Consider the following 288,358-nt stretch of genomic DNA (forward strand, 5'->3'; position numbering starts at 1 on the left):
TTCTAAGTAGCTTATTTTTATTAAAGATATAGATTAAGTTCAAATGAAATGTAATATTGATGTTTTGTACAGTAGGTGGCAGTTGGGTATAACTAAACCCTGGGGAAGCTTTATAATAAAAGGGTTTCTATTGTTATATCTTCCATTACATGGAAAACTCTAGAACCATTTAATGCAGTTTTGATCACTAAGCAATGGTAAGCAAAATAGTTCAAACAACAAAGTGTAGGCTTCCGGTTCCGGACTTTCGGTGCTCCCAGATGCACGAGGGAATTGCTCCTTATGTCGCCTGGATTTCTTCATTGGGGGGGCCCTGTAAAGGGGTTGAAAGTCACCCTGGAGGGGCGATGAGTGGGGGAGACGTCTCTCCAGTTGGCGGTAGAAGAGCGGCAGCCCTCCCGTCGGCTTGGAACTACTCTCCGAACCGAAGAAGAAAGAATCAGCCACTCCCATGGCCCATCATTTAGCCATTTCCTGACGAAGCCAAAAGCACAACAAAGCACTTGAAAGCACTTGAAAACTGGGTGAGAATTACCTTCTTGTTTTCCTAATTGTCTACTTTCCCGGTCAAAAGCTTCTTGAATTTGCTTCCCCCTGCGAGGAGAGAGGGAAGGGATTTTTTCCCCCTCACCCTCCTTAAGAGTGGCCTTTGTCTATATTGGGAGAGAAAAGAAAAAGCCTTCTACTAAATTATACTGATTTATTGGACTTACTGCCTTTCTACTTTTGGCCCAAAGTTCCTATATTTACAGAAATTGAATATTCTACCTATTAGCCTAAAAGGGGGGACAAATAAATAAATTAAAAAGATACTGTCTGAAAAGGATTTGAAGCATTCTGGGGATATGTAGTGAATAGTATTGGCAAACAAGCTTGCTTACATTTTCGACTGACCTTGGCATTAAGATAAAAACCTGAAACAGCTGGAGATGAATTTGGCTTAAACTTGTGGAGGTGGACTCTTCCTGATTTTTGTTTGAAACATAGCCTCCACCAAGGACTATTTATAATTATTACAAAATGGAGAAGGATCAGCCACAAACCTTGCTTGATTATAAACTAATACTTGAAACAATCTACAGAGTCACTGAGATGTCTATCTCCAGATTTAATAATTTACATGTCAACCTTAAGTCACAAATTGAAACCCAGACTGCAATTAAAGAATTTATACTTCAGAATATAACAAAATTGGAAGATATTACTATTGAGACAGAGGAATATAACAACAACTATCCAAAGAACCGACAACTCTAAAAGTACAAGGAACTATCACTATGGCAAATAACATTAAGGACCAACAACAAATTATGGGAAAAGTTAATACTCAACTTTTGACTCCATCAAAAGAGCCTATAACTTTAGAAGTGTACTATGTACAAGATAGTGATGCTAACATAGAGGACGTGGAAGATCAACAAAGACAGTTTTCTGAAAGCCTGGATAGCCAAGAATTAATTACAAAATTGGATAAGACTCTTTACTTAAAGCAGATGAACCCAAACGGAAGAAGAATCCAGACCAAACTGAAGATAAAGTTTTTAGAGCAAATACAGAGACTAGAACTAACAGGGCAACAACATAATGATTACAAATGGTTTGGTTTTTGTGGATCACTGATGGCTAGATGGCCTCCTTCGATTCAAATAATATGTATTGGAGTGAAGGGAGACCTATCTGGCAGTTCAAAGGCCTTGGTTTGGAAACCTGATTGACAAAAAAAGAAACCCAGAGTTAGATTTAAAAAGTGAGTTCTTAGAGAACCATTAAAGGTTATCCTTTTAGTAATCAGTGACCTATCAGGATCTAAAATAGAAAATGTTTATGAGATAGAACTAGAATGTGTTTATGTATCTATTAGGCTTATTTTAGACATTATAATTTGTGCACTGACATAATGGAAATTTGGTTTATAGATCCCACTTTTGATGTTAAAAGATGTTTGATTATTCTATTTAAAAATTAAGAACTAGCTAAAATTTAAAACAGAATCTGGTTGTGTATAAATAGTTATAGACTGATAAACATAGGCTGTGGTCCTGTCAGTAACGTGTGATGTATTAGGATGTGAAACAGATGATGTTTATTAGGTAGAACATAGCTACTCAGCCACTGCGTACATGTTAGATGCTATAGTTTTTGCTGTAATGAAATAAGGGAAATTTGGATTGTGAATATTATTTGGGATGTTAAAGGCTAAATTTGAATAATATAATTAAAATTAAAATTAGGTAAACTTTAATAACAGGGCATAGATATATTTCAATGAAATTGAATTAACAAATTTTTCAACTGACCATGCTATTTCTAGAAATTTATTAGTTTAAACTGGTTGTATGAAATGTTAAGGCAAATTGAGAAGGATGCTTCCTAAATATGTAGATTTTAACTGAAAAACCAATAAAACTTCTTTAAAAAAACAAAAACAAAGTGTAAATATTTCAATTTATCAGCTGTTGAAATTCAAAAGTTACTGGAGGAGGGAGAAATACTCTTGAAATATTTCAATATTACAAATGTTTATAATGTATCATTCAATGTAACATGCAATAGAAGAGGAGGGAGCTGTGTTAGATATGTTCAGTATCTTGAGTTATTTGTAAAAAATAATAAAGGGATATAAATAAATTAATACATATTCAAATGAACTTGAGCTAGGGAGGATTGACTGTAGCAATTGCTACTTTGATTACAGTAACAATGGGTGCACCACAGGAAAACCTGAAGGACCATTTTGGGGACAGATATTGTATAATTGTAAAAAGTCAATGTCACCTTGATGGCCCATAATCAAAGAGACAGATGCTATACTCATAGTAGCAAAATAATGTCATGACTGTTGACATGATGTCCTTTGGAGAAACAACAGAAATATATCCTAGTCATTATGTTTCTATTGCTATTACTGTATTTCTACTTTCTCCATCAGAAACACTAAACCAAGCCCCAGGAAGTAACTGTATAGTGTGGGAAGTCCGCTCCACAGAGAAGGAAATATTAAAAGGGCATAAAAATATATTTCCTCAAAGGATCTTGAAGAGGCAGGAAAGCATGCCCAGTTTTCTTAATAGCCCCAGGTCTCCCTCCCCTAAGCAGAAACCAGTTCTGTAGAAATGCAGATGTAAGTCCAGGAAGGTTGCAGTCCTCCAGCTGGGAGATTAAGAAGACAAAGACACCTAAAATCTGCATGCCTCATCAGCCCAGCCCCAGGGAAGCAGGACATGACCTTTGGACATAATAGGATTAACCCATCACCATCAGAATACCAGAAAGGCACACTCAGACTCATGGCAAAAGTTCATGACACAGGAAATAGCCTCAAACAGGTACAGGAAGCAGCTCCCAACAAAAGGCTCCAGAGGGTATAAAACCCCACTCCCTACATGTGTTCAGTCCTTTTTTTTTGCCAGACCATCTTCCTGTCTGGCTCACCTCTTCAATAAACTACAGCCTTCTTCCCGAAGCAGTTGCCATGTTTATTCCCAGCTTGGATGAACCACGATGAAGACCTTTCTTCCAACAATTTGGCACACCAGAATGGGACTCCAAGCTAATCTCTCCAATGGACTGAGACCAGTAAGCCCCATCTTGCTGGCAGTAGACCCCTTGTGTCTGTGGATGGGTTTCCCAGGCCCTGCCCATGTGGAGCCAGGGTAGTAAAGGGAGTTTTGACTTATGCTCAAGGGCTGCTTTGGAAAGAAGGTGAAAGTGAGTACCTCTAAATTTTAACTTTAAAGCCCAGGGGAACAAAGGAAATGTGTGTATGTCTGTGTGTATGAGTGAGAAGAACTTTTTTCCCCCCAATCACAGTGGGATTTTGCTTCCTCTGGCCTTTCCTAACTGCAGAAAGGATCTGTTCAAGTGGCAGACCCTGGAAAGCATGGGGGTTTGGCCAGAGAGCAGGACCTTTTGTTAGGGAAAAGGGAGAGGCTGTGTGAAAATGGAATGGAAAGAGTGAATGAGAGAATTGGATTTGGGCAATCAGCTGGTAAGGCCCTGTAAGCAAAGCCCTGTTCAGAAGGTGAGGTGGGGCAGTAAAGGAGGTGCTCATACTCATTGCTTTGCAAAAAACGCAGGTCCTCCCAGACTCACGAGGAGTCTGAAAACCGGTAGCAGGAAAGGAGGGGTCAGTACTCATCGCTTGGGGAAAAAAAGCAAGCTCAGGTCCTCCCAGATACACTAGAGGTCTGAAAACCGTGACAGAAGAGGAGGGATCAGTACTCATCATCTTTCAAAAAGGTGCAGGTCCACCCGGACTGACGAGGAGTCCGAAAACCGTGACAAATAGTTCCCAGGGAAGGAGGTAAAGGTACTTCGTCAGGGAACCGAAGTCCTCCCCGGATGCTTTTTCGTCTGAAAAACCGAAGTTTTTTTTTCCCTTTTGTATCTGACTGAGCCAAAGTGAGCTCCACATCTGAGAGGGAACATGGGAAGTGGCAGTTCAAAGGTGACAATTAGGACTCCCCCCCCATATGTAAGAAATGGGCTTTGCTGGGAAACCAATTTGGCTAAATAAAGGTACTTAAAGGGAAACTAAGAAATAGTGATGGGGTCTTCAAACTTGGCCCTTTTATGACTTGTGGACTTTAACTCCCAGAATTCCCCAGCCAGCATGCCTGGCTGAGGAATTCTGGGAGTTGAAGTCCACAAGTCATAAAAGGGCCAAGTTTGAAGACCCCTGAAATAGTGATTCCCCTGAAATAGTGATTCTCTCTCTCTCTCTCTCTCTCTCTCTCTCTGCAACCACGTGGTATGTTTAAGATTTGCGCCTTCCCTAATTTGAATTAACTGAGATTTATGGTGGGAATGGCTAGGATGTATAAAACTAAGACTTCTGTTTCCTTTTCTGTTCTCTTGTCTTTGTGTATATATGTGTGTCAGTCTTTGTGTGTGAGGTAAATGTGACTGTTAATTGTTTCTAATCCAAAGAGAAAAGAATTTTAAAAGTATGCTAGAAATTCTGCTTAAAATAAGCTACCAAAAGGAAATACCCTCACTCTGTTTGTCTGGCCAACAGAGTGAAGAAAATGTGTTTGTTTGTTTGTTTTTCTTCTCCCTTTCTCTCTCTGTACTCTTAAGAACAGCCCAAAGTTAGCAGGAGGGAATGTTTTAAGTTCATCTGCTGGAAAAGCTTCACTCTTGCATGTGTTATAAATGGGTTTTAGCTGTCTATCCTTTTCCTGAAACATATAAGCATTTTTCAATCTCTAAAATGATGTGGTCTATTTTAGAATAAATGTTAAAGGTAGATTCTCCTGCCCCTGGCAAATTGTACACCTTAAAATATTAGGCTTTTAAAATCATTTGGAGCTTTCAGCATTCTCAAGCTGCCCAGCATTTTTCATGTTGCAAGTCCTTAAGTTCTAACATGTTGCAGATGTTCAGTTCAGAAGTGAGATCTTTCATTTATGTTCTCTTACCAGAATCCAGCTTTCTTTTTCCTCATCTGTGATTTCCTCATTTTGTCTGCCTGTCTGCTCCTTTAACCACTGCCTTATTAATGCCTTTTCAAACTCTGCCTGCAAGCTACCTCCGCTTCTCCTTTTCTTATCTATGTTTGCTTTTGTCTGCCTCTCCTGGGATAGTCCACCCAGAAAGGGGGGTGGGGAGAGATCTTGTTCGCATGTCTTTCAGCCTTGCACAGATGACCCCCCCCCCAACCTTTGGAAGCAGAGCACACTGATGCTGCCTCCATCCATTTGAGCCATGGAATTGAGGTTTGAATCCAGCCATCCATTAAAAAGCCACCATACAACCTGAGTGGAACAGATCTTCCCAATTCCTACTATTCCCACAGATGCCTGTGAAATTGCAGAAGAAGGAATGAGCCCTGGTCCCCACGTGAAGCCTCAGAACAAAATTAGGAAGACTATGGGGGGAGGGTGGAAACTCATTGTAAAGTTTTCTTTCTTGCCCCATTTGTATTGTAATAAGCCAGTTGAACGGAGAGATGGCATTTGGGAATAGTTGGCACAGCAAGTACTGAACACCTTGGACTTCTATCTGGTGGGAGGGAAAATTTATCCAGAATGTTTTTATTGCTTGTTTGTATTAGCTGCGTGAGCGCGCGTGCACACACACACACCATTCATAATCACATAGTCTCTTTCACCTACCTTCAGGAAAACTCCAGCCTGATTCTTGCCCTGTGTCATTAAAACTTTGTAGGAACAACTTCCTGCAAATTCCAAGGGGAAGGGAACCAGGCCCCCTCAGGCAATTTGCAATTCATATGCCCTGACTGAGGAAGTAGCAGGAAAGAGATTTCCAAACCTAAGCCCTGAATATCTTTCACTGATGGACTCAGATTGGGAGTCCTAGAGCTCACTGTGCAATTTAAGATTTTTTTTAATAGACTGGCTTGCATACTGGCTAGCCTCAATTGGGCATTGCAAACCTGGATGCACTGAACTAAGAGCTAGGGCAGGAGGCAACCCTTGAAGATGGGCAGGCAGTGGTTATGTACTGAGGCATACCATGGCTGTGATGAATTTTGGGAGGAATGTGCAAACCTGACTGGAAGCTAAAAGTGACATCCAACATTTGAAAATAATTGGCACAGAATATTGGTAACTATAAATTTCTTTTCCATCTAACAAAACCTTTGCTCTGATTTTTAGAACTTTATGGGTTGGAAGCTCCCCTTTGCGGAGCCACTGCAGGGATCGTTTTCTGCTGCCTCCATTAGTGTCTTTCCCCCCTTTTTTGCTTAAAAGTTTAAAGCTTGTTTACCAAGTATCCCTGATCAGATCAATTTTAATCTTGTGCCAGTAAAGGTGTGTCATCCACACTATTGTGGCACAAAGGGGGGGGGGTTGTGGGAAGTCAGCTCCCCAGAGAAGGAAATATTAAAAGGGCATAAAAATATATTTCCTCAAAGGATCTTGAAGAGGCAGGAAAGCATGCCCAGTTTTTTTAATAGCCCCAGGTCTCCCTCCCCTAAGCAGAAACCAGTTCTGTAGAAATGCAGGTGTAAATCTAGGAAGGTTGCAGTCCCCCAGCTGGGAGATTAAGAAGACAAAGACACCTAAAATCTGCATGCCTCATCAGCCCAGCCCCAGGGAAGCAGGACATGACCTTTGGACATAATAGGATTAACCCATCACCATCAGAATACCAGAAAGGCACACTCAGACTCATGGCAAAAGTTCATGACACAGGAAATAGCCTCAAACAGGTACAGGAAGCAGCTCCCAACAAAAGGCTCGAGAGGGTATAAAACCCCACTCCCTACATGTGTTCAGTCCTTTTTCTGCCAGACCATCTTCCTGTCTGGCTCACCTCTTCAATAAACTACAACCTTTTCCCCAAAGCAATTGCCATGTTTATTCCCAGCTTGGATGAACCACGATGAAGACCTTTCTTCCAACAATTCAATAGTATGGAAATAAATAAATTTACCATTATTTAGTGCAAAGTCTGGTACAACAGATGGAACCAGATGGATTCAGTACTAAATTACTAAATTACCAACATTTAGCATGGGAGCTTATAACTTGAGTTATACTGATTCTGAGCATAACATGGAACGTTTGTCTCGAATTTAATCAACATTCACTGACGTCCATTTTTGCAATAATAATTTGTTGTTTGGAGACAATCTGATTTATAAAAATGTTTTCATACCACACTTAACCTGGTATCTTTTGATAATGAAGGCTACTGCTAAGTTTGTAAGCCGCCCTGAGTCTTCGGAGAAGGGCGGGATATAAATGGAATTAAAATAAAATAAATAAATAAAATAATGATTTTTGAAATAAAACATAAATTAGCTTATCCGAGTGGCAGCCATATTTTTGTAGCAGATGTGGACAATTTTTAACTGTTACAGATTTTTCTCCATTTCCAGAGATGCTTTAAACAATTTGGGTTTTATAAATCTCATGCAGTAAGCAAGTAGCTGGTCTTTAAACCACAATATTCTTTGTTGATTTTGCCCCATGCATCACATGAGAATATATCCCATTATTTTATTCTGTTTCTCTTTGTCTTGGATATTAATGTAATTCTATTTTCACCACCCACTTTCTTTCCCTATAGCTGTTGTTGCTCTCATAGGAATTTCCTGCATCCATCTGCTCAAGTGGCTGTGATCCGTGAAAACTTATGTGATAATCAAATTGGCTGGTCTTTTAAGGTACCACAACTCTTTCTTATTTTTACCATTGTCCATTCTGCCAGAGTAAGGTAGTTAAAGCTCAGAAATGTGTGAGGTCTCAAATGGAGGCAGAGTGCTATTATACTCCTTTAATACAGCCCGTTTTTCATGTGCAAAAGTGCCACTTTCAGATGACCTCACAGGGATTGTGGGAAATTATATAGGAGAGGAATGCCAAAGAATGGCATGGGAAAGAATAAGGAGCAGTTTATTTTACAGATATATTCCACTGAAAACAAGTTATGCTGCTTGACTGCTCTTTAGAACTACATAGAGTTGGCTACTTACTAAAACAATATGGGTCACAGGTGAAAATATGTAGTCTATGCAGTCTAATTTCCATGACAAAAACACCACACAATACGACTTCTTTCCTGTAAGAGTGCAAAGACTGGAATAATAAGGTCATGACAGGTCAAAATTGAGATGGTTTGGAAGAAAGAGAAGCTAATGCAGGTCCCAACCATAGATACAGTTATGTGAGAAATTTTAAAGCTGCACTGCAAAATCTACTCATGGAGAAATGATTATTACTGGATTTACTTTCTGATTCTAACTATATTTTGTTAAAAGATTCCAACAAACCAACTCAACTCCGGCCATGTTCACAATTTCTTTTTAATTCAAGTGATTAAAAACAAAATTTTAAATTCTAAAACATGAGCAATGTATTTGCTATTCCACAGAACTGCCTTTTCTGTTACCTATAACTTGTAGAATACCCCCACCTTTTAGCCTTCTGGAAGGCCAATCAAGACTTAGTTGGCTCTTTATCCAGGAACAGGGGTACAGTGGTGAGAAACTGGATAGTTCTTGAGGCATCCCATGCTGATTGAGGCACTGGGTTTTTAGGTTGTTGTGTTTTTTTTGCTGCCTTTTGAGTCAGTGTTATTACTATATTTTTATTCTTATTTTTTATAGGAAGTGAATATACCTCATGCCTTGCCTATTTTCTCCAAAATAACAACCTTGAGAGATGGATTGGGCTGAGCAAGTTACTGACCCGAAGTTACCTTGTGTCTTTCCTGCCTAAAGGCCTAGAACACAGTCTTTATCACACTAAACTAGCTCTTTTAGTGTTTTGGTTTTGTTGTTTGACTGCTGTAGTAAGCCACTCATAGTTATGCTGTGATGGCAGACATACAAATGTTTTAAATACCGTAAATCAAATACAGTAAGTAGTATTTAACCCTGTAGTATTTTAACAGTTGCAGATTATATTAAATCTGTGGGAATACTTTATACATAAAAATCAAGTTTATTAAATAATAAAAAGCACGTCTGACTGAAGACACATCATCCATCAGTAATTTAGTAAACCTCACGAACAAGCTAAACACAACGCTAAACAGTCATTTGCTTTAGGACTGACAATACAGAGAATGGCATGTGGTGATTGAAACAACTAAGCTATGTTTAATTGAACAACCCAGTTTAACACTTTTTAAACTTCTACTTAGCGGGATGTTATTTACTCCCAGAAAAAGTCTTGATGGAATGACAGGTAAAACGCCTTTGGTTCATTCGGAAACAAATTTTTCGGGTAGCAAATGAAGAAGCCAATACTCGCGTCGGGCTATCGTTCCTGTATTACAAAACCCCGGACCACCAACGGATGTTTAATTTCCCTCCTCCAGCCCGCTTTTCGCGCTGCGATTTCCAAGCGTCCCGTAGCAACAGCGAAAGGCGCGCCTTTATCACTCGCGCCGGCAAGACGAAGAAGCCGCGATTAGGGAGACCGGCCGACCACTCCCACTCTTCCCCCCCACCTTTTTTTTTTGGCCCGGAAGGAGTTGCCTGCTTGGCCTCGGAAGTTGTCTTGGGCAGGGTCCGGCCCAGAGCGAGGCCTGCCTGCTGTTCTTGGGACTGGAATTCCAGCTAATCCAGCCGGGGGTGGACTCCGGTCGGTTGTCTCTAGCCTCCTGCAAGCCACTCGGCCTCATGAAGAAGGTGAGGGCGGAATCTCTCTCGGTAGCCGCTTTTGCTGCTTCTTTCCTGGTCCCCCGCCACGTCCGGCGCTTCCACTCCTTTAGGGTTTTTGGGTCTGAGGTTGCTTTGTCGGTTTGACTTTGAAAGAGGAAGGGGGAGAAGTTGGCAGCAGGAGCCATTCCCTTCTTCGGTGCGGTGGGAGGAAGGCTCGGGGCGAAGGGAACGAGATGCCCCTTCCCTGCCACCGGAGCAGGGGAGTCCAGGCGAAGGCTGCGGTCCGAGGCGGGTGGGTTGCTGTTGGTATTGGTGGCCTGACAAGGCTCGAAGGGGAGTGGGCGACAGCGGAGATGGCAGGTGGGATGCCGATACGTGCGCGTTTGGGGTGGTTGTTGCTGTTGTTGTTTTACGAACGTCTGAGTGCTCTTTGACGAGCGTGTCGGCGAGAACTGATGTCAGTTAAAGTTCCGCTTCGTCGTGGTTTGAGATGCGCTTACATGGTTTGCATTAGCTCTTCCTGAGTTTTGGTGCCTTCCAGATGTGTTTGACGTTATGCCGCCCATCATCTCCAGATCTCACGCGGAGTGGGTCCAGTAGGAATTACGGTATATTCAAAGACCTTTGGGTGATAACAGTTTGGCTTCGACGGTCGCACTCCTCTCACGAAGCGAATCACTCCAGGGCCTCCTTCTCAGAAGTGTTGATGTTGATTGAGCCTTCTCTGGAAGCGGGAGGGATCATTGAGCAGTTTGATGTCCGGTTTCGGAACACTTACTAACCTGACCCGGTCAAATCACATTATGGCCTAGTGCAGCGTTTCCCAACCTTAGGAACTTGAAGATGCGTGGACTTCAACTCCCAGAATTCCCCAGCCAGCATAGCTGGCTGGGGAATTCTGGGAGTTGAAGTCCACGCATCTTCAAGTTCCTAAGGTTGGGAAACGCTGGCCTAGTGGGGTCTGTGAACACAAACAGTGCTCTCCCCCCTATTAATAAGAAACAAAGTGCGGTTCTGATAAACTGAGGCTGATAAATAGATTCTGGAGTTGGCTCCTTGTCTGTGTACTTATTCTTTGGAGTTTTCATGGTTTGAAGAGCAAGGATACCCAGTTTTTAAAACAATCAAAATAACTATTTCAGTTTGATGACTGCATTTGGGGAAAAAAAAGATGGCAGACCTTATGTCTCAAATTCATGTAACTTTGCAGCTAGAAATGGTGGAACAGAATAACAGATTGCCATATAGTACAGCATTTCTTGTTTAAGAGAATATTTGCTATCACTGGCAAAATGTGATAGTTTTCTGGGAAAATCCGTAGGCATTCTGAGACTTTTTTTCTCATCAAACACTCTCAAGAAATGCTTTTTAACACTATTTAAATAGGTACAACTTTTTAAATATAATAAGCAATTTTATTTGTATAGGTATAAAGCTTTGTTTCTAGATCTCCTAGGTTCCTTATATATTTTTTTACAATAACTCAGTAATGCAGTGTTCTGCTGTGAGCCTGCAAGCTAATAAGAAATCAAATTAATCACAAACTATCAAACAAGTTCTAAATGCAAATAGACCTAGTAAAATATTTAAATAGGTTTTCAGAATATTTTCTGATACATTAAAATATCAAAGGATTCTTTTTCAGTCAATATGATGATCTAAATCAGACATGTCAAACTTGTGATGTCATGTGAGGTTGCACAATGTATCGGAGCTTTTTTGCCATTGCTGGCAATAGGGTGGGCGTGGTTTCTTCATGACGCATCCGGCCCATGGGCCAGCAGTTTGAAACCCCTGGTCTAAATAAATTAATTTTATTTTCTGCATATTTCTCTTCAAAGGTGTACTAACTTAGATTGAGCAAGATAGTTATTCTCTCATCTCCTAGAACTGTAAACACATTAGAGACCACTGTTTTGCAATCTCATTGGGAGGAGCAGCTGTCTGGAGCACTTGTGGGCAATCTCAAATCTTTTCCTTGTCTGGAGAGGAATTGCAAAGAGTTGGTCTACTTCCTGGCTCTTCATTTTGCCGCATTTGTCAGCTTTGTTTTTCACAGAGCTGTTTTTGGTCTGCCATTTCTTCCTGCATACATATGTTGCTTTTCAGGCTAAAACAAAATGCTTCATATTGATTAAATAAAGATTAGACCCTTCCCTAAGATTTATAAATTTAAAAGAATGGAAGTTGAGGGAAAAAGAATAGTGGAATTTTATCTGATAACATTTGAACAAAAGATCGAGCCTTCAGTATGCCTTTATTTCCAATTTTGATTGGATGTTTTTGAGCTGATAAGAAGAGACTATGTCATTTTCCTGCGGTGTTTTTCTCTGGCTAGTGAAAAAGTTTTGATTTGCTTTCCTTTAGGTATGCAGCTTTAAGGCAAGTGGCAGTTTAATGTGAATAGAGATCTTCTTATGATTAGTACATTCGATATACAAAGTTAAACGTGGTTGGCTAATTTTGTTTCACTTTTAAATCCAACACTTCTTGTATCATAGGCAATACATAATTTGGTTCACACAGAGATTTTCAAACGGAGTTACAATTTTGGGGTGGGGATTGCAAATAAATTGGGAAGGTCACTGACTTTTTTTCAAGATGACTCATTCCATGCTTTGTTCCTACTTTACATAGTTAATCCCCCCCCTTCAATTATTCCTTCATGAATAAAACTTATCATTATTTTAGCCGGTCACAGTACCACAAAGTCTGAGAACTCCAGCCATAGGAATAGAATACCCTAACTTTTCTTCTATTTTTCCTTTAAGCAAGTCTATAATCTTATCTCACATATTCTTTAGTAAGATTTACTGTATTCAGTGGTCAGATAATTAAGTTAAAAAGTCTAAGTTGTATGTAAGTTGAGTTTTGAACATTTTTTTTAAAATGTCTACATTAAGTTTTAAGTAAAGTGCTTTTTTGCAGAATAAAAATCAAGTTACTCATATTTTTTAAGAAAGACTGCAGAAATCTTTTATTAGCTTTCTTGAAAGACTAAAGCAAAAATATTTTGAAATACTTAAGTGATCTTTAATTTGCTATGTTAAATATTAGGAACATATACTATTTTCTTCTATAATTTTTAATATATTGTAATTCCATTAAAATTATATTTATAGGAAATATTGAAAGTTAGTATACCATTTTTAATTTTTAAAATGCATGAGTTATAAATATTTTAGTACATTAAATACTTTTATTTTACTTGTATTTGTGTGTGTATGCACACATACACATTAATCTGATTTGCACAGAATTTAGTTTATTTGGATCTACATCCTATATGAATTGGCAAATCCTTGCCCTGAACTTGATGTGGCAGATTGGATTGCATTCAGGTGAGGTTGTTACAGCAGAAATCCCTATGCTCCAATTTAATGGTTTGTGGAATTTTTAAGAAACCAAAACAATTCCTTCCTAGTATTGCATACCTTGTCTATATCCCAAATCATTTCCAAGAGTGCTCAGAATTATTTCTCAGGGAGGATTTTTTTTCCTCATGCAACTTTATTGTGTACAACTGTACTGAAATAAACGCTGCCAGGGGTTTGCGGCATATGTAATTTAGGTTATGCAAATAAAAAGTTGAAATATAGGTGAACAATGCGAAAATGCCCTCTTTTCCTATTCTGCGGATGTAGGGGGACTAATGCCTTATGATGTGTCCAATTTGCTGTAAAGCTTGAGTGGTTAAATAACATCTGGGCAGCTTTCTCAGTATGGGAAGGAGCCATAGGAGCTTTCACTTTTTTGCCTCTAATATTATTTTGTCTCAGCCATGTGAGGTTGAGACTTACTTTCCTCCCTTTTTCTTGGGGAGTTTGAACTCCATTCCCATGCTTCTACCTTGAGCCCCAAGGAGGAAAGAGGGCTGTTGTTATCAGTCTTTGAATGATCTGGTTCTTGACTTCGGCTGTTTTTGAAAGAGACTTTATTTATGTCGATGGATTTTGAATTTCCAGGCTAGAATGAGGGCTGAGAATGCTTTAGGAAACTACAGTATATGTTTTGTATATTGTGTATTCCCTTTTATCTCATATAAAGCATAATTGGATTTGAATTCTAGTGTATAGGAGAGGCTGACACTGGCAGTAGTATGATTGTTTTTAGCTTCGAAAGAGGGCATGTTGAAGTGGGACATCTGAGTGTGTTGGGATGTAAAGTTTGAACTGAAGTGATGTCCTTCTTGTCATTAGTTGATAGTCTCCTTCTGTATATATTGGTATAGCGGTATTTCCAGAATAGCTAGATGGATAAAAGATGCATTAATAACATCTTTATCCCTTTTTTTATCCCATCTGTTGATGAAACAGAATGCAGTCCCACTCAGTACCTTGTATAAATGTGACCATAATGCCACTAGAGAGACAATGTGCCTTATTCTGTGATGTCTAGTCAAACTCGGACACAGTGATGTATATACTTTAAGTGACTACAGGCAGTCTTCAGCCTATGACTGTAATGGAGCCTTCCTGTTACAGTCACAAGTGGTGATAACCGTTAAGTGAGACGGCTTTGCTTAATGACTCCCACCCTCTGCTCTCCCTGATAGCACCATTAAATGAACACACAGGACGTTGAAAGTGAGCATATAGGATACCTCATGGGTGGGGGAGACCCTGGAATGCCCGCTATCCAGGTAGGTCCATAGAGGAGGGAGATAAGCAGCAAAAAGCCTCCAAACAGCCTAGCATTGGGGAAGAGCCCAGCTGGATTAGGGCCCGGTGCCATGTTCTAATGCCAGAGAAGCTTCCAAACAAGCCTCTGTGCTGACTGATGAAGATGTGTTTGTGGGCTGGACCTCTGCCCTGATGAGCTGCTATCTGGAGACTGCAAAACTCTCCTGAGGTTTGGGGAAATCAGCTGCTTGCATGCCAAGGCAGCAGTTTCAGGAAGAGCTTCTCAATATCTTCCCCTTACTAAACCCACTGCCTCCCCAAGAAATCCACATTTCTTCAGTAAAGAAAACAAAAATAAAAAGATGGGGGGGGGGAGACTTGTTGATCTTTTTCTCCCCTCCCTCCAAATGAGTGCTGAAACTAAAATCTCCATCTCTGTTCTCCGATCTTCATCTTTTTAAATTTACCTCATTTGCTAAATTTACTCCATGCCTGAAAAGATGGTGACAACATCTGGAAGTTACCTTGATGAGTGATTGCCAAGCTGAAGAATAGAGGAAACAAAAGGAAGCAAGAAAAAAAACAACCCCATTTTTTTCCTGCAGTTTGCGTGAAGGCAGTAGCCCCCAACCTTTTGGGCACCTGGGACCGGTAAAGTTTTATTGATTTTTTTTTACCAGAATTCAATAGTAATCATTCAACAAAACTGTGCTGAATATCTTATTCACTAATACAAATTAAATTCCTAATCCCTAAATCTTTTCTCTAACCATTGATAAAATAGGTGCCCAAGTTTGAAAATATTCTGCTTCTTCTTTTCATTTCAACCTTAAAGTCTTTCCATTTCCGCACAGTCTAGTATTTTTTAAATTATTTCTCTTCTGGTGGTATTTCTTTGTTCTTCCAATATTGTGCTCTTTTGGGCACCTGGGACCGGTTCTGTGGAGAGAGGTTTTTCCGTGAACCGAAAGGGCCGTGATTTTGTGTGCTGTCTGCATCCCATGGATGGGGCTTTGCTTGTTTGTGCAGCCCAGTTTCTGGCATGCTGCAGCTCAATGCTGGTCCACATACAAGGGTGAGGACCCCTGCATTAAGGAACTGAAGAAAAAATGGCTAGAGCACAACATGTGCATTAGTGGTCAAGGCAGAAGCTGGCTCCTTGGAAGCCTTTTTACCGTTAGTCTGACTGCCTTTAGGATCCACGTAGGACTCGTCTAAAGGCAGACAAACAACAAAAAGCTTTGCAAGGAGCCAGCTTCTGCCCTGACCATTCACTGCACATGTCAAGGAAAAGTTTTGAAAAGTTCCTTCTGAAGTTGCTGCCTTTGCATGCAAGTAGCTGGCTTCTTAAAGACTAGCAAGAGCCAGGAGAGGTTTGCAGTCTTCCAATGACCAGCTGATCATGGCAGAAAAATCCAAAAGGAGCCACCATTTCTGCAAGGAATTGTCAGAGCATGAAAATGGCAGCTGTTTCCAGGAGGCATGGAGAGCAGGCTCAAGCAGTCTCCTCAGAGCTCAATGGGGGCACTGCAGCATCCCTGTGGTCAGTCATAAGGGGAAGTGATCATGGGGGTGCTACCACCACCTTAACTTTGAAACAGGTTTGTATGTAGCTTTTGAAGGCCGTTCTAATCTTGAATGGCCATTAAGTGACCTGTCGTATCTCGACGACTACCTGTATATAACTATTTAACATTTACATCTACAATGGGAATTGCTTAAAAGTAAATGGAATGTTACTGGGGATATACAGCTTGCTTTTATAACTATCTCACTTGTTTGGCAGTGTTCTCAGAATCAAGCTTGCAATTAAACCTCTATCCTAAATAAGGTATTCTGTTAATTCATGTAAAGAGCTTTTGCCACCCTAGTAACTGTCCTGAGGGATATTGTAATGCAGCTCATTTGCTTTTTAACATAGTACTAAAATGCTAAATTGGCATTATGGATGTCTTTTCATGAATTACTCATGTAAACACAGTGATTTTTTTATGAGTCTATGGACAGAGTCCCTCTAATGAGCATCTAATTAAAAACAAAAACAAGCCACTGCAAGTATTTTCTGAAACAATTTTACTTTAGTGGTACTTAGCATATTTATCCTGATGGCAATTTATCATTACCTCATGCCAATTATTTGGTGATATAATTTGTTATACTTTTTATACCATATTCGAAAACGTTATTTTTAATAAAATTTATGAAAACTTTGTTCCTGAAAAAGCCTTTCTTAATCCTTATTCATTGTGACCACCCTATTTATAGCGTAAGAAATGGTATAGAATGTTGTATTTTCTCTGGGTTGGTACACATTCAATCTCTGCTTAGTCCTGAGCATTACAAAGTGACTCAGGAACAATGAAGCTCTCATGCTTGAGTATGTTTGAAAGATAAAATGGTGGAGTAAAGTAGGCCTCATTAGAGCAAAAATGCATTACAATCTGTAATGTATGGAAAACATGACACTCTGGTAAATACCAGTTTTTTAATTGTTTCATAATGTTGTATAATAATGGTGAACTAAATAACGTGGTCATAGAGTTGGAGATTATGAACATGTCTAATTTAATGAAAAGAAGGATGAGGGGTGACATGATATCAATGTTCCAATATCTAGGACTGCCACAAAGAAGAGGGGGGATCAACCTATTCTCCAAACCACCTGAAGGCAGAACAAGAAGCAATGGATGGAAACTAATCAAGGAGAGAAGCAACCTAGAAAAATTTCCAATTAATCATTGGAACAACTTGCTTCAGAGGTTGTGGGTGCTCCAACACTGGAAGTTTTTAAGAAGAGATTAGACAACCATTTGTACAAAATGGTATAGGGTTTTCTGCCTGAGCAGGAGGGTTGGACCTCCAAGGTCCCTTCCAACTCTTATTCTGTTATTCAATTAATAATCCCTATTATCATCATCTTTTAAGACTTCTGTGGTATGTCATTCATATCTCTCTTGGCCTTTTATGTAATAGGCAGAAATTGAGCTGATGCTGCTGGGGGCAACTCAGGTAATAGCAAATTTACTTTCCAGGAATATTGCAAGATTCTAATGCAATGCCATTAATCCTGTAACAATTTATCTGGGCATTACACTGTCTGACCTTGGGGTGAATTTGCTGTGATATCCACTCCTGGGAAGATTGGCAACTGTTTTGAATGTTTTCCACTTGTGAATAATCTTCCTCACCGTAGAATGATGGATTTTAAGCTGTTTGGAAATGGCCTTATAACCCTTCCCAGACTGATGGGCAGCAACAATTGCTTCTCGAAGATCATTGCTGATGTCTTTCCTAGTCATCATTGTGTTAACACACACTTAATGCTGGAGACCAGCAAACTCCTAAAAGTTTGGCTTTTATAGAAGTAATCATACTTACTAATGATCAGTTGATCAAGGGCACTTGATTAGCAGCACCTGATTGTTACTTAGCCTCTTCATACTCATGGAAACAATAAGGGTGTACATAGTTTTTCACACATGGCTTCTTCATTTGGCTTTCTTTTTGTAAAATATGATGTATCACGTAATGCCATCTGTTATTCATCTAAGGTTGTATTTACCTACTTTTAACAACGGCTAAGAACCAGTGATTTTTACTATGTCCTGCTTTGTAAAACCATGTACTTAATTTTTCACATGACTTCTTGAGGTTTACATTCTCTCTGGGATGAGTAATCTTTTAGTATTTTGGGCTAAAAGATATTTTCATACCAGTTCCTACTGGATAATCTCAATATTACACTACAATCCAATGCTTTATTAGGAAAACGCTTTCCAGAAAAGAAACAGTAATCAGTGATGGTTTTAAAAAATCCCATCAAGAGAAAAAAGGTACCAAAGAACATCACTTCCAGCCTGCTCTTTGTTAAATAGATTTGCAACTCTCTACTTTCATAACAACAGCCATTTTATTAAAGAGAAAGTATTGCATTTCAGTCATTTTGTGTGAGATCCCACTAAACATTTTAAAAAATCTAATGTGCCCCCACCAATATACAAAAGGATATCTATAAATACAGGAAGAATATTAACTTGAATTCAAAAACTATTGCTATCTGAGGCTACCATGTATGCATAGTCAATTCAGAACTCTAAAAGTCAATTCTAAACATATTTTTGAGTGAATGAACTTCCTTGGATTCATTCAGAAGGATTACTTGAAAGTAAACAGACATTGTACTGCATTGTTAAGCTTTACCTCTGTATAATTATTTTGCATTACTAAGACTGTTCTTTCATCTCCCATCATTCATGCACTTATATTTTTCCCCTGTTATACTGAATATTTTATTGGTACTATCCCAGAGCCTATAAGGGTTGAGTGTACATACTAGAAAATAAATTAATTAAAAAAATAAATTAAGAAGAGTTATATTATTTTAATTCTTTTCTACACAGGCAAATAATAGACTTTCAATTGAATGAATATTAAGAAATACTAAGTGCATATTTTAAATGTAAGATGGGTATTTTTAATTAATAGAGGTTTCTAAAAAAATAATGCATTTTTCTTGCTCCAAATCTTCAACAGTACAAACAATTCTGCAAACTCCTAATTGTTAGCATAAAAATCACTATGGAATAAACTGAAAAGGAAAGAAAAACATAAAGACAGGAAGTGGAATGTTCAATAAAAACTAAAGGAAAGAGTTAAAATGAAACATTTTTTCCCTTTCAGCAATATGAGAAAACTATACAGATAAAATCATTAAGTAAAAACTTAATGAATTGTATGAATGAAAAACAAAAACCATGATTGGGGAGGGGGCACAGTACATAAAGAATTTGAAACAAGACACCAAGAGAAATTTCTTCACTTAGTATAATAGACTATTTGATGCATTAAAGTTACCATTGAGCTGATTCAGCACTTACGGAAGATTCTTGCCTGAATATTTAGCCCCTTTGTCTACATATACAATTCCTGTTTGTGATAAGCTCCAATTAACTAGCAATCCATCAATTAATCATAGCTTCCTGTTTTATCCAAATTAGGAAGATAAGGTTAGCAGTGCAGGACAAGCTGAGTACATTTATGAGAACCATAAATAAGTCAGTGAAGAATCAAAACTTTGGCTCATAACATTCATGGTTTAATAGGTATTATGGGACTGGGATGTTTTCTATCTGGGATATTTTCTATCCCTGGAGAATCTGATGAATTTACCCTAGAGTAAGTGGGTTAGGACGCTGAGCTTGTCGATCAGAAGGTTGGCAGTTTGGCGGGTCGAATCCCGAGTGCCGCGTAGCAGAGTGAGCGCCTGTTACTCGTCCCAGCTTCTGCCAACCTAGCAGTTCGAAAGCACGTAAAAATGCAAGTAGAAAAATAGGGTGGGAACCACTACGGTGGGAAGGTAACAGTGTTCCGTGTGCCTTTGGCGTCTAGTCATGCCGGCCACATGACCACGGAGACGTCCTCGGAAAAGTGCTGGCTCTTCAGCTTTGAAACGGAGATGAGAACCGGCCCCTAGAGTTGGAAACGACTAGCACGCATGTGCGGGGGAACCTTTACCTTTAATAAAAGATTTAGCTGTTGGTTGGTTGAACCTTTATGTATTATCCTTGAGAAATTGTAGAGAATTCCTATGAATCTGAAGTTGTTTTAATATTCTAAGCTATAATGAAGCTGCTAAACATAGCTTCATAGCTCACAGGATAGGGAAACCATATCTAATAAGGATTTTGTGTGGCAAAAGGCAGAAACTGCATGAACAAGCCAAAATTATTTCATATGTCAGATTATTCTGTTGCATGTGTGACCTGTATTTCTCTTAGTTTTTCATTTTACATTAGTAAGTCTTATTTATTAACTATGCATTAATTGTAGCCATTGGTGAGCATAGTGGGTCATAGTTTCAGAAATATTTTCTTAACCGAGAAACAGAATGATTAAGGACAGGCAAAAAATCAGTGGCAACTTTCTATTAGCTTCTCCATTGAATTTCCTTGTGGGAAGCTGAATGAGTATTGGAAACCTTCCTCCTTCCCCCCACCTCCCAGCAGGCAGGTAAGTGGTTGCTTTTGGGTGGGAAAGGAGAAAGGGATTGTGCAAATGACCAGGAAGTGTTGAGGAATGTTCAAAATGAGGACAACATGAACCCTGCAATAACAGCAATCCAGTAGCACTGAAGCAACCACCTCTCCTAAATTTCATTCTCTCAGGAGGGAGGGGTCCCGGTATTCTGTAAGTTAGCTCATTTGAGGTATTTTAGTTGACAAAGTTTTGCCCTATATGCATTGTTTCGCTCAGTTAAAGGTTCTAGACAGGAGGGTTTTAATAGCATATAGATTAGATTTCTTCTACTATATATTCCACCACTCCAGCCTCTGCAATTCGTTCACACACTATATCTTCCATTATTGTATAGCTAGTATAGCCATGAGATATGGTCTCAGGGAATTACAGAGATTGAAACTGCATATAACTCATGGACAACAGATGTATAAGATTGAAGGGTGAGGAACACTATTATTTGCATTGACTTTGCTAGAATTTACAGAACAGTTATTCCTTTTTCAGAATTGGAGAAATGGCACAAGTTTCCTAACATTAAATCAATTGATAAAACAACAGCTCCACAGTTCAACCAAATAAATGCATAAGTCTATAAGCCAATTTCTTCCATCTCACGGTTTTCCTACTGTGCCTCTGTTCAGAATCTCCAAGTCTATGACCATGTTATTTAGTTCACCGTTATTCCACAACACTATGAAACATTGATTAAAAAACTGGTATTTACCAAATTGTCATATTTTGCATACATTACAACTTGTAATGCACTGTTACTTTGTGTCTCCTCTAATGAGGCCTACTTTACTCCACCGTTTTATCCTCCAAACATTCTCAGACATGAGGGTATGATTGTTCCTGAGTCACTTTGTAATGCTCACGACTAAGCAGAGATTGAATGTGTACCAACCCAGAGAAAATACAACATTCTATACCATTTCTTACGCTATACATAGGGTGGTCACAATGAATAAAGATTATAGAGGACTGTGTGCATATATAGACACACACATATTTGTAGGCATGCTTTTACCAAACTCTAGTGCTTCAGTACAAGTTAGATGATCTATGAAATACTGTTTATCCCTTTTTGATTCATATATTTTCTCATTAAGTAGAGAAGCAAAAAAGATTATACTGTAGTGATAATGATGCACACATTATCAGAAAGAAAAAGACCACATATAATGTGGTGTAAGAAAAGCAGTGAAAGAATGCAACAAAAACCCATAATATGTCATAGTAATAAAGAATTACAATTTCCTTTTTATGACAATATATCACCATCACTATTGTTTTTATTGCTCTTGTTATTAATTACAAAAATAAATAGAAAATAGAAAAGGAAAAATAGTCAAACAACAAAAATCAGTCTAAGTCACAAATCTTTACACAAGGAACTTAGCAAATTAAATACATGGAGAATATTAAGAGAGCCAGAGATCTAGGTTAGGCTCAAACAAAACAAAATGGGAAATAACTATTGTATTGTTGCCAAAGAAAACTATTTGGAGCTCTTCATGTAGTAAAAAGCAGGTAAACTCAACTCCAGGAATCTTTTGCCTTTTGTGCAACAGAGACTTACTAGGAGTACCTCCCCTTCATTTGTTTGACTTGGTATACAAAATCTTATTTTTTTTACTATTTAGGTTATATTTAATGAAGATAGGTATATTAAGGGTAGTATTTGTTCAAGTCAATTTGTTTCTTGTTTGCCTAATATACAGTTAGCTTTTCATATGACTGAGATAACCAAAGGTTTAAACAGAAAAGCTGAAAAAGACCCCTGCAGAGTTGTGGGTGGAGAGAAAAGATAGTTATCTAGTTAATTTGACTGATAAAGCAAACAATTGAAGAAGGACTTAGGAATTAATGTGAGCACAATTAATGCAGCAGTGGAAATTGGTTTGAAGATTTTTATGTAATTCCTGTTTGTAAACAGACTTGGATATAAATCAGAATCAACTACGATAAAACTTTTTTATTTCAATTTTTTATTTATAAGAGAGTGGAAACTGTATGGCAATAGCAAAATTTAAAAGTCAATACTGAAAAGCAATTTAGCTTCATTAAAACAGATTATTTATTCAATTTGTATGGCCGCCCATCTCAAACAAGTGACTCTGGGTAGCAAATAATCATAAAATCAATTAAAACACAATTCAAAAAGAAGAATTAAATGCATAGAGCAGTCAAGAAATATTATAGTCTGTAGATCTTAGCATAACTAGGAAACAGGGTCCTTCTTACACAGTCTGGGCTCCTAGCCTGGGCAAATAACTAGATCTTCAATGCCTTCCAAAGGCCAACAAGGTTGGGGCTATCCTATTCTTGGGAAGAAGGATATTCCAGAGGGCAGGTACTATTGCAGAGAAGGCATGTTTTCTGTGCCTCATCAGCCAATAATCCTTGACTGATGGGTCTGGAGCATGCCTATTCTGCCTGACTGTATTAAATGAGTAGAAGCAACTGAGAGAAGACATTCTCTAAGATAATCTGATTCCAATCATGCTCCATTTTTAAGCAGCCCTGACCAGCTAGGAGGGGCACAGACCTAACACAGAAATGGCCAAAATAATAGCTACAAGCTACAGCCTGTCCACTTCCTCAGGTTCAGTGGAATTGAACTCCTCCCAGATAACTCTACAAGATTCAGCCCTGTAGTCTCACTGGTCCTTCACCAAGGCTGCAGTCCGACTCAGAGTGAATCTGAGCGATTTTATCTTCCAGATGCTCAACACATTTCTCACAGTGACTGTGAAGATGAACCCCAGAATTATTCCAAGAAGGATCTGGGTTACCTGAAACAGGGCCGCTGGATGGCTGTTTGAGGATGTGCTAAGGAAGAAGAAATAATTATATTTCAATACCCTTACCACCATGAGGTAGATTCTAATTGCACCCTAGCTTGTTCCATCGTCTTCACTCTTTTGTTAATTGCCAGTGGCAATATAGGCAACTCTTTCCCTCTTTAACTCCCTTAGCTCCTTTGTATACTGTGGAGAGTTCCAAGATCCAAGGATGCAGAGGCTGTTCAGATGTGATCCAGTCTAAAGTTACAGCAGCTCTCCCATTTCAGGCAGGCATCAACGCTCCAGCCAAATCATGTAGCAGACCTGGAACAACCCCAAGCTCCCTCTGGAACCTAATTGATTTCATCAGTTATCAGGGCAACCCTTGCAGAGGGGTGTGTGTGTGCCAGAGAACTGGAGGTTCACCAGGAACTGATCTGACCATGATGGGAGAAAAAGTATCTCTCCCAAATTCAGAATGCTATGCCGCTGTTCTGAGAAGAAGCAGGTCAGATGTATGAACGCTATTATGTGTCAGGGCCTGAATAATTTGTAACAGGCTCATGGCTATCATGATGGCCGTGAATTCTCAAGCTACCTCTGACCCCACTCCAGAGAATACAAGATGAAGTTCCCCAAGATGATAAGCCTGAGGGATTCCACCACCAACCTGACCACAGAGTCAAGAAGCTGAGGCAGAAAGGTTGCTGTACAGCAGAGAGGCTTGTACACTAGCAGCCGTCCTGACAAATTCCCTCTTAGAGCCCAACTGAACAAACAGGTTCTCATTCCTGACAGTCTGAAGGATTAGGATATGTCTCTCAGTAGTCTCGGATGACCACTGCCATCCCACTGCCCCTACTGTGGCATCTTGGAACCAGCTTGATATATCTCAGAAAGGGGAACCTGTCCCTTTTCTCCCAGACAGGTTTTGGTAATAAATGCCTTCTCATCAAGAATTAAAGGAGGAGGAAATTATGGTGTAACCTTAGAGAAAGAGAATATAAATGCACTTATGTACTATTGTCAAAAAGATTGGAAGCTGCTTCTTTATAATCTTTTTTTCTTTTAGTTTACTTTTTCTATTTTCTTACTTATTCACCATTCTTTAATTTTTTATTTTCTAATATTTGTATTGCTTTTCTCTTGTTAAAATTTCATACACATATAAACACACACAAACACACCACATGTGAAATTTTAACAAGATTAAAAATACGTAATAATAATAAAGGTAGGATGTAGAAACTCAAAATTTAAGCTGAGAACAAACATATATAAAGGATAGGATGGCAGTACGTTGGTAGACCAAGAACCTCTCCATATATAGTTCCTAACTATAGAGTAAATAACTTTAATCTTGTTTTTGTTTTGGAATGCAAAAAGTAAGAGTTTAAGCACTGTGCAGGTAGTCCTCGACTTATGAAATTACAACGGTGCTGAATGAAGGGACTTAAGACCTCCTGCCTAAACCTGGGCCATTGCAGCACCTCTGTAGTTATTAATGGTTGCAATCTGGAGTCTTGGCAATCTGTTCGCACTTATGATGGGTTGCCAAGCCCTCTGCGGTCATGCAATCACCATTTGCAATCTTCCTTGCTGATTTCCTCGGAAAGTGTAAGGCCCGAAAGACCAAGTCCACACATGAAGGTTCAGTTTAACTGATTTATTGCTAAAAGGCTAAGCACAGGAATCTTCAGTCAGCATGTGGTTATGGTTAGATAGGTCTGTGGCAATCAAGGGAGGGTTTGGACTTAGCTAGTTTATCGCTATATAATGATTCTAGGCAGAATCCTAGAATCTTTTTTCACTTCTCCCACTGGCTCTGCCACTCCTTCTACAGCAAGTCAGCAAGAAAGGTCACAAGGCACTGCTGCAAGACTCCCTCTGGTACCTGGGCTCTGGCTGAAAATGGTCCATTGAGATCCATTTTGGGATGGACCTTTTTTCAGTTAGCCTCTGAGAGGGAGGGGAAGCTTTTCTCTGGTTCAGAAACATTGGATTTGCTGGGAAGCAAGCAAAAGTTAATGAATCATGAAACCATGAGACAAAGTTGCCCATTTTTATATGAAAAATTGAGTCCTTATCTACAGGATACATGGTGTTCCTGTGCAGTATTTTTCAAAGAAACATAGGGCTTAAAAGGAACTTGGAGGTCTTCTAATCCAATACGTATACAGATCAACTTCAATAGAGTTCAGATTATTCTGACTTGCATTCCTTATAGGTTATTGGAAGTGAAATTTAGTATGCAACTATTACATGTTAAATATAGCAAATAGTTAAAAATTAAAATTTAGCGATGCTAATTTTTGATAGGTGAGTTATGTACATTTCTTTTGTTTCTTTTCCACATGGCAAGTGTCTGTTAAATTTTTTTTCCAGGTGGCATTTTCCAGATGGCAGATGGCATTTTCCAGAGTCCAGATTTTCCAGATGGCATTCAGATGGAAATACATTTTCCAGATGGCAAAATATTTTAGCAAAATCTTCCTAAGGACTTCTATCACTTCTTAATCAGTTTAGAGCCTTGTACTCTATATCTTTGCTTATCTCAGCAATAAGCCTTGCATATTCTGTAATAAATAATAGGATGATAGCAGCTTGGAGAATTGTTGATAAAAGAGGTGGGTTCTAACCTGGAAGTGAATGGCCTTGCATCTTTATGTGTGTATGATAGGTAGAAGGGAAACCTGTAATTTCATGGAAAATGGGCAGAAGAGTAGGATAATCTTTATTTTCATTTATTTAAATAAGGGTGCTATTGCAGCATGTCTCTGAGTTCTTGTTTTGATGCATTCAGGAGTCCTGGGATGTAAGTGAACACTAGAATTTGTCAGCCTGATAAAGGTTATCAGACTATAATTGAATCAACATAATCAGATAATTGTGGTTTATATCAAAAGTTGTCATCAGGTAACACGCTACAAGAATTAACATTCCACTAGTCTTAGTAATGTGATAAAAGACTTAAAAATCAATTCTTGGGAGCCCTAAGTATTTACTTTTTTATAAACAACATCTATGCATTATCTGCTGAGTCATTGCTTTAGCCTTGGGTTGTTCCAGTTGGCCTAGGCTAAAGACAAATAATCCTGTTACATATCTACATTAGGTTTAGTGAGAATAATCAAATAGTTCTAGATTAAGTTGAATAAAAATTGCCTAACTGAAAAGAGATACAGAACAATAATTGATCCAGAAATACAGTTCCTTGAGCATTGGAAAAAAAGTTTGAACAGTAGGACTAAAATGTGCTTCTACTCTTAATTTTTTTGAGGGGGTAGGGAAAGAATCTTAGCTTTTGGAAATTTATATACTCAAGAGTGATTTGAGGACTTTTGAAGGTTTCTATTAATATTTAAAAATTAGGCAGTTATTACACTACATTATATTGCATTATGTTTACAATATTATGTAGCACAGATGCAAAATAGGCAAGAATCTCTGATATATGCTGTTATATGTATTGAATAAAATGCTTCTTTTGTCTCCATTATGTCCTTAAGCTAAAACACAAGTTGTAAACACACACGTATCTAAAAATTTTAATTTATCTGTATTGCTGGAAATGAAGGGTATATAATAAAGTTGAAATTCTTTCAAATTAAAAAGATTTAATCTTGAAAAGATAAATGACAACTAATAGAAGCAGTACTTGAAAATTAGAGAATCTATTCTCAACTGATCGAACAAGCATTTCAATTGCCAGTTACAGCTGACTTTAAATAGACCAGCTGCCTGTGTCAGCAGCATAGAGTTACCAGGGTAACAGTGGCTGTTCAAAGAAGAATGTAGCTGAGTGGGCAAGTTTTTGATCTGTAAGTTGAGGGAAAGAATTTGATGTGATCATCCGTTAGCTCTTCTACAGTAATCACACACATTCAAGTACTAAACACTATATTACTGGTGTATAGTAGCCTATAATTCTGTTGCGTTCGTATGAGGATTTTAGTTACTTCATTTTTAGGAGCTAACGAGTTTATAATAATTCTACATTTTTAGTTTTGAGGCATAGTAGTGAGACACTGCTATATACAGTATCTAACCGTAGCATTTAATTTGCAATTGCAGAGATAAAATATCTTTCCAGTTCTGGACTTCATAATTTGCCGTCTTTCAGTAAGAAGAAACATTCAGAACTGTTTTCAGGGAAAAGATCTAGGTACCCTCTGAACTGGAGATACTTATATTTGTGCCGTTAATATTACTGGCTATTCATCTTGTCTTTCACATTATTTGATTTTCTGAAACAATGATTCAAATTTGCAAAAAGGCAACATTTTCTTGTCTTCTGTACCAGGAAAAGGTAGGCAGGATTTAGACCACACATCCTATTGGTCCTCACATGCCCTCAGAGACTTTGAATATGCCTTACTGTGAATTCCGAAGCCCTGAATCCCTCTCCAAACTATTTTGCTATTCAGAAGATTGTGGGAGGGGACTAGGGTAATGCCTGGGTAAACAATACGCAGGAATGACCTTTCTCTTCATGCTCTAGTCCAGTGTTTTTCAACCTTTTTTGGGCAAAGGCACACTTGTTTCATGAAAAAAATCACGAGGCACTCCACCATTAGAAAATGTTAAAAAATTTAACTCTGTGCCTATATTGACTATATATAAAGTAATTCTCTTGAATAGGAATCAAATAAACACAAAGAAAGTATTTTATAATTACTTTTCAATTTTTCCCACGGCACACCAGGCAACATCTCGCGGCACACTAGTGTGCCGCGGAACAGTGGTTGAAAAACACTGCTCTAGTCTATACAGAATTTGGAAGCAGTTAAATCTGTAAAGATACCGAGGATTTTTCATAACCCATTAAATCTTTTCAGCTGGTTGAAGTTGATCGGAGCACATTATTGCTTCTTTTCCCCTGTCCTATGCAACTTCTTCCCCTTCATGGATTACTGCCTTGTCGTGGCGAAGGGGCTTGCGTAATTCAATGAAGCTATGAGCTATGCCGTGCAGGGCCACCCAAGACGGAAAGGTCATAGCAGAGAGTTCTGACAAAACGTGTTCCACTGGAGAAGGAAATGGCAACCCACTCCAGTATCTTTGCCATGAAAACCCTATGGACAGTACCAAAAGGCAAAACGATATGACGCTGGAAGATGAGCCCCTCAGGTCGGAAGGCGTCCAATATGCTACTGGGGAAGAGCAGAGGGCCAGTACTAGTAGCGCCAGAAAGAATGAAGCGACTGGGCCAAAGCCGAAAGGACGCTCAGCTGTGGATATGTCTGGTGGTGAAAGGAAAGTCCGATGCTGTAAAGATTTTTTCTCCATAGGAACCTGGAATGTAAGATCCATGAATCAAGGAAAGCTGGACGTGGTCAAACAAGAGATGACAAGACTGAACATCGACATCTTAGGTATCAGCGAACTAAAATGGACAGGAATGGGTGAATTTAATTCAGATGACCATCAGGTATACTACTGCGGGCAAGAATCCCTCAGAAGAAATGGAGTAGCCTTCATAGTCAATAAAAGAGTAGGAAAAGCAATACTGGGATACAATCCTCAAAATGACAGAATGATCTCAGTTCGAATCCAAGGCAAACCATTCAATATCACAGTAGTCCAAGTCTATGCCCCAACCACCGGTGCTGAAGAGGATGAAATTGACCGGTTCTATGAAGCCCTACAGCACCTTATAGAACTAACACCCAAAAATGATGTCCTTATCATCATGGGGGATTGGAATGCTAAAGTAGGAAGCCAAAAGATAACTGGAATAACAGGCAAGTTTGGCCTTGGAGTACAAAATGAAGCAGGGCACAGGCTGATAGAATTTTGTCAAGAGAATACGATGGTCATAGCAAACACTCTTTTCCAACAACCCAAGAGACGGCTCTACACATGGACATCACCAGACGGTCAACACAGAAATCAGATTGACTATATGCTCTGCAGCCAAAGATGGAGAAGCTCTATACAGTCAGTAAAAACAAGACCAGGAGCTGACTGTGGCTCAGACCATGAGCTTCTCCTTGCAAAGTTTAAGCTTAAACTGAAGAAAGTAGGGAAAAGCACTAGGCCACTCAGGTATGAATTAAATCATATCCCTGTTGAATATACAGTAGAGGTGACAAATAGATTTAAGGAATTAGATCTGATAGACAGAGTGCCTGAAGAACTATGGACAGAGGTTCGCGACATTGTACAACAGGTAGCAACCAAAACCATCCCAAAGAAAAAGAAATGCAAGAAAGCAAAATGGCTGTCTGAGGAAGCTTTGCAAATAGCTGAGGGAAGGAGGGAAGCGAAAGGCAAGGGAGAAAAACATAGATATGCCCAACTGAATGCAGAATTCCAAAGAATAGCTAGAAGAGATAAGAATGCCTTCTTAAATGAACAGTGCAAAGAAATAGAAGAAAACAATAGAATAGGGAGGACCAGAGATCTTTTCAAGAAAATTGGAGAGATGAAGGGAACGTTTAATGCAAAAATGGGCATGATAAAGGACCAAAATGGCAGGGACCTAACAGAGGCAGAAGAGATTAAGAAGAGGTGGCAAAATTACACAGAAGAACTATACAAGAATGAGCTTAACGTCCCAGATAATCACAATGAGGTGGTCACTGACCTCGAGCCAGACATCCTAGAATGTGAAGTGAAGTGGGCCTTAGAAAAGCTGAGCAACAACAAAGCTAGTGGAGGTGACAATATTCCAGCTGAGCTATTCAAAATCTTAAAAGACAGTGCAGTAAAAGTGCTACACTCAATTTGCCAGCAAATTTGGAAAACTCAACAGTGGCCACAGGATTGGAAAAGATCAGTTTACATCCCAATTCCAAAGAAAGGCAGTGCCAAAGAATGTTCAAACTATCGCACCATTGCACTCATTTCTCATGCTAGTAAACTCATGCTTAAAATCCTACAAGCTAGACTTCAGCAGTATGTGGATCGAGAACTACCAGAAGTACAGGCAGGATTTCGAAGAGGCAGAGGAACTAGAGATCAAATTGCCAACATACGCTGGATCATGGAGAAAGCTAGGGAGTTCCAGAAAAACATCTACTTCTGCTTCATTGACTATGCTAAAGCCTTTGATTGTGTGGATCATAACAAACTGTGGCAAGTTCTTAAAGAGATGGGAGTACCAGATCATCTTATTTGTCTCTTGAGAAACCTATATGCGGGTCAAGAAGCAACAGTGAGAACTGGACATGGAACCACTGATTGGTTCAAAATTGGGAAAGGAGTCCGGCAAGGCTGTATACTGTCGCCCTGCCTATTTAACTTATATGCAGAGCACATCATGAGAAAGGCAGGGCTAGATGAATCAAAAGTTGGAATTAAGATTGCCGGAAGAAATATCAACAACCTAAGATACGCAGATGATACCACTCTAATGGCAGAAAGTGAAGAAGAACTAAAGAGCCTCTTGTTGCGGGTGAAGAAGGAGAGTGCAAAACTTGGGTTGAAACTTAACATTAAGAAAACCAAGATCATGGCATCTGGCCCTCTCAATTCCTGGCAAATAGATGGGGAAGAAATGGAGGTAGTGACAGATTTTATTTTCCTGGGTTCCAAGATCACTGCAGATGGGGACTGTAGCCAAGAAATTAAAAGACGCTTGCTCCTGGGGAGGAAAGCCATGGCAAATCTAGACAGCACACTAAAAAGCAGAGACATCACCCTGTCAACAAAAGTGCGTATAGTCAAGGCTATGGTCTTCCCAGTTGCAATATATGGCAGTGAAAGTTGGACCATAAGAAAGGCTGAGCGCCAAAGAATTGAGGCCTTTGAACTCTGGTGCTGGAGAAGACTCCTGCGAGTCCCTTGGACTGCAAGGCGATCAAACCGGTCAGTCCTAGAGGAGATCAACCCTGACTGCTCTTTAGAAGGCCAGATCCTGAAGCTAAAACTCAAATACTTTGGCCACCTAATGAGAAGGAAGGACTCACTGGAGAAGAGCCTAATGCTGGGAAAGATCGAGGGCAAGAGAAGAAGGGGACGACAGAGAATGAGGTGGCTGGATGGAGTCACTGAAGCAGTAGGCGTGAGCTTAAATGGACTCCAGAAGATGGTAGAGGACAGGAAGGCCTGGAGGAATGTTGTCCATAGGGTCGCGATGGGTCGGACACGACTTCGCAGCTAACAACAATGCAACTTCTTAATCATAGTCAGTGACTTCTGCAGGAAAGACATCCTAATGTGGTATTCTCAGAAATCTTTTCCAACACCAAAGTTCTTTCTACTTCTTCACAGTCCAACTTTCACTTCCATAGACTGTCATTGGGAAAACCATTGAATGATTCTGATCTTTGTATGTACCGACACATCGCGACACCTTAATATTTTTTTCCCCAAGGCCTTCATTTCTGTTCTAGCAGTATGGAATATTTATTGACTGCTTCTTCCTTTATTGTTCATAGTCAATCCTAAAAGGCATGAGCTGTCCACCAGTTCAATTTATTTGTTGTCAGGTCTAAGATTTCTTGCATTTAGTACCCATTGCATTTAGCTTGGCCTTTTTTATATTTACCTTTAATTCCATATTTCACTGTGCTTCTTGACTTTTGTTAATAGAATTTCCATGTCACTTGCATTTTCATTTCTCAGCATAGTGGAGGTTATTGTTTCATTCTCCAAGTTTAAAACCACATTCATTTTCCAATCTAGCTTGTCTCAATATATATTCAGCATACAGGCTGAATAAGTAAAAGATATATAGTTTTGTCTCATTCCTTTGCTGACTTGGAGCCTGTCTGTTTTTCTATCTTCTGTTTAGATTAAGGCATTTGTAGCTGTGTACTAAATTTGCATGAGGACAATGAAATATATTATGTGAACTGCCATTTTTCAAATGTAATGGAGTAATGCTCTACACACACACACACACACAAATTATTTTTCCCAAAATTATAATTTTTAAAAGTAAACGCTAATAGGCACCAACCTGTTTCTATAAGTTTGACTATGCTGGAATGATACAGGAAGTGTGAAAAATAGTTGAATAATTTTTTGAATAATTTCTGTATTTTGTTTTATTAGGAGAATGTCAGGAGTGCCATCCTGGTATGCCATGCTTTGCTTGCTGCCAGTCTGCTATACATAGTGGGGGCAAGAACTGCGGGGTGGGATAAGGGGGGGGTTAGTAGGAGAGGAATCGAAACGTATGCCTCATGCCGCCCTGTGAGAGCCTCTGGCAGTTCCAAGGTTACACTACAGTATGGTTCCAAGGTTACAATTGGACACCTAGAGATAACCCAGGGGGAAGGTGGGAGCAAGGGAAGTGTGAACCATATGCTTTGCATGTGAAAATCTCAGATCCGACTTTGCATCTCTGGAACCACTTGGCTATATTGAAGTGTACTTTCGCAAACAATGGATTCGAGAGTCTTTCTTTTCTAATTGTCTAAGTTGGGACAGTTGACACAGAGCTTCTAATGTTTGATGAAGTTATGAATTATGAAGAAGATCTCAGAAAGATTCTGACTTTATCATCTGTGAGATGGCGTTGTTTCATGATTTCAGCTTTCTTTCTTCAAAATGTTGAATTACTTTTTTTACAAATGGGCAAATTCAGCTAAACCTCCTTTTTAACAACTCTTTCAGGATTATACTAAGGTGTTGGGGGATGTAGTCTTAACTTTTCTGAGCCTTTTATTGTTGTGGTATTTAAAGAAAGGTTCCAAACTAAATGTAGTCTCATGTTCTGAAAATAAGCAGCTGTAGCACTCTTTCCTATAAACTTAATTTTTTTTATAAAAGTAAAAAACTGTTCATGCTACTTTTAAGCCAGTCTTTATGGCATTAGGTATCAAAAATATAATACAGGTAGTCCTTGACTTATAACCACAATTGAGCCAAAAATTTCTCTTGTTAGGTGAGACATTTGTTAAATGAGTTTTGCCCCATTTTACGACATTTCTTGGCACCGACAGCCCCGCCCAGGAGGTCCACTTCTTCTGGGGCTGAAGGAGAAGCTTCATTCTGCAGCTGCATTCTGGCCTGCATTTTGTAGCCAGGCCTTTCTAGAAGGTCTCTGCAGCCGAGTACTGAGCAATGGATTCAATCCATAGCTCGGTTCTTGGCTGCAGAGGTCTTGGAGAACTGAGCTATGGATTGAATCTATAGCTCAGTTCTCAGCTGCAGTGGCCTTCTGGAAAGGCCTGTAACTGAGAAATCTAGGTCTGGCTGCAGAAGATGCCTCAGAAGAAGTGGGCCAGCGAGGAGAGGCCTGGCTGCAAGGTAAGTGGGTGCGGGACACCTGGGGCAACTCCACCCCCCTCACCCTAGCTTGATTTTTAGGTGTGTGTCTCGCCCCAAAACTAAGTCTTATTTTTGGGGTAGGGCTTATATTAGGCCCACCCCCAAAAATCAAGCTAGGGCTTATTTTTAGGGTAGGCCTTATTTTCAGGGAAACACAGTACGAACCATCTGAATTTTGATCACATGACCATGGGAAAGTTGCAAAGGTTGTAACTGAAAAATGGTTATAAGTCACTTTTTCAATGCTATTGTAACTTTGAATGGTCACTAAATGAACTATTGTGAGTCGAGGACTACCTGTACTTAAGTTTAATATTAACACATTTCTCTCCTTGCCCCCTTAATATTTATATTGACAAATTGTTTCTAATGCAAGAAGTTTGAAGTTTAAAGGAAGTAATTTCATTTCTACTCATCCAGTCTGGTTCAGCAGGATGGGCATGCATTGGCTAAGGAGTACTGATTGGCAAGGGCCAAGAGGCCTTCCTTTTCTCCTGTAGTGCCCGCCATATGGAATATTCTCCCTCTGGAGATTAGACCCTGACCCTGCAGTCTTTTTGTAGACCAGTAAAGACCAGGTTCTGTGCACAGGCCTGGGACCCTGAGTGTGTGAAGAGCCTGTTTCATGGCTGTATTAGCATTACTGACTGTTATTTCTCTCAAATGCTATGTATTTTGATTCTTGAATTCAAAATATTATTTTTATACTATTTGTTATTGTTCAGTGCTGAGATGGGCAGCTTTTCAAACTGATTAAATAAATAGAATCTAACTCTACTGTCCCAGTAGCATTTAATTTAAATTTGCTACTTAAATACTAGCATCTAGATATTAATCCACACAATTATTAGAACCAATCAGATTTGATACATCATGGTTAAAAGCTAAAATGTGGTTTAGTGAGAGATGGCTAGATGTACAAAGATAGTTTTCTTAAGCCAAACCTATCTGGCAGTTTGCTGTGCATTGTCTAAACTATCACTACTAAATTGTTTTTCCATTCCTTTGTCCTAACTTACCAACCACAATTAGGACTGGCAAATCTACTGCTAAGCAACATGGTTGTAAAGTGAAACATGACTACACCCAGCTTACAGCATCCATTCTGATTGCAGTCATTAAGTGAATCATCATAATTACAATATTAATGGCTATCTTAATGTAATTTAAGTACAAGATAAGACACTACATATGATTTGCTAATCTAGGCTGAGGAAAGCAATATATAGCTCTCCTAATGTTGAACTACAACCCTTTAGCCAATATAGTAGAGGGTACAGGATGACAGGAATTGCAGTACAATATTGTGAGGGATGAGTGTTGACCGCTTTAGCAGAATGTACAGGAATCAACACTACATACCTAGCTTTTAATAGAATGGCATGTTGATTGTGCAGTGCTATTCACTATACAGAAATCAAGAATGCTGGATGCAAAATACCTAAAACTTTTTCTGAATATGCTCTATTAAAATAAATGTGCAAAAGCTATCATCACATGACTTTGACAGAAGAGCTCCCAGAGGAGTGTCTTCCTGTACACTGAACTCAAACAGTAGTTTCTTTTTTGTTACATATAAAAAAACATATACCCTATAGTGGCTGTTCATTAGGAATATAAATTAGTAATGGTTTAGAACAGAATAGTAACCACCGTTTTGTTTCAGAGCGTTTTTTTATTTCAAGCTGTTGTCTTAATTTGTTTTACAGTTTGTTCAAACTTTCATTTATAAATCAAGCAACTGTCTGGAAAGAAAACATGATGTTTTGAAGTATGAAAGGATTACTATTGCTATATCAGTGGCTACGAATATTAATGGCCAAATCTAGGTGAGTATATTTACTTTCAGTCAGATGTTTCTCTACCAGAATCTGAACTCATCCTGTATATGAATTACAAGGTATACAGTTGTTATATTTCCTGGTCTGTAAGTAGATGGAATGTAAGTAGTTCTTGCCCCAAAATGGAGTTTTTATTGTGCTTTTTAATTAGCTAAAAAGATTGTAGTTATTTGATAATACAAATTGTGGTTTTTCCAGCTTTTATTTTCTTGCTCAAGTAATTTCTGTGGCAGTAAGCACTTTTGCCAGTTTACTATTGTATTCTAGCTATAACCCTTTTTTAGAAAGAGATACTCGCATTACCTTTCTGCTAGAACATGTACATCTTAACATTTCTCCATCCAAACATTTTACCAAGGCATATACACATTGATCTATTTGCTCTAATTTTTCATTATTTGTGTAAAACCTGCAGCATTTGCTTTTCTTTTCCATTTTAAGATCTTGTTACATGAAGCAGTCTTTGAGCTTTCTTGTCTGGACTGAGAGTATTAATTGGGGTTTTAAATTGGATTTTAATTGGGGTTTTATATTCAAGGTCTAAATGTAATTATTTTAACTGTTCTTAATTTTTGTAATTGTATTGTTATTTTAAAAAACCTTGTGAACCGCCCTGAGTCCTATGGGAGAAGGGCGGTATATAAGTCTGATAAAGATAAAGATAATGTTTGCTGCAAATCATTTAGCTTCATTAAATTCTGCCCAGCACTTTCCTCAAGGATACTTAATAAACTAAGTTTCATATAACTTTTGCATTCGCCCTTGTTACCTTTCCTTTTGTATAGGGAAACATCAAGAGCATTATTATTAAATTAATTATTATTAAAAATACAATATTTTAGAAATATGGAGTTCCTTGTTCATTATTCAAGCATTTAAACATAATATATTTAACGCATCTTTACATTTGATCTCTTTATATTTCTTTATAATATCTATCATGTTTTTTAATACTTTGCAGTTATTTGCATTTTATTTTCCATTCTTTATATTGCATTTGTCTTTAAAACAATTCTCTTTACTGCACTATAGTAATCACACGGTCTTCTAAAGAAGTCATGGGTAGCTGTTGTAGCTGTCCTGATAAAGAAGCAGTCCCTGATAACCATCGAAACAAATTTAAGGTACAATTCTATATGGAAACTTTTGAGCGCAAAGTTCTTACTTGGGATTGTCAAAGAAAAATATTAATGATGGAGATTTGTGTGGTAATTTTTAAAAACCGACTCAATTTTCAAGTTGATTGTTAAAGTAAGAGCTAAGTAAGGTTGAGATACAGTGCTAGGCAATCTGTTTGCTATATTTTGGACTATAACTCCCATTAGTGCAGAAGTAATGCTTGTAGATTTTGAGCACTGTAAATCAAATAATTGCAAAAAATCATACTTCATACTCTGCTATATTATCTGTGCTACTTAGTGTATAGAATGTCTCTATTATTTACCACAGAAATTCTTTGGATATTTTCTTCTGTAACATTTTCAGACTAGAAACAGTTGATATAATAATTCATATCACCAAATCTTTGGGATAAATTGTATCTATTTAAACCCACTGAAATGGATGATGGAAAGATATGAAATATATTTTGTGACATGTAGAAACATGTTCATATTTTGGGAATAAATAAAATACCAATGAGCTACAGTCATGGCCGAAATTGTTGGCACCCCAGAAATTTTTCAAGAAAATCAAGTATTTCTCACAGAAAAGTATTGCAGGAACACATGTTTTGCTATACACAGGTTTATTCCCTTTGTGTGTATTGGAACACAACAAAAAAGGGAGGAAAAAGCAAATTGGACATAATGTCAAAGAAAACTCCAAAAATGGGCTGGACAAAATTATTGGCACCCTTAACTTAATATTTGGTTGCACACCCTTTGGAAAAAATAACTGAAATCAGTCGCTTCCTATAACCATCAATAAGCTTCTTACACCTCTCACCCGGAATTTTGGACCACTCTTCCTTTGCAAACTGCTCCAGGTCTCTCTTATTGGAAGGGCGCCTTTTCCCAACAGCAATTTTAAGATCTCTCCACAGGTGTTCAATGGGATTCAGATCTGGACTCATTGCTGGCCACTTCAGAACTCTCTAGCACTTTCTTGCCATCCATTTCTGGGTGCTTTTTGACGTATGTTTGGGGTCATTGTCCTGCTGGAAGACCCAAGATCTCGGACGCAAACCCAGCTTTCTGACACTGGGCTCTACAGTGCGACCCAAAATCCTTTGGTAATCCTCAGATTTCATGATGCCTTGCACACATTCAAGGCACCCAGTGCCAGAGGCAGCAAAACAACCCCAAAACATCATTGAACCTCCACTACATTTCACTGTAGGTACTGTGTTCTTTTCTTTGTAGGCCTCATTTCATTTTCGGTAAACAGTAGAATGATGTGCTTTCCCAAAAAGCTCTATCTTGGTCTCATCTGTCCACGACGTTTTCCCAGAAGGATTTTGGCTTAGTCAAGTACATTTTGGCAAACTGTAATCTTGCTTTTTTATGTCTCTGTGTCAGCAGTGGGGTCCTCCTGGGTCTCCTGCCATAGCGTTTCATTTCATTTAAATGTCGACGGATAGTTCGCGCTGACACTGATGCTCCCTGAGCCTGCAGGACAGCTTGCATTCCTTTGAAACTTGTTTGGGGCTGCTTATCCACCATCCGGACTATCATGCGTTGCAACCTTTCATCAATTTTTCTTTTCCGTCCACGACCAGGGAGATTAGCTACAGTACCATGGGTTGCAAACTTCTTGATAATGTTGCGCACTGTGGAAAAAGGCAAATCTAGATCTCTGGAGATGGACTTGTAACCTTGAGATTGTTGATATTTGTCCACAATTTTGGTTCTCAAAATCCTCAGACAGTTCTCTTCTCCTCTTTCTGTTGTCCATGCTTCGTGTGGCACACTCAGACACACAATGCAAAGACTAAGTGAACTTCTCTCCTTTTTATCTGCTTACAGGTGTGATTTTTATATTGCCCACACCTTTTACTTGCTCCAGGTGAGTTTAAAGGAGCATCACATGCTTGAAACAATCTTATTTATCCACAATTTTGAAGGGTGCCAATAATATTGTCCAGCCCATTTTTGGAGTTTTGTTTGACATTATGTCCAATTTGCTTTTTTCCTCCCTTTTTTTGTTGTGTTCCAATACACACAAAGGGAATAAATCTGTGTATAGCAAAACATGTGTTCCTGCAATACTTTTCTGTGAGAAATACTTGATTTTCTGGAAAAATTTCTGGGGTGCCAACAATTTTGGCCATGACTGTATGTATTATAATTATGCTAAGTTTATTTTCTGTTATTTAGCAGTTTTTAATGAATATTTACTCAATTATATTTAGTAAAGTATATGGTTGTGCATAAATAAATATTTGAGCTTGATTATGTGAATCATATGTTTATTTTTTTGAAAAATATATTTTCTAGGTTATTAATGTGGATGATGATGGTAATGAATTGGGCTCTGGTATAATGGAACTTACAGATACAGAATTAATCTTGTATACCCGTAAACGGGATTCTGTCAAATGGCATTATCTCTGTCTGCGCCGTTATGGCTATGATTCCAATCTTTTCTCGTTTGAAAGTGGTCGAAGATGTCAAACTGGACCAGGTATGTATAAAGTAACTCCCTATTTTATAAGTCTGTTAAATGGAATTCATATATAAGGTAAAGCTAATAGTATTGGTGACATATGAAGACTTAGAAATACACAGTATTAACCAACCTAGATCAACTGTACTTAGTCGATCTAAATGAATTATTTGATCTAAATGAAATCCCTGTTGTGGATACAGTTATTCTTTTGAGCTTCTGAAGAGCTCTGGCAAGTTCAAAGCCCTACTGATAACCTACTGACAAGGCAGAAGGCCAGTGTTTGCTATCCCATAGTTTTAAAAACTTCTATTTCAGGCAAATGGAAAAAGTATATTTAGATCAATGTGAGAGCTGGCTGAATGTTGTGTCTGGCAGAGGGATGGGTACATCAAAGAAAGTCTGGAAGCTTAGTCCTGCTCATCTGCTTTTTGCCTCCCCCCTTGTCCCTATTTTAGGCCTTTCCAAAACCAGAGATAACCAGTGACAGAAAGAACCTGGCATGAAAGGAAATTAGGAATGGTATCTTATCAGATTCCCCCTCTTTACCATAAGGTTGAAACTATACTATATACAGTATTTGGAGAAGGAAACCCAACCTTTTCATCCTGAAATGTGTCCTGCAACATAGGATTATGTTGTTAAGGAGGTTTATTGACATTAAGACAGTATTAACCTAATTGGCGTTCGCTGATCAATAAAATAATTTTAGAGTCATGTTTCCGTTGACCTGCACACCATCAGTTGAATGATTTTATTTATTTATTAATTTATTTAATTGGATTTATATACCGCCCTTTTCCGCAGGACTCAGGGCGGTTTACAGGGTATTTAAAACAGGAAATACAAAAGTTAAAAACAATTAAAAATAATTACAACAGTCCCTGAAAAAGTAAAAAAACCCAATTAAAATTAAAATTAAGATTCTCAGCCTGGGCCAGAGAGCTCGAAGAGCCAGGTCTTCAGGTCCCGGCGGAATGAACGGAGGTCGGGGGCAGTCCTAAGCTCCACGGGCAGCTGGTTCCAGAGGGCAGGCGCACCCACTGAGAAGGCCCTCCCCCTGAGTGTTACCCGCCGGCAATCTTTTACCGGCGGTACCCTGAGAAGTCCCTCCCTGTGGGAGCGCACTGGACGAAGGGAGCTTGATGCCGGCAGCAGGTGTTCCCTCAGATATCTCAGACCCAAGCCATTTAGGGCTTTATAGGTCATTACCAGCACCTTGAATCTCACCTGGAGGGCAACCGGAAGCCAATGCAGCTCGCGGAGTAGAGGTGTTACATGGGAGTATCGGGAAACCCCCATCACAACTCACGCGGCCGCATTCTGCACCAGCTGAAGCCTCCGAGTGGTCTTCAAGGGCAGCCCCATGTAGAGAGTGTTGCAGTAGTCTAAACGGGAGGTCACGAGCGCATGAGTGACCGTGCGTAGGGCATCTCGGTCCAGGTAGGGTCGCAACTGGCGCACCAGGCGAACCTGAGCAAAAGCCCCCCTGGTCACGGCTCCTATGTGTTCTTCAAAATTGAGCCGGGAGTCAAGGAGGACGCCCAAGTTGCGAGCCCTATCAACGGGGGGGTAACACCTCACCCCCCATCGTTAAAGGTGGAATGGTCTGGTTGACCCGAGATGCCGATATGCACAGCCACTCAGTCTTGGCAGGATTGAGACGAAGCCTGTTTCTCCCCATCCAGACCTGGACCGCCTCCAGGCAACGGGACATCACGGTGAGGGCATCGCTGGGTTGGTTCGGGGTGGAAAGAAAAAGTTGGGTATCATCAGCGTACTGATGTTACCCCACCCCGAAACCACGAATGATCTCACCCAGCAGCTTCATGTAGATGTTGAACAGGAGGGGTGAGAGAACCGACCCCTGAGGAACTCCACAAACAAGTGGCCTTGGGGTGGATCTCTGCCCTCCCGTCAACACGGACTGTGAGCGGCCCAGGAGATAGGAGGAGAACCACCGTAAAACGGTGCCTCCCATTCCCAACCCCCTGAGATGCCGCAGTAGGATACCATGGTCGATGGTATCAAAAGCCGCTGAGAGATCTAATAGGACTAGGACAGAGGAACAACCCCTGTCCCGAGCCCGCCAGAGATCATTCACCAGCGCGACCAATGCCGTCTCCGTGCTGTGTCCGGGCCTGGTACGGGTCCAGATAATCAGTTTCCTCCAGGAACAGAGGAAGCTGATGCGCCACCACACTCTCAACAACCTTCGCCAAAAAGCGAAGGTTGGAGACTGGACGATAATTATTTAAATGATCAGTGATAGCAGGAAAAAGACATGTTTTAATTAGAGTTTATTTGATTTTTTTTTTAAAAAAATACAACGGCCAAAATCTGTAGTCACATAGGGAAGTTAGGAGAAAAGACAGAGTGGTATGATGAAGATACAATAGCACTTTTACTATTAAGAAAGATTTTTAATTTAGAAATGGACCACAGAAATCTAAAATGCTGGAAAGGAACTAAATTGATGTTTTCTCTCTCTTTTTTTACAACTGAATCCAGGTAATGGCTTCAGTATGAGTTAAAAAATATTTGTTACAAAATGAGAAATCGATTGCTTCAAAGAGGTGTGATGGTTACTAATTTAGAGAGCTTTAAGAGAAAATTAGAGGGACGCGGTGGCTCAGTGGGTTAGGACGCTGAGCTTGTCGATCGGAAGGTCGGCAGTTTGGCGGGTCGAATCCCGAGTGCCGCGTAACAGAGTTGAGCGCCTGTTACTCGTCCCAGCTTCTGCCAACCTAGCAGTTCGAAAGCACGTCAAAATGCGAGTAGAAAAATAGGGACCACTCCGGTGGGAAGGTAACAGCGTTCCGTGCGCCTTTGGCGTCTAGTCATGCCGGCCACATGACCACGGAGACGTCCTCGGACAAGCGCTGGCTCTTCGGCTTTGAAACGGAGATGAGCACCGGCCCCTAGAGTCGGAAACGACTAGCACGCGTGTGCGGGGGAACCTTTACCTTTACCTTAAGAGAAAATTAAACAATTTCATAGAGAATAGTTTTTATCAGTGGCTATTTGGAACTTCATGTTGGTATACAATGTGCTTCTGCTGAAAGTAAATATCAGGAAAGTGCATTTGTGAAGCATTGAACTTGCATAATGGCCTTGTATAAATCACATCTCATTTTAGACTCCCACACTATTCATGTGTAGATAAGTGACATAAATTGTAAACATGTTTATATTGTCAAAAGTTAAATATCATTTTATTGCATTTTAAAAACTAAGCTCATTTAAATAGAAATATTTAACCATATTTTCAGGATCCAATTATATTTGAGAACACACAAACATGACCCCAACTATTTATCAACATTTCAGCTTTTTGTTCAGAAAGTATGGTTACATTCAGTACAAATAATGTATGTCTTTATGGTTTATTATCTAATTATCCGAATTATTAATTTATCACCAATGTGTAGTATAATATTATTTTCCTGTTTGAGTTGGATGTTTCAGCAACAAGTAACTCTGTAAAAATAATTTTATCTTAAAATGCTAGTCTTCACTGTGTATTGAAGTTATTGGTTATACACTATAGCAGAGGTTTCCGACCACTCGTCCGTGGACTGGCACCAGTCCGTGGCATGCCAGAATGGTACTGGGCCGCACAAACAAACAATGCCCCATCCATGGGATGCAGGCAGCATGTGAAACCACGCCCCCTCCGGTCCACATAAAAATCTGTCTCCATGGAACCAGTTCCTGGTGCCCAAAGGTTTGGGGACTGCTGCACTACAGCTTTCATAATGTCAACTCCAGTTGGTATAGAATGGAAGCATTTCAAAAGTCTTAATATTTAGAATCACATTTGTTAAAATTGCTCTATAAGGGTAAATTCTTAATACATTTTAAGTTTATAAACCTACTTTCCTTGAGGTCTAGACAATTTTCTTCAAAGATAGCATCATCCCAGACATGGCCTATCTATTGTTAGATAGTTTGTATGACACTAAATCAACAGGTTACTATTTAAAGGGGAGTATTGAGTCGAAATTTATTACTGGCTTCAGTAGAATAGTACATAATTGTTTTAATATTATTTAATTAAATATTTGATGTTAGATAAGCTAGCAATAGCAAAGACACAGTTGCTAATAAGAATGTCAACTTAATGCTTTGAATGGAAAAATAATAACACTGCAACTATACTGTTTTCCTTTGCTAATGAGAATAAGTTGGGGGGGGGGTTCATGGAACAACTCTAGAGGAAAATCTTTGATACTGCTTACTTTGTTTCTGTTTTCAGTCCTTGAGACCAAATCAGATTTATTTTATTTGTTCTATTCACATGTGTCTTCTGGTCCCTTAAGCTTTAATGTTGACATGAATCTGGACTGTGTACCTTGTGTTAGATCCTTCTTACTTCTTTATGTAGGACATTTACATTAATTTTGGTACTATAATTGACCAGAATACTTGAAATGTATTAATTGTGAAACTACCGTGTTTCCCCAAAAGTAAACCCTATTTCAAAAGTAAGCCACAACTGATTTTCGGGGGTGGGCCTAATATAAGCCCTCCCCCGAAAGTAAGCCCTAGCGCAGGGTGGGGCAAGTCAATCCAGATCTTCCGTGTGGCCGCCAGACATCCCCCACCCGCCACCAGCCTGCCAGGGCCCTTTGCCAGCAGCCGCTGGTGGAACTGGCTCCTGCTGGACCCGCCCACTCTGTCCCACTGTCTGCTTGCCTGAGGCTGCACCAAACCAAACCCTCGGCGAGTCCCAGCCTCTACCTCCTCTGCTGCTGGGACATTTCTCAGCTGCGTCAGGTGCAGTGTGGCAGCCAAGTGGCTGCCCATCCTGCTTCTGCCTCACGGGGCTCTTTGCCCACCTGGCTGCGCTGCTCTGGGCTGCCCTGCTGGGCTGCTCCTGCCTGGCATGGGGCGAGATGGCCCAGATCTAGAGTGCCAGCCTGCCAGGGCCATTTGCCAGTGGCCACCGGTGGAACCATGCCGGCCACCCCTCTGCCTTTGGGCTGCTTGAGCGCCAGCCTGCACGCCTACTCAGTGCTCAGGTGCCGGGCTAAGGGCTGAACCTGGCACTCTTTGGGTCCTGGCATGCACTGCAGCTCTCATGCTGGCTGGGCGCTTTTGGCCTCTACCGGCTGCTCCTGCTGGATCACCTTCTGCCCGGCCGGCTGCTGTTGCCACCGCCATGAGGTGAGGAGGCAAGGCAGGTGGCGGGGGTGGAGTTGCTTCCCTCCACCTGCCAGACACCTGCTGAAGCCACGCAGGGTAAGGTTGCTGCATCCGCCCCCACCCAGATGCCCTTGCCTCCCCAAGCAGTTTTTTACTTACCTGCCTTTCAACTGCATTGCGTTTCTCTGTTTGCTTCTCAGTCTTCGCCGCATGTTTGTGGGACAAAAGAAAAAAGTTCAATCACACTTTTTAACTTCTTGAGATCTTGCCTGGCAAGCCGGCGGCAGGGCAGCACTCTGGATCTGGGCCGACTCACCCTGCACCAGGCTTGCGCCCTTTCCACTACCCCCCACCATGGCCACACCAGTCCGCCACCTTGCCATCATGTTGCTTCTCCACCCCATGTACAGGCCCTACCTCACCTCTGCGTCCTTGCGGCCTACTGGTACCGGTACTGGCAAAAAGTAAGCCCTCCCCGAAAGTAAAACCTAGTCCTTACTTCAGAGCCCAAAAGAAAGACCGGGTCTTACTTTCGGGGAAACACGATATGTTCTTGTAAGAGGCAATTGTTCCTGAGTAATATCACGTCCTATGCTAAGCACATTAGCCTATAAGCATACTCCAGAGTTCTCAGTCTGCAATTACGGTCTCGAAACTAGTTTTCTGATATAGACACCAAAAGTTCTCCTTGGGAATTGCAGGAATTTATAATTGTTAAAAATTTTAAAACTAAATATAATAGATCTCTTTCATTAACAGGTATATGAGTAAAAGGATAATGCATACATACATTATTATGATGTCCAATATATGTTTTTGCAGGGATATTTGCCTTCAAGTGTGCTCGTGCAGAGGAACTGTTTAATATGCTGCAGGAAATCATGCAAAATAATAGTATAAATGTAGTAGAAGAACCAGTTGTAGAAAGGAGTTTACATCAAACAGAGATTGAGGTTCCAAGAACACCTCTCACACCTACCAGTAAGTTGATCTATGAGTGATTCATTGACTAGCCTTATATGATTTGTTAAGGTTGCCAATTTTTTTTACTCTGAATGTTTCAAGTGATAATTATTACACATAATTTTCACACCACATTATGGCTAATATTTCAAAGGAAATATATAGGAATTAGTGGACTAAAATTGTCATAAAGGATTCAATCCTGTTTTTTTCCCCAAGATGACACCAGATAAGAATGGAATGTTAACAATTGTTACTGGAAGTTTCCGGAGAGGTGGGGAGACGTTTTTGGCAGAGATAGTGATATGCAGGTTCTGAGGTTTTGCTTGATAAAAAATACAGGAAACCGGGAAGTTGCCTTCAAGCTTTACGTTTTTATTCAGCTGAGCAAAGATGGGCTTCTCTAAAAAAAGAGCAAAAGCCTTATTTTTATACCTACTTTGATTATGTAAGCAATTCACCCAGCAAAGCTGACACACATAAGATAAGAAGTAGCTAGTATGTTCCCCTTCGGGTGTTTTCCCCCAAGACACCATATGTTCACTTTTGGGTGGTTTGGGTGTTTCCCCAAGACACCAGATGTTCCCGGGTGGGTTAAAATATTGGGTGTTTCCTTTGCTGTCCTTTCATGACCCTGCATTCATGGGCCTGCAAGTGGCCAGAGAGAGCGGGTCCATCTGCACGTATTCACAATTGATACTGTCCCCTAAGTCCAGGTCATCAATATTGTCTTGGGAGTGAGCTATGGAATCAGGACAGAGTTTAAATTAGAGAGGCCTACTGTACAAAAGCAACTAAGACATATTGGCCCTCTGGCTGTACTGAGGTGATCTCTTGGAAAGACTTCAGAATGGGGCTTTGGCCTGGGATTTACGTATGTTTGCTACCGTGTTTCCCCAAAAATAAACCCCACCCTGAAAAAAAGACCTACCCTGATTTGTGGGGGTGTGCCTAATATAAGCCCTACTGCAAAAATAATCCCTAATTAGGACCCCGCCCACTCCATCCTACCTGGCTGCCGCAGTGGGGCAGGAGGCCGCATGGCACATCGTGCTGCTGCCGCCACAAGGTGAGACGGGGAGGGCCCCACACACCCTGCACCCGCTTCCTTCAGGGTTCTCCCCAGCCAGGCCATTCCTTGCTCCCTTTCAGTCCCCTTCCGGACTGCCATGCTACCCTACGGAGGATGGGTGGGGTAGGTCTGGTCCTCCTCCGCCATTTTGGAGCCAAGTGGAGTGACAGCGAAAGTCTCCGCTGCTGCTGTGCGCTGCTGGAGGGGCTTTCTTCATGCTCTGGCCCACAGATCTTCTGCCTAGCGGCAGCTGCCTTCTCCTCTACCAACTCTCCTGTGGCTTGCACCATGACCGCTGCCTCCCTCCACCAGCCTTTCATCGTCGCCACTGGAGAGAACAGAGAATGGGGAGGGGAACAGCGATGCACAGCGATGCAGAGCAGAGAAGAGCACTTGCTTGCCACCCTGCATTGCCCCACATCTCTCTTCTCTGTTCTCGAAATGGGAGCCACGTTTCCTGCCACTTCTCCCAGCACTGCTATAGAGTTTGGCGCACCATCGCCCAGCTCCTCTCTGTTCCCGAAAGCAAAAAAAAATCTTCACTAACCTTCTTTCCAGCTCTGGTGCATTTTACTCCTGCTGCAGGGAAACGGAGTTTGTGAGACTAAAAAAAAGTTCAGTCAGACCTTCCAACTTCTCATGAAAAAAAAAGATCTCGTGAAGTTGGAAGGTCTGACTGAACTTTTTTTTAGTCTCACGAACTCCGTTTCCCTGCAGCAGGAGAGAAATGTGCCAGAGCTGGAAAGCAGGTTAGTGAAGATTTTTTTTGTGCTTTCGGGAAGAGGGAAGAGCTGCACGATGGTGCGCCAAGCTCTATAGATTAATAAGAAAAAATGAATTTCAACAACTGTAGAATCTGGCTGAAGCATAACAAAAGTGACAAAAGTGAAGGGGTCCTGAATATTTTCTGAATGCACTGTATATAGATGGAATTATAACTGTTTATTGTTTTAATGACCTACCATGCTATGTTTTTTTCTTTGTTTTTTCATTTTTTGTTAAAGCATGTTTTATGTGTTTTTCTTCTCCTCTTTGACAATGTATGTATCCCCCGTTATTGTTTTTGGTTTTTTGCTCTTTTTTCTCATTTTTGTTACTTATTAAAAAATAAATAAATAAATACTCCAAGTTTTGAGAATGGTGTGAGTTATAAATTTTAATGAGTAAAATCTAATGCAGAGCAGGCCAAACCCAAGAATTGCATTTGTTTTTATTTTTATTTACTGTCCTTTTAGTCATGTATCCAGTTTGTAATATATGTAGCCTCTTGCTGTAGGGGCCATTTTAATACTTTATGTCCTGAGCAGAAAGTACAAAATCCCGAATGCCGCGTAACAGAGTGAGCGCCTGTTACTCGTCCCAGCTTCTGCCAACCTAGCAGTTCGAAAGCACGTAAAAAATGCAAGTAGAAAAATAGGGACCACTACGGTGGGAAGGTAACAGCGTTCCGTGCGCCTTTGGCATCTAGTCATGCCAGCCACATGACCACGGAGATGTCCTTGGACAAGCGCTGGCTCTTCGGCTTTGAAACGGAGATGAGTACCGGCTCCTAGAGTTGGAAACGACTAGCACGCGTGTGCGGGGGAACCTTTACCTTTTTTAAGATAAAATGCTGATATGAAATTCTGTTGAACTCTTTATTACCGTGTTTGAGTCTGTGTGCTTTTTGAGTTTTTGACTCCTGGCAACTCTCTGGACAAGCCCCTGCAGTTGTTACAATCTAACTTGTAGTGAACTAGTATTTATTAATGTATATTTTTGAAGGAATAATATTAATGGTATCAATGGAATAATTGGATTTTCTTTTTAACCAGCACCTGGATTGAGTGGGCAGAATTTACCTAATGGGTACCCAAGGCATCCCTCCTATGGAGATGCTTCATCACATCCTTCCAGCAGACACCCTTCAGTAGGAAGTGCACGTCTTCCTTCAGTTGGTGAAGAGTCCACGCACCCCTTACTTGTAGCAGAGGAACAAGTAAGTTATTCTGAATTTTCCATATTCTAATTCTATTGTTACTAGCCATTATTATATATTTATATTAACACTGCTAAAATATGCCCTGTATATGATGGAAGTATATTGAATCCAGTTTCATGTTTACTGGATGTCTACATTATTATATACCGCTGTTGAATATAATAAATCTATGTGATCAGGAGTCAAAAAAGAATATGGTAATGCATAAGATTGACATTTGACTCTTTATCTTTTGCAGGTGCATACATATGTGAATACAACAGGTGTACAGGAGGAAAGAAAAAACAAACCAACTGCACGCACACCTCTGGAACAAAAGGTTCCCAGTGCAGAAACAAACAAGGCAAGAGAAGAAGAGACTTGCTCTGATGACAGGGATGCCCAGGTTGTACTGGAACCTGAAGGAGTCAAATTTGTTTTGGGCCCTACCCCTGTCCAGCGACAGTTAATGGAGAAGGAAAAACTGGAATCAAGTGGGAACAGTGTTCAAATTAGTGGGAACAATACTGAAACAAGTGGTAGCAGTACTCAAGCTGGTGGAAATAGTAACAGTGAATGGGATACTGGATATGACAGTGATGAACGCAAAGAGGTTTCTTCTGGTAATAAACTAACCTATGAAAATGTAAATAGATTGTCTATCCCTAATGCTCCAGGCCTCAGGAGAGGTCGTCTAGTGTCATCCAGTACTTCTGATACTCAAAACATCAACAATTCAGCTCAAAGGAGAACTGCGCTGTTAAATTATGAAAATCTTCCTTCTTTGCCTCCAGTTTGGGAAGCTCATAAGCTAAGTAAAGAGGAGGATGACAGTTTAGGACCAAAGACTCCCTCTTTGAATGGCTATCATAATAACTTAGATCCCATGCATAATTATGTCAATACAGAGAATGTAACAGTACCATCAAGTGCTCACAAAGTTGAATATGCAAGACGTCGGGACTGTACCCCTACGGTGTTCAATTTTGATATTAGGCGACCAAGTTCAGAACATAGGCAACTCAATTATATACAAGTTGATTTGGAAGGTGGCAGTGACTCTGATAACCCACAGACTCCCAAAACTCCTACTACTCCACTTCCCCCAACACCAACCAGACGCACCGAGCTATATGCTGTGATAGATATTGAAAGAACTGCTGCTATGTCAAACTTGCAGAAAGCACTGCCACGAGACGACGGTACTTCTAGAAAAACTAGACATAACAGTACTGACCTGCCTATGTGAGCCTGAAATGCAGTAGTTAAATCACTTGCACCTTTGTGAAGAATTGTTTTAATTGGATGAGTGCTGTTTTATCTTTGAATGATCACCTTGCATAGGTTAATAGATTTTTCTGAATACTTCATTTGCTTGCTTAAAGGGAATTTAAGGTAGAAAAAGTATTAAATAACATTATCACTTTATAATTATAGAAACAGCTTTTAAATATTTTTGCCATTTTTATAGTGCCTATTTTATTGTCTGAAAGTTGTAGTAGCCAATTATAACAAATCGGCCATGTGCCTAAAATCACTGTCAAGGCATTATGACACTCCTATGCTGCCTGAAACTTGCATTATTTGCAAATCAGTAAAATTTCTCATAGTATATTAATAGACCTACAGATCCCAGTTGAATTTATGACTTTGTGTTGGTATAAATGACAAAGATTTTAGTCAACTTCAGTTGTCAAATCATGGTACAGTTTTTTTTCAGAATGCTGGGTTTATGAGAAAGGACTGACAGGCAGCTGTTACCCTCCAAACTTCTCCTAATAGGAGCAGTTTTCTATAGTAAATCCTTTTATTAAATCTAGCAAAGCCAATTTTTAGTATTGAGGAGAATGCTGTTTAGTGGCTGATTTGGGAGAGATAAAAATGGATGAAATCAACATCTTCATTAAGATTTCATTCAGATGTCATGTAGCTCATGGAATTGGTTTAAAATTACCCATGATCTTTAGATGCACTTTAAATTCACTAACCATAAGTCCAACAACTAGTAATTTAAAACATGCTCTGGTACAATTTTATTAAAAAGTTTGTGTTGCAGTTCTAGATTATTATTTTTTTGCTTTCTCAAGTTATAACAACAGGTAATAAATATGAAGAAGGTACATTGTTTAGTGGGAAAACGACATGCACCTAAATAATTTCAAACCTTTTGTCAAGTGAAGATGGATATTGTTAAAGGAGTATTGTGCTTTATGGGCTAAGGGCTATAAATTGTATATATAGGACACAGGATAATATTGCATTTACCCACAATGCAACTTTCCTAGCTCTTTTTTTTTTATGTGTAGCTCTATTACTTTCTCCAGAGCTGCTTTTGAAGATCTTCAAAGACCTATAAAGGCCTCCTGGAACAGACTGTTCTGTGCCCTCTTGACAGGATGCAAGCAGAAGTAAAAAAAAAAAGCATTCAAAAGCACTACTAATGCACAGGTCTCTTTACTTTTTGACTTCTGTGTTATTTTTTTAAATATACCAACTTGTTTAGATTTCGGCTGCCACTATTGTTATATGAGATATAGCATTAATTTTTTTCCATCAGGTTTCCTTCCATCAAAGAATTTAAAATTTGTCTTTTTAGATAGCAGCTACATTTTTTTCTATACTTTTACACAGATACTCACACTCTAGATATTTTTAATGTTGATTCACAATCATGTATCTACAGTGGGGTTTTTTTTACCTTTTACTTTTGAAAATCTTCTTTTACCTCTCTTTTTTCAGTTGTATCAGTAGTTTAATTCTGTATGTAATTTGTGTTCAACATATTTTCTGTGTTTCATCTTGTTCCATGTCTTTCATATGTATTGGAAAGGCTCATTTGTAATATTGTCAATTAAGAGAAAACCAACTTTCACAAATTTAAAGATGCATTATGTTCATTTCAGAGCAAGAAGTGATTTGTTATTTTTACAGAGGCATGCTGTGATATGTTTTCATAGTTTAACCCCCAAAAAGGAATTGCAGACCAAAGTATCAAAAGTCAGAATGATGGATTTAATACATTGTATGACTTACTTATGGAAGTCAGTAGTTAGTTCTATGAATAATGACAGTTTGTGGCCCTGTTATCTATAAGCAAAAATCCTTTCAGTTCTGTTATAAGCTACTATTTTTATAATGTTATTGATATCATGTTCATCTTAAGCCAGTTTCGCTAAGAGTAAAAATGGAATGCCTGCTGAATGTATAGGTCATCTCTTAAAGTAATACTCATAACTCTTTAATAGATACTTGATAGCTTAATTACTCCTGACTATTTCCTGTACATTTGCCATTTGCTGATTTTTTTTACCTTTTAATCTATTTTTGACTGTCAAATTCCCAGTTAGAAGTCTGTACTGTATCCAGTGCTGTGCAAAGTTTATAACAGTATGAAGCAGTTTCTATCTATAATTCAAAAACATAAAACCTTTTATAAGGAGCTATGACGTTTATACAGATAATCCTCAATTTACAACAATTGGACTGGAATTCTGGTTGAAAGTCAAGGCACACTATGTTATCAGATCTGATTTTTTTTACAGTGGTTGTTAAGCAAATCATATGGTCATAAGTCCAAATCCTGTGGTTATTAAGCAAATCACACAGTCATAAGTCCAAATTCACTTTCCCAAATGGACATGTTTTGCTGAAAACCAGCAAAAAAATGTTACAGATCATGATCATGAGACAGTGCAACCAGTTTTAAATGTTAGCTGGGGGGGCAGCACATTTTATGGTAGCTAGAAGTGCTTTATGGGCTGTAAAGCACCCTGAGGCCATGACTTGTAACTGGAAGACTATCTATAGAGAGGTAGCTGTTCTTACGCATTTTGAGAATGTAGGAAAAAAGTGGTTTAGCTAGTATGGTTTCCTAGGGGAAAGAAAAACCAAACTAAACCAGACATTATGAGAAAACTGAAATATAGAAGAAGCTTATTTCTTCATTGGACTTAAAGTATGAATTCTATAGATCAGCACATAATGATACTGTTTCATTTATTTATAAAATTTCAAAATTGCATTTTTATTTGTATGGTAAGTTCAGTTCTGGCCGGTGTTACCACATAATATATTTTGTCTAAAGCTGAAATCCTTCATCTACTTACTTGGGACTAAAGTCCTATTGAAGTCTGTTTTCACTTCTCAATAGACATCCATACATTTGTACCATAAGGTACTGATTTTTTCAACAGTTGAGAAAATGGGAAAACATTGGAACGATCAATATAGAAATAAAGTAAGATTTTATTATTTGAATATAAAATAATATGTAGCCTTTAGTATAATCATGCAGAAATTAAAGGAATTCATATTTTAAAAGAAACTCTGAAAAATATTCATGTTATGTAGCAGTGGCAATACATTTGGATAGCTAAACGTCATAATGATGTACTATTTTCTACACAAAATACTGTCCTATGGATACTTAACTGGGATTTAATATCTAGAATCACTAAGAAATCTGTTTCTGACTAAAACAGGACTAAAAGCCCTTAGGCTTTCAGTAAAACAGTTATTCCCAAATTACATTTATTTTATCTCACATGATAGTAATAAATTTGTAACTGAGAATATTAACACTTCAAAAAAGGACCAATTTCTTCAATCAATAATTATTCATTTTGGCAAGTATTTAGTATTCCAGATCTGGAGCAATAGCAACATTGCTAACACTTAGTAATTTAGAATGTTACATCTAAAAATAAATGCAGTTAACAACAACGGAACCTTTGGAAACATATGACAGTATTCAATCAGACCAAAAGGCAATTTGTATGTGGCCAATCAGGTTTATTTAGGGAGTTCACAGCAACATTTGAGTGCAGTGGCATTGTCACACAGCACAGCCAGAAGCATACTGGCTCCAAATCCAGAAATGTGTGTGTGTTTGTGTACATATACACAGAAAAGGTAAAGTTTGGTAAAGTTTCTGTTCTGTTGCAATTTCATTTCTCACAAGAATGCTTAAGGGGATAAATTGTCTGAAAAAGTCTTGCGGTTATAGTGTGTAAGAATATATCAGATATTCAACTAGAACTCTTAGTCATGGAAAGATCGGTGTTTCCTTTATAATGACGTTTTAACATTCTATCTGGCAAACATTTCGGTTTTGTTGTCAGTAAATTTAAGAATATAGGAGACTAAGGTTACTCTCTGTAAGGAACATTAACCCCCAAAAGTCAGAATCATATACAAGCCCACCACAGTTTAATCTACAGTATTGCAGTTAACTGGAACTGTTTGCTAGAACCCCATGCCTTAAGTAGTTTTTCTCCAGACTGGTGCCAAATGTGCTGTGCTACAACTGTCTCATTTTGAAGCCAGCATATTGGCTGAAAATTAGGCACTGCATATCCAAAACACTTAAAAGAGACCAGGTTGTAGAAAAAGTTCAAGTTCCAAAATTCTGAAAATACCTATATGCAAGTGCAATGTAATAGGAAAGCTAATGTAATCAGAAAAATAAGATTTGTTGTTAAATTTCAGCATGATGGCCTATGTCTGTTTCTCTATTCTTCATGCATTCAGTACTTAAATGTTACCTTCTAAGCATGTTGGACAGTAATTGAGATAATTATTTCCTTTCTCTATAGTTTCATCTTTCCAGTGATTGGTAATATATCTCATTAGCTGCTGTCAGCTGATGACATGCACTTTCCTGGATAGAATCCATTATGGTAAATTCATAATTGCAAATTTCCAAGTGCTTTTCTTTTCATCAGTATTAACAATTGCATTGGACTTGCAAAGTGCTTATCAGGACAGCACTAAAAATAAACATTTAGGGGAATTAGCATACTAATGATTTTTTTAAAAAAAATACAGTGCCTTCAGTAACGATAATCCACTTTTTTGTGACTTTGTGATAATTTAGCCTGAATTTCAGTATTATAGAAAGGTACAAGAAATGAGATAACATTGCTACACTTGAAGCCTTTTACTGTGATAGTTTTGTAGTGGAAAGCCTAAGGGAAGATGTAATAGTTTGCTAAAATAAAGTGTAATCAGAGCTAGATCAGCATGTACACTGCTATTCTGAAAATTATATTTAGTAAAATCCTAATTCTATCCATTTTTCTGTGCCATATTTTCTACATCTAGATTGTAGACATAAAATATGCCAAATTATATTATGTCAAAACAAATTTGCATACATGTTATCTAACTACTTGAAGGCTAAGTACATAGATCTGAGGTGGCAAGAAAATGCTTTGCACACACAAAAAATGTGCCTCCATTACAGGAAATCTGTTTAGCCTACCATAGTTTCAAAGGTTGTGGTAGGCATTTAAAACACATTTCAGCTACTTCAACCACCAGACACCTTTTTTTCATTGGAAAGTTAGCCTGGAAGGCAGTGGCACTTTTATACACATGAACAGATACACGGCCATGGCTACATGTTGAAATGATCAGTTTGATAAATTCAGCTAAGAAGTGCTTTACTAAAGCATGATAGAAAACAAAATTGTGTCATTGAACTTCTAATAATTTACATATTGAATTATTTCTACATAGAAGAAATATGTGCAGGACGCTTCTCTGAATTGTTAGTATCAGTTGAAGCTGATGAGTTAAAGCAGTTTCAAGACAGTCAAAATTGCCTTTATATGATTTATTCTAAACTGGTTCTGCTATGGGAATGTGCAGTTGCATGCTAAAATGATCCAACTGTCAACATAGGGCTTCCCTTTGTAGTTTAATTGCACAAATTCCTACCTTAAGGAGGTATAAGCTTTTGTTCGCACTAAAGGTGCAAAAACCAAAAAACCCACCCTGATGTTTTCTCTGCTGGGTTCAGTTATCCTCATCTGTTCTGTTTTTAATTGTTTCTCATTGTCAGTGAGTTTTGCACTATTGCATCTGTGCATTTATTAGTCAAAAGGTTTCTAACAGAAGCAACTGATTTAAATTTGAATTATCCTTACAAAAACTATTATCTAATGATATCAGAAAACAGCTGATTTAGTCAAGACTGTTTTTTAATCTTGTTCTTTCATGCACTCTCCCACCTGTCCCCTCCTATCAATTTTTAACTGACTAAAATGTAGTGTATTGTTATACTGCATTACTGAAGGTAAAAATATATGGGTGCATTGCCATAATTTTTTGAATAGGAAGAGTCTATTTACTAGAAGTTAAGTTTTATTTCTGGCCAGCGAAGACGATCAAATAGAACATTTACTGAAAGGGCAGCAGACATAGTATTAAGTAGATCCAAATTATACAAATCTATTTAGTAGATAAGATAAAGATATTTTGGGCTGAAATGTAATTTGTGGCTATTACAATTTATCTTAATGTACTCAGGAATAATACAGTGAAATGTACTTACTGTATTATTATGTAAAAGAAAATTGGTAATAGAATATATCAAAGCAATATTGCATGTGATCCCACTATATAATGATTTCTTTACTTTTTAAAAGCATCTTGAATTCTTATTGGAATCTTAATGAAAGCCCTTTCCCCTTCCTCTGTTTGAGAAATTGCATCTATTCTAAGTATAAAAAAAGTTTATGGCAAATGCCTACCCATTTAATTTCAAAATTATAATGTTCTAAAACATGTGCATTTATTAAAAATAAACTAAGAGGAAGTTATGAAGTCCTGAATTAGATTTGAAGCCTAGAATCATTAAAATTGCTTGGACGTTCTGATACTCTACCATTGTCTCTTCTCTAGAATTATCTAGTTTGTTGATTGCACAGTATTTTCTCTTGCTAAACTTTTATTCTATTAGCAATGTATTGCAACAATGGATTATTTTCTAATATTATTTAAATGTTGGTATTTTTCACATTGGTGTGACTAGTTAATTAGAAGAGTTTCTCTACATTGCTAATGATATGAAACACTATTTTAATTGTTAAGGTGATCATCCCATTTTGGATTCCCCAGTTCAAACACAAATTTCCAAGACAACATGATTTAAATGAATTTTGTCTATTTACGAGATATATGTTCCCCTAAGTATCGGTCTGGATTGCATTCTTCCGTTTTATAGCTTTGTTTAAACATTATGTACCAGCTCTAACTAATCCATTCTGATAAATCCTTACCACAGACTTCATAACTGGCAGCTCTTGTGGTACAGCCAACTCGTTTTTCAAGTTTTATGGCCTAACATGTTAACATACTAACATGATAATAAGACTAGAGCCTGAGACCCATGAGCAGAAGGAAGATTAAGTTACAGGATTTTCTTGCTCCACAACCTGGAAAACCTGTCCCTGAGAATTGGAACAGCAAGTAAAATATCATAGGATGAGGTGTAAAGGATTATTGTGGGAGATATCTTGGATGAATGGTATTTGCCTTACACAAGGTGCATCCATTTTTAAGATGGTTGACAACTGATTGCATCAATTCTCGTAGATTTTGGTAGAGATAGTAGAAGAGAAAGGAGGGAAGTTTTCTTTTGTGTTTCCATAATTTTACTCCAAATCAACACAGCATTTCTTGTGAAAGTTAAGATCCCTCAAAATAGCCTTTATAATCCATGAAGCATTGCTGAAAATCAAATCTTAACCATTTACTTGCAAAAGGTATGTAAATTATTAGTTTTTTAAGGAAAAAACAATATATTTGGTAACATACATATTGTCTGTCACAGCCACTAGAATTAAGCTTTTGTATTTACATGTAATGTGTGATAGTCTTATGAATGAGTTTATTAATTATTTTGGCACAATGTGGTCTTCCTGTATGTTCATAAAGAACTGCCTTGGAACAGGGCCTTTATGAACACACAATTCTCAGTGAGATGTCCTTTGAAACATTCTGTAACAAAATGTATGATGTAGAGGGCTACACACACGAACACACACAGCCTTAAAGGAGTATAGAAGCAATTAGACAATTTCTCTAATATATGAAAGGATGAAATTAACCCCAAATTAGAAAGTGTCTTCTTCCTCTAGTTCTTACTTTCCAGAGAATAATCTTTGCCATATAAATATAACAGTGGAAATAATATTGTCAGACAATTACACATATTGTATTACCTTCTGCTAAAGGGAAGAATGATCAAAATCTCAGTTTAGAGATTCAATTCACTAACATAATAAAAATTTGTCTTTTTCAGCAATTATCCAAAAATATGGAAAAATGCTCAGTAAATCAAGTATTCAATAATTAATAAGTACAGATATATGTGGAGTTAAATATTACTGTGAATTTTGCTTCTCTTCATGCTTTGAGTTTTGAAATACTCTATGTGAAATAAATGATGTTAAAAATGGAGAGGACCCTTCACTCAGGAATTTCTATACTTGTTAACAATGGATGTCAACATTTTAAACTTTAATTTCACCTTTAAAAGTACATACATGTTATCTCTGTATTCTTATTAATTGCTAAACTAGGAACACAAATACTGTCACCGAATGTAAAGGAAATGCTTCCATTTTGTAAAAAAGATTTAGTGTTTGTACATTATGTCTCAACCAGAAAGTGCGATGCCTTTTTTATTTTTAGGGCATAAACTTCCATTCATTGTAGCATCACCTATTGTTATGTCTTTGGATCCACTGTGTAGGTAGAAAAATAGGCAGTGTTTCAGAAGTTATTAATCTGACATCTGAATATGAAAACAGGTAACAGTTCTGTAATCACCAGTGTGCCACAAATGCATTTCTGAAATGCATAAATATACATTTCTATAAAAGCCAAATCTGTATTTGTATGTTAATTTTTCTTTACACTGTTAAAATACTGTAAAGTTGTATGTCCTAATTTTGAATTATAAAAATGTTTTCCTACATAAAAGCATCAATATAGCAACTTTGTATGAAAGTAGCTTTCTAGAGTTTTATTTTATATATTAAAAGTCTAAAGTTGCCAAAATGCTCCTTGAGAAGTTCAAAAGCTTTTTTAATTTTTTCCCCTCCACTGTGGCTCTTTTTTAAACATTCCAGGGTTCTTTTGAAGCAACAGTATTGTTCTTAAAAACATACCGTATTTGTTTTTCAGCAACCATATATTACCATTTAAGCTTGCTTTTACATTGGTTTATCAGATGATGTCCATTTTGAAATGTATTCTGTAATACTGATAGCATTGTCCTCCCCATCAGTGCCAGCTTCACAAAGAACAGTAGCATGGCAATAAAATGTTGATTTTATTATATAAGAGTGTTCACTGTGTCTTCAATATTATGTGGGATGCTGTTTTCACATGTCCTGGATGCAGTGCTTTTTTTGTAAAAAAAAAAAAAGTGCCAGAACTCACACACGTCATACAACCCCCCTTGCCTACCCTACAAGGTTCTATCCAAAAAAGGTGCCGGAACTCCATTCTGGAAGTTCTATGACAAAAAAAAGCCCTGCCTGGATGTATGGTATTTTTCTTGATATTCAACTTGAAAAAGACTAATAGTAATCAAGTGACTCTTAATGAAGATGCCCAGAAATTTCTGCCAAGTGATACATGATATGTCTTTAGAATCTATACAATAAAAACTTTCTGGTGCTAAGCAGATGTCTGGGCCAAATCAGCCAATTGTTTAATAAGTTGTTCAACAACCAGCCCTAATTATCCCTTTAATTAATTGATTATACTATCAGAACAATTGTTTTCCTACTACCACATCATGTTAGTATGACTTTATAAAACAAGGATCAAACTGTTATTTGTTGAATCAGAATATATATAATAATTTTCAAGAAAACTAGTACTTGCTTTGTCTATGGAGATTCTCAGTTATTCTCAGGTTAGGGTTGTCCCAAAGGTACTTTCTCAAAAGACAAGTGGACTTTGTTTTTTTTGAAGACATTTTCGCTTCTCATCCAAGAAAAGAAACTTCTTGGGTGAGAAGCAAAACATCTTCAAGGAAAAAGAAAGTCCAGTTGCCTTTTGAAAAAGTACCTTTAGGATACTACTTGCTTTCTGAATCTGTAACTAATGTAGCCTGAGGGCCTTTACTTGTATTTCTTGCATTTGCCAAGTTGAAGAAATTACCATTGTGACTTTGGGCCAGAAATGAAACAGCAAATAACAGTAGATGTCCAAGAGAAGACAGAATTAGAACAATGGAGATACTGGCTTTTGCTTTTAACATGAACTTTTAGTTGGTAACTGCTGTCATTTATGTTGTCTCATCATTGCTTCCATCATGCTTGGTACATTAACAATATTAACATTTTTTAAAAAAAATAATCGACCAAATATGTTTAGATCTCAGTCTTATGCATGCTTATTTGAGAGTGGATTAATGAAATTGTTTTAATGGGTTGTTTAAAGTTACAATCTGTCCTCTTATTATACAAACTGCAAAATCAGGCAAAAAAAGGAAAATGGTGGGTTCTGCATTAGTAAATGGTTGCTTTAATAAACCTATCTTCATAGGTTTCATATTTTTATTGCACATTTCAGAGACTGAAACACATTAAAGCACAATACGCTTTGACTGTATATGGTTCAGCAATAATGTGAAGCTAGGCAGCTGGTAGGCAAAGAGAGCTTTTTATGTGTACAAAAGAGAATTTCAAACACTGGATTTTTCCTCCTTTCTCTAAACCTTGGGTAGGCAACCTCGGCTCTTTTATGACTCATGGACTTCAACTCCCAGAATTCCTGAGCCAGCTTGGCTGGCTCAGGAATTCTGGGAGTTGAAGTCCATGAGTCATAAAAGAGCCGAGGTTGCCTACCCCTGGCCTAACTTCAGTCGAAGCGTAGATATAGAGCGCCGAACTACATCTCCCGACATGCAACTTTCTCGTCCGGCGGTGAGGAGCGGGCGCGCTCTGTCATTTCCGGCGCTCGTTGGATCCGATCTTGGGCACGAGCGGGTGGGTGCCTTTATCCCTGGACACGAGGCGGCTGGAGCGATTCGAGCCTTCGAAGCACCGTCACTATGGTGAGCCTTGGCGCGGCGCTGAGGGGTTTTCACTGCAGCTCAGGCGGTCGCAGCGCCTTCTCGGCGGGGATCTTAGGCCATTTCGGCGGGAGGGGAGATGGAAGGTTCCAGAACTGCTCGCGGTGGACTCGGCTGGGTGGGGAATATTAGGCCCGTGAGCTGTAATTTCTCCTCGGCAAGATTCAGCTCTCCTCATTCCCAGCCGGCGAGACTCGGTGCCGTGTTGGCCAGGGATGGGAACGGCCGACGGCATATTCCAGAACAGGGGTCTTCAAACTCGGCCCTTTTATGACTCATGGACTTCAACTCCCAGAATTCCTCAGCCAGGCATGCTGGCTGAGGAATTCTGGGAGTTGAAGTCCATGAGTCATAAAAGGGCCGAGTTTGAAGACCCCTGTTCCAGAAGAACAGAGTAGTAGGGGGAAGGCGGACGCAGGGCCTCTCTCCCTCAGCTCGTCTTAGTTTTCTCTACCGTCGCGAGGAAACGAATTTCTTTCATTTCAGATGTAATTTCAAAATGTAATGGAGATGTATTCTGTTTCCTGGGGTTTTTCTGCGATTCCCATAGGACCAGTCAGTGAAGTAAACCTGAGCATCGCCTCTGTAGTTGTTAACAGTCGAGAAAGCTGCTTGCTTTCACCTGTCCAATACAGGAGAGTTTGATTCCCTAGCACTGCCTTGCAAATTAGTTTGGCTCTGCACAAACTGTTTCCATGGAAAAGCCCACTCTATTATGTCAGAGCAATCTTGTTCAGAGATTTAATTTTCTTGAAAATTTGAGTCCTGTTAACAATTTCTAAATAATTTCATGTTACTATTAGTCTGATTTTTTTAAAAAATAAATAAATCATCCTGTCTTTAAAACAGAGATAGAAGCAACTTAGATACAACATGGATAATATTATGAATGTATGGTAAATACAAGTTTAAAAACTGAAATTATGCATGGAAAATAGTATTGATGAAAATAAATTAAGATTGTGTTCTTTTAATACTACACTTGGTGGAGCAGTGGGCTAATGCCTCCTTAAGTAACACCAGCTGCCTGCAATTAGTGCAGGTTCGCGTCCCACCAGGCTCAAGGTTGACTCAGCCTTCCATCCTTCCGAGGTAGGTAAAATGAGGACCCAGATTGTTGGGGGCAATTAAGCTGACTTTGTAATAATGCCGCTTGGGGTGTGTGTGAAAGCCCTAATAAGCAGGCATATACATAGAATGAAGGCTACTGCTAAGCTTGTAAGCCGCCCTGAGTCTTCGGAGAAGGGCGGGATATAAATGGAATTAAAATAAAATAAATAAAAAATAAAAATACACTTAACCTAACTGAACTCTAAAAATTAACTTTGGTTTCAATAATTTTGCTTTAATATTTTAGTGACATTAAATGTTTACGTGCTCTAACATTCACATATCAAAAAATACCATCGTTACTGGTGAAGAGCTTGTACGTTACTTTATTCAATGTGGTTTATGTCATCCCAATAACTTATTCAGGCAAGCATGTCACTTGCACCTGTGAACATCTTCAAGGCTGGTGCTGATGAAGAAAAAGCAGAAACTGCTCGTTTAGTAAGTCTGTCATCAATTTATTCTAATAACTATAGCTATATTAACGTTGACATGTATTTTTTATTTTTGGAACCCTGAATTCAAGCTGATATAAATTTTGTTTATTGACTATTTGTATTACAGTCCTCTTTTATTGGAGCTATTGCCATTGGAGACCTGGTTAAAAGCACTTTGGGGCCTAAAGGCATGGTAAGATTCTGCAAGTACTTTTTGTCATTAGTATTTTGAATTGGGTTTTATAATCATAAATGTGTTACTTGCAGGACAAGATTCTTCTGAGTACTGGAAGAGAGGGGACAGTGACAGTGACAAATGATGGGGCAACAATCTTAAAAGCAATTGGAGTTGATAACCCTGCAGCTAAAATTTTGGTTGGTATGTATGTTTAAATACATTATTCAGATTCTTTTTAAATAATTTAGAAGTTATTCGTAATATCTCTGTGTGTGTCTCTCTGTGTGTGTTTATATATATATAGATAGATATAGAGATAGATAGATATAGTCAAACACTGGGATAATATAAAAAAAACAACTGTTTAATAAATTTAGCTTTCGTCGGCTAATTGCCGATGTTAGAATGGAATCCACTTTGACAAAAGTTATGTTTATTAAGCAGTTTTTTTATATTATCCTGGTGTTCGACTATTTTTCTCAACATGAATATATCCAGGATTTTGTGTGTGTGTGTGTGTGTGTGTGTGTGTGTATCAGTATGTATATTCTACTTCTGATTAAAAACAATTGTAGTATCTTTAGTTCGGCTTTATCAGCTTACTCGGAGCTGATTTTGTGCTTTCAGGCAAATACAATTATTTGCCAAGAAAAGCTGAGGATACATCTTGCCTATCAAAAGCAAAGTGGTGGAGACCTCATCAATCCTTATGGAGATTCAACAATCTGCATAGCTTTGTTTATATGTGATATTTCTCTTATCTGAACAGTGAGGCTGTGTGGAGTTCTGGATTCAAAGGGTAAAAAGTGCTTTGGAGTAAATGTAGCATCTCCCTTCAGTTCCCTAAAGCAGCTTCAGTCTTTGCTTAGGATCATGCAGCTGTTCTACACAACTGTAGCACGGTCCAAGGGGAAATGTGCTTGACAATGTGTGCTGTGTGCACACCTATTCTCACTCTATAGCACTCTTCCTTTTAAATGAAAAGCACTGCATAGTCCTCCTGGAGAGGTCCCTATCTGACAAATGGGAAATATTAATTATGAAATACTATTCCTACAGATATGTCCAAGGTTCAAGATGATGAAGTTGGTGATGGAACTACTTCAGTAACTGTTCTGGCAGCTGAATTGCTAAGAGTAAGTTGTTATATATTTGTTTTTTTAATAAAAATTACAACTATTGAGAAGACAGGTTTCAACTTTTTTTAAAAAAAATGGCTCCTAAATAATTGAGTTTTTAATGTGAAAACTATCTTCTGCTAAACAATTTATATAATAGAAACCATATAACCTAAGGAGAGATCATTGAGAAAAAATGGTAGTGCTATTTTTTATATTATGTTGGAAATTGTTATAAAAATAGATGCTATCAATTAAAAATTAGTTTCAGTATAATTTTTGAAAATGTACCAAGCCAAGAAAAAACTTGCAATAAATTTTTAAAGTTTGGATTTCATGTGGTACAGTACTACATATGATATTCAACAGAATTGAAAAATAGTTGATAATGTTTACATAAGTTCAGGATGGAAACAAAACTACAGGTAATCCCCCAAGTACTAATGTTTATTTGGCAAGTTTTCACAAAAACAAATTAATTTCAGAAAGGGTACTTACATTAAAAATTCAAAATGGCAACCAAAAAGAGGCCTCTGTAGCCATGTGACTTGGATTCAGTCTCTGCTACAAAGGCCACCATTTTTAACTCCTGTGACTTGCCTGGGCTGTTTGGGTCTACCAGTAGCCGGAAGGGTGTGTTTTTTTGTCTCTGGTCACATAGCCAAACGAGCGAACCTGGGGCCCGGTTTGCGTTTGCTGCTATCTGCTACTGCCTGCAAACTATTGAGCTTTTATTTTAGAGATTAGCATATATTACTGTAGTTTGTAGGTTTTAAATTTAAATTGCCTCCAGAAATTGGGGGTGCCCCATCACTGGAAGCTTTTAAGAAGAAATTGGATAGGCATTTATCAGAAATACTGTACTCTCTTGTGAGAATGGTGGTATAGACTAGATCACGGGTCGGCAACCCGCGGCTCCGGACCCTTATGTGGCTCTTTAAGCTGTCTCCTGCGGCTCCCAGTCCTCCTCCGCCATGTGCAATTCCGGGAAAAAAAGTGGGACTAAAAAAGTTCGTTCAATCAATTCAAACTTCTCACAAAAAAACCCCCAAACCTCGCAAAGTTTGAATTGATTGGTTGAACTTCTTTGGTTTGTGGGACTGCCCACAAACCTCTTTGCTTCTTCGGACTGCATGTGGCGGCAGCGGAGGAAGAGATGGGAGGACTGGAAAGGTGAGTGGGCCTTTTTTCTACCTGCTGCGTGGGTGGGGGCAGCCAGTCTCGGGGTGCCCCGGGCCTACCTCTTCCCTGCCCGGCAGGTCTCCCCTCGCCCTGCTCCACCGCCGCCTCTGCTAGCCCGGGGAGGGGTCCACCGGGGGTCTCGGAAGCTTCCCCTGTTGGCCCCTGCCTTTTGGCCATCCCGCGGGCGGCAGATCTTCCAAGAGATTCCCCCATGGTGCCTGCCAGGCCTGCTGACTTTGGCAACAAATCCAAGCCATTGGCGCGCCTCCCCCGTCGCCGTTTGTTCAGGGACCCGGAGGCGTCCGCACCACCGCATGGGGATCCACCTGCCCGGGCTTGGCAGCAGCAGAGGCAACAGTTCCTCTCGCTGCACCCTGTCGGAGAGGGCACCGTTTACCCCTCCCTCATGGCGATGCAGCACCTTTAGTCTCCAGATTCTGCCGCGACGTTGCCTCCACCGCCCCCTTTGTCTCCACTGCCTGGCCCAAACCAAGAAGAGGCGAAGGCTGCAGCTCCGCCAGCCTCTGCCGTGCCCTTCTTTCAGCTGCCTGACCCAAAGGAAGAGGAGGCAAAGGCAGCAACTCCGCCAGCCTCCGCCGCACCCTTCTCTCCGCTGCCTGGCCCGAAGGAAGAGGAGGCGAAGGCAGCAGCTCTGCCAGCCTCCGCCGCACCCTTCTTTCAGCTTCCTGACCCGAAGGAAGAGGAGGCAAAGGCAGCAACTCTGCCAGCCTCCGCCGCACCCTTCTCTCCGCTGCCTGGCCTGAAGGAAGTGGCTCTTTCACTGTTTCAGGTTGCCGACCCCTGGACTAGATGACCTCAGGGTCCATTCCATCTCTGTTACTATTGCAAGCTGAGAGTTCTGCAGATCCCACCCCCATCTCCCTCTGGTTGCCTGACTGGAGACTCTTAAGCTGGCAAGTGTTTTTTAAAGCAACGGCTCCTACCCCTCTGAGCAGCTGAAGATGCTTGAGCTGGCTAGCAGCAGTTTTGTTTTTGTTTTTTTAAAAAAGTAACTTTAATGGCTGCAATTAATGGAGGCAATTTAGTTTCTGAGCCAGCTCACTTGAAACAGCTGATCGGCAGGGGGGGACCCCTCCCAGTTCAGTTAACATGACAGCTATAGGAGGAAATAGTCAGATCTTTGTTCATTTAACAACCCATTTGATTTAATTAATGAATTTGATTTTAAAAACTTGTAAAATTGAGTCCGATTCATTTGATGAGTTTTTTACTTACGAGACTAATGGTCAGGCTCCATTAGGTTGGTAACTTGAGGACTACCTGTATACTACTCAGGTAAACAGTGTATATTTCTTTAATAGGAGGCAGAACTATTGATTGCAAGGAAAATCCATCCACAGACCATTATTGCTGGTTGGAGAGAAGCCACAAGAGCAGCCAGAGAATCCTTGGTGAAGTCAGCTGTGGATAATGGGTTAGTATGGCCACAGGCAAGGCAGCATTTTAATATCAAACGTGAGATCAAAATTATGTCTCTAACAAAAAAGGATTATAGAAAATAGTGCTTACAACTTGATTGTTCTTTGCTATTATGGAAGGATTTGAAATAAATGATCTTTACTGTAGCATTGTAACAAAAATACACTGAATGTTCAGAATTTTGTAGTATATATACCTGTAGAAACTAATGCAAGTATTAATTAGATACAAGTTCCCATTTTCCTTGTCCTATATATTTCACTCTCCACTGCGTTATAAACTCTTACTGTTACCATATAGAGTGGATGTTTCCTGAATATTTTTGTTCTCTAGAAGATTGTTCAATATTTGATGTAAGAATTAGGGAAGTGGTCTGTTCCAGGATGCAACAATTTACTATATTGTTAAGTACAATAAATACGTAGATGTAGATGACTAGCGTTTGGTGTTTGCAATTTTCAGTACTGCAAAGTTCATCCTTTGGGAACAATAACTTGCCAGTGAATTCAGTTATCTCTGTGAGCAATGTATTTAAATCTTTGAAGTACAAGAATAAGAAGTCACATTGGCAGGAATCTATTGGAATTCTAAAAATTGTCGGATTTCTTGCTATTTCTTCCTTGTTTTAAAATGCCGTTCTTTTACATTCTAGAAACAATTAGCCATATGAATATATTTTTGGAAAAAGAGTGAGACTTCCCTGTTTACATATAGATCTTGCTTTGGGCTAAAAAGTAATTTTCTGTTGGTGGTCCTCATTATTTTTTTCCTGTTTTTCAGTAAAAATGAAGCCAAATTTCATAAAGATTTAATGAACATTGCAGAAACAACACTATCTTCAAAACTGCTTACTCATCATAAAGACCATTTTGCAAAACTTGCTGTAGATGCTGTCCTTAGGCTGAAAGGATCTGGAAACCTAGAAGCTATTCATGTCATTAAGAAGTTAGGAGGAAGTCTCATAGATTCTTACTTGGATGAAGGTATTGTATTACTGACAGCCATTTTGATTAGCTGCATAAATAATGCAAAATGTATCTGCAGTAAAAAATAACAGTGCTTATTGCAGACTTCAATAGAAAGATTATTGTTAAAGTTTCAGTTAACCAAAGAAACAACATAGCAGTTTTATTTGATGAAATGTAAAAAGTAAATTCTTGAGGAATTCATAGACTTATGTAATTCTGCATAATTTTATTTTTCTTGTATTTATGTATTTCTCTATGTATGATTTGGAGCATACATGTGTACTATATATTTCTTTTTAAGCTATAACATCATCAAGAATAGATATTTGAGTTTTCATTACTGCAGATTCGGCCTATCCAAATTCTTACAAGTGGTGTACATCACACTTGGAAGGCTGTTGACAAAAAACAATCTTCTGTAAGATTACATATTTGTAAGATTATATTATAGGATGTATAATGAAAACTGAAGCTGCAATTTTATCAAAACACTAGAATTCCCGTGACTTGTTAAGTCATCATATTACCTGTAAGCCGTCTTGAATCGCCTTGAGCGAATAGGCAGCAATATAAATTTTCCAAATAAATACATTTCAGAGATATTTCCTTACCTAAACAAAGAAATAGTGTGACTACGGATGAGCAGAAAAAATTGGTGGGAGCAGGAGTGAATTCTGATTTTCTGGTGGCTTCTCTATCACGTTTCCTTTTGTGAAGCTGGCAGTTAGTGTCATAAATTTTCTTCCTCCCTTCCTCTTTCTCTCTGTTCATTATTTTCTTTCTTCTCTTCCTTCCCTTGCTTCATTTTTCCCCTTCCATTCCAGCAGATAAGTAGTTAAGGGAAAGGGAGCAAGGGACTGCAAGTGGATGGCAAGGTGTGAGTGCAGAGCAAGGGACTGAATGGCCAGCACTGTGTGGTGTGCAGATGGTGCACGGAAGGTACACCATTTCTGCATTGACTTTCTCCCTGCAAGCTTTCCACAAGCAGGGACTTTGCTAGTGGGAAGGTGAGAAGGAGCATCCACAATCATATCAGTTCCTTCCAGGTTCCCCATAGCTTGTGGGAAGCTATCAGAGAATGTTGAAAATGAGGCATAATCAAGGCAGCACTGTGGTAATGCTGAACAGCAGGGACACTGAAGTGGCAAAAAATTCTCAGATTTCATTCTCTTAGGACAGGCATGTCAAACCCGCGACGTCTCGGAGCTTTTTCCCCTTTGCCGGCAATGGGGTGGGCGCGGTTTCGTCATGACGCATCCGGCCCGTGGGCCGGCAGTTTGACACCCCTGCCTTAGGAGTAATGGGCCCCACCATTCTGAGGGTTAGCCCGTTTGAGGTTTTGTCGTATGATGCTGCTTGTGTTTTGTCCAGTTGAAGATTACTAAATATCAAAAATACATGAGAATTTTAGTAGTACATGGTTTTAAAACAGTTCACTTAATCATTTATTGCTTTACCCTGCAAACTATTTTCAGGTTTTCTATTGGATAAAAAAATTGGAGTTAATCAGCCCAAAAGAATTGAAAATGCAAAGATACTTATTGCCAATACTGGCATGGATACTGATAAAATTAAAGTAAGTGTATTTCGTAATACATTTAATGTAATTGAAGCAATTGACATTTTAGTTAATATAACCATTGTATTAATTTCATGTAGATATTTGGCTCCCGTGTAAGAGTGGATTCCACAGCAAAGGTAGCAGAAATAGAACAAGCAGAAAAGGAGAAAATGAAGGAGAAGGTTGAGCGTATTCTAAAGCATGGAATAAACTGTTTTATCAACAGGTATGTATTTTGTAAGCAGAATTGGACTGTTATACTTGACAAGCTTGCTGCTTCAGTGGATATAAAAAGTCTATACACCTGTTAAAGTGCCAGGTTTTTGAGATACTAAAAAAATCACACCAAGATAAATCACTGCAGAATTCTTTCCACCTTTTATATAAGATATAAACACTTCAATTTAATTGAAAAACAATCTGAATTTTTAAAGGGAAAAACTAATAAAAAACTAGAATAATGTGGCTGCATAAGCATGCAAACTCTATCTAGGGATGTGGCTGTGTTCAGAATTAATCATATTCAAGCTGATGGTAAATAGTATCAATTAAAATGAGCTTGATCAAGCCCATATAAAATTCAGCTATTCTAGTAGGACTTTTCTGACATTTGTTCAGTTGCCTGTAACAGCAAAGCCATAGTCTGCAAAGAGGTTACATACAAAGCATCAAAGGGAGCTCATTGTTAGAAGATATCAGTCGGGACTAGGGTACAAAATTTTTTCTAGGTTATTGGATATACCATGGAACACAGTGAAGAAATCAACAAATGAAAAAAAATATGGGCACTACCCATATTTCTATTACCAAGAATTGGATGTCCCTCCAGAACGTATGAAAAGAAGACAAATGGTCCAAGAGGCCTAAAGCAACATTGAAGGAGCTGCAGGAATTTTTGGCAAGTGCTGACTGTGTACTACATGTGTCAGTAAGTTCCCATATTCTTCATATGTCTGGGCTGTAGGATAAGGTGGTAAGATGGAAGTCTTTTCTTACAAAGGAAAACATCTAAGCCCGGATACAGTCTGCAAAACATCAGGTTTGACAAAAGCATGTTGGAAAATGTGTTGTGGTTTGATGAGACTATGAACTTTTGGGCCATGATTCCCAAAGGTATGTTTGGTGCAAAAAGAACACTACACATTTGGAATACACCATACCCACAGTGAAGAACGATGGTGGCAAGTTTGGCAAAAACCTTCAGACCTCTTGTTAAAATGCTGAAGATGAAGAGGCATTTCAACTTTCAATGCGACAACCCAATGCATACCTCCAAATCAACAAAAGAATGACTTCACCAGAGCCTGCACCTGAATCCAATTGGAAATCTATGGGGTGACCTGAAGAGGGCTGTGTGCAGGAGATGCCCTTGTAGTCTGACAAATGTAGTGCGCTGTTGCAAGGAAGAGAGGGCAAAGATCCTCAAGGCAAGATGTGCCATGTTAATAAACTTCTACCCCATCTTATGCTGCCATTAGATCAAAGGGTGCTTGAACAAGGTTTTTAAGGGCGTGTACACTTATGCAACCATTTTGTTATTTTCCCCCCCCTAAAAGATTAGAGCTTATAAGTTATACAGTGGTACTTTGGTACTCATTGTTAATTTGGTTCTGGGAGGCATGTTGAGTACTAGAAATGATGAATACCAAACCATTTTTCCCCTATTAGAAATAATATAAGTCACAGGGCAGCCGACACTGATGAGTTTTAGCTCGTGCATTGAGTACCAAATAAACAATTGGGTACCGGGACAAAATGCGTCGAAATACATCGAGTAACAAATTCAATGAGTTTCAAAGCAGTTGAGTACAAACGTAGCACTGTATTAAAGGTGGAAAAAAGTCTAAAGGGATTTTAGTCTAATTTTTTTTAGAGCATGGTTTGTTGATCTCAGTAATTTTAAGATGTGCATACCTGCTGGCTGGGTAATTCTAGTCCACAGGTGTTAAAATTGCTGAGGTTGAGAAACACTGATTTAGAGTTTCAGTTTCACTTTATCTCCAACAAGACTTACACTCAAAATGTTCCCACTTAGATAAAAGTAGAGAAATTGTTTTATCTTCCCTTTATAGTTCTTAGGATAAAAATACTTAAATATTTTGGACCAGCAGCTTTAGCGGAGGAGTTAATGGAAGGGGAATCATTGGAGTTTGCATCCCTGCCTGTTTTGCTAAAGGGAATGCATTGGATTGGAAATGAAGACAGAAAGAATCCTTCTGTTCATTGGAGCAACATTTTTGAAACCATTATATTACCATGATGCCTGACAATAGTTTGATTGTGTCCCAAGAAGCTTTACTGGACAGTTTCAAAATAGACAAGATGGTAGGCATAATATTGCACCCAAGGCCCACCTCTTTTGTGTGCATATATAATGAGTTCAGCTTGAATTGTAACACTGTATCTGCCATGTATGTTTGGATACTTCCCTCTCCCTGTGGATGATGTATCCTTTTGTGCATTGGTTTTCTGTCTCGTTAATATTTATAACTTGTGTTTATATTCTAAAGCCTATTACACAGATATCCAGAAACATATTGTTCTTAATTTTATTGATCAGTCAGTAAATAGTTCATTTGCATGTTCTTACAACTACTGAGAATACTCATTCCTCCAACTGAAATGGAATAAGTGTGTCTGTCAGTGGCCATTAATGATAATTTCTATGCATATCTGAGCATTAGTTGCTTATGAACAAGAGAGTTGTTTTTCCTTACAAGGACTTGCCATACTGACAATTTGTCTGATCCATAATGATTGTTCTTATTCAATTGAATGTAGAAAAATGCTTGGTGGATTTCAAAAAATTAATTTGGTAGCAGAAAGACTGGAAACATTTTAGGAACATCAGATATCTGGAGTTGTGTATTTTGAAATGCAGTGTTTGCATGGACCTATTTTGTGACATAACCTTTTGATTCTCTGATGATCTCCTAAAGGCTTTTGTCAGTCTTGTCAAGTCCAGAACAATTTGAAGTCGAAAAACTGGCCTCCTTAATCAACTGTACTTCAGAAATGTTGAATTAAAACTTATAATTTTCAGGCATTATGAATTAGAATTATTGGACTTTTATTCCCATATATCTGGAAGATATTGGATTGGATTATCTATTCTGCTTTTGCGTGCACATGGAAGGTTTGTTAAGATATAACAGTTGAAGAATGATTAGTGTTTCCATGTGATTAGAAATACTGTATGTTTCTATTACAGGCAGTTGATTTATAATTACCCAGAACAGATGTTTGCTGCTGCTGGAGTTATGGCAATTGAACATGCAGATTTTGCTGGAGTTGAGCGTCTAGCTCTTGTGACAGGTAAATAAATCCTACATAGTGTTGACTTTAATTATTTACCCTTGAAATATTTTCAGTTTAGTTGGAGAAAATGGGATAGAGAAAATGAAAAGAATGATAATTTCCTAACTTTTGAAAAAAAATTCTGAAGCTTAAGAATACTTAAAGGTATGTTATGTAGGGAATGGTAGCTATGGATGGGTGGGTAGAGATTGGGTGTCCACTTTTCCTGTGAATCAAAATGCCTTTCCCTTGTGCAAAATCTTGAGTTGTTTTGAATGACAACTTCTTTTTATTTATTTTTATTTATTTTTATTTTAATTCCATTTATATCCCGCCCTTCTCCAAAGACTCAGGGCGGCTTACAAGCTTAGCAGTAGCCTTCATTCTATGTATATGCCTGCTTATTAGGGCTTTCACACAACCCCCAAACGGCATTATTACAAAGTCAGCTTAATTGCCCCCAACAATCTGGGTCCTCATTTTACCTACCTCGGAAGGATGGAAGGCTGAGTCAACCTTGAGCCTGGTGGGATGCGAACCTGCACTAATTGCAGGCAGCTGGTGTTACTTAAGGAGGCATTAGCCCACTGCTCCACCAAGGCTCATTATTCCTTGTTGATTTATCATGATACTCATCAGATAAATTTCATAGTTTTGCATTTTTAAATTTGGTTTTTAGGTTGTAAGAACAAATCTATTCACACATCAAAGAAGATGCTGGACAATGTCAAATAATCAAAGTGGACTTTCAGTATTTTCTATTCTTGGATAGAAGAGGATTTGTTACGAAGTAGCAGTATATAGTAGCCATTTCTTCATAAAGCTATCAGAGATACTTAGGAAGAGAATGCATTTTTGCTTTATTTTAGCAATTTGGAAGATAAATAGTCCATTATTGGACTATTATGCAAGTGAAATGATTTATGTACACTTTAACTTTTTAGGTGGCGAAATTGCTTCAACTTTTGATCACCCAGAACTAGTAAAGCTAGGAAGCTGCAAACTAATTGAAGAGGTCATGATTGGTGAAGATAAACTTATTCATTTCTCTGGAGTTGCTATGGGTAAGATGGATTGAGCAATCCTCCAGTTATTCCTATCCTACTAAATGTTGGACACAACAATCCTAATCCAATTATTTAGAAGCTATTATTTATACTGTGCAGTGATCGGACCAAAATAGTAGAGGAAAAATGCAAAATTAAAAATAAGAGAATGTAAAAGTAATATCTGACCATATGTGGAGAGAACCCATGAAGTCACATTGATGATTCATACTTTTCATAACGCTCCTGCATTATAATGTACATATTGTATTTCTGATCTAGTAAATATAGTGGAGTTAGTAAGCCCAGTAATAATAATAAACAATGCATGCCACACACTTTGTAGAACTATTAATCATTAGATGCTTCATCCCTGCTCAGAAAGGGATGTGAATGCTGAGATTTGTTCTGCCCATATAATACAGAATTTATGAAATTATTATATAGCATAAAGGTCAATTAGAATGTGAGCATCAGACTTTCTACAAGTAACTTTTGAACTAGTCTTTATGTATCATCTAATAATCTTAAGACTTAAAATTTAAATTTACGTATCTCTCCCTTTTTTGATTCTTAGGTGAAGCTTGCACCATAGTCTTACGTGGTGCAACACAGCAAATCATAGATGAGGCTGAAAGGTCTCTGCATGATGCACTCTGTGTTCTTGCCCAGACAGTCAAAGATACTAGAACTGTGTATGGTGGAGGTGAATATTCAAACTTTGAAATTTACACTTTCTTCAATGCAAAGATTATGTATTTACTCACATTGGCTAAGATTTGGCTTTTCAAATTTTCAGGCTGTTCAGAGATGTTAATGGCTAATGCAGTGTGGGAGCTTGCAAAAAGAACCCCTGGCAAAGAATCGTTAGCAATGGAGTCTTTTGCTAGGGCTCTAAGTATGGTAAGCTCTTGTCCAGTTAATTGTATTAGAAGTAAATATATAAAGCTAAAACATGGAAAAGACCAGCTGGCTAGCCTTTTGAGTGTTTTTAACTCTTGGGAGAAATCAGCATTCGTTTTTGTGGGATACGTTACTTGTTCCATGAGTTTTGAAAAAAAGTTACTGATTAATATTCTGAATATTTTTCTTCAAGGTAGCCATTCACATAATGTACAGCATATAATGTAAAAGGCCCAATTAAAAGGAATATGTCTGGAAATGGAGTAATACTATAATTGACCCTGTTCCCCAATTAGCAACTTAGCTGTAATTGAAAATACTTAAATGTGAATAAATAATATAGATTTGTTCCATGGTATGTTTGAATTAGCTTCTGTTGCTATTTGGTACTGATTTCAAATAGTCCTTTAATAAAGTCCTATCTTTGCAGCTCCCAAATATCATAGCTGAAAATGCTGGATATGATAGTGCAGATTTGGTTTCCCAACTTCGAGCTGCCCACAGTGAAGGGAAGAATACCTATGGACTTGGTAAGTTCGTGTTTTTAATAAAATCTTAGTGCCTGAGTGGGAAAAAAACCCAGTAGGCATTTGCTGATGAACTGCAGTTTCTACACTTCAGTGTCTAAAAATGAGAAAGTGTTAAAATATTCTTTCTCTGTCCCCTTCACTTGCTTAGAACGTTCATTGGAAACTATTGTGAGTTTAATTCTAATATTAATTCCAAACACAGCTTAGTTTCTTCTATGCGTTTTGAACTTTGGCTTCATATAGGCCTAGAAAATGTGGCCATGCCTAAAAAAATAGATATGGAAATTTAGTTTAAAGCTTCAAATTTCTCTGATAAAACCTCAGTCCTGGGCTGGTTGTGAACCCAGAGACAGTCCTCACATCTAAATGGACACCTGAGCTCTTTCTCTACAGTTCACCAACTAACCAAAAGCATAAGCTCATAATATGGATAATATTATAAACAATAATTGTGTGGTTGAAAATTGCAACAGAAACAAAAATGAAAAAGTCGATAATTCTATGTAATCTCTTGAAGATATGAAAGAGGCTGCTATTGCGGACATGGCAAGTCTAGGAGTCGTTGAAAGCTTTCAGGTGAAACGTCAGGTTTTGTTGAGTGCTGCTGAAGCAGCAGAAGTCATTCTCCGCGTTGATGACATCATTAAAGCGGCACCAAGGTAAAGTGCAACTTTTCAGCACTTGTGAGAGAATGAGCTAATATCAAATATTTTGCAATGGGTGGGCAGGATTTTCGAGCAGAATGTTTTTTCTAGTTACTGTCTTGACCTCTGAGGGCAAGAGGGAACAGGACATAGATGCAGGGATATCACCAGAGATAGGCTGAAATTATTAATTTTTAGGAGGAGTTGAAGAGGAATAGTTGGGTTAATCTCTGTGGAGACTCAATATATGTATTGTTGATTATGGTTTAAAAAGGCCAAAAATTACTCTCATTTGGTAATAATAGAGTTGGAAGGGATGCACCAATAGGACATCTATATTTTTGATTATCTACCCATGTTTTTATAGTTTAAAAATGGCAGATATAGCTTCACTATTTAATGATTCACTGTTACCAGGTTATATGAGCTAATACTACTTAATTAAATCTTAAATTGAGATTTATTATTTATAATCAATTGTGCTACAGTGGTTAGAATGCAGTATTTTGGGCAAACTGCCCACAGCCTAGAATTCGAGCCTGGTGAGTGTCAAGGTTGACTCAGCTTTCCATCCTTCTGAGGTCGGTAAAAGGAGCCAGATTGTTGGGGCAATATGTTGACATTATAAACTGGCCAAAGAGTTGCTGTAAAGCACTATAAATATAATCGCTATTGCTATTGCTATTTTGAATAAAGAAATACTTTCCTGTCCTGTGGCATCTGCTTATACTCAATTCTGTTGCTTCTTTCAGGAAACGAGTACCAGATCGGTATCCTTGTTGAACATTCTGTATTCGGAAAGAACATTTGAACCAGACTGGGTTGTACTTCTAACAGATTACAGAAGGATTGGCACATTTAGCACTGACGCATAAGTGTTTTGGTTTAACTTGTATTGTTTTTTAAAACAACACCTAATTCATTGTACATCTATACTCCTTCACTGTTCTTTTTGTGTAGTACTCATAATAAACATTTCAAATAGAAATAGATTAATCTTTTATTTTCCTATCATTATTTCACTGAACGTGCACTTAAACCTGGAAAAGTGAAAGAGCAGATTATTTTAAACATTTGTAGATGGCAGCTTGATCTTATAAGCAGAGTTCAGGATCATTATTTTAAATTAAAAATTGCATCTTATGTTTAGTTCATTTAAGACTATTCCTCAGCTCCCATCAGCCTCAGCTAGTGTGGCCAGTAATAAGGAATTAGGGAAGTTACAATTGAACGCATCAGAAGAGTATCAGATTGGTTGTTCTTACGTTAATAAAGATAAGATATTGCAGTAAATTTACTTTTATGTACTAGCACGTGCAAAGTAATTTGGCTCCTAAGTAGTGTATATACTCTCAGATAAGCCAACAATTTTAGGTACCAAAATGCACCGCCAAAATTGGGTTTGGCTTACCTGCCAAATAGACTTTTAAAAATATATTCTATATATATGTAAGACCATCTGTGGATAAGCAGACTCTTGAATTTTTAATCAAAATATGAAAAATGTGCCACCTGCAGATAAGTCAGTTGTGAAAATTGAAATATGAAAACTTTTAGGGCTCATCTTTCAAATTCATTTTGTTGGTATGCTTTAAAATTCTGGAGGTAGATACATTCGTTGGAGCAAAACAATAGTTTCATAGTAGTCTTAATCAGAACAGATGCATTTGGTATGAAACTTTGAAGACTTAGCCAGCATTTTGAGATGCATGAAACAATAAGAAACTCAGGATTTACAAGAGGTTGAAAGAAAAGAGAAATATATTTAGACAGACGCATCTTTCTGAATTAAAAAAAACCTTTCACCTTAGGAATGCATTTGTAAACTGAATAGCAATTAGAGAGAATGCACAAATTATATATTTTACACTTGGTTTCAAAAGCAGAGAATAATATTTTTATTTCATAAGTTGAGAAAAGAACATCATTGTGGGCTGTATGAAAACTGAAATAAGATTCCAGGTTCAGCACTTCTGGCCAGGAAAGAGTCTTCCTTCTGTCATTCTGGAAGAGCTCATAAAGCATAATATTGTGGAACTTTATATGTCAATGTTGTCCTGATATGCAGCTTTCTGTGTTCTATGTAACAGTGCAAAAAGCATTGTGGCTGCATTGGGCTTCGTGTGACATGGAAGGCTGCATTCTGAAATGGGTGCCCTAAAGTATTTGCAAGGGAACACATTTTGATCCCTGCCCCTCAGGGCCACAGAAGGGTAGCTGGTTGGACATAACGTTTTGCTTCCTGCTACATATACCTTCCAAGCCTTGGGAAGGAAACTCCTTAATTTTGGAACCCTGACTTAAAAGTTAGTAACTTAAATGTTCGGTAAATTTATGAAATGTCTAATAGCAGTTAAGAGCCACATCCCCAGGAGGGCATTCTTGGGAAAAGAAGCAGTTATATAACATTACAGCTGCTGACTGCCGTCTCTGTTCTGAACTCTTCAACTACGCATTTGCTACAAGTGTTGAAATAGCTACCGTGCAGGTGCAGGCATACAGATGCATACATACCACTGGAACAAATGATACTCTGCTAATGTCACCGTCATGCAAGCCTGCAAAAGCAAAAGCCAGTCCAAACGTCCTGTCGAACTTTTCTGAGAGGCAGCAGTAGGCACTAATAATTCTTCGGTCTTTGGTGTTTGAGGAATGTTCTTGCTCTTTAATTGGACAGTTTGCAGGAGAGAGGAGGAGGGGGAGGCAGCAGGGAGTTAATATCCTCAATTCCTTTGTCCTTGTCCATCCCAGATCGCTTCCTAGGCTCAGGGCTCTCCTCAGACCACCTCCCAACTCTGTGTACCCCCTTAGCCACCTTGGGTGCATTTCTACAAGGGTTGTGGTCATAGATCACTAATTTCAAACCATTCAGATGGACGAGACTGGGGAAATCATGAATGGCATTGCAGTCCACATCAATCACTTCCAGGAAAGGCATGTGCAAAAGCACTGGTGGGAAATCGGTCAGTAAGTTGCTGGAGAGCCAGATAGTACGCAGTTCCTTCAGATACTGTAGCTGTTCGGGCAGAGAGCGCAGTGCATTGGATCCAGCGTGTAGCGTCTTGAGGTGCTTCAGCTCACACACTACACTGGGCAGGCTGTACAGGCGGTTGGATTCAATCCATAAAGTCTTGAGGTTTTGGAGCTGATGCAACTCTGCAGGTAGGTCTCCCAGTTTGTTATTGCCCAGATAAAGGATACACAGCTGTTTCAAGGTGCACACCACTTGGGGTAGTGTGTGGAAATTGTTGAAATCCAATGCCAGGATCTGAAGGTTCTGTAACTGTTCTAATTCAGGGGGCAGATGATTCAGGTTGTTGTTGCTCAGGTACAGCTTGACCAGTTCCCTGAAAGAGCAAACACACACAGGAAACCGTCTCACTTGCCTGCCACTCAGATCCAACATTTTATCAATTGGCATATCTTCAAGGTCTCCCAGGATGTATTTCTGGCACTCATCAAATGGGAGAAAGGCTATAATTGCTCTTAATGTGTTGCCCATTCTTACAAGCTGCAATGGCTTTTGGAGTCAGATGAATATACCTTGTAGATGTAGAAAGTCTCTGAGTTTTACTCTGCTCTTCTGGCATTTCCTCTTCCCAGTAAGTAAAATAGAGGCATGGTCTACATGGCAACAATCATGATTTTCAAGAGCCCTGGAATATTTCTGATAAGTGAATGAGTGTCTGCTGATGAGAATTACAGACATTCCTATGGAGCAGCTCTAATAGAAAAGGGCAGTAAAACTATCTCAGTCAAGTTCTTGTTGATCTCAAATGTTTTTGGAAATGCTTCTGAGTTTCCTCTTTAGGACATTTCATTTTTGAGGTTTGTGTCCCATGACTAATGTAATCAATACTTTCAGCAATTTATCCATTCATATGTATGGGTTGAGACGTGTTAAATCACGATATGGCTTCCTGATTTTGGTTTAGAATGTGGTATGAATCTGTGTTTATGGTGGGGTGAACAAGATGAACAAGGCATTGAATATAAGCCTCAGTAGCTGAAAAATTAGGCCAGAGTATGGACTTAATTTCCCTTCCATTTCATATGATCCTAATTCAGATCTGGGTCCCCACTGACAGAATTTTATTTAAAAAGTAGTAAGCATGGAATGAGAAATGTTTTAAATCATCATCTGGTTTGAAATGCAATGGATTAGTGCAGTTAGTCACATTCTCTTGTCAGAATCTGGTTTTGTGTTACAAAACACAAACAGTCATATTTATTAAATAATTTAATAACTATGACAATTTGTGTTTTGTTACATTTTTTTAGTACATTCTTCAGTATTTTTGGGAATGTACCAAAATATAAAATTTAGATGGGAAGGTCTGGTTTACCATTTAACCATTAATCTGTTTTATCAACATAGATCATTATGACCTTAAGCTATTGCATCTTGTGATCATTGACATAGCCAAAGTCTCAGCAGAGAGATAATGAAATAAAATATTGCAGATAATGAGTTTTGGAAAGTCTTTGGTATGTGAGGAGTGGGTGGGGACAGATTATTATATTTGTTCTACCTCTGAAAGATGGAAGCTTTTAGGAAAAAAGCTTTCAGGGTGCAATGAATGTTTTTTTTCCCTTTGCCGAATTTTATCCTCCAATAACATGTAAGGCTCGGAAGATTACTGGACCAATATTTCTGGCTGGATATGGTTTGAACCCTGTTTTCCTCAATGTTAGTTCACTCAAACCATGAGATTACACTGATTCTGAAGTAAGACAGTGTCAAGTTAGTTTCCTTTCTTGAGTCATTTTGAGAGCCAGTTTGGTGTAGTCATTAAGTCATCAGGCTAGAAACCAGGAGAGCACGAGTTCGAGTTCTGCTTTATGCAAAAAGCTAGTTGGGCTACCATGAGTCAGTCCCTCTCTCTCAGCCCTCTCGGAAGGAGGCCATGGGAGAACCACCTCTGAAGGACCTTGCCAAGAGAATTGCAGGGATTTGTTCAGGCAGTCTCTGAGAATCAGACAAATTGAATAGAAGGGGGAAAATGAGTCATTTATCTGTATGATATTCATATTTTTACAAAACTCTGAATTTATTATTTATTGAATCCTATTACACCTTCACCAGAAGGATGCTCAGGCAGCATATATTAAATTCTGAAAACACAAGATTATTATAATATTCCAATATAATCCGATACAAACAAGGTCTTTTAAATATCACAATCAGCAACCATCCAACTTTTATTTAAAATTGATCTCAATGAAAACTGAATAGACAATTAAAATATTTATAAAAAATAATTTTTTAAAAAAAATCTGGGCAAACAAGTATGTTAATTTCATGCCAAACTCTGTAAATATATAATAATACGAAGACTTCTTTACAATCAAATACTAGCACATACATTTCAAATACATCATAACAGTTGGAATAATTAATCAGTGGAGTGACTTGCCTCCAGAAGTTGTGGTTGCTCCAACACTGGAGGTTTTTAAGAAGCAATTAGACAACGATTTGCCTGAAATGATATAGGGTTTCCTGCCTGAGCAAGGGGCTGGACTAGAAGACCTCTAAGGTCCCTTCCAACTCTGTTATTCTGTTATAATTTCTCCAGAAAATAGCTCAAAGATGCCGACCCTCTTAAAGTACTCAGTCAACAGCTGTGCTCTAGGATGCTCCAGAAACAAGCCTTCCTTCAGATGTTTGGTCACATTTAGACTAGGAGAAAAGGCTTTTAGTGACATGTATGCAATCAGGTAGCAACTATTATTAAAATAATTTGTGTCAGAAAACATGCTGATCGAATAGAATAGAATAGAATAGAATTCTTTATTGGCCAAGTGTAATTGGACATACAAGGAATTTATGTCCAGTGAATAAGCTCTCAATGTACATACAAATAAGAAAGTGATAGGTCATAGATCATAAACCATAAAATACACTCATATAAATCATAAGATACAAACAACAATTGATAAATCATAATAGTTCACTGATCTGACAGGTAGATCCCAATTTGGGTCTGCCCATCCCTTACAGATTACAATATTTATACAAAACAACTGTGCTTTTACAGCATATTGCAGATGTCCTGCCAAACAGCTATTGATTCACCAAAAGCTGATTGGGTTCCAGTGAACCACATTGACACATAAAAGAGCAAATGCTCCAAGAAATCAGCTGCACTTTCATTTTGAATACATTGAAAGCATGAAGGTTCTCTTAGTAACTTTGTTTTATATTCCGTTTATGACTGCTCTGATAAGGTAAGAAAGAATTTCAGAGCATACTTTTTTGTGTATATATGCAGCAATATGAAAGAAATGTATCAGTTTGCTTCCTTAGAAAAGTTTATGATGTTTAAATAATGTCAGAAACTATTAGAGATTGATGTTACTATAGTTTTCATTTCTGGCAAAACCAAAATGAATCACATGAATCCAGTTCTTAAAGGCCAGAATATTTAAGCACTAACTGTAATTTATCTGCTATGGAAGTAGGTGATACATGTAGACATCTCCTGCTGAGTCTCTCAGATGTTATATTAGAATATAACAAATCTTTATTACAAATACAAATATTAGGAAAAAAGAAACAAAAAAGAAAAGAAGGTACTACAGTATCTGATTTTTTTGGCTGGTTATAAATGCGTTTATATTTTACCCACTCTCTAAAGTTTCATCATAGTTTCCTTCTTCCCCAAGCTATCCTGTTGTTTGTTTGTTTTTCATTTTGGGGGCTAATGTTTTGGGCTGGAGGAGGGTCCATTTGGATAATCCAACAGTAAATCTCCCTCAGCTCCAGATAGTGTTGCTACTAAGATTAAGACACACTTCTAAGGCCTGAGGTAACTTGCAGGATGAACTGGCAGAGAGTGCCCCACACTGCATCCAAGACCATCATCAATCCTGATATTCAGTACATGGCAGTGCCAACATTCAAATCCATATTTATGTTGTTCAATCAGGATTCCACTAGTTCAGTTTAATTCCATCCAAACTGTACTTCGGGAAAGAGGAGAACTGGAGCAATTTTGGAGGAATAATTTACCTGAAAGTTTTGCTCAGAAGTACCATCCTTGCTTTCCATCTGATATTTTTTTGTCCATGAGAACTGCAAAGGAAAAGCTTCATAATTACATGAATGTGAGTATATTTGTAGAAAATGGAATGAAAAGAACAGGGTGGGACAGCTCTGTGGGGCAACCAGTAAACAAAAATAAGCATGGACCTAGGGCACCAAGGGAAGGGAAGGCCCACAGAGTTTTCCCCTTTAGCTGTTGTGTTCTAAACTCAACTTTAGCCCATTTTTTGCAACTGTCATTATTTGTCATGCTCTATTTTAATCTATATTGTATAAAAATAAGTTTTTTTGTCATGCTGAATGACTAAAATTTAACAGTTTGATTTGAAGGTGTCATCAGCTATACATTTGTTTCCATCCCATAGAGTGAGAGTTTTCCTTCCATTGTTGGGCTGTGTTGAGAGGAATGGAAACTTCTCCTGAAGAAGCTCTTAATTGGCCTCTTTAATGACCTTTTGCCTAGACCAACATATTATGCAAAACATGGTATACCATCAAAGCAATGAAAATGCTGTAGAAAAAAAAAATCATCAGGTCCAGTTCCAAGTTGGGAGTAAATAAAATGGAGGCTAAGAAGCTGGAAATAAAAATGGAGGCTGCTTAGAAAAGAAGTTTCCGGTTTATTGATGAGCAGAACCTGCAACAGCATGCAGTTCTGGGACAGCTGACCAAACAGAGTTGAGAGTGGATGGATCTTTATAGGGCCCTGAGACTTTGAAGTGGAAATGTTTCTGGGTTGTGCAATGAGGTGGGCTTTTGTGTCTTTTGCTAGTCTGAAGAGGATGTAGCATTAATCCTATTATGTCTTGTTCTTAGATTTTGGGTGGGGAATGTAAATTCTTAATCCCATCAGCTGTGGAGGCAGAAGGCATTTTGCTTATGAGTGGTGTGCCCCAAATCTGCATTTCTAAAAGCTGGCCTCCTGAGTTTCTGCTTGGGGCAGGGGCTACTTACTAACTTTAAGATTTTTCTCCATTATTCCTTTGGGGAAATATAATATTTTGCCTTTTTTACAATATCCCCCCAAATATTTCCTTCTCTAGAGGAGTGGGTGAGTGCTGACTTTCTACAATACCAATCAGACACTTATAACACTTAAACTCACTAATATTGTTGGCACACACAGTCATGTCATAATGTAGCAGATGCCTGTGATGGTTAATTCCTAAAAAATAAATTATGAGCTGCGGTTATGATAGTCTCTGGATTGATATGGAGAGTGGGTTGATATGGACAGGAATCCCAATAAGCTTCTGAAGGCAACAGTGGCTGATTCTCTCTTGACATCTCATGTTCAATGGCTCACTTTTAAAAATCAACTTCAGGATTATTTTCAAGCTGCACAAAAATAAAATTGCTGGCAGAGTTCATGTAAAGCTTTAGAGTGAGATATCACTGGTATGCTGATAACACCCAGCTCTACAGTTATTTGTACAGGATGTTCTGATCTTCCTGATAGTTGCTTAAATTTGAGAATGGGCTAGATGAAATCAAATGAACTAAAAATTTGCTTCTTGACCCCTCGCCAATAGCTTCGGGTTCCCATGTGACAATGACCACAAAGAGTGTGTTTGCACTGTGCCTTATCTAACCATTCCTGAGTTGCTAGACTTGGCCAAAGTTTCCAGGGCTGACTTGCTACTATAAAGTACTTCATGTTGGGCAATCCTTGAGACGTATCCAATTGGTGTAAAATATCCTGGCATCCAGGCAGCAAATAGATGCAGAATATTGCTTGGCAGTTACTTTCTGGCTACCATTTAAAGTAGTGGTTTTAACATTTAAAGCCCTAGACCAAAAAAACACCCTGATTACCTGTGACCTAACCTGTTATATCAGGTTCTGTTTAATACCTAACTTATTAAATCAGGAAAAGAGGTTGTCTTCTGATGCCCTTATTCTCTGAGATCTTCTTGTTATGCATATGGGAAAGACCCTTCCCTACACAGCATCCATGCTGCATCTAAGAATTTTGCTCAGTCTCCACTTTTTCCAGTTTTAGAATAGGAGTTAGATCTTCCTATGAGCCATGCCTGTTCAATTTTAATTAGTTTACAATAACTTTTAAAATAGATTAGGTATTTATGCTGTGTTGAGTGCATATGGACATAATGGCAGAATATAGGTGGGAATTTTAAAAAATGCTTAATACAATATTTGTATAGAAACAGATATGCACCTCACAGAGTACAATACCAAGTTGTATTATACTGACTTAATAAGTAAAACAGCCAATAGTGGAGTTGATTTTATTGATTTGGATTCAGACCCCCACATGGTATTTTCCCCGCTCCTCTCTGTTGTTTCTGTATTGCTCAAAATGTCTTTCCTGAGCCTTGTGTGAGCTGCCACACGTTAATCTTTCTTTTACTATTTCTCCCTTCTACAGCACCCTTGCTTCCCATACAACCTATTGGGGTTGTTCCAAACATCCTTCCTCAGACCTACAGGAAAAGCTTTCAAGAACCAAAATAAACTATAGGGAAATAAAAATGGGCAGATCCCATTTTGTGAGCAGAGACTTTGGGTTCAAACTATTTTATGGTTTACATTTATAATACAAATTAAAAACAAGTGAACAAATTAATAAAAAAATGTAATAAGATGAATCCAACTCTGCATTAATTTCCTAAAAAAGACCTCTGATGTAGAAGGATTTTCATTAAGGGGGGGTGGTGTTAGTTCCCCCTATGCTTCCTGAATATTTTTTCCCCTTAAGGGCTGGGAAGCAAATAGAGTTAAACATGGAAATGACAGAATTAGCAAAAATCCATTCCCTTTATCTGAGGTTATGATAACATTGTCTGTGATAATAGTATGTTTGACTTCAGGCTTATGGGTTCTATTATGTAGGTGTTTTTACCAGACTCAAAGGGCCCACTCAAGGCAGCTAGAAGCCAGTTAGAGAGCAAAGGGTACAATTAAGCCAATGGGTTTTCTAAACCCAAAACTTATCATCTGTGTTTACAAAATAATAGTTCTAAAGATGAAGCTGGAATTTTAGATATCAGTTTCAACACACACCACCCCCACCCCCAAATTCTCCAGGTGGCTAACAGGATCTTCCCAAGACTTTGGTCAAGAACTGGTCATTTTCATGTTTTAAAGATGAGAAGCGTAGCTATGAGAGAAGCCCCTATACTGCCCTTTCTTACAAGATGTCTGGGCTGAAGCCCTAGAACTGAAAAGGGTTTAGAGCAAGTTGGAACTTGGTAGGTGACTGATTACTGAATGATGGATGTCTTTTTCCTCCTAGGCCCAATACTACGGAGAAGTGAGCATTGGCACCCCCCCACAGAAATTCTCTGTCATACTTGACACTGGATCTGCTGATCTTTGGGTACCATCAATATATTGCAGGAGTGATGCTTGTTGTAAGAAATATTTATATCATTCAAGTACTTAAATGAAATCACCAAAGAAAAGTTCAAATTCTGCAGTAAAGAATTTTGTCATTACAGAGGAAACTAGGGGGAAAGAATTGTTAATTCATGATTTCATCTAGTTCTCTCATGGATATCGAACCCCCTTTGAAATTTCTTCTGATATTTCCCATTCATTTCAGGAAGATGATACAACTTTTCAAAAATTGTGTCATTTTTTAATTGTCTCATTTTTTAAATGAACATTTCAATTTTTCTATTTTTATTGATTTGTCTGTTTCTTTTAAATTTGTGGTCTTATTATTTTTATTTTATTTAAACTGTTTTACATGAGGAGGAAAGTCTGTAAAGAACCAAAATAACCAGGAAGAAAGAATAGTAGAATGCTTGAGTTGATATCTAATATACCCAATTCCTTTAGCCTAAATAATCTATTATCATGATAGATGTAGGCAAAGATGTTCATATTAACAAAAGTATTCTGTGTATCTTTGAATCTGAAGCTAATTTTTCATCAAGTGATTATTCTGCCTTAGTGGGGCTATTTCCTATAGCCATTCTTCAGAAGCAGTCAAGAATTTTTAGCTGCAGAGTTTCTCATTGATGCTTTTGTAAAGAAACTAGATTTGAAGTGAGTCAGAAACACTTTTGAACCTTGGCAAGAGAATCTCAGTATACTTTGAAAGGCTTAACAATCAGATCCAAATATCAGCTTTGCCGAGGGCTGCACCACAATATTTATCTCTCTGAACAAAGAAGGTGACATTCTTCCCTAACATGTACAAAAACTGAATAGACTAGCAGTTTAATAATATTTGAGCAGCCTCTGTTTCATCTCACAAGGGAAGGCTCACTAAAGTTGCATGGAGCAGATTTTAGTTCTGCCTTCCAGCAGTTCAGTTCAGCTTCCGTCACATAAAGCAGCTGCCAACTGGGCCAACTGGGCCAACTCTCCACGGGACAATTAACCATTCAATTTAATTATTTAAAATAAATACAAATTATTTTATTTTTTGTCATTCACATTTCATTTTGTCCCTCCTTTTGAATCCTTCCTTTAATGATTTTGTTCCACCATTTCTTTGATATTAGTACAAGTTGTCCCATTGTGAGTTGGCCGTGATGAATTGTCATAGACCGGCTGCCTCATTCTCTTTAAGAGTAACTCTGCTGGCTTCCAGTTCTGGGTCATGGCACTGGCAGACGCGCAGGGGATCACTCCTCCTGCCGTCTGGCTTTCTTTCACCAAGGGACCCCTGAAAGGGGGTTGAAAATCACCTTGGAGGGGTGACGAGCAGGGAAGAGGATTCTCCGATCGATTGTGGGAGGGCAGCAGCCCCCCCCTTGACTTAGAACAGCTCTTCAGACTGACGAAGAAAGGATCGGCCACTCCCATGGGCCATTTTTAATGCCGTTTCCAGACAAGGCCAAACTAACATCTTAGCACTTGAAAGCACAGCGGAGGAACTGGGTGACACCTGCCTTCTCCCCCTCCCAACTTTCTTTTCTGTGCCTGTTAAAAACCCTCTGAAATTGCTTCCCCCGGCGAGGAGAGGGGGAAGGGATTTTTTTCTTCTCCCACCCTCTTAAAAGGCAGCATTTGAATACATTGGGGGAAAAAAGCATCCTGAAAAAATATAATTAACTAATTGGACTTGCATCCCTCTTACATTTGGCAACCTAAAAGGCTCCTATCTTCACGGGATCTGGCTATTTTATGCATTTGACAAAAAAGGAAAAAAAGAAAAAAGACGAAGAAGAACTTAAATTTGATAAAAGCCCACTCTTTCTCAAAAGGATTTTAAATAACATTGGGGATATCTTGTGGTTAAGTTTGGTACAGCAAGTGAATATCTTTGGCAGATAAATCTATTTATAACTCATCTGTCCTTGGCATTAGCTAAAGATAAAAACTTGAAACAGCTGGGAGATGAATTTGGCTTCTAAGAACTGTGGAGGTGAATATTTACTGACTCTTGTTTAAAAATTAGCCTCCGCTAAAAGACTAACTATAACTATTCCAGAAATGGAGGGAAACCAGCTACAAACTTCAATTGACTATAAGCTCATACTTGAAAAAATTCTTGAAGCCACTGAGATAATTAATTCTAGATTGAAAGATAAATGTGCTAGCTTGAAACCACAAATTGAAACCCAGACTCCAACTAAAGAACTTATAACCCAGAAAACAACAAAACTGGAAGAAACCACCTCTAAAACAGAGGACTCTAAGGAACAACAAGAAGATATTTAAAAACTTAACAGAGGAAGGAAGAGACCAGACTGAAGAGAAGATAAAGATATTAGAGCAAATACAGAGATTTGAACCATCAGTGCAACAATTCAATGATTATAAATGGTTTAGCTTTTCTGGATCATTGATGGCTACACAGTCTCCCTCGATTCAAGCAATATGTGCTGGAACAAAGGGAGACCTATCTGACAAGTTTTTGGTCTGAAAACCTGGTTGGTAGAAAAAGAAAGCTAGAGTTAGGTTTTTAAAAAAAGAACTGAGAGAGCTACTAAAGGCTATTCTTTTAGTAAGGTGTGATCTATTAGGTTATGAAATAGAAAATATCTATGAGATAAAACTAGAATATGTTTATCTATTTACTAGGCTTATTTTAGATAGTATAATTTGTGTAATGAAACAATGGAAATTTGGGTTATGGATGCTATTATGGATGTTAGAGGTTAAATTTGAATACTTTAACTAAAAATTAAGAATTAGAATTCAAAACAGAACATGGATATGTATAAGTAAAAATAGATTGACAAATCTAGGTTATTGTATTAGTAAGCTGTGATGTATCAGGCTGAGAAATAGAAATGTTTATGAAGTAAAACTAGAATTTACCTATATAGGTATTAGGTTTATATTAGATGTTATAAATTTTGTGTAGTGAAATAAGGGAAACTTGGGTTATGGATGCTATTATGGATGTTAGAGGCTAAACTTGAATACTATAATCAAAAGTAAAAATTAGGAAAAACTTAAAAACAGGATATGGATATGTATTTATTTATTTTATTTTATTTTAATTGAATTTCTATACCGCTCTTCTCCCGAAGGACTCAGGGCGGTGTACAGGGCAATAAAAACACTACATAAAAAAGTTAAAAGTAAGATTAAATTAATTAAGCCCTAACAATAAATAATTAAAAATACCCCAAACCCTTAAACCAGGCCGGCCTGTTCAAATAAGTAGGTTTTCAGATCACGGCGGAAAGAGCGAAGGTCGGGAGCCATCCGGAGCTCAACCGGTAATTGATTCCAAAGGGCTGGCGCGCCCACAGAGAATGCTCTCCCCCTGGGGCCGCAAGCCGACACTTTCTGACCGATGGCACCCTGAGGAGGCCCTCTCTGTGGGAGCTCACAGAACTAAAAATAGACTGTTAATTGTTTTAACTGAGCATGTTATTGTTAGAAATTTTCTAGTTTAAGAATGTTATATTAAATGTTAAGGTAAATAGAGAAGGATGTTCTGATAATGTAACCTGAGATAGGTACTAAAAACTCTGTTATTGAACCTTTGATTACCCAGTCACCATGATGCTTTCTAAATATTTTGATGTTAAATTGGAAAACTAATAAAACTTATTTATAAAAAAAACAACTGCTTTCTGCCAGAGAGTTTGACCCTGGACTATGTAACATACTTTAATTCCATGTTTTTATTTTGCTGAGAAAATATTTTAAAAAGTTAATCCTACTTTCCAGAAGAAATAATGGGTTAAGATCAAACTTTATTTTTACAGTAAAACACAACAAATTCAAGTCATTTCTGTCACATTCCTTTCAATATGGAGGGCGACAATTTTCTCTGCGATATGGTACTGGGCACCTCATGGGCATTTCCTCCAAAGATGTAGTCCAGGTGAGAGAACTGTTGTTATCTTCAAGGGTTTTATTTTTTCTGAGAATGTGTACTAGAATTAAGAAATAAATTACTGGAGATAAATGAGACCAATTGCCTTCTAAAAAGAATTCAACTAAAATAGGTGCCTTCTTGTCAGGGGAGCTAGGAATAATAATATCCTAAGGAAACAATTGAGAGCCAGTTTGATATAGTGGTTAACGTGTTGGCCTGGAAACCCAGAAACAATTATTTTTACTCCCATCTTAGGCATGAAAAACTGGCTTGGTGCCTTTGGACCTGTCACTCTTTCTCAGCTCAACTGAGCTCAAAGAGTTGTGGGGAAAATATGAGGGAAAAAAGGAGTGTTGGTATGTTGGCTGTCATGAATTATATATGAAAAAGGTGGAATAAAAATCTAAATAAAACAACAATTACCTTGAAATGATTCCTGCAATACAGTATGCAGCTACAATTTTTTTCATATTATTTTTCTTTTACAATTGATGAACAGATTAGCAACATTTCCATTGAGGCCCAAGACTTTGGTGAATCTCTCTTGGAGCCGGGCAACACCTTTGTCTCTGCGTACTTTGATGGGGTGTTGGGCCTAGCATATCCTAATTTGTCAGTGGTAGAAGCTGTTCCAGTCTTTGACAATATGATGAGACAGAATTTGGTTGAACAGCCTGTGTTTTCCTTCTTTCTGAACAGGTCAGTATTTTCATGTGAATAGAAGGGAAAACATTAATATACACAAATGGAGGAGAAATAGATGCATCAGTTGATCAATATCTATTCAAGGGTTATTTACTTCTCATGCCATTGCCTCTTTGGGGAATATTATTGATTATCTAATTCTGCATTATATATTCTGGGAAACACTATTTGCAGCTCTTAGTTAAATACAGTTGGAAATTTTGTTTTGTAGCCACAGAGGTTTCTTTCTCTCAAAATAAACCACCAAATCACAACATGATTACCTGTTAACTTTCAGCCAGTCTATTTGATCAAAGTTCTGTATTTTTTTTTAAATTAAAAAATCTATTTTTCTATGAACAACTTTTTCTAATAGATTATTACATGTCCTATAAGCCTATTTCCCTGGTTATATCTGTATACAGCTTTCCAATTAATATATATTATAGACATTTCCAAATATATATCCATTGCATGAAACTTCCCCAAATATGCACTATTTATATGCAATTACAAGCTAAGAAATATTTTGCGGTAGATTTTAATAACTGATAATTCATGCTATAATAGCTTCTATTTTAGCAGGTTACACCATTTCCCTTGAAAATAAATCCATAACAGATTTTTTACCATCCCTAATTTATTTCAAATATCTCCCCTAAGTCCCAGATATGTTCTCATTCAGTTTAACAACTGCATCTTTTGCTCATCAGCATAATGCATTTCTTCATTTCAGAGATGGTACCAAGGATGGGGGTGAATTGATATTTGGAGGCATAGACCATTCACTCTACCATGGACCCATACATTGGATTCCTGTCAGTCGAAAAATGTACTGGCAGATTCCACTTGAAAAGTAAGTTTGCTAAAACAAAATCCTTGAGGTAGGCATATAAAAACAACTTCTGACCCCGATGAAGCAGATGAACCACAACCAATCCATAAATATTATGCCTATGTTTGCATATGAGAAGCAATTTTCTGGGCTTGCACTATTGGCTGCCAGACAACAAGATAACAAGCTGGATGCCTACCACCGTCCAGTAATATATGATCTCAAGAAGAAGAAAAGAGCCCTTTTTATAAATATATTATGATGGCAACTGTAAACACAGTCACAGTCTTGGCATAGATCAAGATCAGTAATTCACTAAATAGCTACAAATCCAAGAGACAACAGATATAGTGAAGTAGAACTCAGAGTTCTAAATATGGCATAGTCAGCTAGACACGACAGAACAGAGGACTGAAAAATTGTTTTCAACATCTACTCCCAGGAAAGAAGGGCAATACACCAACCCTGCTGAGCCTTCATTTTATTTTTTGTAAGCCACCCCGAGTCACTAAAAGTGAGCAGGCGGCCACGTAAATTTTCTAAATAAATAAATGAATAAAATACAGAACTGCAGCAGCTGAGTCTTCAGCATTGTTGTCTTGTTTCCTACCAAGTCTCTCCAATCTAGGGAGTTGTTCCCTCTGTGGCTGAATCTTTATCAACCACTCTACTTAGGACTGGTGGCTGTACCTCACACTCTGAGGGGCTGTGAATGCCGGCAAGGTCGTCCTGGGGCTTCCTGGAACTGCCTCAGGGAGAGTGGAGTCATACATTCTCTTACTGTCCATGCCAAGATGATTGTCCTCAGGTGCCCCTGATGTCACTTTCTCACCATCCTACTCCTCAGAGGACATGTCCAGCAGGGCGATAACAACCAACCTATCTGAGGCAATTATCATGCAATAGATTCATGATTTTTTGAACATATGCTCGCCTCCCAAGGGGAAATAACTCACATAGGCATAATTTTATATAACTATAATTTTATTGCAAGGCATATTTAATTTAATTAAATATAGTTAGTTAATATATAATATTATATAATATATAAAATAATTATACGTATAATTTTCTTTCAATATTTTCATCTATAGAAACTTTTTCAAAAGAAGAGAGAGATCACGTAGAAAGTATGACCAAGGTGTTTTCTTTGAATATCACTATATTTTTGTTTTTGCTGTTTTTAAGAAAACCAGAAGCATGGTTTCCTCATGGTCCCATTATAAATAAAAAAGTTAGATATTTGCATGGTAAAAGGTAAAAGTTTCCCTGTCAGTCATGTCCGACTTTACGGCATGGTTTCCACGATCATATGGCCAGTATCGCTATACATCAAAGATGCATGGAAGCTGTTACGTTCCCACCAAAGCGGTACCTATTAATCCAGGGCTTTTCAACCAGTGGTACGGGTACCACCTGTGGTACATTGGCACCTGGCAGGTGATATGCGACCATCCTAGAAAAGTGGTAGCAGGGGAGGGGAATGAGCTGAACCGGTGGCAGCACCGCACAAGCTGCGGCTGCAGCTGCAGGCAGGCAGGTGTCTTGCTCGGCTGTGGCTTGGGGGCACTTTTTTCAGTGCCATTGTAACTTCGAACAGTCACTAAGTGAACTCTTGTAAGTCACGGACTACCTGTACAATGGGTGAAAAGGTTGAAAAGCCCTGTATTAATCTACTCACATTTTTGCATGCTTTTGAACTGCTAGGTGGGCAGATATTAGACCAGGGCTTTTCAACCTTTTCACCCATTGTACAATTTTTAGGATATGGCAACATCCGAGTACCACCAGTCGCCTAGCAAGGTGTCGAAAACTTGATGACCAAAAAAGAGGAAAAAAGTGATGAAGTACAGGTAGTCCTCGACTTACAACAGTTCACTTAGTGACTGTTTGAAGTTACAATGGCACTGAAAAAGTGCCCCCAAGCCACAGCCAAGCAAGACACCTGCCTGCCCGCATGGCGGCACTCTTCCTCCTGTCCAAGGTTTTTATTCCCCCCCCCTCTCCTGGGTGGTTGCAGCAGGTTCTGGTCACTTCACTTGACCCTGGGACACTGTGACCATCATAAATATGAATCTGTTGCCAAGCATCTGAATGTAAATCACAAGACCCTGGGATGCTGCAACATTCCAGCTGATTGGTGCTTCTTCTGGGCTCAGCAGAAGCACCAGGATCAGCGCCGAGCTCCAGCTGGAGCCTGGCGCTGATCCTGGTGCTTCCGCTGAGCCCTGACAGCCCTGAAGAAGCACTGATCCTGGCGCTTCCTCTCAGCCCTGACAGCCCTGCAGCTGCAGCCGTCTCTCGCTCAGGCTTGTGCGGTGCTGCCACCGGTTCAGCTCATTCCCCTCCCCCGCTACCACTTTTCTAGGATGGTCGCGTACCACCTGCCAGGTGTCAATGTACCACAGGTGGTACCTGTACCATTGGTTGAAAAGCCCTGTATTAGAGGATAATTCAGTACATATTTACTGAAACAAAAATCTTACTATAGGATTTGAAACGGGCAAGTATGAGATTGCAGCATTATTTTCTCTTGACAACGCTGTATGCAAAAATCCAAATGATATTAATGTACAGATGTAGTGTGTATGAGTGTGTGTGTGCATGTGTAAGTGTGTGTATTGCAGAGAGAGAGAAAAGATCTGAGGCTGGCTTTTTAAAATACCTCTTTAATTTTGTTTGTTTTTATATTCATATATTCCAATTACTTTCAATCTGTTTCTTGATTATTGATGTTTGCTCTCCCCCATCCCTTTATGCTTTCCACATGGAATAATGCAGTGTGAAAATCCAGGGACAGATCGCAGCATGTAAAAATGGTTGTGAAGCTATTGTAGATTCAGGAACCTCTCTTATTGCCGGTCCATTAATAGATATTAAAAAACTACAAGCAAAAATTGGAGCTGTCCCCAGTTCTTTTGGAGAGGTAAATAAAATTCTGGGCTGGAAATGATAAAAATTGTTGATATCATGGTGACACAAATATATTAAGAGAGAGAAGACGTCTCAAAATAAGAGATACACTAAAGCATAAGTAAAGATTGGTTTTGCTGAAATGTAAAACTAACAATGAAGTTTTGTTATAATCCTTTTATCCACTACAGTATGTCTATATTTAATATATCTGGAAACCGACATAGAAGTTGCTGGAAATGGAAGAGGCTGAATTTTTAAAGAGAGAATTTGTCATTTTGTTTATTTAGGGTTTGTCTGCTTTATTTGGAGCAAATGTTATTCTACAGTGGATACTGGTATAGGAGAATGAAAACAGGAAAGGTACTGAATGGAAGATGGTCAGATGAACTGGTCAGCTTTTTTTATTCTACGGCTATCAGGTCTGGGCTGCAAATATTTGGATGACCACTTGATGATATTTCTATGTTCATCTGGATTCTTCCACCCAAACACTGGGTGCTTTTCTTTCACTGGGCAGCAAAAAACCCATAACAATCAAACCAGGCTCTCCCTTTTATCCATCACATATCTGATCCAATCCATCAATTTGGGGATCTGATTGACTCAAGGAGCAGCAGACCATTGATGAAAATGAGGAATGAATTAAAGGGTTAGTGAGAAAAAGGCTAGCTGTTGCTTCATGGCACAGGCCTTACCAGGGGCCTGTCATGGTTTGGCTGCTTTTAAACATGGCTCTAATCATTTTTTCAGAAGAGTGCTAAACATAGTAGCCTGACTTAACAATTAAGAAATAATTGTTAGGAGCCTTGGTGAAGCAGTGGTCTAATGCCTCCTTAAGTAACACCAGCTGCCTGCAATTAGTGCAGGTTCGCATCCCACCAGGCTCAAGGTTGACTCAGCCTTCCATCCTTCCGAGGTAGGTAAAATGAGGACCCAGATTGTTGGGGGCAATAAGCTGACTTTGTAAAAATGCCGCTGGGGGGGGGGGCGAAAGCCCTAATAAGCAGGCATATACATAGAATGAAGGCTATTGCTAAGCACATTGGTTTGTGCTTAAATTGTAAGCCGCCCTGAGTCTTCGGAGAAGGGCGGGATATAAATGGGATTAAAAAAAAATATGAAAGGGGAAATTGCAAGGCAAAGTGAGAGTGAATTTTGAGCAGCCCCTCCCCATCGGTCAGCTGTTAATTTGGCTACTTTTGAACACAAGTTCATGTCCTTTTAAAAAGGTGGTGAACCTGTCTTCAGGAGGAATAAAATAAAGCAGGGGTGTCAAACTGCCAGCCCGCGTGCTGGATGCACCATAGCGAAGCTGTGCCCACCCCATTGCCAGCAATGGCAAAAAAGGTTGCAATATGTTGCGACACGTCATCTGACGTTGCAAGTTTGACACCCCTGAAATAAAGGCTGGGAAGCAAATGAGCATCTGTCAAAAGTAATTCCGGGCTTTGCACAAACTCTGTTGTTGTTAGTTGCGAAGTCGTGTCCGACCCATCGCGACCCTATGGACAATGTTCCTCCAGGCTTTCCTGTCCTCTACCATCTTCTGGAGTCCATTTAAGCTCATGCCTACTGCTTCAGTGACTCCATCCAGCCACCTCATTCTCTGTCATCCCCTTCTTCTATTGCCCTCAATCTTTCCCAGCATTAGGCTCTTCTCCAGTGAGTCCTTCCTCCTCATTAGGTGGCCAAAGTATTTGAGTTTTAGCTTCAGGATCTGGCCTTCTAAAGAGCAGTCAGGGTTGATCTCCTCTAGGACTGACCGGTTTGATCGCCTTGCAGTCCAAGGGACTCGCAGGAGTCTTCTCCAGCACCAGAGTTCAAAGGCCTCAATTCTTTTGCGCTCAGCCTTTCTTATGGTCCAACGTTCACTGCCATACATTGCAACTGGGAAGACCATAGCCTTGACTATACACACTTTTGTTGACAGGGTGATGTCTCTGCTTTTTAGTGTGCTGTCTAGATTTGCCATGGCTTTCCTCCCGAGGAGCAAGCGTCTTTTAATTTCTTGACTACAGTCCCCATCTGCAGTGATCTTGGAGCCCAGGAAAATAAAATCTGTCACTACCTCCATTTCTTCCCCATCTATTTGCCAGGAATTGAGAGGGCCGGATGCCATGATCTTGGTTTTCTTAATGTTTAGTTTCAACCCAACTTTTGCACTCTCCTTCTTCACTCGCAACAAGAGACTCTTCAGTTCCTCTTCACTTTCTGCCATTAGAGTGGTATCATCTGCATATCTTAGGTTGTTGATATTTCTTCCAGCAATCTTAATTCCAACTTTTGACTCCTCTAGCCCTGCCTTTCTCATGATGTGCTCTGCATATAAGTTAAATAGGCAAGGCGACAGTATACAGCCTTGCCGGACACCTTTCCCAATTTGGAACCAATCAGTGGTTCCGTGTCCAGTTCTCACTGTTGCTTCTTGGCCCGCATATAGGTTTCTCAAGAGACAAATAAGATGGTCTGGTACTCCCATCTCTTTAAGAACTTGCCACAGTTTGTTATGATCCACACAATCAAAGGCTTTAGCATAGTCAATGAAGCAGAAGTAGATGTTTTTCTGGAACTCTCTAGCTTTCTCCATGATCCAGCGTATGTTGGCTATTTGATCTCTAGTTCCTCTGCCTCTTCGAAATCCTGCCTGTACTTCTGGTAGTTCTCGATCCACATACTGCTGGAGTCTAGCTTGTAGGATTTTAAGCATAACTTTACTAGCATGAGAAATGAGTGCAATGGTGCAATAGTTTGAACATTCTTTGGCACTGCCTTTCTTTGGAATTGGAATGTAAACTGATCTTTTCCAATCCTGTGGCCACTGTTGAGTTTTCCAAATTTGCTGGCAAATTGAGTGTAGCACTTTTACTGCATCGTCTTTTAAGATTTTGAATAGCTCAGCTGGAATACTGTCACCTCCACTAGCTTTGTTGTTGCTCAGCTTTTCTAAGGCCCACTTCACTTCACATTCTAGGATGTCTGGCTCGAGGTCAGTGACCACCTCATTGTGATTATCAGGGACGTTAAGCTCATTCTTGTATAGTTCTTCTGTGTAATTTTGCCATCTCTTCTTAATCTCTTCTGCCTCTGTTAGGTCCCTGCCATTTTGGTCCTTTATCATGCCCATTTTTGCATTGAACGTTCCCTTCATCTCTCCAATTTTCTTGAAAAGATCTCTGGTCCTCCCTATTCTATTGTTTTCTTCTATTTCTTTGCACTGTTCATTTAAGAAGGCATTCTTATCTCTTCTAGCTATTCTCTGGAATTCTGCATTCAATTGGGCGTATCTTTCTTTTTCTCCCTTGCCTTTTGCTTCCCTCCTTTCCTCAGCTATTTGCAAAGCTTCCTCAGACAGCCATTTTGCTTTCTTGCATTTCTTTTTCTTTGGGATGGTTTTGGTTGCTACCTCTTGTACAATGTTGCGAACCTCTGTCCATAGTTCTTCAGGCACCCTGTCTATCAGATCTAATTCCTTAAATCTATTTGTCACCTCTACTGTGTATTCAACGGGGATATGATTTAATTCATACCTGACTGGCCTGGTGCTTTTCCCTACTTTCTTCAGTTTAAGCCTAAACTTTGCAACAAGAAGCTCATGGTCTGAGCCACAGTCAGCTCCTGGTCTTGTTTTTACTGACTGTATAGAGCTTTTCCATCTTTGGCTGCAGAGCATATAGTCAATCTGATTTCTGTGTTGACCGTCTGGTGATGTCCATGTGTAGAGCCGTCTCTTGGGTTGTTGGAAAAGAGTGTTTGCTATGACCATCGTATTCTCTTGACAAAATTCTATCAGCCTGTGCCCTGCTTCATTTTGTACTCCAAGGCCAAACTTGCCTGTTATTCCGGTTATCTTTTGGCTTCCTACTTTAGCATTCCAATCCCCCATGATGATAAGGACATCATTTTTGGTGTTAGTTCTATAAGGTGCTGTAGGGCTTCATAGAACCGGTCAATTTCATCCTCTTCAGCACTGGTGGTTGGGGCATAGACTTGGACTACTGTGATATTGAATGGTTTGCCTTGGATTCGAACTGAGATCATTCTGTCATTTTGAGGATTGTATCCCAGTATTGCTTTTCCTACTCTTTTATTGACTATGAAGGCTACTCCATTTCTTCTGAGGGATTCTTGCCCGCAGGAGTATACCTGATGGTCATCTGAATTAAATTCACCCATTCCTGTCCATTTTAGTTCGCTGATACCTAAGATGTCGATGTTCAGTCTTGTCATCTCTTGTTTGACCACGTCCAGCTTGCCTTGATTCATGGATCTTACATTCCAGGTTCCTATGGAGAAAAAATCTTTACAGCATCGGACTTTCCTTTCACCACCAGACATATCCACAGCTGAGCGTCCTTTCGGCTTTGGCCCAGTCGATTCATTCTTTCTGGCGCTACTAGTACTAGCCCTCTGCTCTTCCCCAGTAGCATATTGGACGCCTTCCGACCTGAGGGGCTCATCTTCCAGCGTCATATCGTTTTGCCTTTTGGTACTGTCCATAGGGTTTTCATGGCAAAGATACTGGAGTGGGTTGCCATTTCCTTCTCCAGTGGATCACGTTTTGTCAGAACTCTCTGCTATGACCTGTCCGTCTTGGGTGGCCCTGCACGGCATAGCTCATAGCTTCATTGAATTATGCAAGCCCCTTCGCCACGACAAGGCAGTAATCCATGAAGCACAAACTCTACTGGAAGCTAATTCTTGACCTTCCTCAGCTTCTTTCAGCTATTTTTTTTTTCATGCAGTGAAGCAGGATCTCCTCTTTACTGTTTAACCTGTTTTTCAGACTTGCTGATAAATGCTGGAAGGTCAAGAATTAGCTTCCAACAGAGTTTGTGCAAAGTCTGGATATTTTCCCACTAGCTGGTGACATTTGGTAGAGGGGGTGGGAGACAATCCATGGCTTCTTTTCCTTTTCCTTGTGGTAAATAAGGACACCACCATTTAGGAGGCATTTCTCCTGTGGTAGGATATAAGTTGTTACAGGTGAAATCTTATACCAGCATAATTTAATGCTGGTTAAAGAATGGGTAGACTGATTTTATGAAAGTCATGAGAAAAATGTGTAATATTTATAACAAGTGATAATGCAAGAACTGCTAGTTTAAAAGCCAACATTCTTTTGAAAATACTGAATAATTTTCTTGACCGGAAGCCATAATTATTATTGTTTCTGTTTAAGCTGACCTAATTCATGTGGAATTCTTTTGAAATGTTTTGATGACCTTTTGCTGCCATATGTTGTCCTTATATCATTGTAAGTTGTGAGATACTGCTATACTTGAAGACTGTAACTATTTAGATGCAGCTGGGAAGTCTTTTCATGACTGGGGTGATTGAATCTAATGTAGTGCATTTGTGTAAGTTTCACCACCAACATTTTAAATATCTTTTACACATTCACCAACTTTGTAGGAGAAAAAGAACTGTTCAAGTTATGAACTTCACTGTATAGTTATGAACTCACTCCCCTCTTAAAACTGTTCCACTTAAATCATAATTGACACACCTCATCACCTATATTGATTGTTCCCTTTGACCGGCTTGATAATAACGCTTGATTTTATTAGTGCTGCCGCTGATATCCAACATATGACTAGTGGGCAGCTGTGCAAAGCTCCAAGAATGAAGTTTCACAATTTATATGTAGGGCCTTGTTTTGAATAATTAAAACAGTGACATCTTTTTAAAGGTTACATGGCCTTTTAAACAGTTTTAAAAGAAATTGTTCAGCACACAGGCCCATACAGTGCAAATTACCTCTTTTGACAATTTATAAGTGTCAAAAGTACATCAATCTTGCAAACAACGTGAATATTTTAATGATTCAAGAAATTCCCCTTTGTTCATTAGGCACTCTTTCAAAGATTTGTATTGCCCTATTTCTTCCTTGGCCCATTCTCTGTTATTTATGCCCAGTTTAACTTTATGCCAACAGCATCTTTAGCTTCTTGTCAAAGAATGTAGGGTAGATTTATCCAACCCTATCACTTCTTGTGCTCATCAGATTGCATGTTGTACACCTACCTGTACCAGGGGGAAAGCAGTTTGGGAGATTACCGTATTTTCCGGCGTATAAGATGACTTTTTGAACCCCTGAAAATCACCTCAAAGGTTGGGGGGTCGTCTTATACGCCGGGTCGTGTTATACGCCGGAAAAAAAACAAATCAGTCGAGCGTCCCCGTTCTTGCAAAGCCGGGCCGCCGCGCGCAACCGAGCTATCTCCGGCGCGGCTCCAAAAAAAATAAAATCCCAGGAGGAAAAAAACATTTTCTACCCGTCAAATAAAAATATAATGGCTCTCTCCTCTTCCCTTCCCCCGTTTCACATACCATTAAGCAGAGCCGAAAACCCCGTGCCCCTCCTGTTTAAAAAGTTTTGATCTTTGCAAATGACCTTAGCAAAACTTCTGCACAGCAGATGTGGGAACAGCGGGGGCGTCTCATCCTTCCTCCCGCTCCGGATTGATCCCCGTCCCGCCGCCCCTCTTTTTCCAATTTGAGGCCGAAGCCAGTTTCTGAACCAAGAAAGGGGAGTTCAGTGCAAGGCGCCCCAGGATCGAGCTAAATTGCCGGTTAATGCAGAACGGAGAAGACGGGAAAAGTTCCCCAAGAGTTAGAGCAGGAAAGGCGAGGCAACCACTGACCAAGGGGATGGAAATCGTCCGAATCCACGCAAGCGCTCCTCGCAACTGCTTCTTGCCCTGCTTCACCCTCCCCAAATGAAATTAAAACAACCTCTTACCTCCTCGCCCGAGACGCAGGCTGATAAGGCGACGGCGAGCACCATCCACACGTTCCACATTATTCCTGCGTTTGCAGCTCTTGCTGCGGCTGCTGCTGCGCGTGGGGCTGCTGGCCGTCCTGCAGGCGCTGGGCCGTCCTGCCGCTGCGTGGGAGCGTCAGGCGGCTCTCCCCACGCGAAGGCGGCGCTGCCCGTCGGCTCTTGTCCGTCGCAGAGCAGGCGAAGGCCCGACTGGCCCCGCCGGCCCTCCCGCTGCTCCCGCCGGCCCCCGAGGCACAGCGTTTCCCAGGCGGCAGGCAGCGCCGGAGGGCAGCCGCCACCCCGCCACGGCCGGCGCCCCTCCTGCTTCCCCCCCCAGGCCTTGAACTTCTCCCATTCAGCGCAGGGCGGGGCAGCTCCGCCCGCAGCCTCTTTTTCATGTGCCGCTTCCCTCTCACCGTTGGCCGAGGCGCGCTCGGCCCGGGCTCCCGATCCCTCTTCCTGGCCGGCTTCCCGCCCTGCCCCTCATGGAGCTGGACTGGGCGTGCAGCCTCTCGGTGTGGCTGCTTTTCCTGGGCAGCCTGGCGGTGCGGCTCCTGCGCTCGGACCTGTTGCTGAGCCGGCGGGTGCTGCTGCGCGTGGGGCTGCTGGCCGTCCTGCAGGCGCTGGGCCGTCCTGCCGCTGCCCCTCAGCGCCGCGCTCACGGTGGCTGCCTGCTGGCTCATCTCGGCCAGCACCGCCCAGCGGAAGCGCATTCCCCGCGGGGGGGAGAGCGGTGCTGGTGACAGGTGAGTCCGGTGGGCGCGAGGCCCTCCCCTCGGGCAGCGGCAGGACGGCCCAGCGCCTGCAGGACGGCCAACAGCCCCACGTGCAGCAGCAGCCGCAGCGAGAGCTGCAAACGCAGGAATAATGTGGAACGTGTGGATGGTGCTCGCCGTCGCCTTATCGGCCTGCGTCTCGGGCGAGGCGGTAAGAGGTTGTTTTAATTTCATTTGGGGAGGGTGAAGCAGGGCAAGAAGCAGTTGCGAGGAGCGCTTGCGTGGATTCGGACGATTTCCATCCCCTTGGTCAGTGGTTGCCTCGCCTTTCCTGCTCTAACTCTTGGGGAACTTTTCCCGTCTTCTCCGTTCTGCATTAACCGGCAATTTAGCTCGATCCTGGGGCGCCTTGCACTGAACTCCCCTTTCTTGGTTCAGAAACTGGCTTCGGCCTCAAATTGGAGAAAGAGGGGCGGCGGGACGGGGATCAATCCGGAGCGGGAGGAAGGATGAGACGCCCCCGCTGTTCCCACATCTGCTGCGCAGAAGTTTTGCTAAGGTCATTTGCAAAGATCAAAACTTTTTAAACAGGAGGGGCACGGGGTTTTCGGCTCTGCTTAATGGTATGTGAAACGGGGGAAGGGAAGAGGAGAGAGCCATTATATTTTTATTTGACGGGTAGAAAATGTTTTTTTCCTCCTGGGATTTTTTTTTGTTTTGTTGGGGGGAGCAGACTTCTGAACTCGAGGGGCCTTAGTTTTTTGTAAAGACTATCGATAACTCTTGGGATACGTTTTTTATTTAAACAAAAAGCTGTCCGAAAATTGCAGATGGAAAGAGATGGGATAAGAACATCGAAAGACAGGACCATAAAAACAATCCTTTGAAAGGGGGGGGCGCGTGAGTGTTAGAGTGGTGATTTAACACTCCAGTTAAAACTGTCTAGCGTATTTTTCATTCAAACCTCTCCTTCATTACTTCAGTCTGTCGAATTCAATGGAGGACTCTAGGAGAACATGATACCATGGTGATTCTGAATGTGACAGTTTTGGATCTGTTTGCAAATCCAGTCTGGCATCACTGAGTTGTGTTTGATTGATCCAAACGGAATTTTGGATTATGACGGACAGGGAGGGCAGGGCATGTAAGTATTTTCCGGCGTATAAGACAAAAAACCTTGAAAAACTTCTTAAAAGTAGGGGGTCGTCTTATACGCCGGGTCGTCTTATACGCCGGAAAATACGGTACGTTCTTATGAGAAAATATTACCTGTTTACTAGTTCCATTATCTCCTCATGCTGCTTTTAGTAAGTCACTATATCAGTTCTTCGACTTATACTGTGGAAGACAGATCTAGCATTTATTGTTATATTTAATTGTTAAACATGAAACTTCCATAGTCAAATGCAGTGGATGATTAGATGTCAGGAATTATCAGAAACAAGTTAGTATAAATGATGACCAAAATTTTAGATCAAGGAATGCTTTGATTTGTGTTACAGTTCCTTGTGGACTGCAGAAGACTTTCCAGTCTGCCCTCAATAAGCTTTACCATTGGGCAGAAAGAATTCCAATTAACACCAAAGCAATATACAATTAAGGTACGTATCCAAGCTTTAATAATGGTCACTTCATGATCACTTAATAATGATTTTTAATATAAATAATGCTGCACTTAGATGTTTTAGACATGGATCTTTTTTCACACATATTTTATTGGATTCTATTAATCTAGCCAAAATATTAATATATTGCTAGTCCATGTATATGTCATATAATAAATCAAATCAATAAATACACATTTTCTAGCAGCACATAAAAGGCATAAGTGCAGATTTTCATACTCATGATGTTTGACACAGAATATTATTTTGGAAGGGTTTAGAAATCAGCTCAAAGAACTTTTTAATATTTATTGATCCTTATCTTCTACATACAGTTCCTGTTTGCAATCAGAATATGTTTTTGCTTTAGGATTATTTTCTCCTTCAGCAAATAACTGTTTTCATTTGTGATAAGACTGTACACAGGATAAACTTAATGTATCTGGAGGTAACCATCCTTGGGTAAGTGATGGTAATATTTGGAGCAAATGGATCCCTTTGCCCTCAGTCTAAAGAAGAGGCCTCATGCTCCAGCTGTCTAGTCCAATTGCCCCAAGGCTTGAGGAGCAGGATTTCCATTAATCTATTCTATTCATATGTAATTATAGATTAATAATGAAGTCAAGCTGGTCTTTCATGAAACAATGCAGTAGTTCGGCATTAGTTCAGTTTAGATTCAGTGCAGGGGACAGGCAAAATGACCAGATACCCAGAATTCAGATCAAACAGAAGAGGATAGAAGAAACCAAATGAAGAGACAAGATTAGATTAGATTAGTAAAATTAGATCATACTGATGTGATAGTAATCCAAAAGCAGGTATCCATAGTAAGAGGTTGGCTTGGCTGCAAGAGTTTTAATGGGCCTGGTGTACATCAATTGGCTCCCAGGAGAGGGAGAAAAGAGCAAATGGTGACTTTTCTCCAGATACTGCTGAGCCATAATCCTATGCATCTTGAGCCAACATGGCCATTGGGAACATCTGGAGAGTCACATTTTGACTACTCTAGCTGATAGAGGTAGACTTCACAAGGTAGGCTACCTCTTGGCAACACATGGTTACATTTAACATTTCTGGGGACTGAGGACCACAGTGGAAAGAGCCTCACTTTCAATGTGTGTGATACCAGGATTTTCTGCTTTTCCTGGATTTGGGGTAGTTATGAGGCTATTATTATTATTATTATTATTATTATTATTATTATTATTATTATTATTATTATTATTATTATTATTATTATTATTATTATTATTATTATTATTATTATTATTATTATTATTGATCATCGCACAGTCAGCCTCAGACTGGGTTTGGTATTTTTGTCTACCTATCAAGCAAAGGACCTGGAATAGGCAGATATGGATGTTTAATGGTGTTACAGATATCACCACAGGATGAAAGCTGTTCTCAGTAAGGCTGCCTTTTGCAATTGACTGATGGCAAATTTTAGAATGCCAATGATATTCACCTGGTGCTCCAGTTTGGGATTGCACCCAAGGCACCTATTACTATTGGTACTACCCTTGCTTGCCTTTGCCACAGTTGTTCTATTTCTATTCAGAGGTCTTTTATTTTGTTACCTTCTCCAGTTCTTTCTCTTCTATTCTGCTATCTCCAGGCACTGCCACATCCACTATCCAAACTTTTTTGTCTTTCTTATTGACAATTTTTAAGTCTGGGGTGTTACATGGTAGGTGCCTGTCTGTTTGAATTCTAAAGTCCCAGAGCAATTTAACTTTTTCATTTTCTATGACTTTCTCTATTTTTTGGTCCCACCAGTTCTTGCTTGCAGGCAAATGATATTTTTTGCAGATCTTCCAATGCACCATTGTTGCTACTTTGTCATGCCGCTGCTTGTAGTCAGTCTGTATAATCTTCTTGCAGTAGCTTACTAGGTGGTCCACTGTTTCTTCAGCTTCTTTGCATAAGTGGCAATTACTGTCTGTTGATGTCTTCTCAATTCTAGCTTTGTATGCATTTGTCCTTAAGGCTCGGCCTTGTGCAGCCAGAATTAGTCCCTTGGTCTCTTTCTTCAACTTTCCTGCTCTTAGCCATTGCCAGGTCTTGTTATTATCTGCTTTCCCTGCTATTTTGTTTTTAATGTACTGGCCATATAGTGCTTTGTCTTCCCATACCTCCATTTTGTTCTTCATTTGGTCTTTCTTGTAGACCAGTTTGTCTCTCCAATGATCAGTAAGCCTTTTTGATATCTTAACTTCAGTACATCTTCATCATTGTCCTTCAGATATTCTTCCAAAGCCATCTTTTCTTCTTCAAACATCTGATGTACTTGCAACATTCCACACCCACCTAATTGTCTTGGTAGGTAGAGTCTGTCAATGTCACTGCGTGGATGAAGGGCATGATTCATTGTCATTATTTTTCTGGTCTTCCTATCCATTGCTTTTAGTTCTGCTTGAGTCCAGTCCACTATTCCAGCTGTGTATCTAATGACTGGAATTGCCCAGGTATTGATTGCCTTCATGGTATTTCCTCCATTGAATTTGGACTTTAAGATCTTCTTCACTCTCTTGATGTATTCACCTCTAATCTTTTTCTTGACTTCAGTGTGCTTGATGTTGTCAGCTCGAAGGATATCCAAGTATTTGTAGTAATCTTCCTCATCCAGACTCTTAATGTTATTTTCGTGGGACATCTTGATTCCTTCAGTTTTCACTATTTTTCCTTGTTTGATAGTAAGCCAAACTCCATTGCAATAAAGATATGCTATATATACGGACAGTGTTCAGCAGGGATTCTATTTCAGATGATGTTTTTCCATACAGCTTCAGATCATCCATGTAAAGGTGGTGGGATAGTCTGGCAGATGTTTTTGATGTTTGATATCCATGGCCTGAGTTATTCAGTATTGTTGACAGAGGAAACAGTGCAATAACAAATAGTAGTGGTGATAGTGAATCTCCTTGAAATATACTTCTCTTGATATTAACCTCTCTCAGTCTTTCACCATTGACCTGCAACTGTGTCTTCCATTGTGCCATCTATCATTGCACAAACTTTCTGATGTTTCTACTGACTCCTGTTATTTCTAGGCACTTGATTATCCAGTCATGTGGCAGAGAGTCAAATGCCTTTTTGTAGTCGATCCATGCTACGTTCAGGTTGGTCTTCCTTCTCTTGCAGTTTTCCAAGATCATTTTGTTAATTAGGAGTTGATCTTTTGTTCCTCTGCTATTGGGGCGGTTTCCTTTCTGCTTAGCTGGAAAGAGATTGTTTTCAACTAGATGTTGTTGGATTGCATCAGCTACCACACCACTTAGCAATTTGAAAGTTGTTGGTAAACAGGTAATTGGCCTGTAGTTGCCTGGTGCTGCTCCTTTTGTTGGATCTTTAATTATCAGGTAGGTTTTCCCAGTTGTTAGCCACTTTTCAATTTCTCCTCCTTGTAGTATATTGTTGAACTGCTTGGTAATGAGTGGGTATAGACCAGTTAGAAGTTTCAACCAAAAACCATGCAATTCATCTTCATCTGGTGCTGACCAATGCTTGATCTTCCTTGCTCTTTTTTCTACCATTTCTGCTGTCATTACTAGTTTTGTCATTTCAACTTCTTTTTTATTTGCATCAACCTCTTTTAACCAAGCTGTGTCTTTGTTGTATTTTTTCAAGTTATCCCATATCTGCACCCAGAACTGCACTGTTTCTTTCTTGTCAGGTACTGACTGATCCATTGATGGATTGGTAGAAACAATTCTGATTGGATTGAAATTGGAGGGTATGCCTATAATTTGCAATTTGAGCTTCGTATCTACTGATTTTCCTGGCCACTGCTGTTATTTGCTGCTTTATTATTTCCAGTGCTTCTTTGATTTCCTTGTTTCTAAGTGGGATTTCTTGATTAGGTATGCTTTGGTCTTCTTGTTCTTCCATCTGTTCTAGCTTGCTTGTGTCTGATCTCAACTTGCTTATTTTGCAGTCTAATCTTCCATTTTTGTGGTGCACTGCTTGGCTTTTTTTCTTCTTTGTTGATTTTGTATCCCAGATATTCAGTTATAACTGCAGCTGTGCTATACATTAGTTGGTTTGTTTCTTGCAGTGAGTTGGCGCTTATATTTGATATTACAGTGTTTGCATCTTTTAACACTTGTGCTAACTGTTTCTTCGGAACAAGCTTCAATGCAGGCAGCCTTATTCTGATGTTTTTGTGCTGTTCTAAATGCTCAATTATTTTTTCTTTCAATTCTTTTATTTCTTTAATTAGAGGGCTTTGGTCTTCCTGAGGCATTTGGTTTCCAAATGAAAATAGTTGTATTTCTCTGCTGCATTTCTCTACCGTCAACTCCCCCTGGTTTGCCTCTACATTCTGAGTTACTTCTGGCAAGGCTTTGATTTCTTTGTCCTGGGTAAATCTTTGCAGTTCTTCCAATTCTGCTTCTGTGAATACTTTATTTCATATTATAAATCAATGTTGATCTGCTAACCTCTGTTCTGTTATTTTTGATTCTGGATGTTGTTCTTTCCAGAACTGGTGCATTCATTTCAAATATCCTCTTCTTGTTGGACTTGATCTGTAATAACAGATCATTATTTCTCTGTGTTCAATCACTGTGTATTTGCGATGGGTAAACACCTTTTCTTCCAGTAGTACTGCAGCTGCTGGTCCTGGTGGCTCAGCCAACAGTCCTGTGTCTTGTAGCCCATTTTTCACCAGATATCCAGGAACTCCAACATCTAGCGCAGGCCTTGTTAATCCAGGTGACAGCTGAGCCAGTATGGCTTTCTGAAATTTACACCTCACCATATTTTTTATGGGACAGACACTCTTTGTCTGACTCCTCTGATGAGACCTGATGAGTATGGTTGAACGTCTGGCGTAGCTCTCATCTTCCTCAGAGCACACAAGCACCACAATCATGTCAAGGTAGTGCCTCTCTGGGGGCTATTATTATTATTATCAACAAGAAGAATAACAATAACAATAATAATTTTAAACTCAAGTATACTTCATGACTTATTTGTTAATGTTTAAATGGGTAAATCAGGCCACTGAGTTTGGCAACTGTGGTCAGAGGGAGGCATCAGGCTAGAAACTGGGAGGCCATGAGTTCTAGTCCCACCTTAGGTACACAACAAGTTGGGTGACCTTGGGCCAGTTGCACTGTCTCAGCCCTAGGAAGCAGAAAATGCAAATCACTTCTGAAAAACTGTGCCCAAAAACCTTCAGGGGTTTGTGCAGGTAGTTGCCAGGAGTCAAGGTTGACTTTAAAGAATTAAAAAAGGGAGAGAATTACAATGTGGACCAAATGCAACCATGAGATTTCAGACCACTCACCCCAGCCTTAGGATTTAGTCTGCCTGTGATTCTAAGCAACAGCAATATAGACTATACTAGAAAACTCATGCACCATTGGATGGCAAGGAAACTGGCAGGCAGTATTAGAAATCTTCCCTTCCCTTCCCTTCCCTTCCTTTCCCTTCCCTTCCCTTCCCTTCCCTTCCCTTCCCTTCCCTTCCATCTGATCCCATCCCATCCCATCCCATAAAGCAGGTAAGAGGCTGCTGTTTGGTGGGTGAGGGATCAAGGGTTGCGAGCTTGGCTGGAAACTGTCAGAAATGTTGAAAATCATGTGACCACAGAACAGTTAGCTGCCAGCAAAACGTAAACAGCTAAAAGTTTCTCAAATTTCATTCTCTTAGGTGTAATGGGTTCTAGACTTTAGACATATTCTGTAGGTTAGGCCATTTGAGATAACATGGTTCAAAAACTGTTGCCCAATGATGCACCATTTCACCCAGTTAATGGTAACGATAAAAAGATTTTTAGTAGTGCATAGATAAAATGGAAACTAAGAGGTTTGATTCAAGGGAGTGCCTGCCAATTTATAATATTCCACTGGTGAATAACTTCCACTTTCAGAGATGTCTGGTGGTGAATGCTATTCATCTAATGTATGTTATTTCTAGCTGCATCTGAACTCCAGTGTGGATGAGAGTTTACATCCATCTTTGGCTTAGCTTGTTAAGTATATGTAATAAGATTGGGGAAAGGATAATTAGAATGATTTATAGGATTGGATGAATTTGTTAATGTCATATTCTCATTTTTATGAAAACATCAATTTTGATTTATTGAGTTTGGTTTCTTTTATTTCCTTTTTACATAAAAATGCAACAAAATTTATAAGTACATGTTTCAGTGGATATTTTTATAACTTTTTTTGCAGTTTTGCATAGTGTTCTAAGATTGAGTTCCAGTCCTATCTTAATAATAAAACTAGCTGGGTGCCTGGGGCCAGTATTCTCTCTCAGCCCTAGGATGGAGACAATAGCAAACCACTTCTGAAAACCTTGCCAAGAAAACTGCAGGGAATAGTCCAGGCAATCACCAGGAGTCAAGGCTAATTTAAAGGCAGAGCAAAAGACAGAGAGACAGACAGAAGAAAAAGGAAGAAAAGAAGGAAGGAATTCATATGCATATTGTACAAATGTTGAATTAACATGAACAAGTTTTCAAAATTGTTGATGAGCTAGATTTTAAAATCAGAAAAGATGAATTTTGAATATAAATACATTTTACTACATGTATTGGTTCAAAAATGCAAACTTATAGATAATTTGCATTCTAATATCCCCAATCCTACAAGGTAAGCATAAATTAAAAGACATGCACTATCGGATCTCCCTGTGACTACTGTTATGTAGGGGGTGGGAGCAGCAGCTCTGCAGGTACCAACAGGTGGCGCTGTGCTGAGGCTGGATTGGCTGAAGGGTTTTCTGCGGGAGATATGGATGGATGGATTGGCCAGAGTGATACCTGGCTAGGTATATAAGGGGTCCAGGTAACCCCCTTTGTTAGTACGCACCTACCACTAATAAAGAGCTGACATGCGGTACTCATCTGTTCCTTTCTTGCCATGTGGTCCAGAACCCACTACACAATAACTACTCTATCTCAATAATTTCACAGCATTTAATTAAAGGGCCCAGCAAACTTTCTCATCACCATAGCCCCCTATTTCAGGTCCAGCACATGGTACCCAATGGCAATCTTTGTTTCTCTTTGGCAGGAAAACAGCGGAGATGAGACCTTTTGTTACAGTGGTTTCCAATCGTTGGATATCATCTCTAATACAGGACCATTGTGGATTCTAGGAGATGTATTTATGTCAGCTTTTTACACTGTTTTTGATCGTGGACATGATAGAGTTGGCTTTGCTAAATCAGCTGGTAAAGGAAGGAGAAGAAATCAACAGGAATAGTAAAGCAGCCTAGGTAGAGATAATATTGACAATTTTGCCTTTCGCACAATGAACAAGAATTGCTTTAGATATGTGGAGAGAGAGAAGGGGTAGAAGGTGTAAAAGGATTTAACTATCTGGAGACCACTTTTACAGCTTGATTCTGATCTTTCTGAGGTGTAGCAGCTTTTTCCAACCTATTGACTGTCAGATGTGGCAGGATTAACAGGATGCCTGACTGGAGATCTATTTATGATTGAAACCTCAATGCCTGTTATATAGCCATATTAGAAATAGCTGAATAAAGTCTTCAAAAATCATAGAACTGAGCCACTTGGCTTAGCTAATTTACATTTACTTGGATCATGATGTACGTTAATTTTTGCAAAGGTCATAATTTTCAATTCTAAATCAGAAAAGACCTCACTGAAGCAAACTTTTGTTCTAAGGCAAACATTGTTATTATGCTAATTATTACTACTAGTTATTATTATTATTACAGTTGACGTAGAGGTGGGGAACAATGGCTGGCTCAGGAATTCTGTGAGTTGAAGTCCAGAAGTCATAAAAGGGCCATAGTTCCCCACCCTCAAGAAAAGAAAAATTGTCTGACAGGCCAGATTTGGCCCATGGAGTTTCTTCACCTGTTTGCTAGATTCTTTTCCAATTCCCAGCTCATTGCTGACAAAGAAGGCAGATCTTCAGCAGAGGGAAGAGGCGTTTCCCCACTGTAGACTCAGGCATTGGTATAATTAGTTAGCTGGGTCTGTGGCTGGATAAGATTCCACTCGTCTGCCATGAAGATAGGCAAGTTATTTAAGTCTACCACCCAATACAGCCACTTTCAAATATCATCTCTCCATATGAATACTGCTCACTAACATTTATTTTTCATAAACCAGATGTGTTCAGAGCTATCATTTCTCCTTAATCTCCTTTTGTTCAATCTGTTTTGGACTTTCAGATGTATAAATAAAGTTGACCAAGCAAATAATCTTCCGAGTCATTCTATTTCAAGTTAATTTGACTGTTTTGTTTTCACCTGCTGGAAAACTGAAGTGCTGCTTAGCACTAAATTGTGGATTCTGTTCCAAAGGAGCCAGGCGAATGAAACCAGTCCCATTTTGACTGATGGGGGCCCTGAAGCTAATAGTGAACTTTTCTTCATGCTTTTCTCTCATTAAATGCCCATCTTACACCCCACCCTTCAATACAAAAAAATAAATGAAGTTATGACATGAATTTCTTCAAGATGTCATTAAAACTACAGAATATTCTCCTAAAAGCAACAATTGATATTTTGGCAGTATGCCAAGATTTTAAAAAAGTCATTGCTACCTTTTCAGCCTGAAAAAGTTTTCCTTTATTTAAGCAACATTGGCCAGGGATGAGTTTTAGAGATAATCTCCACTGTTAAATACTCAGAATTTACTGACAAATGAATTAGGCTGTTACAAAGAGATAGAATGCCACTTTCTTGAAGTTTGATTATCCTCTCTCTCTCCTACTCCTTTTGATATTTACTTCACTGTTTCTTAATCTTATTCAGTTTGCATTTACATCTGTCTAAAAAATAAAGGTAGGTTCAAACATTTTAAAATTGTTTTTATCAAAGTACTAAAAATACATAGTAGGTTAGACATTATGCAGGCTGCAAAGCTTTGTTTTTTCAAGGGAAATTAACATTCTGTACGCCAGAAGTTTATAACAAAACTATGAATCCATAGCAGTCTATTTGTCAAAGATGATCTTTAGTGGAGTCATTGTTAAACTCAGCTATATGAAGAATATTGGTTTCTTTAGTATCTGGTTGCTCTAATAAGTAACATATGTCAAATGTATTTGGAGAAATAGGACTAGATGTAGGTGTGCTATCTGGACCTAAGTTGCTTTTTCCAGAGGAATTTGCCAATTCTTTGGCATTGAGTACTTCATGTTGAGCAAGAACATCTGGAAATCTCCATCTTTGATTATCTGCCATACTGACATCTGATGTTTGAGATGAGTGTGATTTAGTTCCTTTCGGCATACCCAAAGATGAATCCTGTTGCTTGCATTCCATACGAAGAGGTTCTCTTTCTGAAGGTGTTACCAACAAATCTGCATTACTATTGGATATTCCACAATGGGTCAGCACAATTCCTTCAGAATCTGTCTCTGACTCACTTTGATTGCCCAAATCTTTTCCTGCCATGACATGGGGGACCTTATACATGTCTGAGTCCACTCTGGTTTCTTTGCTCTCAGTTTTGACAGTTGGCGAGTCTATTTTGCTAATTCTCTCATCCACTTTGGATTGATAGGAAGTCTCTAGAGTATCATTCTTGCTGCTTTCTCGAATAACACTAAGATCCGTACTTCCGTGCATCTTTCCATCCTTATCAGACCAGTTGGGTGTTTTCCTGTCATTTAAAGGGAAGTGTCTCCCTCTAGAGTGCATTTCCAGAAGTTTATCAATATGATGCATTTCATGTGATGGGAAAAAAACTGAGCTTTCACTGGACTGTCGTTGGTAGGTCCTCCTGCTGGGGGAAGGGGAGACTTCTCGGACGCTCAGAAAGCGCTTCACTCTTCGCAGCATCGAATGCTGCCTTCTAGGTCTATCATCATCCCGGAGCCAGTTATCTGTATGGAAGAACTGACTGTCTGCCAGGCTGCAAGGAAAAATGCGCAACATTTATTTTATGTATTAAGAGCAAACTGCAACACAAAACCATCTATAAAATGGAAAGTGTATTTGTAATTGACAAAGGAATGTCACTTTACCATTGACAAAGGAAAAACTTTACATGGACAAATAGAACCTTTAATCCTCAAACAATCTCAATAAAGCTTGAGTAGACTGAATGATAATTCCTTAGTGGGGAGACAGAAAAGGGAATGCAGTGGATTTTCTCTGAAGAGGCATGGATGGTTGACTACTAAACAAAACACAAGCACTATCTCTTGCAACTTTTTGCAGATCCTATTTGAATTTTATCTGTTATTACAAACAATTCCTTAAGTAGTGGTATAAATACAAAAAATAGTTTAAATACTGTAGTCATATTATTAGATCTGCAATCAACCAATTATTTTATTATTATTATTTTTATTGTTATTATTCCCAGCTTTTAAATATATGACTCAAAGCAGTGAACGTACCCAATAATCTTTCCTCCTAGTTTTTCCCACAACAACAACCCTGTGAGGTGAGTTGGGCTAGCAGATTGACTGGTTTCTAGGCCATCCCATTGCTGTATGGGCTATGCCGTTATTTTATTAAATATTATACATATCTCATTTTTCTCTGTAAAAGATTTTATCAGTTTTTATTCAATGAAACATCAGAATAAAAAAAAATACAAAGCAAAAAAATGAACCAACAAAAACGTGTCCTTAAAATCAAAGCCTGGGATTATGTGAATATTTTTTTTCAGGGAGAAAAAAAATCATGTTCATATTCAATATCCCTCCCCCCAAAAAATACTGAACAGCTTAACCCAGTTGCATTTCTTCCAAACATGTGAACTTTAATGCCTGACTTTCTCAATAATAATTATATGCTGGCGAATTCTAGATGAAATCCACATATTTGGACAACACCCATATTATATGAATTTATGAATTATTTTATAGTCAATTCTTGATGACTGAAAGTAAATTTAGAGAGAATTTTATGACATGCATTTCCAGCTTGATTAATTAAATTTGGATTCCAAATCCTCCCTTATATATCTTTCTAAAATGTTGAGGAGAGCCTGTTGGATTTCACCTAAGAATTCCAAATAGCACTGAGGTGTTCCATTGATTTAGAATTATCTGTTTAAATGCTGTTCATGGTTTTAATCAGTGAGTTCTGGTAAGTCAAAAAGAAATGTTTGAATTTGTCTAATCTGTCCACTCTTCCTCCAGGTGAGTGAAGGATAGGCCCATCCATTTTACGAGGGCAATTCGGAAATAAACCTTTGTTTGGTTATCAATGACAGACACTCACAGACATAGAACTTTTATTATGTACATTAGAAAACTACAACATTAGATTACTTTTTGACATAATCGCCATTCAAATTGAGGCACTTGTCATAATGTCTGAAATTCCTTAGTAGTAGTCGCTTGGCACCAAATTTGGGCTATGGGGGGGATGTTCAAAAACATCCCAATGGAACTTCTTCAAAAGTTCTTGGGTGTGTCTAGCGGTGTGCGGGTCAGCATTATTGTGAACCAAACCACACCGGAAGTGGTGCCATAGAAAATCCTGCCAAATGTGAAGATGCCAAAGGAGTACTGCTAGTGAAATTTATGGAGCGTGGTTTGACCATCAATTCAGAATTCTACTGTGAAATGTTACAAAAACTCAGACGAGCCATCCATAACAAGTGTTGGGGAATGCTGACTTCCGGTGTGGTGTTGGTTCATGATAATGCTCACCCGCATACTGCTAGACACACCCAAGAACTTTTTAAGCAATTCCATTGGGATGTTTTTGATCACCACCAGCCATAGTCCAGATTTGGCACCAAGCAACTAGTACTAAGGAATTTCAAACCTTGTAAGACGTTATGACAAGTGCCTCAATTTGAATGCCGATTATGTCAAAAAATAATGTAATGTAGTTTTCTAATGTGTATAATAAAAGTTCTGTATCTGCAAATGTCTGTCATTGATAACCAAATGGAGGTTTATTTCCGAATTGCCCTCGTATCTCCAAAACAAATCTCTGAAACAGGCCAGGCTGAGAAAGAAAGAATGGCCAAAATCTCCTGTCTGTCTTTTATTCTTACCAGGGTTCACATCTCATAATTAAACAATTGTTTTTTAAAAAGTCACTAAAAGCTAAGGTCAACCAAAATATAATTCTTAGGTAGGTCAAAGAAAACATTTATTCAACTGGTGGGGGGAAAAAAGCTTTTATGAGAATGCTTCAAAGTTATCAAAGATCATGTGAGATGGAAAATTCCATAGCATTCATAGTCTTTTCCATAGCCTTTATTACTGAAAAATGTTCCTTATTAACAGACTTTCAATGATAATATGTTAGGGGGAATATAATTTTAGGTGAAGAACATGAGAGTTAATGAAAGGTCCTGTCTGTCTAACTTTATTTTTAAAACATTTACAAAAAGAGGCTCTTAGTGATATAAGTGCCGTTGGCTAGACAATGTCGGCTGGCGACCCCCAGAGGGAGGGCCTTCTCTGTGGGAGCGCCGCCCCTGTGGAATCAACTTCCCCTTGAGCTCCGGATGGCCCCGGATCTCCGGTCCTTTCGTCGCGGCCTTAAAACATTTCTCTTCCATCAGGCTGACCTGGACTGACGATAGGGATTTTTAAGTAGAATATTTTTAATATTTTATCATTTTATCATTGGGGCTTCTTAGTTTAATCTTTTTTAACATTTGTATTATTGTGTTTTATTGTTGTTAGCTGCCCTGAGTCCTTCGGGAGATAGGGCGGCATATAAGTCCCAAAAATAAATAAATAAATAATACATTTGGATATGAAAAGTAGGATAAGACATTGCAGATTTGCATACCCTGTTTCAATAGTTGATCCAAGGAAAGATGGAATGCAGGAATCTGCAGCTGCTAATGTATATGGTGGACGAGCTGAAGAATCATTCCAGTAAATATCTTTTTTCATTCTTGGTAAATTCATGTGCATTTCATCAACAGCCAATAGTGAAACCTATAAGAATTGAGAATTAGAACACCTGCCACACAGTTTTAAACATCTCAAATATAAGTCACAATCTTCCAGAGAACTGCACAACACAACCATATTATTTTTATTTAAAGCAGCAGACTGTACTTTTTTGGGCCAAAAGGAGAGTTTGAAATGTGGTAACTTTTTAAAGGAAAACAAATCTTAAAGGATGCTTTTTAGATCTTAGATATCCAGTAACTGAGTGAGACAGCCTTGCTGTAGCCTTTGCTGCAGTCAGAATCAATCAAATTAGAACAAGAATTAGACAACCTCAGAAGGGGTGGATCTTGTTGCAAGACCTAACACATATTCTTAAAGAGTCAGCTTATGTCATGTCATCTTGATAGAAGACTTTCTACGGTCACAAAATCTAATGCACTCCGACTACTCCCACCAGCATAATTTAAAAATCCCAGGAACAGAAAAACTCAAGACAATTCATTATTTGGAATTGTTCTTTAATATTTTTTTAAAATATGGTTTTCTAATATTACCAAATGAACGTTGCTGGAATATTTCTTTCTCAATTTCTAGATATGCTCAGACTTCTTGCTGAACAACTCCATTATTGTTTCAGCAACCTTGCATGTTACTCTACTGGACCACAGCCAGCAATATATTCTGAATGCCTTGATCCATACTGTAACATTAGTTGCAGTTGCATATGAGAAGACAGCATTTGTAGACCTTCTGATAGTAATTAAGAAAGTAGTCTAAGCAGGAATTGAAATGTCAAGGAAAAAGCACAGAACCAACAGTGAGGAACCTTCAGCAGCTTGCAAAATGAGTACTGTATGTGAAAACTGAACTCTAAATATTTATAAAGGTGGAAGCAGGATGCAACAGTTGCGCTGTATCTTGCTAGAAATTGCATAAACTTATGATGTTGCAAGACAGCAAAAAATAGTAATCAGCTGAAGGAAAAGGGTGTTACCTGGAGATTCCTATCTATGCACCAATTTGTTTCAAAATCATCATCATCTTCACCAAATGGGTTGATAAGTTGCTCAGCAACCTGTAATTAGAGTTGGATATTTTGAGCACAGAGTTACATATTATCCAAAGCTGATTTACAAACACATCTAACCATTGCAAATATGAACAGTTCTTTGGCAACATCAAGGAGAAATCCACATAGAATAGATACAGTACATTGTGTGGTGAGATATTTATGGACATGCCATATTTGGAGCATTAATCCTTAGTTTTTCAAGAGACTATTGCTTTGTGTATTTATTTATTAGATGGATATGTTGCATTCCTGTCCAGATAGAACACTCAGAACAGCCTAGCAAAAATAAATAGAACAAAACATTAAAAATGGAAAGCTGAAACTGTAAATATTTTATTTATTTATTGCAGTTATTTATTTTTTGCTGTTCAGGATTATAATCTTCCCAAATTATCTTTCCAAACATTGCACCCAAACAATACATATTATTTAAAAACAAAGAAACAAAATTCAAAGAACCTTCCCACAAGATTCTTGATGGTAACTGATGGCAATCAGAGCAGGCTATTGGGTTCATCTTACACTGCCTTTCACCCACATTCCTTCCCACAACACAGCTGATAGAATGAGCTAGCGATAAAATATGTAGGATGTCAACTCTTCATGAGTGGAATGATATCCAGTCTGGTGCAATTCATAGTGATTACAATTCCTAAAAGTCTCAGAATGTCGAGAAATGGTGGCCTAGAATGAAATAGTACATGCATGAAGTAGAACCATAAGATGCAAAAGGTGGTTGGGTAGATGGAATTCTTTGAACCTTCTTCCTCCATGGTAAAATATATTATACCTAGATAAAATATGCTAGGCTTGTTAATTGTTTTGCTGCATTCCTGTTTATGATTGGTATTGTTTGATATATTTTCCTTGAACTTCCAATATTTTTCCCCCTTATTCATTCAATTTACATGTTGAATAAATATTAAGGGAAATTGGATTGGAAGAAGATGAGTGTGGTTTTAACATTAGAGAAAGAAACATCAATAACCTGAACTATACTGGTGACATAACATTGATAGCTGAAAATGCAAAGGAGCTGCAAGCTGTAGTAATAAAAGTCGAGCAGCACAGTGAAAAAAATGGTCTGAAATTAAATATGAAGAAAACCAAATTAATGGTAACAATGACAAAACCCAACCTTAGAACTGATAATGAAGATATTGAAATGGTAGATAGCTTCTGCCTTTTGGGATCAACCATCAAAAGTAAGGGAACAAGCAATCAAGAAATACACATGAGGTAGTACTTGGTAGAACATCCATGAAGACCTTCCAAAAGATTTTCAGATGTGCGTCTACAAATATAGAATAGTTGTGAGATGCAAGCAACCAGAACATGTGAACAGTTGAAGTCGGTACTGTCTACCACCTATGTTACAAGGATCTCAAGGCTTGCTTTCCCCTGGGAATGATCATGGATCTCGGGGGAGGTCAGGTTTATGTTGCTTGTGGCTACACAACTACTCCAGGCTAGGGCCTTACATGACTCCTCCTTCCAGCCCAGCTGGCAGTTTCCCAATAATAGTGCAGGCAACGGTATTCCCTGTAACACTTTATAGAAGTGAAAGTATGGTTTTGAAGAAGCTGGATAGAAACAGCATTGATGCTTTTGAACTTTACTGTTTGAAAAGACTCCTGAGAATAACATGGATAGCCAAAAAAAACCAAACAAATGAATCATAAAACAGATCAACCCAAAATTTGAAGTACAAATGACCAAACTCAAATTATCTTACTTTGGGCACATTAAGGGAAAATCCAGCTCTCTGGAGAAGGCATTTTGTTGGTAAAAATGGAAAGAGAGAAAGAGCAAGTCTATCTGGAAGGTGGATTTACTTGAATCCAGTGGCAATGGGTGAATCATTGAAATGCCTGAAAGACCATGTTAGAGATTGTCATGGAGAAAATCCATATTTTTTAAAGAATCAACACTGACTTGATAGGACATAATCAATCGATGATTTGCACATTACCTTGAATCTCAGAGGACTTTGTTTATTATTTTTATTTATTCATATTTTACTGGCTGTTCCATAGGTTTTTCTTCTAAATGCGCATCCAGTCTTTATATCTTAAATTGAGACTGCAGTCTAAGTTGCATTTTCCTTTTTATGTTTATTTCACTATTAAACAAACTAATAATAAGTAAATAAATAGACTCCACATATTTATCAAGCAGCTAGATCAGTACACAATTTGGCATTCTTTGTTCCTCAATTCCTTTTACTCCAGATAGCCCTCAAAAATATTACGGCAAAGTTGTAATCTGGAAAACACTAAATTTCCTTTTTCATCTGAACAAGTTGGTTATTTTATGTATTGGCAAACCTACAACAGGACACCCTTAAATGAGACTGAAAGATATATACAAGTATGACAACACTAAGAAACTTTGTACTGGCTAGCTGCACAGATCATCTGCCATTGGTATGTGGCACATAATCTCACAGGATTGAAAGGAATGTAATGGAAGACAATTAGATATTGTTTTAGATACTTGGCTACCACAACAAAAAGGATTATAGACTAATTCCAGACAACAAGAGCTAGGATTAAAAGGATTTCACGTAAGAAAATCACTGTCCTATATATAATATGATTGACAGACAAACAACAATTTAAAATCATCTGGTTTTTAAACTGTTTTGCTTGTAAAAGAATACACATACTGTTATAATTAAAGGTCCTTTGTGAACCAGAGATATACATAGATGAAAACATATCCAGAGAAAAATACATTTCTGCATCCTTTGTTTTGCGGAAGCAAGCAACAATTTTGTACTGATTACATTAAAATAATTCAGTATAACAGGCAAATTCAATTTAGGATGTCTTAACATATTAACTTTGCTGGATGAAATTTGCTTTGTGGAAATTAGCAAAGGGAGAAGAAATTTTTATTTATTAAGACTAAGTCAGAAACCAGTTATATGTGTTGCAGAGATTTGTATTGTTGGACATTAACAGAACTGAAAATTTGCTGTCTTTTTTGTTTGATTATGGTTTTAGAATAGTTTATCAGCTTTGTTTTATTTTATTGCAAGTGCTTGATTTTAACAGTTTTTGGAAAGATAACATAAGATTTTATTATTTTATTATTCTTATTTTATAATATACACAGTATTAACAATAAATAACAATAATGTCCTAGAACCACAGCAATGTTCCATCAGAAGGTGGGATACCAATAATGTAGAAATTAGAATAACACTCTGGATGGATTATTCTTTAAAAGTCATGGCACAAAAAAACATTATGCAAGCAAACTTCTGCTCATATAAAAGGACAGTGTTTGATTTTCCTCTCATTTTGGCTGTGCTTGCTTCAGATCTACTCTGGAAAGTCCTCCAATCCTTTGAAACTGATTTGTAGCAGTAGAGGAGCAGAAAGATCTAGTTTTCACCATTGGATGCTGTATGCCAGCAGAATGACCCTTTTCAAATATCCAATCCTTATTTATTGCATTACACTAAATACACTAATTTTTTTGAAACTAATTTTTATTCAGTTTAAAATGTATAGCCTGACAAAATAAATTTGTAATATAATCTGTGAACTTTAGTGAAAACAAATAGTTGCAAATCAACTTTGCATGCATAGGTTTGTTGCCTGTACAACTCTATTCACTACGAGGTGCAAAAGATAGTTAGCAAAGGGATTTTTTTTCTAAAAGGCATACTTTGCATGTATCTACTTATATACTACTTATATTTTCAGGGCATTTATTTCTTCTCTCAGTTCAGTTAGTCTTTTATTTTCTGACACTGACCAGTTAGTTTTGGCACCTATATAATTTGCTGACACTTCACAATAGAAGGAAGCGCCTAGTAGTGGTGGCGAACCTATGGCACGTGTGCCAGAGATGGCACTGAGAGCCCTCTTTGTTGGCCCGCATGCCATCGCCCCAGCAGAGTTCCTCAGAGTAGCGAGCACGTGGTGTTTGGAAGCGACGGGGCAAGAAGTGAGGAGCAAGCAGTGTTGGCAACCCAGAGATGCCCCAGAGATGGTGAGGGACTGGCCCCTGCCACCCTGGCCCTGCCGCTGCCCAGCCCGGTGGCCCCCAGGGTGCGCATACAGGAGGCAATGAGCACACAGGGGCTGACAGCATCTGGCAGCAGGGGCTGCATTGGCCACTGTGAATTCCAGGCCGGCCCTCCAGCAGCAGCGCTGCAGCAGCATCGGCAGCACACGAAGTTGGGGAGCACATGATGTGGACTGCTGGACACGCCTACTCCATCCCATCTGTTTTTGGAGAGCTGGTCACCACTGGTCATCTCAGCCCCCTCGAGTGTCTTGCCCTTGGTCTGCGGATGGAGCGCATTTCTCTCGTGCACCTTGGAACCTACCGCAGCCGTCAGCCACTCGCACAGGTCCATTAGGCCGCCGCCCAGAGCTGCAGAACTGCCTAGCCTGAAGGAGGCGAAGTGGTTGGCTAGGAAGCCCCGTGTAGAGGTGGTAGAGCATGCCCAGGGCCAGGAGGCAAAAGGCCACTCTGAGCGGGGAAAGCCAGATCCCCATCAGCATCATGGCCACCCAGGCCCAGCTGAGATGGGGGGGAGGCACGCAATCCTGGCTGGGACTGAGGGGCCATGGCGCCAATGGGGATCCGGCTTTCCCCGCTCGGGGTCGCCTTTGGCTTGCTGGGCGTGGGTGTGCTCTACTACCTCTACTCAAGCTTGCTAGCCAGCTGTTTCACCTCCTTTGTATTGGGCAGGCCAGGCGCTCTGGGCAGCGGTGGCAGCCTAATGGACCTGCATAAGCTGCTGGTGGCACCGGCCCAAGGCACAGGGGGGAAGAGGTGGGTGGTGCTAATTCCCCATGCATGAGACTGGGATTTTTCCCCTGCTGTTGGATTTTTGCTGCCAGACTTTTTAACTTGATGCAGAAAGGGAATCATCAGCATTCTGCATTAAGTAAATTTTAAAGAAGTTAAAGAGCTTGGCAGTGAAAATCCTCCACCTTATGTGGGATCTGTTTTTTTTCCTCCACTCCCCTTAGCTTTTTGCTGCCAGACTGTTTAACTTGATGCAGAATGGGAAGGATCTGCATTCTGCATCAAGTAAATTTTCAAGAAAGTTAAACAATCTGATAGCGAAAATCATCTTACATGAGACTGGGTTTTTTTTCTCTGTTCTCCTTAGCTTTTCGCTGCCAGACTGCTTTGTCTGGCTGGCCGGCTGGCACAAAACCTCACTGCTCTTCTCCCCCTCCACATTCTCCCCACTCAAGTGGCCCCCAGCAGCTTGGGTGCCTCGGCTCTGTCCAAGTTGAAGAAAGTGAAAGTGTAGCAGCAGGATTGCTCTCAATAAGGCGGGCGCACACGAGTGACCAGCGCTTGAATCCCTTTCTTAAGAGATATGAACTTAGAAAAAAAAAGACTCAATGTTACATGCTGGTAATTTGGGAACCCTGCATGCAAGGGGTCTGAAGTTTGTATTACTGTAAGAGCATAGTGTTTAGTACATTGGCTGAATGTACATTCAGCTGTATTTAACAATATAACCAAGCCAAGTCAAAGGCAGGCAATTTGATCTTTAAACAAAATTAAGCAAAAATTGGAAACTTGAGTGTTTCCTTTAATTAGTTTTAGTTTTGTTGAGAAATAGCTTCTGTTTAAGGCCTGGTGATAAACATTTGATCCATGCTTTGGGCATCTCCTGTTGGAATGTTGTGAACCTTTCCATTTTGTCTAATGAAGTGATCTATGAAATTTGAAAGTTGTGGTTTCCTCAGACCAGGCACAGACACACAGAGGGCTTTTTTTGTCATAAAACTCACTGAATGGCAGAACGGCACCTTTTTTTGATAGATTTTCAACCTCCACAGAAACACTAGTGAAGGTGTCTCTTCACTTAGCTCATGCTGCTTTGGGGGAAAGACTTCTGGCTTCTGCTGCCCCCAACAGGGGAACAGCACATGGTTAGTCCCGGGGCATGACTCGCGGACTTGCGCCTGGCAGACTCAGCTGCTGTCTCCTGCACGGGTTGTGCTACTCCCTCTGTTGGCTTTCGAAAGCCAACAGGAATTGCCCGGATCTGGTTGTTGACAGCTGTCTCTGCATCGCCGAGCAGCCAAGGGACCCTGCTGGCAAATGCAGCACATCAAAGTTGTCTGCAGCAGAGGCAAATTGGTGGGAACTTTGCACCCCTCCTTGCTGCCCAACCACACCGTCTCCTTGTAAGAGAGGACCGGGGGTGGGAGGTGGGGGGAGCAGCACTTAATTCTGTGTAGAGGCTCAGATCGGGTCCCTGGAAATATTACAGGGTGGGGCGGCACTTTGTGCATGGTCAGAAGCCTCTTCTCTTTTTTTTCTGGGTCCCCAATATAGCCCTAGCATTTCCTGTAGATTCTGGGTCTAGAAAGAGCTGTGAGGGGAACCCTCGGGTGGAGTCTGCTCTGTTTGTGGGTGAAACATGGATTAAGTGTTATTGGTTTCAGACAAACCCAGTTCCAAGACAGAGGGCTTAAGGGTTGTGTAGCTTTTTAAATTTTAAACAAGCTTATAATCTCCACATGAACTTTGTTAATAAAAAAGAAACAACTGAACAAAAATGTTTATATTATCAAGCCAAAGTTGAATATATATAATACAATTTCTTTGCAATTCATTATCTTGTCAGTAACATGACTCCATCAATTAAACACATATACGGTATGTTGCATTACAGACATCTATTATCTACCACTGCTAGTCCTTCCAAAAGGAACTCAATATGCGCTCGTGACCTCTCGTCTTGATTACTGCAACGCTCTCTACATGGGGCTACCCTTGAAGACCACTCGGAGGCTCCAACTGGTACAGAATGCAGCCGCGAGAGTTGTATTGGGAGTCTCCCGATACTCCCGTGTTACACCTCTGCTCCGCGAGCTGCATTGGTTACCAGTTGTCTTCCGGGTGAGGTTCAAGGTGTTGGTAATGACCTACAAAGCCCTCCATGGCATGGGTCCAGAATACCTTGGGGAGCACCTGCAGCCGGCGTCAACTTCTCTCCGCCCAGTACGCTCCCACAGAGAGGGCCTCCTCAGGGTGCCGCCGGTCAAAGAATGCCGACTGGTGGCCCCCAGGGGGAGAGCGTTCTCTGTGGGTGCACCGGATTTATGGAACCATCTTCCGGTTGAGCTCCGGATGGCGCCCGATCTCCGCTCCTTCCGGCGCGACCTTAAAACCTATCTTTTTAAACAAGCTGGCCTGGCCTGATGGGACGGGGTGGGATTTTTATTAACGACTTCAATTTTAAACTTGTATTATTTCTGGGCATTGTTTAATTATGTTTTAATAATCTAATTTTAACTTTTGTATCTAATTTTTATGTATTGCCCTGTTCACCGCCCTGAGTCTCTTGAGAGAAGGGCGGTATATAAATTAAATTAATAAATAATAAATAAATAAATATACAGTATGTCAGACTATATATGCAAAAGGTGTCTCCTCCTCTATTAAAGTGCAACACATTACTTTCCAAGTAGACAAAAAAAATAATATTCCATCTTTACTATACCCACCTGCAGTATAGAAACATGGGGGAGATATTTCACAATTTTTCACCCCTATGGCAGCCTACTATGCTGTCTTCATGATTAATTTGATAAAACAGAACTTTGTGTTCTACGTTCATCATGAACTAAGTCTGATGAAAATAACCAACTATTTTGGCAGGGATGAATTAATAGCATGCACTTTGGAGTATAGGAGCATCTCATTCACTTGAACCAATGTGATCCTATCTTTAAAATGGTATGTACAAGCCATCAATAATGTGATTGCTAATATAGGTAAGTCAAGCTTATGAGCTGTTTGTATTTAAGGAGATGCTCACGACAAATTCTAGTTTATTTGGTGAATGTCTGAAAGATGCATTACTTCATCTAAGCTAAAGACAGATGAGGAAAACTAAAGGCAATTATGAATTAAACTTGGCTGAAATCTTTAAAATGCAGCATTAGTAAGAATGTCCCAAGGGTGAAATTACAAACTATTTGCAATAAATTCAGTGTTCTTATTCTGGCAGGAACAATAGTAAATCAGATACATCTCAGCTGAAACACTGGTTATTTCAAATGGAAAAGGTGATAGGTATTCCCCAAACAAAGCAGGTTTAAATGTTTGAAAGTACATTCATGTTTTGTAAGATATGATTAGCAGCAATAATAAATCTAATTATGCTATGCATATTTATGTTAGCCAAACCCTGGAGCAGTAGTAGAAATCTTCTACCATAATGGCAAGTCCTTTAAGATTATATTTTCAAAGAAACAGTGGAACTCTTGGCAGAGGCACTGGAAATATAACTTAAGTTATGTGTAAAAAAAATTCATTATGAATGTCAGCTTCCATGCATCTCTTCAATTTAAATTTGCAGTACTAAAAAAACTAGGAAACTTTTTTTAGCATATGAATGAGTATTAGAATCTAATAAGATGTATTATTGTTTAGTTATGCTTAACGGGAGTTAAAGTGCTATAGGATTTAAAGTGTATTTATAGATAGCATATTCTAGCTCAAGCTTGTTAGATGCAATACCCTGTATTCAGCTCTGGGAAGTGGGGGGGGGGTAGAGGGGGAGGGAAGGGTGGGTTTTATGGGGAGGGGGGGAAGTTGGGGGGGAAGAGGGAGGGAAGAGTGGGTTTTATGGGGAGGTGGGGGCAATTTATATTTAAAATCTACTGTAAAACTTTTCAATAAAAAAACTAGGAAACTTTTTTTAAAAAGCATAATTGCAGAACTAACTGATTTTTTGATTTTCTTTTTAATTTTTAGTGTAAAAGTGTGACTCCAAATTTAAAAATGAAAAAAACTACTAATTACTTCTCAACCACAGGTTCTGCTAATGAAAAGGCCAGAATATTAACAGACACAACAACAGAACACACAAAAATAATGATGCCTGTTGATATTTCTGAATCTGATCCTGAGAAGAAAAGCCAAACTACAAATGACTGGCCAGACTGCTGGACCTATGATAAAAAAAAAGATTTTTGCTTCAAAAATGAATGGCTCTGTGTTTGCAAAATGAAACTTGGCTGTACGCCTTGTAGAAAAGTTGGAACTCTTGGAGTTGAAATGAAAATGGGAATAAAACTTTCCAAAGAATGGATCAACAATGAGATAACTTATTCTGGCAAAGATAGGAAGCAACAGTTAAGCTCACTTTGAAAATTTTTTTTTGATCACAGAGAATTTGCTGCACATAAAGCAGCATTAAAAATAGTTGCTGAAAGTGAAAAAATGACTCTTGAGAATTTTTTTAACATCATTATCTCACGAAAAAATAATAACTGCAAAAATTTTTCAAACTGCATATAAAGTAACAAAGGAAAATCAATCATTCCATCATTTTGAAACTGAAATTGATCTGCAAGAACTGAACGGAGTTGAAATGGGTCGTATTCTTCATTCTACAAATGCATGTTATTAACATTGTTAATCATATAAGAAATGAGGAAAACTGTGGTTAAAGAAATTGTTCAATCCAATAATAAAATTTCATTGATAATTGATGAATCAACCATAATAAGCAAAAAAACCTAGCCCCCATAATATATGTTTGATGCTGTATCGAAGGTGTTGGAATGAATTCACTGATCAATTTGTTTTTGGACTTGGTAGAACTTGAAAAAGTAATGGCAGAAGGAGTATTTGATTCCTTACTCCAATGTCTTCACTCTTATGGGATGACAGAAGATTATTTTAAAAAATATTTGGTTTCTCTGGTGTGCGACGGCGCTGCTGTGATGATAGGGTGTAAAAGTGGAGTGAAAAAATTGCTGTCAGAATGTTTTAGGTGATGCTGTCAAGGAAACTTCGGGAATAGATTCAAATCATTTATTGATAAATTTACATCATATACCATGCTTTGGCAAATAATAGTAGAGAGTTGTATTTATGTGCATAATTACTGGGGGCTGAGTTGCTGAAAATTGGAAGAATTTTAAGTACCCGATGGGTGTCATCTAGTTTGCATACAGTTTTGGCTGTGTGGAATAATTCTGAATCCCTTGTGTGTCATTTTGAAGAAGCAATGCATGATCCTACAAGAGATAAAAATGATAAATGCACTTGCAAAGAAAAATAACATCTACAGAATTTTTACTGGACCTAGGATTGATGTGTGACACTCTCCAAGAATTATCAGAATTAAGTTTGGACCTACAGGACCGCAACATGGACAAGGCAAATAAGAAAATAAAAATACTGGTACAAGTTTTTGAAGAAAGAAGACAGAACTTTGGGCCCTATTATAAATGTGCTGTTGTTGCTGTATGCGATCTTCACTTTCATAGAATTTTACTTCATGAAAAAGATTCAAGAAAGGATGCTCCCATTGACCTAAGTACATTTTATACAAAATTGAAGGAGTCAATTGAAAAAAGATTGCTTGATAGCAAAGATGCTGAGTTGGTGTATTTGGTCTCCCGTGCTTGATCAAAAACATTGGCCTGAAGATGTTAATAATCAACTGACATTTGGAGAAGTGGAAATTAGAAACTTGTCAATCAAACTGCAAATAAATGAAAGAGAAATGATTTGTGGATTTCGTGAATACATTCTCAAAAAGACATATCCAGAAAAACTGTTGCATTTGATACGGACTCTGAATACCATTCCCATTTCTTCAAGTGAATGTGAATGTGGGTTTTTGCAGATGAATCTAATTGTCACCCCAACAAGAGCTTCATTGAAGACTAAGACAATTTCAGCACTTTTGTTCATCAAACTTGTTGGACCACCTCTGAGACTTTTTGATCCTTCAAAGTACGTTGCTCTGTGGTTACTCAGAGGATGACATTCAGCCATAGATACTAACACCAAGGAAAGGAGTCGACAAGATTTGGCAGACGAGAATTGGACAAAACTTTGGAATTTACTATAAATAAATTTATAGTAAATGTAAACAAATTTACATTTATTTGCCTTAAATAAAATAAATTAAATTTATGTTAAGAACTGAATATATAATTTTTTAAATAAAAGATTAACAAGATGTCAGTTTTGGCACTGCTTACACAGAATATCAGAATGGTTTCTGCAGTTCTTATGGTAGGCTATATACAAACCTGGGAAATTGTATCGATGACAATGGGCATAGGAATAAATAATTAAATACATCTACACCCCTGATAATGGACAGAGAGTTTACCAAGGTACTATAAATATGCACGAGAGGTTTGATCTCAATGTACAGCTAACACTGTAGTTATAAATGCTAAATACTTTAATGTGTCTTATCATTAGTGTTAATGTGTAAGAGATATGTTCAATGCAGAGATAGTCAAAATCTCTTGTGCATACAAACATTCCAGAAAGCTTTGCTAGCTCTTAAAAAATGTGCACACATTTTGTTAAAGCACTATTGTACAACTGTGAAATATTTCTTGCCTCATGACAATTGGTGCTAAGTAAATTGTTAGCTTAGATTCCCAGAATATATTAAAATTTTAGCAGACTTTTATTCATGTTCATGTAGGAAAACTTTCATTCACATGAGTTCTGGTTTTGAAGAAAACTATCAGAAAATTCCATTTTTTTAACATTATTGTTTACCTTAAGCCATCCTGCATAGAAGAAAAACTGTAACAATGTGAAGATAGGAATGTAAAGATCTAAATCATGACCTGGGATGCTTTGGTCAGGATCCAAAAACTGACGCCCTATAAGGCACGTGAAGAAGAAGGTATAAACAGCCAGGGTGACAACCTAGAAGAATTAAAATTTAATCAGAGATAAAGTTAGCAATATAACAATGAATGCAGGATGTTTTCTATATAGTATAGCCAAAGATCTGCTTTCCCAAATCTGATGTACTTATGTGGTATTGTACTACAATGTCCAGAATTCCTGGTCAACAAGAACAACAAGAAATATCTAGAGAAATCTAAATTGAGGACCGATGCAAAAGACTATATTTTTAAGATATGAATTATAAAAATTGATGGTCCATTCAATATAAAATGTTTCTATTTCTGAAGGTCTTTGATTTTATTCCTTGGTTCCACAGTACTTGGCAGTAAATAAACAAGGCTTGTCAATCTGTGGTTCTTTATATGTGTTACGACCATGCACCTCAGCCACCACTGCCACTTATGATGCCATTAAGACTGTACCTGGAAATGATGGAATTGAGATTTTAATGCCCCCAAACAGGGAAAGCTAAATCAGAGTAGTGAGAGGTACATAAATGTTTTCAAGGCTTATAAAAGTATGTATTTATTTATTTATTTATTTATTTATTTATTTATTTATTTATTTATTTATTATTTAGACTTATATACCGCCCTTCTCCCGTAGGACCCAGGGCAGTTCACAAGGCGATTAAAACAATATAACAATACAAAAGTTAATAACAAATTAAAATAAATTAAATTATCCTTAATTAAAATCTAAAACCCTTAACTCTAATTAAAAAACCCAATTACAATAGGTTAAAAATTAAAAGTTCTCAGTCCTGGCCGGAAAGCTCAAAGAGCCAGGTCTTCAGGTCCCGGTGGAACGAACGAAAATCTGGAGCAGTCCTGAGCTCTACGGGTAACTGAATTTAAAGTTTTCAGCACTCAAGATTTCACCCTGTCCCAATGCATCTGAGATATATTTAATAATATATAAGTATTTACTTTATACCTGTGTGTACACGAGAGGAATTCCAACCCAGTCATAACCAAATAGTAGGCTACACCATGATCGATACCGATTCATCTCCTAAATGAAAAATAAAAACCAATAGATGTATTGTTGAGGATTATCACAATGTATTAATTGTTATAGATATGATGGTACTTCCCAGGAAGTAATATAATTAATTCTGAGGTTGTGTTCTGATGACACTTTTGTTTGATGCCTTCCAGTCAATGTTGGTTCCTGATGACTGCCTGGAATAGTTACCTGCAGTTTTCTTAGCAACTTCTTTGGAAATAGTTTGCCACTGCCTCTTTCTTAGGGTTGAGAGTCACTGGCCCAAGGTTACCTATCTGGCTTTATGCTTAAATTGGGATTAGCATTTACAGTCTACTGATTTCTAGTCTGGTGCTTCGTGCTTCACCAAACTGAGGATTCCTTGCTGTTCTCTGAGTTTAGTTGTTTGCTTACAGATGCTTCATTACCCTAACATCTGTGCAAATAAGTATGAAGTTTGGTCCATGATTATATACAGTAGTTGCCCTGCCAGTGTTGGTGGAGGAGTGGGTTTATCCTTGATAGTTCTTTATTAGGGTATTGTTACTGCTAGATTGTTTGTCTGGTGTTAACTCCTGCTTATTTGGATGTTGGCTGCAGAAAAGGATATATTCTGTCTTTTTTTGTTTCCTTTTTGGCTTTTTGATTGCTTCTTTTGAATGGTATGTAGAAACTGTTTATCTCTATGTTGATGACCAGTTCGTCTGCATGCCAGACATCCAGGATTTTTCTAGCATTTTTTGGACTTACCTGGGTCAGGGATGCTCACAATTTCCCATTTGAAACAATGGTTAAGTTTGTCCATGTGTTGTGAAATTAAGGAGTTTTCATCATGTCTTCTGACTGCTAGCTGGGGTTCAGGGATGTGCTCTGCAAATCTTCTGCCTGTTTATCCTACAAAGTGGCTATTACAGTCCTCACACTATATGTTGTAGATAACTCCTTTTTTTTCCTTGGGCTACTGGGTCTTTTGGTTTTTGAAGACATTTTAGAGGGTTTTAGTTGGCTTCTGGTCTACAATATTACATTGCTGTAATAGTCTGTTGGTTGTTTTTGAGATGTTTCTGATATAAGAAAGAACTGCCAACTGTAAGCCAAATATTTCATTTCATTTCATTTCATTTATTAAATTTGTATACCGCCCTTCTCCTGAAGGACTCAGGGCAGTGAACAGGGCATATATAAATAGAAAATACAAAAATTAAAAGAGAATTAAATAATTGCCCAGATAAAACAGTAACAATATAAAAACCCATTAAAAACCCTAACATCCCCCATCAGGCCAGGCCAGCTTGTTCAAATAAATGGGTCTTCAGACCACGCCGGAAGGAGCGAAGGTCTGGTGCCGTCCGGAGCTCAACCGGCAGTTGGTTCCATAAAGCCGGAGTGCTCACAGAGAAGGCCCTCCCCCTGGGGGCCACCAGCCGACATTCTCTGACAGGAGGCACCCTGAGGAGGCCCTCTCTGTGGGAACGCACAGGGCGGAGGGAAGTTGACGCCGGCAGCAGGTGGTCCCCGAGGTACTCCGGACCCATGCCATGTAAGGACTTAAAGACCATAACCAAAACCTTGAATCTCACCCGGAAGACAACTGGTAATTTGAAATAACAAGAAGCCATCAGCAGCCATTTTACCTAGTGTTTCCTGAAGCCTGGAGCTAGCCTTCAGATACAGTACAGTGAAAAGATTTAGGTTGGGAGGTGGGCAGTTTTGGAAGATTATTCTTGCCTTCAGTGTCATTTTCATCTATGAGCAGCCTTGCACAGGAGTACAAGAATAGAAAGTCTCAGAATGTGGAAAAGATGGAGATAAGGAAATTGGAAACAGAATTTATATGGAATAGATGAATTTTTTTTAAAAAAAATGGGATTCTATTTTTGGCTTTCAAATATTTTTCACAATTGTTCATTGTATCTGCTTACTTACATTCAACAGTGTTTGCAAGTCCACACTATCTTTGATTCTTCCATTTTGTCTTGCTTTGGCTGCCAAATTTCCAAACCAAACAAAAGGGATCCAATATTTAAGATGAGGTGATTTAATATCATCAAATATTATCTTTTCCTCAGCTGTCATAAAACCTGTGTATAAAGAAATGCAGCTGTATTTTGATCACCTGTTTCTGTTTTCTCAAAAGAGAAGCTTCAAACCAGGCAAATTTCCAATTAGTAAGAAGACAAATGATCCTAAACCTTTTATGTAATTTTATGCATGTCAATGTATTAAAATGTATATTCACTTCTTCAAAGAACCGATTTTTAATCCAATGCTAAAATCAAGGATGGCTACCAGTGGCCAATAGAAATTTGACTTTGAAGCTATTTTATTTTATCTGTCATGTGATGAACCCAATAAATGTTAATTTTACAACCTACTCATCCACACATACACTATTTTATTTACAAAGAAAAGTAACAGTAGCTTAATATCTATATTTCTGTTATGCATGTTATGGCATGCTGTGTTTTAGTAATATCTTTTTGGCCCATTATAGCTCATATAATTTGAAAGAGTTTTGATTCATAAAAACCTATATGTGTATTGTTCAATTCTTCCCATTATAATATAGCTATTACTTAAACATTTTACAGCAACACCACCTTAGCTGAATTAGGCAAAGGCAACTATCCTATATAGGTCACATTCAGTCCTCACCCCACTCACTTCACCGCCATACAATTAGTCTCTGGTGTGTGAATTGAAGCCCTTGTTGCTAGATGATATAAACTTTTACTAAATGATACAAGAACAGCCCCGCTGACCAGGTCAAGTTCTAATTTAGTCCAGCATTTCATTTTTCATAGACTAACAAGGTTCATCTGGCTGTTTCACAAGAGACTAAAATCTACCTGCTACCTATGGGTTATTCACCTGCAACTATCCACAGCATACCTGCCCCAGTAGAAATAATACCATATAGTCTACATCAGGCATGTCAAACCTGCGACGTCACGTGATGTCACATGACGTATCGGAGCTTTTTCCCCATTGCCGGCAATGGGATGGGCGCGGTTTCATCGTGATGCGTCCGGCCCGTGGGCCGGCAGTTTGACACCCCTGGTCTACATTAATAGTGCTTAATAGACCTCTCCTCCATGAATGTCATCCAAGTCAGTCACCTTCATCACATCTTGTGATATCAAATGTCACAGGTAAAATTATCTATCATATGAAGCAGTAACTTTTTCATTTATTCAGAAGCTTCTTCCAATCAGATTCATTGATGAACTTGGTTCTACTGTTTTGAGAAAGAGGAATTTTTTTCCTGTCCACTTTCTCCTTGCCAAGCAGAATTTTAGATATTTGAATCCTGTCCTCCTTATGTCACCTTCTTTCCATGTAAAGAATTCCAAAAATCTAATATTTTTGCAGTTGGAATTTATCTGCTGCCCATTCCACATTTTCCCCCAGTTCTGTTTTATCTTTTAAAAAAATGTAGTGACTGAATTGTACGCACTATTCTAGATGGAAATATAGTAAAGATTTGTATTAGACTGTTGCAACATTGGCAGTTTTATTTTTAGCCTGTTTCCATATTGATCCCTAGCATGGATTTTTTTTTTCAGAATGTTGATATATTGAAAAAAATGGTTGACCATTTATCTGGAGAAAGATTATACCTCTTTTTGGTAATTTCATAATTCAGATGTTTCAGATGTCAGAATGATATCTGAAGAATATTGTGATTTAAGAAATGAATTGTTCCTAAATAATGAAGCCAAGTGCTAGGGAAGTTTGCTCCATATAGAGCAGAGGTCTTCAAACTTGGCCCTTTTATGACTTGTGGACTTCAACTCCCAGAATTCCTCAGCCAGTGTGCCCGGCTGAGGAATTCTGGGAGTTGAAGTCCACAAGTCATAAAAGGGCCAAGTTTGAAGACCCCTGATATAGAGGCTATAGCTGTATGTACATTAACCTGGATTAACTCCTACAGAACTCATAGATACATCTACGTTAGTCAAAATCAATAGGTAAGTTAGACCTTATGCAGGAGATATACAGCAGCATTCCATTAAAAAACAGAACAAAATAATAAAATTGAAGTGCTGGTAGATTGTGATTTTTTTATCACAGCAGCTGGGCTAGTTTTTATATATTTTTTTGCTTTGTTTAAATTAGTACCACCCACCCAGCATGTTTCGTTTGCAGAAAAAATATATATGCATTGCAACTTTAAATTTCAGTACTGTGATACAGTGAGAGTTGCACAAAGTGCTGAGTCTTGTCCCGAGGTTAGTCACATGAGAAATTGTACAAAGTAAGGCAGGTTTCCCAATATAGTGCCCTATGTCTTCTATCATCCCATTAAATACAATGGTTAAAGGTGACAGATGTTACAATCAAATGTTTTAGGGAATCCTGGATTGGAGAAACTGTAGTAAAGTATAAGATCATATTAAATTATAACAATATTTATTTATTTAAAAGATTTATATGGCCACCCATCTTAAGCAGAATGGGCAGCTTACAGCAATCATAAAAGCATAATACTAATAGCAGCATCACTACTTGTTTCTTGCAATGCAGTAAAGGCATATTAAGTGTGATTACAGTGGCTCTACAAAAGCACCACCCCAAATAACTGTTTCATTGGCAAATGTTGACTTTAACTAGGTCAAAGACAGGAATGAAAATGAGTGAACAGTACCTCCTTCTACTACATGTTCTAAAGTTGGAAATCTTTTGTAGACAGCTGTGCTCACTGATCGAAAGATGAGGACAGATGTTAAATTCACATAACGCATTAGAGTTCTCCTGAGTAATCGGCCATACTCATCGCTTCCCTGAACAGTGCTGGAGATCAAGAACATAATTCTGTCTGGCCATGGCAGATTTACAAATTGGTTCCACCAGCGGTTCACCACCAAAGTAACATAAAACCCTGGAGAGTTCAAAAATCCTTATTCACATTTCTTGTTATATACCCAACAGAAGATCTTCTAATGTCACACATAAGTAAACTATATATACCGGTATACTTTTTTAGTAATTCCCTTGATATCTGCCAGTAGACTCTCTTTTTCATCCATCCATGCTCCAAACGCATTGATGAAATCCCAACTCAACCTTTGTTTTTATAGGACTCTCCAACTATGGCTACACTAGGAATTGTAGCTCCAAGAGATCTGGAAAGGTGTGAGTCATTTTTAAGATTTGAGGGAAGCTGCAGCTGATGGGTTTATCAGTCACAAAGTAAGGCTGGACCAATTGCCACATAAAATGGGGAAGGGGATTTTATTGATCATTCAGAGTTTTCTTTTCTTTTCTTTTAAAAAAAAACAAGTTACGGTAAGCCAATAAATTATTCTGGGGTAGCACCAATTAGAAGAATACAATTGGAATTTTATTTAATTTTGCAATATGGTTTTATATTTGCATACCACCTCAAATCCTTAAGAATTGGGACAGGTTGCAACAACTGTACAGTATTTTTTAGGTTTTACATTTCTGTAATGTACCCTTGCAAATGTTTCCACCCTTGCTGTGCATGAAATGGAATATAAGCTTACCCAAAACAAAAGTAACTGGAATTTGTTCTGCGTATTTGTCACAGTAAATGGACAATTTCTCAAAGTAACGTTTCTGGGTTCCTGAAAGGAAAAATCTGTGACAAAAAAGACAGGGACTTTTGATATAAAGACTAAAGAAATACAAATTAAAAACAAAGTTAAGCATCCCAGAGCACTCAGCATTAGATTGTACATTGGATCATAACAGAAGGCAGGCAGTGAGAGCAGTGGTGGGATTCAAATATATGAACAACTGGTTCTCTGTGTGGATGCTGATTCTGGAAGTCCATTCTGGACCTGGGCAACAAAAATTAGCTACCAGTTCTGCCGAAGTGGTGCAAACTGGCTGAATCCCTGAGTGAGAGATTCTGCTGTGAGAGATTTCACTTGAAGTTCAGTTGGAGGTTGTAATAATTAAAAATTACAAAGCTATATCAGACCTAGATCTGACTATAATGGATTACATTAGTAATTGTAGCAAAAGGAAATCTTGCAAAATAAACACTTCAAAATTTAGTTTTGCTTCATACTGCAATTCCACCGAGAGATGACATTCAATTAGAATTTGAAGCTGAGCTGTATTTTCTCATATCACAATTACTGGAGCTGCTCATTGTAAATTTATATCTCCATGAAATAACAATCATCATATAGCATCCTTCAGAGACAATCAACTTAAGGTTGTCATTTCTTGATTCTTTTCTTTCAATGATAAAGGCACTAATTTTGTTTGGCACTTGCCTCCTCTGTCAAAATACTATTATGAAATGTTATACTATTTTAGTGTTTTATGAAAACATCATAAAATACTAAAACACATTGTTTTAGTAAATGTAACTATGTTTTACAACACATTTGATTCTAAATGTAACCAAAAATTCCATACAGTCATTTTAGTGAATTGACTAAAATCTTTGCTTTAATTGCAAAACAATCAAACAAGATGTTTGAAAACAGCAAAAAGCAAGCATGAAAAGCAGTGCTTTTGCACAACTTCCATAAATTTCAACACAGCTTTTTAAAACAAAACCTTCTTGAATAGTTATGATTTCTACATAATTATATATACCAACAACAATTTCATTTTCCAATTTCCAGTATTTGTGTAGTCAAAATGGTACCCTAGATGTATAAGAGAGAAACGTTGGCAGATATAGGGAAACATCAAGTCTTGCGGAAGTACAAAAAAACATTAAAACAATAGGAAAAGTTTCTAAAGCAGGCATGTCCAACCTGTTGCCTGCAGGTTGCATGCAGCCCTGGACAGCTAGTAAAATGACTCTACAAAATATAACTAAAAATATGAGAAATAAAGGAAGTTTGCTATTTATATACATTCATTATATATTTTGGCAGTCAAGACAAATTGTCTCCACTTAATATAGCCCTGGTAAGGCAAAAGATTGGACATGCAGGTTCTAAAGGAAGAATCTATAAAATATTTCTATTAGGACTAAACATGCCATAAATTCCTGAGTACTTAGCTGGATGGGGAAGAGATACAAAAAACTGGGGAAGAAAGATAGAAGACATGTGTGGCTGGCTAGTATCCTCCAGAGAACCACACCGCAACACTTCACATCCCACTTGTTTAATATAGTATCACACATTCTCCTACAAGGGTCAGGCAGACAGAGCATTGTAGAAGGTGAAAAAAGTTGTACCTATACAATATACTTATCGCTGTGTAAAGAGAGGCAAAGAGAATAAATTCTCGGTAAAGCAGTTTGTAGATGCTTCCTTTCCATTTGAGAAGTAGCCTGTGGAACCCAAAGAAGGTAGCATTTGCAACTTTACTGGAGTATGTGACGGTCATCTCTCCAAAATGCTTTTGAAAAAATGGAAGACAAAAGCGCAATGTGAAACCAATGGACTTCATGGAGAATATTGATTGAAACCTAAAGCGTCATGGCTTTCACAATGAAAGGTGTCATCAGAATGTTCCTGAACTGGATATAGTAGCACTGGTGATGTTACCTAGTTAGGGTAATGAAACGTCTGCAAGAAAACAATCAAGCTCAGAGAACACCAAGGACCACTCGTTTTAACCCTGAGCTACAACTATTCTCCTTTATTAGATATCTATATAATTCATCAAACTAGAGTTTTTCAGATTATTCTTTTAGAATTACAGTAATGAAATTCATTCTCCAACCAGCTACCCTTTGGATACATTAGAGTAACTTCAAGGAAGCAGAAGTTACATGTAGAAGTCACTAAGTTGAGAAAGATTGATATAGGTAGTGAATTCCACAACTGATACCAGATCCTGCAACTGTGTAGCAATCCTGCTGACAGACAGGATATGTACTGCCTTATTTAACCACTAATCATGGCACTGCAAAAAGGTATTATCAATAAGGTCCCAATGTACAACTGTTGAATTAGAACTTGCTTTAAAATTATGTTTGTTTTGTGAGCTGCCCAACATTGTCATACGTAATACAGGTGGCCACATAAGTACTTGTCCCTGATTTGAAATATTTTCATTGATTAAGCTAACTAAAATTCAAAGTCACAAAATATATTTGTCTTTATTGATGGTATACATCAATGATTGTCAACCTATTCTTTACCACAGACCTAACTCAAGATTTAAATCGAAACATTTCTTAAAATCTTCATGGATCCCCTGTGATGACATCACCCCCCCCCAGGGGTCTGTGGACCATAGATTGAGAATCACTGGTATACATTGTTCAGCAACAAGAAACTTTCTAATAAAGATGTAAGTTGCAATTTTGCTCATAGTTTCTGGAAGGGATGATCCTTTGATGATACTTGGGGACCCAATCAATGTTAAAAAAGAATTAAAAATGACAAAAACATTAGCACTGAGCCACATATTGATTCTAGTTCTAACGCAAATCATTCCATGGGCTTAGTAAAATATATTTAAATATTTTTAAGCATAAGGAAAGTAATAATTAGAGGTATTATTGTTCCCTAAGGCCCAAATTATCAAAATAAAGCCCTAGGAACTGAGAAAAGTTTGAGAGTCATCTATCGTAGGAATATTTCCACCATATTCTTTCCCATTTTTTAATGCAAACATTTTGGAGTAATTCCATACTGCTATAAGCATGTGGAGTAAATCTAACATACAAGGAATGAAGTAATTGTGGAAGGGCCTCAACTATGTTTAAGCAAAGGGAGGCTTATGAGTGATACACCTCCACAAAGCTTTGCTATCTACCTTTGGAGGTGGTAAACTGTCTAGGTATTGATTAAATATTAAATTAATTGTCCATGTTATCAATGTGCTGTTAAGAAATCAGATATAGTTTTCAAGCACTCATAGCGATGCCAAAACAAGAAGAAACACAATAAGATTTTGGAAACACTCACCGTTTATTCTGGCTAGGCCACTCAAATACAGAGGTGATGATGTGGAGCTGTTGTGCTCCCCAAATAAAAACATTCAGGTTACTTTGTTCCTCTCTTTGCTTTCGGCAAGCAGCTTATCAGGCCTCTAATTTCTCCCTAGAGCTTTCACAGGACTGGACTGACAAGCACAGGGGTGAACGCATCTTTCCACTTCGGGAGTTGTGTTTTTGCCAAGTTTTCTTCTGCTGTCACTTACAACTAAGAACAAACATAAGCAACAGCTGCCGATTTGGCTCATTTCAAATCTATAATTATCCCTTCACTTGTTCTTCATAGGAGGACCCCTTTGGTGGGAACTCAGAATCATGGAAATAATTTGCATCAATCTTTTCCAGTTGGGACACATTCCTTCTGCCATCATTCAGTGACATGAAAAAAAGGTCAATTATTCAAAAAAGAAGAAAGAAATGGAAAAGCAAAAAAAGAAGGTAAAAGAAAAATGCCTCTAGATTCTCACTTTGTTGTTATTAAAACATAAGAGTCAGAAAGGAAAAAAGGGCTCAGGGCTTTTGAAGTTGTGGCCTAAAAACTATGTGAAGTTTAAACATTTGTGCTTACTACTGAAAGGCAATTGGACCAACTAAAGGCTATTACTATATTAACTTCCCAGTGACCTTTCTCTTGAATATAGTTTCCACAGGGTGGACATGATATAGTATGAGTAGCTATGGAACTAATGCTGAAAAAGACCTAAATTGTAAACATAAAAGGCCAAATATGCACAGTTATTAAGAATTAGATGATTCAGAATGCAATTCCAAAGAGGTTTATGTTAAATGTTAAGTCTCAGTAACTGCAGTGGTTTAACAATATATAAATATGCATATGATTGCTTTGAAAGTTTACATATCTCTGAACTTTTACCTGTAGTATCTCTGTGAACAGATGCTATTTGGGTGCTACAAAGGATAAGGAACTTGTGTCAGGAAAACCAGAAACGGTGTTATTCATTTTCTCATATCTTACAGGATAGCAAAAGTGGGGCTCTGTAAACTACGGGCTAATCTTTAGGAAGAGGATTGGGCAGTGGAATAACTGACAAAAAGACATAGCTCAGAAATCCTAATACAGAATAAGTTATGAGGAGATTACTGCAGAATTTAGTGTAACAAACGATAAAAGTGGCTCTATTATTCAACCAAGTTTTATTGGCATTACAAGGCAATGAATAGAGAGGCAGGATGACATATCTGATAAGGGGGAAAGGACACATTTTTCTAATATTGGTCAGTAAATCAGTCAACAATATCTATTAATCTAGCAGATCACTTAGATTTGCCATTTAGAAAATTAGCAAAGTGGGAAATTGTAAGGAACAGAGCAAAATATAGCTGAGTGGCCTAGAAATAAAATAGGAAAATACTGTAACTTGCCAGTTTCCACTGGTTTAATTATTTCTTCATTGTAAGCATATTTTTCAACAATCAAGTGACACCAGTGTGCACATGTTGTCAGACAGAATACACGGAAATCAAATTATGTTATTGATGCAAAGAGGTGGAAGAGAGCTCAGTTATAGCAGCAAAGGCAGGGGCTGACTGTGAAATAGATCACATAATACTCCTATGCAGGTTCTACAGCCAGTTTCTATAATAAGATCCTAAGCACATTTCCATCTTTTGCAAAAAAAGAATGCCAGGAACTGCTTTGAAGTCCTGAATCTCATTGATATGGAACCTAAGGACTATGGAATAAAATCAGACAAGTGGTTAGGGATAAATAAGAAAAGAAACTACTTAGGACCAAGTAACAGAAGAAAGCAAATTGAATGTCAGAACCAACAGTAGAAACTGCCATGAAGAAAAATCAAAGCCAGGAAAGACACATAGCTCAGAAACAAATCTAACAAAAATTTCAGAAAAGACAAGAAGCAGTATTACAATGACATTTGTAAAGATATCAAAGATAGAAAAAACATGAACAGAAAAATGAAAATTTCCCTAAAGACCTCTGCACTCAGTAGATTCCAACCTCAAATTGGTATACTAAAGGATTCTAATAAACAGATAGTACGGTAACTTGTTCAAAGAAGAGCAAAGATGAAAGGAGTATAATGAAATTCTATACAGTAGAAATTTCAAAATCCAAGATACTTTGATAATAACGGCTGCTAAACAAAGTACCTCTCTTTCTGGTCTCAAATACATGTAATTTCAGAGTCAGCAGTAGGTACAAGTTGCCTTGTGCCCAAAGTCAGTGTGACATTATGTGAGCAGATGCCTCTGTGAAAACCAGGTATGCAGTGTTTCCAATAGCACAAGCCCCAGTCGACATGGAGGACAGTGCCCAGTGATCAGAAAAACCTTGTCCACTTTAAGGAGAATGTTTGGTGATTGATCTTGCCAACAATGATGTTTGGTGAGAAAGGGAAGTCAGGTGATCCACTAATCATTTTCATTAATTTGATTTAAAACTTTTGGGACAGCACCACTCATGACAGAGGCATCATAGGACTTCATACTCAGGAGTGTGCACAGGCTGTGGTCAAAAGAATCAAGAGGTCAGCCAACTCCATTTTTTAAGCATATCATACATAAAAAACAGGTGGAGTTTCAATTGCACCATTGTGGCTGCCATAATTGAGGTTTTTTTTAACCACAGCTTGCAGATATCCTTGATCACAGCTTATGAAAATATCTTTAATGCCGAACGCCATAAGATTCTTCATCATTTACTTAGCCATAAAAAGGCTTTACAAATCTCTGTTGCGGACATGGTCCTGAAAGTGTTGAGTCAAGCCACATTTGGGAAATAATCCTGCTCAGCCTTTGGCAATTTCTGTGCTCTAAATCGGATTTTAGAGCATTTTTTCGGAGATGGGAGGACGCCTCGCACGGGCCACTTTAGTTGCTTCAAAAAAAACAACACTCGAAGCAGGAGACGTGGCTGGAAAGATAACAATAGTTTGCCGATGTCATCGTTTTGCTTCTGTATCCTAGAAAATGCTGCTCAGGACGAGTCCAAGTGAAAGACAAACTGAAGTATATTTTAGACCTCAGAGGGATTAATCTCCAGCTCCGATTCTCGTTCTTCTCTCGCTTCCCCGCGAAAAAACAGCTCCGGCAAAGCTGCTGGAGAACCTCCACTCCGACAGCAGTCGAGAGTCAAAGCCTCTAGGGCAGGGGTAGGCAACCTCGGCTCTTTTATGACTCATGGACTTCAACTCCCAGAATTCCTGAGCCAGCCAAGCTGGCTCAGGAATTCTGGGAGTTGAAGTCCATGAGTCATAAAAAAGCCGAGGTTGCCTACCCCTGCTCTAGGGGGAGCCGCACAGCTCTCCGCTCCAACCCAGAAGTCCTACCTGGCATTGGCGGACTCTTAATTCCTCCCTGAGGTTGTTGTGCTTTTAAACGCATGCGCAGCCGCGCCCCGTTGTGCCTCCGCCGCTGGCTTTCAGGATCGGGTTTCGCGGCCGGAGCGAGAAAAAGAAGTGGGAGCTGTTGCTGACTCGTCGCCTGCGGCTGGGAAGGGTGGTTGGTACTGCTGGCCCCCGCAGGTAAGTCCGGCTGCTAGCTTTTCCTGCTCCTCCTTTTGGAGTCACCCAGAAGCTGCAGCTCCAGAGGAGCCGTGACATCCAGTGTAATTGGATTGCAACTATCGTTGACCTCTGGTTAATGTGGTTGGGAGATTCTGGGAGTTGTAGTTCGACACAGTTCAGGGCACCGGGTTTGCAAGAAAGATGCACTTCAGCCTTTTCTTTTGCGTCGTCCCTGTGCAGCCGCCGTGGCCGCCTGTGATCAATGGCACCGCGTTTCTTTCCCCAATCCCTCGGCAATCGCAGTTTTTATCTCTCCTTACTCAGGTGTTTCTGACGACACTCTGACCCGAGCGCGTGTTTGAATGCCTAGGTTTAAATCTCTTTGCTTACCTTCGGCCGGCAATGATTCCTTGCAGAAACACATACACAGGCACTAGAAATTATATCCAATTTTGTAGATGGGCTGACACCAGAGATCTTTACGAAGTGTCTTTAACAGCTGTGCAGGGCGCTGCTTTTACTTCGTACGGGAGAGGAGAACATAGTGTGGTAAACGGACGATATAAACATAAGGATAATGGGATATTGGTATTTCCGGCTTGCTAGATAACTATTATACCGTGCATTCAACATTCAGAATCTCCTGCTGGGGCCTGAGCACCCAGCATCCATTGCGCTTTCTTATTTTCAGAGTCATCAAAGCAAATCTTGCTGCTTTGCTCTCATTAGTCTAGTCAAGGCTATTTCTCAGGTTCCCTGTATTCATAGTTAACTGTCTCAGGCCCAGAATCTGACATTTGAACTGATAGTTTGCAACTGATCGTTTTCCAAGATGCTGCAGCCTCTTGTTTTTCCCCAGAGGCTAAACGCAAGCCATTCTGAAAATGTTTAATTTGTTTGTCAGGAAGCCAGAACTACAATAACCTAAATTGGTTGAGGGAACCATGAAGTATATGTTACTCAAGATTTACACTGAAAATCTTTAATGAAGTGCTTGATAGAAATTTTTGTAGATTAAGCAGAATTTATTTTTTAAAAATTGTGTTTTTAATTCTTCGTTGAAATTAATAGAATGCAGATTATTTTAAAAATATTGAAGTTGTACATAGCTCTTGGAAAATTCCATCTTACAAATAATGGGAAATTAATAATGCATGCATTTGAAAACCATCGATACCCGAGCTTAATCTTTTACACATAAAAGGGGATTGGTGGGAAAGTTAAATACAATCATATTTTATATCATTCACTTTACATATGTTTCATGCACGTTGTACATGTCCATGAACCATTATTTTTAGTCTGTTCTTCTGGAGTTGCAGAATTTTTGTATGATTAACATCTGAGAATAAGAAAGATAAATAATTCATTATGCTTTTAATAAATAACTAGTTTGTGTATAATTTGTAGTTGATGCCTTTTTCTATTTAAAGGAAGAATACTTGTGGAAGAGAATTCTGGTGGAACATTTTTTTTGTCAATAGAAGAACTATTTTGACTAGGTACAAGGAAAAAGTCCTTGACATTATATAAATTGAATGACTTTTAGTTGTTTTGAGGCTGAAATGTTTCAGTGAATATCCCAGAGAGGCACACTGTTTATAGCAAAGCTGAGCAATCAAATTGCAAGTGTTTCCAGAAAGTTTTTCATATGAGCTCCAGTGACCTCCAAAAGTATGTCAGATAAAAATTGTAAAGTGGCAGGTAGGGACGTTGTTAAGTGCACTACTGAAAAGTAATCACATTATTTAACTTTAATTTAAATATAATTCAGAGGCAGCTTTTATCCTGACCATCTGTAATTTTTGTCAATGTAGACCAGGGGTGCCAAACTGCCAGCCCGCGGGCCAGATGTGTCATGCGTAAGCCGCGCTCACCCCATTGCCGGCAATGGTAAAATGTTGTGCGACGTCACATGACATGAGTTTGACATGTCTGATGTAGACTTTGGCATGTTGCTTAAAGTCCAGTTCCAGACTTTGCTCTTCCCCCTCCTCCCCAAATGTTGCAAACCTCTTTATAAAATATTCCTTTGCTGCAGATATTTAATATTTCAGTTTTTTCCAGGCTATTTCAGGGTGATCTGTAATTAATATTAAATGCATTCATAATTTTTATGAATGACTCTGGCCTCTGTGAAATTAAAAGTGTGATTGTGCTCAATGGTATGAGCCCATACCTGAGATCATTTTTCTTGACAATTGATGGCCAGTTCATGCTCATGGAGCCTTTTTGGGAGGCGTTTCGTGGTCTCCCCCACATAATTGCAGTTAACTTGGTAGACCACTGATAACATTTTGCCTGCCGATAGGGGTTATTTGGGGCACTTTATTCGTGTGTGAAGGGTCTGATTAGGTCTGTGTACCACTCTGATGTTATGTGCTGATAACATTCGTGCTGCTGTTTCCGAGACGCCGTGGATGTAGGGGAGTATAGTCCAGGTGATGGTAGTTGTTCTGTCATCCGCAGCCTGTGATGCTGCTTGTGGGTGGCAACGTCAGATAAAATCAATGGGATACCCATTTTGTATGCATACTTAATAAAGGTGTGCATGCTCCTTAGATTTTCCCGTTGCTATGCTGCAGTGTGTGTTAATTCTGTTCAAGAGTGTGCATATGCAGCTCATTTTGTGGGCAATAGGGTGGTTGCTGTCATTGTGGAGTATTCTGTCGGTGTGCGTGGCTTTGCGATAAACGCTGGTGGTAAGCGTGCCATTATGCTCACGACGAATCAGTATGTCTAGGAAGGGTAGGGTGTTGTTAACTTCTTCTTCTGCCATAAATTGGATGTCAGGATAGATGGAATTTTGCTTTTCCATGAAAGCTGTTTTGTCACGGCACTTGATGACGACAAACGTGTTGTCCAGATACCTGGACCAAAATTTGGGCTTGTAGTCGCTCATTGCCATAAGTTCTAACTTCTGCAAAACCGCCTTGGCAATTATTCCCAAGATGGGAGATCCCATCGGTGTGCCCTTAATTTGTTCATATGTGGAGTCGCTGAACGTGAAGTATGTTTTTAGGCAGAAATTGAGAAGCTGTATATAATCTTCTGAGTTCAGTAAACCAGGAAACTGTGGTTCCTCATCCTATAGCACCTCTCTCATGACCGATACGGCCAGATCTTGGGGAATGGATGTGAACAATGATATCACATCGAACAGCACCATGACCTCATCATTCTCTATCATCAATGTTTTTTGCCTTTGCAAAGTCTTTGGCTGATTTTACAGTGGTAGAGGTGTTATCCACCAGGTGTTGGAGCCGTGTACTCAGCCACTTTGCCAGCCCAAATGTTGGGGTGCCTTTGAGTGATACAATAGGACGCAGAGGGACACCTGTTTTGTGTATTTGGGGTAGTCCATAAATGCGTGCTGTGGCTGAGTCCCTGGGTCAGATCATTCTTAAGTCCTCGTGAATCTTCCCCTGTCTGTTACGTTTGTCGGCTGCCTTGTTGATTTGATTCCTGAGTGTTATCATGGGGTCTTTATTGACCACCCGGTAGGAGTCTTCATCACTGAGTAAGGTCTGGATTTTCTGGTTATACTCCAGTGTGTCTATAACTACAGTGGCTCTACCTTTATCGGCCGTCAGGATCATGATTGAGTTGTCCCTGCGTAATTCTTGGATGGCCTTCTCCTCGGATCTTAACAAGGTGTAGCCACATCTCTGGTTAATGGAATTCTTTGTTTCTTCATTGGTTTCAATTCTAAAAATTGCTGACTCTAAAGCTGACGCAAAATCAATGGGTTTAGCATCCATTGAGTTGATGACAGAACAACTACCATCACCTGGGCTACACTCCCCTACATCTACGGTGTCACGTAGGATGACTGAAAGGATGAACTAACGACCCCTCCGAACGTACAGGGGAATAGAGGATTGTAACCTCTCATCAACGGGCACATCATTACTGCAAGAGATAATGAGGAGTCAGACTGGACCCATGGACAGCAGGAGAGGAATGACTGGCCGAGACGGCAGCAGCGCATACAGAAGTGTCAGACGAACTGCAAGATGATTGCACGCGGCAAGATGAGCACTCCTGGTGGGTGGGGCGAGTGGAGAGAGGCAGAGCGCCCAAACTCAAACAGACGTCACGGAGTCCGACATAAATAGGAACAATGCAATTGATTATGAGAGGGCGGGGGCTGAACAGACCCGTAACAGCTCATTAGCTAAACTACTGGCTTTGCAGAGACTATAAGAACGTGTTTCGCAATCCTGGCTTACACTCTGACGATGTCAGCAGGCGCTGATGAAAGCTCAGTTTAATAAATATACACACATACGTACATACAAACATACATGCATACTTCACAATCCAGTAAACATTTTGGAGGCAATTATTTCAATACCCTTCTGTGTCTCCAGTCTTGCCCTTAATAAAATAGTGAGCTTAGATGTAGAAACCAAATAATGAATTAATATCTATAATTTATGGATGAATATGACCATATTTTCTCAAGTTCTAAGGACCTTAAACCTTCTTAATAATCTGACATCCAGATGCAAGGGTGAAATTGAAGAGAAAATGCTTTAGCGAGGTCTTCCCTTCTATTGTAAAATAAATAGGGCTATCATCAAGCAAATCATGTGGTTAATAGCCAGACAGAACTTGATATCTGCCCTGCAAATTATTGGACATTTTGTAACTGTTGTAATAGACAAAAATGCTGCCAGTTTTAAAAGTATTTTAGCTATTCAGTCTTCTCCCTACTTCAGAGTATTAATCCAATATTCCTTCAATGGTAGTGGAAGTCAGATTTAGGAATATCTTCCACAGTGCTGGAATCTATACTTGCGATTCAGGGGTTCATTGAAAGATTGGTTCATGTCTTCTCTTATTGTACTTCATTCTTATAAAATTGCAATAAAGTATTGCCTTTGATTAGGAATATTCCTGGACAACCTGAAGAATTTTATATTAGTTATGTTTAGGATGACCAAACACCATCTTGCAGTTTCCTGTTGTTGTTTTTTCAGATTACTTTGTCAGACTAGAATAAGGTTATGTTAGTTCAAAGTTTCCTATTCATAGTATCTTATATTATAAATCATTGATGCTGTTCAATATTGCTGTCTTGTGTTTTTGTCTTTGGCTGTAATAAAACGCATCAGGTAAAGTTGCAGATGATCTGCTGATTTGGAAATGGTAGAATTTAGACCCTGATGTCATTTTTGCCTGAATCCTTCATTTCCTTAGACTCCATCCTAAGTAATGTTTGCTGATTATATATTTTTTATGAAGACTTTTTAAATATGTCTTTAGATCAGGCTTGAATCTGCTAGTCTCTACAATTTTCCTGGCAACTTTTTCAGAAGTGGTTTGCCTTTGCCTTCTTACTAAGGCTAAGACAGAATGACTGCTCAAGGTCTCCCAGTTGGCTGCGTACCCAAGGTAGATCTTAGAACCTACATTTCCCAGTTGCTAGCCTTATGACTTAACCAACAGACAGGCTCTCTTCGACACATATATGGTCAATTATTTTGCCAAAATTATTCTCAGCTTTTAAAAGAAGCTAATCCTTCACCGTGGTATATTAAATATTTATGATCAACTGTTAATTCCATTACTCTTCATTCCTCATTGTTCTACTCTTTTGATTACATAGGCACCTATTTGGTTGCAGGAGCTATTTTTAACAGCTGTATTGTTGAACTAAGTAACTGCTACGTTAATGAAGTTGAAGAACTACTAAGTAGTAAGAAAGGTAAGTCATTTAGAGGTAATACTGATTTTAGTTGTCCTGTGGACTTTGCTTTCCTTTGAAGATCAGGAGATTGGGAGTTTAATCATTGCTGTATATGATAAATATTTACTATTTTTGGTCAGATATTAATCTTTATTAAATGAGGTAGATGTTAAACATACTAACTAGAGTCAACATTATATCGAGCTTTAGTGCTTGAAGGACAACTTGTTGGTAACACTTTGTAAGTAACCCTTGTTGTTTGTGTTCTTGAGGCACATTCAATTCTCTATGTAGCCTTAACTCTTTTTCCTTAGCTTGGTCTTAATCTAAACGTGGTGTCTAAATTCAAAAATGTAGGGCTTTCTTGAAGCTGGAAAAAAAATAGGGATGTTTGTTAGCAAATACAAAATAACTGAAGGGGAAATTATTTGAACAAAAAGGCTTTAGTTTTTAACAAATAGTAATTCTTTTCTAATGGTTGGCAATATCCTTTTAAGTATTATTAAAACTGCAATAAATAAATTATACCCTTCAGAATTAACAAAGCTATTACATTGACTTTTTAAATGGGGGAGATATTTGGTTTTAAAAGAACCTAACTTGGATTTCCCCCCAAAATATTGGCTACAATTCCCATCATTTCCAGTTTTAGAATGATCCAAGTTATAATCAATACTTTGAAACATGTAAGTTTGAGAATACTTGTTAGACCTTATAGGACAATATCAAGCTACTAGTTGAACTTTTAGTTGTTTTCAAAGATAATCCTGTGCTCTATCTGTACTCTAATCTATTTCTTTTTCTTATTTATTGGATTTATATCATGTCTTTATGCCAGAAAAAAATAATGTTTAAATGTTTAAAAGTAATTTTTAATCTTTTTAAAGTATTCTTCTTTACCCTGAAATTTTCTGCAAAGGTTGTATTTCAGGCTATTCACTTATATTTATTGCAAAAGATTTCTCTAGCCTGTCACTACAATGAAAAATAGCTGGTAATAAATCACCAAAACCTAAAGGGATGGTCCTTTCCAATAGTGTCAACGTCACAGGGGGGTGTTAAAATAATCAGGCCATAAAACAAGTGAAATGCCTTAAATCTAGGAGTGGTGTTCCAATCCTGTAAAAAAATAGCTCAAGTTAATTAACATGCCTTTGTTGTAACCCAAAAGAATGTAGCAGGGATTTTAAGATTTTAAATTTAAAATTCCCACCATTGTTTTCTGCCACAAAAAGTTATAAAACTTTGCAGTCTTTTCATTCTTTGCCCCTTGTAAAAAAAAGTGCAGTCAGGATATTTAATGTTTTTTTTCTTTGATACATACAGTATCAAACTTTGCAGTCTTTTCATTCTTTGCCCCTTGTAAAAAAAAAGTGCAGTCAGGATATTTAAAGTCCAAAATTTCTGTCACTAAGTGAAACAGTTAAGTGAGTTTTGCTCCATTTTATTGCCACAGCTGTTAAGTGAATCACTTCAGTTGTTAACACAGTTGTTAAGTGAATCTGGCTTACCCAGTGACTTAGCTTGTCAGAAGGTCACAAAAGGTGTGATCACATCACCCAGGGACACTGCAACCATCATAAATACGAGCCAGTTGCTAAGCATCCAGATTTTGATCACATGACCATGGGGATGCTGCAATGGTTGTAAGTGGGAAAAATGGTCATAAGTTACCTTTTCATGCCATTGTAAGTTTGAATGGTCATTAAATGAACTGTTGTAAGTCGAATGCTACCTGTAATGGCTGTAAGTAATGGCTCTCCAGCTTCCAGAGGTTAAGTCAGTGTGAAGCAGAAGGAGGTTGGCATATTGGTTGCAATCTCTTATGATGTAAGTTTTGTTCTAGTGTTTAACTTGCTCTTTACTAGGGCTGAAAAAAACCTATGTCACCTTGATGAATTTTATATATTTATTGGTAGACAGGAGTCTCTAAAGCAGGCATGTCAAATTGCCAGCCCTTGGGCCGGATGCGTCACGCCGAAACCATGCCCACCCCATTGCCGGCAATGGGGAAAAAGTCCCGATACATCACGCGATGTCACACGATGTCATGAGTTTGACACGCCTGCTCTAAAGTGACATAGATTATTGCAAAATTCTGCTATTCAGCCACAGATTCTGTTTGAATACTGTATATTTGTGAGGACTGAGATGAATAAGTGGGCTTAAGCTTCAGTCATGACTGTTTACTTGCTTTTTCTTGCTGTATTTGATTGCATTCTGGTCTAAGAGCTGAATAATTTTAGATATAATTTTACATATAATACAGATATATTTTAAATTATATTTTATAAAATACTTCTTTGTTTAATTTAAAATAGAGGGGAGATGTGTTTGCCAGCTCTTTCGTTACAAAAATGTTTTATTCATAAATATATGATTCTGTCCTGTTCTTGTTTGGAGAGAGATTCAAGCATGTAAATCTATTTCCAACTGTCATACTCTTAAAAAGGGTTAAATGGTGGTTGTTTTATGAAAAAAAAAATGAGTCTTTGTTTAATTCTGCATGATTGTCCTTGAATTACTTATTATTGAACAATAGTGCTTGGCAAGTATAATACACATAGTACCTTTTTAATGCTTCTTAACTGGAGATTATCAGAGATTAATCCAAAGTGTTTTGTATTCATAGCTTCTTTTAGAGGTGGACTGATTTGGTTTGTTTATTTTTGCTTTCCAATCAGCAGAATAAATACAAAATTGGTTCTTTGTTCTCATAGCATTTAAACATAAAATTTAGTCTGATAGTGAATTTGAGTGCTAGTAGAATTTTAGCCAGAAAAAGGCTGTTAGTGGTCAGTCCAATATTAAAGTTAGGGGAAGTTGAATTGTTTTTATGGACTATTTTGTACAGGTAGTCCTCAATTTATTATCTCAATTGAGCCCAAAATCTCTATTGCTAAGTGAGACATTTGTTAATACCTCATTTTACAACCTTTCTTGTCACAGTTGTTAAGTGGATCACTGTAGTTGTTAAGTTAGTAATAAAGTTGATAAGTGAGTCTAGCTTTTCCATTGGCTTTACTCGTCAGAAGGTCACAAAAAGTGATCAAATGACCCTGGGATTCTACAACAGTCATAAATATGAGTTAGTTGCCAAGCATCCAAACTTTGATCACGTGACCATGGGGATGCTGCAATGGTTGTAAGTGTGAAAATCAGTCATAAGTTACTTTTTGCAGTGCCATTGTAACTTTGAATGGTCACTAAATGACCTGCTGTAAATCAAGGATTATCTGTGTCTCATAGTACCTGGGAAGAGATGCAGTACTTTTACTCACATTTCTGATTAACTGAATTCCAATACTGCATCCAAACCCTAAATTTGGAGATAAAGTAAGCATCTTATAAAGATGTCTTTGCCAGAATGAAATCATTCCCATCCTATTTACACCTTTTAATCATTTTAGATTGCTCTTCCTTCCAGCTTCATGATTCATTTTTGCTGTCAGTTGATTTATGAGAAAAACCCATAGCCATAACACATGTATTAATGTTAACCTCCAACGTGTCTCTAGAAACATTAAATCTTTACAGTACTGTAGTTTGTTTATATTCTCTTCAGCATTGACTGTGCTTCCATGGCTAGTGATAGTGCGGTATTGAAGGTTGCTGGGAAGGGTGACTTGTGTCAACTGGCAGCTAACTCTTGAACCTGAATGCTGGAAGGGGTTGGATTACACTATATAAAACAAAGGCTTAGAAGTACAGCACAAAACTTTGGTCACCGTTATCATGGCTGCATCAAGATTTTCAAGAAAATGCCAGGAATTTCAAGTTTGCTTTTTGGTGATATTCTTTCTAAGGAATTTAACATCACCTTGACTTCTGAGAGCAAGATCGAATAGAAAAGAGCATTAAATATCCAATTTTGAATATCCAAGAAGTTCAATCCAGGATTATCCCATGGTGCAACTTGCTATGTGTTCCACATGATTTTGATAGAAATGCAGACATTAAAGATTTTGTAGCTCACTAGCTTTTTTGTTTGTGTGCTTTCAGGATTTGATGTTTGTGTGAAAAAGGAAACTAAATGTTGTGCTGTTTTATAATACCACAGTATTATACGTGCCCATGACAAATGGCAGGATAGTTGAAATAAACAGATTTGCAATCTACAGTTTTTGTAACAGAGACTATAAAGGAGAGAGGAAAGGGAGAGAACACTAACAAGGAGACTGCTTAAGGGAAAAAAGTTCAAAGGAATTAAGGCTACTATCTTAAATTCTGTTGCAGAATAAAGCATATTGAAAGCTCTGTCTTCTGATAGCGATCTCTACTGAGTAAAATCTTCCAAGAAAAGGAAGTCTTGAGTGGGAGAGATATGTATGGTTTAATTAAACATTGTTGGTTTATAAGAAAGATTCACTTTTCATTGCAGAGTGATGAATGGAAATTCTTTTTGTCATTAGCTGGGCAAATGGGAACTACCTTGAATGTTTGTCTGGGTATCACTTGCATTAGGCTTGTACAACAGCTTCTGAGATACTGGGTGTAGAGTTTGCATATAGGTGCATTTTTGCAACAAAAGGGTAATTTTATTGTATAGTCTGTACTGTATTTTAAAGGTGAGGGAATAGGGAGGAGTTCTGGCATTACAAGCTCTGATATCTAATAATTTAAATTATCTGACAATTACTTTTCTTTGATAATTAAGCTTTGAGTATAGTTGCTACGGTAGATAGTAATTTAAGATAACATTACTGAAGTGCTGTATGCAAAATGGGACATATTTTTAAAAAGAAGTAGTCATTAAAAAACTACCTTTCAGTTAGATTTTTGAAATCATATTTGGAAATATCTGTCACAATTATATACAATTTGTGGCATGGAAATATTTGAACTGTCATTTTAGTGATTCCAGTGATCTTAGAGTTGGAGACCTTCCTATGAAATTATGGGTATTATTAATATTGATGCCTTTCCTGTAAGGATTTTAGACCACACCTATAGAGGACTGTTGCATCAAGACAGAAGGGACTGTTTAGTGAATCTGGAATCTGTGTTTCCATCACTCCAGTCCTTGCTCTGTGCTGTTACCCATATCACATTGTGTTGCAAATATTTTCAGAGATCATGTTTTTGAAACTGTATTTGTATTTATTTGCAGAGTATGTCTTTGCAATATTCAGTGTAGAATTTTTTTATAACAGCTGAAGAAAACACCAGTACTTCATCAGGTTCACCTAATATACATTGATTCCCATACATTCTCTACAGCAGGGGTGTCAAACTGCCGGTCTGCAGGCTGGACGCATCACCAGGAAATTGTGCCCACCCCATTGCCGGCAATGGAGAAAAACCTCTGATACGTTGCGCAACATCATGTGACGTCACGTGTTTGACATGTCTGCTCTACAGGAATTAGAAATATGTGTGAAACAAAATAAAAGAGACATCTCCATGAATAGAAAAATTATATTTCATGTCTGTTACAGCAGTGGTCATCTTGGTCTTGATTTAAAACATAATCTTAACATAATTCTAATTCTGTCCTTTTACAGATCTGTTCATCTTGATGCTTATGGAGAATTTTTGCTTGAGGCCTATCTTTGAATCTTCCAAGAACTTACCTTAACAAGGAAGAGGATTGGTGATTCTTCACAGATCCTGGAATTTAGCAGCTGGCTTCTGGAGATAACATCCTATATAACAGTGATTGTTGTACGGTTCCATTTTGTACCTTTTATCTGGCTTCAGCTTGTCTAGTTCAGGGTTCCCCAACCCCCGGTCTGCGGACCGGTACCGGGCCGTGGCATGCCAGCAACTGGTCTGCACAAATAAGCAAAGGCCCATCTGTGGGATGCAGGCAGCACACAAAACCATGCACTCTCTGGTCCATGGAAAAACCTTTCTCCATGGAACTGGTCCCTGGTGCCCAAAAGGTTGGGAACCTCTGGTCTAGTTCTCAAATTAGGGTTGAGAAACTTTTTAGAATAAGAGCATATTTGAAAATTTGAAAACGTTATGGGCAGACTCATTATGTGCCATATTGAGGGGTTTACCTGTGCCAAAAATTGTTTATGTGTTTTGGAAAACATCTTTTTACCCAAAGGCACTGTGGTGAGATGACTGCAGCATTTTCAATAAACATTTGCCTATTGTACCTAGGGGCATTCTCATAAATAAATATAATCCCAGTATTCTTTTTTAATTACATGAGTTTGAAAAAAAACACAAAAATCCAGCTGGAGCAGTGAATCTTATAAGTATCAAGTGAGATATCCATAAGCACTGTGTTGCCTAATTCTGTTATAAATCTGTACTCTTTTTAAATAACTTTATTAAAATAAATTGTCCAGTCACTTGCTCCTGATTTTAGAAGGATGTTACCATTGTGCTCAGAAATACCTTTCTTGGCGACCTGTAGAGTTTTTATCCTGTTTTACATTTTTCTAAAGAAGGACACTTAAAAAGTATAATTCTGAGGGTCAGCATCATGCTATACCCTAGTACAGTGATGGCAAACCTTTTAGAGACCGAATGCCCAAACTACAACCCAAACAACTTATTTATCGCAAAGTGCCAGGGCCGCATCAGCATTGTGGTGTCCTCAGGGGGGGCATGGGGGTGTGGCCCACTGGGTGGGCATGGCCCACTGGGTGGGTATGGCTGTGGTTGTCATGGCAGACTGGGTGGACGTGGCTGGGGTGGGCATGGCCACCTCGATGTTGCTGATGGGGGGGACGTCTGTGAGGGCCGGGCAGAGTTGGGAGACATCCAAGGGGTCTCTGGTGGGTGGGGTGGTGGGAAGGAGGACCAGCATACAGGGAGTGCAGAATTATTAGGCAAATGAGTATTTTGACCACATCATCCTCTTTATGCATGTTGTCTTACTCCAAGCTGTATAGGCTCGAAAGCCTACTACCAATTAAGCATATTAGGTGATGTGCATCTCTGTAATGAGAAGGGGTGTGGTCTAATGACATCAACACCCTGTATCAGGTGTGCATAATTATTAGGCAACTTCCTTTCCTTTGGCAAAATGGGTCAAAAGAAGGACTTGACAGGCTCAGAAAAGTCAAAAATAGTGAGATATCTTGCAGAGGGATGCAGCACTCTTAAAATTGCAAAGCTTCTGAAGCGTGATCATCGAACAATCAAGCGTTTCATTCAAAATAGTCAACAGGGTTGCAAGAAGCGTGTGGAGAAACCAAGGCGCAAAATAACTGCCCATGAACTGAGAAAAGTCAAGCGTGCAGCTGCCAAGATGCCACTTGCCACCAGTTTGGCCATATTTCAGAGCTGCAACATCACTGGAGTGCCCAAAAGCACAAGGTGTGCAATACTCAGAGACATGGCCAAGGTAAGAAAGGCTGAAAGACGACCACCACTGAACAAGACACACAAGCTGAAACGTCAAGACTGGGCCAAGAAATATCTCAAGACTGATTTTTCTAAGGTTTTATGGACTGATGAAATGAGAGTGAGTCTTGATGGGCCAGATGGATGGGCCCGTGGCTGGATTGGTAAAGGGCAGAGAGCTCCAGTCCGACTCAGACGCCAGCAAGGTGGAGGTGGAGTACTGGTTTGGGCTGGTATCATCAAAGATGAGCTTGTGGGGCCTTTTCGGGTTGAGGATGGAGTCAAGCTCAACTCCCAGTCCTACTGCCAGTTTCTGGAAGACACCTTCTTCAAGCAGTGGTACAGGAAGAAGTCTGCATCCTTCAAGAAAAACATGATTTTCATGCAGGACAATGCTCCATCACACGCGTCCAAGTACTCCACAGCGTGGCTGGCAAGAAAGGGTATAAAAGAAGGAAATCTAATGACATGGCCTCCTTGTTCACCTGATCTGAACCCCATTGAGAACCTGTGGTCCATCATCAAATGTGAGATTTACAAGGAGGGAAAACAGTACACCTCTCTGAACAGTGTCTGGGAGGCTGTGGTTGCTGCTGCATGCAATGTTGATGGTGAACAGATCAAAACACTGACAGAATCCATGGATGGCAGGCTTTTGAGTGTCCTTGCAAAGAAAGGTGGCTATATTGGTCACTGATTTGTTTTTGTTATGTTTTTGAATGTCAGAAATGTATATTTGTGAATGTTGAGATGTTATATTGGTTTCACTGGTAAAAATAAATAATTGAAATGGGTATATGTTTGTTTTTTGTTAAGTTGCCTAATAATTATGCACAGTAATAGTCACCTGCACACACAGATATCCCCCTAAAATAGCTATAACTAAAAACAAACTAAAAACTACTTCCAAAAATATTCAGCTTTGATATTAATGAGTTTTTTGGGTTCATTGAGAACATGGTTGTTGTTCAATAATAAAATTAATCCTCACAAATACAACTTGCCTACTAATTCTGCACTCCCTGTAGATGGGGGGAGGCATGCAATCCTAGCTGGGATCTGGTTTTCCCTGCCCTGGCTTGTTGGGGGGTGGGCGTGCTCTAGCACCTCTACTTGAGCTTGCTGACCACTTTGCCTCCTTTGTGCTGGGTGGGGCTTCCTCTTTGGGCGACGGCAGTGGCCTAATGGACCTGCGCAAGCTGCTGGCAGTGGCGGTGAGCATGCCCACAGAGAGGGCTCTGAGTGCCGCCTCTGGCACACGTGCCATAAGTTCGCCACCACTGTCCTAGTAGCTTAGAAAATAAAAATGGTGGATGATTTGAGCACAGTATTGTGCTCAGAAGTATACCATTTGCCTGTGAAAGCTTAGAGTAACCTGGGGTGATAGTGTCCTGTAGATTTGGAAGGCTGTGCTCAGATAAATTAGTACTTTGAGACTTGTTAGTCTCCAACTGCTGTTATTTTGATATTGGGTGGGTCTTCATGGAAAGCATTTTGCAACAGTGCTCATGACACACTCTTAACATTCTAAATGTACCCTTAAAAGATGGAAACTAATTTAGATAATTCTGATACATAGTGCCTAGAAAACAAAAGGTTAGAAACATGTTTAAGTAATATTTAATTATTAAAGGTGATATAAGCCAATCAACTGTTTCATACCTATAGTATTTATTAAATGTATATACTGCCTATCTCACTATTAAAGCAACTCAGTGTGTGAAATAGATAACTGAAATCTCTAAAAATGTATATACTCTTGCATCCTCCCACAGAAATCAGGAAGCAAGTTAAACTTCATTTTTTCCTTCTTAAGATGTTTATTATCTCTTTTATTTAACTTTTTATAGATGTTATGTAAAAATTGTATGTGTCTCACTTAAGTATCAGTAAATTGATCTGAACTTTTTGATGCCTTTATGAATACATTGAAATGCCAGTATGAATATAGGAAACAGTGCAGCAGAATTTAAGGAAGTGTGTAAAATAAACGATAACTGTTATTGATCTTATTTAAGAGGTATGAATTGTGAAAGAAGGGCTTTTGATCCCAACTTTAATTGAGGACAAAGTATGTGTGGTTTGAATTCAAATTTATTTTTATGAGCAAGTAAGTCCTCATGTCTCTCTTTTTATTGCCTTCCTCTCTGTCAAATATTGAGATTTTTGGAAATAATTTAGAATACAACTTGGCAAACAAAAGGAAAAATGTCATAAATGACCTCCTTTATTTTGTATATGAAGACATAATTTTAGGATCCAACTATGTATGTGTGTAGGGACGCAGTGGCTCAGTGGGTTAGGACGCTGAGCTTGTTGATCAGAAGGTCGGCAGTTTGGCGGGTCAAATCCTGAGTGCCGCGTAGCAGAGTGAGCGCCTGTTACTCGTCCCAGCTTCTGCCAACCTAGCAGTTTGAAAGCACGTAAAAAATGCAAGTAGAAAAATAGGGACCACTACGGTGGGAAGGTAACAGCGTTCCGTGCGCCTTTGGCATCTAGTCATGCTGGCCACATGACCACGGAGACGTCCTCAGACAAACGCTGGCTCTTCGGCTTTGAAACGGAGATGAGCACCGGCCCCTAGAGTCAGAAACGACTAGCACGCATGTGTTGCTGAACCTTTACCTTTACCTTTATGTATGTGTGTATGTACATTGCTGCCTTAAAGTTGCCAACATAAAATTTTTGATATGTATTTCTGAATAAGTTGATAAGTTTGCCATCTATTTGTATGTAATTTGGGGATGAGTAACAGTCCAACAATTATTTTTTATTTTTAGATCTTCATATGATGATTTTTTTACCATGGCAAATGACACTTTGGAAGGTTTTCATGAAGTGAATCTAGCTTCCCCCACTACTCCAGATCTTTTAGAAGTGCATGAATCTAAAACTTCTGAAGAACCTACCTCACCTACCATAATTTACCGGCTTCATCCCTCAGCTGTGTGCTCCTTACCTATTCAGCCAAGTGTTCTGAATGTGACTGATCTTCCTACACAACCTGTCTACTCATCTGCTAGGCACCTAAATTGTGCAGAAACACCAGGTATCAGGTTGGTTGTAAAAAAACTTCTTTTTAAAAATATGTTCTATTGATTTTTAACATATACCTTAATATTTGGTAAACGTGTTGTCTGAGTTAATGTTTAAAAAATATCAATTTCTATAATTCTATAGTCCATATGATTACATGATTTCCTCTTCTTCCAATAATATTCTCTTTTGCCAACCATATATTAATACAATTCTTATTTAAATAAATGACAAGTATAGCCATTTTTCTCGTGTTTCTGCAAGTAATAATCACATCAGCATAAAGCTTTTCATTGGTCATCTTGATTGCCTCATCATAAGTCCTGTTTACATTTTTATTTAAATTTGTTTTCCCCACAATATTCAAAACTTTTCTTACTGGTTAAGATTTTCTTAAAATTACTTACACTTAAATATTTAAGTCTTTTTTCTCATACAAGCCATTACATTGTATATTTTTCATATTTTTTTAAAAAAGAGCAAAAAAAAAGAAAAAAAGAAAAAAACATTTCTTTTATATAAACCATCCCAACATTTTTATATTTCTCATGTCAAAAAACCAAACACAAAAGAAAAAAATAAAGAAGGCATACTATATTACTTTAGGGGCTCATCCCTCTTAAACTAATCTTCATTTATATTTAAAATCTTTCTATTTCTTTAACCATATTCAAACAATGTTTAATTTTTAAATACTCCCTCTGGTAATTTCCATCATCCAATTTCTTAATTCTCACTTTAGCCTTTTTTTTTTTTGCCCAACATCTTTTCTGTTCAATATGTTTCGGTGAGTCAGAGAGTTTTCCCATAATCTTATAAATGTTGTTACAGGTACAAAAGGCTAAACAGGTAAGATGTTTTTATAGGAAGCTTTTGCCCTTTCGTGTTCATTGAAAATATTTTCCTTTTTGTCTTTCTTGATTTTATTTATTTTTGTTTCTCAAGATCTCGTAATTCTCCTGGCAAAACCCATTTTACCAATTTTTTCTTGTCCCCAAACTTATTTTGTAATCTTAAAGTATAGATTGTCTTTTCCATATCCAGAGTTTCTTGTAATTTTTTTTCCATCTGGGTTAAGTCATATTTCCTTGTATTGTTAAATCTTGAAACCTCTCTCTTCTGTCTTGTACTCAGTTGTCTGTTTTTTCTGCTCACTCTCTATTTTTATTTTCTGAGAATTTTTATTTTGTAAAATTAAATTGGAGATGTATTCATTTATGTTTTCAAGGTTATGTTTAATTTCCTTGGGGTTTGAGATTATTGTTGTTTGAATTAATTGCAACATAGTATAGATCTCCTTTTGGAAAGTATTTATTTTTTCTTGGTATAGTCTTTTTGCAGATCTCCGGCTTTCCATGATAGCCAAAAATCAAAGTTTTTCTTTCTCTGCAGACAGCTTTAGAGTCACAGTTGAGTTAGTATTTGTAATCCAGAAAGGTCAATTCTCTCTCTCTCTTTTTTTAGAGTTTATAATTCTCACTTTGTAGAAAGCCCAAGATGTTTTCTTTTTTCTTTTTGTTATTAAGACATTGCAGGTCACCAAATTTATCTTTTCTGGGGCCTTGCCAGTCTCTGTATTAAAGCAGCTGTTGTTGTATATTTTCATCCACCACTAAATGTCAGCACCAGTTTTTTCAGTAATAGACATTTACTTCTATTTTCATGATATAAAAAGTAAATCTTAACAGATTCCACCAATTTCAAACTTAGCCAAATTAAATCTTATAGTCTTTTCATTTCAATATATTTTTATTCCCCCTAAAAGGTTTAATTTGCCACTTCCGTCTGTAGTAGGGTAGGGCAAAAGACCTCCTTCTCACTTTCAGAGGCTTTTTGCTTCTTGGGGTTTTTCTTTTTCTTTTTCCAGGAAATCAATTTCCAAATAGGAGAGAGACAATCACTGTTCTTACCCAGTTCCAAACACGTTTACAGTCAGCTTGAAGTAGTACTTTTGGACTTCGGTTGCTTGTAGCTTGGGCTAGACTCGGAAGTCAAGCTAGCCTCTTCTCCTGCCCATTTCTGGAGGGCTTTTCCCAAACTGATCGGATTGACTGCCATCTCTCCGCAATCGGCGGGACTTCTCCCCTTCTATGTTGCCTCTACTGGGCAACTTCAGGCCCATTTAGGGTTCCTGGCAGGCAAAAATCAGCCGTAGGGAGCAGAGCCCCGCAATCCCTCAGCTGTTCTGCTACCGCGCATAACCGGAAGTCATAAAAAACTTTTATTGATAATTAATTAATCATTTTGTGTTACCTGTGAAAGCCTTCGAGTCTTTTTTTAAAAATGCAGTCCATGTGTAATATTACTTTTTAAAAATACACTCTTTTCTTACAGCATCAATGTCACAGAAACTGTATCATGTTCTACCTCAGGAAGCTATGGTGGGAAGGACAACTGTAGCGCAGAGAGAGAATTTTTGCAGGGTGCAACAGTAACAGACTTTTCTGAAGGAAGAGATGACGTTTTTGGGCTGAGCACAGATAGTCTCTCTCGTCTGCGAAGCCCATCAGTATTGGAAGTTAGAGAGAAAGGCTATGAAAGACTTAAAGAGGAACTTGCTAAAGCTCAAAGGGTAAGAATAATGCATATAATGCTATTTCTGTGTAAGGGCAGAATATTGGTGCTGAGATAAAACATTCCAAATCCTGGCAATTCTTTTTTTCCCCCTTTTTTTTCTACCTTTTCTGCCCCCTCTCCCTTTTCATTGTATACCAACAAAATATTACACTGCCCTTTAGATAGCTTCCAAGCTACTTCACTGTTTATTGAAAAATAATGTTATATTGTGGATGTCTGGGGAAACTATGATGAATTGAAGATGGCTCTGAGGTGAGCAGAGTTGTCAAGTGTGGTGGACTGAGAAAACTCTTGAGAGTGGAGAAAGTCTCCATCTTTGCCTAAGCCATGGCTTTGAGTGTTCAGATGGACACTGGGTTTGCATACTTTCTTTTTTAATCACTTTTAATTATTAATGGCCTTTGAATATTAAGAACCTGCAAATTGGCAAGTTGCAGTATACCAGGTAAGTCTTCCTCAGTCCTTAGTGAAATATGTTTTATGCAAATGACTTTAAAAACTCTTTTGGACTAAGCAAAAAAGTGATTACAAACTAATTTTTGAATGTCAAAGATGGACTAAGGGGGAAGAATTTGAAATAAGATTTTGAAATTAATTATAAGAATCTCTCATTTAGTTTAGGAATGTAGTTTAGGAAAAATGTAGTTTAGGGGAAAAAATGAACCTTCGGAAATTAAGTATAAGAAATTTTTCTATAGGAAAATATTGTTGATCAGAATAATATATAAGATGGGACATTGAAGGTTAAACACTAGAGGGACCCAGAAAGAATTAAAAGTTTATCATTAAAGTTCCAAATTCATCTGAATAATTTGAATTTAAGGATATTTGGGACTAATATACTCAGAAGTTATTTTTAAGACTTATTAACAAGACTGAGACTGATTTGAATGTGGATTTAAAAATGGCAGATTATAACAGTGATACAGATAAAGATTTTACAAGGAATATAGATAAAAAACTCAGCTGGTGTCTTAATACTTAAAAGATATACAGAAATAACAAACCAGAAAATGACTTGTTATACCATTTTTAGTTTGGATTTAGAAAAAAAATGTGTTAAATCTGAGGAGACACAGAGAAAATTGAAAGAAATCATGGAATCTATTCAAAGGAAATAAAGATTAAGACTGTAAAAATTAAAATAAACATAAAATGGGGTTATCTGACCAAGGTTAAAATGTACATTTCTGGTAATGCTTAATGGATTTTTGCTGATCAGAACTGAATGACGAGGCTCTAAAACTTTGTTTATAAATAAGACATAAGATAGAGGAAGAAGAGATCCTTTGTTGTATTTTTAGGGAAAGTGATAAGGTACTGTGTTAAAGGACAGGAATATACAGCTAGTTTATTTATTGTTATTTCTGGTAACTCTTAATGGACCTTTGTTGGCTAGAATTATATGACGAAAATCTATTTATAAATAAAAGATGAGACATGGCATGAAGAATGCTTATGTTGCAGCATTAAAGAAAATGATAAGCTACTGAAATTGTACTTGTCACGATGAAAGGAGAAGTTATTTTTTTAATATATCTTTTTTCTTGAATGTGATTTTTCCCCCTTTTTTGTACTTCTTTTTCCTTTCACTTTACTGTTATATTTTTTTAGTTTGTATTAGCTTTATCTTTGTAATTGTAAACTTTTAAAAAAATACTATTAAAAATTACATTGCTATTAAACATTTTTCAATACTAAAATACCAAAAATAATGATCAAAAATGGTCAATCTGATAAAACTGCTGTAAGTATTGCATTTTTTGTGTGTTATTTAGGCCTGTATTGTGTAAGCATTTTAACATTCAGATGGAATCTGCCTTCTGTAATTCAAATCCAATATTCTGTGTTGTGCCTTATAGAATTAAAAAAAAGAGATCTTGACTACCTTCTGTACTAAATCATTTTTTATATTTTAAGAGCACCATTGTATCCCACCTCACTCATTATTTCTCAGAGATAAAATACCCAGTTCCTTCTATCTATTTTCAGAAGTTTAGTTTTGCTAATTGCTGATTGTATTGTATTTTTACTGTATTTGCCCTGTACACCGCCCTGAGTCCTTCGGGAGAAGGGTGGTATAGAAATTAATAATAATAATAATAATAATAATAATAATAATAATAATAATAATAATAATAATAATAATAATAATAATAATAAAAAGTGCAGTGCCAAGAACTGGACCCAGTGCCTAAAGCAGAACTGAGTGGAATAACTACTAACTGTCCTTTACAATTATACTTGTGTTGGTGCACCTTAAAATTGTATTTGCCTTCTTAATAGCCACATCACATTGCTGGCTCATATTCAATCTTTTAGTTTGCAGGTACAATTACTGCTAAGCTTGTAAGCCGCCCTGAGTCTTCGGAGAAGGGCGGGATATAAATGGAATTAAAAAAAAAAAGTCAGATATTCTTTCTCTCTTCTTACATTTGTATATTTGATTTCTGTTTCCCAGGTGAAAAACTGGGAAAAACTTGATTGCTTTCTATAATCTATTAAAAGTGTTTGAAATCTTTATTTTCTGGAGCAGACATGTCAAACTTGTGACGTCACGGGACAGTTTTGCCATTGCCGGCAATGGGGTGGGCGCGGCTTCCACGTGACATGTCCGGCCTGTGGGCCGGCAGTTTGACACCCCTGTTCTAGAGCATTAATTAGTATTAATCCTACTCAGTACATATTTGCAAATCTAGGATGCTTTCCCTCTGCTTATCATCCAAATAATATAAATATTGAAAGGTTGAAGCCCAAGGATCAATCATTGTGACCACCTATTAAGTACCTTTGTACTGTTTGATGAACCATTGATGAGATCCTCCTGTCTAAGAGACTGAGCAGTTTTTGAGCTAGCTCTGTTTCCACTAAATTACCCTGCCACCCAACCTATATTTTAACTAGCTTGCTTATTAATAGGTCATGGGGTAGTTTCTCAAATGTGAAGTAAAGGGGGGGTTACATTTGTAGAATTCCATACAACAAACAAAAAGCAAATAGCATTTCATTGAAATTTACAACATGGGGTCAACTATAGAAAATTGTTATTTAACGTGAAGCTGAGCAGGGGTTTTATGTACATCTTAAAATTTGGGTGTAATAGGATACATCTGGGAAACAGTGAAGATTTTTTGTTGTATTCTGTCTGTAGATAGATATCCACAATAAAGATGATACTTCTGCTATAGAATAACTAACAGTATTTTTTAAAATTTGAATATGTTTTGCATAAGACTACCAAGAAATTGTGTTATATGTTTCTTTCCAAGCTTTCTAGATGATAATTACTTGTTCAGCTCAAACTATATATTCTGCCTTTTTCTAGAAAAGGTTATTATTTTAGAAGTATGATCTTGATGCTGCTTGTTCCTTTCTGCAGTCTACACCCCAGTGTTTTACAACCTGTGGTATGCGTACCACTGGTGATACTTCGGTACCTGGCAGGTGGTACGTGTATGATGGGTTGAAAAGCACTGTTAAAAAAATGTTTATAAAAAAGTGTAACAGCGGCAATGCCGTACAGGCCTCTGGAAGAGTCAGCTGGAGCTGTGGTGTTGCTGGGGATCTGCTGGGCTCCCAGGATCGCTGCGGGGCTCCAGCTGATTGGCGCTTCTGGAAGCTGTGCACAGCCTCAGGGAAAGGCGTTATCTGCAGCTACACCAAAGAGAAAAGGAAGAGAGGAGAGAGGAAAGGAAGTGGCAGAGAGGAGAGGATATAAAAGGAGCTTTTGGAGGGAAAGGGAGAAAAAAACCCGACGGGGAAAGAGAAGGGGACAGAGAAAGAGACGAAGAAGAGGAGAAGCAGAGACATCACCCTGTAAAGCAGAGACATCACCCTGTCAACAAAAGTGCGTATAGTCAAGGCTATGGTCTTCCCAGTTGCAATGTATGGCAGTGAAAGCTGGACCATAAGAAAGGCTGAGCGCCAAAGAATTGAAGCCTTTGAACTATGGTGCTGGAGAAGACTCCTGCGAGTCCCTTGGACTGCAAGGCGATCAAACCGGTCAGTCCTAGAGGAGATCAACCCTGACTGCTCTTTAGAAGGCCAGATCCTGAAGCTAAAACTCAAATACTTTGGCCACCTAATGAGAAGGAAGGACTCACTGGAGAAGAGCCTAATGCTGGGAAAGATTGAGGGCAAGAGAAGAAGGGGACGACAGAGGATGAGGTGGCTGGATGGAGTCACTGAAGCAGTAGGCGTGAGCCTAGATGGACTCCAGAGGATGGCAGAGGACAGGAAGGCCTGGAGGAACATTGTCCATAGGGTCGCGATGGGTCGGACACGACTTCGCAACTAACAACAACAGAGGAGTGGCTTCTTTTAGACAAGCAGAGGGAGAGAAGGGGATAGAATAGTGCAATGATTAATGTCAGAGAAACAAGCGCAAGTTTCCCTTAAAAGTATGGTAAGTGGGTGAGCAGATAGTCCTCAATCTATGATCACAATTGAGCCCAAAATTTATGTTGCTAATGAAAAATTTGTTAAATGAGTTTTGTCCCATTTTATGACTTTTCTTGCCACATTTGTTAAGTGAATCACTGCCATTGTTAATTAGTAATATAATTGTTAAGTGAATCTGGTTTCCCAATGACTTTGCTTGTCAGAAGGTTGCAAAAGTCTACCTGTACTTCACTTTTTTTCCCTTTTTTTCCTTTTTTTTGGTCAAGTTTTTGACATCTTGTTAGGCGACTGGTAGTACTCGAATATTGCCGTATCCTAAAAGTGATACAATCTGTGAAAAGGTTGAAAAGCTCTGCTGTACACTATGCACTGTATTTAACTGATTTGAATTCGATGAAGTGCCTAATGGGTACTTCTCCAGTATAGCATCACTTGGCCTATTTTTCTCTCTCTTAAATGATACATGAAGAGGGTTGGGTACCCTATAGATACATATGAAGAACAAGAAATAGTCCTTTCATTATTTTTTCTTTCTCCTTTTTTGCTGTGAGCTTTATTACTATTATCAGAATTAGCTTGAAGAAAATTAGTCCAGCTGTTTTCCCCCAGAAAATGGCCTTGTCTTGCTTTCTTAGCTTTATTTGTCTTCAGAATGATTGCTACTTTATAATTCTGCTAAAATATAATATTTCTATATCTCTTTAGAGACTGATTCAGAAATGCTGAGAATACTGTTGCATATTGCAGTACTGATTGCAGTGGCTTGATTTTCACCTACAGAGATCCTTTCTGTTCTGGGATCTTGCAGCCATTGCCTTGATTTACCTTTCTTAATATTTACTGCCCCCTAGTGCTGTACATTATCTTTAACACTTGTTAAAGTCTAAAGCAGGGCTTTTCAACCTTGTACCACTTTCAGGATATGGCAACATCAGAGTACAACCAGTCGCCTAGCAAGGTGTCAAAAACTTGATGACCAAAAAAAAAGGAAAAAAGTGATGAAGTATAGGTAGTCCTTGACTTACAACAGTTCGCTTAATGACTGTTCGAAGTTACAATGGCCCTGAAAAAAGTGCCCCCCAAGCCACAGCCGAGCAAGACACCTGCCTGCCTGCCCGGCGGCGCTCTTCCTCCTGTCCGATGTTTCCATTGTTGTGAGCATTTCTGTTGAGGATTGGCAGCGGGGGTGGGGTGGGGTTGGTTTTTATTCCCCTCATCTGCTGGGTGGCTGCAGCAGGTTTGGGTCACTTCACATGACCCTGGGACACTGTGACTGTCATAAATATGAATCAGTTGCCAAGCATCTGAACGTAAATTACAAGACCCTGGAGATGCTGCAACATTCCAGCTGATCGGCGCTTCTTCTGGGCTCAGAAGCACCAGGATCAGCGCCGAGCTCCAGCTGGAGCCTGGCACTGATCCTGGCGCTTCCGCTGAGCCCTGACAGCCTTGCAGCTCCAGCCGTCTCGCTCAGGCTTGTGCGGTGCTGCCCCTCCCCCGCTACCACTTTTCTAGGATGGTCGCGTACCACCTGTCAGGTGCCAATGTACCACAGGTGGTACCCGTACCACTGGTTGAAAAGGCCTGGTCTAAAGCAGACATGCCAAACTTGCGACATCATGTGATGTCATGCAATGTATCGGGACTGTTTTGCCAATGCTGGCAATGGGGTGGGTGCGGCTTCCGTGTGACACGTCTGGCTAATGGGTCAGCAGTTTGACATCCCTGGTCTAAAGGATTCACACTTTGGTTCTTAAATAGAAATTTGTTTTTAGTTAACCAAGTTTTGTATTCAGATTTGGCTACAGATATGGCAGATTTACGGGTTTTGTGAAATGTAATTTGTGTGTACAGGTTCCACAGATTTAGTTGTCCCACCAGTTCAGAAAAATGTTTTTAATAACAGGCAAAAAATTAAAGAATGTGACAATTGCACTTCAACTTGTGGACACTATGTTATCTACCATATAACATGGACCAGGGATCTTATTGAGGTCATGTTACATCTCTATATCCCTGATGTCCTTATGTTTTCATTTTTCCATTTTTTGTTCAGTTACTGCAGCTATTTGTCTTTCGATATTTCTTGAAATTTCTGGCTATGGGATAGGGTTGTTATTCAGGTATTCAATAGATAAGCAGGTCATTAGGGTTCATTCAGTCCTTAGAATCTCAGTATAATTTGGGAAAAGGCCTCTCTAAATTTCAGTGATACTGTGCTAGACGAATGACAAAAGAACTTGACATAGTTCTGAAAATAGCAGGAAAATATTTTATTGGAATGCTTGGACTAAAAAAGGATTAATGCTTTAAATTAGTTGATTTTTAATGGTGATTTTAACAATTTTGAGATATTACTTTTTGAATTTTAGTTTCCTTCAATGTACACTTGCTGAATATACAACTATATTAGTATATATAGCTGAAACATTCCCTAACTGAATAATATAGTTAAGATAGTATAGCAGTCTTTGAGTATCTGCAATATTGACTTCTTTAAGAAACATTTTCCTTGCATGAAAACCTACCATTTAATTTTATAATGTATTAAAAGATGAAATTAAAATATTAGTTATACCTTGATTTGTGGAAGGAAGAATTGGAATATTCAATTTTGGGAAATCAGTGGTCCAGGTGGTAAAAAATTGAAATACACTGCTTATGATCTAAAAATGAAATTAATTCATCAGAAAATAACTTTTCAGATTTATTTGACCCATACAAGAATGTTTTAAAAGTGAGGGAAATTAATTTCTTATTTTGAATGATACAAGCAATTTAACTTAACGTGATTTGGTCTTGTTCTTTTATTGCTTTATTTTGGTTTCAGATTTTAACATATATGTTAATATAACTCTAGAAAGATACAGTTAATAATCCCAATATGATATTGAACTATGTTTCTTAAGTAAAAAGCTTACTTCTTAAACTCACCCACTTATGATATGAGCCCAAGAGAGTAGTGTAGATAAAGGAGTGAAGAAGATAGAACTTTCATCTATTGTTGTCTTTGTTTTATTTTGCATAAAAATGGATTCTATGCATTTTGATTAGTTATAAAAAAAACAGGTCCCTGAATAAAATGTACTTGCCTGCCAAGTTGCAAATAATATGAATCTAACTTCCATATTGTTTTGAGTTTGCAAGTTAAGTCTTGTCAGTTATATCAAAATAACATTTTTTCCATAGGAGCTGAAACTAAAAGATGAAGAATGTGAGAGGCTTTCCAAAGTACGTGATCAACTTGGCCAGGAACTGGAAGAACTCACTGCTAGCCTGTTTGAGGTTTGTTTGAATACTATGGTATAGTATACTCTAGGAATGATATGGCTAATTTCATGAAAGCTTTAACTTTTCCCCCCAAAATGGCAAATTTGGAAATTGTTTGTGCTTCTGAACATTGCATATTCAAACATTGCATATTCAGGAATAGCCAACACTCCAGAAGATAGGCTTAAGATACAGGAGGATCTGGACAGACTTGAACACTGGGCGCTATCTAACAAAATGAAATTCAATGGTGAAAAAAGTAAGGTTCTACACTTAGGCGAGAAAAACCAAATGTACAGGTATAGTATAGGTGGTACCGTGCTCAATAGTAGTGACTGTAAGAGTGATCTTGGAGTTCTAGTGGACAATCACTTAAATATGAACCAGCAATGTCAAAAAAGCCAACACAATGCTAGACTGCATTAACAGAGGGATAGAATCAAGATCACGTGAAGTGTTAATACCACTTTATAATGCCTTGGTAAGGCCACACTTGGAATACTGCATCCAGTTTTGGTCACCACGATGTAAAAAAGATGAGACTCTACAAAAAGTACAGAGAAGAGCAACAAAGATGACTAGGGAACTGGAGGCTAAAACATATAAGGAACGGTTGCTGGAATTGGCTCAGTGGGTTAGGACACTGAGCTTGTCGATCAGATGGTCGGCAGTTTGGTGGGTCGAATCCTGAGTGCCGCGTAACTGAGCACCTGTTACTCGTCCCAGCTTCTGCCAACCTAGCAGTTCGAAAGCATGTAAAAATGCAAGTAGAAAAATAGGGACTACGGTGGGAAGGTAACAGCGCTCTGTGCGCCTTTGGCATCTAGTCATGCCGGCCACATGATCACAGAGACGTCCTCGGACAAGCACTGGCTCTTCGGCTTTGAAACGGAGATGAACACTGGCCGCTAGAGTTGGAAACGACTAGCACGCATGTGTGGGGAAACCTTTACCTAGTTTAATGAAGAGAAGGGCGAGGGGTGACCTGATAGCAGTATTCCAATATCTCAGGTTGCCACATAGAAGAGGGAGTCAAGCTATTCTCCAAAGCACCTGATGGCAAGACAAGAAGCAATGGATGGAAATTAACCAAAGAGAGAAGCAATCTGGAACTAAGGAGAAACTTCCTGACTGTTAGAACAATTAACCAGTGAAACAACCTGCCTTCAGAAGCAGAGAATGCTCCAACACTGGAATTTTTTAAGAAGAGACTGGACAGCCATTTGTCTGAAATGGTGTAGGATTTCCTGCCTGAGCAGGGGGTTGGACTAGATGACCTCCAAGGTCCCTTCCAACTTTATTATTATTATTATTATAAAATGAAGAAAATTTCTCCATAGCTTAGATGATGTTATTCAAATTTATGTTTTTGATTTTAGAATGATATTCTCATAGTTAGCTTCTCAATGGTAACTGAGTCTAAGTGATTGTTTAAATTTGCTTAGATTCATTTTTCCAATTACTGTGCTATACTTCATTAATTTTAAGGCATGGGTAATGTTCCTAAAAGTGCACTATAAGTTTTTCAGAAGTTATGTCATCACAATTGCAATCACCCAAAAGATCTAAAATCTTATTTTTGTCTAATGCTTCTAATAAAAGTAAAATAAGAGAGAATTTTAAAAATGAATATATTGGGTCCTATTTTACACATATAGTGTAAACCTGTGTGAAGTAATTATACCACGTAAGCTTTGTTTTCAATAGGAAGCTCATAAGATGGTGAGAGAAGCTAACATAAAGCAGGCCACAGCAGAAAAACAGTTGAAAGAAGCACAAGGAAAGGTGAGTTCTAATTCTTGATATTATAGCCAGTATTTACAAAATTTGTCTCTTTCTCTCTATGCATGCTTCTTTTTTGTGATTTCCCAACTGCATTTCAAATGTACAGAGTTCAAAAATCAGTTTTGTTGGTTCTGTGTCAAAACAATCTAAAGAGGAATTGGTGAGAAATTGTATTCTCACCATTTGAGAATAGGATTCTTATTTTTGGGATGATTATTTTGCATAAAGAACGAAATCAGTATTCAAAGTTGGTAAGCCTTTTCAGATTCAGCTCACTGCTGAAATAATCAGTGTAATCAATCTATTTACTTATTTGCTCAGTTCATATGCTGCTTTTTTGGCTCAAATTGAACACTCTTGAGTGGCTTGCAGTTTTAAGTAACATAAGAATGCAAAAGTTAAAAATAAGGAAATTGAAGTAATTCCTAGCAAAATAAATCACTACTATAGCCCTTAACTGTGTCCCTTTCATAGTTCTCCTTTCTATGATTATATTTCCTATCTCAAGCAAAATATTTTAATATATATGTTTGTGTGTGTGTGCATGTCCTACTAAAAGAATTTTTCATAATTATATCACTGTTATACACAAATATAACATGAATACAGAATAATACGTTAAAGTTCATAAGGTATCAGATTTTAATTGCCCTTCAAAATGAATCTTGTTGCTAGTTTGCTACCTATGCATTGAAATCTTGATTTTTCTGGGGTTGCAATTTTTTTTATTTCAAACATATCGGCTATGAATTGTGAAACTTATACTTAGATGCACCTTTTAATGATAACTCCAAGGGCAATGTGCCATGTCTTCTCTTGTTATGAATTTAAAAACACAATAGTATTTTATCTTGCTGTCCAGGATGCAGTATGGCATGTTTCTAACACATTTTTCTTTTGATATATATTTAGATTGATATACTTCAGGCTGAAGTAGCAGCTCTGAAAGCATTAGTGCTATCTACGTCTCCAACTTCACCAACAAAAGAGCTTCAGTCTAGTGGGAAAACAGTCTTCAGAAAAGGCCACACAAGGAACAAGAGTACAAGTAGTGCAATAGGTGTCAATAACCAGGAAGTTAACATGATGCAGCCAATTGTAAAGGACTGCAAAGAGGTATTTTAATAATTGGGTTGTGGTGAAATATGGAGTTCAGGGATTGCAAAAAATTATGGCTGCTTTTACAGAAAGTCCTTGGTTATGATTTGAGCCCTATTCTGCCACATGCAACTGAAACTTCAGTAACGATGTTTGTTTGAAAGAAAAGTCTATATATAATAACTTGTTAGACCTGTTGCTATATTCATGTGAATGCATTTTGACAGGAACAGATTTTCCCTGTTTCAGTTTTAACTACATACAAGGAAATGCTACATTGAGGAGAAACTCATAACTGCCCCCCCACACACACCTGACTATGGTTTAAATGATATAGTTGCAGCTGCACATTTAATTTAATTTAGGGTTAGCCTTTAGTTTAATTGGCTTAAGGCTTCTTCCTATATTAAGCTAGTTGTTGTCAGGTTTTTATGGGATGGAATTGGGAGTAAATTCTGGTAGAAAAAGTAGATAAAGAAAATAGAATTAAAGCACTAAATTAATGGCAACTGGAAAAATCTCACCGATATGCTGTGTTCAAGAGATATCCCATTGTTGTATCAGCCAGCCAACTATACCATCACTATTTCATTCCTTTCAACCATCCAGTTTTCTTTGTATTATTTTTCAACAGCCAGTTAGAAATTTACTGAGCATTTTTAGTGTACTTTTCCTAGGATGGAGCATATATTTGCCATGTAGTTTAAATATTGATGGTCCCAGAAATTGTTAACCTCTTTAGTATGGTGCTACTTTGGCTTACACTAGTACATATCTCTTAAATCAAAAAAAAGAAAAAATGAAGGATGAACAATGGCATATATGTATGTGAATATTAAGAAACCAAAGGCAGAAGTTGACAAATAACATACTTTAGTTCAGTTTTCTCTGTTCTGGATATTTTTCAAATATGTGAACTTCAGTTCTTAGAATTCCCAATCAACATAGCTATTGCTGAACTGGATACCAGTTTGGGGAAGTCTGCCTTGTCCCGTTCTGCTGTTTAGTGCCTTCAAACTGCTACGCAATGGTACGATGGAGTTTAATTATCTTGATTTAAGTGGAAGGATGAAGCACCTGCAAATTAATGTAGATTCAGAGTTCTTTTTTATTACAAGTTTTATTGGTTTTTTCAATATTTACATATACATATATTTGTGAAGCAATATGGTGGCTGGGTAGTCAAAAGTAACAAATAACAAGTTGTTTGTAAATAGTTCAGGTTGCATCAATAGAGATTCCTTTTCTGATTCCCTTAGTTTTTACATAGTCAAAGTAATCAAGTTAATACATTTCTAGTTGTGACCTAGTCAATTAACAAAATTTTCAATATAATTTCACTAATACATATCAAAGTCCTGTTTTTAAGTTTTACTTAATTGCAATAAAATACTCTAGAGTAGCCTATAATATCAGAAGAAAACTTAATTTTTGGGTAGCCCACAATTCCCTATTTCAATAAAAAATAATTCTCTTGTCTACAAAACTTACATTGTTCATTACAAAACATTCTTATGATTTACCAGTAAAGTCTAATTTTCATCTTAACAAATCACCAATTATTAGAAAAATATTTTTTGTCTTAGCCGTTCAACAATTATTAAAATACTATCTTTTGTTATAAGATACTAAATTCTATAATATAGTTCAAAATTTTATTCTAAAAGCTTAATTTTGTTTTCCTTTAAAGATCTAAAACCTTACTGTAAAATCAGTTTAAATATATATATTTTAAGATTCCCCTTAGTGCATCAAAAGAGATTTTTTTAAGCTCTGTCCTTGCAAATCCCCAAAAAGAGATAAGTCTAAATTTTTAAATCTAACTCGCCTTCCTTTTGTGCCAATCAGGCTTTCATCTTAGTGCCTTTGAATTTTAAAAAGTATCTCCCTTTCTTCCTCCACCTCTTATTTGAATCCGAGGAGACCATCCAAGTGACAGTTTTGCCAAGCTGGTGTCCCCTTTATAATCATTGAAATATTGCTTTAATAGCTCAGTTTTTGATGTTTGATGTAATATAATTGTCATTAAGTCAGTCTGATCTTTTTCTTCTTCCATTTCCATCTGGGTTAGGTAGAAAGTAGTAGCTAATGTTGTTATCATTTGATTAGCTGAATCCTCAACAGACTGTATTTGAAGGCCTTTGATATCTTCACTCTTAATGTTGCTTTCTTCAAGTGTTGTTGTTTTTTGAGTTGTAAGTTTTGAAGTTGGAGTTTGGACTTCAAGGTTCTCTGTAGGCTGGGTTTGTTGCTCTTTGAAATCTCCTATTTTGATGTTAATTTCTACTTCTATTTGTTTTTGAATTGTCAGTTCATCATTTAAGGTCAAAGTTTGGTGTAGTGGCTTTAGGTTGTCAGGTTTATCATGCAATTTGGCTTTAATTTGCTCAGTTATAGCCAAGATTGTGTCCAATATCAATTTGTAGTTAAGTGGTGGGATATAGTCATCCATTTCGTTGGTGTTTACAGCTAAGTCTTCCATGGAGGTTATTTTAATAAGAGTCAATAATTTTCCACTTCCAATGCTCCTAAAAGTTGTTTTCAGTGCCAGGTGTTCCCACACTTATCTTTGAAAATAGTATCAAGGACAGCTCTGTTATTCAGTCAGCTCTCACAATAAGCAAAAGGTTTATTTGGAATTCCAGGTTTAGCCACAAGATGTCATCAATAGCATATAGAATAAGTTGTAAAGTTAATAATTAGTCCATTCTTTTTTCCTTAATTCACATCTTAAACAGAAGATAGGGTAATAGATCCCCACAAAAATAGGAGCTTTTTAATGAGTAGAAATAAGATTGCTTAATTTCTTTGCTTAAACAGATGGTATTTTTTTTCTTTCCACGTTTTAAGGCTTAAAATGTTATTCCCCAAGTATACAAATGCCGTTTTTTTTAAAAAAGGGAAGAAAATTTTCAGAAAAGTCCCATAGGCAGGCAGATAGGGGGATAAGAAAGGTAAGGTCTCACCCAGGTCCTCCAGATAGCTTTGTTGTGCTAGATGGTGCTTTTGGCTTTTGTCAGGGAACAGCTTAATGATCGGCCATCTTGATGGCCGGTCTCTTCTTCTTCGGGCCAAAAGGAGCTGCTCCAGATTCAAGCGGAGGGCTGCCGCCCTTCCACGATCACAGGAGGGCCTCCTTGCGGTGGTCACCCCTCCAGGGCGACTTTTGACCTTTTTCAGGGTCCTCCAATGAAGAAGGATCGGACGGCAGGGACAGAGCTCTTCCTGCCCGTCCGAAAGCACCGTGCGCGCAAACCGGAAGCCAGATTCAGAGTTCTTAATAAAGCTCTGCTGTCCACAGTTTGTTATCACTGAAGTGCAAGTGCTGTGTAATGTGTATTATTTGTTGATTATGGTTTGGTACAATATGGTTTATGGTATAGTGTGATTCTTGAATGAAGACTTGGGCTCTCATTTTGCCTGTTTTATTTCAATGTTAGGCTGATATATCTCTATACAATGAATTCAGATCCTGGAAAGATGATCCTACCATGGACAGGACATGCCCTTTTCTCAATAAAATCTACGAGGAGGATATCTTTCCATGCTTAACCTTCTCAAAAAGTGAGGTAATGCTTTGAAAACATATAATGATACTTAGATTGGTTATGTAATATGAAGGAAGGCCTTTAAAACAACCACCACCAAATACTTTGATATCTTCAATTAAGTGCAAAATTCCCTCTTTTACCTGCAAAGCATTTCTACAGAATTATAGGTAGGATTGATTTTGTTTGTATTGCACATACTGTAGCTCTGAACCACTTCACAGTTAAGGTCATACATATTATTCCATGAGAAAAGTTTTCTTCTGGATTCATTATTGAGAGTTTCAAAGCAGCCATATTTAACCTTTGAGTAGTTTCAGTTGATAAATGGTTTAAAGGAGTCAATCTACATCAGGGGTGACGCCTCACGAAACCGCGCCCACCCCATTGCTGGCAATGGGGAAAAAGCTCTGATACGTCGCGTGATGTCATGTGATGTCGCAAGTTTGACATGCCTGATCTACATGTAGTCCTTGATTAGTGATTGCCTCATTTATTGATCCTGAAGTAACTTAACCAGTCCTCATATTTATGACAGCAAGACTGTAAAGTAAAGGAAAGCTGAAGTAAGATCATAAGCACAGTCCCAACTTTACTTTATAACTGCTTTGCTTAAACTGCAAACTGTTTTAATGGAAAATATTTCAGTTAATTTTGCCAGATTATAATACATTTCTTTCCTTTTCTTTTCCATATTGTACTACAATTTGCTATTGATCTTACTGCTCCTAAAATCTTATTCTAATGAATATAGATATTGCATTGGTTTCTAATCTTATGAACCCAGAATTAGCTATATATTAAACCAAAAACCTCCGGGCAGTTCTTCTACATTGCTATTCTTCTTTCCACTAGCTTTAAAAGCTGATATGTTCATTAGTTTTTCAAATTGAAAGCCATCTATCTTGATATATGAAATATACTGAGAATGCTTTAATCTTGGATCATAATCCATAAATGGGACCTATGACATCTGAGCTCTGTTTGTGGGGTGGGCGTGGGATAATCTAATGTAGTTCAGTAGTACTTTCCCACCATCTAAAAGCCAGAAACAAATGAGAATTGCAATTAAACTCTAAAACTTTTATCTTCTTCCCTGCCTATAAAAATGTGGAAAAAAATAATGTGAAATTTCCCAATAATAATGGCCACCAAAATGCTGCCTTGCCTTTGCAATGCAAATCTAAAGCTGGTTCTTATGTTAAGGAATTGTATGGTTTTGCTCCTTTGTATTATATCCTGTATTGTTCTGGTTTATATGAGAAGAACCATGATAGTGTCTAGCCTTCGTGCAATTTCTGCTACTAATACAGCTTTGGAGAGGGCGGGGGCGGCTAGATATATCTTTCACATTTTCATTCCTGTGCTTCTAAAGCAGCATTTCTTAATCTTGACCACTGGAAAATATATGGACTTCAGCTCCTAGAATTCCCAGGGAGCCATGCTGGCAGAGAATTCTGGGAGTTGAAGTCCATACATCTTTAAAAGGCCAAGATTGAGAAACACTGATTTAAAATATTGAAGGTACACACCTCGTTTCTCACAGGTAAATTAATAGTATCTCCAGCTAGAGCTCATAGCATGGGAAACACCTTGGGAAAACTAGTACTTACCTCTTTTTGGTCTATTTTCAGTTGGCTTCTGCTGTCCTGGAAGCTGTAGAAAACAATACATTAAGCATTGAGCCTGTTGGTCTGCAGCCTGTTCGATTTGTAAAAGCTTCTGCAGTTGAATGTGGAGGACCCAAGTACGTTGCAGTGTAAAGGATCTTACGGTACCAGGAATATGCTGCTGGGTTTCATTCTGGCAGCCAGAAAGAAATGACTAACAGATTTACGCCAAATCAGAAACTCCATAAATGCTACATGGAAAGCTACAGGATGCCCTACTTCTTTCTCGGCAAACCATGGATCTCCATTTTCTTTTGTACAGAGAGGGAAAGTTGTGGCCCCTGCAAGTATTACCAGGGCAAAGGCAGTTGATGTGCCATGAGAGAGATTAAGAAAATAGACTGGGCTATTCATGAAAAGCCCATAAGATAAGTTAGAACTCTTAAGTACTCTGAGAATCACTATCCTCGAATCTCAGAGTCCTAACTTAGTTTATGGGGTTTAGATTAATAGCTCAGTCTACTTTCTTTTCTTAATAAAATCAGGAGCAGTAGTAACATTTACTGGTGTTGATTCTGAGGCTGAATGACAAATTATGATTGTGAAAATAAATATTTTCTACGTTTAATAATTATGGAAAAAACCCAACTTTCTAGACTCTAATTTCACTTTCTGATATTTTATGTGGTATCCATGTTCTTTTACTTGTAAGGCAATACCTATAACAAAAATACATAGATGAAGATACTGGCACATGTTCTAATATTTGCACGACATCTTTTTACTTTAAATATTGATGTTTTATCTCCAAAAAATAATTCTTTGTTACCTTCTGCATTAAATAATGGCAGTGACATGCAGGAGTTATAAAGCACATTTATGTACACTGATTATCTTCTTGGTTTTGCTAGTTGCCTGAGACTATTACCAGGCATCTGATGTGCTCCAGTACTTGGAAGGGAAGCTTTGTACATCCCAGGCTCTGCAAACCTGACAGTTAATTGGCTCAAGAAGCAAGGAGTGACTCTTCCTGTCTCCATATTTTACTGTGCTTTCTACATTTTTACTCTTTTCGCCCCTACAAATTACACACCATCTTGACTAAATACCCATTTTTTATGGCATAAAGAAGATCAGGGTTTCCACTGATCTCATTTCTCATTCCCCCCATGGCCCTCCTATAGCATCAGAAGCTGACTTCAAGTAGTTCTTCAAGTGGCACTTCTTATCATTAGGTAACTAGCAACAGATGAGCATCAAACTACCTTCACAAGTAACATTGTGGCTAAGTTCATATATTATACTAGGCCATAGAGATATCACGACCATAGAGATGCTAAACCACAACAAAGTGAAGAGATCTTAAGTCTGGAATGGTTGAGATGCTTTTGTGGGGGGGGGGGACTTTTAAAAAAAAAATTGCAAAGACCATTGCAAAGGGCAATTCTCTCTGGAGTTGTAAATTTTACTTGTGTGGTTTAGCACTTTACAAAACATTGTAAAAACTGAGCACATCAGTGAATAATTTACAATAATTTCTATCAAAGTGGTGTAAAAATAGATGACAGGCTCTTTGGTAATCAACTATAGCATAAGTATTCATGCAAATTAAATCATAGCCCATCGTTTAAAACTGTTCCATTCTGTTGACAGAAAATGTGCTCTCAGTGGACAAAGTAAATCCTGCAAGCATCGAATCAAGCTGGGGGACTCAGGAAACTACTATTATGTTTCTCCTTTCTGTAGGTATAGGGTAAGTATTGAGCTCTAAATCATGATTTGTATATTTGGATCAGGCAAGTAATTGAACATGTGGAATTCTAATTCTTTATTTTCCTTCTTTTGTACAGATCACATCAGTATGTAATTTCTTCACATACATTCGATATATTCAGCAGGGGCTAGTGAAACAGCAGGATGGTAAGCTGATATGTTTTTTTCAGCAAGTTCTGGGTTTTCAAATTTGGCCATGTCTGATAGAAGTGTATTTTTGCTATATAAACCGAGAACTTGGGGAAAGTTCTAATGTTCCTACAACCTCTGGAACTGCATCTAAAACCTCCTTACTTCGCTGCTTTTTTATATGCCCATATGGCATGCAGTTAGGAAGAAGAATTTATTTTTCATAATTAAGCTGACAGTCATCTGTGCAAATTTCAAAGGGGCAATATGTCATTAAGCTTTTAATTTCTAGACAATCACTGAGTTTCATATAAATATATCCACAGGTTTTTGTGACAGATTGTCTGCATCAAGAGAGGGTGGGGTAAGAAAAATAGAAAACAGTGTTTCATTCTTCTAAATTGAGCATACAGAGAATATATATACAGCAGTTTTCCTATTCTCTTAGTTTTTTAGATCCTTTTGTGAATATTCCATATCTGCACTGCACTTGGGGATTAAATTACATAAATTATTTAAAAGTTAGATTCAGGCATGCAAACTGATTTTAAAAATGGTAAAACATTTTTAAAGATGTAAGCATCATCACTTTACTGTCACATAAAATCTATTTTACATGGTCTCAGTATTTTTATATTATATGAAAAATGTTGCATGCTATTTGGTATGTTCATCCTTAAATCGTTAAAATCTGTATGCATAGTTGTTAATTCTAATTTTGTGTACACTATTATAAGGTAGTGGATTTTGAAATTTAGATGTTTTTATCTGAGTCCTTGTAGGTGCATCTAAAAAAAACAAACCTAAACGGTTGTAAGATTCTGAAGTAAAGATTTTTTTTATATAAACAGATTAAGTAAATAATTTTAAGGCAGGAAAAATATAATTAATATAGTGCAGTTGGTAATTGTTGATGTGTCATTAGATTTCACCCGCAAAATCTTGAACTGAATGATAAGCTATGTAATCAAAAGTGATTAGACATGAAATATATTAAAATAAAATATATATTTTTTTCCAGTCAGTGCTTCTCAGAAGCTGTATTATATTTAAATAGTGCTTTTAGTATCTGAAAACTCAGATTTGGCATTGCTAAATATCTTTCTTCATTGGGAACTTTGAAATAAGCATTTCCCCCCACAACATCTCCTTTTCTTTTGCACAGTGGACCAGATGTTTTGGGAAGTCATGCAACTGAGGAAAGAGATGTCGCTGGCAAAACTTGGCTATTACAGGGAGGAGCTGTAACTCCAGCATTTCTGGTGCCTGCATGAACTTCCATAACTGTATATACATTTGAGCTGGTTCTATATCCATGTCTATTTATTTTGAAATGGGTCCAATATTATGTGCAGATTGCACTACACACTCTTGTAATTCAACAGAATAATTTTACACAAGAGATTATAAAGCTGGCAAGGCAAGAGAATTTTCAGGTATACTTGTGATTATAACTTATGATTGAGAAATTCAGGTGAAACACTGCTCAAGATTTATGTGCATTTTCGTGTGTTCTAGAGAGAGTTTTTAATATAAAATTTCAGCTTAATAAAAGGTTAAACTTGAAGATTTTCTGGGTCTGAAACGTTCTTTTGAAAATGTGTAGTTTGTAAAATGTATGAAAGAAAGTGATTGTTTTTACCAAAAAAACAATAACTGAGGGCCTGAAATTATTTTGGATAAACGGTGATGAATTAGTGCAAGTGGGGATATAGCAAATGTGCACACTGAAGGCATGCATTTTCATTAAGAGCTAATTGTTTGCAATAAGATGAGGAGATGAGTTAAAAAATAATATCAACTACTGTTGATTTAGCCTTCAGAATATTGAATGTCTATGAATGCTTTCATCTTCTGATTCTATTTAGCAAAATTTAAAATTATTTGAAGTATTTTTCTCTTCAAGTCTACAATATTTGCTTTGTTGGGAAATCAAACAGAAACATATTCTCTAAGGACCTTGGGACTCTTGTGTGTGATTAGTCAATGAATAGAAAGGAAGTTCTGTTGAAAAAAACAGCATGGAAAAGGTTCATCGCTTTGAATAAAAATTAAATCACATTCGCCTTTGTGCCAGAGTGAAGCTCCCACACCAGTAGCTGTTGAGTAGACATTTGCTACTGTCAATACTGATGAGATCCCAAACATCCTTATTGATACATCACCTTTTTTTTATTTGACCATGACTAAAACACTCTCAAATCATTAACTTCACTATTACTTCTCTTTCCAACACTGAGATTTGATCAGGTCTTTTCTATTTCTAGTCTGAGCTTTATCTTCCGCTTGGTATGCATTACAGAGGTTGCTACTCTGAGGCAAATACTGGGATATTTAATCATTTCTTGGTCATGGTCATTAGGCGCCAGATTGCAAAATGAAAGCTACAGATTTGGTCTGAATGATAGTTTTCTTTATCTTGCAGTACTATAAACCTGTCTTTCTCAATGTTTTCATCTCTGAGAGACTCTTGAAATAATTTTTAGGCCTCAGGAAACCGCTGGATAAAAATTACAAAAAATACAAAAATTGCACAATACAGTTCAATTCTAACCTCCATAATACATGATTTTACAGTGTTTACACCAACAGCAAAGCACCTCAGTTGCAATTGGTTGAAATTAACAGCACCATTGTGTTGCGCATGAAGTTCCAAGACATTTTTTTTTAAATCATGGAAAGCCAGATAGTTTGTAGTCACTTTCTCTACCTTACCAGAAATGTTTTACAGGTTTTTTAAGGCCCATTTTATGATCTTACTTGCCACAGTTAAGTGAGTCACTGTAGTTTTTAAATTAGTTTTTAAATTAGTAACACAGTTGTTAAGTGAATCTGGCTTCTGACTTTCTTTGTCAGAAGGCTGCAAAAGGTGATCACATGACCCTAGGACACTGCAACTGGGTTAAATATGAACCAGTTGCCAAGCATCCAGACTTTGATCACATGACCATGGGGATAATGCAATGGTTGTAAGTGTGAAAAAGACTCATAAGTCACGAATGAAGGCAAATATATGTGTCCCAGGATAGTGTTGCAAGATCCAATCTGGGTCGGTTACCAGGACCAGAGGTTTAGTCTTCCGAGCTTTTGGACTTGTGCTGGAGCCCATTTTCAGGGAACTTCTCTCTTCCGGAATGTGTGGACAAGCAAAGAGCTGTATTTGTTGAATAAAGAAAAAATAATTTGGAGCTTCTCTTGATTACAGTAGTAGCTTCTGTTGAATATCAGTGCCGTTGGTGGCAGTTTTAACAGTTAGATACCTCCATCAAACAGCAGTAAATTCATTTCTCTCCAACAGAGCTTGTGATGAATATAAAAATGAACAGCCACCAAAAGCCCTGAGAAAGAATACAAGTCTATCAATCTAATTTATCATGAGTTGATTGAATATCTTAACAATTTTGGAAGAGTTATTTCCAGTTCTTACTATACTAGCATCAGTTTTCAACTGTGACCATACTAACATAGTTGTCAAATCAAAATTTCAAATATTGAGATCTAAATTCTTGTCATGCCAGGTTAGCCCTCTCATGCATCTCAAATCATGGATAGGGAGCTTTGTTATAGACCAACCTGGCCTTCAGTAGCAGCAGCTACCAGAGTCCAGGGCCACTTAAGGTCCACTAACAGGGCATTGGAGATGAGATCATATTTTATTCTTGATATCTTTATTCTTTCATAATAATGCTCTAATTCTACAAAAAAGTCTGCTGTTTTAGATATCTTAATAATTCTTAGGTCCTTGGTTAGGACCTGACTTATTAAGTTTTCACCAGTCTTAGACTGTGAATCTAACTATAGATTATTCACACATAATTTCAACTGCAAATTATGGTACTACATTCTTTTAAAAACTAATCTCCAGTTTCTAGCTCTTTAGGTCATGATAATAAAGTACTTGCTAATTTATGGAAAATCCTTCTAAGTCAAATACTCATGAAAAATCTATGATTTACACCAAGATTGTGTTTTCATGATAGGTAGTGTGAATAATCTTTGGAATAGCATTCAAGTAGCCTTGAATCAAATTATTGTCTTCAAAAAAAGATCTTTCAGTTGTGGGTAATTTATAATTTAATTTGCAATATCATAAGGAAGACGTTGTAGCTGATACTATTTAACAACAAATTGTGTAGAAAAATCATAGAGTTAAATTGGAGGAAAAAGATGAAATTTTATACTGCTGGAATTGTAATAAACTCTAATTGACCTGAAATCTGAATTTCTACTGTTCCACTCAACACAGAGCAATTGAGTGTTGTTATAGATTACAATTGGAGTCATTATCACAACCATTTAGAAGACATACAATTGGAGAAGAGTACTTAATGTAATTAGGTACAGTGCAAAGAAATAGAAGAAAACAATAGAATAGGGAGGACTAGAGATATCTTCAAGAAAATTGGAGAGATGAAGGGAACATTTCATGCAAAAATGGGAATGATAAAGGACCAAAATGGCAGGGACCTAACAGAGGCAGAAGAGATTAAGAAGAGGTGGCAAAATTACACAGAAGAACTATACAAGAATGAGCTTATCGTCCCTGATAACCACGATGAGGTGGTTACTGACCTTGAGCCAGACATCCTAGAATGTGAAGTGAAGTGGGCCTTAGAAAAGCTGAGCAACAACAAAGCTAGTGGAGGTGACAGTATTCCAGCTGAGCTATTCAAAATCTTAAAAGACGATGCAGTAAAAGTGCTACACTCAATTTGCCAGCAAATTTGGAAAACTCAACAGTGGCCACAGGATTGGAAAAGATCAGTTTACATTCCAATTCCAAAGAAAGGCAGTGCCAAAGAATGTTCAAACTATCTCACCAGTCTCCAACCTTCGCTTTCTTGCGAAGGTTGTTGAGAGTGTGGTGGCGCATCAGCTCCCTCTGGTCCTGGATGAAGCGGATTATCTGGATCCGTACCAATCGGGTTTCAGGCCCGGGTACAGCACGGAGACGGCATTGGTTGCTCTGGTGAATGATCTCTGGAGGGCCCGGGATAGGGGATGTTCCTCTGTCCTAGTCCTATTAGACCTCTCAGCGGCTTTCGATACCATCGACCATGGTATCCTGCTGCGGCGTCTCAGGGGATTGGGAGTGGGAGGCACGGTTCTTCGGTGGTTCTCCTCCTATCTCCTGGGACGTTCGCAGTCGGTGTTGGCAGGGGGGCAGAGATCGGCCCCTAGGTCTCTCGTTTGTGGAGTTCCTCAGGGGTCGGTTCTCTCGCCTCTCCTGTTCAACATCTACATGAAACCGCTGGGTGAGATCATTCGTGGTTTTGGAGTTGGGTATCATCAATATGCTGATGATACCCAACTTTTTATTTCGACCCCAAACCACCCCAGTGATGCCCTCGCTGTGATGTCCCGTTGCCTGGAGGCGGTTCGGGTCTGGATGGGGAGGAACAGACTTCAACTCAACCCTGACAAGACTGAGTGGCTGTACATTCCGGCATCCCGGGACATTCAAAATGTTCCATCTCTTTTTATGGGGGGTGAGTCTTTACCCCCCGTGGATAGGGCGTGCAACTTGGGAGTCCTCCTGGATTCGCGGCTTACCTTAGAAGATCATATAGTAGCCGTGACTAGGGGGGCTTTCGCTCAGGTTCGCCTGGTGCGTCAGTTGCGGCCCTATCTAGACCGGGAGGCCTTGTGTACGGTCACTCATGCGCTCGTGACCTCTCGTCTTGACTACTGCAATGCTCTCTACATGGGGCTTCCCTTGAAGACCACTCGGAGGCTCCAACTGGTACAGAATGCGGCCGCGAGAGTTGTCTTGGGAGTTTCCCGGTACTCCCATGTTACACCTTTGCTCCGCGAGCTGCATTGGTTACCAGTTGTCTTCCGGGTGAGGTTCAAGGTCTTAGTGATGGTTTTTAAGTCCTTACATGGCATGGGTCCGGAATACCTCGGGGACCACCTGCTGCCGGCGTCAACTCCCCTCCGCCCTGTGCGTTCCCACAGAGAGGGCCTCCTCAGGGTGCCTCCGGTCAGAGAATGCCGGCTGGTGGCCCCCAGGGGGAGGGCCTTCTCTGTGGGCGCCCCGGCTCTGTGGAATCAACTGCCGGTTGAGCTCCGGATGGCACCGGATCTCCGCTCCTTCCGGCACGGGTTAAAGACCCACCTATTCGAACAAGCTGGCCTGGCCTGATGGGGAGTTAATTTAGGGTTTTAAATATTTGTATATTTTATTGTTTTATCTTGGGCATTAATTTAATTCTATTTTAACTTTTGTATTTTTGTATTTTTAGTATATGCCCTGTTCACCGCCCTGAGTCCTTCGGGAGAAGGGCGGTATAAAAATTTAATAAATAAATAAATAAATAATAAATTGCACTCATTTCACATGCTAGTGAAGTTATGCTTAAAATCCTACAAGCTAGACTCCAGCAGTATGTGGATCGAGAACTACCAGAAGTACAGGCAGGATTCCGAAGAGGCAGAGGAACTACAGATCAAATTGCCAACATACGCTGGATCATGGGAGAAAGCCAGGGAGTTCCAGAAAAATATCTACTTTTGCTTCATTGACTATGCTAAAGCCTTTGATTGTGTGGATCACAACAAACTGTGGCAAGTTCTTAAAGAGATGGGAGTACCAGACCATCTTATTTGTCTCTTGAGAAACCTATATGCGGGTCAAGAAGCGACAGTGAGAACTTGACACAAAACCACTGATTGGTTCAAAATTGGGAAAGAAGTTCAGCAAGGCTGCCTATTTAACTTATATGCAGAGCACATCATGAGAAAGGCAGGGCTAGATAAATCAAAAGTTGGAATTAAGATTGCCGGGAGAAATATCAACAACCTAAGATATGCAGATGATACCACTCTAATGGCAGAAAGTGAAGAAGAACTAAAGAGCCTCTTGTTGCAGGTGAAGAAGAAGAGTACAAAAGTTGGGTTGAAACTTAACATTAAGAAAACCAAGATCATGGCATCCGGCCCTTTCAATTCCTGGCAAATAGATGGGGAAGAAATGGAGGTAGTGACAGATTTTATTTTCCTGGGCTCCAAGATCACTGCAGATGGGGACTGCAGCCAAGAAATTAAAAGACGCTTGCTCCTGGGGTGGAAATCTAGACAGCACACTAAAAAGCAGAGACATCACCCTGTCAACAAAAGTGCGTATAGTCAAGGCTATGGTCTTCCCAGTTGCAATGTATGGCAGTGAAAGTTGGACCATAAGAAAGGCTGAGCACCAACGAATTGAGGCCTTTGAACTATGGTGCTGAGAAGACTCCTGTGAGTCCCTTGGACTGCAAGGTAATCAAACCAGTCAGTCCTAGAGGAGGTCAACCCTGACTGATCTTTAGAAGGCCAGATCCTGAAGTTGAAACTCAAATACTTTGGCCACCTGATGAGAAGGAAGGACTCACTGGAAAAGAGCCTAATGCTGGGAAAGGTTGAGGGCAAGAGAAGAAGGGGACGACAGAGAATGAGGTGGCTGGATGGAGTCACTGAAGCAGTAGGCTTGCGCTTAAATGGACTCCAGAAGATGGTAGAGGACAGGAAGGCTTGGAGGAACGTTGTCCATGGGGTCGCAATGGGTCGGACACGACTTCGCAGCTAACAACAACAACACTTAATGTAATAGTGTTTCCTGGGTGTTTTCTACATCAAAACCAACTGAAAACTTTATTACATTATCAGTTTTTGTGAGCTATAATCAACTTCATCCGTTGCATGAAATAGGAACATGAATTCAGCCCTAGTGGAAAGAGAAAAAACAGTAAAGAGTGAGGAGGACTTCCGGTTTGGAGTGCAAAGAGACAGGTGGAAGAAGCCGGGGCTTCGGCTTCCCAGCCCGATTTCGGTCTGCCTAGTGACCCTAAGGGGTCAGAAAGTTGCCCTGGAGGGGCAATGAAGGAGGGATACTCCAGGAGCCCGGACCAGGTGGTCGGTCTAGGGAGACTGAAGAAACCCTCTGAAAGGACGGAGGAAAGGCTGCCAGGCTTGTCCAGGCAGCCCAAGTCATCACCAGCCAGAAGAAAAGCAAGGAGCTGTGGCGCTCTGCGAAACAGCTGACTGTCAACAGCGTGGTGAAACTGGGTGAGCCAGCCCTTTTTCCTTTTCCTTTTGGAACTACAATTTAAACGTTGATCCCCTGACTGGGGAGAGCTAAAAAGCAAAGATCCCAGAAGGACTAGAGGAGAAGTTAAAGGCAGCGAGCAACTACAAGGGAGAAGGTCTTTTAAGGAATACAAAAAAATCTTTTAAAATTGGACTCAGATTGATTAAAAAAAAGTTTACTTGTTGTGGAAAAAAAATTTCTTAGCCACAATCCTAAGAGTAAATAACCTATAAAGAATTTTAAAAGGAAAACTTAGCAATAACTTTTTTAAACCAGACATTGACTAAATAGCAAAAGAGGACATCTAGTGGTGAAGGAAGATACTACAGCAATGTAAAACAATAAAAATATTTTTGAAAGACTGTGACCTTGAGACAACACCTGGTCTAAACAAAGTGCCTTGGTATGAGTTTTTAAATGAGGTGGCTTTCCACAACTAGATTTGTTGACTCTGGATATAACCAAATGGAAATTATTTGGAGACAGCAAAGGTTTTACATCTGAGACCTGACCAGAGGAGTTGGATTTGACCTAAAGTAGTTGGCTTGTTCTTCACCCTACCCTCAGTTGGATTTTAGTCTAAGATAGTTGGCTTTTTTCATTTTTTTTCTTTTTCTCTTTTTTTTTCCTTGTTGCTTGCATTATTCTGTCTTCTCTCCCTGAGATACTGGATTTAGCCTAAAGTAGTTGACTCCTTTTACAGTTTAGATTTAAGCCTAAGATAGTTGGCTGGAAGAATGAGTGCATCAAACCTTACTAGACTTATGAAAAAAACCTCCTCTGCACCCTCTGTGGGAACACCTAGTCCAACAACCCTGGGATCTATTGAAACAATGTTGCAACGTGAAAAAATAAGCACCACTCAAAATGAGATGCTAACTACATTAAAATTGATTTAGGAATTAATGCAAAAAAATCATGAAGAGACAAAAAGTAAATCTGATAAACTAAGTGAAGAAATTTTGGATGTAAAGACACAATTTGAAGTTGCTTAAAAATGAATGAAGAATTCAGAAAATGGAAAATAAATCAGAAGATATTGATAAAAAAATGGAAATACTACTGCAGGGGTCGGCAACCTAAAAAAGGAAAAGAGCCACCGGGAACCAGTTCCATCACAAATTAAAAAAACTGGGAGCCGCGTGCGTGTGTCCATGCATGCGCATGCGCACGCGGTTGCCAATTTTTTAAAAAGTGAGATGGAACCGGTTCCCGGTTGCCCGACGGCGACGGCCCGTCTGCAAAGCTGCCGCTTTCGGCAGCTTTGCAGACGGGCCGCGGCAGCTTCCTCAAAGAGCGGCACCGCTGCCCGTTCGCCCGGAGGTACGCGCGCACCTCTCCAAAGGTTTGGGGAGGTGCGCGCGCACCTCCGGTCGTTCGGAGAGGTGCGCGCGCACCTCTCGGAACGGGCCGCAGCGTCGCTCTTTGAGGAAGCTGCCGTGGCCCATCTGCAAAGCTGCCGCTTTCGGCAGCTTTGCAGACGGGCCGCGGCAGCTTCCTCAAAGAGCGACGCCGCGGCCCGTTCGCGTGGAGGTACGCACGCACCTCTCCAAAGGTTTGGAGAGGTGCGTGCGCAGCTCCGCCCATTCGGGGAGGTGCGCGCGCACCTCTCAGAATGGGCCGCGGCATCGCTCTTTGAGGAAGCTGCTGTGGCCCATCTGCAAAGCTGCCGCTTTCGGCAGCTTTGCAGACGGGCCGCGGCAGCTTCCTCAAAGAACGACGCCGCGGCCCGTTCGCGCGGAGGTACGCGCGCACCTCTCCAAAGGTTTGGGGAGGTGCGCGCGCAGCTCCGCCCATTCGGGGAGGTGCGCATGCACCTCTCGGAACGGGCCGCGGCATCGCTCTTTGGGGAAGCTGCCGTGGCCCATCTGCAAAGCTGCCGCTTTCGGCAGCTTTGCAGACGGGCCGCGGCAGCTTCCTCAAAGAGCGACGCCGCGGCCCGTTCGCGTGGAGGTACGCACGCACCTCTCCAAAGGTTTGGAGAGGTGCGTGCGCAGCTCCGCCCATTCGGGGAGGTGCGCGCGCACCTCTCAGAATGGGCCGCGGCATCGCTCTTTGAGGAAGCTGCTGTGGCCCATCTGCAAAGCTGCCGCTTTCGGCAGCTTTGCAGACGGGCCGCGGCAGCTTCCTCAAAGAACGACGCCGCGGCCCGTTCGCGCGGAGGTACGCGCGCACCTCTCCAAAGGTTTGGGGAGGTGCGCGCGCAGCTCCGCCCATTCGGGGAGGTGCGCATGCACCTCTCGGAACGGGCCGCGGCATCGCTCTTTGGGGAAGCTGCCATGGCCCATCTGCAAAGCTGCCGAAAGCAGCTTTGCAGACGGGCCGCGGCAGCTTCCTCAAAGAACGACGCCGCGGCCCGTTCGCGCGGAGGTACGCGCGCACCTCTCCAAAGGTTTGGGGAGGTGCGCGCGCAGCTCCGCCCATTCGGGGAGGTGCGCGCGCACCTCTCGGAACGGGCCGTGGCATCGCTCTTTGAGGAAGCTGCCGTGGCCCATCTGCAAAGCTGCCGCTTTCGGCAGCTTTGCAGACGGGCCGCGGCAGCTTCCTCAAAGAGCGACGCTGCGGCCCGTTCGCCCGGAGGTACGCGCGCACCTCTCCAAAGGTGCGGTCGTTCGGAGAGGTGCGCGCGCACCTTTCGGAACGGGCCGCGGCGTCGCTCTTTGAGGAAGCTGCCGTGGCCCATCTGCAAAGCTGCCGCTTTCGGCAGCTTTGCAGACGGGCCGCGGCAGCTTCCTCAAAGAGCGACGCCGCGGCCCGTTCGCGCGGAGGTACGCGCGCACCTCTCCAAAGGTTTGGGGAGGTGCGTGCGCACCTCCGCCCATTCGGGGAGGTGCGCGCGCACCTCTCCAAACGGGCGGTGCCACTCTCCATTTGGAGAGGTGCGCGTGCACCGGGCGGCTGGGAGCCGCAGAAGACGGCTCAAAGAGCCGCATGCGGCCCCGGAGCCGCGGGTTGCCGACCCGTGTACTACTGCAAGAAAATAAGCAATTAGAACAAGCAAATCAAAACCTTGAAGGAGCAGTGGCGATCCTAGAAATGGAAAAAGCAGAACACTACTTAAGATTTCAAAATATCCCTGAAGATAGAGAAGAAAATATAGCAGTTGTGATCATCAAACTCTTGGCAGAGACCTTGAAAGCTGATAGAGCAGAGATGCAAATGGAGATAGATGAAGTATTCCGAATGAATTCAAGCTATGCAAGGAGACTTAAACTACCGAGAGAAGTGCATGTGAGATTCATAAAGAAAACAACACGAGATGAAATATTGAGGAAAGTTCGAGAGGAACCATTACAATATAAGAATAAAGAAATTGTGGTTTTAAAGCAGATACCTAAGAGAGTAAGAGATACACAAATACATTACCACTTTTTAACAACAAAGCTGATTGCAAAAGGCATAAGCTTTAGATGGTTAATGCCAGAAGGGATTTTAATTAACTGGAATAGTACAAGATACTGATTGGATTTAATCTGGAAAGCAGAAGATTTTGAGGAAAAAACCAGAGCATTCTTAGATGAAGGAGTGCAACATTGACAAGAGGAGAGAAAGGAACAGAAACAAATGAAAGAGACATCTGAAGAAGCAACTACACAATCAGGAGAACAGAAAGAGAAATTTGAGCAAGAGAGTGAAGGAGCGGCTAGAGAAGAGAGGATCACGAGATCCACTAGACCTAAATATCAATAACTGAAATGGAGAAAGAAAACAGAATGGACTAAATCCCCATCAAAAAGAAGTAAAATTTTTAGGTAACTGCAGAAATTAAATATAGACATAATTTGCTTGCAAGAGACATATATAAAAAACAATTTCATAAGCTTTTGGAACACCCCAAAATTGGGAAACTCATCAGCGCAACAAAAAAGAGAGAGGTGTTACTGTATGTATTAAAGAGACAATACACTAAAATGGTCTATTCAGATGAAGATGGAAGAATTGTGATGGTAGAAATATATTTACATCAAAAACAAATATTGTTGGTAATAATTTATGCACCAAATAATAACCAGGAAGAATTCTATCAAAATCTACACAGAAAAATAATAGAACTAGAGTATCAAAATATTTGTTTAGTAGGAGATTTTAATGCGATTGTGGATGGGATATATAAATGGGACTATAAAAGCAGTAAAACAGGAAAAACTGGAAGAATTAGACTACCTAAGACTTTTTTCAATATGATAGAAGAGATTGGAGTACAAGATGTTTGGAGGGAAATTAATCCAGGAAAATTATACATTTTATTCAAATAATCAAAAATCCTGGTCTAGAATCGATGTGATTTGGATGACATCGGAACTGAAGATGAATGTGCAGGAAATTGAGATAGAACCAGTTACATGGGCAGATCATAATCCTTTAAAAGTGATGTGGAGAGGAACACAAAAAACCCAAGATGGACTTTGAACCAATCTATATTAAAAGAAAGAGAATTTATAGAATTAGCAACAAAAGAAATGGAGTTTTTCTTCAAAGAAAACAAAAAAGAAGATACAACAGTACAAAATGTATGGGATACAGCTAAAGCATATTTTAGACGTATAGTTATATGTGGCAAAGAAAAACAGAAAAGACAGCAGTATGTACTATTAAAAGAAAAAAATGAAAAATTAGAATTAGAACTGCAAATGAACCCATGAAAGAAGATTTTAAAAAGAGAAATGGACATAATAAAACATAATTTTGTTGGACTCAGAAAAATTGGCATAGCAAATAAAAACAGCAAAACAAAACTTTTTTGAAAATGCAAATAAACCAGGCAGATGGTTAACCTATAAACTTAAAAAATAGAAGGAGAAGAAAATGATAAGTTAGTAGATGAAAAAGGTGGTCTACAATTTAAAAATGAAGAAGTAAAAAAGATAATAAAAGAATATTACAAGAAACTTTATGACAGAAGAAATTCCAAGAGAGAGAATGATCCAATATTTAGAAGAAAATAATCTTCCAAAAATTCCAGAAACGTATAAGACTATGTTAGAGGGAAAAATAAAAATGATGGAAATAACAGAGGCCATAAGAAGACAAAAAAGAAAAAAGAAAAAACACTGAGTCCAGATGGATTACCGGCAGAGTTGTATAAAACTTTATAAGACAAATTAAGTGAACCATTGAAAGACGTTTGCAATGAACTTTTGTTGGAGGCTAAATTTCCAAAAACATGGATAGAAGCAAATATTACTTTAATACCAAAAGAAGACTCAGATTTGACACAGATAAAAAAACTACAGACTGATATCGTTATTGAATGTGGACTATAAAATTTTTACTTCAATAATAGCTGAGAGAATGAAAAGATACTTAACTGAATTCATACATTCAGACCAGAATGGTTTCTTACCAAAGAGACAAATTAAAAACAATCTAAGAGTGATAATGGATGTATTAGAATACTATGAATTACATCCAAGGAAACAAATGGCACTATTATTTCTAGATGCTCAAAAGGCATTTGATAATGTTTCCTGGCAATTTATGATTCAGCAATTACAAATAATGGACTTTGGACAGAATTTTATAAATATAACGATATATAACAAACAAACAGCGAAAGTGATTGTGAATGGAGATTACACTGAGAACTTTGAGATAAGGAAAGATAAGGCAAGAATTCTGTTATCTCCACTGTTATTTATTTTTACTTTGGAAATCTTAAACAGAAATATTAGACAAGATACAGAAATCAAAGAACTAGAAATAAAAGGCGAAACATAAATTGCAAGCATTTGCTGATGGTTTGGTGTTCATTTTAGAAGAACCTTTGGAGATGATTTCTAAACTATTGGGAAAGATAGAACAGTATGGAGAAATGGCAGGACTGAAAATAAAGAAAAAACTAAAGTAATAGCTAAAATTTTTACAGATAAACAAAAAAAATATCGGAAAAAACAGAATTACAGATAGTTAAAAAAGTTAAATATCTGGGAATACAGTTGACAGCAAGATGTTCTACGATAAAAAGATAATTATATAAAATTATTAAATTAAATAAAACTGAACTTGGAAAAATGGAAAAATTTGCAATTGTCAATACTAGGAAGAATTGCTACAGTGAAAATGAATTTACTACCGAAAATCTTATTTCTATTTCAAACAATACCTATAAAATTGGAGGTTGGTTTTTTTTTTAAGATTTGAATTCACTAATTCTGAAATTCATCTGGCAAGGAAAGAAAACTAGAATTAAGATGAAAATGTTACAAGATGCTAAAGGAAATGGAGGATTTGGCCTACCAGAGTGGGTTCTATACTATCAAGCATCCATATTAACATGGGTAAAAGAATGGATAATTCTTAAAAATAAAAGGTTGTTATATCTGGAGGGACATGATTTACAATTGGGGTGGCACTTTTTTATGGTATGGGAAAAATAAAGTTCATAAATATTTCCAAAATCATTATATAAGAAATGCATTGTTAACAAAATGGGAAAAAATAAAAAGCAAAATATATTTGAAAATTCCAGGGTGGTTGTCAACAATGGAAGCATTTGTACACCCAAATTTACTGGACTTTGAAAAAATCTGGACATACAGAGAGACACTATAGACACTTAAAATCTAAACAAGAAATGGAAAAATCGGCATAAACTTATCATGGTGGACACATTTACAAATACAAACTAGATATGATAAAGATGTTAAAATGCATGGGTTTTATAAGGAACAAACTCTTTGATAAGACTTTTTAACTTCAGATGAGACTAAGAAAATTTATAATTTTTTGTTAACTTTGTAAATGGAAAGTGAACAAGTTAAAGAAACAATGATAAGATGGGCAATTTTTTTGCATATAATATAGAATTAGAAAGATGGCAAAACTTATGGGAAAGAAATTATAAACTGACAATGTCAACTTCTTACAAAGAAAATTTATATAAAATGTTTTATAGATGGCACTTGCCACCAGCAAGACTAACGAAAATTTTTAAAAATGTCAGATGTTGGAAATGTAAACACAAGTCAGGCACATATTATCATGTTTGGTGGACATGTGATAAAGCAAATAACTTGGAAAAAGATACATACTTGGTAAGAAAAGAAACCTGAACTTTTTAAATTAGGTATAATGCCAGAAAAGACTAATAAACAAAGCTTATATTTGATTTTGCACCGTTACAACAGTGGCAAGAATCACATCTGCGCAATCACATCTGGAAGAATGAAGGAATACCACCAGATGAAGAAGAAATAAAAAAAAATACTACAATGCACAGAGATGGACAAATTGACTATGAGATTGAAAGATAAGGAAGAAACAGACTATTATCAAACCTGGAATTTATTTTACCAGAGGAAAGAATAAAGGATTAGGAATTAAATATGTATTAGCATATGTAAACTCAGCACGTTGGTTGAAAAATTATTGTTTGTATGGAAAAAATGAATAAAAAGCTTAAGAGTAAATAATTAGATTAGAAGACATGAACTGCAGAAGATACTAAACATGCTGATCATTTTTAAGCAATTTAGTTTTCATTCTCAATGCAGTTGTAAGTATTTGCTTATATTATGGACATACTTTGTTAATGAATGCACATCAATAACTCCACAAGATGGCAGCATTTAAATTTAAATGTGGGGTACTCTGCAGAAAACATAGCATTTAATGGCACTAATTCCCAAAACAAACAGGCGAGATATTACACCTTTTCAATCCTTTTCTTATTTACTTAAGAAGGTGGCATTTGTGTAATAGCATCACCATACATATTTTGGTGTCTGCTATGGTGTGCTAGAGATTGTTTCAGCAGTCTAAGGAAAGTAGTAACTAGAGAGACTTCAGTAATAAACTGTAGATAAAAGCTAGTTATCAGGCAATAGCTCACTACAACAAAGCATAATGCTGTTTCTTTCTAAAAAACACTTGTTTTAATTTGTGCCATCATTGGGCTTTGGTTCAAAATAATTCTTTTTTTCAAAAGAAGCAGTTTTTGTTATTGGATTCCAGGTTATGATCATTTCCTGAAATATATTCCATAGTGGTAATAATAATAATAATATATTCCATAGTAGTAATAATAATAAAAATAACAAAAAATACCACAGCAACTTAATTATAATAATTATAATGCTATTCACAATGTAATCCTAGTTGTAATATTTAATCAATAAGAATAACATCCACAATAATAATAATAATAATAATAATAATAATAATAATAATAATAATAATAATAATAATAATAATAATACAACAGCAACAACTTTATTGTCACTTTGAATGTACACCAATCAGCATACATCAAAAGGGCTCTCAAAGGGCTACCACCTCCAATATACACTCCTTGTTCCGGGCCAGCTCAAGTTTCAGAATGACCATGGGGAGCAAATAATGGCAAAGATGGAGCTCCATGTGGATTAGCCCTCCTTTTCTTTTTCTGACCCTGTCTCTTCCACCTTTTCCTTAAAGGGCCCTCGCTCCTTTTCGTCCCTGGAGCACGCTGCTGCCACCTTCAATTACTCCAAAAGCCCTCTCTCCCTTCCTCTGGGCCTACCAACACCCTCATCCAGTTCCTTCGCTCCATAAGCCCAGGTTCAAAACATAAAAACAACCAAATTGTTTGAAAAGATTGCCATCTCTTAGTTTGAAGACAAGTTTCTTGTGTCATGTGTTCAGTAAATCTGAGGTTTGCAATCTAGTTGAACTGAACAATTGAATCAGAGATCAAGGAACACCTGCATTATTTTTTCCTTGTTATTTCTCAATTGGAAATTCCTCCACTGAAAGAATTGAGAACTTGGAACTCTAAAATATTGTGCAACTGCAACTCCCAGCAGCCTCAGTGAAGAACATGAACACAATTTCCTCACTCTTATGGAAGAAAGTTTGGGCTAGGAAAAGAAGCAAGATGCTCTAATCTCTTCTGTTCTCCATCTGAGCTTGAAGCACTTAGAGGAAAGAAATACTCATGTGCGTTTGTTGTTTGTTGACTTCAGTTCAGCCTTTAACACAATCATTCCCCAGCATCTAGTAGACAAACTGGGCCTTTTAGGCTTAAACACCCTTTTGTGCAACTGGATTCTGGATTTTCTTACCAACAGGCCCCAATATTTGTGAGCTGGAACAAATGCCTCTAACACCATTTCCCTGAGCACAGATTCTCCTCAGGGCTGCGTCCTAAGTCCGCTGCTGTTCACCCTGTTGACCCATGACTGTTGTACTAGGTTTGCCACCAACCATATTGTCAAGTTTGCAGATGATACAACAGTAGTGGGTCTTATTCATGATGGCAATGTGGAAGCTTATCGCAAGGAGGTTGAGGGGTTGGTGAACTGGTGTAAAGAAAACAGCCTAGTTTTAAATACCAGTAAAACAAAAGAAATCATTGTCGATTTCAGAAAAGGCAGGCACAGCCTCACTTCTCTGTGCATTAATGATTCATGTGGAGATGGTTACCAGCATCAAATTCCTGGGTGTGCAGCTAACAAGTAGGCTGGCTTGGTCGCTCAACAATGAGAAACTAGTGAAGCTGGCACAGCAGTGCCTGCACTTTCTGCATCGCATGAGAAAAGCTCATCTTCCTTCCCTGTTCTGACCACTTTCTACAGGGGGACGATTGAGAGCATCCTGTCATACAGCATCACAATCTGGTTTGGAAGCATCACTGCTTCATACAGGAAGGTGGTGCAAGAGAGTGGTGAGGATGGCTGAAAAGATCATTGGCAGTTCCTTCCCTCCCATCCAGGACATAGCACCGAAGCGTTTGAACAGGGTCCGTAAGATTATCTGGGACACTACTCATCTTCTTCACAACCTGTTTTCCTTGTTACCTTCTGGGAGGAGGCTTCGTGGTATCCGTAGCAGAACATCCAGATTCAACCATAGTTTCATTCCATACAGCATTAACCTTGTGAACTCTCAGGATTCCTCCTTCCGTTATATATTCAAGTTGGACAGTATTTAATATTTTATTGTTATGTATATGTAGGGGTGTGGGTCTATACATACGTTGTATGTAGTATGTTTTTTGGGGGGTGTCATGTATGTGTTTCACTTTGAGAGCACGCAACTAAATTTCATTGTTGATGTGCACCATTGTGCCCACAGTAAAAAAGGACAATAAAGATTATCTTATCTTAATTTACAGAAAACAGCCCTTCTTTTAGAAGAAAGTATTGAACACAATATGAATTGCTCGATAATAACACCAAAGAAGAGATTAAGAGATTAAGAAGGCATAAAGAACACTTGATACAATTTCTTCTCTTTGAATGAATTCAGTATATACAGATAGCAATTGTAATAATGTTTATACTGCAATGTGATTGTTTATACAGATAATTTAGCAGATGAAAAGGATGTGTTAATTTATTTCTTGCATATTCTCTTTTGGAGAATATGCAACTATTACACACAGCTACTTTATGTTTACTAAATGGGGTTACTAAATTTATGCTGCAAAAATCCAGACTGTAGTAGATGCCAGCATTAATTATACTGATTTTTGCAGCTGTTCTACAGGTAACAATGTTTGTTTAATTCTAGAGATCTTTATTTCTAAAGGGAGAGCACAATTTTGTGGGTATAAGAGACATAATTAGGAGAAAGGGTAGTCTATTTAGTTTGGATACTTTTGGAAAGCGTGAAAGCAACTTTCCCTGGCTATGTGTATGGATAAAAGTTGAGTGTGCACAGAAGAGAATCGTTTTTAATGAAATTACAAAAAGAGAGGATTTTTTCCATTTGAAGATTTTGCTATTGGAATGAGCTTCCCAGGGAGACAACTACCATTTCAATTCCTCTTTTCCCAGTCTTCATCATAGTTTTATACCGAGTTTGGTTTAAGAGACTGTTCCATATTGGAATTTTAGATTTTATGTTCTATGTGCTATTTATTCATCCTATATATATTTTAGCTATTTCTCTCTGATTTTTAGAAAATTGATGGTTTATACCATTATATATTGTATGGATGTTTATATTGAAATGTGTGATATTTTAAACTGCCCAGAGAAACAATTGTCTTTTCCCCCAACTTTAATAATAATAATAATAATAATAATAATAATAATAATAATAATAATAATAATAATAATAATAATAATAATAATAATAATAATAATAATAATAATAATAATAATAATAACAACAACAATAATGTATGAGATTACAGCATCATAAAATTGTGAAACAGTATAAAATTAGCATACAAAGAGGACATGGAGAAGTGGATTTATCTGTGAATGTTAAAATAATAAAAGTAACTGCAGCGTAAAATGTAAACAGTAGTTTCAGCATTTGCTTATTTCACTAAACCAGCTGAGCTGCAACTATGCTGTGATGTTGATCATGTGGTGTTCCCTTAGGCTATGAAAAGCCTTTTTGGCTTTGTTGATCATGAATGACTGTACCATTATTTGCTGGGGCAAGCAGCTAGCCAGCCATCCGCCCCACCTTTTTTGAAAGCCATATATTCAAGCTGCGCTCTCTGAATTGCTGTGACCTATATTACAGCTTTAAGCCTGGAGGGAATGAGACTCTCCTAGTCTTGAGCATTATCCTGTGATTGCTGTGTAGCTTCAATATTTCTCATAGAAAGAGAGGATTGTAATAATCTTTTTCTCTCATAAATGAGGCATACATTTGAAAAAGGAAAAAGTGGCCAACAGACAATTTAGAAAACTTTACATTGGATTGGCGATTATATGACATGATTAATGAAAGTGCATCTGTGGCTTTAGGCCAACAGTGGGCTAAATTCCAGTTTTGGAGTATTACTTCAAAATGGCAGGAAACCAATAATACCAACTATTGCCAGAATAGCTTCAAGGGCCACACGAGAACCTGGGGCCACAGAGTCATGCAACTGTTTTTGGCTCAAAAAATTAGATCAATGTCTTTGCAATGTCTTTTCAACCATTTTCACTGTTTTTCCTTTGAGCCAGCATTTAAAGGCAATTCTCCCTTTCTGGGTAAAAATAAATCCTGATGTGGTTATACCCCAGTGAAAAGGTCTCTCTTTCTGACCACGTCCCAGGTTCTGCTCATTTATTTATTAATTTCTATTTATATTATGTGGCAATTAAAATTTTTCTTACCATGTGGAATGACTGTTATTCTACAAACACTTAAAAAGTGTTCATATAAAGATGCAGATCTCCATCCATCATTTTTAACAGATGATTAAAGATCTGGAGACTAAAACATACGAAGAATGGCTGCAGGACTTGGGTTTGGCTAGTCTAAAGAAGAAATAAGGGAGACATGATAGCAGTATTCCAGTATTTGAGGGGCTGCCACCAAGAAGAGGGGGTCACGTTATTCACCAAAGCACCAGAGGGCAGGACAAGAAACAATGATTGGAAACTGATCAAAGAGAGAAGCAACCTGGAATTAAGGAGAAACTTCCTGATAGCGAGGACAATTAACCAGTGGAACAGCTTGCCTCCAGAAATTGTGGGTAGTGATGTTGTCTATTCCACCTTTTTCTAGCTTGCTAAGCAGCAGGTTGTGGTCTACTTTGTCAAATGCCTTACTGAAATCTAAGTATAATACACCCACAGCATTTTGCTGGTCATCTAGTTTAGTCACTTTATCAAAGAATGAAATAAGATTGGTTTGGCATGATCTGTTTTTAACAAACCCATGCTGGCTACACTTATAACTTTGTTTGCTTCTAGTTGTTCGCAGATCTGCTGTATGCTTTGGGTCATTGTCATGCTGAAAGGTGAAATTGCTCCTCATCTTCAGCATTTAAGCAGAGGCCTGAAGTTTTGCACTAAACCTGACTGATATTTGAAACTGTTCATAATTCCCCTCCATCTTGACTAAAGGTCTAGTTCCAGCTGAAAAAAAGCCCCAAAGCATAATGTTGCTCCCACCATGGTTCACTGCAGGCATGATGTATGTTTGATGGTGCACAGGCTTTTTTTGTGCCAAACATACTTTTTGGAAATATGGCCCAAAAGTTCAAACCCTGAACTCATCAGATCAGAATACATTTTTGCTCGGATATTTTTCTTTGTAAGAAAAGACTTCAGTCTTGCCACCTACCCCACAGCCCAGACATATGAAGAATACAGAAGATTGTTGTCACATGTAGTACAGCACCAGTGTGTGGCAGAAATTCCAATAGCACATTTAATGTTGTAGGCCTCTTAGCAGTTTTCTTCTTGTTTTTTCATCAATTTTGGAGGGACATCCAGTTCTTGGTAATGTCATCATTATGCCATGTTTTCTCCACTTGTGGATGACTGTCTTCACTGTGTTCCATGCAGTGGTGAGATTCAAATATGTGAACAACCAGTTTTCTTTGTGGATGCCGCTTCCAGAAGTCCATTCTGGGTCTGGGCAACAAAAAATTAGCTACCAGTTCTGCCAAAGTGGTGCGAACTGGCTGAATCCCACCACTGGTTCCATGGTATATCCAATGCCTTAAAAATTGTTTTAGACTGTTCTCCTGACTGATACCTTTCAAAAATGAGATCTCTTTGATGCTTTGTAAGCTCTTTGTAGATCATGGCTTTTGCTTTAAGAGGCAACTTAATAAGTGTCAGAAACAGTTGAACTTTATATGGATTTGATCAGAGTCTTTGTAATTGATGGCAGATGTGTATTGACTGTTATTTCCCATCAGTTTGAATGTGATTGATTAATTCTGAACACAGCAACATCCCTAGTTACAAGAGGGTGTGTACTCTTATACAACCATGTTATTATACATTTCTTATTATTTCCCCCCTAAAAGAATTACCGGTAAGTTTGTTTTTAAATTGCATTGTACAGTTTATATGCTATATTAAAGATAGAAAAGTTCTGAAATGATTTATTTTGTTCTGATATTTTTTTACATCTCTAAAACCCTGCACTTTAACAGGGGTGTGTTGACCAGCCTTATTCCCAAGCATTTACAAATGGAAGCCATAGCTATACAGAGGTATCTGTTGGGAAGTAGCTAGTGATAATTTATGTGAACAACCTAGGCCTATTGTTAGAGAGTCTTTGCTAAACCCAAGAAAGAGAAAAATGAATACTTTTTGTGTTTGTGAAAATGAGACATAAGTGCTATATAGAAGATATAGGTTTGACTACAAAAGGAAGGGCTAAAAGATATGTCATGAACTATGAACCAGTGTCATGTAAGCTGTTGTGGATATGTATGAAAGTAGGAATCCATAGGTTCTTGATAGTTGTATGTTATGTTCTAGGGAATGATGATAGTGAATCAGGAATAAATGTGTGGGAAAGTTATACACAGGGATTTTTTTCTCATAGAACTCTCAGAATGGTGTTCCAGCACCTTTTTTTTGAAAAGAAACTCCCTCTATTGGCTTTAGGAGTACACAATCTTGGCTCTTTTTTATGACTCGTGGACTTCAACTCCTGAGCCAGCCACGCTGAGGGGAAAGAGAGGTTTCCAAGCTGAGCCATGCTGGCTCAGGAATTCTGGGAGTTGAAGTCCTTGAGTCATAAAAGAGCCAAGGTTGCCTACCCTGCACTAGAGGAGGACATTAAAATTATTTACAAGGTTACTTCTTTAGGAACTAAACTTTTAGAATCTAAAACAGATAATTCAAAAAAGACATCAGGAAAGAACCTCACATTTTTCATCTGTTTCTGTCTTTTGGAAGGTAAAATTAGATAACAAAATAATCTATTTCCTATGTTAACATCTCTGCAATGAAATCAATAAAGGTAACAGTAAAGAAATGAGAAACATTTTTCTCAATGCAATATGTCTAATTTAGCTGATGCTAGGGAATAAAAATATTTTGTACACTCTTGAAAACTATTTTGAATCTATAACCATCTATTACAACTAAACCACTTTAAATTAAACAATTCTTAAGAATGAAATATTCTTAATTTGGACTTTACTTTTACTGTTTGGACTGTTGTGTGTTTTGAAAAATAGATTATTTAGAATCTAGTTATGTTGCACTTCAGTCTTTAAATAATTAATCCCTGCGGCATGTGGCTCCGAGCTGCAGGGGCGGGGGTGCAAAGGATGGGCGGCGACGCCGTAGCAAGACACCGGCATCGCTCCCAGTGACAGCACCTCTGAGTTCTGGCACCTTTTTTTTTTTAAAGAAAAAAAGGACTGGTTATACAACATTCTGAATTGAAAAGGCCATTAAAGTAGATATTCCAGATATTAAAGAATATTTTGCCACCACCCATTTTTCATGAATAGTGATTGTGATTAGTACTTGTTTACAAGGTCTATGAAGATTATGGATTCAAATAAACATCTGAAAAATTGTCAATTCATCACATGGCAATCACATCAGATATCTTCATGGAGTAATCTGTTTAATTATAATAATGAACAATTGCATGTGCTGAGACTCTTATGTCTTTTAATGTGATGCTTTGAATGCTAAGAAATATGATGCACAAGGGGATGGTATAAGGCTTTTCAAATAAACAGACTTGGTGCCATAAAATTAATTGGGTTCATGGTCTTCTACTCTAGGATCCCCAGGACTGTAAAAGAGTAAACAATTAGAAATATATTATCAATTATTATTTCCTGGGTCCTTTAGAAGAAGCCAGAAATATTGACTATTCTTTTTCCAATATTTTAGGCTTAAATGCTTTTTCATCCATTTTGCATCAATTTGGGAATTGTTTTAAAGTTCATGTAACAAATGTTGGTGTTATGCTCAATATATGCATTTCTATAAGCAGTTTTGCCCAGTTTAAACTATTTGTGCTATTTTCAGCAATACATGCAATTTTCTGCATATTTCATTCTAGCATTACAGACACACATACATGTGCAGACACATTTTGTGCGAATGTCACAGAGAACTGGATTCTAGTTCATGTACTGATTTGAAAGGGCACAATTAGCTAAGTTCATCTGAAAAAAAATCATATTCTTGTCATATTTGGACTAAATGTGTGCTGATAGCATTTCAGCATATACGACTATGTACTTTGTAGTCAGCACGCTCATTTTGTTTAGAAAATGCTTTTATACCTTCCTTGCAAATTACTTTTCAAAATCCCTGAAAGGAGTTGCTGATAGCTTTCCCTTTTAGTAATCTCTGCAATAACCACAAATTGCTTTTTAAATGGGTGGGGAGTCACATTTGCTTGGAATGTATTTTGTAAAAAAACGTATAGTTTCTTTGCTTCACTCCCCTCTTACAGTATTTTAAAATTGTATGCAGAAATACCAAACAGTCTGATAAACATGCCTAGAGGCAAATGTCTCTACAATAAAATTGAGAAGTATAAATTACTCCAAGCTACCTAAATAAAGATTAATAGCTCATATAAGTCATTGAAAGTTGTATTGCAAAGAAAGTCCTGCACTGGGAAGGTAGGAAGAGGCCTTTCTTGAAATGAAGCACAAGGAAGGTACCTGGTACCCATGACTGAAACCCTGTCCCTTTTCACATATTACATACCAAAAAGGGAAAGGCCTCTAATCACGCACACAAAGCCTTCTTGTTGGTTTTTTTACCCTTCCCACAGATCCTTTTGAAATACACCCTTGAAGATCTTGCACTGCCCTACTGAGTGAACTAATAAGTAGGATCCACTGTGCTACTTCTGTGTCTCAATATTTAATTGACTTACAAAGTTTTGTAATTGACTTACAATGTTTGTTAACCTTGTTGTACAATGCCCAGAGTCATTTGATTAGTGAGATGGCAGCTATATAAATTTGAAAAATAAGGGAAGTTAAACATTTTTATTATCAGTTATTAAATCCTGTTTCTGCCATTAATAGAATGACTGTTAATGAAGCTGTTATATTTGTCTTCAATGTTGTTGGTTAATACTGAAATCTTATTTCATAAATAAGCTTTTGGGGATGTTATTTAACTGCACGTATTTAATTTTTTCCTGCTTCTATATCTAAATTGTAATCTCAAGGGCTAAATCTTCCATGAGCATAAGATCTGATGATAATGATGATATTAAACAGATAATATTAATTATATTAAATGATTCAGTCATGGTTTTAAACATTTTAAAAAGAGCACCATTAATACACCACGAAGCAGTGCATTTATTCTGAAGTGGACATTATATAAGAGGAAATTTTTGCTACAATGTATTTTACTTACTAAAAATGCATTGAGTCCCTTTAGCAACAGGGGAAGCATACTCTTGAAGAGAGAACATGGGACACAGCATGTTTAAAATGAATGTGAAGTCATTGTTATTTCTTAACCATTTTCTGTCAAGATCTATTTAAGAGTTCCTAGAAATACATTTTGAAAGGAAAAATGTTGTTAGGGTGGTATGAATAACTGTAAATCTGAGCTATTTTTAGATATAAGGGACTGTTTATCTCCAATTACTTTTGTCCTTTCAAGCAGTTGGTACTCAAGGTCCCATCTATCAGATGTAATGCTGTGTGGGAACAATCTTGGCCGATAGGAGGAAGACCCACAGTCTGAGCAATAGTCTGATAAGGGGTTACTTAGTTTGCAAGAGGGGAAAAATTATGGAAAGCATCTCAGAAGGGACCATCCCTAGTTTACCAAAGATTGAAAAGAGAGGAGAGGTGATATACTTTTAGTCTTGGAAGATTCTGTTAATGGAACCTTACAATAAAATAGGATTGGTGCATCTGGATGTGTCTGAACCAGCTCACAAGGTTGACATCAGAAGTTGTAGCTTGGTTGCAGAGTCTGCTTTCTGGAATGTTATCCTTTCAGAGATTTGTGTGGTTCCCATCCTTATGACATTTTGGAAATTATTAACAATTTATTTATTTTGCTAGGTCATGGAATAGAGTGATTTTGGAGAATCTTTTAGTTTGTCTTAGTTTCTGTTATTCTTGTTGATCATGTTCTCTTTGTAATCCATTCAGAGTATCAAAAATTTGGGTACCTGAAATTGGAATTATTGAATAAACGCTTACTATATACAGTACCTGAAAAATGTCCCACTCATAAATATTTCTTCATTTCTGATTTGGAATCCATCTATGGAATATCACATTATACAATGGATGCATTTTTTCTGCCTCAGTTAATCATTTTTTTGTCAAAAGAAAAACAATTTCCAGATTATAATCCATATTTGATTACTATAATTCCACCATCATCAAAATCCACTTGGGGATGAAGTAGTAGTAAAGTGTTATTTAAATATTGTTAACATTAAGGTATCTCTTCTTCCTTGCTTTCTCCTTTTCTTTCCTCTCCCTTCTTTCTTCAGTTATAAATGTCAGCATCTGATTAGCAAATAGATGATCAACAGGATCACCTTTTATTTACTTCATAAAGAAAATAAAACAGAGGTATTGGATTTCAACTACCATAACGATTAGCTAGCACTCCCAGTTGCCATGACCACAGGATAGCTGGTAGCATAGCTCAGTCATTGTCATAATTTCTCAACATTACCGTTGTGGAGATGAGATTAACAGAGTATTTACCCAGACGCTGGGTTTGAAGAATCTCTGATTACCCCAATTTAGGGGAAACCCTTAAAATCCCTTCTACGTCTTTCTAACCTGAGGATGCATCTTCTGAAAGCCTGGCTTCAAATTTTTGATTTGATTATGCGGTTATTCAGCCAAGTATTCAATTTTAGAAATTGATAGCAAGTGAATGTGAAACTATGGAATTGCCTGATTCTTCAGATTTCTTAAAGCCTCACTTGAGTTTAGACAAGTTCTGAAACAATAACTAAGATTTAATCAACAGGTAGCTTCCTGCACTGAGTTCTCCAGTGTATCAATTGTGCTTTTTTCTGCCTGAGAGGAAATAGGCTTTGTCTATTTATAGTAAAAACCTGTTCTCTATTTTTTCTTAAGGTCCTCAGCCAGGTGAGAATAATTTAAAAACATGGGAGAAGAGAAATACTCAGAGCAAAACAAGCTGAAAAGGTCACTGGCAGTCAAGCTGTGCTGTGTATTATTGTGAAAATTGCCTTCCATTTCTTTTCCTTCTCTTGTGAAGGTTCAGAAATTTAGAGCAAAATGTCATCTTAATCTAAAACTCTAGGTTCAGATTATCCCACCTACTCAGTACATGCTACCTGGGCCTTCTGTTACACTTACAAAAAGGAAATAAGATTGCAGCAGTGGACAACCCCCAGCAAGAAAAAGATTTTGCAGCTTGGCTTCAACTGGTATTTTCTTTATTCACAAGAGAGGCCTTGCAGAGAGATTTAACACATGCCAATTCCCCTTTTTATCTGAGGCTAACATCTGTTTATAAGTCTACCTTCTTTCAAGAAGATACTAGCTAGAATTTACTACTTAGAATACTTAGAATTTACTACTAATTAGAATACTAGCTAATTTTGGGATGGGAAACCCAAGTTCAAATCACTACTCAATTTGGAACTGAAACGAAGTGTAAATACAAACAAAATGTTATAAACCAAAAAAAATACAAGAGTATAAAAATATCATAAAAGACCAATAAAATTATGTTTAGAGAGTATAAAAAGGTAAAAGGTAAAGGTTCCCCTGCACATGCGTGCTAGTCGTTTCCGACTCTAGGGGCCGGTGCTCATCTCCGTTTCAAAGCCAAAGAGCCAGCGCTTGTCCGAGGACATTTCCATGGTCATGTGGCCGGCATGACTAGATGCCAAAGGCGCACAGAACGCTATTACCTTCCCACCGTATTAGTCCCGATTTTTCTACTTGCATTTTTACGTGCTTTCGAACTGCTAGGTTGGCAGAAGCTGGGATGAGTAACAGGTGCTCACTCTGTTACACTCAGGATTCGACCTGCCAAACTGCCGACCTTCTGATCGACAAGCTCAGCGTCTTAACCCTCTGAGCCACCGCGTCCCTTTTAGAGAGTATAGAGAGGTTAAAAGTCATTGCATGACAATTTTCCTAGAGCTAACATTTCACGATAATTGTGTCACCTAATGTCTGGCTGCACGATGCATCACCAAAAAGGAGAGAGGTATGGTTAAAAATATCCAAGCCACTGAAATATAGCAATAGAAATAGCAATAACACTTAGACTTACAGTATATACAGTACCGCTCTATAATGCTTTACAGCACTCTCTGGGCAGTTTTCAATATCAGCATATTGCCAGTCTGGGTTCTCATTTTACCGACCTCAGAAGGATGGAAGGCTGAGTCAACTTGAGACCCATCAGGATTAAACTCTAGGCTGTGGGCAGAGTTTGGCTGCAATACTGCATTCTAACCACTGCACTACGAGGGCTCCTTAGTTAACCTTATCCAATATAATTGGATTAACATCAGGGAGATAGGCTGAATATGGTTTTGAACCCAGGACAACTTACTGGCTGAGTTTGGACTAGTAATTCTTTTTAACCCAATCTATCTCACAAGGAAAATGCAGGGATAATTTAAAGAGAGATACCCATATAAGCCACTGTGAATTCCTAGAGAATAAATAGGATTTAAATTTCTCCTATTAATTAAAAATATGTCTAATTATGTTCAGAAATGTGAGCATTGGCATTATCTCAGTTACACATCTGGGCCCCACGTTGGCATCCAGAGATTCTTGGAAATAAAAATGCCAAGGGAAAAGACAAAAGGATAATAGACAGCATCCTTGGAAGTAAGAAGGGACAATTTGATTAATTTCTCTTTTAATAAATAGATGTTTGATAACTGATCACATCAAGAAAGGTAGGCATTTGTTAAATGGTAAGCTATTGATCTGTAACTTCCAGTACCAGAAGCTAAAATCCAGCACCCCAATCTACAAAAGAGGTGAGACTGTTATAATTCAATGATATTTGGCAGATCACTAGGTTTCGGATAGATACAATGAGTTTCTACAGGATAGAGTGTAATCTGAGCCATAATAAAAGAAGGGTTTCTTTTTTAAAATAGCTGTTCCATCATCTAAGGTACTTGGCTTCCATGAGATGGCATTCACACCAGATACCAGAGGGCAAGACACCAAATCTCCATCTTAAAGATTTAGCACTCAGAAAAATGAATTTGTTTTTACCAAGTACTTCTAAATACATTAGGAAGAGTACCCAAGTGCTGAAGAACAAAAAATTACTTACAGCTTGCAATTGATCTAAGAAAATTGATCCAAAAATAGGTGTTTGCAGTGTTTAGATATACACATACTAAATAACAATGATACAACTACTATTACTAAAGATGAAGGCTAGAAATCATCCTCTTTGGGCTTTTGTGTTACTTATTTAATGCCACATATTTCCTAATCATAATTCATATATGTGATAATGGTACTAGAAGGCAAGGAACTTCACAATAAGTTCCTGGTCTTCAGGAACAAAAATGCTTTGAAGATATTTTTCAGTACCTGAACTGTGAATGTCTTGCGTGTATTAATTCAGTGGGTTAGCCATGCTGCTTAGGTTTTATTTATACTGGTATAACATGGCATATGTAAGTGTACAACACTGATTCTATTACAATAGAAAAACTGACATTTTTAATAGTGATCCTATATGGCTTTAACATGCTACAGCAATTTAAATATGCACATAATAATTCCTGCTTCATTCAAAATCCAAATGACAAGTTTCATGTTACACATTGGCAGGGGAAGAGTTTTATTAAATGGAGCATTTTAATTAGTATAGTGTTATGGGAGTATTTGCATAACCTCTCTCAAATCATATGAATAGTTAGGCCTCCATAGAGAAATAAAAGATAAAAGGCATTAATTTTTATGTTGAGTGGGAAGGCAATAGGAAGACTTAATTGTACATATAGGAACACAAGCCCATTCCTATTGTCTATAAGTCCCTGGAAATACAGTGAAGATTTTGGATCAGATCACATGCCATTTTTCTGATCTGTGTGAGCTGCTTTAAGATGGTCTCATTAGTGAGACTTCTGGTTTTGTGTCATAACGAGACAGACACAGGGAAGCAGGGCTCTGCCTCCCACGTCTGATTTTGTCTTGCTGGGCCCCCAAAAAAGACCTAAAGTCATCCCGGAGAGGCGATGAAGAAAGAGGGGAAACTTTGTTGATCATGGTGAGATGGTGGTTGATCTGTTCGATCCGAGGAAGCCATCTGAACCAGCAGGTGAAAGACTGGCAGCAATCCAGCAGCCAGTTGGAAGCTACCAACATCCAGGGAAAAAGCACTATCTAGCAGTTTATGCAACACGTTTGGAACAGGGTGAGAATATTTTTCCTGCTCTACAATTTTTAAAAAAATATTCCCTGAAGAAAAGAATCCCAAAAATCAAGGGTCCCAGAAGCAAGAAGGTGTGTGTGTGGGTTCCTTGGTGCCCCCTCCCCCTAGAAGAACAGCGGCAGTTTAAAATCTTTGGGGAGAAAAGCAGATAGAATATAAAATTAACTTGGAAACAATTTAAAGTTGTAACTCTGAAAAATTTGGGACATTTAAAATATTTTGAAAACTTTATTTTCTTTTTTTCCTTAAAAAACATACCGGACTGAACTTTTGAGAAATAAATCCTGGTTGAAAGATAGACATTTAATGATATCAAGTGGTGGAAAAAAGGAATAGCACCAAGACCTTGTTTTGCACTTTGCTTGCAAGAAGTGACCTTGGCGTGAAGCCTAGACAGAGCTAGGCTCTTTGATGTGTCTGAACTTCTCAGCTTTGCAGATTGCAGCTGGAAAAGGAGAAAAAAAACACACCTCTTTGGGCTGTTTTTCTGCATGATGGATTATAATCATAAACTATTTTGAAGCCAGCTGGTTTTCCTGGATTACAAACATAGTTTGAGCTACAGTGTTAAGACTTACTCAGAGACAGAGGAAATCTGATTTTTGGTTACTCTTTCTGGGAGAGGCCTTATGGAGTATTAATTTGGAACAGTAAGACCTTGAGAATTATAAATTTTGGCTGACTGATGATCCTGGATTTTTGGATAACCGATTGGAGTTGGTGTTGAAAGACAAAAGTGGATTATAATTTTTTTCCTTCCCTTTTCTCCTTGTCTTTGGGGGAGGGGGAGCATATTGGATTATAGATCTTTATTTCCAAGAACTATTTAGAGAAAATCTGACTCTTGGCGACTCCCCTTGGGGGAGACCCTATGGATCACTAATCGTATACCAGAGGACCCTTAAGATTACAAATTTGGGCTGATTGATAATGTTGGATTTTTGGATAATTGTTTGAAGTTGAGATTGAAAAACAGAAGTGGACTAGAAATTTTCTTTCCTCTTTCCTTCCCCTGTGTGTGGGAACCTACTGGATTATAAGAGACTACAGATAAAGGCTACAAGAATTACTGGAGATGAACTTAAAGGACATATTGTAATAGTGTTTATAAAATTGTAGGGTTTGTATAAGGCTGATAATAGGGGAATATATTAGAACTGAGAAGGTCTGGAGGATGGGGATAAAAATCAGTGTTCCCAATCTAGCTAAAATTAGCAAAAAGAAAACCCATCCTCAGCTCCATTTTCTACTGCCTCTAGTCCCATGTATCAGGGATCAATTGATGCAATGCTACAGCAAGAAAAAAATAATAATTTTGATAAGGAAATGCAAACCACACTACAACTAATCCAGGAGGCAATTGATTCACATAGAAAAGATACAAAGAGAAATCATGAAGAGACAAAAGATAATTTTGACAAAATGAAGGAAGAAATCCAGGACTTGAAATCCCAACTAGAAAATTTTCAGCAGAAGATTACAAAGAATGAGCAAAGGATTCAGACAATAGAAGACAAATCAGTAGAAACCAACCAAAAGTTGGAAGAAATACAAGATGAAAACCAAAAACTGATGTAGGCAAACAAAGAATTAGAAGACTCAGTAGCGGTTTTGGAAAAGGAAAAGGCATCTTATTTTTTAAGATTTCAGAACATAATGAAAGACAAGGAAGAAGATCTTGCTGATTTGGTGATAGAACTGTTGGCTGGAGCGTTGGAAATTGGGAAACAAGAAATGGAGGGAGAGATAGATCAAACATTTAGAGTTAGCTCAAATGTCTGGTCCCCAAAACCTCTGTGCTTCCCTTGCATATATATTCTACTTTTGGGGCCTGTTATTTAGCTGGGGGGAGGGAGAACTTGGGTTAACTTTTGCTTTCTACTTTCCCTCTTCTGCCTCTATCCTTGAGAAAGGAATGCGTCTCCCTTATCACGGAGATGGTTATAGAGAAACAAAAGCTGGAGAAGACCTTGAGATGTGCACCAACCGTGCCAGTTACCCACACATCATACCGCCTGTGGATTGGCTGAATTTCAAATGGACATTATGACTTTGGTGGGAGGAGGAATATTGCTTGCTTAACTATACCGTTTGCACAGGATTTTCCCCAGATCTTGCCTTGACTTCCCTATTGTCACTGACACCTAATAAAAATATCCTTTTGAGACAATGCCTGTTTCAAGAGTTCTGCTTTCTTGGGCGGTTAGTTGGTTAGAAGAAACAAAGTCCCTAGAGAGGTGAATGTTAGATTCGTTAAAAGATCAATAAGAGATGAGATATTTGAGAAGAGTGAGAGATGATCCATTGCAATACAAGGAAAAAGAAATTGTAGTTTTGAAGCAGATACCTAGGAGGATAAGAGACTCATGAAGAGCATATCAATTTCTGACCAAAAAATTATTTAAGGAGTGAATTTTAGATGGCTGTTGCCAGAGGGGATACTAATCAACTGGGGTACAAAAAGATACAGATTGGACTCTGTCTTTACAGCAATGGAATTTCATGACAGATATAGAGCTTTCCTCGAAGAAGGAAATCCAGAATTCCAACCAGAATGGGAATCTAGAAAACAGGAAGAGACAGCAATAGAAGGGGCAACTAAGCAAAGGGAAGAAGAAGAAACAGAAAATATAAATCAAGAAGAAGGAGCAAAAGGGAAAGAACAGAGACAGATAAGAACAGCTAGGAGAATAAAAACTAAATATAATTGAAGAAAATGGAGAAGAACAATGGGATTCTTTCAATGAATATAAATCAATTGAACTCCCTCTTAAAAAGGAAAAGATTTTTACATGACTACAAAAACTAAAAATGAATATAGTTTGTCTTCAAGAAACACATATTAAAAGACAACATTATAAATTCTTGGAATGCCCAAAAATTGGGAAACTTTATTTTGCATTAGCACAACAAAAGAAAAGAGGAGTAGCTCTATATATTAAAAAAACAACGAATCCCAAACAAATCTACTCAGACAAAGAAGGAAGAATACTAATGGTAGAAATAACAATAAACCAAAACCAGACATTGATGGTAGCAAATTATGTACCGAATAATAAACAAGAAGACTTTTACCAAAAAACTACATAAGAAAATAATGGAAAGGGAATATCAAAATATCTGCTTAATAGGAGATTTTAATGCATTTGTAGATGGAAAGCTAGATTATAGTAGTAGTAAAATAGGGAAAAAAGGAAAGAACATTTTATCTAAGGCCTTTTTTAAAATGGCAAAAGAAATTTATATACAGGACATGTGGAGAGAAAAAAATTCTAAGAAAACTCAATATTCATTTTACTCAAATAGCCATAAATCATGGTCTAGAACTGATACAATATGGACATTTCCTGAATTAAGAATACGACTTCGCAGCTAACAACAACAAATACAAGAGATTGAAATAGAAACTAATGTATGGGTGGATCATAATCCGATTAATGACGTGGAGAGGAACAAAGAAAAAATTAAGATGGTCATTAAATCTATCTTTATTGAAAGAGAAAGAATTTATACAGAAAGTAGCAAAGAAAATGGAATTTTTTAAAAAAGAAAATAAGAAAGAAGATACATCACTCCAAAATGTTTGGGATACAGCCAAAGCATACTTTAGGGGTTTAGCCATAACTTATATAGTGGAAAAGATCAAAGAAAAACAACAACAAATGAAGCTAAAAGAAAAACTCACAAAATTAGAATCAGAACTACAACGAGATCCACAAAAGAAAACTCTAAAAAAACAAATGGAGATAACAAAACATAAATTAAACTTAATAGAAGCTGAAGAAGCTGACGGAAGCTCTAAAAAGACAAAAAACCCCGGGTCCAGATGGGCTACCAGCAGAATTTTATAAGTGTCTACAAGACATTTATTTATTTATTTATTTGTTTGTTTGTTTTTATATACCGCCCTTCTCCCGAGGGACTCGGGGCGGTGTACAGAGCCATACTAAGCCCATTAATGCAAGAAGTGTATAATGAGGTACTATTAAAGGCCAAATTACCAAATACATGGATAGAAGTCAACAGTGCTTTTTTTGTAAAAGAAGACGGTGTTGGAACTCACATATGTCATACAACCCACCTTGCCTACCCTACAAGGCTCCAACCAAAAAAGGTGCTAGAACTCTGTTCTGGGCATTCTATGACACAAAAAGCCCTGGAAGTCAATATTACTTTAATACCAAAAGAAGACTCAGACCTGACCCAGATAAAGTACTATAGACCAATATCTTTATTAAATGTGGATTATAAAATTTTTGCTTCAATAATAGCAGAAAGATTGAGGAGATTTCTGATAGAATTTATACATCCAAAGAGACAAATAAAGAACTATTTAAGAATGATTTTAGATACATTGGAATATTATGAAATGCATCCAGGGAAACAAATGACCTTAATTTCTCTAGATGCGCAGAAAGCCTTTGATAATGTTAACTGGCAATTTATGGTACAACAACTAATCTATATGGCAGTGGCTCCCAAACTTTTCTATACCCCGCACTCCTAGAACACTTCTGATATATTCTTGCACCCCTTACAAAAATTCAAAATAATGGCAACAAATTATGCATATAAACTATAATTTTGAAAATCCAAGTTTTTGCTCCCCCTGGAATATTTTCTTGCATCCCCAGGGGGTAAGAGAACCCCTGGTTGGGAACCCCTGCTATATGGATTTTGGACAAAACTTTATAAATATAATCAAAACAATCTATCATAGACAAATGGATAAAATAATTATGAATGGAGATTTTACAGAGCACTTTAATATTAAAAAGGTACAAGACAAGGGTGTACCTTCCTATGGTACGAGAAGAACAAAATCCATAAATATTTTCAAAACCACTATGTAAGAAATGCTTTGCTTCTAACATGGGAAAAGATAAAACGAAAATTTATATGAAAATACCACGATGGGTCTCAACAATGGAAGCGTTTGTACACCCAAATCTAATTAACTATGAGAAACTTGTGACTTATGGAGACATTTTGAATACTGATGGGAAATTACAAACTAAACAAGAACTAGAAGAACAGGGCATTGAGTTATCAGGGTGGCCACGCCTCCAAATGCAAATGAGATATGAGAAAGACGCCAAAACATATGGTTTTTATAAAGATCAGACAGTGTTTGACCAGATACTATTGTCATCAGTCAAACTCCCCACCTGACGCTGTCCCTGGAGTGAGTTGCGCCCAGCCTGTTCCGGGCACTTGGAGCCAGAAGCAAGAGCCACTCGGAGCTCGCCCCCCTGCCTCACCGGGTAAGTGAAAAAATGATCAGAGTAGTGGTATTTCACCGGCGGCCCAGGCGGGCCTCCCACTTATTCCACACCTCTCGTGTCTCTTCACAGGGCCAGACTAGAGTCAAGCTCAACAGGGTCTTCTTTCCCCGCTGATTCCGCCAAGCCCTTTCTCTTGGCTGTGGTTTCGCTAGATAGTAGGTAGGTACAGTGTCATCAGATAAAAAATTAAGAAACTGTATAGTTTTCTGTTAAATTTAAAGATGGAAGATGAACAAGTCAAAGAAACAATGATAATTTGCCCAAAAACTTTGGGCGCAATGTAGAGTTAAAAAATGGCAAAGAAAGAAACTATAAAATAACAAGGGCAGCCACCTACAAAGAAGATTTATATAAAATGTTTTATAGATGGCATTTACCACCTGTAAGATTAGTAAAAATATTTAAAAATATGTCTAGCAAGTGCTGGAACTGTAGACAAAAGCCAGGCACATATTATCACCTTTGGTGGACATGCCCTAAAGCAAAAAAAAGTCTGGTCAAAAATACGTATGTGGTTAGAGAAAATGTTAAGAAAACATGTACAGTATAAACCAGAACTATTTTTTTAGGTATAATCTCAGAAAACTATGATAAAGAATGTGTATATTTAATATTACATGTACTAACAGCAGCGAGAATAACATTTGCACAATATTGGAAAAATGAAGAAACACCAACTAAAGAAGACGTAATTAAGAAAATTCTGGACTGTGCGGAAATGGATAGGCTTACACTGAAAATGAAAGGGAAACAAGATATAGAATATTTTCAAACATGGGATAATTTTTATAAATGGCTAGAAAAATGGAGTGAAGAATAGGAATGGAAATTGTTCTATCATTAATATTAAATATGTGAACCCAGACAACATGTTGTTTGTTAAGCACTAAAGATTGTAATTGTAAAAAAACAATAAAATATATTTTAAAAAAGAAGATGGTCTCATTAGTAGCATTTGTAAAGAAGTAATTACATAGGCTGGATATGTGATTTTACTTCTGGATACAGTTTTGATTAATTTCTATTTCAGAGGTTGACAATCTATGCTTTATGGGCCAAATGCAATTTTCAACTTACTGGTGGCCCCTGGTGTTCATTAAGATACCTCACCAAAATTAGACAGCTTTCTAATAGCATTAGTTTGATTCTCTGTTTTTCTTTCAAAAACATTAAGAAGTTAAGTAGGTACCTAATTAAAGTTAGTATATCTGGTCTGTTAAACAAAATGAATAGTCTACTTATTTTTGTCTTAAATGAAATAAGCTAGCCTGGACTATTGTTGAGGAAACCAATAGCATTTGCTTTTTCTAAAGAATTCAGTTAATCCCTTTTTCTGCTTTGAAAAAAATATGTATCAATATGGAGAGGATTAGAATGGACTTATGAGAAATGCAGGAGATATGGACTAGAATAAATCTTGTTCACCCATCTTTAATTCCTCCTTTCTGTCCCATTTTGCTCTTATGCACTATGAAACTCTTGTCTGTATTTGGCTTAATACAGACAAGGGGAAGGCAACTTGATGCCCTTCATTTTAAAAGACATTATTCTCATGAGTATCTCCAAGTAATCCAGGAAAATTGTAGTGCAAAAACATCTGGATGCTCCATAGCTTAACCCCGATATAGCTATTTTTGTATGCATTAAAATTTCATTAAATAATAATACATAATATAATGTGAGCTGAATAATATTCATTCAACTAACTTTGACATCTTTTTAAGTCACTTTCCATTCTAACCATTTTAATCAAACCATGTGTTTGAATTGGCTTAGTATATAGGAGGAGGTGAAAAATAACTTCCAAAAGATGCATTTAACGTAACGTGATTTTAGCCCCTTATAGGAAGCCTGCAAGACTACCAGCAACTGCTTTAGTCCTATATTTATTTATTCTTCTTAGCAAAAAAACAAACAAAACAAAAAAAACCCATTGCTCTCTTTGCAGAAATAGCACAAGGGACTCTTGACTTCCATCTGTCTTTTTTCCCTTGGGTGGTTGTGTGGGAACTGCAAAATAAATGATTCAGCTGAGCCTATTAGCAGCATCTGACATGCCCTGAATATATAACCTGATAGTAAAATCTGGATCTGTCTTTGGAAGACTATTTGGAGAGTAAAACATTTAAGAACCTCAGTTGCCTGCTGTGATATATTTAACAATTAAGTATCACACTAATTCAAAACAAATATTTTGGTGTGGCAGTGCATTAAATTTGCACAAGAAGTCCTGGGCAATTAAATGTAGATGGAACACAACTCTTTTTTTGTGAAAAATAATACATCCAGCAATTTAGAGAGATATTTTATGGTCTCCAACATCTACACTCCATTCTTTGGATAATGAAGTCTGATCATGATAAATACATATTTATATCTAAACAATTATACATCATCATGGGGATGAAAATATTATTATAATAGTATTGGCAAATTGTACCCCCATAACGGCACTAGAAAATTTTTGGCAACTTCATCATTAAAGCAAACTTTTTTCTGGTCCCAGACCTTTTTCAGACAGACAGAATAGTTCCAATTTCCTATTGCAGTTTCTATCGAAAAAATGGGATTCTTTTTGATCGAGGAGATTTGTGATTGTAATTTTATTTGCTCTAGTAAGCATAATTTGGGGAGTCTATCAGTCTCCATTTCATTAACTTTGCACCAGTAGTTATAAGCTCTAATTTTAGATAATGCCTGAATTGTATGAATTCCCAATTCAGCTCTAACTGCTGCAGCAGATGTTCTTGGATCTACACCCAAGACACATCTCAAATGCTGGAACTGTTTGTTCTAGGACTGTGGTTGAGTAAAGACCCCAAATTTCTGCTCCATACAAGAGCATTGTGGTAACCTTAGCCTTATAAACCTTGATTAATGGGGCTAGGGACCCTGGGTAACTATGGTTCTTTAGTTTGAGCAATAAATTAAAATGGGCTTTTGCTCTAAATGTACTCCGTTGATAATGGCAGGCCCAAGATCCAGTCTTGGAAAAAGATACGCCTGACTTCCAGGTGGCAAGGCTCCATCGATGGCGGCCGTTTCAGCTGTCAGCCCCATTGTTTTCCGTTGGAGCCGCTAAAAACAGTGACAATCAGCTGTTTGGCAGCTCGGAAACCCTCTCCTCGGGAGAAGGGGGGGTGAGCGTTTAGGTAGGGGTAGAGCTCCCCTAGACCATCAGAGCTTAAATTCTGGTGGTTGAAGGGTGAGAGCCCCCCCGAAGCCTGAATTAGCTCCGGACTCCGGGACTCCTCTGATCCAAGGCTTTGGACCAGAGCAGGACGCTGCAACCATCCCTGCAATCAATAATTAACTTTGGATTACCTGGATGCAGGCAGAGCTGTGCAGGAGAATATTGAAATAGCAAGTATTTGAACTTTAACTCTGATTACTTTGAGAGAAAAAGTTGCAAGTGGTGTGGAAAGTGAAAGTGCGCAGCAGAAATTAATTGGGTGTTAAAATGGCTTCTAAACCAACTAAAGCTCCTAGAAGTGCCGGTGCTTCACCAGTTCAGCATTCTTCATTACAGGCTTTGATGCCTCCTCCTGCGGTACCTGCTTCTGTACCCGCAATTAAAGAGGTAATTACTTTATTAAGAGGTCAGTTTGATATGTTGATGGCAGATCAAGTGGCAACCAATTTACGGTCACGTAACATAGATAGAATAGACTACAAGGGTAAAGAGGTGTTTCAGCAAAATCTTATTAAAAAGGCTTTTGTTGAGTTTTATTCTAAGTTATATGTTAGGGATAAGATTCAAGATGTAGATATAGATAGATATTTACGAGAAGTTAATATCCCTGTTGTTACACAAGAGCAAAGGGAAGGGATGAATCAACTGATAAATGCTGAAGAAATTATTTTAGCAATTAAACAATTAAAGGTGGGGAAAGCACCAGGGACAGATGGTTTGACTGCCGTCTATTATAAAGACTTACAGTTAGAAATGCTGGAACCTTTAAGAGAATTATTTAGAACAATTCAATTGGGAGGAGAAGTGCCTCCATCGTGGAAAACAGCCTTTATATCGCTGATTCCGAAGGAGGATCAAGATATTACTCAAGCTAAAAACTATAGGCCAATATCGCTTTTAAACACTGATTATAAGATATTTGCAAAATTTTTAGCAAATAGGTTAATGAAGGCAATGCAGCAAATGATTCATAGTGACCAAACAGGATTTATAAGTGGTAGACAAATGAAGAATAATGTGAGACATATTGTAGATTTACTGGAATTTTTGGAAAGAAATAATCGGGTCTCTGCAGCGCTGATCTTTTTGGATGCTGAAAAACCTTTTGATCAATTGGACTGGCAATTTTTATTTAAGGTACTGGAGAAAATGGAGTTTGGGGATAATTTTTTACAACCTATTAGGGCAATTTATCAGAAGCAAACAGCTCAAATAATAGTTAATGGTAGTTTGACAGAAACATGTAATATTGAAAAGGGTACAAGACAAGGGTGTCCGTTGTCAGCTTTGTTGTTTGTTTTAACATTGGAAATATTATTGATTAAGATACGAGATTCAAATAAAATTAAGGGAATTAAAATAAGAGATCAAGATTATAGATTGAGAGCATTTGCGGATGACTTGGTTATCACATTAAGTCAACCGACTTATTCAGTTGTAGAATTGATGGAGATAATAACGTCGTATGGAAAAGTTTCTGGATTTAAGATAAACATGCAAAAAACTAAAATATTGTCTAAAAATATGACCATAGACCAAAAGGTTGTTTTAGAAGAGCTAACGGGATTTGAAATAGTTAAAAAGATTAAATATTTGGGGGTATATCTTTCGGCTTCAAATGTAAAATTATATAAAAATAATTATGAATTGTTATGGTTAAAAATACAAAAAGAATTAGTTGGAAAAAATTACAATTATCCTTATTGGGAAGAATTGCAGCAGTAAAAATGAATGTTTTGCCAAAATTTTTATTTTTGTTTCAAATGATACCTATACTTAAAAAAGATTCAAATTTGGAGGAATGGCAGAAAGGTATTAATAAATTTGTTTGGGCAGGGAAAAGACCAAGAGTTAAATTTAAGATAATGCAAGACATACGTGAAAGAGGTGGTCTTAAAATGCCCAATTTTAAGTTATACTATGAGTCTGCTGCTTTATCATCAATTAGTGATTGGTTTAATCTAACACAAGGGAGATTATTGAATATTGAGGGTTATGATTTGTTATTTGGTTGGCATGCATATTTATTGTATGATAAAAAGGTGGATAATGTTTTTAAGATACATATATTGAGGTATGCTCTGTTGCGAGTATGGAAAAAATATCGACATAAGTTAAACTATAAAATACCAATTTGGGCAATACCTAAACATGCAATAGAAAATATAAATGTGGGATTTAAACATGATGTGATTACATATAAGGAAATTTTAAGGATGGAAAGGAATGTATGGCAATTAAAGCCATATAATATTTTAAAAGAAGAAAAGATAGTACAAACTTGGTTTCAGTATGGGCAGCTACAAGCAAGGTGGAAAGAAGATCAGAAAGTTGGTATTTCGATAACTGATGGAAATTTGGTAAAACAAATTAGAGATCAAGGTCAAGCACATATAAGAAGGATATATAATGCACTGATAGAAATTGATTCAGAAACGGAACTTGTTAAAGATTGTATGATAAAGTAGGCCCAGAATTTTCAGGAGGTTATAACAATGGATACTTGGGAAAAGATTTTGGTTAGAAATGTAAAATTTACACAGGCTCAAAATTTAAGAGAGAATTTTATAAAATGTTTTATAGATGGCATTTAGACCCTAAAAAATTAGCAAGTATGTATCCTAACTGCCAGCCTAAATGTTGGAGGTGTGGTTGTGAGGATGCAACGTATTATCATATATGGTGGACTTGTAAAAAAGTTAAAGATTTTTGGATTAAAATTTGGTGGAATATGAAGAAGATATTTAAGAAAAAGATAAGGTTTTCTCCACAGCTATTTCTGTTGGGAATTATTACAGATTGTACTGTTACAGATACTAAATTGATGTTGAATTTAATTACGGCAGCAAGACTTTTAGTAGCGCAATATTGGAAGAAGGAGGAACTGCCTACTATAGAAGAGTGGACTTTGAAAGTTTCAAACCTGGCGGAAATGGCAAAGATTTCAGCATATTTGAAAGAACAAACACAACAGAGATACATTGTGGAATGGAGAAGATGGATTGAATATATTCAGAATAAATATGGGACTAAAAAGTTTCATTTAGCATTTGAATAAGTATTAGTTTTATATGATGTATTATTAGTTATTCATTATTTGTTAGTAATTTAGTTATGTTTTAGGGGAGTTAAAGTGCGATAAAAATTAATGTGTTTTTTAGTTTGTTAGCATATTTTAGTTTAAGTTTGTAAAGTTTATACCCTGTATTCAGCTCTGGGAAGTTGGGGGGGGGAGGGTAAGTGGGGGTAAGGGGGAGGGGAGGGGTAGAGAGGGACTTTATGTTTTTAAAAATGTATTGTAAAACTTTTCAATAAAAAAAAGAAAAAGAAAAAGATATGCCCAAATATACAAAGGTGTTAACCTGTTCAATTGGTTCACCATCTAATTGCCACTTATGTCTGTGATGGTTTCTTCCAAACACCATTATTTTTTATTTAGATGTGCTAATAATTAGGGAGTTATCCTGGCAATAAGAGCTGAATCTTCTTAATAGCCTAAGTAATCCTACTTGTGAGTATGATAATAAAATCATATCATCAGCATAAAGCAAGCTGTTACAGTAAATATTTAGGATCATTGGCATGTGTACCATGGTATCCTTCATTAAACCTGGCAAGTCATTGATGTATAAATTAAACAATAATGGGGCCAGGATACACCCTTGCCTTATCCCTTTATTTGTGTGAATCCTGTTAGTCAGGGCCCCATTAACCCCATACCGCACCCTCAAACAGGTACTTGTGTAAAGGGCTTTAATCAAAGCCAGGAGTCTGGGTTCTATTTTAAGAGATGTCAATTTACTCCATAGTACGACTCTATCTACCATATCAAATGCTGCTGTAAGGTCTATGAAAGCAGCAAACAGGGGTCTCCTCTTATAGGCATATTTGGCAATTAGATGGTTCAAGACAAAGCAGTTATCAATACTAGATCTGTTTTGTCTAAAACCTGCTTGTTCTTCTGTGAAGATGTTGTTTTCCTCTACCCAGATTTCAATTCTGTTCAAAAGGTACCTAGCATATATTTTTGCTACAATGTCAATCAGGCTGATGGGCCTATAATTACTAGGATCCTTTTTATTCCCTTTTTTATATATGGGGACAACTATTGCCATCTTCCACCCATCTTGTATATGGCAGGTGTTATTTATGTGTGTAAAAAGACCTGCTAATACAGGCCCCCACCAATTGGGAAATTTCTTAAATAATTCTGCTGGTAAGAAATCCTCACCTGAGGCTTTACTGCTCTTTAAGCTTTTAATGATGGACTGTATCTCCTTTTCTGAGACTGGTGGCCAAGGGGGGGAGTTCTAGGGTTTACTAAATCACTGTTTAAAAATAATTTCTTTACCGGTTCAGTGGGGGCAAACAAGCACTGATAATAATTCTCCCAGTCCTCAGCAGAGATTGGTATGTCAAATGCAAATCTCCATTCCTTCAGGATACCTGCTATAGAGTGCCAAAATAATACTGAGTTATGACTTCTGGCAGCCAACTCAAGTTCTGACCAGATTGAAATGGCAAAACTTTTTTTCTTTAATGTTAGTTTTTTTATATTCCCTTCTTGTGTGCAGCATCTTAGCTTGTATATGGGCAGTAGGATTCCTCTGGGCAAGCCTCATGGCTGCATTCAATTTCTTTTTCAGTCGCTGGCAATCAGGATCAAACCAGCGAGGTCTACCCACTTGGGCTCCTTTTGTAGCAGGTTTAGCTGTTAGGTGTTTCTTCAGTATGTTACAAAGACTGGAGAATGCATTGAAGGTTGACATCCAGTCAGTAGTGGATGACTGGATTGTTCTAGCCCACTTAGTAGCATTCTCTGTTTTAAGGCATTCTAATATTGCCTTAGTATCAACTTTGGCCCAAATTAACCTTTTATTTTGGGTCACCGCTACCTTTTTGGTGAACCATCTGTCAGCCATGTTATATGGTCTTAAATCTGAGTGGCCTCGCAATGTCACGCTTACAGGTTGATGGTCATTATTGTTGCTAAGGTCTACTGTGAGCTCTGAAAAGAGGTCAGCCTTATCTCTAGACACGCAAAAGAGATCCAGTACACTACTTGAATTAGCTGAGTGGTATGTATAAGGGTATGTGTAATTCTTGTCCTTACCTCCCAAAATTTGGAGATTACCCTTAAAAATTAAGGAGACTAGGACCAGGCCAGCAGCATTACTTTCACAGTCTCTTTTTTTATTGAAAAGTTTTAACATACAGTTTATCTTTAACAGTCCCCCCTCCCCCTCCCCTCTCCCTCCCTACCCCTCCCCCCCTCCCCCCCGACTTCCCAGAGCTAAATACAAGGTATAAAAAAGAAAAACAATCATAAACAACCATATACTAACAACCATAAACTCTAAAATCCATCACTCTCTAGCTTATACAGGATAATACAAATCTTAATGATATTAAATATATATAGAAAAGAAAAAAGAAAGAAAAAAAGGAAATAAAGAAAGAAAAAGCGAAGGAAGACTTATTCAAATGCTACATGAAACTTCTTAACCCTATATTTGTTCTGGATGTACTCAACCCATTTTCTCCATTCCATAATATAACGTTCTTGCGAGTGATCTTTCAAGTAAGCCGAGATCTTTGCCATCTCTGCCAGGTCGGAAACCTTTAAAGTCCATTCTTCTATAGTCGGCAGTTCCTCTTTCTTCCAATACTGACCTATTAAATGTCTTGCTGCCGTGATTAAATTCAACATCAACTTAGTGTCCACAACCGTAGCATCTGTAATTATTCCCAACAAGAAGAGTTGCGGACAAAACTTTATCCTTTGCTTGAAAATCTTCTGCATATTCCACCAAATTTTTATCCAAAAGGCCTTAACCTTTTTACAAGTCCACCATACATGAAAATATGTTGCATCTTCATCACCACACCTCCAACATTTTGGTTGATAATTCGGATACATGCTTGCAAGCTTTTTAGGATCTAAATGCCATCTATAAAACATTTTATAAAAATTCTCTCTTAGATTTTGAGCTTGTGTAAATTTTACATTCCTCACCCAAATCTTTTCCCACGTGTCCATTGTAATAACTTCTTGAATATTTTGGGCCCATTTTATCATACAATCCTTAACAAGTTCTGTTTCTGAGTCAATCTCTATCAATGCAAGATATATCCGTTTAATATGTGCTGGACCCTGATTTCTGATTTGCTTTATCAGATTTTCATCAGTCATTGTAAAACCATTTTTCTGATCTTCTTTCCACCTGGCCCGTAGCTGAGTATATTGAAACCAATTCTGAACAATCTTCTCATCTCGCAAGAGACTATATGGTTTCAAACACCAGACATTTCTTTCCAAGTTTAGAATCTCCTTGTACGTAGTCACATCATGTTTGAAACCAGCATGTATATTTTCTATTGCGTGTTTGGGAATTGCCCACAATGGTATCTTGCAGTCTAGCTTATGTCTGTACTTCTTCCAAACTCTCAGCAATGCCTGTCTTAAAATATGCACTCTAAACACATTATCTACCTTCTTATCATACAACAAATATGCATGCCAGCCAAACAGCAAATCATGGCCCTCAAGATTTAATAATCTCTCTTGTGTCAAATTAATCCAATCACTTATACCTGCTAACGCAGCAGCTTCATAATATAATTTAAGATTAGGCATTTTAAGACCACCTCTTTCACGAGTATCCTGCATAATCTTAAGTTTAACTCGTGGCCTTTTCCCTGCCCAGACAAATTTATTGATACCTCTCTGCCATTCCTCCAAATTAGAATCTTTCTTAAGAATCGGTATCATTTGAAATAAAAACAAAAATTTAGGCAGGACATTCATTTTCACTGCTGCAATTCTTCCCAGTAAAGACAATTGCAATTTTTCCCAACTCTCCATTTCTTTTTGGATTTTTCCCCATAATTTTTCATAATTATTTTTATATAATTTTGTATTAGAGGGCGACAAAAGCACCCCCAAATAATTGACCCTTTTGACAATCTCAAATCCAGTTAACCCTTCTAGAAGAGCCTTTTGCGATGCTGTCATGTTTTTGGCCAAAATTTTAGTTTTTTGTACATTAACTTTAAATCCAGAAACCTTCCCATATTGCATTATTATCTCCATCAGGTCCACAACAGAGCTCTCCGGCTGGGTCACTGTAACAACCAGATCATCTGCAAACGCTCTCAATCTATAATCCTGATCTCTAATCCGTATACCCTTAATTCTTTCCGAATTTCGTATTTTTACCAATAATATCTCCAATGTTAACACAAATAACAAAGGCGATAGCGGGCACCCTTGCCTTGTACCCTTCTCAATACTACATACTTCTGACAAACTATTGTTAACTATTATTCGAGCTGTTTGTTTTTGATATAATGCCCTAATTGGTTGCAAAAATTTATCCCCAAAATTCATTTTATCTAAAACTTTCATCAAAAATTGCCAATTCAATTGATCAAAAGCTTTTTCAGCATCTAAAAAAATTAGCGCCGCAGGGATCTGGTTGTTCCTTTCCAAAAATTCCAACACATCAACTATATGCCTCACGTTATTTTTCATTTGCCTACCACTAATAAACCCAGTTTGATCCCCATGAATCACCCGTTGCAGAACCCTCATCAATCTATTAGCCAGCACCTTAGCAAATATCTTGTAGTCTGTATTTAATAGTGATATCGGTCTATAGTTTTTTACTTGAGTAGCATCTTGGTCTTCCTTCGGGATCAGAGAGATAAAAGCAGTTCTCCAAGATGGAGGCACCTTTCCCCCTCTCTGGATTGTCTGGAACAATTCCTTTAACGGTTTAACCATCTCTAATTGTAAATTTTTGTAGTAGGCCGCAGTCAAACCATCTGTACCTGGTGCTTTGTCGACCTTCAACTCCTTAATTGCTGTAAATATTTCTTCTTCTGTAATCAATTGATTAATCTCCTCTTTTTGTACTTGCGTAAGAACCGGGATGCTAGCATTCTCCAAATACTCATCAATATCTTTTTCATTAATCTTCTCCTTAGCATATAATTTAGAATAAAAATCCACAAAGGCTTCCTTAATAAAATCCTGTTGAAACACTACCTTCCCCTTATGTTCAATTTTGTCTATGTTAGAAGCCCTCTGCTTTTTCCTTAGTCTATAAGCTAGCCATCTACCTGGCTTATTAGCATTGCAAAAAGTATTATGCCTGGCAAACCTCAAGTTGGTTGCCACTTGATCAGCCATTAATTTGTCAAATTGTCCTCTTAATAGCTTGATAGCCTCCTTAGTCTTCACATCCAATGGATTCAAAAGCAAGGCCTTCTCTTTTTCCTTAATTTCATTCTCCAATTCTTTCCTTCTAGCTTCCAAAGTACGTCTGTATTTATTATTCATATATATCAGCACCCCTCTCATATATGCCTTGCTAGCATCCCAAACCATGTCCATAGAAGTATCCTTATTCATATTAATTTCAAAAAAATCCTTCATCCGTTGTTTACATTCTTCCACATTTTTCTGATTTCTAAACAAGTTCTCATTTACGCGCCACGAGCGCCTATCTCTATTGTCCTTATTGATCTCTAACCATACTGGACTATGGTCAGAAATAGCTCTTGCACAGATCTTTACCTTCTTAATCCTAGAAAAAAAGTCATTAGTCAGCAAAATGAAGTCAATCCTAGAAAAAGATTGATGTCTATCAGAAAAAAAAGTGTAATCCTTTTCATGCAGGTGTGTGTCACGCCAAATGTCTCGCAATTCCAAATCATCCTTCATTTCAAAAAAAGACTTAGGCAGTCTGGCATGGCACGGAATACGCTTAAAAAAACCAGCCTTATCCATCTGTACGTCCAAAACGCCATTCCAATCCCCCATAAAAATAAACGATTTGTAATCCAACTGAGTAAGCTTTGTATGAAGTGAGCTAAAAAAGTCAGCCTGTTGTTGTTGTTGATTAGGAGCATACAGTCCAACTAAAAGCGTTTTTTTACCTTCTAACAACAAATCTATCATTACGTATCTTCCATGCTTATCTGCTTCAATTAAGTCCGCTGTTATAGCACTTTTAACATAAACAACCACTCCGTTTTTCTTATTCATTGAAGAGGCAACAAATTGCATACCCAATCTTGAATTCAGTAAAAACTTTTGGTCCATAGCCCTAATATGCGTTTCTTGCAAACATATAACATCAGTCTTAAATTGTTTTAAATATTGAAAAACTTTCTTCCTCTTCTGAGGCGAATTTAGTCCATTAACATTCCAAGTTAAGAATTTAGTCGCCATTCTTATCGCCCCGAAGCTTCTGGAGCACCTCTCCAATGGCCCTATCTTCTTTGGGCCGCGCTCCTCCCACTGCCTCGCTGTAAGTACGCTTTGAAAGTTCCATAAACTTCTGCTGGTCTTGTTCTTTTATTTGTTTTGCTCTTTTTAAAGCAGCACGCGTCACCCTTAGCTCTCCAGCATCAGCCAACAAAGTTGTAATTTGATCCCTTCCAGCACCATCCTCCTCTGTCTGACCATCTTCAGCCTCATGAGGTTTTTCTTCACCAAATCCCTTTGCCGCTTCCAAAAGTGATAGTGGGGTTGCTTTTAAAACATTATTGTAGAAATCACGCGCCTGTGCCTCAGTAACCAGGCGGTATCTTTTACCTTCATACATCGCCACCAGCCCAACTGGAATCTCCCATCTGAACCTTATATCACGTTGCTTAAGTTCCTGCACAAGAAATGCAAAGTCCTTTCTTCTCCTTAAAATCTTTGGAGGAATTTCCTTTAAGACCAAAACTTCTTGGTCAGCAACCACTACTTTAGTATCGTAGGCAGCTTGAATAACTTCATCTCTGATTTCTCTCTTTGTAAAGTAAACCACCACATCTCTAGGTAACTTCCTCTGTCTGGCAATCCATGAGTTAACACGAAAAACTTTATCCATACATCCCTTTATTTCAGATGCTGGCTGACCCAATACTGCTTCCAGGGCTTCAGAAATCAGCTGCTTTAAATCTTCTTTAGTATTTTCTTTTAAGCCTCTGATTCTAACAGCATACTGCATCTGGTGAAACTGAACAAGGCTTAACTCTCTGTCCATTTTGTCTCTTAAGTCTTCATTCTTCAATACCTTTACTTCTAGTACAGCATTTTTTTGAGTCAAATCTTCCACTTTTTCTTCCAAACCTTGCACACATTCAGCCACACTTTCCACTGTAGACAAAATGTCTACCCTCATCGCACTAAATTTCTCCTCCATCCTCTCTTCTATTCTCTCCTCCATTTTTGCCAATTTATCACCCAATGTTACTAAAATTACCTGGGCATGTTTTTCAAGGGCATCTTGTAAATCCTTCGATGTCAATGCAGCAGGAGGAAGCAAGGCTTGCAACGATGTCTGTTGCACCGGAGAAGTTCCAGCACTCCGAAGGGTTTTTGAGGGAGGTTTAGCCGCCATCTTTTACTTTCACTTGTGACGCACTTTCACTTTAAGTTTAAAAAGTCCATTAAGCTCGAGAGTAAAAATAAAGATCCTCTTCACCTTTTCCTCTTGTACCGCTCTGCCTGCTCCTTTTATTCCAGGGTCTTTCCTTCTGGCAGGGGTGGTCGTAAACGCCTGGCTCTGCTCCAAGAAATCCGGAGCAGAGACGCTGACCAGCTGGGAGCAACCCAGGCTACGGGGGAGTTCGATCCTTCAGCCGCCCAAGCTTTAAACTCAGGCGGCCCCGGAGAACTCGACCCCTACCTGGGGCCTCACCCCCTCCTCTTCTCCCGAGGAGGGGGCTTCAAATTCACCCGAACAGCTGATCGGCGCTGTTTCGGGTGAAATCTACACAGCTGAGCCGCGGGCAGCCCGAAAAGGCTGTCCCTGGCGCTCCGCCGCCACCGGAAGTCCACTTTCACAGTCTCTTGAGAGCCACTGAGGATGGTTATCAAAGAACTCCCCTGGGATCCCTTCTTCTGGGCAAACTCATACAGAGAGGGACCCAATCTAGCGTTCAGATCTCCTAATAATACCACTATGGACTGAGGGTACAGTATAGATATATCTTCTAGGATAACTTCCAAGCCCATCCAGTATTTGGAATTATAGTGCTGGGATGTGCTTGGAGGAATATACACATTTACCAATATTAACTCAAACTGGTCATATTCAAATTTGACAGCTAGAAAGTATGGATACTTATCTTCGTTATATAATTTCTCTCCCTGCCATTGCAACTCTTCCTTTATAAGAATGCATAGCCCACCAGAGGGTCTCCCTTTGTTCTTTGTTTTTTGGGCTGGGGAGGCCCATCCCTGAAAGTCTGGCAGTTGTACTGGTTCGTCCACTTTGGTTAGCCAGGTTTCTTGAAAGGCTATTACGTCAAATCTAGAGAGGAAGCTCATTAGTCCACTATCAATGATCCCTTTCCAGCCAGCTATGTTCCAGGTCATCAACTGTATGGGGTTCTCAGAGGCAAGGTGGTCTGGCTTGGTTGATTGGCTAGATGGTAAAAATGCCAGATGTCAACTTGACATTGGAGCCGGGTCGATATCATCTATGCTTCCCATATAAACACAGTTGTTGTGAGGTTCGATATTGTGAGACTGGACAGCCATTTGTCTGAAATGGTATAGGGTTTCCTGCCTGAGCAGGGGGTTGGACTAGATGACCTCCAAGATACCTTCCAACATTATTATTATTATTATTGATCATCGCACAGTCAGCCAGATGTTCAGATTGGATTTGGCATTTTTGTCTACCTATCGAGTCCTTACCAAGGACCTGGGATAGGCAGATGTGGATGTTTGATGGTATTACAGATATTGTCGCAGGTTGGAAGCAGTTCCTAGTAAGGCTGCCTTTTGCAATTGACTAATGGTGAATTTGTCAATGCCAATGGTGTTCAAGTGGTGCTCCAGTTGTTTTGGGATTGCATCCAAGGAGCCTATTACTATTGGTACTACCCTTGCTTGCCTTTGTCACAGTCTTTCTATTTCTATTTGTAGGTCTAGAAAGACTGTGGCAAAGGCAAGCAAGGGTAGTACCAATAGTAATAGTCACCTTATTATTATTATTATTATTATTAATAGACATAATAGGTATTTTGATGGAAATGTCATGTCACAGTTGCTGTAAAGCAACACTGGGAAATTGTTATTTCATTTTGCTCTGCTTATGATTTTTTGGTTCTGGAGACATCTGGTTAATTATTGTAGAAAGAAGAATCAGGAATTCATCATTCGTCTCTAGTGTCTTCCAGAAGAGAATTATTATTTTTTTTAAAAAGCACAAAGTCAACCTGATCATATCAGATAAACCAGATGTGCCCTGTAATTCAACCCTTAGCTTCCTTATATAGAACCTATTCTAATATGTGCATTTGAGAAAAGAGCAGCAGCAGTAGCAACAAATTTCATTTTTTTATTTCTGTTATTCTTTCCTTTATATATATGGCACTGGATATTGATCTATGAAATCAGTGTCTTGTTACAATGTCATGACAATAGCCATCATTTACATGCATAGCATAATAGAGGAGAATATTGTTCATTCTCAACTGAAGCAACAAAATGATTTGTCAGCCACCTGGATTTTCTTTTTGAAATGCTTTCACCAGATAGCAGACTATTTAAATCTTGAATATTAAGTGGAATACTGCAGCATGCTAAGCAGATTGAACTTCTGTGGGATGGAGTGCTACCATGGATGAGCTCTCTTCTTTCAGATATTGTTACAGGCTTTGGCAAATGAACAGCCTTATATGTTCTTAGTGTGCTGGAGCAAGCTATGTTTATTTGAAGATATCTGCAAATACATTCCTTCCCTAGCAATTCAACAAATACGATCTCCCTTCCATTCATTACTGTGACAGATAAGATATTAATGGAAACAGAAATAAATTAAAAAGATAAATTATATTTTTATAAATCTAAATGTATATACCATGCATATGTAATTTAATATATACTGTCCTTAGAATTTTTTTACTTAATGTATTGTTTTAAGTCCATTTTTCTATCCCTTAAAGCAAAATAGAATGAAGGCTATTGCTAAGCACATTGATTTGTGCTTCTTAGCTTGTAAGCCACCCTGAGTCTTCGGAGAAGGGCGGGATATAAATGGGATTAAAAAAAATATATGCTAGCAACAGGCAAGCTGTCTGGAACCAGGATGCCAGAACAGGTTAGGATTAGGTGTTCAGAAAAAGTATCAGTTTAGATATATGCTTAATTAATTATGTAATAAATTTTGGAAAGATTTTGGAAGTGAAATGTATTTTTAGTATCATATCAAATCAAATCAGTTTATTACAGCCATAAACAGAAACAGTAAAATATCCAATTGTAGGCTACTTACATACATGCATATATTAAAATGGACTGAGCATGATCTAATGATGAATAAGAACGTAATAAAATTTAAAAAGTTATTACAAAAGATCTAAAAATAATATTTTCAAATATATTTATCTTATTTATATTTCTGACAAATCCCCAGTGCTGCTGTGCAGAATCTAGCCACCTGTGCCGTAATGACAGCCTGTTTGTCCTTAAGCAGCCACTGGAGATAAGTAGTGTCAGAACAGCCAGGATACCTATCGGTTATTGGGAGGATATAGTTTTTTCGAATAGTCTATAGAAGGAACATCGAAGGAGTATGTGTCCAATGGTTTCCACCTCTCCTGAGCCACAGGAGCAGAGTCTTTCAGTCAGTAGTGTCTTTTTATACTTGCCGTACAAGACGGCCGATGGGAGCGCATGGCACTGTGTGAGTGAAAATGCTTTCCAGTGGTTTGCTGACTCCAACTGGCTAAGACAACTGGCAGGAGTAACAACATATCTAATAGGGTCTGGAGCCAGAAACAGCAGAGCTATCTCTAAGTCTGTGTGCCTCTCGATGTCCTCTACCCTTTGTTGCAAGCTTTGTTTTGCTTGGTCACAGTCCAATTTGAGTATTGAGGCTAGAGGGAAGCCTAGTTTGGCAAGGTTGGACATGATGAGGAAAATTTGTCTTGGAGGATTAATGGAGCAAGGCCTTGTGTAAAGAAATTAAACTTAAATATCTTTTGTGGAAAGGACCTTGGCCATTGAGCCCGAAGACTTAACTCAAGTTTTAAATCATAACATTTCTTCAAGCCTTCAGGGACCCTTTGTGTTGACATTGCGGATCCCCAGAGGTCTGTGGAGCACAGGTTGAGAACCACTGGTTTACAGAACTGTTATAATTCTCACTTATGCAATTCAGAATGCTGATTTCTATTTCTATTCTGTTTTAATAATAGTTGTAGGCCAGTGATGGTGAACCTTTTAGAGACCAAGTGCCCAAACTGCAACCCAAAACCCACTTATGTATCACCGGGTGCTGGGTGGGCATGGCCGCGGTGGTCATGGCAGACTGGGTAGGTATGGCCAGGGTAGGCATGGCCACCTCGATGTTGCTTGTGGGGAGGAACGCTTGTGGGGTCTGGGCAGGGTTGGGGGAGATCCAGGGGTTTCTGGTGAGTGGGATGGTGGGCAGGAGGCTCATCTTGTGGGGTGAGGGGCAAGGCAAGGTGAGGCAGGGGCCAGAGCGACTGCTGCCTAACACCATCAGCCCCCGCACACAGAAGTCAGTGAGCAGATGGGGGCCAATGGTGTCCGTCAGCAGCCTCAGCCTGCTTGCCCCTTGAGCAGCACACTCTGGGGATCCGTAGCCTGGTTCAAATACCGGGCCAGCCCTCCAGCAGCAGGTGGAGTAGGGGAGGGGGGAGGGGGGAGGCGCGTGATGCAGACCTATTCCATCCCATCTGTTTTTGCTTGCAGTTGGAGAACAAGTCACGGCTGGTCATCTCCTTGGCACCCTTGTAGATCTTGCCCTTGGCCCGCACATGGAGCCTGTTCCCCTCACACACCCAACACATTTTAGCCCCTCCTTGGGTTGCTGCTAGCAGCTCATGAAGGTCCATTAGGTTGCTGCCACTCGGAACACCTGGCCCGCCCAGCACAAAGGAGGTGAAACGGCTGGCTAGCAAGCTCAAGTAGAGGTGGTAGAGCATGCCCATGCCCAGTAGGCCAAAGGCCACCCCAAGCAGGGAAAGTCAGATCCCCATTGGCACCATGGCCCCCCAATCCCAGCTAGTATTGCGTGCCTCCTACCCTTGGCTAAGCCTCCTTCTCCTTGAGCCTCCCACTTCCACCCATTTGCCTCCAGCATTCCTCCTTAGCTGGCCCACCCCTGCCCATTCTCCCTAGCCAAAGGCCCCATGCCCTCTGCCTCGCATGCTTCAGCCCAGTCCATTCACCAAAGCCATCTTTGTCCCAGGCTTTTGGCCACAGTTCAGCCAATTGGATGGATGGCAGGCAGCAGCCATGGTGCTGTGGGAGCAGCGTGTGATTGCCAATAAGTGATTGCAGGGGCTTTGGGGTGTGTGTGGCTTCTGCCGTTGAAGTGGGGGCATGTCGGGATGCTAGCTGGTGATGCCCCAAAGATTCCCTAACTTTAAAACAGCTGTTGGGTGGCAACAGTAACTCAGCATGAGGGGTTCAGGAGAAAGAGTGCCAGCAATGCTAATTCCCAAGAATGAGAGGCTCAGAGGCAGCTACAAGCAGGGGAGGCAGTGAGGGAGGGAGGGGCAAATAAGGAAATCAAACCTGATTGACAGAGAGCATAGTAACCGTGTCCCTACTTGCAGAGGGCAGATCCCCATTATCCCAGACTGGCAGGGCTCTTCCTCCCCACCATTGCAGACAAAGGGGGGCTCGGGTGAGGAAGAGGAGGTGGAGGAAGAGGGTTTAAGCAAGCTTAGCATCCGGAGTGGGGATCCCCCTAAAAAACAAAAGTGCTTCGTGGGTAACCTTGCAGCACAACAGAAGAGACCCAAACCTCCTGCAACCACCAAGCAGATGGGAGGGGGAATAAAAACCAAACAGCCCCCCCCCCGGTCAATCCTCAACAGAAATGCTCATGACAACGAAAGCCTCGGACAGGGGGAAAAGTGCGAGCAGGCGGACGTCTTGCTCAGCTGATGGCTTGGGGGGGGAGGGGGCAGCTACACCCCCTCCCAAATGCTGCCCTCTCACAAAAGCAGGATGAAAACTCCAAAAAGCGACAAGGGAAAAAAATGTTAAAAGAGAAGAGTGTCTCAGAACACCTGTATTAGCAGATGCAACTGATATAAAATCTGGATAAAGAATGGTTAATAAATCATTCTTGGTTGTCTATTTTATCTTTCCTAATAAGCTGTAACCAACTTCCTCTCTTCACTTTGTAAAACCTGTGGATCCCACGCCATTTCACATACCTACAAGAAAGCAGCTGCAATTGCAGTACTCTAACTGTAACTTTGAAATGTGGCACCACTGATTTAACTGCTGTCACACTGCAAGTACAGTTGGAGTTTACAGTACTGGTTTATCCAGCATGTGTTATTTATTTTATCTTTCTTCTCCTTATACAAAACTACACCTTCTATACACAGAATGGAGAGTTATTGTCAGTTTCTTGTCCAATTTTAGTTTCCCTCTGCATCTGATTGGCACTGGAGTAAAATAACACCAAAATTTGCTTTTATCAAGTATTCTTATCCCAGTTTGGGGGGGGGAGGGGGAGAGACAGAAATGCTTTCTGCTATCCAAGGGTGTGTATTTCAATACCATTTCCAAAGTCGAATTCCTGGACATATAGATTATTACTTTATACTGGTTAAATCTCCCCCTTCCTTTCCCCCCAGTTTAGGGACCTCCACTCACAAAAGAATAAAAGAATAGCCCACCTTTTTCCAACTCACACTCCAGATATTGCACATGTTTCCACATGATTCTGGAACTGAAGTCATTCGCCCACTTCTTAGCAACATCCACCAAACTTTCCGCACTGCCTTCCGCCCCTCCATGCTCCCTAAAATTTTAAGAAGGGCTTTCAATCATTTTGCACATTTTACTCACCGCCTAAACCAGGGGTGTCAAACTCAATTTCATTGAGGGCCATATCAGCATTGTGGTTGCCCTCAGGGGGCCGGGTGGGTATGGCCAGGGTGGGCGTGGCCTACTGGGTGGGCGTGGCTAGAGTGCGTATGGCCTACTGGGTGGGCATGGCCAGCTCTACATCGTTCGCATCAAGGGTGCCTATGGGGGCCTGGGCAAGAGTGAGACAGATCTGAGGGTCTCTGGCAGAAGGAGGGTCTCTGGGCCAGGGCCAAGACAGTGGGGGCCGTTCCCTCACTGTTTTCAGGATGGCTTCGCGGGCCGCATGAAACCACTTTGCGGGCCGGATCCGTCCCCCGGGCCTTATGTTTGACATGTCTGGCCTAAACTCTGCGATTCTGGCCCCTGCAGAGTTTTGCTGCGGGAGGCGGGAGTCGCTTTGCACAGAAAGGAAGGAGCTCCTCTCCAAAGCTGGAAGGCAAACTTTGGCTGCCCCTGACTCAGAGGTTCCCCTTCCAATGTGCACTTAATTCAGCCCCCTGAGAGAAGCCAGGCCTCCCCTTCCCCCAGTTGCTCATGCCAAAGCACCCCTTAGCTAAGGGGAGACGGGAAGGCAGAGGGGAGAAGCCATTCTCACAAAGGCACCGCAAACCCGCACAAAGAGAACTCAGCGCTTTGGTGAGTTAAGTCCCCCTGCTGCACTAAAACCTGGGGAACGCCAAAACTCACTTGCAAGTCTGGGGCGCTGGAGTTTCCCAGTGTAGCCACGCCAAGCCATGCTGCCAGGCTTCCCAGTGACCAGCAGAAGGGAGATTATGGCAAGAGCGATCTTTTTCCCCATTCCCTCCCTGGCCCCTGAGCTCGTCTTGACACCTCTTTATTTGCACCGCTTCTGGCTTCTCCCCTCTTCCCGCCCAGCTCTTGCAGCTGCTCCTTGACTCCCAGTGCAGAGAGAGAAAGAGAGTGAGAGTGCTGGCGCACGTGGAGAGGGGGAGGGGAGCAGCTTGTCCCCGCATCCCTCTGGGGCGATGGCACATGTGCCCACAGGGATGGCTCTGCATGTCGCCTGTGGCACGCGTGCCATAGGTTTGCCACCACGGTTCTAGGCTGTGATATCACTGCTTGATTCAAGGAGTGAGATCAATTAACAAATGCTGTATAAACAAACTTCATCACTGGGGTTTAAAGAGGTTTTTGCAGGAGTTTTGGTGATGGTACCTTTTTAGAATCTGTCTTATTAAACACTTACAAGAAAGAGAGTGGATTTGCAAATTTACAATAAGCCATGGTTTGTTGAATCATGTTTCTTTAAAATAGTTTTTACAATACACTCACCTTTAAGCCATGATTTACAAATCATCCTAACATCCAATAAATCAAACTAAGCTAATATAGCCTGAATATGATGATGTTTTTTATTTATTTAAGTGATTTCAGGCTGCTTGTGCTTGGTTTTAACCTGTATGTTACATGAATTCTGAAATACAGTGGATTAAATGCTACTGGTTAGAGCTAAATGTAGCATTTAATTTGGGAGTTCTCAAGGAATGGCCTTTTAATGGGATGTTAGTGTTTCAGCAGAAAATCTGGAGTTGTGCACTATGTAAATTCTGGATCATTAATGAAAAGAAAAAAGGATTAATGCGATGGACAGAAGCACTTTTCTTTTTGGGGTACGACAACTCAGTGACCATTTCTAGAATTCCATAGGAGGTTAAATACACAGCTTCTTTAATTTAGGGAGCTAAAGAAAATAATTATTTAAATTAATTACAAGTTGAATTGCTGGTTAGCCAATTTTGGGAGGACTGTTATCCTGAAAAGTAGGATATAAAACTTAATTTATTTTTCAGTTTCTGCCACATCATCTTAAATTTGCTGCAATCTCCCTAGCAGGAGATGACATTACCATGGCATTTCAAAAACTGGAATAAAAGTCTCCATTAATTACTCTATTAAAGAAAATTGTTTGTCACCAAATGTAATTGTGCCTTTTACACTGAAATCATCTAGAGGCTGTAAAAGACGAACGGTTTTGTGGTGAAACTGGAATGATTCTTATGATTATTTCACACAGAGACCAATGAAGACCTTAATTTTTGGAAGTTTTTTTAGGGCAGAGATTATTAAATAATTGGAGTTTAGAAATTATAATTGGATCCAAATTAATCCCTCCTTTAAATTTAAAAACTAACATGCCACAATGTAGTAGTACCTAATTCTACTAATTTTTTCCTGCTGTTACTAGAAAAAGGATCACATATTATACTCAGACTATAACAGAATGGTCCACTTTTCCATTGAAAAGTATGACTGTGTATACGATCATTTAGTAATTCTAGGTAGTGCCCATTGAGATCTGGGCAGCATACAAATTTAATAAATAAGTATAAGAAGTAAGCAAAGATGGTACCAATCCCCAAACATCCAAAGCGCTATTGGAACACATCAGCATTGACAAAATGACTATCAGTCAACTGCAAAAGGCAGCTTCACTTGGAACACCTTACATCCTGCAATGATACTGTATCTTTAGCACAATCAAGCAACAACATCTCCCTATCCCAGGCCCTTGGGAAGGACCCAGTGGTGGATAAAAATGCCAAATCCACCTAAACATTTGGCTGAATGTGCAATGACACATAATAAGAAGATATTTTTGCTATCAACTATGACTATTTATTATATGTATTCTTCACAGTAACCTAAATCATAGTATGATTGTTTCAGTTTGGACTTATCTGAAATATGAAGCTAATTGTAGCACCAGTTAGGGCTGGTCTTACACAATCAGCTACACAATCAGGTCATTTTGGATTTTTCAACAAATCAGAATTAATATAAACTATGGCTTAATGTGATATGCAAACCCAGTAGCTTAACTAATAAGTAGCTTCAATGAATAGAGGTATTCCTTGACTTACAACTGTTCATTTAGTGACTGTTAAGTGAAAGAAATGACTTATGACTGTTTTTCACACTTTCACACTCCATTACAGCATCCCCTTGGTCACATGATCAAAATTTGGATGCTTGGTAACCAGTTCCTATTTATGACACTTGCAGTGTCCCAGAGTCATGTAATTAGCTTTTGTGACCTTCTGAAAAGCAAAGTCAATGGGGAAGCCAGATTCATTTAACATCAACATTGCTAACATAACAGTGTAATGATTCACTTAACATCTGTGGCAAGAGAGGTTGTAAAATGGGGCAAAACCCACTTAACAAATGTTCCATTTAGCAACATACATTTTGGGCTCAATTGTGGTCGTAAGTCAAAGACTACCTGTATCAATTGGTACAGCTGAGCAGCAGTCGTTTTGTGGTAGGTCACCATAGCTTAACTCTGACTTTCCCCACCTGAACATCTTATGACTTCAACTCCCAGAATTCTCAACAATAGGTATGACAGCTGGGGAATTTTGGGAGCTAAGATCACATTACAGTGTTTAAAAGCAAAGGCTGTGAAGCATGACCAGTGAAGTCCATCTGCATAAGTCCATCTTTATATCTCTCTATTTGAGTTCTGCATTCATACCATATTCAGTCAATACTTATTGCTTCTTTTCTCTCAACATTAAAATGTTACAATCGTTGTGAGGGATGTTCCTGCAGTAGACTTGAAATTGGCTAGATATCTTGCAGAATTTGTTGGGATTTTAAATTATTTTTAAAAATCCTCAAGAATAAAATCAATATAATTTGAGCTTATTTCATACCCTCTGTTCCAGTTTGAACAAAGACTCACAGTGTTAAATAAGAAGCTGCAGTCAATGTGAAAGCTATGAATGAGCAGTTTATTTCCATTGCATTCTAGAACATGCAGAGGGCATCCTAAAGCAAATAACATTTGAAAGGGAGAGTTCATAATTCATAAATTGACTGAACATTGTAAAATGAGTGAAAGGGAGGTCATTATAGGTGTGGACAGACACAGCCATCTTGGGAGACAACTTTGAGGCAATCATTGACTTTTCCTAGTATAAAGAAGGATGGTTTTGTTTTAGTTTGCTTGCTTACTCTAGACTCCCTCTTAGAGAATAGATAGCACATTTTTCTTTAAGGTATCAAATTATCCAAAAAAGATTCATGATTCTATGGCAAGAATGGCAAAAGTGTGTCCTAGTGCCCTGTTAAAATATGCCAGGCTGAATAAAAGCCAACTTAAATCAACTATGGTGCCTATTGGCCCTTCCACTGACAAGACATTAAGATACAATAAATATTGAAAGTGAAATCAGAGATTAAAAATTCATTTATCCTCCAGTCCATCGAGATTAAATATTTTAATCTATTTAGCACTAAAAAACAATATATAATATAAGCAAAGTATTTATTTACATCTAGGACAACAGAAAAAAAATGCAAATTTTCATGCCTCAATGCATTTTTAATAAAATTCTTATAAGGGAAAAATGCAAATACAAAAATATAGTGAAAATTAAAGTCAGGTTTGGCAGGGAAAGAGTTAAGGGTATGATAGCTAGGGGTAAAACTATGTGGTGAGTGCCCCCTTCCCTCGGTCTCCTAGACACATGCTTAATTTCCTTAATGATTAATCCAGTTTTGCAATATACTTTTGTGCTGTGTCAGTTTCCTGAAAAATGAAAAATTATAAGGGCTTAGGCTGAAAGCATCATTAAATGTTAATCTGTCAGGACTCCTTAGTGCCACTAAGGTCAGTTTCTGTAGCTGAATATAGTGACAGATGGAAGATCTTCCATGAAATAATGCAGCTTTGCCAAAAGCTGTCAGTGCACAGACTCTCTGGGATGCAACACATGTTCTCCCGTGCATCCTATACTAAACTATATATATATGTGAGCATGACGGAAAAGCACACAAAGGAGTACTAGGAAATTTTGATTGTCTTATAATGGAGCTTCTGATTATGCAAAAACTTGCCTCTGGATAATTTGAAAGGGAAGCAAACCAGTAGAAAAACACACTTAGTGATACTGTTTCCATTTCTTCCTTTGTTTTTCTTTCCACCATGTAAAACCACCCATGGATTTTGAAGTAGTGCATCCATTCCCAGTGCACCCTTTCTCATAATGAATCTTGATTCACTTTAGAAATACCGGTAGGCATTTGAAGTCACTACTAGCTTGCTCAACATCACGACAGAGGCCTGAAGGCTTTACTTGACAATATTCAAGTTTCGGAAAATGATACAGGTGGGCAATCTTTTGGGAGAAGGCAAAAATGACCTATTTCTGAAGGTGTGGGGGATAGCAGGAGGTGTATTAATGATCATGCTGCTCTAAGACTACTAATGTTCCTTGGCCTTAAAAAAAATTGACATAGGAAGTTAACAGGATGACTAGTCTAGAGATTTGGACAGAAATGGCTAAAATTCCTGGATGTCTCACAACTATATTTTTCCTTCAAAGCAAAGCAAAATTGTAAAAATGCTGAATTGTCTGGGATTGGTAGAAAATGGATGTAGATGGGTATAGTAAAAATGTAACTGACAAAAATAAAGGCAAAGACCTAAAGGAAACTTCACAAAATATATTGATTTACAAAGTAAAAACTAGCTTGCTCTTTTGCGCTACATTTTTACCAGTAAAAAATATTTTGCACTTCATATACTTTCATTTTATAAACTGATCTTAAGGAACCATCAGATTAATGAAATTACAGATTGTTGCCTCAAAGGTACACTGCAAACTTCCCATCTGAAAAATCAGGAGCAAGAGATGGCAAAGTTAAACTTTCTTTAATGAGATGGAAGGGAAAAATATTTCTGACCTTATTATTTTTATAAATAACTCAAGGCAGTGAACATGTCCAACACATCTTCCTCTTCCTCTTTTCCCCACAACAAGAACCTTATGGAGATGAGTTGGGCTGAGAGAGTGAGTGACTGGCCCAAGATCACTCAGTTGGCTTTCACGGCTACAGGAGGACTTGAACTCACAGTCTCTGGCTTTCTAGCTTGGTACCTTAACCACTAGACCAGGGGTAGGCAACCTCAGCTCTTTTATGACTCATGGACTTCAACTGTCAGAATTCCTGAGCCAGCTTGGCTGGCTCAGGAATTCTGGGAGTTGAAGTCCATGAGTCATAAAAGAGCCGAGGTTGCTTACCCCTGCACTAGACCAAACTGGCTAAACTAATAAACAGAATAATTGCAGAAATTTAATAGAATTAAAGGGAGAACCTTCGAAATGATAAGCATAGCAATAAAGAATGTAAGAAAAGGGAGAAAAAAGAGCTAAAAAATTTGTTATAAAACCCCCACAAACATTCATCAAGTTGCTAGGAGTCTTCTTCCCTGTCATTTTGTCAAAGACTATAAAAACTAACAAACATCCACACTATCATTATTTCAAATGTTGAGAAACGTCTATTAACAATATATTGCTACAAATTTCTCCTTCCAGTGTTGCATAATAAAGAAATATTGGCATGAGAGATCTAGTTTATCCCCCAAACAGATGTACGCACCACTTTTAAACTGCAATTATCCCACAATGTAAGCTTCTTAGGAGTAAATAGGTCAAAGTTATATTTGAAATGCCAAGTGTTTTCTATATGCCTTACAGCATTAAGTGTGTAGGAAAACTGGTTCTTCATCAGCAGGGATCCCAATTCATGCTAGGATCTGAGACTACTTAGTTACTACCTCTCAACTACAGTACAAGAGGAGGTGAATTTGGAAGTTCCCCTTTCCAGACAGTAATTGAAGCTAGAATGTATCCCCAGTGCTTGAATCTGAAAGCATGTAGTAGAAAATTAATTACACCTTTACAGATAATTGTAAATACAGTGACAACTGTTGGAAAATCTTTGCTAAAGGAATACCTTTAATAGCTTATAAACTCATTAAAATATTGTAGTAGAGATGTAATAGCATGAAAAGATTTCATAAAATCAAAATCAGCTATGAATTATGTCTATTTTATCACAAGTACTTAAAGAATTTCTTTATTATCTGTCCAGATTTTCTTTCATTTGTACCAAAAAGGATAAGTTCAAACTTAATAGATGACAAGGTTTCCTGGAAATTGTAGTACCAAAACAAATACGTCATAGCATAATATGAACCCCCAATGCATATATTAATCTAGTTAGTTATGAGGAAGAAGTTTAATGATTTTAATTTTTTTAATTATTTAAAGTGGGTGAAGTTTTGTATTCAAATGATTGCACAGTAAGAAGAATTAGATTGCTTATAATTTTTTAAAAAGCAACATTTTTTCCCTTCAGGCTTTAGTATTTGGTTGGATAAACATAAAAAACTAGACTCATGCTGTATTCTCTCCTAAATATAAACAAGAAGACCTTCATTTCCAGTTGTCATGGTTCCAATAAATGAAACCATTTAAAAGAACTTCAAGGCAAAGATTTCTTTCTTAAAGAACATTTTATTTAGGAAACAAAGTATTGGCACATACATAGTTGAATCCAAGATTGAAAACCCCTCCCTCAGGATACAAAGTAACAAGTTGCAATTCCTAGCCCAAATTGCTGTCATAAATCACATTCACCAATTATTTCAAAATGCAGGCTCTCCTCCCAGCTTTTCAGCCCACCAAAACCCTTATCAGGATTGACCTTGATTCTCACACAGAAATATTGTTATGGCTAACTGAGAAACTTAACATCCCCCTCCCTCCTCCTTCATCTAAAATCTCTAAACTAAACTGTGGCAATGAAGACAAAATGAAAAAAGGTTTCAGTTCAGTTTGTTGTAACGTTGACATTTGGCTCCTCTTAAAAGAAAGGAGAAATCCTGCAAATCAAACAAGAATAAATGTTAGGAATCCCCCCTCAATTTGTTTGGATGTTTATCATAAAATTTACGTATGAGTCAGCCTTCACATTGGTACACTTCACCTAGGTAGCCTCTGATAAAGGATATCCCTTCCACTGCACTAAATATTGCATTTTCCTTTTATACAATCTGGCATCAAGAATACACTTCACTTCGTAATGAGTCTCTCCAGCTACCATGAGCGGCTGAGGTGCTTTCTTGAGAGCGGGCCTCAGGGTAGAATCTCTGAAAGGCTTCAACAAACTGCAGTGAAATACTGGGTGGATCTTTCCTAAAAGTCAAGGAAGTTTTAGTTCCACAGTTACCGGGTTCAAAATCCGTACTATGGGAAATCGTCCCAAGTATTTTGGCCCCAATATTTTGCTAGGTAATTTGAGTCTCAAATATTTCATGGAAAGATAAACCTTCTCTCCCACATGAAATGACTTTTGAGGTGCCCTTTTCTTATCCACTTGTTTTTTGGAAGTCTCTGAGGCTTTCTTCAAAGCTTTCTTTGCATTGTCCCACACCTCCTTCCAAGCGGACACCCACTGATCTAAAGTCTGAGAGGCAGGTGGTTCCTGGGGGTATTCAGGCATTGAGATGAAATCCCTCACTGTGGCTATTTTAAATGGTGTAAATCTGGTGCTACTGTGCACAGTGTTGTTATAAGCCACCTCAGCGAAAGTGAGGAAATCAGTCCAGTTTGTCTGTTGGTAATCCACATAACATCTAAGATATTGCTCCACCATTGCGTTCACTTTTTCAGCTGCTCCATTCGTAGATGGGTGAAAAACTGATGACAGTCCTTGCATGGAACCAATTAATTTAAAAAAATCTCTCCAGAACCTGGCCATAAACTGCACCCCCCTGTCGGATATTATTCACTTTGGCAAACCGTGCAGTCTGCAAATATGCTTAAGGAACAGATTAGCCAATTTCTGGGCAAAAGGGAGGCCTGAACAGGCAATAAAATGAGCCTGCTTCGAAAAGAGATCAACCATATTACCCTATATCTTCTACTCTCAGGTAACTCGACAATAAAATCCATAGTGATCTCTTCCCATGGTTGGGAAGAGTCTGCAACAGGCTGCAACAGCCCAGGAGGTTTTACTGGGATTGTTTTCATGGTAGCACAGATTGCACAGCTTTTTACATAGTTATCTACATCCTTCTTAAAGTTAGGCTACCAAAACTGCCTCTGGATTAGATGTAATGCCTTTAGGTAGCCAAAATGACCAGCTTGCTTTACATCATGACTGAGTTGGAGCGCTTGGAGTCTGAGGAATTCAGGCAAATACAACTTTCCCCCTTTCCAAGCTAGCCCATCCCTATGGGTAAGGGTGGTTTGATTGTCTTGAACCATTGGTCAGTAATCAATTCTTGTTTTAACTTCTTTGTCAAAGGATCGTCAGGGTTAAGAGTCCTTGCAGATTGGTAGCTTTGGGGAGTTATCTGAGAAATAACTTGAGTTGGGGGCATAATAGAGTTTATGACTTGCTCACATTGGCTTTTGTATTGCGGTAATCTGGAGAGGGCATCAGCTAAGAAATTCTTTCCCCCGGCAAATACCTCAGGGTGAAATTAAAATGATTAAAATATTGTGCCCACTGCGCTTGTTTAGGAGACAGTTTGTGGGGAGTTTTCAGTGGCTCTAAATTTTTGTGATCAGTCCATACTTCAAAAGGCACCTTGCTCCCTTCTAGGAAATGACGCCACATTAGTAAAGCCCATCTAATTGCAAAAGCTTCTTTCTCCCAAATGGTCCACCTCCTTTCTGTGTCGATGAATTTTTTTGAAGTGTAAGCACAAGGCTGTAAAACTCCCTCATGATTCTTCTGGAGGAGTACTGCCCCCACAGCTACCTCACTAACATCGGCTTGAATTACAAATTGCTCCTCTCAATGAGGGTGTTTTAGAATTGGTTCAGCAGAGAACAGTCTTTTTAAATTCTCAAAAGCGGTTTGGCATTCCAAAGACCAGTGCAGAGGCTGACTGGGATGTGGTTTTCCCCATCCTTACCCATTTTTAATAGTTCTGTTAGGGGCAAAGCGATCTCGGCAAACAAAGGAATGAACTGACGGTAAAAATTAGCAAATCCCAGGAAATTCTGGAGTTGTTTCTGAGTTTTGCAGAGCTGCCATTGTATAGCGGCCTTCATCTTAGCTGGGTCCATTTCAATGCCTTCGCTAGAGATTCTATAGCCCAAATAGTCCAAACATGTCTGATGGAACTCGCATTTAGAAAATTTGGCATAGAGCTTAGCGTTCAGCAGTTTTTTCAATACTTCTCTCACTAAACGTATATGCTCAGCCATAGTCTCTGTATAAAGATGTCATCAAGATACACCAAAACCCCTTTGTATAAATGTTTGTATAGCATCTGGTTAATCAGCTGCATGAACATGGCAGGTGCTCCCTACCCAGTGGGCTGTTGAAAGCAGTTTTCCATTCATCGCCTTCTCTAATCCTCATGCAGTAGTATGCCTCTCTTAGGTCTAATTTGGTAAATATTCTCCCCTTTACCAGATGAGTTAACAAGTCTTACATTAAGGGAGGGGGGGTACATATTCTCCACACTAACACCATTGAAATCCCATTAAAATCCATGCAGAGCCTATGCGGCTCATCTTTCTTCTCCCTAAATAGCAATGGGGCTGCTACTTGGGATTTTGCAGGCTTGATGAAACCTCTGGCTAAATTCTTGTCAATATACTGCCATAGTTCTTCCACCTCAAGAGGGGTCATGGCATACATCTTTGGCTTTGGTAACTTGGCCCTGACAAAATCAATGGCACAGTCATTTGTTTTGTGGGGCAGCAGGACATCACATTCTGTCTCGCTAAACAGCTTCTGCTAAGTCCCGGTATTTACTGGGAATGAGAGGCACTCCTGGCAGGGGATAGCCACTGTCTTTATTAGTTCAGATGGTGGTTTTGCTTCTCCGCTAACATCATGGGAGGAGCTCGGAGGTGAGGGCCCTATGGGTAACCTCAAAGTTCTCATTCCATTCTCCCACCATATAAAGGGTTTCCACTTGTCTAACCAAGGTAGCCCGAGAATCATTGCTTCAATCATTTTTGGAGCCACCACAAATCTAATGATTTCCCAATGTTCAGCCACTTCTAGCTGCACTGGCTGTTAAGTGGGTAATTAAGGTTTCGCCCATTAAAGATCCATCTGCTTGTTCAAATTTCATGGGGTTGGAAAGTTGCCTCACTCTGATGCCTAATTTAAGGACAATTGGGAGGGTGATTAGGCAGCATGAACACCCAGAGTCTACCAACACTCACAAGTCCATTTGGGCACCTGTCTTAGGAACTATAAGTTTGGCAGAGAGGGGTCATTCTCTGGGTCATTCTCCCCCTTGTTATTGCTGTCATATGGAGCAGGTGTGATGGCAGCTGTAGTGGGGGTCTCAACTTTCTCTTGAATAGGTGAGGTGACTTGGGTATCTTTCTGCTGAGTAATCCAATTTGATTTCTCTCTAGTGGATGGCTGGCTTCCTTTCCTCTTATCTGGCAGGGCTAAGTGCTTTTCTGTTGAGGGAAAGGAACAGGACAAGATCCAGTGTGGTAACCCAGCTGGCCACATCTAAAACACTTGATTGGTGGTTCCGAAGATGGCTTTGGGGGTTCACTCAACCCAGTCCCTGGGGTTCATCGGGTTACTGGTTGCTTTGTCTAGTCTGGTCTCAGTCCAGGTGCAGGAGTCAGCAGCTTCTTGTAGTGGGTCAGTTTGATGTCCATTTTCACTGCCACATGATACCATTCCTGAAGTTGGTCAGGAATTCCTCGGTAGACACAACCTTGGAACAGATTGGGGTCTAGGCCATTCTTGAAATGGTGAACCAGGGATCATTTGGGCCACCACTCAATTCAGCCTGCTACTCTCAAGAATTCATTCACATATTGTTTTGCTCATCCACCCCCCTGTCTGACTTCATGGATGTCCTGCTCAGTCTGTAAAGCTATGGATTAATACTTGAATCTGGCTCTCAACCCTCAGATGAACAGATTGTAGTCCCACATCTCAGGTGCTTGTTCGTTATGCAAGCTATTTAGCCACTCCGATGCCTCGCCCTCTAGGTTTGCCACTATCACATCGACCATAGCAGCAGGGTCTGGATAAGCATTGGCATTTCTGTTCATGTAGGAATGCACTTGGTTCAGAAAGAAAGTTAGCTTCTCACGGTCTCCATCAAACGGGGGTTTGAAGGGAGGAGCTGCTATGGGTTGCTGTCTGTCTAAGAAAGTGTGCAGCCACCCATACTGTAGCACTAGGTCACGCTGGATTCCTTCTGCCCGATCAATCCTTGGCAGGGGCCCTGCACTGGTGTGGTGTCTGTAATGGCGATCAGGACTGGCCTGGTATCAATAAAGGTCTGGACTAGCCCGATGTGGGTATCAGTCGGGGCTATCAGGATATCGGCGATGACCAGGGCTTACCCTGTGCTGATGGCGGTCTGGGCTAACATGGCATTAGTACCAGTCAGGGCTTGTGTAGAGGTGCTGCTGTCCAGGGCTAACATTCCAATCTCGACAATCAGGGTTGATAGAAGTCAGGGCTAGTCCGCCCCTGATGATGATCCGGCCTTTACCTCCGTACTGGACTTGAAGTTAAAGCTGGTGACTTTGGATGCAGGGAGGTGGCCCTGGCTCCAACTATGGGACTAGGGCTCCTCCTGAACTGGGGACGATCTTGGAGACATTTGTCATCCCGTTCACTGGTCAGTAACTGATGGGTGATCTGCTCCTTGCTTTCCACATCCAGCCATTCAAATTTCTCCCACAAAAGCTTGACAAACTGGCTTCAATTGCCATCAGATATTTCCACTCACCTGAGTCATCCGAAGGTGCCACATGCTTAGCACCTCTTTGATCAGGAGAGTGTGACTCATGGGGGGGGCAGCCAATGGACATTCAGCTTCAGTGGCCTTTGTAGAACTCTTCTTCTGCTGGGCCACCTTTGAACACCAAGAGTCTCTGCTGGGCAAGGCCCATTCTGATGACCAGATGTGCTCCCACACTTTTGGTCTTGCACCTGCTGCTGGAGTTTCTGAAACCACACTCTCTATCAGCGTATTTGGCCTGTGCTTCATCCGTTGATGTAGCAATCGTGGCTATGATGCGGGTGACAGGTTCTTCCTTTTTGTCCATCGTGGGTTCTTCCCTGAGTCTTCGTCATCCTCCCAAGGCTTTGGGTAGGCAACCAGAGCTCAGGACTCCGTGGATTTAAAGTGATTTTGAGTCTTGGGTTAATGTCATGGTTCCGATAGATGAAACCATTTAAAGAACTTCAAGGAAAAGATTTCTTCCTTAAAGAACATTTTATTTAGGAAACAAAGTATTGGCACTTTCATAGTTGAACCCAAGACTGAAAACCCCTCCCTCAGGATACAAAGTAACAAGTTGCAATTTCCACCCCAAATTGCTATCATAAATCACATTCACCAATTATTTCAAAACACGGGCTCTCCCCCCAGCTTTTCAGCCCACCAAAACTCTTATCAGGACTGATCTTGATTCTCACACAGAAATATTGTTATGGCTAACTGAGAAACTTAACATCCCCTCCCTCCTCTTTCATCTAAAATCTCTAAATTAAACTGTGGCAATGAAGACAAAATGAAAAATGGTTTCAGTTCAGTTTGTCGCAACGTTGGCACCAGTAACACAATAGTCTAGTGCTACTCGAATACTAATTTAAAGAATTACAGTAGTGGACAACATAGTTGAGAGTGATTAAGAGGAGAAAAGGCAGCCTTATGGCATTTTCTGCTGTGTACAGCTCTGCACCCTGCCTAGAAATGCAATGTTGAAGATCTTCTGATTTGAAAATGCAAAGCTGAAAATAAAGAATCTAAGACAAATCTCTCATCAAGAAACTACATACATCGGTGGGAGAAAGAAACTAAGATTTGAACCTTGGGCCTGAGAAGCTTACAATTTGCAGTAACTGGTTTTCTTTGCTATCAATACATATCCCAGCAAGTTCCATAACCTGCATTATCAGTGATGTCCTTGATCTTCACATGCTAGCCTTTGATTCCTTCAAGTAACACTCAACACCATATGATTTAAATTGATATATACATGTCATTTTCTTGATAGCACTACAGAAGTGGTTTGCCATTGCTTTCTTCTTCTTCTTCTTAAAAAAAAAACAACTTTCCCATCTTACCTGCAGACCTGGTATTTTTGGAAATCTCCTGTACACTAACTATGTCTGACCCTACTTGGCTTGTGAACCAAGTCAACATTGGCTAAGTGCTGCCACCTGCTGTGATGCATACCTTCCACACAAAGTGAAAATTCTTTTTCTGTAGAGTGTTGAATACATGGGGATGTAACAGAATGTTGTCTTTTTAGATTACACACACTGACAATAGAACTTGGCGATGTACTTTCATAGCTTCCTCAGTCTATTTTTCTTTGAAATTCAATTGCTCTGGAATGACCTTAAATAGAAAATATTTGTGGATAAACACTTATTCCCAGGGGGGAAAGAGAATGTGTTCTTTAAGAGTTTTTCTTTGTAAGCATTAAATTCTGATTGGAACCAAAATAGATATCTGAACTATTTGAGCAACTTTTAATATTTTCCCCCTTTTGTTGGCCACCATGAAGGCAGATTGCTGGACTGGTTGGATCAGGGGTCCAATCCAGCAGAGCACTGCTTATGTTCTTATGTTTTTATGGTTCCTATCCAAATTATTTTTTGTTCTCCTGAAAGAAAAATACATTATAACTTCAGAATGTAATTTCTTTTGCTAGACATTCAGCTGTTTATCCTTCTCACCAATTTATTGAAATTTATTAGCAATATCTAGTTTTATTCATTTTGAAATTAAACTTATATTGTGTCTTCTACTACTGTGAATGGCATGGATCTTCCTGCAAATGATCTATTTATAAATATTTCTGGATTTCATTTAGGCCGCATCCTGCTGCCAAGAGAAGGGATGAAAGGACACTCTTGCAGGATTTGAGTTTATAATCCACAAAAGAAAATATAATCTAAGGGAAATCTTGATTAAATGGATAGCTTCCATTTGCTTCTAGTCAACTTTCTGATAAAATTTGAGGAGAAAATGATCTAAGATATGGACATGCAAACCTTACCTCAAAGATGAAATCAAATACCCAACAAACCCTACAAACCCTCTTGAACAACTTTGTTTTAAAAAATCATGATACTATAAAGGCAACAAGATGCCCTCATCAATATTAGTTTGTACCTGGAGAGACTTAATTGAAGTTTATTAAGCACTTTAAAATGCTGGTTTTAAAGGCTGTATGTAGCTTTTTTCACAGTAGGTGGCAGCACCTAGTCAACTTTGATCCTGAAAAAATAAGCAGGGATAAACCTGGTTAGAGGGACGCGGTGGCTCAGTGGGTTAGGACGCTGAGCTTGTCGATCAGAAGATCGGCAGTTTGGCAGGTCGAATCCCAAGTGCCGCGTAACAGAGTGAGCGCCTGTTACTCGTCCCAGCTTCTGCCAACCTAGCAGTTAGAAAGCATGTAAAAAAATGCAAGTAGAAAAATAGGGACCACTACGGTGGGAAGGTAACAGCATTCCGTGTGCCTTTGGCATCTAGTCATGCCGGCCACATGACCATGGAGACGTCCTCAGACAAGCGCTGGCTCTTCGGCTTTGAAATGGAGATGAGCACCGGCCCCTAGAGTCGGAAACGACTAGCATGCATGTGCGGGGGGAACCTTTACCTTTACTTTAAACCTGGTTAGTACTTGGATGGGAGTTCACCAGGATTTCCTATGGTTGTCAGTTAGACTGGAAAGTTTTAAAAAAGAGAGAAGGAAAATATCCTGGAAGATGGCCCTGCAAATCACTGCCCATACTATTGGCCAAGAAACTCACATGGGTAGTTTGTAGTTACCAGAAGTGAAGCACAGCTCAAAGCAGTCTTTACCTTTTGCCTTTCATGTACCAATCTTAATACTAATACTTTCTATCAAGACTCAGATACCTTCAAGGGCCACCACCAGGAACTTATTTCTGTTCTGCACAAACCTTCCAGATTGGCCTGATCTCTTCTTTAGACTGCAGGGGACAAATGAACAGCAGCGAGGAACAATTGGTTAAGCTGGGCAGCTATAGAAAATGAATGAATGAATGAATGAATGAATGAATGAATGAATGAATGAAGATGTCATTCTCTTCTCACTCCCTTCTGGTCTTGTTCTCTGAAGACGTAATAGCAACTGAGATGAGGAGAAACAACAGGCTGGCTGGGTTGGTAACTTTGTAATACAGAGTATCTTCTAAATTTGGAACCACAAACTTTTGTTTAAAGGACTCACAGCCCTTAAAAAGGTAAAGGTAAAGGTTCCCCCGCACATGCGTGCTAGTCGTTTCCGACTCTAGGGGCCGGTGCTCATCTCCGTTTCATAGCCAAAGAGCCAGCGCTTGTCCGAGGACGTCTCCGTGGTCATGTGGCCGGCATGACTAGCACGGAACGCTGTTACCTTCCCACCGTAGTGGTCCCTATTTTTCTACTTGCATTTTGACGTGCTTTCGAACTGCTAGGTGGGCAGAAGCTGGGACGAGTAACAGGCGCTCACTCTGCTACGCGGCACTCGGGATTCGACCCGCCAAACTGCCGACCTTCCGATCGACAAGTTCAGCGTCCTAACCCACTGAGCCACCGCGTCCCTTCACAGCCCTTATAAAGATAATTATTCATAAGAAAGGAAAATAGGAGCTATGAACGTGCTCATCAACAGTCTGAACTTGGATAGCAGACTGGACAAGCGTTTCTTCACTTGGATGATTTCCTTTGCTATGATGAAATATATTTCTATTTAAATTACAATGATTATTTATACGTTTGTATCTAAATGTATGAATTTACATAGAAAAATGCCATTGTACTAATCCTGTCCCTTTCTTTGGTGATGAATTTCCTGAATATTTTGGTAATGTTGAGAAGTAGAAACAGCAGCTAATAAAAGTGGCAACAAATAAAAAAATGGGATGTCTTGTCCACCATACTGCAGAATTGTGGTTGGACCTACTAAATGGCTGGATTCGCGACCATAATATGGTTTGTTTGTTTTGGTTTAGTGTCTTGTGTAAATTTGCTGTGATATCTCCAGGCCATCTGATTATTCAGACTATCTGGTGGACACAGTCATTCTGCCTTGGACTCAGAGCAGGTCAAGGTTCCTGGGATATAGTCTGGTAGTATGATTTGGGATGAATTTGAACTGGTGAGCCCTGAGGAAGTGGACAAAGCTTTCAGTGTTTACTGGATTCTCTCCTTGATCATGAAAATGGCCAGGGAGATGACCCACAGTCAGGTCCATGCAATAATGTCAGCCTCTTTATAGAGGAAGTGATGCACCCCTTCCTTAAGAGGCTATTCCTGGAACCAACAGTTTTGATAACTATCAACAAGTCTTCCAGCTTGCTTTCCCTTTCTGAGAAAGGTGGTGGAGAAGGTAGTTGGTTTGCATTTCCCTGGAGGAAATGAATTTTCTAGATCCATTTGAGTCAGACTTCAGTTTGAGATTTATTTGGTCATACTTATTGATGACCTATGGCAGAGCTAAGATGGTGGTAGTACATCCATCCTTGTGATCCTTGGTCTGTTGGAAGCTTTTGATACCATCAATCATAGAATCCTTCTGAGCTGGCTCCATGGATTGAGAATTTGAGATACCATTTTATGATGGTTTTCTTCCTTTCCCTGGGACTGGTTCCAGTGTGTGCTGATTAGCAAGGAGAAGCCATGCACTAGGCCCCTAATTTATGGGGTGCTGCAGGGTTTTTCTCTTCCTCCCTTTTTTCCAACATCCACATGGATGAGATCATCTGCTAGTTTGGTTTCATCATCATCAGTACAGTGATGATGCCCAGTTATGCATTTCAAATCTGGGCCATTCAAGTAATATCAAGGTTCTGTCCCAGTGCCTGGAGGTGTTGTAGATTTGGATGGGGAAGAACTTTCTTCAATTCAGTTCTGCTAAGATTGAATGGCTGTGTGTGTTTGGATTACACAGATCTAGGGATATTACAACTTTGACTTTAGATAGGGTTCACCTTCCCTAGATTGGTTCACAATTTGGGGGTCATCCTGGACTCACATCTCCTGCTCATTGTGGACAGGAAGAATTTTGCCCAACTTCATCTGGTGCACCAGTTGTTCCCTTTTCTAAACTGGGGAGCCCTTCAGTCACTGGTAACTCAAGGGTTGACTATTGCAATGCATGCAACATGAAGCCTCCCATGAAGACTACCTAGAATTTCAGCTGATTCAGAACATAGCTGGGTGACAGTAATGGGCATGCCTTAGTATAGTATGCCCATGTAACAGCTCTGCTTCACAACCTGAACTCATTACCAGTTCACTTCCAAGTATGATTCAAGGTGCTTATCACCACCTATAAAGTCCTACATGGCACAGAGACTGGTTACTTGAGGGACTGCCTGTCTCCCATAATATTTGCCCAGCTGGTTCAATATAGCAGGATTGGCATGCTTCAACTTCTATCAGTTAAACAACCCCATATATCAGGACCCTGAAAGTGCATCTTCTCTGTAGCATCTTCTCTGTCTTCCAGAATGAGCGTCTTCTAGAATGAGCCTCCCTTTGATATTCAAGTGGCTTTCATCCCACTGCTATTCCGAAGAACCCTAAAGATCTGGTTCTTCACCCAGGCCTTCGTGAGTATGGCTGATGCGTCTTTCTTCTTTTTTGTTCCCCTTGTTCTGTACCAGCCTGCTACCGGCCCTGCAGAAAAGGCAACCCCTTTACAAACGGCAAGAGGCTGGAATTACGTCTGCCAAATTTATTACTACAAAAAACAAACAAGACACGAACCAAGATACAGGAGCTTTGAAACACTATCTGAGCGGTTGCTTTCAGCAAACCAGCCCTCCCCACACATTCCCTTTATAAAGAGTTCAGGGCGTGGCTTCTCTCCTTCCGAGAAGCCCCATTGCCTTCCTCTGTTTACTCCTACTTGACTGCCTCCTGCGTCGGGCGTCCTTGAACAGGGCCAGCTGTGGGTCATCTTCATCCACACTGTCAGGCTCACACAGCTGGGTCTCCATGGTGACCAAGTGGGAGGGGCCTGCCTGAGGGCTATCATCAGCAAGATCTTCAACCCCCTCAGCAAGGTCTTTTTTTTTATTGAAAAGTTTTAAAATACATTTTATCTTTAACAATCCCCCCTCCCCCTCCCCAACCTATCCCTCCCTACCCCTCCCCCCCTTTCCCCCCTCCCCCCCGACTTCCCAGAGCTAAGTACAGGGTATAAAAACAAAGAACAATCATAAACATCCATATGCTACCAACAATAAATTCTTAAATCTATCACTCTCTATGTCGGGCCCGGCACGCCCGACATTCAGTGGGGCCGCGGAGCTGACTTCGTCGGTCTTCGAGCAACTGTTTATGAGAATAATAAACGTGGCTTAGGAGAACCAGCTCCCGTTCCGGATTCATCATTTTTGGTGGCTCGTCGGACGGGGCCTGAAAGTAAGTAAGTCCATACACGCCATTCAACAGTGGCAGGCTCCGCGGACCCGTCGACAGTTGCAAAGTTTCCTTGGCTTTGCCAACTTCTACAGACATTTCATTCCACGCTTCGCGGCCATCGCCCTGCCATTAACAGACCCCTCGCCGCTTGTCGCCTAAGCACGTCCGGTGGGCATTATACTTCCGTCGCTTCCGGTTTGTGTTGAAGTATGTGCCGGGGGGTCGGAACTTTCTGGCGGATGCTTTATCCCGCATGCCACAATTTGACAGCAAGAGGGAGGAGGTGATGCAGGCGCTCATCCCGACACTGGTGGAGGAGGGGGTTGGTTCAGGGAATGCTGGACAGGTGACGGAGGAGGATTTGAACCAGGCCATCCAAAGGGCCCTGCACGAGGACGCCTGGTTACGGAGTAATCCGGGACTATTAACTATGCGGGAAGGCCTGGCATGGCATGGAACGCGATTGTATGTACCTGAAACCGTGCGGCCACGCGTTCTTTATGGCTGTCACGACACCAAGCAGGCGGGACATTTCGGGTTTGTGAAAACTCTACATCTGGCACGTCGTCAATTCTGGTGGCCCCGCATGAAGAGTGACATCGAGGAGTATGTACGGTGTTGCCATGTTTGTGCTACCACAAAACCCCACGTTGGGAAGCCTTTGGGGCTGTTGCAGCAGGTGGCTGACCCGACTCGGCCATGGCAAGACATCGCCATGGACTTTGTTGTGGACCTCCCAGAGAGCAAAGGTCACACCGTCATTTGGACAGTGGTCGACCTGTTTTCCAAGCAGGCACACTTTGTTCCTTGTAAGGGGTTGCCATCAGCTCGTCGGCTGGCATGGCTGTTTCTCACGCAAGTGTACCGATTGCATGGAGTGCCGCGGCGTGTGATCTCGGACAGGGGGGTGCAGTTCACAGCCCGGTTCTGGAGAGAGTTCCTGCGTCATATCGGCTCATCGCAGGGGCTGAGTACGGCCTATCACCCCAGCACCAACGGGGCCGCAGAGCGTGCCAACGCCGCCGTAGAACGGTATCTACGGAGCTACGTTTCTTTCCAGCAAACTGACTGGGTGGACCTGTTACCGCTCGCCGAAGTGGCGTACAATAATGCGGTTCATAGCAGTACTGGCTTCTCTCCATATCGGGTGGTCGCCGGCCATGACTTCGTTCCCTTCGCTGACTGCGCCCAGGAGGAGGGGCCTACGCACTCACCGCAGGAATGGATGCGACAGATCAAGGCCGCATGGGGGGCTGCAAAGGAGGCGTTAGATCAGTCCGCCGCTGCAGCCAAGGCACAGTCAGACAAGAAACGGAGGCCTTTTGTTACACCGCGGGTGGGGGACCTGGTCTACTTGTCCACCAAGTATTTACGGTTACAGGTCCCGTGCCGCAAGCTGGGACCTAAGTACCTCGGGCCGTTCCGGGTGGTGCAGGTGGTAAACCCAGTGACGGTGCGATTGTGGTTGCCGAAGTTCTTGGGTAAGGTCCACCCAGTATTTCACAGTAGCCTGCTAAAGCCTGCTTCCGCGGCCACTGCAGCGGCTGGGGAGGGGGGCCCCGGACCAGTACATGCTGATCAATACGAGGTGCAGGAGGTGTTGGACTCCAGGGTGTGGAGGGGCGCCATACAGTATCTCCTTCGGTGGAAGGGGTACCCGGTGGAGGAGGCAACATGGGTGTCGCGGGGAGATGTCCATGCTCCACGCTTAGTCCGGGCATTCCACCGTGCTCACCCTAACAAACCGGGAGGTAGGGGTAACGGAGGTGTATGCGGGGTGAACGATTGTGTGACTTTGTTCTCTACATCTGCAGGAGGACCCTTGGTAGGGGGGGCGGCATGTCGGGCCCGGCACGCCCGACATTCAGTGGGGCCGCAGAGCGACCCGCCAGGCCCCGAAACCTGCCGCCGGCGCCCGCGCACTCCCGGAGGGCCGGGACAGTGCACGGCCCCCCCCAGCACCCCAGCAACCGCCCGCCCGCCACGGAGCGAACCACCGGCCTCCAGGGATGTCCGCCAGCCACTTCGCCTCTCCGACGAGCTGCCGGGCTCCGGAAACGGCCGCCCGTGCCCACGCCGTCCCGACAGTCCAGGGGGAGGAGCAGCTGAGGGGACAGCGCAGCAGCGGCCCGCCTGTCAGCTGGGGAGGCCGCGGACCAACCTGTCGGCTCCCGGAAGCAGCCAACAAGCCGGGAAGGAGTGCGGCCGCCGAGTGCGGCCACGGAGCGATCTGCCGGCCTCCAGGGATTGGAGAAAAGGGCGGGGACGCTGACGCAGCCCAGCAGCCTCTGGGACCAACCAGGAGGTCGGGAAGAGGCCGTACGACGAAGCGGCCGGTGGTTGCCCAGCGCCCGAGCGGCAGAACAGGAATGGGCGCCAGGGTGGCTCAGGGGGTGGCGGAGACTACCGGTGGGCCGGGGAGGGGCTCAGGACACAACTCCCGGCGGTTTGGGGAGGTGAGGAGAAAGATGAACAGATGCGGAGCTCTGGGGGAAGGGAGGGTGGTTTGGGCTGGGGGGTGACTTACCGGCTGCAATGGTGGTGGGACGGGAGCCAAAAGGAGGGAACCATGGGAGGCGGTAGTTAAGTAGGGTGGGAGCGTGGTGGAGCAATTAAGGGTGTGGTGGTGGGTGTCGGCTTTGCCGGCTACTTAACAGCGTTGATTGTGCTGTGAAATCAACGCTGACTTCGTCTGTCTTCGAGCAACTGTTTATGAGAATAATAAACGTGGCTTAGGAGAACCAGCTCCCGTTCCGGATTCATCATTTTTGGTGGCTCGTCGGACGGGGCCTGAAACTCTAGCTCATATAAAATAACTACAAGCAATATTAATATTACATATAAAAAGAAAGAAAAAAGGAAAAAAAGAAAGGAAGACTTATTCAAATGCTAAGTGAAACTTTTTAGTCCCATATTTCTTCTGAATATATTCAATCCATTTTCCCCACTCCATAATATAACGTTCTTGTGAATGATCTTTCAAATAAGCCGAAATCTTTGCCATTTCTGCCAGGTCAGAAACCTTTAAAGTCCATTCTTCTATAGTCGGCAGCTCCTCCTTCTTCCAATACTGACCTATTAAAAGTCTTGCTGCTGTAACTAAATTTAACATCAACTTAGTGTCCACAACAGTAGCACCTGTAATTATACCCAACAAAAAAAATTGCGGACAAAACTTTATCTTTTGCTTGAAGATCTTCTGCATATTCCACCAAATTTTTATCCAAAAAGCCTTGACCTTTTTACAAGTCCACCATATGTGAAAATATGTTGCATCTTCACCACCACACCTCCAGCATTTTGGCTGATAATTCGGATACATACTTGCAAGCTTTTTAGGATCTAAATGCCATCTATAAAACATTTTATAAAAGTTCTCTCTTAAGTTTTGAGCTTGTGTAAATTTTACGTTCCTCACCCAGATCTTTTCCCACGTATCCATTGTAATAACTTCTTGGATGTTCTGGGCCCATTTTATCATACAGTCTTTAACCAATTCTGTTTCTGAATCAATTTCTATCAATGCAAGATATATCCGTTTGATATGTGCTGGACCCTGATTTCTAATTTGCTTTATCAAATTTTCATCAGTCATTGCAAAACCAGTTTTCTGATCTTCTTTCCACCTGGCCCGTAATTGAATATATTGAAACCAGGTTTGAACAATCTTCTCATCTCGCAAGAAATTATACGATTTTAAACACCATACACTTCTTTCCAAGCTTAAAATCTCCTTATACGTAGTCACGTCATGTTTAAAACCAACATTTATGTTTTCTATTGCGTGTTTTGGAATAGCCCACAATGGTATCTTACAGTCTAGCTTGTATCTATACTTTTTCCAAACTCTCAACAATGCCTGTCTTAAAATATGCACTTTAAACACATTATCTACCTTCTTATCATACAACAAATACGCATGCCAGCCAAATAACAAGTCGTGGCCCTCAAGATTTAATAATCTCTCTTGTGTCAAATTAATCCAATCACTTATCCCTGCTAACGCAGCAGCTTCATAATATAATTTAAGATTGGGCATTTTAAGACCACCTCTTTCATGAGTATCCTGCATAATCTTAAGTTTAACTCGTGGCCTTTTCCCTGCCCAAACAAATTTATTGATACCCCGTTGCCATTCTTCCAAATTAGAATCTTTCTTAAGAACCGGTATCATTTGAAATAAGAATAAAAATTTAGGCAGGACATTCATTTTCACTGCTGCGATTCTTCCCAACAAAGACAATTGCAATTTTTCCCAACTCTCCATTTCTTTTTGAATTTTACCCCATAGTTTTTCATAGTTATTTTTATATAACTTTGTATTAGAGGGTGACAAAAACACCCCCAAATATTTGACCCTTTTAGCAATCTCAAATCCAGTTAATCCTTCTAAAAGAGCCTTTTGCGATACTGTCATATTTTTGGCCAGAATTTTAGTTTTTTGTGCATTAACTTTAAATCCAGAAACCCTCCCATATTGCCTTATTATCTCCATCAGGTCCACAACAGAATTTTCTGGCTGGGTCACTGTAACAACCAGATCGTCTGCGAATGCCCTCAATCTATAATCCTGATCTCTAATTTGAATGCCCTTAATTTTTCCGGAGTTCCGAATTTTTATCAATAATATCTCCAATGTTAAAACAAATAATAAAGGTGATAACGGACACCCTTGTCTTGTGCCCTTCTCAATATTACATGCTTCAGTCAAACTATTGTTAACTATTATTCGGGCCGTTTGTTTTTGATATAATGCCCTAATAGGTTGCAAAAATTTATCCCCAAAATTCATTTTATCTAAAACTTTCATCAAAAATTGCCAATTCAATTGATCAAAAGCTTTTTCAGCATCTAAGAAAATTAGCGCCGCAGGGATCTGGTTGTTCCTTTCCAAAAACTCTAACACATCAACTATATGCCTCACATTATTTTTCATTTGCCTACCACTAATAAACCCAGTTTGATCCCCATGAATCACCTGTTGCAGAACCCTCATCAGTCTGTTAGCCAACACCTTAGCAAATATTTTATAACCTGTATTTAGAAGTGATATCGGTCTATAATTTTTAACTTGAGTAGCATCTTGATCTTCCTTCGGAATCAAAGAAATAAAAGCAGTTCTCCAAGACGGAGGCACCTTTCCCCCTCTCTGAATTGACTGAAACAGTTCCTTTAACGGCTTTATCAACTCCATTTGTAAATTTTTATAGTAAACCGCAGTCAAACCATCCGTACCTGGCGCTTTATCCAACTTCAATTCCTTAATTGCTATAAGAATTTCTTCTTCTGTTATCAACTGGTTAATCTCCTCTTTTTGTACTTGCGTAAGAACCGGGATGCTAGCATTCTCCAAATATACATCAATGTCTTTTTCATTAATCTTTTCCTTAGCATATAATTTAGAATAAAAATCCACAAAGGCTTCCTTAATAAGATCCTGTTGAAACACAACCTTTCCCTTATGTTCAATTTTATCTATATTAGAAGCCCTTTGCTTTTTCCTTAGTCTATAAGCTAGCCATCTACCTGGCTTATTAGCATTGCAAAAAGTATTATGCCTAGCAAACCGCAAGTTGGTTGCCACTTGATCAGCCATCAATTTATCGAATTGTCCTCTTAATAGCTTAATAACTTCCTTAGTCTTTACATCCGATGGATTCAAAATTAAGACCTTTTCTTTTTCCCTAATTTCATTCTCCAGTTCTTTCCTTCTGGCTTCCAAAGTACGTCTGTATTTATTATTCATATATATCAACACCCCTCTCATATAGGCCTTGCTAGCATCCCAAACCATGTCCATAGAAGTATCCTTATTCATATTAATTTCAAAAAAATCCTTCATCCGCTGCTTACATTCTTCCACATTTCTCTGATTTCTAAACAAACTCTCATTTACGCGCCACGAGCGCCTATCCCTATTGTCCTTATTGATCTCTAACCAAACTGGACTGTGATCCGAAATAGTCCTTGCACAAATCTTTACCTTCTTAATCCTAGAAAAAAAATCATTAGTCAACAAAATAAAATCAATCCTAGAAAAAGATTGATGTCTGTCAGAAAAAAAAGTATAATCCTTTTCACGTAGGTGTATGTCACGCCAGATATCTCTCAATTCCAAGTCGTCCTTCATTTCAAAAAAAGATTTAGGCAATCTGGCATGACTCGGAGCACGCTTAAAAGAACCCGCCTTGTCCATCTGTACATCCAATACACCATTCCAGTCCCCCATAAAAATAAACGATTTATAATCCAATTGAGTGAGCTTTGTATGAAGTGAACTAAAAAAATCCGCTTGTTGTTGATTAGGAGCATACAGTCCAACTAAAAGCGTTTTTTTACCTTCTAACAACAAATCTATCATAACATATCTTCCTTGCGTATCTGCTTCAATTAATTCCGCTGTTAGAGTACTTTTAACGTAGACAACCACTCCATTTTTCTTATTCATCGCAGAAGCAACAAATTGCGTGCCCAACCTTGAGTTCGATAAATACTTTTGGTCCATAACCCTAATATGCGTTTCTTGCAAACATATAACATCAATCTTAAATTGTTTTAAATATTGAAAAACTTTCTTTCTCTTCTGTGGTGAATTTAATCCATTGACATTCCAGGTTAGGAATTTAGTCGCCATGCGTGGCATCCCGAAGCTTTTGAAGCACATCTTTAATAGCCCCTCTATTTTCTTTGGGCCGCGCTCCTCCCACAGCTTCACTATAAGTACGCTTTGAGAATTCCATAAACTTCTGCTGGTCTTGCTCTTGTACTTGTCTTGCTCGTTTTACAGCGGCGCGTGTCAACCTCTGCTCTCCAGCAGCCACCAATGAAGCTGTAGTTTGATCCCCTCCAACACCATTCTCCTCTGTCTGTCCATCGTCAGCCTCTTGAGGTTTTCCCTCTCCAGATCCCTTTGCTGCTTCCAGGAGTGATAGTGGGGTTGCTTTTAAAACATTGTTATAAAAATCACGCGCCTGAGTCACAGTAACCAGACGGTATCTTTTACCTTCGTACATCACCACCAGTCCAACTGGAATCTCCCATCTAAACTTGATATCACGTTGCTTAAGTTCCTGTACGAGGAATGCAAAATCCTTCCTTCTCCTTAAAATCTTTGGAGGAATTTCTTTTAGAACCAAGACTTCTTGCTCAGCAACCACAACTTTAGTATCATAAGCAGCTTGAATAACTTCATCTCTAGTTGCTCTCTTTGTAAAATAGACCACCACATCTCTAGGTAGCTTCCTCTGCCTTGCAATCCATGAGTTTACACGAAAAGCTTTATCCATACATCCCTCTATTTCAGATGCTGGCTGGCCCAATACTGCTTCCAAAGCCTCAGAAATCAGCTGCTTTAGGTCTTCTTTAGGATTCTCTTTTAAGCCCCTGATTCTTATAGCATACTGCATCTGATGATACTGAACAAGACTCAATTCTCCGTCCATTTTGTCCCTTAAATTTTCATTCTCCAGTACCTTTACTTCTAATATAGTGTTCTTTTGACTAAGATCCTCCATTTTTTCTTCCAAACATTGCACACATTCAGCCACGCTTTCCACTGTAGACAAGATGTCTACCCTCATTGCACTAAACTTCTCATTAAGCTTCTCTTCCATCCTCTCCTCCAATTTCTCCATTCTCTCCTCCAACTTTGCCACCTTATCATTCAGCATTTCTGAAATTACCTGGGATTGCCTTGCAAAGGCATCTTGTAAATCCTTAAGCGTCAATGCCACAGGAGGTGCAGGAGGAAGCAGAGCTTGCAACGACGTCTGTTGCACCGGGGAAGTTCCTGCACTCCGAAGAACTTTAGAGGAAGATTTAGCCGCCATCTTTCTTCACTTTCACTTGTTGCGCACTTCCACTTTAAGTTTATAAAGTCCATCAAGCTAAAGAGTAAGAATAAAAGTCCTCTTCACCTGAACCTCCTGTACCGCTCTGCCTGCTCCTTTTACTCCAAAGTCTTTCCTTCTGGCAGGGGTGGTCGCAAACGCCTGGCTCCGCTCCAAAAATCCCGGAGCAGAGACGCTAAACAGTTGGGAGCAACCCAGGCTACGGGGGAGTTCAATCCTTCAGCCGCCCAAGCTTTCAGCTCAGGCGGCCCCGGAGAACTCAACCCCTACCTGGGGCCTCACCCCCTCCTCTTCTCCCAAGGAGGGGGCTTCAAATCCACCTAAACAGCTGATCGGCGCTGTTTTAGGTGGAAAAACTCAGCTGTGAAGCGGACAGCCCGAAACGGCTATCTTCGGCGCCGCGCCGCCACCGGAAGTCCCAGCAAGGTCTTCAACACCCCCCTCCTCCTCTGAGTCGTCCGACCCAACTGCCGAACCCACAGGCTGACCCTGAATCACAACACTATCCCACACCACAGGGCCCTTCCCCCGGGTCTGCCGATCCGGATGCAGTCGGGATGGAAATTGTTCATGAAAAGCGGTCACCAATGCAGGGGCATGAACGGCGGTCGCGTCTTCCCAGGTGAAGTCCTCTGGTCCGTAACCTTTCCATTCAATCAGGTACTGGAAACGACCTTTCAGCCAACGGGAATCCCTGATGCTGGCGACCTTGTACTCGGGGGTGCTGCCTCCATCACGAGGTCCTGATGGGGGAGGTTCCGCTCGGTGGAGTGGACAGGCCGGTTGCTCGGGGACCAACAGAGACCGATGAAAGACTGGGTGCATGCGCAGGGAACGTGGCAGAGTTAAGCGATAGGCGACCGGATTGATGACAGCCTCGACTGGGAACGGTCCTAAATATCGGTGATCTAACTTTCTCACTGGCCGTGTTGACGGTAGGTTCCTGGTGGACAACCAGACCCGATCTCCCACCGATAGTGGAGGCGTATCCCGTCTTGACCGATCAGCAAACCTTTTGTAATCGGCCTTGGCCTTCTCTAACTGACGTCGCACCAATCGATGGATCACCTGTAACTCTGCCATGAAGTCGTTCGCTGCCGGCTCCGGTGAGTTCACGGGAGAAAGGGGGAAAAACCGGGGGTGATATCCCACATTGGCCAAGAACGGTGTCATCTGTGTGGAGGTGTGCTGCGAATTGTTAAATGCAAACTCAGCTATGGCCAGATAGTCCACCCAATTGTTTTGCTGCAGATTGACGTAGCAGCGCAGATATTGTTCCAGGATACCAATGACCTTCTCGGTTCCCCCGTCAGTTTGAGGATGATGCGCGGACGAGAGGCAAATCTTGATATCCAACGCATGCATCAACTCCTGCCAGAAGCGGGCTGTAAACTGGGCCCCCCTATCAGAGACGACTCTATCAGGGAGGCCGTGCAGCCGAAACACCTGCTGAATGAACATACGACTAGTGGCGCGGGCTGACGGTAAGCCGCGACAGGGGATGAAGTGCGCCATCTTGGTCAGCATGTCCACCACCGCATACACTGTCGTAAAACCAGAGGATGGGGGTAAATCCATCAGAAAGTCCATGGACACAGCCCCCCAGGGTCTTTTGGGTGTCTGCAAAGGCTGCAGTAATCCAGGCGGGGCCCCTGACGCTGACTTGGCCTGCCTGCATGGGATGCAGGAGGTAACATAGGACTGGACGCCGTGTCGGACTCGGGGCCACCAGAAGGTACGGGAGACCAGGTTCAGGGTCTTGAACAGGCCAAAATGCCCCGCCGCCGGGTTATCATGACACTGGCTGAGGATGAGTCCCCTGAGTGGCCCTCCCGGAACGTAGAGCCGGTCACAATAATACAAGAGTCCATCCGTGACTGTCCAAGGAGAATCTGGCCCCACCTCCTCCTTCCGCTGAGCCACCCACACCTCCTGCTGCTGTGCCTCCCGGATATGAGCCCGTATATCAACCGGCTCCCGCACCGCAGCAAAAGACTCGACGGGGATCACTGTCCTGGGCAGAAGCTTGTCTTCCACTCGGGAATATTCGGGCTTCCTGGACAGAGCATCCGCTCTTTGATTGTGCCTGCTAGGTATGTACCAAACCCGGAAGTCAAACCTCGCAAAGAAAAGAGACCACCGGATCTGGCGTTGGTTCAAATTCCGAGCGGTCTGCAGGCTTTCCAAATTCTTATGGTCCGTCCGGACCTCGATTTGATCCCGCGCTCCCTCCAGATGATGCCTCCAGGCCTCGAACGCCGCTTTGATGGCCAGCAGCTCCTTCTCCCAGATTGTATAATTGCGCTCCGAAGGGTTCAGTTTTCGTGAATGGTACGCGCAAGGGAAGAGGGTACCGCTGGGCGTCGTTGCCTGGAGTAACACCGCCCCAATGGCAATGTCGGAGGCGTCCGCCTCCACAACAAATGGCCGTTGCGGGTCAGGATGCTTCAAGATGGGCTCCTTCATGAAGGCTTCCTTCAAAGTCTGGAAAGCCTGTTGTTCTGGAGCGTTCCACTGGAACCGAGTCTTCTTCTGCAGGAGCCGGGTGAGGGGGGCTGTCAAGGCAGCAAACCCAGGGATGAAAGTTCGGTAATAGTTGGCGAACCCAAGAAGTCGCTGAACATCCTTCACGCGATGCGGGGGTTGCCAACTCTGCAAAGACTCAACCTTACTCGGCTCCATGGCGATGCCCTCAGGAGAAATGCGGTGACCCAGGAAATCGATGGTCACCCGGTAGAACTGGCACTTCTCCAACTTGGCAAACAGCCGATGTTCTCGGAGTCGCTGCAGGACCTGATGGAGATGCTGATGGTGCACCTCATGCGACGGGGAGTAGATCAGGATGTCGTCCAAGTAGATCACGACAAACTGATCCAACAAATCCTGGAAAATGTCATTCATGAAATGCTGAAACACAGCGGGGGCGTTGGTCAGGCCAAACGGCATCACCGTGTACTCAAAATGTCCATAGCGAGTACCAAACGCCGTCTTCCACTCATTACCCAGCCGAACCCTGACGAGGTTGTAAGCTCCACGCAGGTCCAGTTTCGTGAAGATCTTAGCCTCCCGGAGTCGGTCCAAGAGTTCGGGGATGAGGGGCAGCGGGTAACGGTTGTGCACCGTGATGGCGTTGAGTTTCCTATAATCGCAGCAAAGCCGCAATTCGCCCGACTTCTTTTTGACGAAGAGCACGGGTGCAGACACTGGCGAGGACGAGGGCCGGATGAAACCGCGAGCCAAATTCTTCTCCAGAAAGTCCCACAATGCAGCCAACTCGGGGTCCGACATGGAGTACAAACGCCCCACTGGGAGAGGCGCATCAGGGACTAAATCAATGGGGCAGTCATAGGGCCTGTGCGGGGGTAATTGATCCGCCTCTGTCTCGCTGAACACATCAGCAAAGTCGGACAGTTCGGGAGGCAAGGAAACCCCTGGGAAACCCTCCACCTGGCCGGCACAGATATGGCGGGAGTGGTCCACGCACTGCAAGCTTGGGAAGGTGACCAAGTTCTGTGACCAATAGATCTGTGGGTCATGCGCCCGGAGCCACGCCAGTCCCAAGACCATGGGGAAGTGCAGATCTGAGGTGATATAGAACTGGATGGCCTCCACATGGGAACTGATGGCCATACATAATGGTTGCGTGGCGGCCGTAATAGGCCCAGACAGGAGCACTCGACCATCGATAGTCTCCACTAACATGGGCGGATCCACCGGGCACTGGGGAACAGCCCATTTGGCCACAAATGCTGAGTCCATAAAATTTGTGGTGGCCCCAGAGTCAATCAAGGCATGGACTGGAATCCCCTCTGGCTTGCCAGGAAGGATCAGATGTGCCTCCAATATCAGATGCCGTGGAGGTCCACAGGCAGCATCGGAAAGACGTCGCTCAGTGTTGTTGTGGGACGCCCGATCTATCACACCATCTAGATCGGGCTCGGGGCGTTTCCCGACAGAAAAGTAGGGGACTTTCTCGGGGCAGACTCGGTCACTGATGCCCGCTGTCGCTTCTTTGGGCAAAAAGCAGCCAAATGCCCAGGGTCCCCACAGTAAAAACACAACCCCCCCAATCGTCGTCTATTCATTTCAGTCACCGAAGAGACTTGGCGGCACCCAGCTCCATTGGCTCCTCCCTTTGAACTGGGGGCTCACGCACAACAGGGGCTGCAGGGGTCTGTGGGGTGGCACGGCGACTCCTTCGCTGCTGCAACCGAGCATCGATCCGCAGGCAGAGATGGATCAGCCCATTCAGGTCTGAGGGAATATCCACACGGGCCAGCTCATCCAACATCTCCTCCGACAATCCATCCTGGAAGGCATCCACAAGCGCAGCCTCATTCCAGGCGGAATCCTGGCTAAGCAGCCGAAAATCGCTGATATAGCCCTGTAGGGGGCGTTGACCCTGCCTCAGAGCTTTCAGGCGTCGAGTAGCAGTCTGCATCTTAATAGGGTCCTCATACATCAGACGCATATGATCACAAAACCCCACAAAGTTGTCCAACAATGGGCTAGGTTGAGCCAGCAGAGGCGTGCCCCAACGAGCTGCATCACCTGAAAGAAGGCTTAACACAAACCCCACCTTATCCTGGTCAGTGGGGAAATCAGCTGCTCTCACGCTGATAAAGAGCTGGCATTGTCCCAGGAAAGCAGGAAACAGTTCTGGAGTGCCTGTAAATTTATCCGGCATTGCAACTTGGCATTTTCTCCTGGGTGGGAGTGATGGTGGGGGTGCAGCATGAACCTGAGCTTGCAGTTGAGCCACCTGAGCTGCCAGCAAAGTGAGTTGATGGGTGAGCTGGGCATTCTCAGCACGTAGCTGCTCCATAATATTAGTAAGGGGTGGGAGGCTGAAAGCAAACTGTTCTGTACCAGCCTGCTACCGGCCCTGCAGAAAAGGCAACCCCTTTACAAACGGCAAGAGGCTGGAATTACGTCTGCCAAATTTATTACTACAAAAAACAAACAAGACACGAACCAAGATACAGGAGCTTTGAAACACTATCTGAGCGGTTGCTTTCAGCAAACCAGCCCTCCCCACACATTCCCTTTATAAAGAGTTCAGGGCGTGGCTTCTCTCCTTCCGAGAAGCCCCATTGCCTTCCTCTGTTTACTCCTACTTGACTGCCTCCTGCGTCGGGTGTCCTTGAACAGGGCCAGCTGTGGGTCATCTTCATCCACACTGTCAGGCTCACACAGCTGGGTCTCCATGGTGACCAAGTGGGAGGGGCCTGCCTGAGGGCTATCATCAGCAAGATCTTCAACCCCCTCAGCAAGGTCTTCAACACCCCCCTCCTCCTCTGAGTCATCCGACCCAACTGCCGAACCCACAGGCTGACCCTGAATCACAACACCCCTCTGGATTTGTTTTCTTTGCATTCGTTATTCTATTGTGGACTGGGTTTTTAATGTGTTTTTGTATTGATTTCTGATTTTAAATGTTTTTAGCAGCCATACAATTTCCAGAGTCACTGGGAGTTGGGCAGCATGTAAATTTAATAAATTAGCATTAATCTAATCCAAATTATAATAAATGGATTTGCATCTTGTGCATATCCAGCCAACACAGAAAAATCAGGGCTTAGTGGTATTTGATCTAAACATTGCTTTCTAGTTTTCCTTGTCTAATCATAGATTTCCAATATCTGTTTTAAAGTATCAGTTGTGTCATTCACTGACAGGTGACCTCTCAACCAATCTTTCAAGACTCCCCATGAGTCCAGCACCTCACTTCATGCCTATCTCTGTGACTTTTGCAAAGATTATTTATTTATTGGTAAATTTTATATAACCTTCCAAGTCAAATACATAACTTTGGTAATGAGTTTAAATGACTACATCTAGGCTTTATGACTACATCTAATGTGCCACTACAATCTATATGAGTGTGGAATTCCTACTTTGATGTTATTTAGGAATTATATTGATGTCCTTCCAGAAGATTATGATCTTCAGGCAGAAGAGTGATCTTCACATTTTAAGTCTGCTGATTTCAAAATAAGGCTTCACTGCTGCAACAGACAAAACAGTCCTAGAACATCAAACTAGGACCCATTTAAGTTAAAGGACAGATCCACTAATGCTACTGGTTGGGAATGGGACCTAAAGATAAAGGGGGACAAAAACACTGATAGGGAGAATGGGGAATTATAGGACATAAGCAGCTCAATTTCATGAATGTGATGGTAGTTGAAAAGAGGAAATTCATTCCTGAAAACAAATCAACAAATGCTGTAAAACAATAAGCAATGCTATGTTAGCACTGGCAGTCTATTACCACACCACAGTATCCTGAAATATATACTATAACACAGTGTCAAAGAAGATACTCTGGTGCTGAACTTTAGTCTCCAGTTTTTTCTCATAATAGACCATCCTGGTGAGCAGCTCAGATTTGCTACCGTGTTTCCCCAAAAATAAGACCCGGTCTTATATTTTTTTTGCCTCAAAAAGAGGCACGAAATCTTATTTTCAGGGGATGTCTTACCTTGGGACCACCGCAGCCATGCCTCCCATGCCCGACATCTGTCGTGCTGCTGCTTGACTTCTTCAGCAGCCACTTGTCACCACTTGTGGCCAGACGCCACATGGTACATTGCACCAGTGCCGCCGGTCGTGGCAGGATGCCACATGGTGCTTCACGCCACTGCTGCTAGTTGTAGCAGGATGCTGCGTGGTGCTTCAGGCCATTGCCGCCAGTTGCAGCAGGAGGCTGCACAGTGTTTCCGCCCATTTGCAGGAGGCTGTATGGTGCTTCCCACTGGTGCCTCTGGTCATGGCGCTTCAGGCCATTGCCGCTCCTCATGGCAGGAGGCTGTGTGGTGCTTCAGGCTGTTTGCAGGAGGCCACTTGGTGCTTCAGTGGCAATAGCTCGAAGTACCACATGGCATCCTGCTGTGATGGGCAGCAGGAGCATGAAGCACCATGCGGCCTCCTGCAAATGGCCAGAGGCATCGTGCAGCCTCCTGCCACCACTGGCGGCATTGGACTGAAGCACCATGTGGCCTCCTGCCATGAGGAGTGGCAACAGCACAACGAACCATGCAGCACAACAAGTGTCAGAGTGTAAGAGACCTACTTGCGGTGATCCTATCTGTAAGGTAAGTGGGTGCGGGGTGTGTGGGGCAGCTCTACCCCCATACCCTGCCCTTGATTTTTAGGCGTGTGCTTTGCCCCCAAACTAGGGCTTATTTTCGGGGTAGGGTTTATATTAGGCCCACCCCCCAAAATCAAGCTAGGGCTTATTTTGGGGGAAGGTCTTACTTTCGGGGAAACACAGTATTTATAAATATCCAGGGGGCCACAGGTTAAAACTCAGCTATGAGATAAAGTCAGTGTGAAAAAGATGACAGAGATGGAATGGGAAAAGGAAGAAAGCTAACAGTATATTTTACCTAAAAGCTTTTTTGACTTCTACTTTTTGCTGCATTCATTCCCAGAGCATCTGTTTGGTCAATGATAGCTATGTATCCACAACATATTGAGCTCTCAAGGGTGAGCTAATGTGTTGCAAATATAAAATCAGACACACAAGGTAGGAGAAGGTACTTTTAAATTCAAACTAATGTCAGATTCAAATAACATCGCCATTTCTTGGTCCATTATACCAGGCAAAAATAGAAAAGAGGTGTTGGTTAATGTAGGGTTAATTCTCTTTTTCTGGTTCCCTGCAGCGACATAAAAATGTAGAGCAGCTCAGCAGCTCAGCTACTTTAGGCCATTTCTGCACATATATTTTTTATTCATACTTGTGGTTTTATTTCCCTTTTTTCCAAATAGGGAAGGGAGAGAGGGCAATTGCTACCAGCCTCCTCAGGAAGACTGGAATATTTGTGAAGGGCTGATCCCAGCCTTATGCATTTTGCTTAGCAGTGGGCAGACTGGGACAGCCATGAGTATGAAATATTATTATTGTGGCTTCAAGTCGGATGACTGCCAGGACAAATCTTTGCAGTTTTCTTGGCAAGATTTCAAGAAATGATTTGTTTTGCCCACTTCCTAAAGCTGAGAGAATGACTGGCCCAAGGTTCATGCCTAAGGCAGGACTAGAACTCATGGTCTCATGGTTCCTAACCTAGTGCATTAATCACTGCACTAAACTGGCTCTCTTATGAGTTTGAATGCAGCCAAGAGTTATGAATTTCTCCGCTTCATTGCAATTCTGCTTAAACCTTGGAAATAGACAAGATGCATATGTTTTAGGATCAAATTGTTGATCACTTATCTGTCGAAATAGATCTCATAAACAGATCTAGTTGTGATTTCAAGCAGCAAAGTCAAGAGACTGATAGGGCTTTGAGGAAGGAAGGCCAGGCAGACTGAACACGGAGATCCCCTCAACAGCAGGTTGGGCTGTAAGACCCAGAAGAAGGCTGCAAAGAGGTATTTCTTTGTTGCCATTTAGCAACCCTCTTGGTTTTTGCAAGTTCAGATCTGATAAGCCCTAATGGACCTGATCATTCATTCATTCTTTGTCTCTCACACCCATATATGCATGTACACACAGCCCAACATTTATTTTACATGTCACATATTTCTAGCCCTTTTCCCAAGTTTTTGAAACCCATCATTGTTTATCCAACCAGTAGTGGGATTCAGCCAGTTCGCACCAGTTTGGCAGAACCAGTAGCTAATTTTTCATTGCCCAGGCTCAGAATGGACTTCCGGAAGTGGCATCCACACAGAGAACTAGTTGTTCACATATCTGAATCCCACCACTGTTTGCAACCATAGTCATAGCTCGTGTAAACCATTATATTTGTTAGTTTAAATGTAATACTGAGCCATAAATCACTGCAAGCTATAATAGTTGCCATACTATAACTAGATCAGATTATGCATTATATCATACACTTTCATTGTAATTTGCTGAGAGCTGACATTAATTCACTATATAAATTAACAGCTGATAGATAAATTGAAGCCAATGAGTTCTTTCCTGTTCTGTCTACAATATACCAAACTAAAAAACTAATTTGCATTTTGGGAGATGTTTTTATTTATAAATAAATAAATAGCTTTTTAATTTCTAAACTAACTAAAAATGCATCTTATTTTTATTCTTATTTTTAAACTTTCTAGGGAAACGCTTCCACATAATTAGTATGCCTTTAAAGACAGTAGTTAATATACAGTATATTATATATGAATACATATATTTTCCAGAAAATATTTCTTCTACAGTTGTTTGCTACATTTAAAAGTTTTCAGAAGGTCTTACCATGGACATTCTTATGTATGATTATCCAAAACAGGCAAGCAAACCTCTTAATATACTCAGAATACAAAAAGGGCACATTGAACTTCAGGTCAAAGTTCATGCCACAGGAACAGGAACAACTCCAAATACAAAAGCCCAAGAAGGTATAAAAACCCACCACTTCCAGGTCCATGTGATCATCTATTTGGTTCTGCAATTCAATAAACTAGAACCTTCTTTCTAAAGCAGCCTCCATTTTGTTTATTCCTGGCTTGGACTGGACCCTGATGAAGATTTTTCTTTCAACAGATGACATGATGATTCTCTCTCAAATCCCAGTAGGTTTAAGAACAGCTTCCTACTATGACAACCAATCTTTAGAGATTAATTATGACAAAAGCAAAATAATGGTGTTCACTAAAAGGCCAAGGATGCTAAATTGGCCATTAAGTGAGCACAGTTAGAAAAAGTAAACTGCTTTAAATATCTTGAAATAATCTTCCATGTGTTGGGTGAGGCATGTCCATAGACATTATGTGACACAAAATGCATTTAAATTTGCTTCAGCTATCCAAGCTGTTTACTGTTCTCAGGGTGCCTAATTCATTCCTTATTTTCAGAAAAGGCTCATATCTTTATAGAGTGCAATTTGATATTTATTTCAAGTTCTCAAAAATTGAATGTGTTTAATATAGTTCCTAAGATATATTTTCCAAGTTCCTGGGTGTCTAGTGCAGTTTATTGTATGAAAGTAGGCACAGGGGTTAAATCTTTGAATTTGAACTAAAATTTGTTATTTTCTGTGTAAGTTTAGCTACAAATAGTTGGCTAACCATTGGATGACCACTTTGGGTCAAAATGAAAAAAAGTGGGAATGTTGTGGGGTATACTTACCCAGGAAGAATCTCAGACAGTAAATAATTGATATGGAGCATCAAATTGAGAATAGCCTAGTACCTTTTTAGGCAATCAAATTACCAGTTTTTTGCCAGGCTTCTTGATCTTTTCACTATAACATATTTTGAGAAGCACCTAAGAATAATGAAATTCCCACGTTGGAGAAATGGATGATGTCAGAATTTGCAGAAACAGCAAAACTGACCTTTTTGGTCAGAAAACAAACAACAAAAATATTTCTGAAAGACTGGAAAATTTATATGGACTCTTTGCTGAAAGAAACAAAAAGATGATTTATGAAGATTAAGAATGATATGTACTAAATAAGAGGGTGAGGAGTAAAATATTTAAGAGAAAGGATAACAGTAGGATTATAATTATTAGCCATTGAAATAGTCAAGTGTTTCTTTAATCTCAGTCCAACAGAGATCTGAAATGCAAAATTATCATAGCTTTGTTCAATATCCAGAAAAATCCATTTATCTTTTATATTCATCTTTTAAGTTGCATAAGAGTGGTCAATGACCAACATTAACAGTACTCCATTTGCAAAAACTATTTACCACAGATGTAATCCATCATTATTTACCATTTTTCTTTAAGCTCTTAGATGTATTTATTACAATGCTAGCTTTAAAGGTAACAATCATTTTTTGCAATTTAAAAGAATACAAAATATTTTGGAAATAGTACTTGAATCCCAGATTTTTCTGTTGTAATCATCTGTCTGTCTGTCTGTCTGTCTGTCTGTCTGTCTGTCTGTCTGTCTGTCTGTCTGTCTGTCTCTCTCTCTCTCTCTCTCTCTCTCTCTCTCTCTCTCTCTCTCTTTATTTGTCACCCATCTTGTAGCAAATGATTCTAAGTGGAATCATAACAAATTCTATGCTACTTTTGTGATTGCTTCATTCATTCTTTCTTTCTTTCATTCATTCATTCAGATTATTACAGATGTAACTTCCCATTTTATATGAGTTTTGAGGAATAAATCCATTGGTTTTTATTTTCACTTTCTTCTGTAATCATTCTGTGTATTAAAATAGGCTATACTTGCCTCCCCCCACAGTACTTAAGATTTCAGATGTTTATTTTATATTCAGAAAACTTTTCTTTCCCTTCCTTCCTTCCTTCCTTCCTTCCTTCCTTCCTTCCTTCCTTCCTTCCTTCCTTCTCATGTTTTACATTCTTTGCTGTTAAAGTTCTAATGCCATTTGTTAGTTTTCGCATTGATTGATAAGGAGGTTTTTGTTCAATTATTCTGTATACGTTAGCCTTCTGTTCCATTTGGTTATTTTAAATGGTGTTGTTGTTGATTTTTTCCTCAAATTAAATTTAACTTTTGAGATCACCCTAGTGCTTTCGGGTCTTAAGGAGGCTCAGGAGCTATCTCTTGACCCTTTGGTAGTTCAGTCACATCCATAATTAAGTTCTGATTTGTATAGGCAGACAGATGGATTGTTATACTTATCAGCTGCCCTTCAACATCACTTTTTAAACAACTGTTCTGAAGTTGTCCCTCACTGATAAACTTCTACGTATTAGTTAACAAAAAGAAAAGGAAAGTAGCTGCCCTGGGTTAGAATTTCTACTCAACCATTAATTTTGAACTGATCAAGGCCCAATTAATTGCTGTATCTAGCTTGGGAAAGCCACTGATTCAGAGGAAATGAGACAGGTTAAAATGACAATGGACATCATCAGAATCTGGAAATTAAATGTTGTTGAGTTGGGCATGTTTAGCTATAAGAAGACTAATGACATAACAGACACTTGAAATGATTCATACAGAAGAAGATCAATGTCTGTTTCATTCCAGTGTGCAGGTCATAAAAAAAGTGCATTTAGGTTGCAGCAAGGCAGTTACTACTGAAAGTTTGGCAGTAAAGAACTTCTTAATGTAAGAGGACGTTGACAGTGATCTAAAGAGATGAAGGTCTTCCCTTCCTTAGAAGAGTTCAAGCAGAAGATAGACAACCATCAGTCCAGTATGCTTTAATTTAAATTCCTTTATAGAGGAGGAAGCAGGCACTATGGCTAAAGGATTTTATTATATGATTATAAAATCCTGTTCACTATTGTATTTGGTTACCTTACAATTCAGTGGATGACAGAGGATAAATAAGACATGCCTCCCATAGAATAATAACTCCTAAGTTATAGTTTTTATAGTTGTTTTTCCAGCCCAGCAAAAGTTGGTTTTCAAATTCAGAATATTTTAAATGTTTTGTTGTTTTTTTATCTAAAACACACAGGCCTCAGAAAACTAATTTGTATGTTAATACACTTACAAAAGTTTTTGCTGCAGTATAAAATTATACTTCTGATTATTAGTTCTCTCTATTATTGCTTTTTTTGCCAAAAGTTATTTGCAAATAAAACTGGTCAATCCATCCAATTAGAAAAATATGGTTACTGTAAATATGAGCTTCTTTTTAAGTCAATAGTGAAGGAAAACTTATTTACAGATCCCGAGGACACATCATTTTGTGCAGCTTTGTCACAGTTTTATTAAAAATGAAATATAATTAGATGACAATTTCAAAATTTCATGTATTAAAATTGGGTTCTAACACATTCCATTACTGGAGTGTGAACCTCACCTTGATATTGAAAGCCTCATAAAACCTGCATATATTGAATTACACTACAAGCCACTCTAGAATTTACAGAAGCTTCCATTTGTGAGTAACGATGCATTAAGAAATGCCACAGTCATAGTAAGTGTAAAAAATCTTATTGTTATCTTCTCATTAAAACAGCAAATAGAAAATGTCCATAGTTGGTAACATATATATGTTAAGATGCATACAAACATCTTGCTGTGAAACAGGACCTCAAATAAAAATGGCTAATATTAGTTTCAAGGACAGCAGCCTTGGACAGGACTTAGTCCCATGGGTCCAAGGCAAATAAAGATGACATTTATTTATATATTTATTTATTTATTTATTTATTTATTTATTTGGTTTATATACCGCCCTACTACCGAAGGACTCAGGGCGGTTTACAAGGCAAAATTTAAAAACAATACTATATAAAATTAAAATAAATTAAGTCTAGCCCCAAAAAATTAAAATCACAAATTAAAACCATTAAAACCCCTCAGTCCAGACCAGATAGCTCAAAGAGCCAGGTTTTTAGGTCCCGGAGAAATGAACGAAGGTCGGGGGCAGTCCGGAGTTCCGTTGGCAGTTGATTCCATAGGGCAGGCACGCCCACAGAGAACGCCCTCCCCCTGGGGATCGCCCGTCGGCAATCCTTGACCGGTGGTACCCTGAGGAGGCCTTCCCTGTGGGAGCGCACAGGACAATGGGAAATTGACGCTGGCAGCAGGTGCTCCCTCAGATAATCCGGGCCCATGCCATTTAGGGCTTTATAAGTCATCACCAGCATTGAATTGAATCTTCTGCAATATCAAAGAAAGTTCTGAAGGGTTTATATTGGTCACCCATGCAAAAATTATATAAGTCCCTGATTTGTGTGGGAGTTTTTTGTAATGCTACCTTGGGTACCATGTCACCGGCCATATAATGTGGTTAGCCATCCTATGTCTAAGAAGCAATGGATGGAAAATAATTAAGGAGAGAAGCAACTTAGAACTAAGGAGAAAATTCCTGACAGAACAATTCATCAGTGGAACAATTTGGCTCCAAACGTTGTGGGTGCTCCAACACTGGAAGTTTTTAAGAGGAGATTGGACAAGCATTTGTCTGGTTTCCTGCCTGAGCAGGAGGTTGGACTAGAAAACTTCCAAGGTCCCTTCCAATTCTGTTATTCTGTCTTAAAAAAGAATTAAAATGCATTTATCAGAAGGGACAGGAAATAATATAGCATACAGTATATTCCAGATTGTGTTGTAATATAATTTATTTTCAAGATATATTCTAAAATAAAAAAATGCCAGTTATTGAAGAGATTTTTTTTTCAGACTAGACAAAAGTTCAAGGTTCTATAGTCAGCATTCTTTTTCTACAATCCACCTAGTTTTCCCCTCTTTTCCTCAGTTGGAGTTTGCTATAAATTCTGATTACTCTGCTTGGCTGTTTTAATCTCCCATCATAACTGTATCAGCAGGGGTTCTTTTATATGTTTTCAGAGGCGGTTATACATACATTGTAATCTTTTTCATCTTGTGCTGGGTTTTGCTCGGGTTTTAATTTATTGGGGGTTATTGCAGAATCAGATGACTTTTCTACCTTCTGAAATGGCTTGCTTTTATAAAATCTCTCTTAACCACAGGTATGTGAATGTATGGTTAGCCATGCTGCTTTAAAAGTCCTGACTCATCTCTCTAATTACAGAAAGCATTTCTGTAGATCTCACTTTTAAAATCTGACACCCTATTTGTTTAGTATTACCAAAACAAATGGGAAGTAAGCCTTTCTCTTTGCAAATCTGAATTAAAAATGTTTAAATGATCCCTAAGGGTGAGAGGGGCTCATGAATTGATGAACCTTTATTGTCAAAGTACAACCATGTATACATTGAGATTGGCTGAGCCTCCCTTCATGCCCCCACCCCCAACTTACAGTGACACAAACCCTCCATCTTATTACACCCTGTGAGCTAATTGCACAACGCACTGGCCTCGCAAGTCAATTATGCATAAAGTTTATATTATTAAGTTTATATTATATTATATTAAATTATTTCCTATTCATAAGCCTAACAGCCCATGGATAAAAGCTGTTCTTCAGCCTGTTATAGTACGGCTGGCTATACTCCTATATCTCCTACCCGATGGTAGGAGAGTAAAGAGATACCATCCAGGGTGTGAGTCATCCCTGAGAATTTTCCTCACTCTTCCAAGGCAGCGAGCCCTGGCGATGTCATCGAGTAGTGTCAGGAGACAGCCCACGATGTCTTGTGCTGTGCTCACTCACTCATTATTCAAAGTAGTGTGAGGAATAAAAATTCAACTTCAAGGGTGTTGGAAAACAAAACAAGTTTTATTAAACCTTTTGCAAAAGTGGTGGAACTCTTGGTAATGGCAAATCCCAGAGTCCACACTTGAATCAATTTTTGCATAGGTTTTTATACCCTCTCCCATGCATCATGCCACATCCTTCCAAATGAAACCCAGTTGATAGGTTTCAATTGGTCACATGCTTTCCGACCGCCTAGTAATCATTATGATTACTAGACCCTCCGATTATTAGATCAAATGCCCCTTTTGTTCCTGTCTTATCTTCACTCCCTTTTCTGTGACATGATTTGTAACATCCTGCTAACTGGGGGTATAGCCTTATGTACAAGATGAATTGCCACCCATACTGAATAATTGCAATTATAAAGGATTTATGTTTTTCTGTAAGAATGCCTACTTTGAATCTAGAAGCTATATGTGTAACAGAGTTCATGCTGCAGTTAAACATGGCTGCACTTTGGTTCATAGTTATACTTTAAAATACTAACTGTAAGCAGTTTTTATAAAGAATAAGCCTTATATAAATTGAATAATATGTTATTCATAAGCTACAGTATATGCTATTCTACAATAATGTGCACTATTCTAAAAGTATACTTTAAGTCAGTGTATATAGTTTCTCTCTATTCCTACAGCTTACTACATCTCCTTTCCTAAAAATACCTTAGCCAAGTGCCTTTATATGCCTATTCCTTTAGCAGAAATGGAAAATCACAACATGTACATTTCTTGTGTACCTCACAGTAGTTCAAAGCTCCTATCCAACCTTTTCAAGTTCATAATGGAATTGTGTAAGAATCTACATTTAGGGATTTGGCTAAAATGTGTGCTTATTAATTTATCATTAACTGAGCCAAACAGCTTTATAACAGGGCTATAAAATTACATTTTATAGACTGAATATAAGTGGAATGTTTTTTTAATGGTATTAAGTGCAGCAACAAATATAGACTGTTTTACCAAAATACATAACACGGTGGCTTTTTTTGTGGCAATATCTTTGCTATTCTTGTCTTTCCATATATATTAGACTTATCCTGAATTAAGGACATTGTATCTGCCATTTCATCTCAAAAGAAGCTGTTTTAATTAAATCCCAGGGTTGAGTTTAAATTAGGAGAATCAGGAAGAGGACTGGAGAATTTGTTGATTTACCAAAATACTCTATGAAGACACGATATTAATAAAAAAAGGCTACCACTGTGCATTGAGGGTTACCATTAGAATAGGAAATAGTTGAATATTTTCATTAGGTCGCACTATTCACAAAGAAGATAAACTGCTCCTACAAAACTTTTTTTAATTCAAAAGAAGCAGTGTAAATATCCAAATGAGCAATATACTATTCCATAGAATTCTGTTTTTAAACATGAAAGTAACTTAAACACCAGAGTGTTTACACTAGTGACTTCTAGGTTAACTACTTTAATCTGTTATATGCTCTACAGTTTTTACATCTGATCTCAAATATTCACTTGGTACATTAACCTGGCAATCAGGCTGGCTTCTGGAAGAATTCAAAGAGATCATATTACAGCTGTACTGAAAGCCTTAACTGCTTTTCAGTTTTACTTATTTATTTAGACAATGTATAGCCGCTCATCTCACAGCAAGGATTCTGGGCAGCATACAAAAGATTAAAACCAAAACATAACATGCCAGATAGAATTCAAATAACAATAATGTATTATTTATGCCCGGATCTAAAAACAAACTAGTTTTAATCCATACAAACCAAACAAACCAATCCACCAGAAGGACTACTTTAACCATCTGCCTGAAGTGCCTAGGAGAATATCTAGGTTTTAGGAATTACAATATGGGTTGGGAACATTTGTTTCCAGATGAACAGACCAATCTTTAAAGCTTTATGTGGCGTTGGTTCAGGTGAACTGAGATAGTGTCAGCACTTTGAAACAGCCAAATCAAGGAACAGAAAGCACAAGGAATACAGGTAGTTTTCTACCGACAACCATAATTAAGTAAGGCAGTTTTTAAGTGAATTTTGCTCCATTTTATGACTTTTCTTGCTTCAGTTGTCAAGTGAACCACTGCATTTGTTAAGTTAGTAACACAATTGTTAAATGGATCTGACTTCCCTATTGACTTTGCTTGTCAGAAGTTCGCAAAAGGTGACCAAATGACCCTGGGACACTGCAATTGTCATAAATATGGGTCAGTTGCCAGGTGTCTGAAGTGTCACATGATCATGGGGATGGTGCAACGATTGTAAGTGTAAAAAATGGTCTAACTCACTTTTTTCAATGCCGTTGTAACTTTGAATGGTCTCTAAATGAACTGTTGTAAGTCGAGGACTACGGGTAATGGTATTCTATTTATTGTTATGAGGTAAAATAACATAGTTGAAAGCCTGCCAGAGATTCCCATTTCCCTGATATATCAAGAGAATTAAGGTGGGATTATCTTAAGTTTCTTTTTTATTTTCTCTTCTTTCCAAGGGCTAAGTTGACACTTATTTAATGAATATTGCAATCCTTCTTGAGGGATATTTCTATACTTCTTTACAGATACCATATTTCTATTTGCTGTGATAATTGAGCAGTTAGTTTATGGTACTATGGATGTGAATTGGGGTACACAACCTTCTCTGTAGCTTTCCCAATTTTTTTTGGAATGCACCTTTGCTGTACTGAATTAATTTTATTCTTTACTTTTTCTAAAAAATAATCTGCAGCAATAAATAGAATTTTATTTATATGTAGGCCCAAAGGGAGTTGGGAGCAATAGGGAAAAAAGATATTAATAGCGTAGTTTCATACATAAACATACACTATTGAGTCTATTCCAGTAAATAGACTAAATTAGTAGAATTACTTGGAGAAAATCTCATTATCTGCTTATAGGCTAGACTCCTCTTTTCAGAATCCCTATAAGACAAGACAATATTAAAAATGAAACTTTTAAGTCCTTTAGAATCATAAATGGCAATGGAGCTAATTTAGAATGTGGACCATATCTATATAAGAGAAACTGTCCACTTTCGGTATTAGTTTGTTTGCCATTAGTACAGATTTGATTCGGTATGAGATGATATCACCATAATAAATGGGTGGCATGTGAAATAAAAATAGTAACAAGGAGGTTTTCCATGCTTCCAAGTAAGGAACTGGTCTCTTCAGAAGGAGGAATCTTCTCTCTGAAGTCAAATGCATGGTCACTCTGTGCAATAAATGTGTTAGCTCACACAACTATGAATTTGAATTCAGTTCAATCCAACTATGCAGAATTTAATCTTGAAAGCTTTTGAGATGTTACTTTGGCATGAAAAGAGAATATTAACTAAACCTTGTTTTTATACCTATTTACCCATTTTATTTTCAATTTCTGGCAGGTACTTTCAGACATATAGATCTGGTCCAAATAGTCTTTTTTATTTACAGCATTACTCCTATTATATATAGCAAGAAATATCCTTTCACATCATTTCATTTTCAGTGAAAAAATGTTTTATTAGCTTACAAACCAAATAAAAATATTTCCAAATATTCATTTATCACATTTTTAAAAAATATATATGCAAACATTGTTCATGTGCCTTACATATTTAAAATATCATTTTTATTATATGCATAAATTACAAAAATGAGTTTTGGATTCATTCCTGTTACAATTACAGGTGTCTTATTTTTAAGTAGCTATTAGGGTAGTGGAGTATGGCATGTTTGGACCTAGTGTTATTCTGAAAAGAAAGATATTTAATGTGCTTTCATTGTACAGGGTGATAACTCTATCATGGGAAAAGTATCTAGTAACTTTTTTGTATCTTAATAAATAAGCCTTATTTAAAAAGGTGAAGAATTTTTTTTAAAAAAACTTGCATGTAAAGAAAGAAGTTTATTAAGCTGATCACATTCATGTGTGTATGTGGAGAAGACTGCGTACTGTGGCAAATTATATTTACTATTAGCTGAATGAGCATGTTTTAAAGAACAAGTTTTAGGTGTATGATGAGATCAGCATTTAATGAAAACCTATGGAAATGATTATTTTGAAAAGAAGTTGACTTGGCAAGGGACTGATTGTAACGAATGTAATATTATTAAGCTTCTGTGTCCCATATTGTGCTTCACAAGGAGAGGGGAATACTTGGTTAAGTTAAAGGGCAGTAAATTTAAAATGCAGTAAAATAGAATACTACTTTAGACTGCATACTGCAAAGCCCTGTATTTTATGTTATGGGAGGTTGCTGAGATTTAATAGTAGAACTGCAATTTTAAGGCCCTGTGGAAAAGAAGCTAAGAGCAAGAATAACAAGGCCATAATTGAACTCATCCTGTCTTCTTGTCAGAACCCAATGTGCCATGGGAAGTAAAGTCAGCTACCCAACTTTTTTATTATTGTTGTTTCTCTGTTAGAGGAAGCATCTCAACCTTGAAATCTTTTTTTCATGAAACATGTTATAATTCTGTGTTCCTCAACCTTGGCATTTTAAAGATGTGTGGACTTCAATTTCTAGAATTCCCTAGTAAGCATGCTGGTGAGGAATTCTGGGAGTTGAAGTCCACACATTTTAATTGAGAAACAGTGTTGTAATGCATTATTGCCTTCCTAGTAGGATCACCTCAGAACATAATTACAGAAAAGATTCAGCTCTCCTCGTACCATCAACTTGAGAGTTGTTCCATGTCCCTTAGTACAGAAGAGAATTCTTCAGACCACTTGAAAATAAGGATGACAGCATACCTGCATATAAGACTGTAATTCATTGCATATGTGTCAGTACATCAATTGTTCTTGAGTCCTGTGACTGAGAAGGATGCATTTTGTGCAATATATACACATTGTACCTCCAACAAATGTTGGGTTTTCCTAGCAAAGCAGGATATTCCCACCTTGAAACTCCATTCTTAATACAGAAAGGAGGCATTTGGGGAGTGTACCATGTGAGAAATTGCAGACTTACTGACAACCCTGGTTTATTTAAACAACTAGTTTGAGGGAAATAGGGAAATAGATAAGATACATAGCCTTGAGAACTTTGAAACAACAGCTGTGAAAGGCTTTGTGTTCCCTACTTAGAAAAAAAAATTCTCTCTTGGATTTTCTAAGTGTAAAGCCTTTAGCTTAAAATACCAATATGGAAGAAGTCCAGGAACAAAATTTATTTATGGATGAAGATCAACAAACTCTCGCTATGTTGAAAACACTAATCCAAATTCTTACCACAACCAATGAAATACTAAGAGGCTATGGTAAGGAACAAGAAGACAGCCCAGATATGAAAGCCCAATCTTTGACCACAACAAAAGAACCATCTATACAAAATACAATAGAAAAAAGGAAACATTCAAATACGATGACAGAAGAATTTACTATTCAACAAATATTGAAATTTGAAAATCCAAAAAAGACATTGACATCTTGGAAAAAGGAAAAGGTTTCTTATACAACTCAGAAGGACCTAGAGGACCTAGAAAAAGAACAGTTGGATGAGAAGACAAACAATTTAGAACAACCACATCAATATGGAAGAATAAAGAGATGACCCACTAGACCTACACGTTCTCTCAAAAAAATGGCGACCGGATGGTTTTGCCAATATCAATTAATATACATGATATTACAAGGAGATTGGTTCAATGACTGAAAAACAAGGACATGGAAGATGATTTGGCAAAGGAAAAAAGCCAGAATAAGACTCAAGAAGAATGGAGTTTCGACCATCTTATTGAAATCTGAAACACAATGTACTTAAATAGATAAGACGTGTATGTTGAACACAAGACATTGTTGTGTACTGAGATAAAGAAAAAAATTGGGTCATTAAAATTTACCAGTATAAATACTAATAGCTAATTTGAATATTGATTTGTGCATAAAGGTCATGTAAAGGTGAATAATGTAGATAAGATAAAAACATTGTTGAAAGTAATAAATAGGTCCATATGGAATGTTAAAAATGAAAATTATCAGTTTAAGCAAGAGATAGCAGATACAAAGAGGAAGAGAGGAAGTATTAAATATTGAAATAAAAAGAAATTTTGATTACTACTTAAAAAAAACCCTGAAAATTAGCAAAAGGAAGGATATCCTATTGTATCCTTAATTTGTTGACATAGAGGGTGAGAAGTTAAGTAAACGAGATGAGTATTTTGAATATTAGATTTTGTGAGGAATGGCGATAGATGAATTGGGAGTATACAAAAAATCTTGGGAATGATAAATATCAAACGTTAAATCTAAATGTTAGTGGAAATTAAAATTGAAAAATCTATTAGGTCATTGATTGTATAAAAGATTGTATGTTAAAACAATTAGAATATGTGTAAACTAAAAACTATGGATATATGTAAGAAAGTTATTTTCTATGTGATTGATAGGACAAAACTTGTCTTTAAATTTACAAATAGACAGTATATATGAAGGGAAAAAGAGAGGGAATGTTTATGGTAGAAATTTGAAATCTGTACTAATGATATCTGTATGTAATTGAATTACTACTACCCAGCCACCATGTTGCTTTTCAAATATGTGAATGTAATATTAGAAAATCAATAAAATTTGAACCCAGGCTTTCTGTGTGGGTAGTAAAGTAGCTCTGGTTATTTAATTCTTGCTCAGAGAGGAGAGCCATTGTCTGAACAGTTTTGGCATCAATTTTCTTGAAATTGTGTGAATTCCTGCCCTCCCCCTTCTGATGAGAATGGACTTAACAATAGTGGCTACTTTTCTCTTGCACTTGGGCACTTGGATTGCTTCTTGGAAGTATCAACTCCTGGACTACTATCACCTCCTGGACAAGACTACTACTGCCTGAAACCTTGCAACCAAGATGATAAGCTGAAGCCTGATTTATGAATTTATAAGCAAATGCATCTGTAAATACATTTTCTGACTTATGGTTGTAGAGTTAAAGGCGAGTCCTAAACCCAAGAAACATAAAAGCAAAGGTTAACCCCATCATTATGTTTTTAATTTTTTAACTCTAATTTTTAATTTATTTTAATTTTAATTTTAATTTATTGTACAGAGGCCTTTAATTTTAATTTTATCTTAACTTCTGTATTTATTGTATGTTATTGTTGTTAGGAGGGACGTGGTGGCTCAGTGGGTTAGGACGCTGAGCTTGTCGATCAGAAGGTCGGCAGGTTGGCGGGTCGAATCCCGAGTGCCGCGTAACAGAGTGAGCGCCTGTTACTCGTCCCAGCTTCTGCCAACCTAGCAGTTCGAAAGCATGTAAAAATGCAAGTAGAAAAATAGGGACCACTACGGTGGGAAGGTAACAGCGTTCCGTGCGCCTTTGGCGTCTAGTCATGCCGGCCACATGACCACGGAGACGTCCTCGGACAAGCGCTGGCTCTTCGGCTTTGAAATGGAGATGAGCACCGGCCCCTAGAGTCGGAAACGACTAGCACGCACGTGCGGGGGAACCTTTACCTTTACCTATTGTTGTTAGCCGCCCTGAGTCCTTCGGGAGATAGGGCGGCATATAAGTAATAATAATAATAATAATAATAATAATAATAATAATAATAATAATAATAATAATAATAATAATAATAATAATAATAATTTATTTATTTATTTATTTTATTTTTATTACATTTATATCCCGCCCTTCTCCGAAGACTCAGGGCGGCTTACAAGCTTTAGCAGTAGCCTTCATTCTATGTATATGCCTGCTTGTTAGGGCTTCCCCCCCCCCAAGCGGCATTATTACAAAGTCAGCTTATTGCCCCCAACAATCTGGGTCCTCATTTTACCTACCTCGGAAGGATGGAAGGCTGAGTCAACCTTGAGCCTGGTGGGACTCGAACCTGCACTAATTGCAGGCAGCTGGTGTTACTTAAGGAGGCATTAATTAATTAATTATTAATTATTAATTATTAATTATTATTATTAATAATAATAATAATAATAATAATAATTCAGTTTTCTTTCCATAAAACAGGAATTCTATTCTTTAAAAAGCTCTAAAACAGGGTTGTGTAACTTTTTACAGGCCAAAAGCCATCTTGGTCTATCAATAGCATGGTAAGAGCCACACTTTAAAAAGTAACAATAGAGCCTAGCTAAAAACATAAGTTGATGTCACTTCAACACTTCAACAAATTAAATATACAGTAGGTTGTAACTCTCTTTAGTAGATAATTCCTTTTAAATCTATTTTAGAAAGCCATTAAATGTTAATATTAAAGATAATTCATATGCTATTATGTTCACATATGCTATTATATTCTATTAAGCTAACATCATAAATTGCAATATTTGTAGATTTGTTCTGTAGAAGTATAAACAATTGATAGATCTTAGCAATAATAACAATGCCCCATAAGTAGTTTTGCTTGAACATTTAAAAAAAAATCTGAAAAAATTTATACCTTACAATTTCCTTCAATGATTCTTGCTGTAGGTTTACTATCTAAAGCAAATACATACATGGATTCAGCACCTGGTTCAATTCCTGATTCTATGTTTATTAATGCGAATACCACACTATTAAAGGGCAGTTTCTATTAGTTAAGGCTGCAGTCTATGACCTGCAAATCTCTAGAAGACCATTAGATGAAAGCAGGATGCCAGGGTTTGGGTGTTCCCCATCCCCATCCTGACTATTTTAAGCCTAGATCATATAGTATTGAAAAGAATCGCTAATTGCCTTACCAGAAAAGTAACGTAACAACAAAGAGCTACAAAACTCTTTGCTGTAGAAATACATGGAGTTACAGTAATGAAAACTGCAAAAAATTATGCTTGGTAAAATTATGAATTGAAAGAGGCTGTGTGGGAATAAAAAATGAGTCAGTGATAGCTGGAAAAAAATGAGGATGAGAGAAAGACATTTCATAGCAAAAGAAAAAAGAGTTTAGAACATGGAGTCAAATGGGGCAAGGAATGTTTAAGAGTGAAAGAGATAAAATGCAGAATGATCATTGTTATGTACTGGGCTCATTAGTAATACCACGTGGGTTGCTGGAGCTGCTAACGGCTCTCCAGCAACCCAGACTACAAGTCTCCAGCGCTATAATTGGCGGCAATGGTTGCTTCAAACCTATTGGCTGCCGCCTAGGGGCTAGACTATATATTGCGGCTAGGTAAAGGTAAAGGTTACCCCGCACATGCATGCTAGTCGTTTCCAACTCTAGGGGCCGGTGCTCATCTCCGTTTCAAAGCCAAAGAGCCAGCGCTTGTCCAAGGACGTCTCCGTGGTCATGTGGCCGGCATGACTAGACGCCAAAGGCACATGGAACGCTGTTACCTTCCCACCGTAGTGGTCCCTATTTTTCTACTTGCATTTTTACGTGCTTTCGAACTGCTAGGTTGGCAGAAGCTGGGACGAGTAACAGGCGCTCACTCTGTTACATGGCACTCAGGATTTGACCCGCCAAACTGCCGACCTTCTGATCGACAACTTCAGCGTCCTAACCCACTGAGCCACCGTGTCCCTATTATATTGCGGCTAGTTGCAGCCATTTGCCAGTACAGATTCTGCACGAAATAAACTATGAATTTCCCTGTACTCAGTTACCTCGTCTTCATTCCTGCGCCAAAGAACCCGCTACTTTATATGACAAGAACAAGCACTACGATGAGTGCTATCGAGCAATTACCCAGTTTTTATTTTTGCAGGAAATTAAACCCCTTTAGAACATGTCATCTGTCATTATGCAGTCCTTCCACTCAAGACTGACTTAGTTCTGATATCACACTAAGAATACAATGTCCAGAACTTAGTATACAATGTCCAGCACTTCAGTTATGATCCAAAAAAGCACTGTACTGATTTTATTAGATCTAGTGTTGGAGAAAAATATTTTTTTAAATATGGTATGCAATTAATCCATACAAATGTACTAAATACTCTTGAATTCTTTAGTGTATTTCAAGTTAATGTCAGTAATTCCCACTGAACTCAATACAACAGCAGTACATCAGACTGTGTTGTTAAACTTTTGAAATGTCATTTCCTTAATGATATTTGAGCTAATCTTAATTAAAATGAGCTATTCTATTTATTATAGTACCCCTGTAAGTGGCAGTTCTTTGCCAATCTTGGCTGACTTTGGAAGCTAAGCAGGGTCAATCCTGGTTAGAATTTAGATGGTATACAAGCTGGGATTATTTCTGAGCTGTAGATTGGTCTGTGAAGAAAAAAAACTCCAAGCAAAGTCAGTGCCAAACCAGTTTCATAACACTGCCAGAAAAGTAAAAGATGTGATCACCAGGCATCACTAGGGCATCGCTAGACTCCTCAAATACTGGCATCAATACAGGCATCACTAGGCCCCTCAAATACTGGAATATTTATTTATTTATTTATTTATTTATTTATTTATTTATTTATTTATTTATTTATTTATTTATTTATTTAATTTGTATACCGCCCTTCTCCTGAAGGACTCAGGGCGGTGAACAGGGCAATAAATACTAAAATACAAAGATACAAAAATTAAGAAAAGATTAAACATAAAGCCCTATGCAATACAACAATAAATTACAATACATTAAAAGCAATAATAAAAACCCAAACCCATCAGACCAGGCTGGCTTGTTCAAACAAATAGGTCTTTAGATCACGTCGGAAGGAGCGGAGGTCGGGAGCCATCCGGAGCTCAACCGGTAAACGGTTCCACAAATCCGGCACAACCACAGAGAAGGCAGTCCCCCTGGGGGTCACCAGTCGGCATTCTCTGACCGGTGGCACCCTGAGGAGGCCCTCTCTGTGGGAGCACACTGGGCGGAGGGAAGTTGATGCCGGCCGCAGGTGCTCCCTAAGGTACTCCGGACCCATGCCATGTAGGGCTTTAAAGGTCATTACCAGCACCTTGAATCTCACCCGGAAGACAACTGGGAGCCAATGCAGCTCACGGAGCAAAGGTGTAACATGGGAGTATCGGAAGACTCCCAACACGACTCTCGCGGCTGCATTCTGCACCAGTTGGAGCCTCCGAGTGGTCCTCAAGGGCAGCCCCATGTAGAGAGCGTTGCAGTAGTCTAACTGAGAGGTCACGAGCGCATGAGTGACCGTACGCAAGGCATCCCGGCCTAGATAGGGCCGCAACTGGCGCACCAGGCGAACCTGGGCGAAGGCCCCCCTAGTCACAGTTACTATATGATCTTCTAAAGAAAGCTGTGAGTCTAGGAGGACTCCTAAGTTGTGGGCCCTATCTACAGGGGGTAATGACTCACCCCCCATAGAAAGAGATGGAGTACTCTGAGTTTCCCGAGATGCCGGTACGTACAGCCACTCAGTCTTGTCAGGGTTGAGCCGAAGCCTGTTCCTCCCCATCCAGACCCGAACCGCCTCCAGGCATATGGTATCATGTCACCACTAGTCCTTCTTTTCTCTAGTCTACAGAAAAGAAGGACTTGGGGTGACATGATAGCAGTATCCAATATTTAAGGGGCTACCACAAAGCACCAGAGGACAAGAAGCAATGGATGGAAACTAATCAAGGAGAGAAGCAACCTGGAATTAAGGAGAAACTTCCCAACAGCAAGGACATATAACCAGTGGAACAACTTGCCTTCAGAAGTTGTGGGTGCTTCATCACTTGAGGTTTTTAAGAAGAGACTGGGCAGCCAGTTGTCTGAAATGGTACAGGTTCTCCTGTTTGAACAGGGAGTTGGTCTAGAAGGCCTCCAAGGTACCTTCCAGCTCTTTTCTGAATTGAATCGAAACTTTATACTTTTATTTACATGAGCAAATTTTTGTGGAATTTTCTAATATACTTCCTTTGTTTATTATGCATATCGCACATATCTTTAGAATGCTTATGAACTGCCTGATACTCCCTTCTCATTGTTTATGCAACTACTACATACATGCTAAAGGAAAAAAAATGTTGATGAAGTTAGCAAATAAAGCCAACAGAGAATGAAAGAACAACAACAAAAAAAAAACAAGATAGTATTCCCACCTTCACATGACATAGCTTATTGTGGCATAAATCCTAGGTGGGAACTTGCTGATAAGTTTAAGATATAACATTCTTTACACTCTTTTGTAACCAGAATCCTGTTACTGTGTAAATTAGAACTATAACTGATCAAAGGTTAACTAGCTTCCAGGTTTGGGGGTACCATTAGAAATGTATTGTACTGAGGAAGCCTTATTAAGCATTTTTATTCCAATCTTATACACTATAGGTGTGGAATTGCAGTCTCATAAAGTGCACTAATGCTGCATAGAAAGGGAAATTTTATTAACAATAGATTAAGTTTTAATGTCAATGTATGAGCATATGCATGTCAAATAAAACTCGGGCTGTGCAGAAGTCTTCCATGGGAAAAAGGCATTTTCAAATACCCACACAGTAACTTTCAAAAACATCTCAACATAACTGAATCTTTTCCAGGGTTTATGAAGCTCCCCTCTGCATCTTAGGGAAGGACTTTTTAAAGCATCCTTAAAAGAAGGCAGAGACAGACTGGACAGGAGGTAACTCAGAGCCCTATATTAGTGAAACGGTTGGAAGCCAGCACAACAGGCACATATAGAGGTAAATCCTTCATTTTCCACACAGGGGTTCAGCCATTTGTTCAGCTACGCTCTGAGAACAGTACTGTTCCCATCAAATGGGGCACAATGAAGAAAGTCCTTTGAAATAGGGTTTGGCTTGAAATCTTATGTATACAGAAAGCAATCTTTGCTGAAACATAGGTTCATAGTAATGAAACAGAAATTACTCCATCTGTCCTGGCATTCTTCCTTCTGCAGCTGCGTCTTTTTCTGTTTCTTTATAACCTGCAAATTTCTCTCTGGTGATATAGAGCAATAGCAGAGATGATGTAATTCTTGGTTTATACCGGACTATAACAGCAGCTGTATCCCCCTGCCTCTACTGCAGGCTTGGAAGGAGATCAAATACCTTTTGTCTTTTTCAAAAGCTCCATGTGGCTGGATTCCGAGTCAGTCTTCATATGGCATAGCAGCAGCACCACCACTTTTCATTTATTGGCTGAATAGTGCACTACAGTACTCAGGGCTTTTTTTCTCATAGAACGCTCAGAACGGAGTTCCGGCACCTTTTTTGGATGGAACCTTGTAGGGTAGGCAAGGCGGGTTGTATGACATGTGTGAGTTCCGGCACCTTTTTCTTTTACAAAAAAGCACTGACAGTACTGCTCTAATCTCTTGGCTCCTTATCCCTATTTCTAAACTATACAGTGTTAGTACAACTACTTGTGTATCCATAAATCAGAATTTGGCTTTTTGTATTGTAGCAGTGGGAACTTGAGGAA

General features: G+C 39.1%; 5 protein-coding genes across 11 annotated transcripts; 3 read left to right on the forward strand and 2 right to left on the reverse strand.

Annotated features, from left to right (window-relative positions):
• The first annotated feature begins 9,986 nt into the window (after window positions 1–9,986).
• On the forward strand, window positions 9,987–58,449 carry FRS2 (fibroblast growth factor receptor substrate 2). The gene is made up of 7 exons (XM_081330955.1): window positions 9,987–10,108; window positions 35,441–35,560; window positions 36,605–36,696; window positions 39,010–39,196; window positions 45,149–45,307; window positions 48,176–48,339; window positions 48,581–58,449. Exons 3-7 carry the CDS (start codon window positions 36,631–36,633, stop codon window positions 49,568–49,570), a joined length of 1,566 nt encoding a protein of 521 aa, XP_081187081.1. The 5' UTR covers window positions 9,987–10,108; window positions 35,441–35,560; window positions 36,605–36,630; the 3' UTR covers window positions 49,571–58,449.
• A 1,621-nt stretch (window positions 58,450–60,070) lies between these two features.
• CCT2 (chaperonin containing TCP1 subunit 2) lies at window positions 60,071–75,608 on the forward strand. The gene is made up of 16 exons (XM_081330591.1): window positions 60,071–60,181; window positions 61,676–61,750; window positions 61,874–61,939; window positions 62,014–62,125; window positions 62,984–63,060; window positions 65,547–65,659; window positions 66,445–66,647; window positions 68,108–68,208; window positions 68,292–68,419; window positions 71,405–71,508; window positions 72,435–72,554; window positions 73,114–73,242; window positions 73,336–73,439; window positions 73,870–73,969; window positions 74,487–74,628; window positions 75,366–75,608. The coding sequence occupies exons 1-16, from the start codon at window positions 60,179–60,181 to the stop codon at window positions 75,394–75,396; spliced, it is 1,608 nt and encodes a 535-aa protein (XP_081186717.1). The 5' UTR covers window positions 60,071–60,178; the 3' UTR covers window positions 75,397–75,608.
• A 1,670-nt stretch (window positions 75,609–77,278) lies between these two features.
• On the reverse strand, window positions 77,279–78,199 carry LRRC10 (leucine rich repeat containing 10; the record flags this gene model as incomplete). Its single annotated transcript, XM_081330623.1, has 1 exon — window positions 77,279–78,199. The coding sequence occupies exon 1, from the start codon at window positions 78,113–78,115 to the stop codon at window positions 77,279–77,281; it is 837 nt and encodes a 278-aa protein (XP_081186749.1). The 5' UTR covers window positions 78,116–78,199.
• A 33,045-nt stretch (window positions 78,200–111,244) lies between these two features.
• On the reverse strand, window positions 111,245–141,828 carry BEST3 (bestrophin 3). The gene is made up of 10 exons (XM_081330289.1): window positions 141,756–141,828; window positions 136,165–136,328; window positions 134,501–134,595; window positions 133,639–133,872; window positions 130,917–131,071; window positions 128,940–129,017; window positions 127,866–128,018; window positions 116,247–116,327; window positions 115,143–115,294; window positions 111,245–112,284 (listed from the first exon to the last, which is right to left on the reverse strand). Exons 2-10 carry the CDS (start codon window positions 136,314–136,316, stop codon window positions 111,369–111,371), a joined length of 2,016 nt encoding a protein of 671 aa, XP_081186415.1. The 5' UTR covers window positions 136,317–136,328; window positions 141,756–141,828; the 3' UTR covers window positions 111,245–111,368.
• RAB3IP (RAB3A interacting protein) lies at window positions 138,170–179,152 on the forward strand. 7 transcript variants are annotated; one of them, XM_081330292.1, is made up of 14 exons: window positions 141,322–141,383; window positions 145,235–145,412; window positions 146,980–147,078; window positions 152,565–152,724; window positions 157,146–157,421; window positions 159,736–159,973; window positions 167,569–167,664; window positions 169,357–169,434; window positions 170,347–170,550; window positions 173,973–174,101; window positions 175,715–175,827; window positions 177,344–177,443; window positions 177,541–177,610; window positions 178,758–179,152. In XM_081330292.1, exons 5-14 carry the CDS (start codon window positions 157,171–157,173, stop codon window positions 178,838–178,840), a joined length of 1,362 nt encoding a protein of 453 aa, XP_081186418.1. In that variant the 5' UTR covers window positions 141,322–141,383; window positions 145,235–145,412; window positions 146,980–147,078; window positions 152,565–152,724; window positions 157,146–157,170; the 3' UTR covers window positions 178,841–179,152. The 7 variants fall into 7 exon arrangements, 6 of the variants coding, with proteins under 6 accessions (XP_081186419.1, XP_081186416.1, XP_081186417.1 ...); XM_081330291.1 differs by lacking the exon at window positions 145,235–145,412 and having other exon boundaries at window positions 141,261–141,383; XM_081330293.1 differs by lacking the exons at window positions 141,322–141,383; window positions 145,235–145,412; window positions 146,980–147,078 and adding an exon at window positions 138,170–138,315.
• The last annotated feature ends 109,206 nt before the right edge of the window (window positions 179,153–288,358 follow it).

This window comes from Vipera berus (genome assembly GCF_964194415.1).
Source record: "Vipera berus genome assembly, chromosome: 6".
Classification (NCBI taxonomy): Eukaryota; Metazoa; Chordata; class Lepidosauria; order Squamata; family Viperidae; genus Vipera; species Vipera berus.

What these genes read in the sequence shown, in the direction of transcription:
- BEST3 (XM_081330289.1), bottom strand. Translation starts at nt 136,316, where the DNA reads ATGACCGTCACATACTCCAGTAAAGTTGCAAATGCTACCTTCTTTGGG. An exon ending in AGAACATGTAGTAGAAGGAG is followed by an intron (nt 131,072 to 133,638) that starts GTACTGTTCACT and finishes CTTTATACACAG; the next exon opens with GTTTTATGACAGCTGAGGAA. An exon ending in ACTTGCAAACACTGTTGAAT is followed by an intron (nt 129,018 to 130,916) that starts GTAAGTAAGCAG and finishes TTTTTCATTTAG; the next exon opens with GAGATGAATCGGTATCGATC.
- FRS2 (XM_081330955.1), top strand. Translation starts at nt 36,631, where the DNA reads ATGGGTAGCTGTTGTAGCTGTCCTGATAAAGAAGCAGTCCCTGATAAC. An exon ending in ACCATCGAAACAAATTTAAG is followed by an intron (nt 36,697 to 39,009) that starts GTACAATTCTAT and finishes TATATTTTCTAG; the next exon opens with GTTATTAATGTGGATGATGA. An exon ending in AAGATGTCAAACTGGACCAG is followed by an intron (nt 39,197 to 45,148) that starts GTATGTATAAAG and finishes ATGTTTTTGCAG; the next exon opens with GGATATTTGCCTTCAAGTGT.
- RAB3IP (XM_081330293.1), top strand. Translation starts at nt 157,171, where the DNA reads ATGGCAAATGACACTTTGGAAGGTTTTCATGAAGTGAATCTAGCTTCC. An exon ending in TTGTAAAGGACTGCAAAGAG is followed by an intron (nt 170,551 to 173,972) that starts GTATTTTAATAA and finishes TTTCAATGTTAG; the next exon opens with GCTGATATATCTCTATACAA. An exon ending in GCTAGTGAAACAGCAGGATG is followed by an intron (nt 177,611 to 178,757) that starts GTAAGCTGATAT and finishes TCTTTTGCACAG; the next exon opens with TGGACCAGATGTTTTGGGAA.
- CCT2 (XM_081330591.1), top strand. An exon ending in AAGCAGAAACTGCTCGTTTA is followed by an intron (nt 61,751 to 61,873) that starts GTAAGTCTGTCA and finishes TTTGTATTACAG; the next exon opens with TCCTCTTTTATTGGAGCTAT. An exon ending in TGCAGCTAAAATTTTGGTTG is followed by an intron (nt 62,126 to 62,983) that starts GTATGTATGTTT and finishes CTATTCCTACAG; the next exon opens with ATATGTCCAAGGTTCAAGAT.